At 37.5% G+C, this 288,358-nt stretch overlaps 20 protein-coding genes and 1 long non-coding RNA gene across 50 annotated transcripts in view; 10 read left to right on the top strand and 11 right to left on the bottom strand.

Annotated features, from left to right (window-relative positions):
• LOC106659633 (serine-rich adhesin for platelets-like) overlaps nt 1–3,818 on the top strand; it is a 17,683-nt gene extending 13,865 nt beyond the window's left edge. For all 15 annotated transcript variants that reach the window (XM_023463371.1, XM_023463373.1, XM_023463377.1 and 12 more), the window contains 3 exons: nt 1–4; nt 81–1,839; nt 1,927–3,818. The exon at nt 1–4 is cut by the window's left edge and continues 403 nt beyond it. In XM_023463371.1, the coding sequence (XP_023319139.1) occupies nt 1–4; nt 81–1,839; nt 1,927–2,282 (2,119 nt within the window). In that variant the 3' untranslated portion in view covers nt 2,283–3,818. The remainder of the gene's footprint in view (nt 5–80; nt 1,840–1,926) is intronic.
• A 2,154-nt stretch (nt 3,819–5,972) lies between these two features.
• Nucleotides 5,973–13,280, bottom strand: LOC106659522. The gene is made up of 6 exons (XM_014382100.2): nt 13,204–13,280; nt 11,809–11,938; nt 10,989–11,119; nt 8,987–9,136; nt 7,647–8,569; nt 5,973–7,406 (listed from the first exon to the last, which is right to left on the bottom strand). Exons 1-6 carry the CDS (start codon nt 13,265–13,267, stop codon nt 7,173–7,175), a joined length of 1,632 nt encoding a protein of 543 aa, XP_014237586.1. The 5' UTR covers nt 13,268–13,280; the 3' UTR covers nt 5,973–7,172.
• Nucleotides 13,281–19,754: 6,474 nt separating this feature from the next.
• Nucleotides 19,755–22,094, bottom strand: LOC106659545 (glucose dehydrogenase [FAD, quinone]-like). The gene is made up of 2 exons (XM_014382137.2): nt 21,286–22,094; nt 19,755–21,224 (listed from the first exon to the last, which is right to left on the bottom strand). Exons 1-2 carry the CDS (start codon nt 21,838–21,840, stop codon nt 19,917–19,919), a joined length of 1,863 nt encoding a protein of 620 aa, XP_014237623.1. The 5' UTR covers nt 21,841–22,094; the 3' UTR covers nt 19,755–19,916.
• A 7,135-nt stretch (nt 22,095–29,229) lies between these two features.
• On the bottom strand, nt 29,230–33,465 carry LOC106659530. The gene is made up of 3 exons (XM_014382117.2): nt 33,293–33,465; nt 30,519–31,221; nt 29,230–30,447 (listed from the first exon to the last, which is right to left on the bottom strand). The coding sequence occupies exons 1-3, from the start codon at nt 33,348–33,350 to the stop codon at nt 29,619–29,621; spliced, it is 1,590 nt and encodes a 529-aa protein (XP_014237603.1). The 5' UTR covers nt 33,351–33,465; the 3' UTR covers nt 29,230–29,618.
• Nucleotides 33,466–41,757: 8,292 nt separating this feature from the next.
• On the top strand, nt 41,758–43,629 carry LOC106659484 (ankyrin repeat domain-containing protein 27-like). Its single transcript, XM_014382058.1, has 2 exons — nt 41,758–42,898; nt 43,004–43,629. Exons 1-2 carry the CDS (start codon nt 41,758–41,760, stop codon nt 43,627–43,629), a joined length of 1,767 nt encoding a protein of 588 aa, XP_014237544.1.
• A 22,253-nt stretch (nt 43,630–65,882) lies between these two features.
• On the top strand, nt 65,883–67,744 carry LOC106659483 (zinc finger protein 1 homolog). The gene is made up of 5 exons (XM_023463331.1): nt 65,883–66,029; nt 66,121–66,194; nt 66,270–66,384; nt 66,493–67,314; nt 67,637–67,744. Exons 2-5 carry the CDS (start codon nt 66,169–66,171, stop codon nt 67,742–67,744), a joined length of 1,071 nt encoding a protein of 356 aa, XP_023319099.1. The 5' UTR covers nt 65,883–66,029; nt 66,121–66,168.
• Nucleotides 67,745–75,435: 7,691 nt separating this feature from the next.
• LOC106659603 (midnolin homolog) lies at nt 75,436–96,296 on the top strand. 2 transcript variants are annotated; one of them, XM_014382216.1, is made up of 4 exons: nt 75,436–75,704; nt 88,003–88,329; nt 90,737–91,140; nt 94,372–96,296. In XM_014382216.1, exons 1-4 carry the CDS (start codon nt 75,699–75,701, stop codon nt 94,679–94,681), a joined length of 1,047 nt encoding a protein of 348 aa, XP_014237702.1. In that variant the 5' UTR covers nt 75,436–75,698; the 3' UTR covers nt 94,682–96,296. The 2 variants fall into 2 exon arrangements, with proteins under 2 accessions (XP_014237702.1, XP_014237701.1); XM_014382215.1 differs by having other exon boundaries at nt 90,704–91,140.
• On the bottom strand, nt 86,145–87,751 carry LOC106659604. The gene is made up of 5 exons (XM_014382217.2): nt 87,143–87,751; nt 87,043–87,065; nt 86,823–86,968; nt 86,623–86,740; nt 86,145–86,524 (listed from the first exon to the last, which is right to left on the bottom strand). The coding sequence occupies exons 1-5, from the start codon at nt 87,228–87,230 to the stop codon at nt 86,216–86,218; spliced, it is 684 nt and encodes a 227-aa protein (XP_014237703.1). The 5' UTR covers nt 87,231–87,751; the 3' UTR covers nt 86,145–86,215.
• Nucleotides 96,297–98,655: 2,359 nt separating the features above from the next.
• Nucleotides 98,656–128,175, bottom strand: LOC106659602 (adenylate cyclase type 3). The gene is made up of 8 exons (XM_014382214.1): nt 127,232–128,175; nt 120,619–120,998; nt 115,047–115,331; nt 106,781–107,106; nt 104,701–105,380; nt 101,626–101,931; nt 100,446–100,781; nt 98,656–100,363 (listed from the first exon to the last, which is right to left on the bottom strand). Exons 1-8 carry the CDS (start codon nt 127,793–127,795, stop codon nt 100,181–100,183), a joined length of 3,060 nt encoding a protein of 1,019 aa, XP_014237700.1. The 5' UTR covers nt 127,796–128,175; the 3' UTR covers nt 98,656–100,180.
• On the top strand, nt 103,425–104,694 carry LOC106659605. Its single transcript, XR_001339565.1, has 3 exons — nt 103,425–103,668; nt 103,738–103,827; nt 103,950–104,694. It is a non-coding gene; the product is annotated as an uncharacterized LOC106659605 (long non-coding RNA).
• A 4,661-nt stretch (nt 128,176–132,836) lies between the features above and the next one.
• On the top strand, nt 132,837–137,909 carry LOC106648100. The gene is made up of 9 exons (XM_023463330.1): nt 132,837–132,899; nt 136,187–136,318; nt 136,399–136,513; nt 136,576–136,840; nt 136,935–137,057; nt 137,224–137,314; nt 137,435–137,574; nt 137,651–137,783; nt 137,850–137,909. The coding sequence occupies exons 1-9, from the start codon at nt 132,837–132,839 to the stop codon at nt 137,907–137,909; spliced, it is 1,122 nt and encodes a 373-aa protein (XP_023319098.1).
• A 722-nt stretch (nt 137,910–138,631) lies between these two features.
• LOC106659482 lies at nt 138,632–147,680 on the top strand. The gene is made up of 12 exons (XM_023463328.1): nt 138,632–138,657; nt 138,745–138,865; nt 143,571–143,710; nt 143,790–143,922; nt 146,055–146,186; nt 146,248–146,287; nt 146,350–146,614; nt 146,709–146,831; nt 146,997–147,087; nt 147,203–147,342; nt 147,422–147,554; nt 147,621–147,680. The coding sequence occupies exons 1-12, from the start codon at nt 138,632–138,634 to the stop codon at nt 147,678–147,680; spliced, it is 1,404 nt and encodes a 467-aa protein (XP_023319096.1).
• A 4,727-nt stretch (nt 147,681–152,407) lies between these two features.
• LOC106659618 (alpha-tocopherol transfer protein) lies at nt 152,408–239,763 on the bottom strand. 4 transcript variants are annotated; one of them, XM_014382237.2, is made up of 5 exons: nt 239,103–239,763; nt 160,155–160,563; nt 159,609–159,703; nt 154,206–154,520; nt 152,408–153,591 (listed from the first exon to the last, which is right to left on the bottom strand). In XM_014382237.2, the coding sequence occupies exons 1-5, from the start codon at nt 239,124–239,126 to the stop codon at nt 153,226–153,228; spliced, it is 1,209 nt and encodes a 402-aa protein (XP_014237723.1). In that variant the 5' UTR covers nt 239,127–239,763; the 3' UTR covers nt 152,408–153,225. The 4 variants fall into 4 exon arrangements, with proteins under 4 accessions (XP_014237723.1, XP_014237720.1, XP_014237722.1 ...); XM_014382234.2 differs by lacking the exon at nt 239,103–239,763 and adding an exon at nt 202,412–202,680; XM_014382236.2 differs by lacking the exon at nt 239,103–239,763 and adding an exon at nt 161,792–162,234.
• Nucleotides 224,022–242,013, top strand: LOC106659619 (alpha-tocopherol transfer protein-like). Of its 5 annotated transcripts, XM_014382242.2 has the most exons (5): nt 233,180–233,369; nt 234,027–234,113; nt 239,825–240,552; nt 240,629–240,779; nt 240,867–242,013. In XM_014382242.2, exons 2-5 carry the CDS (start codon nt 234,095–234,097, stop codon nt 240,899–240,901), a joined length of 933 nt encoding a protein of 310 aa, XP_014237728.1. In that variant the 5' UTR covers nt 233,180–233,369; nt 234,027–234,094; the 3' UTR covers nt 240,902–242,013. The 5 variants fall into 5 exon arrangements, with proteins under 5 accessions (XP_014237725.1, XP_014237731.1, XP_014237727.1 ...); XM_014382239.2 differs by lacking the exons at nt 233,180–233,369; nt 234,027–234,113 and adding an exon at nt 224,022–224,321; XM_014382245.1 differs by lacking the exons at nt 233,180–233,369; nt 234,027–234,113 and adding an exon at nt 224,998–225,187.
• Nucleotides 242,014–242,036: 23 nt separating this feature from the next.
• Nucleotides 242,037–247,673, bottom strand: LOC106659621 (alpha-tocopherol transfer protein-like). 5 transcript variants are annotated; one of them, XM_014382249.2, is made up of 5 exons: nt 247,565–247,673; nt 244,142–244,392; nt 243,304–243,395; nt 242,517–243,129; nt 242,037–242,435 (listed from the first exon to the last, which is right to left on the bottom strand). In XM_014382249.2, the coding sequence occupies exons 2-5, from the start codon at nt 244,332–244,334 to the stop codon at nt 242,404–242,406; spliced, it is 930 nt and encodes a 309-aa protein (XP_014237735.1). In that variant the 5' UTR covers nt 244,335–244,392; nt 247,565–247,673; the 3' UTR covers nt 242,037–242,403. The 5 variants fall into 5 exon arrangements, with proteins under 5 accessions (XP_014237735.1, XP_014237734.1, XP_014237732.1 ...); XM_014382248.2 differs by lacking the exon at nt 247,565–247,673 and adding an exon at nt 246,119–246,289; XM_014382246.2 differs by lacking the exon at nt 247,565–247,673 and adding an exon at nt 245,241–245,766.
• Nucleotides 247,674–249,691: 2,018 nt separating this feature from the next.
• LOC106659481 (zinc finger protein 39-like) lies at nt 249,692–251,208 on the bottom strand. The gene is made up of 4 exons (XM_023463327.1): nt 251,028–251,208; nt 250,844–250,958; nt 249,861–250,763; nt 249,692–249,775 (listed from the first exon to the last, which is right to left on the bottom strand). The coding sequence occupies exons 1-4, from the start codon at nt 251,051–251,053 to the stop codon at nt 249,692–249,694; spliced, it is 1,128 nt and encodes a 375-aa protein (XP_023319095.1). The 5' UTR covers nt 251,054–251,208.
• Nucleotides 251,209–261,436: 10,228 nt separating this feature from the next.
• Nucleotides 261,437–263,466, bottom strand: LOC106659548 (venom acid phosphatase Acph-1-like). The gene is made up of 6 exons (XM_014382142.2): nt 263,118–263,466; nt 262,923–263,027; nt 262,586–262,851; nt 262,222–262,505; nt 261,935–262,137; nt 261,437–261,858 (listed from the first exon to the last, which is right to left on the bottom strand). The coding sequence occupies exons 1-6, from the start codon at nt 263,214–263,216 to the stop codon at nt 261,685–261,687; spliced, it is 1,131 nt and encodes a 376-aa protein (XP_014237628.1). The 5' UTR covers nt 263,217–263,466; the 3' UTR covers nt 261,437–261,684.
• A 1,057-nt stretch (nt 263,467–264,523) lies between these two features.
• LOC106659538 (chymotrypsin-1-like) lies at nt 264,524–266,020 on the top strand. Its single transcript, XM_014382126.1, has 7 exons — nt 264,524–264,639; nt 264,707–264,795; nt 264,875–264,963; nt 265,042–265,183; nt 265,258–265,374; nt 265,449–265,604; nt 265,681–266,020. The coding sequence occupies exons 1-7, from the start codon at nt 264,585–264,587 to the stop codon at nt 265,867–265,869; spliced, it is 837 nt and encodes a 278-aa protein (XP_014237612.1). The 5' UTR covers nt 264,524–264,584; the 3' UTR covers nt 265,870–266,020.
• Nucleotides 265,918–270,854, bottom strand: LOC106659536 (alpha-tocopherol transfer protein-like). Of its 3 annotated transcripts, none has more exons than XM_014382123.2 (7): nt 270,754–270,854; nt 269,159–269,494; nt 268,269–268,360; nt 267,481–267,726; nt 266,917–267,111; nt 266,658–266,832; nt 265,918–266,582 (listed from the first exon to the last, which is right to left on the bottom strand). In XM_014382123.2, the coding sequence occupies exons 2-7, from the start codon at nt 269,382–269,384 to the stop codon at nt 266,542–266,544; spliced, it is 975 nt and encodes a 324-aa protein (XP_014237609.1). In that variant the 5' UTR covers nt 269,385–269,494; nt 270,754–270,854; the 3' UTR covers nt 265,918–266,541. The 3 variants fall into 3 exon arrangements, with proteins under 3 accessions (XP_014237609.1, XP_023319130.1, XP_014237610.1); XM_023463362.1 differs by lacking the exon at nt 270,754–270,854 and adding an exon at nt 269,806–269,948; XM_014382124.2 differs by lacking the exon at nt 270,754–270,854 and adding an exon at nt 269,716–269,806.
• A 1,027-nt stretch (nt 270,855–271,881) lies between these two features.
• Nucleotides 271,882–282,801, bottom strand: LOC106659642 (clavesin-1). The gene is made up of 5 exons (XM_014382301.2): nt 282,511–282,801; nt 278,523–278,863; nt 278,317–278,445; nt 273,074–273,308; nt 271,882–272,294 (listed from the first exon to the last, which is right to left on the bottom strand). Exons 1-5 carry the CDS (start codon nt 282,638–282,640, stop codon nt 272,263–272,265), a joined length of 867 nt encoding a protein of 288 aa, XP_014237787.1. The 5' UTR covers nt 282,641–282,801; the 3' UTR covers nt 271,882–272,262.
• Nucleotides 282,802–285,248: 2,447 nt separating this feature from the next.
• On the top strand, nt 285,249–287,564 carry LOC106659643 (transmembrane protein 18). Of its 2 annotated transcripts, none has more exons than XM_014382302.2 (5): nt 285,249–285,653; nt 286,397–286,514; nt 286,593–286,647; nt 286,719–286,812; nt 286,896–287,564. In XM_014382302.2, exons 1-5 carry the CDS (start codon nt 285,591–285,593, stop codon nt 287,049–287,051), a joined length of 486 nt encoding a protein of 161 aa, XP_014237788.1. In that variant the 5' UTR covers nt 285,249–285,590; the 3' UTR covers nt 287,052–287,564. The 2 variants fall into 2 exon arrangements, with proteins under 2 accessions (XP_014237788.1, XP_014237790.1); XM_014382304.2 differs by lacking the exon at nt 285,249–285,653 and adding an exon at nt 285,663–285,883.
• Nucleotides 287,565–288,358: the final 794 nt, after the last annotated feature.

Genomic DNA, 288,358 nt, shown 5'->3' with positions numbered 1-288,358 from the left:
TTGGGTAAGTAGATATTTTTCCGTGATTATTCAAGCTTAAATTTTCGATAACTATAAGAATATTTTATTGAAACTTATAGCTCCACAAAAAGTCCGATAATGCCTATCCTGCTACCGTTGGATTCTGTGATCAGCACTATCAAATTGCAAGCAGATACCTGCATTGCTCTCTCTGTGGAACAACACTCGTGAGAAACTACTCGTTCCTCTTTAGCCAGACACCTAAGAATGTCGAAGCAATGAACAATCGTTTCAAGAAGATGGGGATACTGTCTCAAATGGAAGTCAATGAATACATGTGTAACGAGTGCAATATCTTCTGTAAATGTCACGCAAAAAATAGTACAATCGAAGAAATGCGTGAAAACGATCGTAACTTCTGTTTGATGTACCGTAAAAAACTCATGACCCGCGCTGGCATGTCGGTTTCAACTAGCGAAAGCGAAACCGAAGATGATGCCGACGTCAAAGTTGACAATGAAAACAAACCCCGTACTAGTCGAAACGAGGTATCTGCGGAACAAGCATTACACATAACCAAAATTCAATTGGAAAATGAAGACATTTCTCGAGATACATCAGAAAAATCCACTCCAGAGCCACCGAAAGAGCCACCGTCGAAACCGGAACATAGCGCTGTTAACTCGAGGGTCATGAATATAGAAAATGCTATAGAGAAGTTGAAAAAACGCAAGGCCATCGATATGAATACCACTGAATTCGTTGCTCCGGAAAATCGACCGGGCAGTAGCAGCTATACAGATTTTGTCAGCGTTGATCGAGACGTATCTCTGACTCGTCTACCTAAGCGCCGTAAAACAATCAACAACGGTGGTCAAGCTTTCAGTCCTGACATAGCTCCAGTCGTGGAGAGGCTTGGGTCTAATCCGTCTATAAGCGTCCGTACGCTTTTCCCGGGCGAGGAAGAGATGAATCTGCATGTCAACGTTGACTTCAATAACGTGCTTCATACAACGCCAGAAGGATGGGAAAGAGTCTCGGCTATAATTCAGTGCGACAAAGAGACGAAAACGTTATGGGAATTCCTGCAAAGACCGTATGGCAATCTCAGCAGTTTCTTCAGACACTTGATTCTTTTAGAAAAGTATTACAGAACGGGAGATCTGTTTTTGGCACCAAATGCATCCAGAAATGCCATCAATTACTCGACTTCGGTGCAGAATCGTCTGATTTCCTTCGAGGGACCCGAAAAGATGGAAGCCCCCTCGGATACACCTCCGTTCGAACTCAACAACTCACACAGACTCAGCGGAGGTTGTATAATCGAGCAGAGACCGAGCCATTCCAACAGCGTCACCATAACACCCAGTTCTTACATATCTACGAATTCCACGGTCACGATCACACCGTCGACTTCGGCCGCGGGCAGCAGCTCCGCACCGATGCAACAAAGCCCGTCAGTCAGTATACATCCTTCGAATTCGACCGTCAGTATCACGCCGTCGAGCACACCCATGAGCTCGTCGACGGTCAACATCACACCCCCGACGTCGTCCATCACGATTACTCCGTCGAATTCGATAGCCAACGTGACGGCGCAACTGTCCCGTATGGATTCGTCGCCGCGCGTGGTGAAACTCACGTCGGGCGTGTCGATAATCAAAAAACCCCCGCCTAGTCTGCAGCGTCTCCAAATGAATAACGTTACCGCGACGGCCGTGAATGGCAGTGCCAAGCGAAAGGAGAGTCATCCTGTGCAGAAAAATACTGGCCAATCCGGAAAAATGATGCAGCTTACCGAGGACGATTATATGAGATATCAAACGCTCAAAAAGCAAAAGATTTCTATAACGTCTGCCAGTAAAAGCAGTGCTTCAGGTAAAAATCTTCGATTATTAAATTTAATTAAACTATACATCGTATTTTCTTAGCATTTTTTTACCTAATCAATTTTTCGTCTTACAGGAAGTTCACACTCGATGCTGCCAAAGAAAACCAAGTCCAACGTTAGCGTGTTGGAGTACGGAAAAGCTCCTCCACCAAATCAACTAACGTTCCAGCAACAGATTTTCAGACAACAAGAAATGTTAAATCAGAGACACCCCGGTGATTTTGAGCCGATAATTTGTGATATGCGAGCTTCGGCTAATGAGAATTCACCGACTCAAAATTTCCTCAATCTGAATCTGCCCAAGGCGATTCACGTGACGAAATCCACAGCGCCGATAGCGACTAGTACGCCGAGGGCCCATTTGCCGACGAAGTATCCGAAGAACCTTCTGATAATTCCACAGCCAATGGTGCAGCCACAAGATAAGTGATACCCGCGACGCAAGAGACGGCACGTGGCCGCCTCTAGTAGGGATTACTATTTCTACGGCAAACGGCGCAGTTGACGGTTAGCTGAATTATCGTCTTCGAAGGATAAACCAAAGTTATTCACGATTTCTGCTGGTAAATCGAGCAGAACAACTAAAAAACTTTAAGTGCCTAAAAACAACTGATGAACATGGAATGAGAGTGATAACCGCGCGATTATTGATTTCATGTTCGCTGATGTTTCTCCGATAACAGTCAGGTTTGTGTTTAAATTATTATTTCGTAAAAGAGGCATTGTTGTCTTATGTATCAACGTGCGTTCGCCTTCAAAAGGATACCTGATAAAGATATTAATTTGATCAGTTAGTAGTTATAAAAGAAAAGGTATAATAATTAGAAACCAAGTAGAGCTTTTCTTATAAAATAGCCTCAATACTGCCTTTTCTAAAGATATATAAAGTAAATACACAAATCAAATTTGAAATTGAGCGTAAAATATGGTGCAAGGTTCACATCCAAGCTGAAAAAAATACGTTTTTACAGATGTTAATATAAATAATTTATTCGTTTAACTAATCGTTATAATAAACATAGGTGACTGCGTTATCGCAGCAATATGTTAAGCACATATGCATGTACATATTAACTCCTAATTTAATCTCGTAAACTGTATGAACTACTTATGAAAAAATCATGGTAGAAAGAAAGTAAGGACTTTGTGAGTAGAAGACTATATACTTCTTTGTGATATGTGATTCAAATAAGAGTTGCAAGCCGAGAACTCTTGAAAAATGTCCAAGTGGTGCAAAAAATAATTGTAGCCCCCTTAATTGCTATAACTTTCAAATTTTATCAATTCGATAAGATTGTTCCTGGTGAGTTTGTAATTAAGTGCGTAATTATTTTGAATATATTATAAAGACTAAAATATTATTTTCTATGCAGAAATGCTCACAGACTTGCAAAGTTAAATGAAATATTTAGAATGACAAGTATGTAAAGGTATTGTTTCGACGATGTTTATATTTTTTCATTTGATTAAGAGAACTAATGAACAAAGCATGTGCAAGAAGGAAATAATAACACACATAAAAATAATAAAAAATATACATATAAATACATATACAAGATATTGTATAAACGATCGCGTTATTCGTATGTAACTAGAATCTTATAACTAATTATTATTACGTTAATAACAAATAATGTGCATAGTATAGCATTGTAAATAAATTTCAGTGTAGGTTTTAGTTTATGGCATGACGTGTGTAATTAAATATTAAATTCAGCGTTAGGTGAGTTTTGCGAATGATAGTTAATTGTAATTGTAATTGAATTTCAATCAATTACATGCAAAGACACGAAATTTTGATTGTAATTTTGATTGAATTCAAAAATTAGTAGTAGAAATTATCAAGCGATCGTATTCTAATTTTCTTCTAACTTTTGACTCATTAGAGGCATTATATTTATTTAAGTTACTGTGCGTTTTTATAAATATTTTTCTGATCATTGTAAATACTATGGAGAAAATCAACATCATTGAGGAATGTTATACAATTTATTTCTGGCTATCATCAATGTTTTATTTTTAATTGTCATTTTGCACAAAATTATGTGAGTTCATATTTTGTTTAGTAATTGTATATTTCGCTGTTTTTATATGTTTAAGAGAAGGGAGATAGGCGAATGATTGGTCGTAGAATAGTCATTGTTGATCATGTTTAATTATTATTATGGTATGAAAAAATTGTATTGGCTATATTCTATTATTCTATATAATTTAAAATCTTAAACTCTACTATTTACGTAATACACATGTTAATAATGATTATTACAAGTTTCAATATTAGCACGATTTCGAACATCATTTTCCTGTAAAATATTTTTACCACTACTTTTGAGAGAAAGAAATAATACTAACTGGCTGAATTTTAAATTTTTATCAATACTGCTATATAGTATATTTTTAAAGATCGAATTAACCTTCTATCATGTGTTATGAAGAAAATATTAAGCATTAAAAGTATAGATGTTATGACCGTTATTAACATACAGAATGTACCATTGACGTTGGAAAAAAATCATTCGAAAAGTGAAACGATAGTAAATAAAATTATGTTGAATTATAAATAGACGAAAAAGCATGTAAATTATCTATTTTAATAAGGATATTTTTGATATATCTATTATGAATTAATAAATCTATCTATATATTGATATTTATATAAATCTGGAAAATAAATATGTATACAAAATGAAAAATGTTATGAGAGTATTAAAAATTAAAAATTGAATCTTCTCTGTATACATGACGATTGGACATTTTTGTTTCAAAAGTGAGAGTCAACAGTCAAATTTCGCTTGCGACCATACACATATGGATTCATTCAATACTCGTGCTTCATTTAAATATGGTAGAGCACCTTACTCTTCATCGTTCAAAGACAAATTTATGTAGACTTTGAGAATCCTACTAAAATAGATCTACAATATTTAGAATTTTTGTATAATTATTGATTTATTAAATATTTGAAAACATATATGACTCTTATTTTATTTTGTTTGTTTTATTATTATCATCAGTCTATATGTTTTTCGTAATCTACTTTTAAATTTGTTTTTTGAATTACGTAATTTACAACCTCCACTCAAAAGTTTGCCTGTTGACTCTTGATATCATTGTGAATGTGTTCCATGCGTTTTTCGAATTGAATTTTCTTTGATTGAAAAGCAATTGGAAACTTTATTTACTGATTGATTGAGAAAGCATCTCTGAGAAATAGCTGAAACAAATTTCCGGATATGATAATTTATCCGAAATGTTGACATTCTGAAGCAATAAGCGTTGCGCGTAAAGTTGCTCATGAACATATGTCTACTAGTTTGACTAATGGAACATTTTTTTCGAATGCTCTGCGGAAAAAGTAGTAAGAATGCGTCACACAGTCTAAGATTATATATTGTAATATGCGTCAAAATATTCACTATACTCTGTACATAAAGATTATAAATTAAGTAAGTTAACCGGTTGCATTGGTTCAATTTAGGTTTAGAAACTGTAACGTGAGAAATGTTTAAATATGATAATTGCACCTTCCTAATCGTTGAAAAATGTCATTGGAAAATACTTATAATGTGAGATTAGTGCCTTTTTGATTGTGTCGGCAATTCAATTTGCTCTCTATATAATAGATAAGTACGTAAATATGCTGCTTTTTGTAATTAATAAAGTGATAATCTATGATCGTTTGAATGAACTGAAAATCTCGACACGAATATACAGTTTAATACGAACAAATAATACATAAATATATATGTAACGAAAAAAGTTATATTGGTGTTCAATTGACGTGTGTTCAGGAATTAGGTGAACCCATACCTATTTTTGTAGATGACACTGTTTTAGGTGGCAGGCAAATAAAAACTAGTTTTTGAATAATAAAAGAATTGAAAGTTATTATATTTTATAGACGAACGATATTTAAATTTTAAAATTCATTCCGTTAGTACTTAAATGTTATATAAATATTCGGAATAAATATTTTATCGAAATTGCTCTACTTTAATTTGTAACATAGATCTTAAGGTGTTCCATACGTGTGTCTTGACAAAAAAAAACGTATTAACTCAGAAAAATTATAAAAAAAAATCTCAGTACAAGCGATGGTTCAATGAACAAAAATCACAAAAGAAAAAATGAAAAAGTAATAAAAAAACTTTTGCTCGCCGTGTTTATCATGTGTGTGCATGTGTGTGTATATGAATGAATGAGACGAAATAGATCGAATTTAACTAACGCATTTCTTCAGCTTTTCCGCAGCTAGTTGGAATATATAAATATATAATTTTATGTCGATACTGCTACATTTATTTTGACTAATGTACTGTAAAAAAAAAAAAATGAACGGTATCGATTTGCGTTAAACACAATTTGTAATTTAATGGAAATAATAATATATATTTATCGTCTTGCTCGTTGATTCAGTTATTATGGGATTGTAATGCACCTCTCGCCGTGCAAGAGAAAAATTAGTTATTAATTAATTCTTCGAAATATCTTATTTGTATATATTCACAAAATTCAAGAGAAATAATAACGCTGAAAAAATGATACCAATTGGCACAGTCGATTCTTCATTGCATCCCTCGTCCTACCCTTATGTAGAAATAAATCATAAACTCGGGTAAATGTTTTGATAAAAATATTCATTATTTATTTATTCATTTATCTCAAATCAATTGTGAGTTCGCATCGTGATACAATAAAAAACAAATAAACAAATGCGACATGAAAAAAAAAAGAAGTAATCACAATTCAATTACAAATTATACGTACGTAGAAATTCATTCACAGCATTGCATAATTGATTTTATATTCACACTCTTCGATATCATTTAAATTATAAAAAAAAAAGATTCCTACGCGATAATACGATAATTAAAATCTAAGCACGTCGTTGCGAATAAAGGTAATATTAGAAATGTAAAATACTAACTTTCTATTATCGAGTGCTTACAGAGAGAGGAAAAAAGTAGAAGAAATATAGAGACTTTAATTTGCAGTAAATCTCACATACAGTCATGGTCGTTTTAACATTATACAATGATAATATATTGTGATAATAGGCTCGAAGCGATACGATATAACATAAAGAGAAAAACAGAGAAGAAGAGTAGGTAACGTAATAAAAAAATGATCGTGGCAATGAGTATGTAACAGAATGAATTAAATATATATAATAATCTATATACGCGCAAGTCAAAGGACGGAAAACTTACTGCAAAGTACAAAATAAAATAAAAAAAAACTTAAGTATCGTAGCATTCTATAATATATACAAGTTAGGAGAACACGTGTGTCGCGTCTTCGTCGCGGTGGAAGTAGTTTTCTACTTCCTCACGGAGAAGCCGTCCCCGGTGGGGTCGAGCAGCCAGGGATAATTGTTGGGGCACTCCATGCAGGTGAACAATCTCAGCGTCTCGCCGGGCAGCTCCCGGGTCGTCAATGGGCAGGCGTTGGGCAACGAGCAGAAGGGCTGTCCCTTCTCGTCGCACTTCTCTTTCCAGGCGTCGAAGTCGCGCAGAGATGGGATCTCGGTGGGCTCTTGCATCCATTTCAGGACCTGAGAGAGAAGAGTAAAAAGTATATAAGTAAATTACATGATGCACAGTGGGATTCGGGTGATAATAGTACATGAGATCTTACGAAAGATCTTACATTAGATCTTACACTCGATTATCATAATTCAGGTACATTGACACTAGTCAATGATGGGCATAAGATCCCTAATGTCGATAATTGTAAGTAAGATCTAATGCACTATTTTTCCCTTAGGTTAATGAACTCGGTGATAATTTCATACCTGAACCATGGTGACGAAGTACGTGTCGGTACGTCCCAGCATCTCCTCGATGAACTTGATCAGCTCCTCCTTGAACTCCTTCTTGCTCTTGAGCCAGGAGGCGTGGAAGTGCAGACCCAGCGGCGCCCTGTTGCTGTTCAAGTGGCGATAGAAGTTGTGCCTCAGCAGCCTGGCGAACTGATCGCCGGTCTGGATGTTGGAGCACGAGTCGACCATGTGGCAACCGGGCAGCGACTCGTCGAAGGTCGGGTCGTCCCTGCGATCCAGCTCGTTCATCACGATCTCCCAGACGGGATGCGACCGCGACGGGCAGTTGCCGCTGTTGCCGTTGCACTTGTGCGGCATGCGGAAGTACAGGGTGTACGGCCAGATGGGCACGCGTCCCAGCGAGGCCGTGATCGAGGCGTCGTAATTGAAGAACTGGTCGGCCATCATCTCGAACTGCTTGTTGCCGCCCACGCGCAGGTAGGGCGCGCGCACGCCGATGATCGAGCTGTCGGTGATGTTGGCGAAACGCTCGATGATCAGCCTAGCGCCGGCCATCTCCGCCAGCCAGTCGTCGTACGTGCCCTGGCTCCAGTAGTTCGGGTCGTCCTTGTGGGTGAGCGAGAACACGGAGATCTCGTGGCCGCGACGATGCAGATCCTGCACGGCCGAGTAATTGGTGTACTTGTGCGAGACGAAGAAGGTGCCGCGTATCTGGCAGCCGTTCGGATTGACGCGGTGGCCGTTGAAGATCTCGTCGTACAGGTCGATGTTGTCGATGTTGACGGCGCCGTTGAAGGTGATGGTGATCATCTGGGGCACCTGCTGGGGCTCGAGGCCGCCGGGGATGCGGGTGCCGTCCGCCGAGCAGTGACAGTCGGGCAGGATGCACTGGGTCGGGTCGCAGTCGGGCGCGCGATTCGGATCCGTCTCCACGGCTGTGCGCGAGGGCAATCGATAGTTATTTTTTCGAATTATGTATTTTTACCGGTTCGAAATCGTTACATCGAATTATTGATTGTTTCACGGGGATCCTATACCCAGGTAGAAATGCTCAATATTTGGGGGCCAACAAAAATGATTTTTGGCAATTTTTGAAAACTAGCCGTTCATAACTGTTTGAATTTGTGCCCTAACTTATACACCTATGTTTACTTTTCCACTTACAGATTTCGAAAAAAAGGTACTCGTGACATCTAGTGGCGAAGACTTGAAGCGGTAGAAAACTAGTCTAATTTTTTTTTTTTTTTGCGTTAGATCGCCTCAACCAAAGTCGAGCATTTCTACCAGGGCATACCAACGAGAAAATACATAGCGCGAGGGTGTAAAATTACGAATAAAAAAAAAGTACTCACTGCAGGCATTCTCGTCGGACTCGTCCTTGCAGTCGGGCTTGCCGTTGCAGAAGAGCTCCTTGTCGACGCACTCGCCGTTACCGCAGGACAGCTTGCCCTCCGGGCAGATGGGCTCGTCGGTCTTGAGGATCGGCAGCACCTTGCGCGGTCCTGGGAATTAATTTTTTAAGTTTTTTTTGCCATGCAACGAATACCGGGTAATAAATAGCTGCCTCTTGCGCGTTGTTGTCGTTGTTGTTGTTTTTGTTGTTGTTTTTTTTTTTTTTTTCAAAAATACGAGACCACCGTGTTTGCTCGTGCATCGAGTCAAATGTTACTATGATTATTTTTAAAGGGACAACATCGATGGACGAGCAAAACGCGAGCCGACGATGACGCAAGCAAATATAATTATTACTAATCGAAATTGTTCATTTTTATTATTATTATTTATCTATTTGTTCGAAGCTCTTCCTCCCCAGTGTGCACAATGATCACTTGATTTCGTTGTCTCGATCTCGTTCCTTAAGTAAAAATCTGTCACGTGAATTATACAGGTATACACATCGTAACGTCCGTCCGTCAGAGTCGTGACGCTTTTTATTCATTCATTTTATTTATTTATTTTTTTTTTTCGAAGAAATTTTGATTATTCGTAACATGTAATTTTTTTGCAGAGGACAATTTAAAAGAATCAATCGCGTGTACGAACGTGCAAAGAAAAGTTTCTTGTTGCGTTCCGGACAGAGAAAAGAGACACATATAAATAGGGTTCATAATTATTATTCACTTGTTATGGAGTGTGATGTAGAGAAAATAAAAGTGAATATGTAAGAAAAAATTTGTTACACACATAAATTGAAGTTTTCTTTTGGTAAGAGACGATAAAAAACACAAATATGACAAGAGAAAGAAATGAGCGCTAAACTCAGAGTGTAAAGTAAAAAACATCGAATAAATTACGATCGAGTCTCGAAAGTTAACACATAAATATTATGCATAGACAATAAACAAAAACAATTAGATTCCCCGACATCTTTTTCCCATTTACATCATGCTGATCGAAACTTGAAAATTAACAAAAGAGCAAAAAGGGAAATTTCTCATAATGAATCCACGATCGCGAGCGCGCGAGAGACAGATCGAGAAAACGAAAAAAAGAGCGAAACAAGAGCTCAGGGTTAGTCTACCACAGATGCATGTATAAAAAAATAGTGATTTAGCGATTAGTCACACATCTTACTTATACAAAGAAGTAAAAGGCGATGGTCGTTAGACTATTTACAGATATATACAATTTACACAGCAGATGTGTGGCGTGCATAAAATAGATATACAATACTGAAAGCGCATTCAAAAGTGTGTGCATGGAGAGAGACTATATAATTGTTTTTTTTACATCCAATCATTCACCAACGCCAAAAAAGGTATTAGGCCGGATAGTTCTGTGTTAGTTAGGTTTTTTTTACGATACAATAAAAGCCAAGCTGTACGCATTACGATCTCTGGTGTGATTATTATTATTGTTCTACTCACAACGACTCAACAAGAATATAAACTAAAAAAAACGCGTGTCGTATGTGTGGGCGGCGTGTGCAGTTCTTTTTTTTTTTTGAGTTTTTTTTTGTTGTTTTTTGCTTTTTGGTAATGCGTCACTTACTCTCGAGCTTGTCACAGTTGGTGACCTTGCCCTTCCAGTCGCAGGTCTGTTTGTCCAGATCAAAGGCCAATCCACTGGGACAGGTGATTTGCTTCAAGCCGGACCTTGTGCACCTGAGGGGGGATGATGCGCAGAATGAAATAAGAAAATTCATCTCGTGAGACAAAAAAAAAAAACAACAAAAAAGAAGCTAGACTAGACTAAAATCATTTTTCATCGTTCGTAAATAATATATATAATTTTGGTTCGTATCATGATCATCATCGTCGTCGGTGTTGTCCGCGTCGATTCGAAAAAAGTAAAAACAGTCAACGGCAAGAACGGCAATTTGGGCATCATTTTTTTTGTTTTAATCCAGCTTACTTTCGAGCTGCTCGCAGTTCTTAACGTTGGTCTTCCAGTCGCAGGTCTGTCGCTCGATGTCGAAAGCCAGGCCGGTTGGGCACTTGACCGACGCGAGTCTCACGACTCCGATCTCGGTCGCTTTGTCGCACCTATTATATATTTTTTCATTTATTTTCAGTTATTTGATTTTCATTCACATTCGACCACACGCGTATTGGGCATGCTATGCATGATATATTCGAGGGGGGGCACGTGACTAATTTTTCTGATCGAGGGTTCAACGAACTCGGATTGTTATACGGTTGGAATATATAATAAAGATTTCGATCGTGAGATACATCGACGAGTGCAGAATTGACTTTTACCGCGTGCGCGTTGGGTGTATGTAGAGACGCGCCTTTAAATCGCGAACCTCGAGGTACATACATAATGTACAAGCTCTGTCTATCCTTTCGCTTTATAAAAGCCGCGCGCGCGGAGAAATGACGAAAAGAGAGAGAAAAAAAACCCGTTTACGAGGCTGACCATACGCACTTACGCCGCCGCGCCGAGCGCCGTAAGATACGGCAATTGTGAAACCATATAATACGCGATATATATATATCCAACCGACAATAATGAATATCCGAACGCGCAAATTATATTCTAATATACGTGCGAGCTGCTGCTGCTGCGGCCTGAGAAAGTCTCGAACTTTCCTCCGTCGTAAAAATAAAAAATAAAAAATTAGAAAGGCCGATTTAAAGGGCCTATATATACGATGTGTTACTTCTTGTGTGACTGCTGCGCAAGCCAATAAAAATCTTTGTTTGTTTGTTTGTTTTTGTGTGTTTTTTACCTCACGACGTCGCGGCAGTCGCCGTCCGTGCTCAGCCTGAAGTACTCGTCGCCGGGCCTGTCCTGGCAGAGCTCCTCGGCGTTGGCGTCGAGGCCACCATCTTCTCCGTCGTCCTGAGCTCTCGCGCTCGCTACAATACAGAGAGAATGAAAAATTTTTTACATGTAAATATCGGACGTTTAAAAGCCAATTGCGAAATATGGAGCTGTCATAAAGTATATCGAAGCATACGATCTGGTTTCTCGAATTAGCCTTCGAAAACAGGCGCGTCTGGTTTTTCGTGTCTTCTCTCTCTCTTTACCCGGTTAACCTTGCTGACCCCACTCGCGTGTGTGGGTGTTGGACACATAAAGGATATATCGAGGCAAAAAAAAAGGAGCTCAATTTCTCTCTTTCGGGTGCAGCACCCAACACAATATATTACAAAGTTCTCCGCGCACAGTCGCGAGCTGTCAGCCAAAGGAGGGGGTCAGCGAACTCGCGAACGTAGAGAAAGTCTCGCTCTGGAGCAATAGAGACACAGCATATGTATATATACATAAAGTATATATATATACACTCCGAAAGCCGCGCGCGACAAACGAGCGAAGAAAAGTTGAAAAATAAAGAGGCACATAATAGCCGGCGAAAGCGACGCGCGATCGTGCGCGATTTTTGCGCGATCGCGCGTGTCGTAACGCTGAAAAAAAGGACGACGATGATGATTCCTCGAACATCCAATCGAGATCGCCCCGTATCGCGATCGATACTTGCGGGGTTACTCAATGATACGAAAAACACACAGAGAACTCGTTACGCACGGATTTTGTCGCACGATCGCGTCGCGATCGATACCGGTTTTTTTTTGTCCGTACGTTTAAAAGGACACAATTTCTGTCACCAAGAGAGAGAGAGAGAGAGAGAAAGAAAACTTAGGCATTACGTACGGATATTTTCTCACGTTTATACATGCACATTATGTAAGCTTCGTCGTCGTCGTCGCGATCCGCAGAATTGAAATTTCATCGCGCAACAACAAACTCGAGAGTGTGGTTTTTCGGCTACACCGTATCACAGTATTATATATGGGCAAACTGTTACAGCTGCTGTAGTGGTAGTCAGTCGGTCGTCGTTGTTATGCAAAATATTATTTCACTTGCGAGAGAGATATAGCTATAGACACACAGACACTTATGACACGACGACGCCGCGCGACTATTATGCAAAAATAAAATCGGTAATTTAACGTAAACGCGCGTAATACGTTTGTAATAGACGCATAACGATCGCCTCGCGCGCGGGATATACCGGTTTTTCTCTTACCGAGTCGATTTTTCGTGAATTATCGAAGCTAACGAAACAGGCACACGGCGTTAAAAGTAATAATAATAATAATTTTGAGAAAATGTCTCTTACCGGCAACGAGCAGCAGGCAGGTAAAGCCAAGAAGCAGATACTTGAGTTTCCTCGGCGACAACATGATCGTCGTCGGACAGTTGCTGTCGAGCGTCTGAGACAAGCCGCGCCCTCTCGTACCCTCTATATGCTGGCGGCCTACAACCACCACCACCACCACCACCGCCACCTCTGCTGCTGCGTCCACCTTAAACTAGGCCCCTACTACTATTTTTTTTCGCACAGCAGCATTGGCAGCACAAAAGTATATACATTGGCCTTTTACTTTCACTTCTTTGGCAGAGCTTGGATATACTACATACGTATAATATCGTTGATATTATATATGTGGGCCCCTCTCTCCTGCTGCGCTACGGTCATAAAATCGGCGGCTGTCGCCGTGCCGCCGCCGCCACCACCGTACGCTGCTGCCATCTGCTGCGATGCTGCGATGATTTTTTTGCGCGCCTTCTTCCCTTTTTTTCGCGTATATATCAGCTGATTTTGCGCAGCTCGGCAGAGATCGAGTACACATTATACAGATCGAGAGACTGTGTGTCAGTGGTCGACAGAGAGAGAGAAACGAAGTTTCGCTTGACCTACTGAATATTATTATATTACATTACTTATACGGTCGAAAATAGCAGATATGTAATTGTAAATACTCGAGACTTTCCTAAAAACGTTAATGTACGTAATTATATTTTTGACTTTACGCGTAAAACTGCTCTTAACCTAAATGCGGCTCTTTACTCAATGTAATGTATGAAAAAAATAGCACTTAAGATCTAGACGTTGCGAGAGTAAAAGATCGGCACCCCCCCGATGCCGATGCGCTTAGCTAGGCCAAATATTTCGATGACGATGATCCTTTTGTCAACGGCGCGTATTATATTTAAACGATCGGTTGACTCATTTCCCTCCTTCTCCAACGAAGTTGCAATTTTATGTATTCTTTATTTCTCTCTCCTCCTATGGACAAAGTAATGGCTATGATGTGTGTAAATAAAGGCGATCTGGCAGCAGCCGGCAAAACAAGAAAAATACGACAACCAACCGTCGTCGTCGCCGATTGATTCTTGCGCAAGTATAATATAAAAAGAGTTGTACAAAGTGAGGCCCCGTAAGAGAGCGTAATATCTCTCGCGCGTATACATGCATGTATGTATATATATGCACCTATTGCAGCTGCAGAGCTACATAGCTGTAACTCGTATTATATCTGGCACGTATACGCATTATCTATCTCGGCTCTCTCATTTAACGTCGTCATAACGTTTTGCCAGTTTTGTCTCGAAGTCTGTTTTTACTATAGTTATGACGCGAGGGGCAACTCTTCGCACGGCAGTGAGAGACGACTATCGATATTTTTTCGAAGGAAGTTCAAAAGCTTCGGAAAGTGATCGCTCGAATGACGATCGTTTCCCAAAATTGAGACTATTTTTCCAGCGCTTTGAATTACGATAATACCAGCCTTCGTGTCTTCACCGCTAGATGTCGAGGTGCTGCTTATCCGCGAATCTGCGAGCTGCAAAGTAAAAATCACTGTGTAAGTCACCTCGCTGTCTTGCCTTCGACCATCGTGAAAGTAGGTAAAAACAGGTATAAAAACTCGATCTCAATTGAAGCCAGTATTCACCGCTAGATGGCGAGGTACCTTCGTACGTAAATCTGCAAGTGTCTAAGTCAAAGTAATTGTATAAGTCGTATGCGTTCGAGCTTGTTTATGAAATATGTACTTCTATATTCCGAAAATTTATAGCTACAAAATGTTCAGCATTTCTACCTGCGTTTAAACGGCTGAAGTCTATACTTTACCTCAAAATATAATAAAAGACGAACTGTCACCAATCGAAACTGAAGAGTCCAATTTCCGTGTGTGTACTTGCGCGCAAAATTGTGCGCTTATAAGGGTAAGCCGCTGCCGCTGCTGCTTGGGTGCGTGCGTCGCGCGAGTCCTTGACGAGGTTGCGTTGCGTGTATAGGTTAAAAAAAGTGCAGTTTTCGCTTGGTCATATATAAAAACAGCTCTCGCGTATGCGTACATTTCAAATAATATCGCGGGGCTACATTATATACACTTGAAATCCTCGAACCAGTTTTTTGCGCGCGTGGCAAAATAGTTTATAATAAACGAACCAGTCGAATACCGGAAAGTCGCGCGAAGTTTATGGAATTCATCCTTTTTTTTGTTGTTGGTGTTATTATTCGTTGCGTGCCTGTAAAAAGGAAGGAAAAAAGTGTCGTAATGAAAATATACGCGTCGCCGCATGATTCACACGCGAATCGCGCGTTGGGACTCTATTATAATATTGTAATATAGCCTGTGTGATGATGCTGTCAGCGAGAACGTTGACTTTTCATCTCGAATATCGATTAACTTTAGAATTCCATTAGTCGTGTGTTGTGTGTGTGTGTTATTGCTAAACGATTTGTCGCATTAGGCTTTACGGAGAGATAGAGGAAAGACTCATCATCCGCACGGGTTTTTCGAGGATTTACCAAAACCCCTCGAAAAAAAGATGAAAAAAAAATGAGAGAGGTTGAGTTACGAAAGATGCAAAGAGCTAATTATATTATACGTATACAAGCATACACAGACTGTTTAAAGCTGTATATATGTAAATAAGGTCTATTGATCCTTCTTCGCTCGTTTCGACGATGAATGAATAAAAAAAAGACGGACGCGCGCTTAAGAAGACAATGGGCGTACACGCGTTGTGAATGACACTTTACGAGCGCATGATTTACAAAAAAGTGAAGAAACGTCGCATTTTATTAGGAATACCCCCGCATGACGACGAAATGTTTATGCATACATATGCTAAAAAAATTTCAAAGTTGTAAGCCAGCCAACTGCATTTCTCTGCGTGCGTGTGTGTACGTTATTATATTTTGTAACCGATCTATCCGATACTCGCGCGTAACATAATAATATAAATATAATACATATCGAGCTATTATTCTTACATCGAAAACGTTTTTACCACGTGTTCGCGGGCTGCTGGTATAATGATCTACAACGTACGCAGTACGTTTTTCGACGTTGCGAAACGTTTCGCGGCTCGCGCGTCTCGCGATCGCCGATTCATAGCCACGCACATTCTTCGATCGAATCGATCGATCGGCGGCGGCTCGGATCGAGAGAACATATCGTGTATTCCTCGCACACAGGTGTGAAACGCGTGAAACGAATGCAGAAAACAAAACCCATAAATACGTGTGGGCTTCTTTCTTTTTCTTTCTTTTTTTTTTTTTATTATAACCCGAGGGGGGCGAGTGTATAAACGCGCCTGCCGTGTGTTTCTTTTCACCTTGACCGGGGGGACCGGGTCATTGTCCAGTTCTCTCTCTCTCTCTCTCCGACGTATGCTGCTGCTGCTGCTGCTGCTGCTGCGCGGTCGCCCGCGAGAGAGTATTTTAAAATAAATTATCACGTCCTTTACGCTCGTTATTTTTTTTTTCATTCCGCTGCTGATTACCTTCGGCGCCTCTATATTTGACGGGTTCCTTTTATTTATTTCACGCTCGTGCCCGGTACATGCCACCGCGAAGTTTTTCCTGTTTTTTTTGGTACTTTTTTTTTGTAAAAAAGAGCTGGGCCTTTTAAAAGCCTCCGGGCGTTGAGACGATATGTCATTTGTATTCGAAACCGAAATCTATATCCTCGCGTTCTTTGGACCCCCAAAAGTAAAGTATGCAGGTATATAAACGTCGGGGTTTTTCTCGGCCTGACACACACACGCACAAAAAAAAGAGTAAAGGATATCTCATTATCATAAATTTATACATCGAGCTGTATATATGACACGCACGCACACAAGGATCTCGTCAATTTTTTTTTTTTTTTTTTAAAGTAGCTTACATACGCGTATTTTATAATATATAGTCCCCCGCGGCGAAAGGAAGTTTACCTTCGCGCGATCGTGTGTCGCGCACGTGATATATATTTTATATTTATATTTATAAAGTCGTGCACACGATATTGTGCGTGTGTGTGCGCATTTTGTACCCTGTTACAAAGCTGCAAGAGATCGGCTCGAGACACCGATCAATTTAAATCGTGCATCTTTACTTCCTGAAAATTTTACGTTCGTCCTTTTTTTACACGTGTGTTGTTTCTTTGTGCGACGCGTGACGTACACAGACGCGACAGCATTAAAAACCGTATTAACGATCGACGCGGCGCTGTTTACTCGAATTCTCGCTTCTTGTTGTTTTCGTCTTCTCTCTCTGGGTGCGAGACTTGAGAAATATTATACGATATACATATTATATTCGTATCGAAAAATCCTCGAGGCGCGCAACACGGTAGCCAGCAGCGGCGGCGGCTCGTTTAATAAAGACTTTAATACATAAAACACGGTTCTCTGTATCTCGCTAGACTACTGGCATTACGTCGACGTATACGTAAAAGCCGCTCGCGCGAGAGAACTCGATACGCATAGCCGCAACTTCGCGCTCGGCCGTATGTAACGAATGCAATTTTCAGCCTATATATACATTTACTTGGCTGCAGTGTTACGCGGCTGCCAATGGCCTTTTCGTTATTAATAATAATTTTTGTGAGCCTAATTGTATGGGTGTGACAAATGTATATTAAGGCTCCGATAATAATAAATTTGTATACGCGCGAGCGCGTGGCTACCGGAAATTATTTTCTCCTTCAAATTTATAATCGATTCTCTTTTGCGCGCGGGGCGAAATTCAACGTTCGATTAGCAAACTTTTCCCGCGAGTCTTGTACGAGAGAGAGATCCGCGTCGATAAGAAAAGACGCCTGTGTGTATTATATATAGACGCGCATCGACGCGATTGAACTTTTCACCTATGTACTCATTGTGTGTGTGTATACGTTACATAATAGGCTGGTGAGCAAGAGAAAAATTTTTTTCATTGAAAGACAAAACTTTGCACTTTGCGTTGGCTAATTTCCAAACGAAGTGTATATCGCAGGTGAAAATATTAAAAAAAAAAAAAAAAACAATATTATTCAGTCGTTTCGACATTTGAATTATTTGCTTGAGAGACGACGACGAGCGAGCAAGGCAAATATTCGAGGCTAATCGAGTCGTAATTTTTATTTACTTATAATACATATGTAGCCGATTATTATGTATACACCATGGACCTACTTTTCACGCGCGGCAGCGGCGGCTACTCGATTCAACTCTGTGTTTCTTCGAGCGCAATATATGAAAAATTCGTTAAACGCGTCGCATCGCTGATAAGCAACGGGTTTCACTCGTACACACGTGTGTCTGTATGTAAGAGAGCGAGAGTGAATACACATTTTGAGATTATTTCCATTTAGGAGCCATAAATATTGCGAATGGTACTTCTTTTATTTTCATTTAAATAAATGCGCGACCAAAAGTATTTATGCCGTGCTGCGTATACTGCTCTCTGTGGTTTTTTATTATGTGAACTAAATATACAGTTACGACGCGTACATACATTATACCCGAGAATTCTATTTTTACGCTCTTTTTTTTTCACCATCTTCTTCCTCTTCTTCTTTTTTTTACGGTAGGAATTTCGAAAAAAATTTCATTTAAACAGTTGCGATTGCAAAACTTTATCTCAATAACTTATACACCGTGACCGGTGTTGTCCGTATCGTATACACGTACACCGATGCTTTTGGCCACCGATCTTCCTCTTTTTTTATTTATTAAAAATTTTAAATCAACAATGACACAGGGAATTGAGAAATACCCGTATAAATCCGAATTTTATTACAAAAAACAAAAAAAAATTAAAATCTCCGTTAAAATTCATCGTTTTTATCCCTGTACAAGAAGATTTATACGAGTAAAATATTTTTAGATACATTTTTGAAATATCTCTCGCGACCATCGCGTCGCATTACCATTGCGGGGCATAAAATTCGGCCTTAATCCTTGCTCGATGATATTTTTTTTTTTTTGTAAAACTTTGGGCATATGCTGCTGGTACTGGTGGCGAATCGAAAGTGAATCTTGTGCATGTACATACATGTAAGTACGCGTGACCTTGTGCAGAGGCTTTCACCCTCGTGCCCTCGAAAAGTCTCGCTCTGCACGCGAGATGCAGCTCCTTTTTTTTCCTTCTTCTTCAAAACGTCTGTGTATAATTCACAAGCATGAGCTACGTCATGTAACACACGACGAGGAGACTTTCGAAAATCATGATGTCGTTGCTGATGCTGCTACAGAGTGCAGAACGTATACGTACAATAATATTTCCGAGTCCAGCTGTGCGCGAGTGAGTGACATTTTTCGAATTAATTCGCGGTTTTTTGCATCTCGGCAGACGGCACTGCACACGCATATATAACGTAATCGCGAGCACGAGTGAAAGTCGCGAGATACGAGTCGAGTTTTTTTTTCTTTTTCTTTTTCTTTTTTTTTTCAAAAATATTAATAATATCGCGAGACCGAACGAGAGCGAGAGAGACTTATCGTGCACCATCGTCGTGGCAAGGTCGGCCAAGCACGTGCGTGGCGATGCGCAATCGATGTATAAGTTTCGTAAAAAGAAAAAAAAAGCAAAGTATCGTCGAACAAGTGGAATAAATGAAAACAACGTCGTCGTATATCGTCGTCTAGCTTTATGTTAAAAAAACAATCAGTCAAAATTCTTACTAGTTGTCTATGTACATTTTACATAAAAAATAAAATAATTATAATAATAGTTCAATTTTTACACAATAAAGCGCGTCACAAACATACATAAAAAAAGTCATTACACGATCAAGCCGCCGCTGCGGCCGGCATCATATGCATCACTTGATGATCCTCCTTGATCATGTCCGCGGCCTTCTCGGCGATCATGTAGACCGCCGCGTTTATACTCGCCCTCACTATGGTCGGCATCACCGACGCGTCCACCACCCTCAAGCCCGGGACCCGGTGCACCCTCAGTCTCGAGTCCACCACGCTGTCTCGCGAGTCGCGGCCCATTCGACAAGTGCCCACCGGATGATAGATCGGGAACGTCGAGTTCTTGGCGAGGCAGTCCAGAAATTCGGGCGTGTCGATGCTGTGTTGGGGGCACAAAGCACCCGGCAGGATACGGAAATCCGCGGCGCGGAAGGCCTTGGTGTCGGCGACTTTGCGGGCGATCTTGACGCCCTCGAGCAGCGTCGCCAGATCGTCCGGATGGCTGAGACTGTTGTGCGTGATGACGGGCGGGGCTATCCAGGGATCTCGCGATTCCAGCCGTACGCTACCGCGACTCTTGGGCTTGAGCAGCGCCACGAACTGGCCGATCTCGTTGTAGTACGAGATCGTGCTGGCGGCAAAGGCCTCGGCGCAGGGCACATCGGCGCCCACCTGGCCGGCGAAGCCTATCTGAACGTCCGGCGCCCCGGTCACGTTGGTCAGCGGCGTCTGATGAAACGAGAGGGTCGACTCCAATCCCAGTCCCGCCAGGGGTCCCTCCCTCATCTGCATCCAGTAGACGAGGTCGTTGTGCACGCCTCGCATGCTGCGGGGCCTCTGCCGGCTCGGATCGGCGATCCGGTACTTGTACGGCAGCAGCGCCACGTGATCGTGAAAGTTCTCGCCGACCTGGGGCAGGTGGCGCATCACCGGTATCTTGGCGTCGTGCAGATGCACCCTCGGCCCGATACCCGACAGCATCAGCAGCTTGGGCGACTCGTAGGTGCCCGCCGAGAGGATGACCTCGCGCTTGGCCATCGCGTGGTACACCTTGTGCGCGACCTCGTCCGAGTACTCGACGCCGATGGCTCGACAGTTGGCCTGCTGATCGATGATGACGCGGCGCACCGTGCATCGCGTGCGCACGTGCAGGTTGGGACGCTCGGCGCGGATCGGTCGGATGAAGGCGCCGTTGCTGCTGAGCCGGGTGCCGTGGATCGCGGTGTGCTGGATGCGACCCGCACCGAGCTGCTCGGCGCCGTTGTAGTCGATCTCGCGCAGGCCGAGCTCCTTCCAGGCGTCGAGGAGCACTCGGGTGTTGGGGTCGTCGTGGGGCAGCTTCTCGATCTTGAGGTAGCCGCCGGTGCCGCGATACCGGGGGCCGCTCTCCTTCAGGATCTTGACAATTTTCGCGCGCAATTAGTCAAAGTAAATACCACGAGTAGAAAAATCTAATTACCTCCGCATCCCTGAGATCCTCGGACTTTTTGAAGTACGGCAGCACGTCCTCGTACGACCAGCCCTCGTTGCCCATCTCGGCCCACTCGTCGTAATCCGCCTTGTTGCCGCGCGCGTAGATCATGTCGTTGATGGTGCTGGTGCCGCCCAGCACTTTGCCCCGGGGCAGATTGCACGCCCTGCCGGGCATCGCCTGGCACACCCTCCTCTCGGGCGCCGACTGGTACGCGTAGTCGATGCTGCTTTTGCGCAGTATCGGCCAGAAGCCGGGCACCTTGGCGACGTTGGGCTCCTCCTCGCCGGCCTCGAGCAGTAAAATACGCCAGTCGCTGATCTCCGAGAGTCGATTGGCCAGGACGCAGCCGGCGCTACCGCCGCCGACGATGATGAAGTCGTAGAAGTGTGACTGTGGCTGCTGCTGCTGATCGATCGGCGGCGACTGGGCCGCCGGCGTGAAGAGCGAGTCCGTGCTGAGGCCCATGTTGGCCATGACGAACGTGAGGAACGTCATCGTCTGGGCGGGACAGCTGCCCGCGTACGGTGCCGGGTGCCACATTTTATTTACTTACTTATTATTGTTATACGTACGCACAATTATTTTATTTTTTTTTTTTAAATTTTAACGATGGTCGAGGGCCGAGAAGATACGACGAGGTACGTTAGGTCGGGCGCCGGGCACACACTACTAAGTACGTCTCTAACGGCTGGCAGTTTTAGGCGCGCGAAAATTATTATTGTTACAATTATATCGTTGTGTTTACGTACAATAATACCGCCTTGATGAATTTCAGGCACACAGAACGTACACAGAAAACTTAGAAGAAGAAGAGAGGATAACGTATACGTCGTTGTTGCTCGACTTTGCTGTTCCCGCATTATTTTTCGAGGCAAACAAACACACAGACGGACAGAGAGACACACACACGAGGTAATATATACAATAAACAAATGTGATATATTGGCTCGCGCGCGCGCCTGCGACAGATTCGCGCGAGATTATTAAATCATATTAATAATAATAATAAATTGCTGTGACGTTGGCATTATTATATCGAGCTCGTCGACCTGTCGAGCAAGACGACGATGATAAATTTATTGACATTATTGTAAAATACGTGCTCTAGAAATGCGCGTTGTTTATTTAAAACCATATATATATAATACCGCGAGTTCGTTGACCTCCGGTACACCGCGGCAAACGTTCGCGCGTGTATCATTGTAATAACACCGCACGTAATAAGAGAGATTTTCGTAATTACTTTTTTTTCTTTTGATTCCTTCCTTTTTTTGGAAATTTTTCGAGAATTCGATGTACGAGTTATACGATCTCGTCGCAGCATATCGTAATCGTTCGAAAATGTGTAACGAAGTTATGCAGGTATACGCGCATTTGTAACACCCACTTCGGGGGATCTCTATATGTCGCGCGGAAAATCGACGAATAACAAAGAAAACTGCATTTATGTGATTATAACATAACACAAGGCGCCGCCGCAGTGGTTTTACCAAGAGAGAGAGAAATTAATGAACGATGACTCGAGCTCGGCTATGCAGACGAAGAAGAAAAAACCTGTATACGCCTTGTATCACTGTATAAAATGCACACCGCAGAGCAGCGCATATTTCGCAATTGCATTTTATGTACATATACGACGCTGGTGCATTGCCGCATCAATTGTGTCATCGCGTATACACACATACGTACGCGTCACGTAATAATATAATCTCGACGATCGCTGCGCAGGAGTGATTCCTTTTTCGATTGTCTGAGTGTCTCTCTCGCACTCTTTGACAATGACGAGTGAGAGTCCAGTCTCGGACGATTTTCACCCATTGTCCGCGTGGGCGAGTTAACGATAACGATACGGGTGTGGTGGCTGGCGGTGTACGCCATAATGGAAAACCTCGAAAAATTTCTCAAATCAGCGAGGCAGAATTTTTTTTCATTTTTAATTATATGTGAACAAGTGCCTGGCTGCTATTCGAGTGGTTGATTTACGAGGGTTCCCCCCGCCATTATGTATACGACTCGTTGAATAAACATCGAGGTTACAAAAAGGGACACGGCACGAATTTACGCGCGATTAATTGCCGCTCAATTAACCGACACGTTATAATTCAATATTTACAGAGCGAATCTCCCTCTTAGCGATAAAATTTCGCAAATGTTTGAAATATTACATAAGCTACATGTACGGCCAAAAATTGCTTAATAAACCTCTTTTTCTTTCTTGTTCTCTCTGCCCCTTTTTGCGAATGATTAATTTTCGATGCAAAAAAAGTATCCACGCGTTTTATATACTACTACTCTTCGAAGCTCTCTCGCAATTCGCAAATCGACTGTATATACGTAGTATTTAATGCGTGGTGTGCGTGCGTTATATACCGTGTGCAGGAGTGTCCCAGGCAGCAATGATGCTGCTGCATTCATGTGTGTTTATAAGCAATTTCGCAATGACATTACAGCCACCGCCGCCACGTCTCTTTCTTTTGTCCTCGTCATCTCCGATCGTCGTCGTGTACATGTGATATATCCTAATTTACATTCCACGCCGTTTCATTGTCTCTGTCTGTGTCTCTGCTGTGCGAGCGCAGCCGCATGATCAATCTCGATTCTCTGTGTACATGTGCGTGTGTATGTCCCTTTTTCCGGCATTGCGTAAATCATATTAATGTATTACAAAAGCTGCACAGGGGGGAGAGACAGAGAGACAATTGAGCGGAGAGTCTCAAGCTGCGATTTAGTGGTTTTGAACAGATATCGACCATCGTCATCTGTCTGTCCGATGATAATTTCACTTTTAGGTCGGAAGAGCTCTTGATGTACGTTCGATTCTTTGTCGAAATCGAATGGCTGAGAAAAATGGTTGTTTTTGATTTCATACGTGTCCTCGGCAATCGTCTTTTTTCCCGAGTCCCGAAGCTGGCGTTTTTCTCAAATTCATTCTAGGTTTTTTATACTAAAAATTGGCCAAACTGTTACAGAAAAGAATACAAAAAAAGTCTGAGATCTTTTTGGAGCTTTTTGCTATAAAGAGAAGCATATAAGTCAAAATTGAATCAAACTTGATCTAAACTTTCATCACTAAAAAATGTACAGGTTTTACTTAAAAATTTGATTAATTTTTGGTTGTTTTCCGCTATTATGAATTTTTATCGACGCTTTCAATGCCTTTTGCATTATACATGATTTGATTAGATTTTGACTTTTATGTTTCTCTTTGAAGTGTCAAGTATTTTTTTCATGTTTTAAGAGTTTACAGTATAAACTCTGTGGCTTTATCTAAAATCATTCCAGCTCGAACCATTTGAATATTATCAATATAAAAAAAATTCAAACTTCCAACTCTGAAAAAGAATGATAAGCGACCCCGAACATTCTAATAAAAGTTGGGAACATATCCTATTGTAGAAATGCTCGAAATTAATAAAAAGACTTCATGACCGAATATTGAATAAAAAAACATATATTACAATATAACTTTATTTGTAGCATTTTCTAAAATTTGTATTTTTTGAAAAAAAACTACCATGTTCACGTTCACGTTCCAATCATCAGGTTGTTTCCTACAAAATTATTACATGCACCTGGATTATTTCGATATAGTAATATTTCGGACAATATCTAAGATACGTACCTCCTTCAAAATAGTGAGTCCACATTTCTACTTCCTTGGGCAAGGACTGTATTTTGGTATTTTAGGTTTTGGGTTGCTGTTTTGATAATATGATCCCACACATTGTCCATGGATTTCAGCGACGAAAATCAAAGCGACAAAAGTCAAAAGTAAGAACTTCATCTTCGTTTGGGTTGAAATATTCTCGCGCTGAGAATCGATCTGCTGCACTTGTACATGCTTCGCCGTTGCGCGGTTATGCTCGGTTTTTAATTAAAATTTTTCTCCTCTTTATCAATCGATTTTATTGCGAGATCATAAATATTGATTAGCGCTGACCATGTCGTTAACTTGAAATAAATCATCAAATCAATTATTATCACAAGTATCTTACCTTCTTTCATCGCTTTAAAAAAAACTGTGTTTTATTTAACTATAAAATCAAAATTAAATTTTATATGACGAGAAAACAATGCGTGTGGTAAGACAGGTTTTAATGAAACATAATTTATGGTGAAAAAAATGTTGTATTCATTTTTAAAAACTGTTATACAGGTAACCAAAAAGTCAACCCACAAGTTAAACAAACGACCATTTAAATTTTTATAAAATAATTTATTACAAATTGGCTTGTTTTTATCGATTTTGTTGTTACAATTATTTAAAAAATATTAAGCTCATTTTAATTATTTCAAAAATTAATAATAACACTTCAAGTCTTCACCACTAGATGGCGAGTACCTTTTCTTTTGTAAATCTGCAAGTGGTGAAGTAAACATAGTTGTATAAAACAGGACACGGGTTCAATACTAGTAGATGAAACATTTCTTATTAGGTTATTCCATTTAGTATTCCATATTTAATTAGAAAATTAAAATAGCTATTGGAAAAGCGTTCAAATGGTAAATAACAAAAATTTTACACTTCAAAAGTGCTTATTTAAAAGCAAATAAACTGGGAGCATTATATAGCCATAAAATTCTAATGTCCCTTATTTGTTTCCAAAAAAACTTTTAGGCTGACCATAAATTAGCCACGGGGCATGCACGACATCAAAGGACAACAAATTTTTCGTGCCATCAGAAAAAACAATTTTTGCGTTCGTACGTCGCATATATTATACACACGCGGGCGACAAATCACCGCAGCTCTGATTTTCACCGCGACACACATGGATTTCCCTTTTGCGCGCGTGCACATACGTGTTTTATATATAGAAAATTCGCGACGCGTTGGCAATAATAAATCAAAGCTCTTTTACCTGCACACACACACGGCATATGGCGCAGCTGTAAAGACTCTATATATACACATACAAGCCGACGAGGAATTTCTCATAAAACTCGTATTTATATTAATTAAATATGTATTGGTATATGTGCCATTGGACTCTCGATCTCGGGCAAAGATTTTATAAATAATTGACACTTTCAGCGATTGGCGAAACTAGTGCAGCATATCTCATATATGTAAATCTCCGTATAGTCAGGCCTAAGTAGCTCCAAGAGTAAAAGTTTCGCGCACGGCGGTGTGTGCGTGTGTACTTGTCCAGTCGGACACTGGGTCAATCATCGGCTTTATTTTTGAACTATACATATATACTTTACAAAACGAGCTTGTGGACAGCCGAAGAAGATGTACATTTGCAAATTTTCGTCGTTACGGGGAAAAAAAGAAAGTGGATCTTCGATGCTTCATTTTATTTTTTTTTCAGCTTTTTCTCATTTTTCCTCGTCTTCTTTTTTTATTTATTTTGTGTATATCGAGAGTCATTAGTGCGAAAGCACTTTCTAAACCGAATCAAGATCGAGTTAGTGTATGCCAAATTTAACTCCACTATATGTACAAAGAGAGAGAGAGAGATGCCTCGCAAAACAAATGTAAATAATAATCAAGCTTAAACGATTGTTTTTTTCCTCCTTAGAATAATAAATAAAACCAGTGCGCGCGTACACATATAATAATAAAAATCTCGCGTATACTTTCTTTTCGCGCGGGTGAGCGTGTACATATAAATACAAATGTAACTTTCATTTTTTCCTCTTTTTTTTTCTTCTTTATATTCATATGTGTATATAAGCATTCATAACGAGGCGAATTTCGAATGCGAGAAAATCCGGTTTTTATCGATTGTGCATACACACACATATATATACGATACGACGTAAGAGGAGATGCGTCGCGAATCGAAAACAAAAGTGGTCCATGCAGTCCGCGCGTGTCTGATATATATATTTGTATATGAAATTCACTTTCATTCGCTCTCGGCAGCTGTATACCGCAGAACGAGAAAGATGATGATGTATATGTTGCTCGGATATATATGTATTTGCACGGCAGCGAAAGTATATTAAAAAGAAAGCGATTACACGCGTATATATACTTACGAGCAAAATTTCAATACACGCGATTTTCTGTTTGTGTATATCATAAGTACACCGTGTCCCGCTCGGCGGTGCGTGTAATGCGCGCGCGAAGAGATAATTATACACGCTCATTCTGTTTCGTTGATTGTTATTGTCCTCGAATCCACAGTGCGCAGGGGATGCTCGAATAGTTATATGTACTCGGCTCTCTCAAAACCCGAGTCGTTTTCAATGTTAAATAGCTCGGAGGTAAAAGTTTGTTATACGTGTGTATACATTGTTCCGGTGCAAGCAAATTATATGCACACGTATACATGTGTATTGTCGTATGCGCTTTTAAGGCTCTTTAAACTTTTTTTTTTCTCTTACATTTATAAGTCGTTGTGCGATGGTATTTAGCTACTCCTCTGCGCCTACGTTATGAAACTCTTTTATTGTGTCGTCTAGCTTAGGGGAGGGTGTATAGAAGAAGAGGTGCCCACGTTTTTTTGCTTTTTTTTCATGACTAAATCGAACGATGATGCGCGACCATTACTCGATTCGAAAAGTATGCAATTTCCTTTATTATTCTTTTTCGTATGTCTAAAAATTGTCATTAAACCCGTTATCGAATCTATATACGAGGCGCACGTGAAAAAATGTCAAAAAGACGAAATAGTATCTCGATATTATCGCTGCGTATGCATTCCGAGTGCTTTGCGGTTGAAAGCGATAATAATGATAATAATTTACAATGCTTCGCAGCGCTTGAATTTTTACAATTCTTTTCTTTCATTAGGCTAAAACTTATGGGCTGGGCCCCGCTGCTGCCATGCGTTTCGAGACGCGCCTTTCCTTTCTTTTTCTTTTTTTTTTTTATATCCCACGTTTGAGAGTCTGATGATTGTCTCTCTCTCTCTCTCTCTCTCTCTCGTCTCGATCACTTTCGCTGCATGTGTAATCCTCTCGATTCGTTTTGCAATTTTATGGACTTGCATTTTCATCGGTGCATATACGTTTACACGTACACACACCTTTTTTTGATGGATGAGAATTTTATATATCCATCGATTGAAAATGTATGCCGTGTTGTCGGTTATTTCAAGTGTTTCGCTCAGACACACAGTCATGTGTATTTATATTGAAATCTCGTTAACCTTTCCCTAAAACTCGTCTCGATCGCTTTTATCCGGTTTTTCGAATTTCGATATCGCGCGGCGTAATTTTATCATTTTTAACCTCGGCGGTCGACTATTGGCAAATGCAAGTTTTCTCAATAATTTCGAGTTCGATAATTATTCCAGTTCGTTCCTTTTTTTTTCTTTTTCGTTCGCGATTAGTACATTAGTTTCGGAGAATCGGGTTAAAAACGGGTATGAAGGTTGGAAGGAAAAAACACGTATCGGATAATTTGGTAAAAATTTTTTTATTCTTTATTATTTTTCAAGATTTTTTTGTTTGTTTTCAGTTTTCTCTTGTTTTTTTTTTTTCATTCATTACAAATTCGTTTCGGCATTTCATAGCAAATGTTCAGTTTTGCGTGCGCTCCGAATAATAAAAAAAAAAGAACACACACAGTCAATTATAAATAACACATCTATATCCAAGCACTTGAATCAATTTTAGGATGATACAGTTTCCGTACGAAATTCACACTGTTCTATATAAAAAAAAGATAAAATAAAATAATAAAATAATGATCGGGATGCAGGAGAGAAATATGATATTTAATAATAAAAAAAGGGCCAATAATGCTTTTTCTAAAAAATATATTACATCATAGATACAGAATCTCACTTGTCATCGCCGTATCCTCTATTTTTCGCGTCTTTTCAATTTTCTCTTATTTAATTAATCCGACCTAATTAACGTAAAATAATAATAATAATATTACAAAAAAAACATCAGTACGCGTGGGTATGAGAATTAAAATTAGTTAAAGAAGAGAAAAATAAAAAAATTTGTCGCTTCTCGTTTTTATTTAAAAAAAAATAATAAATAAATCATAACGCCTAAAAACTAGGATCATCTCTAAAAAATAATCTCATTCGTGACTCTTGCGCCTCTCGAGAGAGTTTGCGAGGCGCCACACACTCGTTCTCCATCGCCTCGTCGCCCGATGCGCAACTACTTTCGCAGGATACACTCGTTAAAAAAAAAATAAAATAATAATAATAATAATAAAAAATTAAAATCTTACGCATTCACATGGGGGAGTAATGGGGTATAGCTCTCGGACATCTTCTTCGGGGGACGAGGAACGAGTATATATATAAGAGTTAATTACGTTCGTAATATCAACGATAATTACGCGCTAATATTTTCTTTTTTCTTCGGAATTTTCAGAGAGAAAAAAAGCTCGATCGATCGGCTCAGTAGAAACCGTCGCCGGTCGGGTCGTTGATCCAGGGATAATTGTTGGGACACCTGACGCACGTGTGCAGATTGATGGTCTCGCCGGGCACCTCCTTGCTGGTCAGCTTGCACGAGTGTCCGCCCCAGCAGGCCGGTGTGCCCTCGACCGAGCACTTCTCCCTCCAGGGCTCGAAGTTCTTGGCCTCCGAGACGGTGCGCGGATTCTGTATCCACTGGATCACCTGGGTCATGGTGACGAAGTACACGTCGCTGTGATCCTTGAGGGTCTCGTCGATCCAGTACAGGAAGGCGTCGAGGAACTCGGGATTGTTCTTCAGCCAAGCGGCGTGGAAGTAGAGCCCGAGCGGGGCGCGATTCTGCTCGTAGTGACGATTGAAGTTGTGCGAGAGGAAGTTGTAGAACTGATCGCCGGTGAGGATGTTGGAGCAGGAGTCGACCATGGCGCAGCCGGGCAGGTACTCGTCGTTCTCCGGGTCCTCGCGACGATCCAGCTCGTTCATCACCATCTCCCAGACGGCGTGCGAGCGGGTGGGGCATTTCTGGAGATTACCGTGGCAGCGATGGGGCATGCGGAAGTACATGGTGTACGGCCACAGGGGCGGATTGTTCAAGGCCGCGGTGATGGTCGAGTCGTAGAGGAAGGCCTGCTCCTCCATCATGGTGAACTGGTTGTTGCCGCCGACGCGCAGATAGGGCGCCCTGACGCCCACCACGCTGTTGTCCGTGAGATTGGCGTACTTCTCGGCGATGATCCTCATGCCGGCCATCTCCTTGGCCCAGTCGTCGACGGTGGCGTCCGACCAGAATCTCTCGTCGTCGTTGTGCCTGTCGTCGTCATCGTTATCATTTCGAGTTCTTAACTTATCGTTTATTTATTTCAAGTTCTCTCTACTTACGAGATGGAGTGCACCGCGATTTCGTGACCCTTGCGGTGCGTCTCCTGGACGGCCGTGTAATTCGTGTACTTGTGCGAGACGAAGTAGGTGGCCTTGATGTCGCAGCCGTTGGGGTTCTTGCGCTTGCCGTTGAAGATCTCCTTGTACAGGCCGATGTTGTTGTTGTTGATGGCGTCGTCGAAGGTGATGGTGATCATCTGGGGCACGTCCTTGGCCGGCAGATCGCTGGGGATGGCGGTGCCGTCCTCCGAGCAGTAGCAGTCGGGCAGCACGCAGATCGACGGGTCGCAGGGTGGCGCGCGATTCGGATCGCTGTCCATGTCGCAGACGTTCTCGTCGGAGCCGTCGGCGCAGTCCTTCTCGCCGTTACAGAACAGGCCGCGCTCGATGCAGATTCCATCGCCGCAGGCCAGCGAGCCATCGGGGCAGAGCGGCTCCTCGGTGTAGAGCTGGGGCTTCACCTTGCGCTCCTTGTTCTTGATCTTGCAGTTGTTGACGGCCTCCTTCCAGTCGCAGGTCTGCTTGTCGATGTCGAAGTAGAGACCGGCTGGGCAGCGGATCGCCTGGAGACCCGACGAGGTGCACTGGATGACGTCGCGACAGTTGTCGCCCTCGCCCGCTACGAGACGGAACCACTCGCCGGCGTCCTTGTCCTTGCAGATCTCCTGCTCGAAGCTCTCGGCCTTCTTCTCCTCTTGGGCGACTGTTCGTGATGATAATTTTTTTTTGGTTTTTGTTATAGAGAGAAGAGTAAAAAATAATGAAACGGAAAAATTTAATACAGGAGAAAAGTCGAGTGGCCGTCCGGGAATAAAAACGTATGTACACGCGAATTATATGTATGTGTGTGTGTGCGTGTGTAGTGGCTTTCACGCGCCTAATCTCTTATGCAACTTCGGTCTCTCTCTGCCTCTCTCTCTCCCTCTCGAGAAAAACGAGACTCGCATACATCGAGGCGCGCCGTGTATAATATAAAAGGCCTTTATTGTTCCTCGTATTGTGTGTGTATGTGTATGTCTCAAATTTGCGTCTCTCTCTGTATTTATAAGCGCCGTTACTGGGCGCGGTACATGCGAGCATTTTATATTTAAAAAAAATAGCAACACATTCTCGATTGCGTTAATCCCGAGAAAGGGTTCGGCACTTCTTCTTCGTATTTTTTTTTTTTTTTTAACTTAGATATAGGCCAAAAGTGCAGAGTAGCAACCATTTTTAATGGATCGAATATAGCCTACGATGTGCGTTGGCATGATAGTACATTGCATAAAATAACTTTCTTTTCTCCCGGCCCGATTTATAATTGACTTTTACCCATAATCTCCGCTGCGTGCGCGTATCAAAGAGTTATTTATTTCGGGATGCTACGAATTTATAACGAAGCAAAAAAAAATCGTACGTACTACACTTTCTCTGTGTGCGTGCGTATGTGATACCGAAACGCGCGAGCGAGCTTCGATGGATTTATATGTATATTATAATTTATTATACAACGATCCGCTGCCGCTGTGCTTTTCGCGCGCTGCTCGCGACTTTGCGCGAGATCATTATACAAGCGAACGAGTTTGGTGAAATTTGAAGAATTTGAACCAGTTTGATTGCAAAACTCGCGACTGATTTATACATTTATTTTATATCTCTGTATACATTTATTATACAATAGTCCCCTTACGATGAACCAAGACAAAATCACGTGACGATTTTTTAAAAGGATAGCTGGCAGAAGCACATCATCGGTTATTTAAATACGAGACTATGTAAGTGTGTACGTATACGATTGAGCAATTTTTTCTCTTTTTTTTTCGAAGTAGTTTTGAGCGTGTTTGCCGCGGCATTGAGCAATTTCTCATTTCAGTTACTATACTGTAACCTTCAAAAAGGAATAATGCAAAGTTTAATCTTCCTCGTTAAATCGGAGAGACTCGAGAAGAAATTGCAAGACACGCGCGGTGGCCGAAGAGGCATCGAAGGAAGTTGCACCACACGCGCGCGTGCACACTTTGATTTAAACTGTTACTATAATTCGAAAAAAATTGAAGGAAAAAAGATAAAGAGAAAAAAACACACACGCGTACATTTTACAACAATCGAAAGTTTCGGTATAGGTAAGTGCGCCCGCTGCGCGGGGAGGGACTATATTGAGCAAACGAAGTTTTCTACTTTAATTGAAGAATCGTTACGTAAGTTTATATAAAACGAGAGAAAGAAACGGATTTTTCAAGATAACTTCTCGGCGGCCGAGAGGACTTGGTGAGTTGTTTTTCGGAAACGACAGTTCAAAGTCGATCCTGCAATTAAAAATTATTACGTGGTATATACGCTATGTCGCGCGATGCAAAAGTTTTCGCGCGGAAATCGGCCTATATACGTCTCGCGCGTCTACTTTCGTTCGCGAATATAAATTACGTTATATATGTACAAAAAGCCGATGAGAGATGGGCCGCCGCCGCTGCCGCGATGCATTTCTATGTATTTATATATGTCATCCTAGCCTTAGAAAGTCGAGCACGTATCGAGGTACTCAAAGTCCACCAGGTATAACACTTTGAATGTTTATTCGATTGAGATATATACGCGTGCGTATTTAAACTTTCTACTCCGACTGCACTGATGGATATCTTTCAAAAGGGAAATAATCAATGGATCCGGCACACTTTTCCTTCACAAATTTAGCGGTGTGTATTCGTGCGCGCGCGTGTATAGGTGTTTTTGTTTTTCTGTATCACAAACGACGATTGTTTTCTTTGGTTTTTTGTTCTAAGGCACGAGAAACTCACCGGCAACATGGCAAGCCAGCGCCAGGGCGCAGAGCCACACGAATACGCTGCTCCTCATCTTCCTTCCTTCCACCTCAGCTCCTTCGGGAGCGCGATTATCACTTAAAAATCTCTCTATCGGTCACCCACTTCGGGATGAGCGTCAAAAGTAGCACTATTATTTCTTCCTTCTTTATTCGATGATATTTTCGACTCTGTTCGAGTGCGCGAGGGTGACCGCGCGCGCTAAGCAAAGACACTGGCGCTTCCTCGATACTCACTCGCCACTTATATTTCCACCACCATAACTGTGCGTGCGTGCACGAGACGTGTGTGTTTGTATGTGTGTGGAGGGTCCCCCCAATCCTCGCGCCCCCTCCCTCCCTCCTGAGCGGTCGTCGTCGTCGTCGTCCACCCACTACGCCGCGCCGCGCGGATGACGCGCGGGCCTTATGTGCCAAGGGGGTCCCACCTTTTTGCTCCTTCGTATAAGTCATGCATAGAGTCGGTTTTTTTTTCTTTTTAGAATTTATGCAATTTTGATTGTTCGTACGCGAGAGAAGATGCACCTCCACGACGCGTCGCGACGATCCTACGACGAGAGCTTGACATTTTTTCGAAATCGGTAGATGCCATTCTTATTTATAAAATCATGAATATTGCTCGGGTCTGTGTCTCAGGTATGCTGAAAATGTTTTATTTTTTGTTGAAATTTTTGTAATAATTCGCGGGAAACGCGAAGGAGAAATACACTTTGCTAAAAATATCCAAAGAAATATTTCAAGCAGACTTACCGGTCGTAAATTAAGATACGTCTCGATAATTATTATCAACTTTTGATACTTTTCGATACATGGTACATCGATGTATAGATTTTGAAGGATAATTTTGAAGTTAGCGTTGATTTGTTGTCGATGATTATTATGCTGGTGGTTGACATTCGATATTTTAATAAATACTAGTTTAATATTATGTAATTTTGCGCAAGTAAAGATCATAATTATTCGAGTTTCATAGTTTTTCAATGAATGTAACATATTGAGTCAATGCTCATCGGTTGTTACATCTAAAACGTAATACTTCGCATAACGATTGATCTTTTTAAAGAATGCAAAAAAACGTATCCCATACGAGTCGATCGATTTTCATTGGGTAAAGAACAAAGAGTCGAACTGATCATCGCGAATTGAAAAGTAGGAATTCGTGTATGTACTAAAACTACATGCACACACTTGCGTGTTTTCGTGCGTGTGTATGTGTGTTTTTATACATATCCACAAGCAACGTTCGTTCAGTGAAAGGAAGAGTGTGTTATTATATATACACGTATATATGCGTAGTTGGCCATGGCGAAGCCTTCGAAAGAGCTTTCTCGCGCGCGGCCCCCAAGGCTCGCCAAGTCTGTACACACAGACACACATATACAGAACTGCCGCTGCTGCTGCTGCACCTGCGTGTGTATCGCGAGAACTCGATCTCACGAATACGTTCGAATCGATACACCCACCGGTCTCGCCATCTGTCGGGCAGGTCGCGAACGCGATAAGTTTGTAGCGTCCGGGACTGAGTTTACCGATTTTTCGATACGTGTATAATCGGTTTTAACGGTTGCGAGTAAGTCGCGCGTGACTTGAGCGGTAACTACTCGGCTATACGCCGAAAAGCCGATTTCGAAGCCGATAACGTAGCTTCGGATATCGATGTTTTGGCGCAATGAGTATTCGTTATGAAATTCATTTTGACTTGCTTAAATCTGATTCTAGCGAATTACTAGAATAGAGAATAATGAAGTATTTTTTAAAACTAAAATGAGATTTTTAATGATATTTTCAATCGTTCTTAAATTTCATTTCTCGTCATTCAATAGTGTATGAAAAAAGTAATAGTTGTTAGCACAAGATTCAAGTGAGATACAATCATATCGGCAGAATTTTTATTGAACTCTTAGAAAAACACCTGTATAACTAGTGGCAACCACAGTTGCAAAATGCTGAGCGACTGAATGGTAAATAACGAAATAGCATACTACATCATGATAATAGTTGTTTCAGCCGTATGAAATTAATAATAGTAGCTTCAATGAGTATCATAATAAATCAATGTTACAATGAGTTTTTTGTGTCAGCTAATTTGGTAAAGCCGTTAAAATTATTATTGGTATAATTGGAAGTAGAACACAAAAATAGGGCGTATATTGTAGTTTGATGTTCCCTACATGTACATTAGTATGGGTATATATGAATACAGGTTTTCGTAATTCGCACGGAACGAAATAGATTTCACTTATCGATGTTTTGTGCTCAGTGTGTATTGACAACGTGGCGACCAAAGGAATTTGCACATGGCATGCCAACACATACAGAGCTGTATGTACGCGTTAAGCTGGCCCGGTGTACCCACGTGACAATATACATAGATATATATTTGACTACATGACTAACCATGCATATTTAGATGTAAAATATTCGCTCGTTGTGTAAAAATGGTAAATGATATAGATGCGACTGTAGTCACGTATTTGGCGTTAGTGTAATATAAAAATGTATATAAACCCTTCATTCGCTCACGTTAACTTTCTTTCATATTTTGCGCGTCGAAAAAAATTATGCGAAAAGAAGTATAGGACACATCATAAGCTCGATTCATGAAGTGTTCAATAATTTATAATTTCTTTGTAATAAGATACAATTCAAAGAAAATGGCTAATTGTTTATTACGAGATCAATAGTATAATTTCTCCAATAATAAATGATAAGTTTAGAGTGTCTCTGTTGACATACATTTTCTCAAACTTTCATTTCACGATTTGTAAATATTATTACACTTATGTTACCTAACTCTATACATCATTACAAAACAATTAGTCGTTGATCAAGTTCCGAGTGATAAACATGGACTTCAGTGATGTATATAACTCTGATGTCAGGTAATTTTTGTTTCGTGAGAATGAAATTTAAAAAAAAAGGCATAATACTTTATATTATTGGTAATATTGCAGAGTGAAGAAGGAACCAGATGATGTTTCCCCAATTAAAAATGAAGATTATAAGATAATTGACAATGCATGCGATGCTAAAAACGACGAATTCTCGAGTTTTTGTCGAGAAAATTTAGTAAGTATTGATGTGGGACTGTTTAGTCAATATTTTGATCAAATATTTTTACTAATCTCATTTCCAGATTTATGGGCTTCGTGAAAATGATGAAAATTCTGGACCTAATAACGATTTGGAAATAGAATTCGAATGTAAGGACGAGAAGCTCGGCATTAATTTATTGGTAGTCAAGAAAATCGAGGACGATTATCCAGATCAATGGCAGGATATGAAAAATAGTTGCAATTATCAGACTCCAAAGAAAATTAAAGAAGAAATTGTCGACAAAGTAAAAGAGGAATTGAATTTGGATGGTGAACTCAGTGATGCATTTGATGCAAATGAAAAAACATTTGCTCAAAATTGTCAACGCAAAACCCAAACTGATAAGGCACGCAATCGTACCAAATATCCATGTAATATATGCGGTAAAAAATTTGCACGAAAAGATTATCTCAAGGTCCACATCGATTCAGTACATAATGGTGTTAAACATGCATGTGGTGTATGTGGAAAGTCTTTCCCACAAAAATGTTATCTCAAAATTCACATCGATGCGATGCATAATGGCATGGCACCTACTTGCGAAGTATGCGGGAAGAAATTCTTAACTGAAGCTGCACTCAAGATTCACATCGATGCACACAATGGTGTTAAACATCCATGTAATATATGCGGTCAAAAATTTTCACGAAAAAGTAATCTCAAGGTCCACATCGGTGGAGTTCATAATGGTGTTAAGCATGAGTGTGGTCTATGTGCAAAGACTTTCACACAAAAACGTTATCTCAAAATTCACATCGATGCGATGCATAATGGTATGGCCCCTACTTGCGAAATATGCGGAAAGAAATTTCAAACGAAGGATAAACTCAAGATCCATATCGATGGAGTACATAATGGTGTTAAACATTCGTGTGTTACATGTGGAAAGACATTCACACAAAAATGTTCTCTCAAAATTCACATCGATGCGATGCATAATGGTATGGTATCAACATGCGAAGTGTGCGGAAAGACATTCACACTAAAGGGTAATCTTAAAAGACACATGAATTTGATACATAATAAGACCACTTATTGTAATAAGTGCGGCAAGACATTTTCTCAAAAGAATCGTCTTATAACTCACATTAAAGCGCAGCACGAAGACATTGATCACGTTTGTGTTTAATGTGGAAAAAAATTTAAACATAGAAAATATTTATGCAGACACGTCAAAAGTGTGCATGAAGGCAATACCCAAGCATGAGATCAATACAAAAGATCTTAAAACGTACCTATTAATACCGCGCAAAATGATGAAACATCGATACAAATAAATAAATTAACATATCATAAATTAACATATATTTATTTATTAGCATATAATAAATAAACATATCATAAATTTTTGCTCAGTAGTGATGCTCAAAACACGACATATAATATAATTGTCATCGGTACAATGTTAACTGAAACGCGACATAATTATACCATATCACAATCATGTTACGCTCAGTATAGTGGTACTCAAAACACGACACATAATATACTTGTCATAAGTACAATGTTAAATACCGATACACAAGTAAGACCAATCGCAAACAAAAATTACGTTTTTTCGAAGTGGAGATGTCGCGAGGTGCAAAATTGCATAAAAATGCATTTTTTGTATATTAGGATATACGGATGTCACTAAAAAAGTATACAGCACTCCATCAGCACCGAAACAATGCTATGTAAAATTTTCAGTTCGCCTGGTTAATCCCTGCATGAGTTATCGCAATTAGAATAAAACATCAAAAATTAGCAATATTGAATGTGTATGAAAAAAAAAATTTTTCCCATAAATAACCCACAAAATATATATTACAAAATTTACACACAAATATTGATGCAAAACTCAAAATTGCATAAAAAGGCATTTTTTGCATATTAAGATACACTGATGTTGCTAAAAAAGTATACAGCACTCCGTCAACACCCTAAGAATGCTATGTAAAATTTTCAGTTCGCTTGGTTAATCCCTGCATGAGTTATCGCAGTTAGAGTAAAACATCGAAAATTAGCAATATCGAATGTGTACGACTTTGCTGCGCTCAGCATCAATTACTTTTATAAATATTTACAACTGTCGACAAAAAAATCTTTATTTTACTGACTAAATGCACATTTTCTTTAAGGAACTATTCAAAGCATATAATCTTTAACAAAAAAGGTAATATTAACATAAACATTTTTATCATCCAGTTAAGTCTTTTGAATTTGTAAGAAAAATTAGTTTCAAGATAAATTTTCTGAACATGATAAAAAATATTTCAAGAGTCAATATATTCTAGAATTTACTACCACGACCACTGGATATGGATTTTCAAGATAAAATTTTAATTTTATCTATGATTTTTTTGCAATGAAAAATTTATGTGCAAAATTGCACAATTCATTACTTTCTCATTTTTCTCGTGGTGTAGTCGGATTATTCGATATTTTTCATTTTCGTACGGAAAAATGGACTTAGACGTTTATTTCCTATTTTTCCTCGTGAACATGTAAATTAGACCCGAAGGTGAAAAGGTCTCCTTGTTAGTTTCATAATGATTATGATATTTTGAAAACTGAATTATTGGATTCTTATTTAAAGATTAGGATTATTAAACAACAACATCGGACGCTTCACTTTCTATAAAAAATATCATTTGGCTAAAAGTAATTTTGGATTTTCGACCCCCCTCAGACTCGATGAATTCATAACCTCTGCAACGAAAACATCGTAGGATGTCTATTCAATCACTGAGTAAAACATTGATTATATCTTTTTTACCCTGTGATTAAATGATTATATGCACCAGCATGTAATATAAATAGATTTACTGATAAAAAAAAGTAAAATTCAAGCAAATTAATGAAAATTTTTTTTATTTATTTCAAATGTAACATTCATTGTCAAACAAACGAATTTTTAATCCACAGCGTGTATCCATGTAGTTTTTTTTTGAGCCTCTACGAAGACGAACAAACCAGTTGAGAACTTTTCTCCTCGGCCCTCAAGAAAATGTCACACAGCTCCCTGTTCGACAGTCCATCGACGATCCCTCCCGGGCACTCCGCGGAGACTTGGCCCAGCCTCCCGATCCACCGCCGGAAAAATCCTCTCGCCGCTGTCTCGCACAGACGCTGGGCACAGATGTCGCTCGAAATTGTGCTCTGGCTCGCGTACCTTAAGTAGTCCGCGTACTCGAGCAGATCCGCGGCATCCTCGACTCGGCACTGCACCAGATCGTACAGCGACAGATTCTTGGTCAACATCTCCTTTTTCACCACGTTCACGCCGTACCCTGTTGTGCTGAGCAGAAGTTTTTTACTTTCGTCTTTCTCCATCTCGTATAATTTGTAGGTGGAGAACAGTTTGACGATCTGCAGGGCGTCATTCTTGCTCGGCTGGTATCCTGCCTTCTCGAGATGCTCGATACAGGCCAGAGCTCCAGCGGCCAGTTTCAGCTTGATGAGACCCCAGATCTGAGTATGACGCCAGTTCAAAGTCGCGGCGAAGTAGTCCTCGGTAGGAAAAACGAAGTTCGCCACGTCGGCCTGGCGCTTCAAGAGGAGACCGACTGAATTTGGCAAGAGATTCGCAACGGCATATTGAAGCGGTGTCCGGCCCATCTCGTCTTTCGCGTCGATCTCCACCTTTTGCTCCATTTCATCGGTGACCTCTAGAAACACTTCCCCCAAGTCATCGTCGCTGTCTCTCGTACAGATCAAGTGTAGGGGCGTCATTCTCAACCTGCCGATCGAGCTCGGATCGGCACCTTTGCTCAACAGCACTCGCACGAGCTCTCTGTTACAGTCGTCGGTCGGCAGAATGTATTCCAAAGCTGTCCTGCCAAAATTGTCTCGCACGTCTACCTCCACCTTCTTCTCCATGTGCTCGACGATCTTGAAGAATAACTTGGCCAACACGTGATAGTTCTTGCCTTCTTTCGCGCAGATGACGTGCAGAGGTGTCTGTCCGTGCTTATTGACCGAGTTCGGATCTGCCTTGCCCAGTCTCAGCAGCAGCTCGGCTACCAGGTTGCGATCGTAGGTCAAAGCCAAGTGTAAGCCGGTGTTACCCGTTTTCGGCTCGATACAGTCGACGTCCAAGCCGTGATCGATGAATTTCCGGCAGACGTCGAAGAGGCCCAACTCGCAGGCCAAGTGGAAGTGCGTACGACCCGAGTCATCGACGTAGTTTACGTCGAATCTGTCGATAATCTCGAACAGACTATTCATGGCGAGGGGACCATAGTATCTTATCCAAGCCGCTCGATGCACCCACGTGGTGCGATGCAACAGTGGCTTACCGTTTTCGTCGAGTTTCGACTCGTCCTTGTAGCCACTGCGAGCGACGAATTCAACGAATTTTTTTTTTTGATAATAGTTCGTCAGAATATAGCCAGTTCATTTCATCAGCTCCAACGATGTTCTTGAGAATTGGAAGTTGGCCTATCCAACCTTCGAATAGAGGCTCGACTTGGTAGAAAAAGTAATGTCTCTCTTCTTCGACCTTCCAATTAACTTTGTCCCGTAAGCTCTTCAATTGTTTGAAACAGTTGTGGTTGTCTAGAGCCATTTTTTGTAACACTCACGCAAAAAAGCACAATAGTTTATAATTTTAAAGATTTGTTCTTCTTCACTAAAAACCACTCAATGAGATCAACGCGATCAACTCGTGTAGGCGTTCAACGTGTGGCGTCGTAAGTAATACTGACTCAAAATGCACTAAGATCTATATAGATGCTGTAAAGAGCACATGGTGGTAATTAAACTTTCTCTCTTTTCCAAAATGTAACCTGATGAGATTTGATATTCGTAGATGCGCACGCTGCTGCGTTGTGACGTGAACTCACGACAAGTGAAGAAAAGAAACACGAGGTTGTAGGTGAGAGACATACAAGTATGCATGTGCCATATGCGCGGTGACGATTAAAAACGGTGAAAGTACAGCGTAGAACAGGTGACGCCCCTTTTTTACTGAGTGCGTTCACAGTGGTGGAAAAAGCCAGAGCACCACCAATGCGGCGGCAATATCAAAAAACATATTAAAAAAAAAATAATGTATAACAAATATATCAAATTTAAGACGATTTTATTACTCGGCGTAAACGATTTAAAAGCCAGGGTCAATTCGGAGTTGATTCGGTCGATGCGCACCAGTTAGTGCGCAGTTGTAACAGTTGCCGTCGCGCGGCCTAATCCTAATCAAGTTTTAGGTGAAAGCAACGTATATCTGTAGTTTCGTGTAACTCGTGCGAGTCGGTGACGATTAGAAAGTGAAAGTCCAGTGATCGAATAAATACGTGCTTTTCTCGATTGAAAAAAAAAAAAATAATAATTTATAAAATTGTGTGTCGTGTGCTAGTGCGAAAAATGTCTCGTTCAGGCGATGACCTCGTACAAGTGGATCATCCTAAGGATTCCAGAATCGACGAAACTGGACTGACTCATTTTCACGTGGCCTGCATGTCCGACCGCGAAGAAATCGTGAAAAAATTCTTAGAACTCGGCCAGGATCCTGATCTCCTTGTGCCGGAAACAGGTGACTCGCCGCTACACTTGGCTCTGATGTACGGCCGCAAGACGATCGCTGAGATGCTGTTGAGAAATGGCGCCAATCCGACTTTGGCCATTAGCAAACGACTGACTCCTGTGGACATCGTTTGCCGAGGTAACAGCTTCGATGCCGACTTGGTGAAGACGATGTTCGAGCTCGCCTGCGAAAAGTATCTATCCGTTCCAACCGATGAGTGGACTAATAAATCGAAGACTCTTTCTCAAATCATCGAGAAATGTCACAACGACGTCTTGCCGGGGATAATTGCGGAAACGATCGAAGAGCGAGTCGACCTTCGGTTTAACGAGCGGCTTCGAACCGAGCTATTTCACAAGGCCGTGCTCTACGGCAAGGAAAAAGCGGCCGAACTGCTGCTGAGACGCGGCGTGAATCCACATTTGACCGACGCACGGGGATCGACGGTTCTGCACGACGTCTGTCGAGCCCAGTACAGCCGAACAAGCGAGGAGAACTTCGTGAAGTTATTCTTGGAGATCTGCGACGACTCGGGGCGCGCGGTGGACATCGATGCTCGCGATAAGCGCGGTAATACGCCGCTGTACGTGGCGGCTCAGTACAGACGCGATGACCTGGTCAAGCTGCTGCTGAGAGTCGGAGCCAATCCAAATTTAGCCAACGTGGAGGGACAGACTCCGTTGCACTTCATTTGTGACATGTTCCAGGATCATCTATTGGTGGATATAATCTTTGAGATCGACGACGAGAAACAACGCAACAAAGTACAGATCAACTCCCAGGACAATGAGGGTAATACGCCATTGCTCTTATCGCTTCGGTTAGGGAACAAGAGGGTAACCGAAGTACTGTTGGGACGAGGGGCCGATCCGAATATTGCCAACGCGATGGGATCGACGGCTCTGCACTTGATTTCCAAGGATCACTGCTACGGACCTGGCGAATTGGCGAAGCTATTTTTCGAGATCTGCGACGACAATCGTCAGTTCGTGCAGATCGACGCCCGGGACAAGTCGGGCCGGACACCGCTGCAATTGGCCGTGGCGAATATTTTGCCACACACCGTCAAGATTCTGCTGAATCGAGGCGCCGAGATGTCGCTCTTCGTCTTTCCCACCGAGAGTTATTACGGCGCGAGGTCGTTCGACTGGAAAACTCGTTATCCCTGCAGCGATGAAATGGAAATGGCGTCCGGCGCTTTGCTCACGATCGAAATCCTCGAGAACGTAGGGTACCAGCTGAGCCGAGACGACGCGACGACGATCATGAAATTTTTCGCCAAGCACGAAATGTTCGAGAAGGTTGCTGTCGATATCGAGAAACCTTTGTACGACGATGAAAATTTAGCGGCGAGAGCCAAAACGATAATGGTAACTTCGTGTCTGTCGTTCGACGATCTGATCCAGTTGCGACCCGAAGAGGCGGAAAAACTGCTGACATATGTGGACTACTTCGAATTGGCGCACTCGGAGAAATTCTCACATAGTCTGGCTAAACGTTATAATCGGGCTTTTCATGCTCTCTGTGAGAAACTGTCGAAAGGATTTTTCCGAAGCTGGACACTGGATCCTTTCTGGGAGCTGATACACCAACGGCTGCCACTCGAGTGCTGCGAACTCATCCTTGCGAAGCTGAATAACAAAGATTTATTCAATATTTGCTTGGCCACTATTATGTTAAGGCATGACAAGGAAAGAGAAAATAACTGTTAGAATTAAAAAAGCTCCAAAAAGCTACGAGATTATATATATGTTAAAGATTGTAAAGGGTTATCTTCAATCCTACTATGAAATTAATAAAATTGGTGAAAAAGAAAATGATTTGTTGTATATTTGAGCAATATTTGTAACGTATATCAGGAAGGGGTTTGCGAGTACTCGATGTTTCGAGTTTTATTCAACTTCGAGTCAAGTCAGAAAAATTTTAGTGGTCGAAAAAGCCTAGAGTACTCGTGTTTTTTTGTGTTTCAGATTAATGAATCATGCATTACGAATCTATGAGTATCCCTGTTCATCACTTATCTAATAGTAACAAGAATTTAAAACATGCATCAATCTTAACCCGAGAATTATTGCTTGTTTCATTTACTGTTGTGAAGGCTTTCTATTTTGGGATAAAATGTTTCATTTTTAGTATAACATGGACTTTTTTGCTTTTATTAATTTTAAACAGTTAAAAAATAATAGTAAAAATTTATTATAAATAAAAAAATGGTAGATAATGCATGTGGTATTACTGTTAAATTAAATACTTAATTTTATTGTCTTAAACGCATACTTGTTTTATATTTATACACACTTTTTTGAAACCTCTCAGTTACCGCTGAGGTGACTCTACAGAAGACTCTAACATAAATTATCATTTGACGTGAGATTGGATGCAATTTGTGCATATTTTGTGATTATGAAAAAAAGGGTTTGAACGTTTTCAAAAGACTTAATATCAAAGCAAACCATTATAAAAAAGTATCATCATCATACGCATTATTATCATACAGTCAAGCCTTTTTAATACGTAAGAAATATTAGTTCGGAAAGAAATTTTCTGAACTTAGTCAAAATTATTTTGAGAGTCAATATATTCTAGAATATACTTCAAGTATTCGTAATTTAAAGAACCACGTATTTTTTCAGTAAGTTTTAGACTTGATGATAAGAATGCAAATTTTTAATTATTTTGGTATGAAGTTTTCACATTTTTAAAAAAGTATAGTTAATAGTAGATCAATTTGATTTGAATTTTGTACTCCTTTTGGTATACAACAAAAACTGCCCTCATAGGCAATTCGAATATATAAAGAATTGCGTTGGTAAAACATTTGATCGTATTTATGACGTACATGATCTTATGAAGCTCCGACAATGGTCTGATGATGATCTTTGTGTACAGTCATTTGGTGCCTGAACAAATCCCATTTGCGTCCAAATACCTTATCACACTTGTCGCATGGAAAATCCTTGCAGCTTTCATGAACTATCCTTTGGTGGCCGAGCAAATGATGTTTTTGCCCGAACCTTTTCTCGCATTTATTGCATGCAAAATCTTTCCGACTTTGGTGAACTGCTCTTTGATGGCAGAGCAAATGAACTTTTTGGGCAAATTTCTTTTCGCATTTGTCGCATGCGTAGTCTTTGCGACCTTCGTGCACTGTTTTTTGGTGCCTCATTAAAACGCTCGGATCACCAAATGTCTTCTCGCATTTTTCGCACGCGAAATCTTTGCGACTTTCGTGGGCTGTTTTTTCATGTCTGAGCAGATGCGATTTTCGTCCAAATTTTTTCTCGCATTTCGCGCATGCATAATCTTTGCGATCGTCATGAACTAAATTTTGATGCTTCGACAAATCGGTTTCATGTCCAAATTTCTTCCCGCAATTACATAAGAAATCTTTTCGACCTTCGTGGACTGTCTTTTGGTGGGTGAGCATATGATGTTTTTGTCCAAATTTTTTTTCGCACTTATCGCATGCGTAATCTTTGCGACCTTCGTGGACTGTTTTTCGGTGCTTCAAAAAATTTGATTTCTTTCCAAATTTTCTCTCGCATTTGTCACATGCGAAATCTTTACAATTCTCGTGTACTGTTTTTTGGTGGAAGAGCAAATGCTCTCTACGTCCAAATTTCTTCCCGCAATTATCACATACGTAATCTTTCCGACCCTCGTGGACAACTTTTTGGTGCTTCAATAATTCTGATTTATATGCAAATTTTCTCTCGCATTTATCACATGGGAAATCTTTGCGACCTTCGTGTACTGTCTTTAGGTGTCGAAACAAATTTGGTTTTTCTCCAAATTTCTTCTCGCCTTTTTCACATAAGTAATTCTTGCAACCATTATGGCCTGTATTTTTATGCTTGATTAAATTTGATTTTATTCCAAATTTTTTCTCGCGCTCATTACAGGTGAAATGTTTACGATCTTCATGGACTGCCTTTATGTGCAATTGTAAAGTACGTTTAGTATCAAATCTCTTCGCACACTTTTCACATAAGTAATTTTTGAAAACTTCGTGGAATATTTTATTGTGCTTGAGTAAAGTTGATTTATTTTCAAATTTCTTCTCGCACTTGTTGCATGAGAAAACTTTGCTATCTTTGTGTACTAATTTCTGGTGCGTAGACAAATTCAATTGCTTCACAAATTTCTTCTCGCAGTTGTCCCATGCAAAATCTTTGTGGCCTTTGTGTACCGATATTTGATGTCTACTCAAGTGACTTCGGAACTTGAATTTCTTTTCGCACTTGTCGCATGCAAAATTTTTCTCATCATTGTGAATTTTGTCTTGGTGTGCAAATGGCTCCTGGTAAATATCATAAACGTATTGCTTTTCGTTTAAAACAAAATCATCGTGTTTACTCGGATTATCTTCCTCGGATTTCTTCTCACTTTTATTCATTTTGGTGCCGAAATAAAACGATGAATTCTTCTGTTTGGCGCCACGGAAATTAAATAAGTAAAATCTTTTTTTCGGTAATAACGGTTTGTTTGGTCGGGAAAGACAGCATTCAAACTAATTTGGTTTTACTACAAACAGATTCTATGTATTCGAAGAACGTTATCAAAATCGTTGATAATTATATTGTTTACATTCATATATTTATAAATTTGTCATGAGACATTTAACACTTGTTTGATAAGTAATTTCTTTGTATGTTGTATTGAATACGATGAAGTATGATAATTATTTTAACACTTATTACGATCATTATTTTCAAGATCCTCGTGTGTTTTTTAGTGGATGATAAAATTGAATTGATTGGATAGTAAATCTTTCCGAGCTTTCTGTACAGCTGTCATTTGGTGCCTAAATGAATTCCCTTTTTGACTAAATGCTTTCTCGCCCTTGCCACACGCGTAATTTTAATGCCCTTCATGTACTACCTTTTTATGTTTCGTAAAATGTGATTTACTTCCAAATTTTTTCTCACACTTGTCACATGCGTAATCTTTGCGACCTTCGTGGACTGCTTTTTGATGGTCGAGCAAATTTGATTTTCTTGTAAATTCTTTTCACATTTGTTACATTCAAAATTTTTGCGACATTCATGAACTGTTCTTTGGTGCCTGATCAAATTACTTCGAATTCCAAATTTCTTTTCGCACTTGTTGCATGTGAAATCTTGACGATTTTTGTGAACTGTTTCTTGGTGTCTAAGCAAATGCGGTTTTTGTCCGAATTTCTTCTCACACTTATCGCATGTGAAATCTTTGCGACCTTTGTGGATTGTTTCTTGGTGCCTGAGCAAATGCTCTTTTAGTCCAAATTTTCTTTCGCACGTGTCACATGCGAAATCTTTTCGACCTTCGTGGACTATTTTTTGGTGTTTTATCAAATTGCTCTGATTCCCAAATTTTTTTCCGCACTTGTCGCATGCGAAATCTTTGCGACTTTCATGGGCTATTTTTTGATGTCTGAGCAGATGCCAATTTCGTCCAAATTTCTTTTCACATTTCGCGCATGCATAATCTTTGCGACCTTCGTGGACAGTTCTTTGGTGCTTTAACAAATCTGATTTACTTCCAAATTTTTTCTCGCAATTGTCACATGAGTAATCTTTGCGACATTCATGAACTGTTCTTTGGTGCCTGATCAAATTACTTCGAATCCCAAATTTCTTTTCGCACTTGTTGCATGTGAAATCTTGACGATTTTTGTGAACTGTTTCTTGGTGTCTAAGCAAATGCTGTTTTTGTCCGAATTTCTTCTCACACATATCGCATGTGAAATCTTTGCGACCTTCGTGAACTGTCTTTTGGTGTAAAAACAAAACCCATTTATGTCCAAATTTCTTCTTGCATTTTTCACATGCATAATCTTTTTGACCTTCGTGGACTATTTTTTGGTGTTTTATCAAATTGCTCTGATTCCCAAATTTTTTTCCGCACTTGTCGCATACGTAATCTTTGCGACCTTCGTGGACTGTTTTTCGGTGCTGCAAAAAATCAGATTTCTTTCCAAATTTTCTCTCGCATTTGTCACATGCGAAATCTTTGCGCTTTTCGTGGACTATTTTTCGGTGTTTTAACAAATTGCTTTGATTCCCAAATTTCTTGTCACAATTGTCACATGCAAAATCTTTGCGACCTTCATGGACGGTATTTTGGTGCTTGAACAAATCTGATATATTTCCTGATTTTCTCTCGCATTCATCGCAAGAGTAATCTTTGGGTCCTTCGTGTACTGTTCTTTGGTGTCTGACCAATTGGGATTTTCGTCCAAATTTTCTCTCGCATTTGTCACATGCGAAATCTTTAAGACCTTCATGGACTGTCTTCTGGTGCTGCAACAAAACTGATTTAGTACTAAATTTTTTCTCACAATTGTCACATGAATAATCTTTGCAATCCCTATGAATCGTCTTTTGGTGCAAAAGCATATTGAATTTTCGTGCAAATTTTTTCTCGCATATGTCGCATGTAAAGTCTTTGCGACCTTCGTGTACCGCCCTTTGATGGATCAACAACTTCGATTTTCTCTCAAATTTAAAGTCGCACTTGTCACAAGCGTAATTTTTGCGACCTTTATGTGTGGTATTTTTGACCTTCAACCAATCGGATTTACTTCTAAATTTTATCTCAAAATTATCGCTCACGTAATCTTCGCGACGCTCATGAATTGTCTTTATATGTATGAGCAAATTCTGTTTATTTCCAAATCTCTTCGCGCACAATTCACATAAGTAATTTTTAAAAACTTCGTGGAAAATTGTTTTGTGCTTCAGTAAAGTTGATTTATTTTCAAATTTCCTCTCACACTTGTGGCACGTAAAATATTTACGATCTTTGTGTACCAATTTCTGGTGAGTAAGTAAACTCAATTTTTTCACAAATTTCTTCTCACATTTGTCGCATGTAAAATCTTTGCAGCCTTTGTGTACCGATATTTGGTGTCTACTCAAATGACTTCGGTACTCAAATTTCTTTTCGCACTTGTCGCATTTATAATCCTTTTGTTCATTGTGAGTTATATCTCGGTGTGTCATCATGCTTGATTCTAGAGTAAATGCCTCCTGACAAATATCACAAACGTATTGTTTTATATTCGAAACTACAATGACCTGTTCACTTAAATTATTTTCCGAGACAACTTCCTCGGATATCTTGTCACTTTTATTCATTTTAGTTCCTAAATAAAACGTTGAATCCTTCTATTAGGTGCCACGAAAATTGAAAGACTGAAAATTGATCTTTTGGTATTATGGCTTGTTTGATCGGGAAAGACAACATTCAAACTAACTTGATTTTACTATTAACATGATCAAAGTGTGTCGAGGAATGATGTCAAAAACGTTTATACTTTTATTGTTTACATTGAAGTTCAGATTGATCTATATAGATACATTGTCGTTACAATATTTGAAGCAGTTTGATATTCAAAACTTGGCGACGATTCCTTTAAGAAATTTTTATGCCCTCCAAAATGAAGTACTTTAGAATACTTCTGGTAACATCGAGTTTTTTCGGTAATTAAAAGAAAGAGATTATTCAAGTGTACTTTCGAAATTGGAGTTGCGTTTTTTCCAAAACTCGACATCCGACCAAAAATGGTTGCCAACATCACGGGACCCAATTTATTCATTATAAAAGTAGTATCGTATAATCGATTGATGTCTGCAATCTCAAGACAGAGGTAAAAAATATTTTGGGTGATACCAATTCACATACGATGCCCAAAAGCATGTAATAAGTGTTTAATTAAAAAACGAGGGAAAACTATTTGCCTCAGCAGTAGTACAGCACGAGGTAAGAATTTTTGCTGATAAACTATAAATATTTAAACACATATTTAAACATATATTTAAACAAATTTTCAGAAAGTCAATATTCAAAAGCATTCAATGAGCCTTTGCTGACTTCCTGCCTGTCTGAGCTGATCGAATGAACAAAAATACAAGATTCTTCTTTTTTAAAAAAATTTTATACTTTGTCATTTTTGTATTTGTCTGGGTAGTATCTACGTAATACCTACAATTGACAAAAGTTGCCAAAATAGAGAGTTTCTCGATAGTTGATGATTGACACATATCATGCACGTGTGTTGAACCTGTTCGCCTCATATCATTCGTTTCCTCATTTTTGAGAAGTCACGGCCACCACAAGTTTTATGATTTCATACTCGACGTCGTTATTTGCGATCTCTTCACCATGGGCAGAATTATTTTTTGGCACAAATTTAATTAATGTCGGTGCGTTACATAATCGGTGTTATTGGCCAAACTGCTACACATTGTTTTTACTAGTCATGCGTGTCACCAAAAATCTATTGCGAAAAGCAGATGCCGACTATGCAATATGTATAATGCATATAATGTAATTCTAGATTGAGTCATACGGCGTAACATTACCATAAAAATTTATTGTTATCACTGATCACGTCTCTCTTGAAAGAAATAATCAGTGTCTGTCCTCAAAATTATCAAAATCATTTACCAGCGTGAATTTCATGGTGTATCAGGTGTATTTATAAACAGTCAAAAAAAAAAATACATAACAAATTTATCAAATTTAAAACAATTTTTTTTACTCAGTCTAAATCATTTAAAAGCCAGGGTCAATTCGGAGTTGATTCGGTCGATGCGCACCAGTAAGTGCGCAGTTGTAACAGTTCCCGTCGCGCGGCTTAATCCTAATCAAGTTTTAGGTGAAAGCAACGTATATCTGAAGTTTCGTGTAGCTCGTGCGAGTCGGTAACGATTACACCGCTGCAATTGGCCGTGGCGAATATTTTGCCGCACACCGTCGAGATTCTGTTGAATCGAGGCGCCGAGATGTCTCTCTTCGTTTTTCCCACCGAGAGTTACTACGGCGCGAGGTTCAACTCGGATTCGAATTACTATGGGGGTATGAAGTTGGAGATGGCGTCCAGCGCTTTGCTCACGATCGAAATCCTCGAGACCGTAGGATACCAGCTGAACCAAGACGACGCATTGACGATCATGAAATTTTTCGCCAAGCACGACTTATTCGAGAAGTCGGCCGAGGTGGACGAATGCTGCCACAACGACGAGGGGTTCACGAGCAAAGCAAAGGAGACGCTCTACGACTTGATCCGAATGCAACCCGAAGAGGCGGCGAAATTGCTGACGTATACGGAATACTTCGAGTTTTCGCGATCGGATACAGTGAGCAAGTTCCCTTACTGACGTCGAAAGTTTTGGGTTCATTGTCTGTGCGAGAAACTATCGAAAAGGTTTTTCCGAGGCTGGACAGCGTATTCTTTCCGGGAGTTGATACACAGACGGCTGCCACTCGAGTGCTGCGAAATGATAATCAGGGACCTACCGAACAAAGACTTATTAAATATTTGTTTGGCAGCGACAAGGTAAAGGCATATGTTACCTGGGAAAGACCAAAGACCTGTTAGAACTAAAATAAGCTACGAGATTATACATTTGTTAAAGACTGTAAAGGTTCTTTTTCAATCCTATTATGAAATTAATAAAATTATTTACTGTACATATTTAAGCAGTGTTTGTAACGTACATCAGATAGGCGTTTGCGAGTACTCAATTTTTCGAGCTTTACTCGACTTCAAGTCAAAAAAATTTGAGTACTCGAAAAAACCTGAAGTACTCGTGGTTTTTCGAGTAATCGACATGTTTTCAAGTTTTAGGTCAATAAATTATGCATTACGAAACAATGAGTACTCACGTTGCATGTGCATGCTCCAAAGTGTTCGAGTTTGAGTACTTGCTAGAAAAAAGTATACCGAAAGAAAAATTCGAACGCATGAAAAATAAGCAGAGGAAAGCGTTTTGTCCTCGTTAGTAAAAATGTTTACAAGCTCCTTCAAAATGTGTATAATATTTGTAACATTTGTAATATTAATAGCAGAATAATCGCGTAAAATAAACCAATAAATAGTAGAATGTTTTGAAATATTTCTAATGTATTTATTATCCTTATCCGATTGTCCACTTATCTGATTGTAACAAGAATTAAAAATATGCATCAATCTTAACCCGATTACCCGTTATTGCATGTTTCATTTACTGTTTTGGGATCAAAAGGTTTCATTTCTAGTATAACATGGACTTTTTTGTTCTTATTAATTTTTAACAGTTGAAAAATAATAGTAAAAATTTATTATAAATTACAAAATGGTAAAGGATGCATGTGGTATTATTATTAAATTAAATACTTGTTTTTATTGTTTTAAAATGCATACTTGTGTTACATTTATACAAAATTTTTTGAAACCTCTCAGTTACCGCTGAGGTGACTTTACAAAAGTATTTATACATTTTTAAAATTATCCAAAAAAATCGGTGCTTTTTATGATTCACGACATCTCGGGAAATTCACGATATTTTCTGATAACCTATTCCAATAATATGAGTGCAATGAGTTTGAAAAGTTCATAAAAGCAACAAATTACTCATAAAAACTTAATTATCATTTGACGTGAGATTGGATGTAATTTGTACATACTTTGTGATTATGAAAAAAAAGCACTTGAAAGATTTTAAAAGACTCAATAGCAAAGTAAACCATTACAAAAAAGTATCATCATGATAAGCACTATTATTATACAGTTAAACTTTTCTAGTACGTAAGAAAAATTAGTTCAGAAAAAATTTTTGAGAGTCAAAGTATATTCTAGAATATATCAAGTATTCGCCATTTAAATAACCGCGTATTTTTTCAGTAGGTTTTATACTTGATGATAAGCATGCATATTTGTTATTAGCTTACTTTTGGTGTAAAGTTTTCACACTTTTAAAAAAGTATAGTTAATAGTAGATCAATTTGATTTGAATTTTGTACTCCTTTTGGTATACTACAAAAACGTTGCCCTCATAGGCAATTCGAATATAAAGAATTGCGTTGGTAAAACATTTGATCGTATTTATGACGTACATGATCTTATGAAGCTTCGACAATTGTCTGATGATGATCTTTGTGTACAGTCATTTGGTGCCTGAACAAATCCCATTTGCGTCCAAATACCTTATCACACTTGTCGCATGGAAAATCCTTGCAGCTTTCATGAACTATCCTTTGGTGGCCGAGCAAATGATGTTTTTGCCCGAACCTTTTCTCGCATTTATTGCATGCAAAATCTTTCCGACTTTGGTGAACTGCTCTTTGATGGCAGAGCAAATGAACTTTTTGGGCAAATTTCTTTTCGCATTTGTCGCATGCGTAGTCTTTGCGGCCTTCGTGCACTGTTTTTTGGTGCCTCATTAAAACGCTCGGATCACCAAATGTCTTCTCGCATTTTTCGCACGCGAAATCTTTGCGACTTTCGTGGGCTGTTTTTTCATGTCTGAGCAGATGCGATTTTCGTCCAAATTTTTTCTCGCATTTCGCGCATGCATAATCTTTGCGACCGTCATGAACTAAATTTTGATGCTTCGACAAATCGGTCTTATGTCCAAATTTCTTCCCGCAATTACATAAGAAATCTTTTCGACCTTCGTGGACTGTCTTTTGGTGGGTGAGCATATGATGTTTTTGTCCAAATTTTTTTTCGTACTTGTCGCATGCGTAATCTTTGCGACCTTCGTGGACTGTTTTTCGGTGCTTCAAAAAATTTGATTTCTTTCCAAATTTTCTCTCGCATTTGTCACATGCGAAATCTTTACAATTCTCGTGTACTGTTTTTTGGTGGAAGAGCAAATGCTCTCTACGTCCAAATTTCTTCCCGCAATTATCACATACGTAATCTTTCCGACCCTCGTGGACAACTTTTTGGTGCTTCAATAATTCTGATTTAGCAAATGATGTTTTTGCCCGAACCTTTTCTCGCATTTATTGCATGCGAAATCTTTACGACCTTCATGGATTGTCTTTTGATGGACGAGCAAATGCGATTTGTATCCATATACCTTTTCGCATTTGTCGCATGCATAGTCTTTGCGACCTTCATGTACTGCTTTTTGGTGCCTCATCAAAACGCTCGAATCACCAAATGTCTTCTCGCACTTTTCGCACGCGAAATCTTTGCGACTTTCGTGGGCTGTTTTTTGATGTCTGAGCAGATGCGATTTTCGTCCAAATTTCTTTTCGCATTTCGCGCATGCATAATCTTTGCGACCTTCGTGTACTGTTAAATGGTGCTGTAAAAAGTCAGATTTTCGTACAAATTTTTTTTCGCACTTGTGGCATGGGAAATCTCTTCGACCTTCGTGAACTGTCTTTAGGTGGTTATACAAATGCTCTCTACGTTCAAAATTCTTCCCGCAATTATCACATAAGAAATCTTTTCGACCTTCGTGGACTGTTTTTTGGTGTTTGACCAAATGCTCTTTACGTCCAAATGTCTTTTTACACTTGTCGCATACAAAATCTTTGATACCTTCGTGTACCGTCCTTTGGTGCTTCACTAAATCTGATTTTTTTCCAAAATTCCTCTCGCACTTCTCACATGCGAAATCTTTTCGACCTTCGTGGACTATCTTTTGATGTAAAAGCAAATATGCTTTTCGTCTATATTTCATTTCGCATTTATTGCATGCAAAATCTTTCCGACCTTCATGAACCGTCTTTTGGTGGCAGAGCAAACTTGATTTTTGTCCAAATTTCTTTTCACACATGTTGCATGCGTAGTCTTTGCGACGTTCGTGTACTGTCCTTTGATGCTTCACTAAATCTGATTTTTTTCCAAATTTCCTCTCGCACTTCTCACATGCGAAATCTTTACGACCTTCATGGACTGCATTTTTGTGCTTGATTAAATTTGATTTTATTCCAAATTTTTTTTCACATTTTTCGCACACATAATCTTTGCGACCCTCATGAACCGCTGTTGTGTGCAAGAGTAAATTTTGTTTACTTCCAAATTTTTTTTCGCATTTGTCGCATGCGAAAACTTTACGACCTTTGTTGACTATATTTTGGTGCTTGATCAAGTCTGTTTTTATTCCAAATTTTCTCTCTCGCTCATTACAGGTGAAATGTTTATGATCTTCATGGACTGTTTTTATGTGCAAGAGCAAACTATGTTTAGTCTCGAATCTCTTCGCGCACTTTTCACGTAAGTAATTTTTGTTTACATTTATACATTCATACATTTGTCATACAATGTTTGAAACAGTTTAAAATTTTAATTTAATAATGTTACCGTTCCAATTCATTAATGTGAGCTCTCGCGGCTATGAAGCCGCGCTACAGTGTCGTGATCGACTGCTATCTGTGAGCGCTGGTGTTCGATAGAGATGTATCAATACGACACCCAAGGTAACGTGGACAATTATGCTCGCTTGGCTACAGAGGCGCGAGAGAGCACAAATCGGTTTTGGTTTGACGCGTTGCTAGGGTAATGTTTATTGGTTGTTCAGGTTTTATGCTCTACAGGTCACTCTTGTTTGAACCGGCTTCAAAATCACTTCAAAATCAATGTATATCACCGATAAGTTTATAGGAACTGATTTTAAGACATCGTATTTGAACTTAATTTCATATACAATTTACATAAACATAATACTGAATATGAATATAATTTCAAACACAATGACATTCAACGTTTATCGTTAACGCTTTCAGGAATTTACCGTAAAATTGAAGTACTGATTCGAAGTTCAAACGCACAAAATCGATGAATTATAATTAAAATGCATATTATATAGATAAAACTCAGATTAAAAAAAACTGTGCACTGGTATTCGTAGTTTTAGTAATTAATAGTGCATAGAAAAAGGATTGTTCTGATTGATTAATATAACTAAGTTCTATTTTCGTCTTATTCTTGCGATAACCATAACCTAAATCAACAATTCCAAAAAATTTCAACAATAGAGTAAAATTGCCTCATCTATTTATCGATATCTTCGCAGCTTTATATTTAGTGAAAAATCAATAAATTAAGAGATCTGATGTATTTTAGATATTTACGCGATAATTTATCGTCATCCCGAAATTTTCTAGGAATAACTAAACGAGGTAAATGACACTTTAATAATTTTTTCAAGCCCACTTGCTACCGACTTCCTATGATGTTTTACTGATTCATTATTTTCTAATTGAATCAAAATAAAATTATTGATAAATTGAAATTTTTGTCTTGCTAGTCATCAAGTTACTCCGGAGAGCATTGCAAGTTTTGCATGGCCAAGCCACGTTGTGCGCTATGCATCGATCAACTCTATATACGGAGCCTTGTCCAGCTGAGTCATCACCGCCGAGCTCGTCCAACGGCAAAGCCGTAGTTTCTAATTCCTTAATCTATAAGCGTAGTTTGTAAGTCTCTCTCTTCGTGTGTTTTAAGTGCTCAGCATCGTCGCTTTATGTATAATTCAGCTTCGGTTCTTGTACAGTTTGCAGGGATGCGATTATCGTCCATCATCGGATTAGCCGATCGTACTCATAAATAAATCACATTGTATTTAATTATTTCACAAATGCACTTGGAACAGAAATTATGATTCACACTCATGACGATATGAAACATTTTAATTTAATAATTTGCTAATCATAATTCAATGAATCCAATAAAAATGAAGTTGATAACATAAAAATATTAAAAATATAGAATTAAGAATATTGCACTAGCTGGGCCGATTCGAGCAGTTACATTTGTATATTTTAAAGGTAAGAAACGGATTCCTATCAACTATGCTTTATCTATATTAGAAAAAAGTACAATTTTTCGTCCAGAATGAATTTTCTAATCAAGTAATTTTAAAATAAACATGCGACAAATTTATTTATCGTCTTCTTTCTTGTCATATTTGCTTTTTAAAAATCGTTTTGAAAAAAGTATAACTACTTATATAATGATCCTCTGCGCGCCCAATATGATGGGTTTCTTTTTAAAACCACAGTACTACTAATTATTTGATTATTCATTAATTAAGTTGTTTCATCGTGTTCACGATTTGCCGTATTTTTAATGTACAAAAATAATGATCTAGCATTCGCTAGTCAATCAGTTTAGGCAATAAGGACAACACTTTTTTGTGTGTCATTCGACAAGAAATTTGTCGATCGTCAACACACAAAAAAGTGTTGTCCTTATTGCCTAAACTGATTGACTAGCTAATGCTAGATCATTATTTTTGTACATTATTCATTAATTTATTGATTTGTTACTGAGACCGGGAAGTACAACCCCATACGTCCCTGGTTACCTGTATAAAATGAAAAAATACGAGCTTATTTTAAGTCGATCTTACAGGGAGTTTTTAAGAGTACTACTTTTAAACTATTTCAAATATTACGAGGAGAATATGCCAAGAGATAAATCGGTAACTTATAATTGTAAACAATTAAATTATAAACGATTTTGGCATCGTTCCTCGACATTCTTTTATCATGTTAATAGAAAAATCAAATTAGTTTGAATGTTGTCTTTCCCGATCGAACAAGCCATAATACCAAAAGATCAATTTTCAGTCTTTCAATTTTCGTGGCACCAAATAGAAGGATCCAAGGTCTATTTTTTACCCCGAAATGGATAAAATTGACGAAAACTCAAAGGAAGTTGTCTCGGAAAATAATTCAAGTAAACACGACGATGTTGTTTCAAATGACAAACAACACGTTCGTGATATTTGTCAGGAGGCATTTGTACTAGAATCAAGTATGATAATGCAACGAGACAAAATGCACAATGAAGAGAAGAACTATGGATGCGGCAAATGTGAGAAAAAATTTGAATTCCGAAGTCATTTGAGTAGACATCAAATATCAGAACACAAAAGCCACAAAGATTTTGCATGCGACCAATGTGAGAAGAAATTTGTGAAAAAATCGAGTTTGTTGGCGCACCAAAAATTGTCACACAAAGATCGCGAAAATTTCACGTGCAACAAGTGCGAGAGGAAATTTGAAAATAAATCAACTTTACTCAAGCACAACAAAATATTCCACCAAGTATTCAAAGATTATTTATGTGAAAGATGCGCAAAAAGATTTGGCAATAAACAGAGTCTGTTCATACACATAAAGACAATTCATGAGCGTCGCGAAGATTACGTGAGCGATAATTTTGAGATGAAATCTAGAAGTAAATCCGATTGGTTGAAGGTCAAAAATACCACACATAAAGGTCGCAAAAATTACGCTTGTGACAAGTGCGACTTTAAATTTGAGAGAAAATCGAAGTTGTTGATCCATCAAAGGGCGGTACACGAAGGTCGCAAAGACTTTACATGCGACATATGCGAGAAAAAATTTGCACTAAAATCCAATATGCTTTTGCACCAAAAGACGATTCATTTGGATTGCAAAGATTATTCATGCGACAATTGTGAGAAAATATTTAGTACTAAATCAGTTTTGTTGCAGCACCAGAAAACAGTCCATGAAGGTCTTAAGGATTTCGCATGTGACAAATGCGAGAGAAAATTTGGACGAAAATCACAATTGATTAGACATCAAAGAACAGTACACGAAGGCCGCAAAGATTACTCTTGCGATAAATGTGAGAGAAAATCAGGAAATATATCAGATTTGTTGAAGCACCAAAAGACAGTGCACGAAGGTCGCAAAGATTTTCCATGCGACAAGTGCGAGAAAATATTTGGTGAATCAAGCTCTTTGATCAGGCATCGAAAAACCATCCACGAAGGTTGCAAAGATTTCGCATGTAAGAAATGCGAAAAGAAATTTACACAAAAAGTTCATTTGCTCTCCCACCAAAAGACGGTTCATGAAGGTCGGAAAGATTTCGCATGCAATAAATGCGAGAAAAGGTTCGGGCATAAACATCATTTGCTCGACCACCAAAGGATAGTCCATGAAAGCTGCAAGGATTTTCCATGCGACAAGTGTGATAAGATATTTCGATGCAAATGGGATTTGTCCAGGCACCAAATGACAGTACACAAAGATCATCATCAGACAATTTTGCAATAAATGCGAAAAGAAATATGGACAAAAAGCATATTTGCTTTTACATCAAAAGATAGTCCATGAAGGTCGAAAAGATTTCGCTGGTGATAAATGCGAGAGAAAATTTGGAAAGAAAACAAATTTGCTCGACCATCAAAAAACAGTCCACGAAGGTTGCAAAGATTTTGCATGTAACAAATATGAAAAGAAATTTGCAAAAAAATCAAATTTGCTCGACCATCAAAAAACAGTCCACGAAGGTCGCAAAGATTACGTATGTGATAAGTGTGAGAAGAAATTTTCAAAAAAACCAAGTTTGCTTTACCATAAAATATCAGTCCATGAAGGTCGCAAAGATTTACTCATGTGACAATTGCGAGAAAAAATTTGGAAGTAAATTAGATTTGTTGAAGCACCAAAAGACTGTCTACCAAGGTCGCAAAGATTACGCATGCGAACATTGCAAGAAAAAATTTGGAATTAAGCAAAACTTATTAAAGCACCAAAGGACCGTATATGAAGGTCGTAAAGATTACGCGTGTGACAAGTGCGAGAAAGCATTTAGTCAAAAAGGGAATTTATTTAGGCACTAAATGACAGCTGTACACGAAGCTCGAAAAGATTTACAATTCAATTAATCGAATTTTATCATCCACTGAAAAATAAACGAAGTTCTTACAGAATAATGTTCGTAATAAGTGTTAAAATAATTATTATACTCCATCGAATTCGAGTAGACATCGAAGAACTGACCATAAATTTCAAAGGTGCCACTTATCAAACAAGTTTTAAATGTCTCAAAGTGCATCGTACCACCCATTATCCAAGAACTATTCTTGAAGTTTTACGTATCCTATAAATTCGAAAAAAACTTGCTTCACAAAAAACATAGCATAATAAATATGGAAAAATTTGGCTCCAAACGAAATTTGATTCACCTCATTTGATTTGCTTATAAGGCCAATGTTTTTTCATGAGAATGTTTAAAATGACGTAAAAAATAAGGATTAGTATGTCTTATCGCAAACGAGTGATTCATGAAAAATGTAAATACTTTGAGTTACATTGATGTTCGCCTAATAAATAAAATCTCAAACGTACTAAAAGACATAAAATTTCTCAAATGGTGAGCACTAGAAGTATATTTCAGAATATATTGACTGTCCAACCATTTTTTAGCATGTCCTGTAAAATTTCATTGGAGCTAATTTTAATTTACATAATTTGACGACTTATATGTAAAATAAACCTCGTTTATAAAGGTTTGCTTTGCTATTAACATTTTGAAAATCTTTCAATTACTTTTTTCTTATAATCGCAAATATGCGTAACGACATCTAATCGCATGTCAGGTGTGATAGTTCAGTTACTATAGGTAAATTTTTGTTCACATGAATGGCATATGCTCTGAATATTTCTTCAAAGAATATTGCTTTAGCCATCAGTGAAGTAATGAAAATCGCTATTTTTTACCAATTTCATGTATAGATATTTATGCTAATTTTTTTCTATAATTTCAATAAAAATTGGGCCAGTATGATTTTGTTTTACTTGTGGTAGTTTTATTATTTTTGAACTATACATGAACCTATGGTTTTTCTTGGTAATTTTTCTTGTACGTAATCCCCTGATCTTCATAATGTATTATTTACACGTTTTTTTTACACAATACTTTTGTTGCACGCTTCTACTGCGTAAACCGATGGTTTTTGGTATTCCGTTTTAAAAGGTAAAAACGATTTCTTGAAGAAGTCGTCGTCAAGGATGAATATTTAACTGTTTCAAAAAATTCTAGAAAAATAAACAAACAGATAAATAAGTATTTCAATTGTAAATAATATGATCATAAACTATCTTATAAAAGTCCCTCGAACACTGACCAAGTTTATAGTAAAAACAAATTGGTTTGAATGTTGTTCCCGTTGATACAAGCCATAATACCAAAAGATCAATTTTACTTGTTCAATTTCCGTAGCACTATAACAGAAGAATCCATCGTTTATTTTAAGCACCAAAATGGTTGAAAGTGAGAAAAATCCTCAAGAAATTTTTTCGGAAAATAATATAACTGGACTTGATATGGTTGTTTCAAGCGAAAAAAAATACGTTTGTGATATTTGCCAGGAGGCATTTACACTAGAATCAAGTATGATGACACACCGATATACAACTCACAATAAAGAAAAAAATTATGCATGCGACAAGTGCGAGAAGAAATTCGAGTTTCGAAGTCATTTGAGTCGTCACCAAATATCGGTACACAAAGGCCACAAAGATTTTGCATGTGACAACTGCGAGAAGAAATTTGTGAAACAGTCGAGTTTGTCTACGCACCAAAAATTAGTACACAAAGATAGCAAAGATTTCTCATGCAACAAATGCGAGAAGAAATTCGAGTTTCGAAGTCATTTGAGTCGTCACCAAATATCGGTACACAAAGGCCACAAAGATTTTGCATGTGACAACTGCGAGAAGAAATTTGTGAAACAATCGAGTTTGTCTTCGCACCAAAAATTAGTACACAAAGATAGCAAAGATTTCTCATGCAACAAATGCGAGAAGAAATTCGAGTTTCGAAGTCATTTGAGCCGTCACCAAATATCGGTACACAAAAGCCACAATGATTTTTCATGCGAACAATGCGAGAAAAAATTTGTGAAAAAATCAAGTTTGATTACGCACCAAAAATTAATACACAAAGATCGAAAAGATTTCTCATGCAATAAGTGTGGGAGGAAATTTGAAAACAAATTAACTTTTCTCAAGCACAATAAAATATTCCACGAAGTTTTCAAAGATTATTTGTGTGAAAAGTGTGCGAAAAGATTCGGAAATAAACAGAGGTTGTTTCTACACGTAAAGACAGTCCACGAAGGTCGCAAAGATTACTTATGTGACAAGTGCGGAGGGAAATTCGGTCAAAACTCGCAATTGCTCTATCACCAGAAGACAGTACACAAAATATTCAAAGATTACTCATGCGACATGTGCGAGGCGAAATTTGAAATTAAATCAGATTTGTTGAAGCACCAACGGTCAGTTCATGAAGGACGCAAAGCTTACACATATGATAATTGCAAGAAAAAATTTGAAAATAAATTGAATTCACTCTGTCATCTAAAAATAGTAAATGAAGGTCGTGAGGGATTTATATGTGACAAATGCAAGAAAGTATTTGGAGACAAAGGGAATTTATTAAGGCATCAAAAGACAGTACACGAATTTCAAAAAGATTTCACATGCGACTTGTGCGAGAAAAAGTTCACACAAAAAACGAGTTTGCTCTACCATCTAAGGACAGTCCATGAAGGTCGTAAAGATTTTGCATGTGACGAGTGCGAAAAAATTTTTGAACAAAAACCACATTTGCTCTTGCATATAACGACATACCACGAAGATCGGAAAAATTTTGCATGCGACTTTTGCAAGAAGAAATTTCGACATAAGTGGTATTTGCTCGTTCATCAAAAGACAGTACACGAAAATTGTAAAAATTTCGCGTGCGACAAGTGTGAAAAGAAATTCGGAAATAAATCATATTTGTTATACCACCAAAGAACAGTACACGAAGGTTTTAAAGATTTTGCATGCGATAAGTGCGAGAAGAAATTTGGACAAAAAACAGATTTATTGAGGCATCAAAGAATAGTTCATGAAGGTCGCAAAGATTACACTTGTGACAAGTGCGAGAAGAAATTTGGAATAAAATCGAATTTGTTGAAGCACCTAAGAATAATACATGAAGGTCACAAAGATTTTGCATGTGACAGTTGCGAGAAGAAATTTGGACAGAAATCAAGTTTGCTCTTCCACAAAAGAACAATCCACGAGGGCCAAAAATACTATGCATGCGATAAATGCGAGAAGAAATTTGGAATTAAATCATATTTGTTATACCACCAAAGAACAGTACACGAAGGTCTTAAAAATTACGCATGCGATAAGTGCGAGAAGAAATTTGGACAAAAATCAGATTTGTCGAGGCATCGAAGTTTAGTTCATGACGGTCGCAAAAATTACTCATGCGATAAATGCGAGAAAAAATTTGGACAAAAAGTGAATCTGCTCAGGCATCAAAACACAGTACACGAAGGTTACTGATATTATTCACGAGAAGAAATTTGGTCAGTACAACTAAAAACTATCCATAAACTCTAATAAAACTACTTATGGGACAAGTTCAATAGGTCATTTATTAAATTTTTTCATTAATTTCAAAAAATGATACTTGAAGTTTTTTAAGATTACTTATGTGTTAAATTCAAAAATAAAAATGAGTCAAAAGATTTACAAAATAAGAATCAATTTGACCAACTCTAAACGAGTTGTTTCTTTCTGTTTCGACAATTTTGTCCATTGTAGTCATTACGTAGATATTACCCAGACAATCAGAAAGTATGAAACCTCTCAAAATAGGAGAAGCAGTTGTTTTTTCTCTCATTCGATCATCTAATGCAAAGTGCAGAAAGTCATAATAAGCTCAGTACGCTTTATATACTCTCAGATTTTAACTCGTATGTTACACGGAGCTTTCTTCAAATACTTAACATAAGAAGCCAAGAAAACTTCCTCGAAAAAATCGTCACCTATTTTGAATTTTAAACTCATGGTTCAAAATTGTAACAAAAATGTATCAATAAATCAATAGTTAACTTAATTGTAAACAATATGATCATAAATGATTTCGAAATAGTCCGTCGAACACTGATCGTGTTTATAGTAAAAGCAAATTAGTTTGAATTTCGTCTTTCCCGATCAAACAAGCCATAATACCAAAAGACCAATTTTACTCGTTCAATTTTCGTGGCACCAAATAAAAGGATCCATCGTTTAACCAAAAAATGGATGAAAGTGAGAGGATATCCGAAAAAGGTTTCTCAAGAGATAATTTTAGTGAACATGACATTGTTGTTACAAACGACAAACAACACATTTGGGATATTTCTCAGGATGCGTTTAAACTGGAATCGAGTATGATAAGACACCGAGACACAATTCACAATGAACGAAAAGATTATGCATGTGACAAGTGCAAAAAGACATTTGCGTTTCGCAGTCATTTGAGTAGACATCAAGTATCAGAACACAAAAGCCGTAATGATTTTACATGCGACCAGTGCGAGAAAAAATTTGTAAAGAAATCGAGTTTGTTGACGCACCAAAAATTAGTACACAAAGATCGTAAAAATTACTCATGCAACAAGTGCAAGAAGAAGTTTGAAAACAAATCAACTTTACTTAAGCACAACAAAATATTCCACGAAGTATTCAAAGATTACTTATGTGAAAGATGTGCGAAGAGATTCGGAAATAAACATAATTTGCTCTTGCATATAAAGGCAGTTCACGAGGGTTGCAGAGATTACTTATGCGATAAGTGCGGAGAGAAATTTGGTCAAAAATCGCTATTGCTCTTCCACCAAAAGATGGTACATCACGTTTTTAAAGATTACTCTGTTGACTATTTCGAGAACAAATTTAAAAGTAAATCAGATTTGTTGAAGCCCCAAAAAAACACACGTGAGGTTCGCAAAAATTACACATGCGACACGTGCGAAAAGAAATTTAGACTCAAGTGGTATTTGCTTGTCCACCAAAGGACAGTTCATGAAGGTCAAAGGAACTATGCATGCGACAAATGTGAAAGGAGATGTAGAACTAAATCAGATTTATTAAAGCACCAAAGGATAGTACACGAAGCTCGCAAAGATTACCCATGCGAAAAATGCGAGAGAAAATTTGGAAATAAATCAGATTTGTTGCAGCATCAGAACACAGTTCATGAAGGTCGTAAAGATTACGTTTGCGATAAGTGTGAAAAGAAATTTGGACAAAAATGTAGCTTACTTTTGCATCAAAGGACAATCCATGAAGGTCGCAAAGATTTCGCATGTGACAAGTGCGAGAAGAAATTTGGAAAAAAAAGTAATTTGCTCTTGCACCAAAGAACAGTTCATGAAGGTCGTCAAGATTTTGCATGTGACAAGTGCGAGAAGAAATTTGGACAAAAAAGTAATTTGCTCTTCCACCAAAGAACAGTTCATGATGGCCGCAAAGATTACTTGTGTGACAAATGCGAAAAACAATACGGAAGTAAATCAGATTTGTTGAAGCATATAAAAGCAGTACACGAAGGTCGTAAAGATTATGCATGTGACAAGTGCGAAAGGGCATTTTCACAAAAACCGCATTTGCTCAGACACCAAAAAACAGTCCATGAGACTCGCAAAGATTTGTAAATCAAACAATCCAGTTTGATCATACAGTAAAAAAAACACCATGATCTCGAAGATCTTTCAATCCATTTTCAAAAAACCATTCCCGAAATTTTACGTATGTAGTAAATTTAAAAAAAAACTTGCTTACCAACGCAATTTTATTCACTAAGTTTGTTTTGCTGATGAGGGCAAAGTTTTTTCATGAGAATGTGCGAAATGATGATCAAGATAAGAATTAATTTGACCTATCATAAACGATAGTCTTGTTAGTACCACTTCATGAGGTCTTTCTTCTTTCGAAAATATCAATCTTTCCGAAAAATGTGAGGTTCTACAACTGGTGAATATTGGAAGTGAATTGTAGAATATGTTGACTCATAACATATTTTGTAAAAAATGAAGTATTGTGGAGCTAATTTTTTTTACATAATTAGATAACTGAAGTGAAATGTATATGCATACTTTTTATAGATGTTTTTCTAAAATTTCAATAAAAATTGTGACAGTCTTATCTGATATTGTCTATCAAAACACCTCTATTCATTTTAGAGGTAGCACTTTTTTACTGACAATTGTTATTCTTCATAAATTTTGGCTACTTAGTTCTGCAAACAAATCAGCTGAGAACTTTTTTCACGTATTGTTTATAGATATTTTGAGCAGTAGAGTTCTATTAATTTTGAGTAATGTGAATGGGCATTATGAAATAAAAACCGATGATATCGACGCAAATGCCACAAATATTTCACCATTACCCGTCGTTCCAGTGACAAAGTCAACTTCATTCGGAATACCATTTGTGTAATATTATTTTGCAGTGCATTGCTGTCGATTTAGAGAAGCATAAGTCAATCGTGCGCCTGGATGAATGACATTTTCATTACAATTTTGTATCGACATGTTAATATGCGTACTTATATCGTAGTACAAAAATTTGTATGGCTAGTCGACAACGGAGGGGGGAAAGAATCGCCAAGGAGCTACCATAAACGCGCGGTCACCTCGCTATGATACACCCGTTGTGCCTGAAATCGCTAGCAAAGAGCTAAATTCCTGCAGTAAGCGAGTGTTTACAAATACTATGTGTAAAAGAGTATAGGTCTCTACCTAAAATTAAGGTACAGTGTTGTCTCCACGAGGCGATTAACCTCAAATATTTTCTCATTGTTTACTGTAAAATTTGATTGTGATAACAAATTACTTTCATAGTACGTGTGGTGAATATATATTGTGAGTAAATAATCAATAAAGAAAGTGATGGAAAGTAGCGGAGATATAGTCAGGTATTGCTTTTTGTTTATTTATACCACGATATTTTTCGAAGCAATAGCTTTATCGAACAAGATTGTTTTTTGAAGGGTAAAGGAAGAGCCAAACGATGATTGGCCAGACGCAGGTGGTGATGATAATCTCGATTCTGTGGACTTTTGCGAAGTCAAAAATGTTGGAACATTGTCCTTTCATGAATTACCGGTAAGTTTGATGATTACAATTGTGATCTGTTTTTTTTTTTTTTTTTTTATNCTTTTTTTTTTTTTTTTTTTTCTATAGCCGATACCAATAAGACAACTTTAATTTCAGTCAAACCACACGCATCAGACTATGGCTTTACAGAAAAAGATAGAGGAAAAAATATTCGTAGATATTGAGTGTAAAGATTTTAAACCTGAACTGCAGTTTCCATTGGCAAGCATCTACAAAACTGAGCATCAGATTTATCCACCTAGCGTGAAAGTAGAAAACCAAATACAAAATAATAATTCAAATGATAAAAATCTGATAATTTTAATAAAAAAAGAGTTTAATTACGATGATAAATGTCAGTTTCAAGAAAAGTTCCGATTGAAGTTCGATGAATTCGAGGATGTGAACATATCGAAAAAAAAGGATCAAGCAAAATTATCGATTAAAAAAAATTTTAATCGAAAAACTTATAAAGAAGAAGCAATTCTGGAAACCAATATCGGTGCGACAGATGAGGGCATTAAACGTTATAAGTGTGAAATTTGTCACAAGTTATTTGACTGCCATTGGTTCCTGGAAAGGCACGTAATGACAGTACATAGTCGGAGCAAACTTTTCGAGTGCAATATTTGCCATAAGTCATATAGCCGCAAGGATGCACTTAACACTCACATAATTGTAGTACATGGTCATAAAAAAGCCTTTGATTGTTACATTTGTCACAAATCATTTGGGTACAATAGTCACCTAAAAACTCACATAATAACGGTGCATAATCGGAGCAAACCCTTTGAATGCGGTATTTGTCGCCATTCATTTGGATTAAAGAGTAACCTCAAAGTTCATATAAATACAATACATAGTGGAAGAAAACTTGAATGTGATATTTGTCACAAATCATTTGGACGAAAACAACAAGTCAAAACTCACATAAATACAGTACATAATCGGATCAAACCCTTCGAATGTAAAATTTGTCACAAATTATTTTCACAGAAAGGTGGCCAAAATAGACATATTAGTACAGTACATGATCGTAGCAAACCTTTTGAATGTGAGATTTGTCATACATCATTTGGACAAAAAGGTACCCTCAAAAAGCACATAAATTCAGTACATACTGGGAGCAAACCCTTCGACTGTGATACTTGTCACAAATCATTTGGACTAAAAGGTAACCTCAAAACTCACATAAATGTAGTACATCATCATAGTAAACCTTTTGAATGTGAGATTTGTCATACATCATTTGGACAAAAAGGTACCCTCGAAGCTCACATCAATGCAGTGCATGATCGTAAGAAACAATTTGATTGTGAGATTTGCCATAAGTTATTCACCCGTAAATATCGCCTCAAAACTCACATAAATTCAGTACACAATTGTATCAAATCCTACGAGTGCGATATTTGTCACAAATAATTTGGACTAAAACATCACCTTGAATTTCACGTGAGCTCAGTACATCTCGAGTCATGTGGATGATATAAAAACTTCGGTTATTGCACAAGTACGCTACGTAATTTTATAAAAATTTTCAAGTAAATATACTTAACATATTTCAAACTGTTATTAATTTTGTCAAGATTATGTAAAACTTTTTTCTCACCTTTTGTGCATAAACTAAAATACAAAAAATTTATTGTCTTTTATTTGATCTTCTGATTATGGCTTTCAAACCAATTTCCCAACATCCCATTCATCAGTTGAATCTTAACCAAAGTACCTACTTCTTTCCAGAAAAAATAACGAGTATCTTGCAATAACATTAACGAAATCATACTTCCCGTACCGTACATATAATACAATAAGTCATCCCTCGTACTACATCGCCCCAAGAGATCCTCAATGATTGAATTTTCACCCTCGCGCACTTCCTCGTGTCGTTTTTAAAATAAATTAAAAAAAAAAAAAACAATACATCCCACGCGTTCGTGGCAATATAACCAATTGTTTCTCCCCGTCCCACGCACTTTTACTCTCTATTCTAATATAAGGTTCCGATTGGCGATCGACGCACTGCAGCAAGTTCATTTAATACGGGGCTGCGGTGGATTAAAATACCTCGAAGGTGGGCGAATGATATTGAATTCAAGGCGACGACGGCGTGGAAAAACCGTTATTATACATCTCTTTTATTAACGTGCGTGTATACCACCACCGCCACCTCTTGTGGCGCGTACGTCGAAGATCAGTTGCTATTTTTAAATCTCATATACAAAGGGGGGTGGGTGGAGGGGCGTGAAAAAAAGGAGATAAACATCGAAAGCGACACATAACCGCAATGACAAAACCGTTGCATGTATTGGCTTGTTATAATTTCCAAAGCCTCCCGGAGATTCGCATAAAATAATAATAATAATAATCATAATTAAACCCCTGAAACTGGGAATTGGGCATCGTGCGCACACAATTGCGGCAACTGGCCAACTCTCGTTTTGATCGCATAACTAGCCAGAGTAAGAGAGAGAGATAGCCACTCCTGATTGACGTAAACGCACGTTCGACGACGTATACCAGCAGCAGCAGCAGCAGCAGCCGCAAAGCAGTAAATTGACTCTACGTTAATCATGCACGACGTTAATGGACGTTCGAAGCGTTCGAGGCTGCCCTTCCACATACATACATACATACATACATACAACGTGGGCAAAATTGAGTTTTAATTTTTTTCTTTTCTTTTCTTTTCTTTTCTTTTTTACAGCAGCAGACGCTCTTTCATTGATAAACATTGCATTGTACTCACACACACTGAAGGGCGCGGAAAAACTCACGAGCTCATTCGAATGCGTTACTGTAAATTATCAATGATCCAATCTTCCTCGCTCGCGCACCTTTTATGTGCATACACATGAAAAAAACACGACGCGACGAATCCTATATACTTATAACTGAGGAGAGAGAGAGAGAGATAGAGAGAAAATAGCCTTTGCTGCTATGCATGGAAAACGATAAATTGCCAAAAGCTAATATTGCGTATATAGCCTAGTAATAAAACGAAAAAAAAAGAGAGGAAAGGAAAGAAGGAGAAAAACACGAAACGTAAAATTAAAAACCTTCACCTTCGTGCGTTGCTTTTTGTGCGCTCGAGACCTCATTAGCGAGCTGTCAAGTCAAGGTGAATGTCAAGATTTTTCCTTAACGTTCGTACAACGCTCGCGTATAAACACTATTTAAATAATTGTGCACAGATCTTGTCTCGACAAAAGGAGAGAGAGAGAGAGAAAGAGAGACAACAAAAAACCGGGGTGGAGGGGGCGGAATATTAATGCCGTTTTCATTCCGGTTTTCCCGTGCGAGCTCGAAAAAACAATGAAATTAAATTACAATGTAACTCGCGCAGCGGCAGCAGCACCACTACCGTTACGCGATTCACCTTGGAAAATTCAAGTCTAATTCCTCGCCAATGAAATGCCATTAAGCTCGACTCGAGCGTAGTTATACAAACACACATACAGCTGAATGTGTGTATGTGTGTGCGTGTGCAAAATTGAATTTCTCGTAATGGCGTATACATAGTATATAGTGTACCGGAGAAGGAGGCGGGAGGAGGAGGGCAGGCGCAAGCACAAAAACTTTTGAGAACGCGCGCGCGCTTGGTGGTACCGTATACCGTACACTGCATATACTGCTGAGAGTGAACTTTTGGCGACGACTACGGAGTCTTTCTTCCTCATTATTATACTTTTACTGGAAACTATGCAAATCAATGCTCGCGCGCCTCGGCGAAACCTCGAGTGCCAAGTGAAATATTCCAATTAACTGCGCGAGCGTTACCAGTGCACACACACGCACACACACGCACACAGCAGAAAAAAATCACGATCGCTTTTATCGTACTCTCGAAGTTTTTTTTTTCTTCTCGTTATACTTCGGTTACGATCATGCCCACGTGTGTGCTGCATACGAGAGACTAATTAAAGCGTAATTATTATATTTGTATGCGCGCGCGCGCTTATGTATTATACATATAATTTATTCAAGTCGCCCTGAGGAATCGATAATCCTCGCGTCGTTAAATAAGCGCGTAATACAGAGTATATGTACGCACACGAGAATACGTATAGTTATTATACGTGCTTGGCTTATGACTAGCCTCGATGCACACAGCTGCAGCGCACACACATGGGCATATATATAATTATTGCCACACGTGTCGCACGCCGGAGGAAGAGAAGGATTGAGGAGCGCGCCTCGCGCTCCCTTTGGCAAGTATGACAAAGAGAGCTGCGGTGTTACGGTGCTCATATATACGCAGCATCGGCTTCACGGCTCGAGTTCACGGTATTTCTATACGTTTCTAGGCGTATTTTGATGCGCTGAATCGATTTTTCGAGGTTGATTTTCTCTAAAAAGTTATAAACAAATTAATTGTTTAAATGGCCATATCGTGTAAACTATTGAAGATAGATTTAAACAAGTTGTTATAATTTCATTAGTCTATGAAAAACAAAGAGATTGACGTATATTAATTGAAAATCCGTTGATTAAAAAAAAAAGTTATGCAATAATTAATGCAAAATTCATAGAAATACCTCCTTTTTTATTAACAGAAATTAACAGAAATACTCGCGAGAAGTAGAGAACGCCAGCCTCTCACCTAGTTCTCATCCTTGATGTTGCTGACCGGCACGAGTGTATCACGCACAGTGACCTGATAGGTGAGCGGTTTACCCACCAGAAGTGACCCATGATCCCTAAATCTTTAGCGACCGTGCAAAAGTGGTACCAAAATGTTTGTCACAACATTCTACACAAGATGTAATAAACATTTTTGGATTCGAGCGGGGTAACATAAATAAACGATGATAACGACGAAATTTTGAAATTCAAACTTAATAAAACTTTGACTTCAACTCGCAATATCTCAGCTTGGTTTTAATATTTATATAATAATACCAAAGTAGTCCGACCAATTTGTAGTTTGCATCGTGTTTTCCCTTTCATCTTCCTCATCTTCGTCTGCCTTATGCTTGACTCACGGATCGAGATTGCGTCACACGCGCATATCGATGCTGTATACGTCCATATGTCCCACGGGGGTCGAAATGTGCTTCCCATGCAGCTATTAACTTGCTTATACTGCTGCTACTGTCGTTGGCATTGACTGCTGCGCGCACACGTCATTTAGAAGCTTCTCATCTAATGTTATTATTTTTCCATGCTGGCGCGCGCGCGTGCCTTGAAAATTACACACGGTTTACATCACTGCCGAGCCGAATATCGATTTCGAATTTTCAAGTTTATCAAGGTAAATATATATACGCGCGTTATAGAAGCGAGTACGTTAACTCGAGTCAACTCTCCGAGGCTTCCGATACCATCTATGAGCTTGTACACCCCCTCGTGTGTTCGTGTGTGTGCATTAACTTTTAATTTTAATTAAGTACATATCGTACGTCATTTTATACATTATGCAAGTTTCTTCCGAGTACTATAGCACTACAGTTCTGCAGCGCGATAGACATCAATTCATTACTTTGGCGTTTACCTTATACAAGCGAACAAAAGGCGAAGTTTATATAAATATACGCGCAGTTTGCAAAGTATATACGCTGCGCGAAGGATCACACGCGCGTCGCGCTCGATTAGAGAGACAAGAGAGAGTGAGAGAGAGATGAGAGGAATAAAAAGGGCTGCGATGACCCTCGAGTGCATTATATAATTATACGTGTAATTTTCACCCGAGGACTTTTTACAGCAAAAGAGTGAGAGAGAGAGAGAAAGGCTGAAAAGGGAGGCATTTGCTCTTCCTTTTTTTCTGTCTCTCTCTTTATCCTAGAAAAAGCTGCGGAGCTCTTTTGCGTGTTATATTTGTACGCGATATATTATTCCCTTTTTTTTCTCCGCAGCAGCACCACTGAAGACTGTGCCGCGAGAGCAATTATATCCGATGCATTATCGTGATTAATGTTTCGTTCGAGATAAGCAAAAGTAAAGCGAAAAAGGCAACGATATAACGTTAATAATAATGACGATGATAAGAGGGATCGTGTGCGTTTATACGTAAGGGCCCCAAACAACGTCGAGATCGAGTCAAGTTCGCACTGATTAAGGCGCGTGCGAATAAAGTTCGGAGCATTAATCAAGCCGAATGGCACACGCGCGAAAGCCAAAAGGAAAAGTCAATTAAGGAATCGAGCGTGTGTAAGAGCGAGGGACGAATAAACTAACTGATATCGTACGTTTTTGGCAAGCTCCATAATTTCGAAGATTCGCAAGCTCTCTCAAGGAGAAAGCCTAGTATGTGCCCGTGTGTGGTCGAGATAGATAAGTTCTCTTTTCCTCGTTCTCAATGTCGTTAAAATTTGCCCGCTCGTTGTGCATTTTTGCATACGACTTTTCTCTCTTTCTCTCTCTCTTTCCCTTTTTTTTTAACGACTTTAGGAAGCAAACGAGTCGGTATGCAGAAAGATCGAAACGATATTAAACATGAAAAAAAGGAATAAGGATCGTGTTGTAATATAGGCCGTGCTCGAGGCCGAAAAGATATCTTCTATACAGCCTGAACACCGAATGCCCATAAACTGTATCACGTATATAGTCGAGAGCGAGTGAGCTGGGTTGTTGCCGGGCGGAACGAGTGAGGCTTTTTGCTCTAACGAGTGCTGCATGCACCATTGCCATTTCTGCTGCTGCTACTGCTACTACTACTACTCTGTATAACGAGAAATATGTAACGTTATACGCTCGCAGCTCTCTTCGCGGTTCCTCGGGGGGTTGCTCTGCGCCTCGTGCAATGTCTGACTTAACTGGATGTATTTCTACTTGCGGACTCCCCGAAGTGGTGGTGGTTATGTATGTGTATAGAGCCGAACGCGCGTACAACTGGCCGCGCTTACAACTTGCACACATTTTGCATGCCACGAGAGAAAAGAGAAATCATGCCGATGTATTTATCGGGGCTCTATCCCCCTCGGCGTTGGCATGAATTTTCCATCTCTCTCTCGCTTGCGCTCTTCTTTCTTTAATTCAAACGAGCTCCGGCTCTGATCTCGCGCCGATCGCTTTTTACGAGCTTCGAGCGAATGTAAAATCGAATTCGTTCAATATTTCAAGCTCGCGGTGGTGGCTCGAGGATCAAGCCGGTTTTATAAAAGAACGAGACGCGATCCAAAAAAAATGTGTGCGAGAGAGAAAGAGAGAGAGTAGAAAAATCGATTGTCCAGGTAGCTACCGTCGAGGATCATTTCACACGCACACAAATACACGGCGACTTACACTTCTCGAGTATTGTCCGTGAGGAAATGCGGGTGTGTATACAGAAGCCAACGTGTCGAGTCCAGGGCCACGTCCTTGACCCACGCCGAGAGAGGGTTGTGTGTTCGTTTTTCTCGCTCGCTGCACCGCAGCAACGCGAGTTTATATGTATGTACATTATACAGCCGCTGCACAGGCTTTTCTGCACCCTTACGGACATGTGTGTGCATTTTCTCGCGCCCATCGAGAAGGAGCTTATTCCTTATCCCACTCGCAGATCTCTAGGCTCGCTCTCTAAGCTCGATCCGCTTCAATTTTTAAATGCGCGCAATCGAATGATTTGCGTCGTTCGTCTTCGTGCATGCCCCGGACGGAAATTCCGGTTAAAGTACGTGACTCGCACACACATTATTATTATTATTGCGTTTCTGCTATAGAAGATGCGATGCTCGCGGCGCACATCGGTAGATTTAATTTTGTTTCTTCGCTTGGCTTTTTATTCCCATTTTCGAAATTGACGTCGTTTTGACGTTTTTGCATGCGCACGCGTATATATACAATACATGATATACAGCGTCGCGTACCTTTTCTCGAGACGACGAGAGGTATATACAGAAAAATGTTTCGAGTTACATAGACATTTTTTGCCATGTCGATTTATCCTTGTCAAATTGTTGCCGCCCGCATCGTTCGAGGGCATTTTTGCCCGCGCGACATCCGAGAGAGCTGAGAAAATATTTCTCTCTGTATCCTATATCTCACTCTTGTCGTCGCAGGTAAAGACTTGGTTCATTTTTTACCTCGGGACATTTCTTATGTATACGCCACTCGCCCAACTTCTAAACGGTTTTGTTGTTGTTGTTGTTATTGCATATATACATACGGGTCCCCGGATAATCCTAGAATGGATGATACAGCGTGCGCGCCTGTAACGAGACAACCCGCGCGCGACAGACATTCGTCGAAACAAACACGATCTTCGCGAAATATATTACACAACAACGTGTGTCGGCGAGCTTAATGAGAAAATATTTTTTGGATTAAAGGGCATTTAACGAACAAGAAGAGAAAGGTAAAGAAACACGTTCCGCAATATAAACTCGCCCCCTGTACGTGTGTACAGAGAAGCGATACTTTTTCATTCGCCCAGCAGCAGTAGTACTCGGGGGGATCAGAATTTATCGCCGGCCGCGTCCTCTCAATATCTCGGCTTCTTCGCTTTCTTATATTGCTTCCTATATATTTCTTCGGTAGCCGCAGCAGCGGCTTTATAAAAGCTCGCGCGTAACCCCCCTCGGCTGTTGTGGGGATATATAATTGGAGGCTGGTGCGGCTGCTGCTACTTCTGGACGCGCGAAGAACGAGAAAGAAATAAAAGGAAAGAAAGAAAAGGAGAGAGCGACAAAGAAAGTTCCGGGTATATAAAGAAGTGACGATAATAACAGGATTATATGGTACGGAACTGCTTCCGCGAAAGGGTAACAGTCTTATATGCATACGTGCGCACATAATGAATACGTATGCATATATAAGAAAAAAAACACAGACTTCGCAGAAACGAGAGAGAGAGAGAGAGAGAGAGAGGGGGGATAGTCGTCGTCGTCGGCGTGTGCGCTGCTCGAGTATGTATACCTCCCCCCTCCCCTTCCACTGCTTCTACTGCTGTGCTGCAAGCTTCAGACCGGGGGGGGGGGGGGCGGGCAGCGAGCTTTTAGCTTTCTACACGCACGCAACTCTACGATTACTACTACTGCTACTACTGCTACTAGTACTCGTGGGCAGCAGCCCCGCAACGAGCCCCGCAGAAAGTGTATCATCGTCGTCGTCGTCGTCACTTGTAGCCGCTCGCTCGCCACCGCAACAACACGACGCACGCGGTCGCAGCAGGCCACGCCACGCGCGAGTTTTCAGTCGTCGTACAGTTTTCGGGTTACAATATACAGTGAAAAGAAGCTGAAGGAGACGAATAGTTCTGTTCTTTGTTGTTGTTGTCGTTGAGAACCGCATGCGAACGGCACTGATATTGGATATCGTCGTAAACAGTGCTGTGCATAGGAATAGAGAAAGAAATAGTTTTTTAATTAAATACAGTTAACGAAGATGCGGCTCTGGCGTCCCGAAGCATGCAGGTTTGTAGCCGAGCATTTTTTTTTCTGGTTTCAAGTAGAAAAAAAAAGTAGAATCGTTCGAGTTTCGTCCGGCGGCAATTTGAGTTGTCATTGTTGTCGCTGTTGTTGGGGTTATTATCGTTGTACGACGAAAGATATGAACCGAAAGCTGCTGTCTATAGATCGTGTCCGAGTAAACGAGCCTATATTACTCTAGCATATTTACCCGCTGTCAAAGAAAGAGCGAGACAGGGTAAACCTTCCGTTTATTTATGCATGTGAGCGTAGAAAGTATTTAAAAGAAGATAAAAAAAAGGAAAGTTGCGGACGACCACGTGTGCATCGATCGGTACTTATAACACTTTTCTTACAGTCGGGTAGGCACGCGTAACCGATTTATTTTTTAATGCCTTTTTCACCGTTTACGTGCGACTTTGTATATAATTCGTGGTTGTGCGTTCGAAGTTGGTGTAAAATTGTAATTTACCATCCAACTGTGTATTCTCATCGTTAATATAATGGCTCGATGACCAAAAATTGACAATTCAACTGTTTCAAAAAGTTTCGCTTTCGATTCCTTTAAATACGATGGTATTAATCTAAGCCTTCACCGCTAGATGGCGATGTGCCTTATTTCTGTAAATCTGCAAGTAGTAAAGTCAAAATGTTTGTATAAGTATAACATGGATTTCAAATGGTTAATTGTCGGTATCTCCTCTATTCATTATTATTTTTCGATTTATTTCTATGCGCAAGTTTTAAATTGCATTTTATTATAAAGTTATCAAATTCAGATTGACAAATTTAATTTGATTGACGTTTTTTACATTTCAGATGTAGAAAATAAATAATAATTATCGAAAGTGTGTTTAAATGATACTTTGCAAGAATTTTATAAACTCAAAATTTGGTATACATCCATAAAACGTTACACTTCTAATTACGTGCATGTCCAATTCTAATTACCCTTTTACGTCCGACAAACTTTTTCGCTCGGCTAAAAAGCCAGCCATAAAATGTCGAGCATTTCCATCGGGACGATGTACCGGTTAAATTAAGAAAATGAAACAAAAAAGAAAGAAAGAAAGAAAGAATAAATTCTTAGTTTCATTGCCCGAACGAGCCAACTAATTTAACGCTGCTCAATTAGCATTCACGAGCGAAGATCTCCTGCACTTCATCCCTCCACCCGTAGCTGAAATAAAAATTCAAAAAAAAAAAAGAGGAGGTAGAGGAGGGCAGAGTCAGAGGCAGGCAAATGAAACGTCAAAACGGCGTTCGTGACCTCGCGCGCGAGGCTCTCTTTCAGCCTTTGAATTTCTCGAATGCGAGATATGGCACATGAGTGCGTGTATACGGCTGGAACAGCGTCCAAACTTTGACCATAGAGGAATATACATATCGCGGGCTCGCATCAGTTTGGAAAAAAAAATTAAAAAATTGAAAAAAAAAAAAAAAAACCTGTCGAGCGATACTCGATTCTTCGTTTATTTTTTTCCCCCAGCGGTAAATATTTCAAGAGCTATACAAAGCTCGCGAAATGCGAAATGCCGTCCGCACGCGCACGTGCACACACTCAACTTTCATATTATATATAATCTATATAAATTATATGCAGGAAATGAAATTCTCGAGGAGTGCTCCTTTGAAACTACATATTTTTTTTTCTTTCGCAGAGAGAGAGGCAAATTTAATTGAGTCCGACGTGCCTCACGGGTTTTCTTTCTATACATTTAATTTTCTCCTTTGAACGCGAAAGATGCGCACTACACACACACACACACAGTGAAAATATCCTTCCGATCTATTTTGATTACAACACACAAATACACACACACACACACACATAACGAAGTAATTAATCGTTTTCATTGTACACGTATCGAGGGGTAAAAAGTAAAGCCGTTAATAATTCGAAGAGAGCTCCCCGCTCGCTGACGGTTTTAAATGTACACTAGATACACTGCTGCTGCCTTTGTTAATAGTACTTTAATTGAGAATCAAAGAGCTTCGAGAGAGAGAAAATAAAGGACTGGAGAATCGATCGCCGAGACTGAACTTGGAAGCGTCGGGTAAAATAAATTTGTCCTTATAGCTTTTCTCCAAGGTTTTGCAATTATAATACTCGAGTTATTTCAGAATTTTTCGTGTACATATTTACCGCGACAATTTTTTTCTTCGTAATAATACGAGCTTTTCATAATGAAAATTCGGTACATATAAGTTACGTTCGAGAGTTGGTCAATTATCTGTAAATGGCACACGTGTCTGGCAGTACGGTACACGTTTAATTGATCGAAAAGCTCTACCTCTCTCGCGTCGATGCACAGCTCGTACGTATATAACGAGGGCAGAAAAGTTCGCATCGATTTCCTGTTCATATAGAGTAGTAGTAGCTCTTCCCCTCAAATAATAACGACAAAAACAACATCGTAATCGATTCGCATCCGGACCGATATGTACACCTGTACACGTGCACGCAGAGTTGCCAGCTATCATTAAGTCTCGTTCGTTAACGCGCGACAATTTCTTTTGCTTTCCTTCGTTCTCTTTCTTCGACTCCCTCGCCCCCCGCCACGGCCCTTTGTAATCTCGAGGCCTCTATCAAAGTGGCGTAAAGCCTAGAAGAAAGCGCGAGGAGAGAAGGAGAGAAAGAGCTTTAAGTCGTCGCGTGACTAACTTTCCACCGCGCGCGCGGCACAATACCATCCTTGAAGGCTTTGTGTGTGGGTGTGTGTGTTGTAGATCGCCCCGGCCCAAGAATCAATGTCGGATCGTTTTTGCCGCGCTTATTGTATATAAAAGGCGGAAGAAACCGAAGCTACAAAGAAAAAAATTATGCACGTGCGCGGATTTGGAAGGCCTCTGCGTGTCGCGCGACTACTTGTTGTTGGGGGCTTTTAAGTTTTCACGCAGGCTGAAAATTATTCAATGAAAAATCTTAGAAAAAAGAGAGAAAAATATAAAGTCTCTCTCTGTAATAAATCACGCGACGCAGACTCGCGCTCGTACACACCGCTAAAAGCTTTTCCTTCGATTTTCATTCTTCTCCACATCTGCACATATTGAATCAACCCTCCTCCTCCTCCTCTCGTCCTACATATATATATATACGTATAACAACGTCGTACAATATAAATCGTAATATAAAAATCTTTTTCCTCTTTTCTTTTCCTCGTCTCGAGCGTCCATGGCCAGGCCAGCAGTAGCAGCAGTAGTAGCAGTAGTACATACACAATGGGGTCCGCCGCGCCGCACAGACGCTTTGGCATGAATAATGCAACGTTTGCTGCTGCTACTGCTACTCGACTCTGCCGAGCGACTCGGCACGCGCGCGCGAGAAAACCTCAGCTCGCCGCTACTGAGATATAATCATTACTACTACTCGTAGCTGTACTGCATTTTGTAATTCGATGCTCGAGTGTCGTTATAATGTACCGTCCGATTCGATGGACTGTGGATTTGCATGTTATAGCATAAATCGCTGCTAACGATTTCGTGTAATATCTTCGCAGCATCTCCTTTTTAAAATATAAATAATTATAGTAGAGTAGCGTAAAAGCTCTGTGCAAGCACAAGCAGGCCGAGCAGTATACCGGGAAAGGAAGTGACCACACACACTCGCTCATTGAATATTCTAGCAATTTATAAGGACCGTTAAGAGCAACAGCAGCAGCTAAGCCGCAGGGGGTGAAGGAGGTATATAATACACATACTGTGTGCCCGTTTAATCTGAGAATTTGAGGTTGCTAAATTCAGCCTCGAGAATGAATTATAAAGATGTTTGTGTGTGTGTATAAACACACTGTGGCTCGCAGAGTTTATGATGATGATGATGATGATGAGGAGAGCCCTTTTATAATACCGGAAACACGGAGGGTAAATTAGTGTAAATCATTACTGCGCCGTATCCAAAAGGGACATATATGCAGAGAGGAGCGTTTGGACCGTTGCCCACGTGTGCGTGTGTGTAAACAACGCAGAGAATTATATAGAGCAAGAAAAAGAAACACATCACTGCGCGCACGCGGGGGTGGGTAGCAGTATTCGTGATTTTTCCTTTCGAGCTGTATCAACGCGATTGAAATTCTCTCGAGCGCTCTTGGCTTGCGGTCATATATATATATATAGGATACGTATAAACACGAATGCGAAGCTTTTCTTTGATTTTTTTTTCCTACTCCTCCTTTTATTTACATTAACCAGCGAGAGCCGAGCTCGCTCGCTATGCAGCAGTTCTCGGGGCTCGAGCTCAAAAAGAATCTCGCGTTCGCCTCGTGGAGAGGAGGCGCCCTCGCGAGCAATCGATATATAGTGTATGTGTGCGGTAGAGGTATACGATGCAGCGATCCGACGGTGGTGGCTTTTACGATCTTTTTGTGCGCGGGGTATATACGCGGTATAGTGGTACACGAGAGAGAGCAAAAAAAGGGCCGCGAAGTGCACAGCGTGCTTGTACGTATGATACGAGACGTGCCATTTCTGCGACGTCGAGTGCATCGTGGTCGCGCGCGCCGCGGCTCTTAATTCGTTTTCCGCGAGAAACAGAGCGTTATTACGGGGGGGGGGGGNGGGGGGGGGGGGGGGGGGGGCTAGTAGAATATGTTGTGCATTGCACAATGATGTCTTTGCAGATATATATAGATGAAAGCAGTACGTAAATAAGTTTTGAACTCGCTGAGTCATACATTTAATGTTGAATTCAATATTAAACCACTTCGAATTTTTCGAAAACTGCGTTTTACTTAAACCATTATTTTTACTTCACAATTTTGGGGATTTGCAGATTTAAGGTACTCGCCATCTAGCGATAGAGACTGGCACTGGCTTTAATGAGGACTATATTTTATGCACACTTACGGAGAAATGCGTTACGCACCGTAACGCATTTCTCTATCTATAAAAAAAAAAAAATAATATAGGTAATCAGATCTAAAACATAAAAATGTCAAACAACATTCATCGATCCAAGTGTGGAATTAAATATTTTAAATTTATTTTTGCATTAAAAATAACGCACCTGACTTTCCTTGTAATTTTTCTGTGCATGTTGCATCAATTTTCAATGAAGTCTCCACGTCAAAGTACCGTCGATCAAAGAAACCAAATCGATTACTTTAATTTTGAAATTTTTTAATAGTGTATGGATTTATTTTCTTGAAAGATTTTAGCTTTGATATTTCAGTTACATTTCAATCCCAAAAACGTCATCTCGAAAAGTTTAAAATTTTTTTCAACCAAAACTAAAAAGTTTAACAATCGAGCATTCGAAATGATAAATGTGTGCCCTCAGATACTGCACCAAATCGACTCGTCCTAGTAAATTCCCTTTTTTCTCAACAATTATAAGAAAAAGTACACCTGGTCTTGAACGTACAACTTTGCAACGCAGAGCAACAACTGCATCCTACCCCGAGAAAGTATTTATACTTTTTCTTCGCGTCAGCGGGTATCCTTGAGCGCGATATCGTACACGCATCAGCGAGCAAACTTTTGTTTCTGTTTTGTTGTTGTTATTTTTTTTTTTCGTTTCACGCCGCTCGGTACATATATGAAATATGCAAATTTGTCATATCGCGCGCGTCTGTTATACGATATTGTGCCTTTTATATATGAATGATTCGTGCAAAGTCACCCGACGACGACGACGACGACACATTGCGATGCGTCGCTGCTATTATTATTTGCGCGAGACACGAGTACGTATAATTAAGACGTCAAGTGTCATTCAACAATGACTCGGTGTTATATTGTATCAGACGTCTTCGGTAAATAACAATATAAATATAGAATTTATGTAACTCTTTTCATCCCACATAATATCGGTAAATTAGTTTCGCGGTATATGTAGATGCACATTTCATCGGGACAGTATAACGAGATAAATTGCCTTCAATTAACCGTTTTTAAGCTTCGAGCTCCGACGTCGTCGTCGTCGTCGGCAGCGGGACTTGACAGAATTATACTCGAGCGGTATACAGTACTTACATATTTTATTCATTATAATTCGCAGCCATCGCTATGCATAAAGTTTTATAATATGGAAAATGATTTTTCGCCTCGTCCCGCCGCGCGTTCGCATGAATACATTTGCTCTTTATAATAGCCTCTCGCTGTTCTCCGTGAAAAAGTATAAAAGCTCGATGTAAAATTCTCCCGCGTTCATGATATAACCTTATAAAGCGCGTAAATTCATGGAACGAGAAATACAATTTTATACATATCGTATATAAAATAATCCTGGTTATTATATCAAAAATTCAACGAGTTAATTCGTTAACGGTATTTTCTCGAATAAAACGAAAATAAAGGAAAAACAAATCCAGTTCTATCGGTGTCCGTGAGAGCTTTCATCGATTTTCTCATACTTGCGTATACGCTGTAAAAAAAAGGGGGGCTGCACGAGAGATAGAGGAATTAGCAGCGCTCACCGGGCGCGAAAGGTCGAAGATTCGCGGCGAGACATTAAGTTATACTAATGGGGGGGCTTGGTCGGTACAAGTATAGATCAAAAATTAAGCTTTCGCGCGAGGCTTTTCATAATGTAGTTATTAAGCGCGACGACGACGACGACGACGACGAGGTGATTTATCCGTGCAGCTGCGATACGACGAAAGATTATGACCCCTTCCTGCTGCTGTCTGACGGGGAAAGGTTTAATACAGACGAATCGACGCGCAGCAGCAGCAGCAGCGAAATAAATATTCGGACACGCGATATATCGTGTATAGCGTATGTGCTTTCACGTTAATGAAAAGCTCGGATCCGCGCGCGACATAGTTTTATATACAGCATACACAGCGTTTATACTCGCGGACTATATTTTTCCGATATTATGTAAATATATAAAAAAAAAGCGATCGCTTCTTCGCTAAAATATAACAGGGAATTTTGAAAGCCGTGAGCCGAGCCACGAGCTCGTTAACGTAATATGTAAAATTCATTTGAAATATCGCACGAACGCCGTTCAATGGTTTCGAATATAAAGCATAAAAAAATTGTATTAAATAAAATACAAATACGAAAATTCGGTTTATGAAGCTTGCAACAAAAAAAACCACTCGAGCTTTTTGGAGAGCTGCTGCTCTGCGGATCGTCCCAAAATCAAACACACGCGAAATTCACACGCGCCTGCAGTTTCGTTGAAAAAAAAGCGAAAAAAAAAAATAGCTGTTTTCCTCGAGCTGCACGTAGACGCGCGTGACAAATTGGAGTGATCCCTTTGAATATACACGCATATTCAGAGTCGAGAGCCGAGCCGAGCTGCAGCGACGTTGCGCGATATACTATACGCGAGCTTGCAAGCTCGCACACGCGCTAATGACCCCGTAACCCGCGTTATACACCTTAGTCTACACACAACACACACACTATATTTATACGTATATCGATCGTGTGGAGCGAGAAGTTTTACTGCTATTTTTTTTTTGCTCTCTCGATCATCGCACACGTAGGTTATACGCGTGTGCATTACGAAGCATATAAAAAGCTCGCGCTCGAGAGGTACTCGAACGCGTAGGAAAAAGAAAGTCGATTATCGTCAATTAGCGATACATTAATAAACTCCCGCGCGACCGTCTTGTATTCCATCTATATGAATATTATCCTCGGTATACAAATACGTTTGTATCTCTCAATGTTATATCGTACGTTTTTAGCTCTCTCTCTCTCTCTCTCTCTCTCGATGCGGCTCTCTATATGTAAAATCGATATGGCGATATTCATGGCCAGCGTGTGTGGCGCAGCAGCAGCAGAAGCAAGTAATACACGACAAATACGATGAAAGAGTAAAAAAGCTCAGCCGGGGCGCGAGTAGCAAAGTACAAAATAGCATCAATTGCGAATACTCGCGCGGCATTGAATTTCCGGTCACGCCCGCGGGGCTCTCTCTCTCTCTCTATACAGAGTCGTCGTATAATAATTTTTTTTTTTTTTGCAGTAGAGCTGATATAGGAGAAAAAAGAGAACGTCAACTTTTCGCGGTGGTGGAAGTTCTTTTTTGGTCAAGTTTTCGGTTGCGCGACTGCAGAAACGCAATTGCGCGTCGATTCATTCGTATATATGTGTGCGTGTGCTCTTTCGGGAGAAAAAAATATGCTTCATGTGTGTGTGTAGCGATGAAAAAAAATAATCAGGATTTTATTTGTTACTCGAATAGTAATGATAATAATAATACAACCGTGAATTCCCTAACTAATCGGCTTAGCATCGAAAAAAAAAAATATCCTAGCTAAAAAACAGTCTTGTCGTCGAAGTTGTTCGATCATTCATTTTTTCTTTCCCAAATTTTTCTATCGTCATCGTCATCATCATCATCGTGGTTAGTGGTCTTTATAGGCCCGCCACCGCCGCGCTGAAGGCGTCGCAGCTTGCGCTCTTGTCGGCGTTGAGGATGTCCTTCACCGCGTCCTCGATCGCCTTGTCGGCGTAGACGAGAACCTGCTGCTTGACGATGTCGGGCAGGGGCTCGCGCGTCTTGATATTGATACCCTTGGCCTTGGACTTGATGTTGGTGAAGGTGACGCGGCAGGGCGACTGGCTGTAGTGCAGATTGATGGTGCCGGCCAGGCGGACCTCGGTCACGGTGGCGCTCGACTCTTTGAACGCCACGTTGATGAAGCCGATCTTGGCCTTTACGAAAGCGATTAGAATTATGGTGGCGATCGTGTCTCGAGCTTTTATTTTTTTTATTCTTTGGTTGAACTACTCACCTGAGAGCTGGAGAAACGAACGTGAACGTTGGGAACGACGACTTGGAATCTGATGGCGGCGTTTTTACCGGTGCGACGCACCTTGATGTCGGCGATCTGTCTCAAGTTTCTCATGTCTCTGCGGAGGAGGAGATGACATTTTTTTTTGGTTATAGATCCAATCATCGATCATCGTGAGGATATTTGTTTTTTATTCTCGTATACTCACTTGATTTGGCCGTCTCTCAGCGTGTAGGTTATCGGTATGAAGCTGAGAAAGCTCTGCTGACCCTTCACCAGGTCGACGTCGACCACACCGGGATTCTTTTTCGCCACGATGTTCAGCAATTCCTTCTTCAGCAGATTGAAGCTGCATTTCTGTTTGATAAAAAACATTCGTCGTACGATTATAATTACGCGTTTTGTCGAAATCGCGGATGATCGATCGATTTCGTACCTGTCCGCAGTTCTGCTGACTAGATAATTCAATATTGGCAAAGAAGTATACGCAGAATGTCAAAAAAATTACGCTTCTCGTTCTCGTCTTCATTGTTGCTTACTGTCTGATATGTGGCAGATAATACTGAGATAAAAGTCTGAAAAGAAAGTGCGAGTTATGTATCGTTCGTTGCATTTTGTTTAATTATAAAAATGGCGAGTCATAATTGTGAGATGACGTTTCTTTTTTGATGCTAAACATCGTGCAGTAGATTTTGTGTAGAAATTTTATAAACAAATATTGTTTTGTCTTCGTTTTGGTAATAATTATCGAGTCATTATCGTACACAAACACTCCGGAAATAAACAAATACAATTTATCAATTGCTTGGCCCCTCGAGCGCGTAAATAATGAAGCAAATGTTTCGAAAAATTGTTCTCGAAAGTGATTGAAGAATCGATGAATGAATTCATCAAGCTAAAATAAAAAATGAAAACTTTTCGAACTCTTTTTCTTTCACAATTTTTCCGATTATATTTACAAGAGAATCTTGTAGTTGCTTAAAAGAATATAAATGTAAAATTTTCATAAAACACGCTTTGAAAATTTTCTATCACGTGTTTTTACACGATGAAAAAATACATCACAAAATTTTATCACTCCAAGAAATGTACAAAAAAAAATGATTGTTTCCATACGAATTCACTCACATATTTTTTAATACAAACAAGAACTACTCGTCAATTTCACTAAAAATGCGTCTACTAGTAAACTCACATAATCTCGCAATTTTCTGTAAAAATCTTGAAAACACTTACTTTTTTACACTGAGACTAACATTGAAAAAAATTACAATTGGAAAAGTGCGATTACTCACCTGATGTACTCGACGCCGTCGAAGTTTACAATAAAATGTCTGAAGCAAAAAGTCGGATGCCGACATTTATATATCAATCGACGATCTGTTGTAATTGTTTACCGTAAATTCTCATCTTTTGATTGTGTTAGAGAGAGAGAGAGAGAGACAGAGCAGCAGCTGAAGCAAAGTAAAAAAAAATTTTTTGGCGCACACATACACACACAACAGTGTTTGATCAGCGTTTATTTGTACAACAAACAACGATTATAAAAGTGATTTATGCTTTATAGCTCACCTGCTTCCTCAAATACAATATGATTTTTTTGAAGTATTTTCGAAAAAAATTTGATTGATCGCATCGTTTTCGTAAAGCTTCACAGACATACGAAAGCGACTTATTTTGGTACATTCGATTCGAATTCATTTAGTACGTATATGCATCAAGGGTACAAACGCATTTTTTTGCTATTTAAAACTTTTTTTTATTGAGGTCGAAAATAAAATTAAAACAAAAAAACATATGTCAACAATATAAAACGATCCATCAGTGCGGAAGACGATCGGCGACTATCGCCAAAAACGGCTCGCACTCGACTCCCGACTCGGAATTGAAGATCGTCGTGGCGGCATCGGCTAGGGCCGGATCGAGGTAGCGCATCGCCTGATCCTTCACCCAGTCGGGCAGATACTCCTCCGTGGTGATCTTGACGCCCGTGGCGTGGGTCGCTACGTCGCCGAACGTCACTTTGCACGGGCTCTGGCCACGATCGAGGATGATCGCGAAACTCATCTCCACGGCGAAGATCTCGGCTCTGGGATTTTTAAAGGAAAAGCTGAACCAGCCCAAGCTGCCCTGTCGATGCCAGAAAAAATGAAAAAAGAAAGGAAAAATTATAATCGATCGGCTATCGCGATTGAGTTGTTTTTTTTTTGTCTGTGTGTACACGTAACTATCGCCGTAGCCATTTTTCCCAGCATATTGGAAGCTTTGACGCGGAGCTTTATGGTAATGCGCTCGCCTTCCTTGTTTATCTCGACGTCGCCGTCTCTCGCGATTTTTCTCACGTCGCTGCGTACGAAAATGCATATATATATTTTTATCATCAATCGCATTGTATCAATATTTATATCGATGCGCGCGCTGCACTCACGAGATCACGGAATCTCTCAATTCGTAATTGATTTTAAATCCCCAAACTCCTTGGCTGCCCTCGATCAAGGGAACTCGGAGGTTGCCGCTGTTGTCTTTTACAAAGATCCTGAGCAGCTGCTTTTTCAACAAATCGAAAACGCAGTCCTGAAAATAATTATTAAATAAATGATCTATTTTTGGTGCACCATTGAGCAATCCTGTGTACGATGTATAAATACCTCGTCGCAATTGGCATTTCGATCTGAAAATATATACAGAGACGCGCATAAATTATGCAGATATACGATGAAATATATTAATAATAATTCAATTATTTACTCGGAGGCGGTAGCTTGGACGAGACCAATGGAGCGCGATGGGCCACGACGACGCACAAAACAAAAACGAGGATCAGATTGTTGTTCATTATTTCTTTCTTTCCGCGCTCGTATAACAAAAAGTCTTCCGTGACGCTTATATTTATAAGCTTCTTTTTTTCTTTTACATCGTCACACGCGTAGAGTCAATGAAAAAAAAAAAAATTAGTCAGAGACACGTCGCACGTGGCAGTCGTGATGTGTGTTTAAAACTACAACTTACAATGATAATATAACCGAATAGTTGTAAATCTCGATACTACCGTACTATAAGATACGTAACGATTCGTCATTGTTCAATATTATTTACCAATACTCGTGTCGAGTTATACACATCTTATAAATTTTCTCAACTTGGACCACCCCGTCGGATTTTATTATATCCTCGACTAATTTTCTGTGTGTGTATGTGTGTTTCTGTGCGCTTCACTGCTGCATCGGGTATATAGATGATTTTATTGCCTCGAATACTGCAGGGATAGCATCGATATTATTATATCCCCCGCACGATTGCCCCCTGTTATACTGGTATATACTCGTATACCGAAGCCATTCGACCGTATACGATACGCGCGTACTGTTATTGTTACTATGGGCTCGACGTTGAGACGAAAAAAAATCATTTCGATGTTCGCAATGACGAAGAAAAGAACAACGATTCTTATTTTGTAATATTTTCATGTGCTCAGCGACGCGATTCGATTGCATATCCTGTTAATGCAAACAGAGATAAATTACACGTATTATTATTTGTACTTCAGATTCAAATATGTTGCACAATGATTCGCACCGAAGTAATATTGTCATTTTTCTGCTCGACAGAGACCACTGAGAGAACTCGGCCGACTGTTGGGTAGCTCCAGCGGCAGCGCCTCTGCCGCGTCCAATAATAATAACAACAACAATACAACCGATAATACCGAAGTCGTCGCGACAGAAGCTCAACGGCGATCGTCGTCATGCGAAGACTCGACGACCGCACCGGTCGTGACTCCGGCCGGCCTGCCGCTGCTCCAGGTCTGGCCGAGCGACTCGCCCCGAGCCGTGGCCGACGACGACAACGACGAGACCTCGGCCTTCGTCTATCCAGAGGCTGCGCAGCAAATACAACAGCAGCAGCAGGACGACAGCGGCATCGATTCCATACAGGTGAGAGCTAGACTCCTCAGGGAGTCGCGCGCGTGCACTCATTTCTATGCACGACGTAGAGTATATTATTATACATATTGTCAAAAGTTTCGAAAACTTGTGCATGTGTGTTATATCGTATGCATGTCTCGCGTCGTAAGGGGCGTGGGTGGATATTATAGTAGAGAGCGTACATTGTCGTGTCAAAATCATCTTTGAATGCGCTGCGGAATGTAACTTTACACACACTCGCGACTCGGCGACGTTTCAAGGTTGACCCGCCAGTAGCTCTTGGACTTGCACACAAATATTCGACGAATATTCCGTAGAGTAGAAGTTTAATTAAAGTCCGCGTGAACTGTCCGATTCCGTTCAGTTAGCGTCACGTAATCCGAGCGTAACTGGAAAAGAAAATAATAAAAACTAATGTCGCAGAATAAACGTCGTGTATCAAAGATGTGTTATAAACTTTTACGAGACAGATACGCGCGGTGATTTACATATTAGTGTATCGCATATAACTCGCGAAACTTTGTTTCCATAATTTATATGATACGTACGTATAACGCGACGGTTGAAGAGTTATATCATCCGATTTGTAAAACAATCTCGTTAATCATAAATTTCCCTTTTTTTTCTTGAATAGTTGAAAAAAAAAAAAAAAATAAATAAATAAATAAAAGCTTGTCGATAAAGCTCGATCATACAAAATCATCGAGGCATTAATACGTCCGATACAGATTATATTAATACACGCGATCGCGTCCTACGCGTTTGTAATATTTATAGTTGCGCGCGGATAATATTAGCGGCAGCAGCGCGCGACATCGTTTTGCGTTGGACACGATCCGATACGGAATTATTACACGCGTTCCTCTCGTGCATAATTAATCCCTATTCGTAAATAATGTATCCGAGCTTATTAAAACAATGGGCTCTCGATTCGTGTCGTTGCGATATTAATGGATTCGGCATAAATACCTATGATTATCATGCATACGACAAAAAAAAAAGAAGAAGAAGAAGAAACGACGTGTACGAGTTGTAATTTTGCGCTCGCGAAACGTGCAACGGTATATAAGGATGGGTCAGGGTGATCTGCGCGAGAGAGACCTTGACACATACCATTCGGAAATGTATATTATATATACTCTGCTTTGTGCAGCACGAAATTTCGATCTTGTACCGACTCTTTTTTTGGTTCGTTCGTTTTTTTTTATCTATGTATGCACATTTTTCTCTCTCTTTCTCACTCCTTCCGATTCCGAATGTGTGTATACACACAACAACGTCGACGCGGTGTAATAATGGACTATCTACACGATAACCGTAATAAACAGATCGCGACACGTGTATGCATGACTCTCGTAATTTTTTTTATTTTTGTTTTTCACGTGCTGCTGCAGCTGAACAACACAAAACTGTCGCAGGCTCGCGAGCTCTATATATACAGCGCACGAATCACCACCGCCGCCGCGAATGACGCAGGCAGCAGGCAGGCGGCCACGCGGGCGAAACTATTATTAATTGAATTTACAACTACCACGAGTATATATATCGTCGTTCCCTTTTACGAGCTCGAGTTTTGGCGTATATGTATCAATGAATAATCAAATATATCGCGTTACAAACTGACGTACACAAATGCGCCGCCGGTGCGCATATATGAACGTATACACATAATTATTAATAATAATGCACACGAGCAGCAGCAGCAGCACTCGAGCGTCGACAGGTACGTACATACGTACACAAGTGTTAATTGAACCGAGAGCGAATTTGTTGTATACATATAAACACAGAGAGAGCGTAATCAATGAGATGTAAATTCCTCGCCGCACGATCGCCGCGTCGAAACGCCGCTCGCGGTTTTATTCCATTATTTAAACATCGACGAACGAGAAATATAATTCTCGTAAATAATGTTTGATCGCGATTTATGATATATGATGTAATTTGTACAATCGAGAGACAGGCAGCGGAAAAAAATTCCAAACAAGCAGTTTACGATATGTTTTAAAATGTATATTATGATCGCCCATGTAACTTCCTCGGCGATCGGCGCGCAAATCAGTTTCCGTAACGTTCCAGAAAATCGCGAATCGTGACGCAGAAAATTTTCCATCCACAACCATCGTCGTTCCCCCCTCGATGATCGATGTATAATTATATGTGATGCAATTAATGTTTACGCACTCGTTGCACCGATCAAACACGAGTATATCAAAAAATTAATGAATCATTACGTATTATTATTAATTTCTCGAGTCGCTCGATTCTTGCCGCCAGTCTAACGCATGTGTTTTTTTTCTCTTTTTCTCGACACTTATCTCTCCTCCCCCGCCACCCCCTCTTCTTCTGTCTGTCTGTCTATCTTCCGTTAACGAAAAAAAAGCGCTTGGCTGTCGCCACGGTGACGAAACTCAAGGCCTCGCCCACGCCGACGGGCGTCGTCTCCACGACGACCTGCGTCGTCGTCAACAACTGCAGCAGTCCCTCGACGACGCCCGGACAGTCGCGCAGGCCGTCGCTGCTGCATCCGGACCACGCGAGGATCCACGGCCTGCATCATCATCATCATCATCATCACGGTGCTGGTGGTCATCATCACCATCATCATCATCATCATCAACCCCATCATCATCATCACCATCATCATCACGATAAGAACGGCCGAATGTCACCGGATCGGGGCTCGATCTTGGACGGCGGCGAGGCGGATCCGGCGGATCGGCCCCCGAGCCCGTCCAGCTCGACCACGAGCAGCCTCAAGTCCATGCCCAGCTCGGCCGTTACCTCGACCCATTCGAACGAGCGTCGGCGCAGCAGCAGGTTAGTGGCTATAAGCCAAACAAAGGCTTATATGCTTTTATATATATAGAGAACATGTGTATGTGTGTGTGTGTGCACGAGAGTGCGAGGAAACGTATGTATAGATCGTATGAAAGAGGATTGTCGCGGGATTAGTGGGTGGGAAACTCTGTGGGCTCGAACTCTCTCGGGGGGGTTGGTTGGTGGGTGGGTGGTAGTGGTGGTGAGAGAAGCCTGTTGCCCTAGTCCGGACGAAAAGCAACAGGCGCTCGCTCGTGTGCCTCGTGTGCCTCATTTTATTGTTCTATTTTTAGAGCGAGAAAATAGCACTATAACCCCCGGCTGGTGCGCGGCACGTGCTTGAATAGGGTCTTTAAAGTTTCTTTCTTTCTTTTTTTTTTTTGTTAATTAAAGGATTTTATTGGCAACTCCGAGTAACGAGATCTTATCTTGGGGTATATAACATATTATCGCCGCGTCAAAGTGGCATATAACGCCGTGTGGTGGATGTCCTTTTTGTGACGAGAGAGAAATAAAGTTTATTTTTTGTTTTTTTTTTCATCCGGAAAAACCTTCGATCCATTACTCGTTTCTCGAGCTGCAGTGCATATGTCGGGCGCGCGGGACCAACTTTTATTGAATCAGGCCTTGAATGACGCGACTCTGTAACGAAAACATTGAAGTATTTTTGAAAAAAAAAAAATATAAAATCGAATTTTTCTGCTTACTTTTCCATTTCCTTTCATCGTATTTTATAAAAAGTGTGTCTCTTATTGAACGCGCGCCGAGCGAAATAAAAAGAAGAGACCGTGATTGCGCTCGCAGTTATAATGACAAATATTTAGTTTCGATGAATAAAAATTGTAATAATAGTAAAATATATGATTTCAATTGATATTTATTTGCGATCGATGGTCCAAAAACTATAGAAAATTTCACTCGTATTTACTCTGGTTTTTTCAAAATAAACGCTGCATCGACTATTACTTTAAATATTAAAAGTGACGAATGGGAATAACTTGAAATATTGAATAAATTTTTATGTCCATTGAATAATTTATATAATGTAATAATCAGTTATTCGTAGAGAGCATTTTAAATTAAACTGTCAACATTCGCAAAACGAATGAAAATTGAATGCGCGTCAAGTCGATTTTTACCGAACCGAAAGAAAAAAAAAATTATAAAAAAAGTGAAATTATGCAAGTTATCTTTTGATAAGAACCATCTTGTGTCATAATAAGCTCTTACACGAACGTAAGTTTTCATCAGCCAACAATGCGATTTCCGCTCGGATTGCGTTTGCACCAATATTAATTTAAAGCTCTCTCTCACACACATCCGGATTTTTTTCAATATTATTGCTGCGGCTATATATAAATCGCACACACCAACGGACATATTTTATTCATCGGTGTGAGTTTTTTTTGCGCATCGCGAACAGATATTTTTCACGCTGAGCTGAGTTGAAAACAAAAAAAATAATGCCTTCGTACCACTTTCGTCTAAATTACAATATACTGCATAGAAAAAAAGGCACTCGAGGACACGCGTTGAAAACCTGCGCGCGGCACATAGTAGTAACAGTATATCCTTGGAATATTTAAACAAATTTTTTTGATCAATCAACTTTGGAAAAAAGTTTCTATACACCAGGGAGATATTTTTAAAATATTTCCGAATGAAAAATCGATTTATTGATGAAACCAAGTATTCAAGTGATGATATTGTCAGGCATGTGCCCTTTGTACTTACAAATAACTTGATTTTATGCATGTAATATTTGCAAGTGACCTTACAAAGTAGTCGCGCGCTCGTACGCTTGACACAACGTTAATTAATTAACACGACGTCAAAGAGCTGCCGGCGTAATTGTAAGCGCAAAAATATCACGAGATTTAATTATAGAATATATACCAAATTAAAGAAACTGATCGGTACGTGTCAAGATAAGATCGCTTTGATTTAATTTTTTTTTCAAATCAACAAATGATAAATTACATTTCAAGCGACCACGTGAAAATTATTATTGTAATTATTGTCATTATACACAATATAATAATATATAAGACACAAGTGAGATTTTTTCTGAGAGGGTGTGAACAAATAACTAAATTTTGTTTCTGTAATAAGAGTGAAGGTTTATTAAAAATTCTTAAAACTATATTTACAATTATAAACCTCTCTTACCTGTAATAAGAGAAACGACAATTAAAGCTAATTGATCAACTCTCTTTAAACACATGTACGCAACTGACGATTCAGCTCACACATTCATATTCGAATAATATTTACAAACTTATATGAGGCGCGCACAACTGATACAGCGCATCCATTATAATTTAAAGAAACTAAGTTTTCTTTAAAAATATTAATTTTGGTTAAGAAATAAGGTAACTTTCGTTTGCTTATTGTTTTATTTAATCGTTTATGAACTGGACTGAAATAATAACTGAAGTAAAATTTATTTTACACTGAAAAAAATCTGATGGGTGGATTCAGTAAAGCAAAACAAAAGTTTTTCTGAAGGGGGCACACCTGTGTTAAATTCTGTATTATCCTATGAATTAAAAAACATTAAAATAAAATGTTAATATAGAATTTTTTGTTTTCGATCTAAAAATTATGTTTTCATAACTCTTTGTACATCAGAAAACATGTGTCTAGTAGCTTATACAATTTAAATTATCCCAGGATTTATCTATAATGACGTATGATTCCGAAAACCTGTGCTGCATGAAATTGAATGCATTTTTGAATCTGAAAATTTTTGTTTAAATTTTCTCTTTAGTTCAAATGAAACAGAATTTCAAGAAAAGGCTAGGAAATTTTGTTGCATACTAAAAAAATACAACAAAAATTCAAAAATACCTTTTTTTTAATGCTCATTGCCACTTTTTGAGACTGATAGATTGAATAAATAATTTAATCAAAAATGTCATTCCGATCGATGCAATACAGGATTTTGGAATATTAAGACATTATGGACGAATCCTACACTAATTTAAATTATTAAAGGTACTAGAGCCATATTTTCTGATATAAAAAGAATTAAAAAAAAATTTTACTTCAAAAACTAAAAATTTCAATATTAACATTTCATTTTCATACTTTTTTATTTACAAGATTCAAAGGGTTCTCAAATTTGTATGAATTATAGCGAGTTTTACGAATAAAAGAGTTTTTAATTAGAGCGGAGTGTTTGCCTATGTAAACAAGAAATGCTTAAATGTGTCTGTCTTCCACACGCAGGTACAGCATGTTCGACGCCCTGGACCTGGAGTACGCGCTGCTGCGCGCGGCCGCCCGCGGCTCCGTCGGGCCCTACTCGCTCTCGGAGTCGCTGCACAAGCTGACCTTCACCCAGAGCCTGGCGTTTCCCGCACTGGCGCGTGGCCTCGCCACCAAGCAGACCGTCGCCGCCAAGAACGCCAAGCGCTCGCTCCAGCAGCAGCACGGCGAGACGGGCATGAACGCCTTCGCCAAGGTCGTCACGGCCCTGGTCCTGGTGCTTGTGAGCGTGCTCGTTTTCGGCGTCGTCTACAAGTTCGTGAGGACGTGAGGCTGGCTGCTGGTCTCGCAACAGGCCGAGACCAGCAGCAGCAGCAGCAGCAGCTCCGCCTCGGCTCGGGTGCCACCGAGCCCCAGCGATTTTCAGCAGCAGAACAGTTATTACTCGTCCTTCGAGCAAGGACCAAGTTGAAAGAATATTGTGAGATTGCGATGTGAAATTTTTATTTCGAGCATCTTTTGAATTATTCCGGATTCAATTTCTTTCCTACGCACCCTGGTGTATTCGTTCCTGAATATCCTCACCCTATGCGATATTGTCTAACGCTTGAACAAATCGATTTTTAAATGCCCAATAAGACATTATTGTGCCTTTAAACTTTTATCAAAAAAAATATAAATACTTTATCCAAAAGCGCCTCCGAGAGCGAAGCTATGATAAATTTTTTCAAATGACTGAATTTACCCTGTTTATGCACTGCGAAATAAAAAGTTCAACGATCAATTTGCAATCGGGTTCTTTAAAAAAAAAGTGGCAATGTCAAAGAAATTCGGAACAAAGCATTATACGATGTGTATGTATGTATGTACATCGTCGATTTATTATCTTGCAATCTTATCAAATTAAAGAATCGTGTATATTCGTTCGATCAAAAACTCGTTGTATATATAATTAGTGTCAGTTGAGAAAACTAAAAATAAAGTAAAGATTGTGACAGAGCCGAGCGAAACCAAATAAAACTGAATATAATAATCGTTATGTATACCAATTGCGAGAACAAAATATTTTATAAAATTTGTATTTTCAGTCGTTCAAAAAAAAACTACTAGATTTTATAATTAACGCACCTACGTATGCATGTAGCGTTCAGCCGATAACAAAAGCGCATCGTTTTCTGAATTATATCTGTGCACTCAGCAAATGAAATTTAGCGAATTGAAACGTCAATCATATCTTCCTCGGTAAGATATTCTCTGTAATTATGATATAAACATTGAGCATCGTTCTATAGCCGTGTAACGTGTGTTCTGAGTGTCTCGTTTTGAACTTAAGTATTAAGAAGCTGTAATTATGTTGCTCGAGTATATGGTTTAATTGTTAGATGGAACTATGTGGATTCAAAAAATGTAAATAATCATATTTTTGGAGACTTCTCTTGCAAAAATCTGAAACTATATTATATTTTCCTAACTACTCGAAGATACCTACCGTAAACCTTTGTATTAATCGGTGCCAAATATTTTTTAAAAACTGAATAAGATTTTCATGAAATGCATTTAAAACGTTTGCATAGAGTATATTTTTGAAAAAGTGTTTTCCCTCGTGAATGTTCATGCAAGCTGGGCTGTCGAATGAATTGTTCCAGAATTATGTTTAGCCGATAAATTAAAAAATTTGTAAACTAGAAAAAATTAACTTATGATATTGTAATATGTAAAAAGTTTAAGAAAAAGCATTGTCATTGCGATAAACTGAGTAACTATTTAACAATTTTTTTTATTTATTGTATAACTTACAAATAGTTAAGAATAAAAAACTAACAATGATGTAAATTTAATATACTTGAAGAAAACTAACATATTTTGGCTTTTAAATGTAATTTTTTTGCATAAATGTGAAAAATAGTTATAAGTATGAAACGAAAAAAATAAAAGGTACAAATATACTCTGCAAGATTTATTTCTTATCCTGAAAAAATAAGGTATCAACAATGAGACAAAGATTCCGATTGAAAATTTATTTATTAATGATATAGTAAAATGAACAATCAATAAAAAATTATTTCGCACAATTCATAATTATACCGTTCGAATTTTGCCAGAAATCAGAAACTTCGAATTTCGGGTTAACACTCACTGTAATTTTTTCCAAAATTTTCAAACAAACTCAGTTGCACGGAATGATCCCCTTTCAAATTGAGTACTTATTTCCATAGTTTAAATTTGTATAGTATTATAGAGAAGTGCTAATTTATCTACAGTGACTTTTTAATACGTAGCCATGAATGAGTTTTTCCCTTCAATTTGGCGCGTCTTTTTATTTTTCAGTTTATTTTTAGACATTATTGTATCTATCGTACATACGTATACCAATATTTTCATAAGTACAATACGAACAATACGTTGTTTTTTTTTTGCTAATACGTGAAATATCTTGAATTTGAATTTTTACGAAGCTTAAGTTAGATGAAAAGTATGTTTGTCAGGACGAGGAATTCGATGAGCGAACAATATATTATAAGTTTCTTTTTTTTTAACTCTTATCTTTCCATTCGTCTATTTTCTTTTTTTTTAATAGTCGTTTATAGTTTATTTACACGTACGACGCCATTTTATTGCTAATTTAAATAAAAAAATCATTAATATCGTGACCAGCTTCATCGACCATAACACTTTTCAATCTTATTTAACATTAACTAATTCTTGTTTCGTCAACAAAAATAACAACAGTACATAATTTATGTGCATCGATGGAACATTTTACAAATAAAATTAATGAAACAACGTTTTTGAATCAATTGATCAATTGCAACGAGAAATATTTATTTTACATCGTGTATATAATTTTCTGTTGCGATAAGCTTTTCTTCGTATCAATAAACATTCAAAGAAATTAGACACTCATGCAGACAAATTCATCGTTTGTAGGTAATAAAAAACTATCACAGTTCATTTGTGCTTCATAAAAAACTGAAACCAACTCAATAAAATTAAATTATCAATGCATCAAAGTAATTGTAGAAAAAAAGTATAATAGCATCTTCATTTTGCCTGTAATTGATTGCGTTTAATAAAAACCAGTCGCAGTACAATAAAATACGCGAGATATGCTGAAAGTTCTATTTTCGATGAACAGTGTCTCAACTCATTCTCGAAGTTGCTTTAATTTCTAAAATTCGTTTCGCATTTTGATATTAGGCCGTACTTTTTCGATTTTTCATGCTACCTTTCGAACTTGGCTATTTACGGAACCTAAGCACATTATTAACGATCATGGAATGTTGAACTTTATTAATGTATAAAAAAATACGCGAAATAATTGCTTCCACATACTGCTTTCGATTAAATTTTTATACTTTCTTTGATTTCATCTATTTCGACGTCTATATTATTTAAGAGTTAGATCATTTTCCAGTAATATACGACGATCATGATAGAAACGCTTATACATTCTTAGCGCGTATCGGAGACGCGTTGAGCCGCTCGAAAATTAAATGATAATAATAATTTTAATCATCATTGCAGACCCTATCAGCGATGCCTTGTTAATACTACGATGTTGCGAGTTGGCTTTTTTTCTTTACGGTTACTACTAAATTACGTTTAAATGACATTTTTTTTACAAGTTTTGTACTATGACATCGCGCAGACCGTTTCCTCAATTTCGTAGTATTTTGTTCCCTATTATATCTTCCATCGATTTCAAATTTTTTTTTCTTCAAATTTTTTGTCTATATCTATTTGTTGTTGATGTTTCTATCTAAATCTTGGATGTAAAGTTTGTCTAGCCTAAATGTATTTTTAATCAGTTAAGGCTACAACATGTTTTAGTGACAATCTGCCTATACTGTATACCACTTTGGTCTCTTTTGTTCACATTAGTAGTCTTTATTTTCTTGTGTACTATAATTGTTTTCTTTCTTAATCATTTTAAATTAATCGAATCTGAGATATTTAAGAAGATGAATGGAAAATTAACATTATAGAACTTTTAACACGATTAATTAATAAAAAAAATTAATGAATGAAAAAATTATGCTAGACGGTAACAAAATCATTTCAGAATATTACGATTATTTAATAATAATGTAAAAACTAAGAGAGTAATAATATTCTTATTGAAAAATTACTTTTACATTGAGTAATCTATGAATCTAAAAAACTAAATTTACTTATTCATGATTATAAAAATATCGATCGACCCTACTTTTTCATAGAAAAATTGAGAGCTTCCGTTAAACACCGTTTACCATATTTTACTCGTTTCTAACATCGATTTAAAAATTGGAATGCAACTATTCAGTGTTTTTTTTTTTTTTTTTTTTTGACTAGAATTCAAATCAACAAAACCATAAAGCTCTTTTGATTGAATAGAAAAATATTCTCTATTATTTTTCATTACTATTAGATTGTCTTTTAGCGACACGTTTCTACAGTTATTTTATCATTTTTGAAGCTAGATATAAATGAACTCATATAATTTAATTTAACCCAAAATTTAAAAATAGTACCAAGTGGACCAATGTTAGGCCTCGATCAATTAAAGGAAAACGAGCATCATCAATTTCTTAGACTCTAATAGGAAAAATTGTCGAATTAGCGAATCTCAGTTTCTCGTCGAGAATCGTTATTAGCACAATCAGTAGCTTTATGATACACAACGGTTGGATTTCATGATTATTTTATAACGAATTTTCGTAGAATTAAACCTTAATTTACAATTTGATGTTGATCCTGCAAGGAATCCTTCAATTCAACTAACGCAACTTGTCGCACAAAATAATAGTGCTTCAATAACTTACGTATTACTTTTCAATCGCCTGATTTCATGACAATTTGAACCTCCATATCAATAACAATCGATAAATTTTCATAGAAATGAAATTTCTTTAACATTGTAAAGCAATTTAGCTACAAAAACAACTGATTTTTTTTCTCTATTCACATGGATTCAAGTTGCCATTCACACACGCGTGCGTCTGCCGCAAGAAATAACGCTTACAATGAAGTTATAACACGAGATGTTCAAACATGATCATGCGTTATGCATTTATACATTATAATTAATTTTTTGGTTTTACGTAACGGTTCCCTGGACGGAGGAGAAATCATATATATTGTTACGATGAATGACAAAATTCCGGCATCGATCATGGAAATTCTTTCGAGTTTAATTATTATTATTTATGCAGTAAAACAGCACAGGCCTATAATATTGTATTTGCGCATGACGACATCATTATTTTTTTTTGTTTAATCCATAATATTTATAATATTGTCATATGCGCGCTCTTAGTAGTTCAACACACTCAATCTAAATGAATAACAATCAAGTGGTAAATTTTTGTTTTTTCATGCTTGTAGCTATTACACGTGTACGTACATTGAAAAAATTGCTCCTATAACCCTATATTTGAACCATTCAACTCTTTACACGTTATGCAATTATGCTATACTTATTACAGAAGTTTCACACTCAAAAAGGACAACAAAACAAAGGTAAAGAAAGAGAAAAAACATTAATACCTGACTCACGATCTCTCTCTCTCTTTTTTCTTTTTTTTTTTAAATAAGCTCATTCACCCTCTACACCGGGATTAAACTATCCAGTCTGGAGGAAAATTGATTAAACCCTCGTTTTTCCATCGTGGCTCGCGCGTATACATAGACGCTTTTTATTTTTAGCTCGCGATCGAAGCTCTTAATTTATATCCTTTTTAACACCTCCCCGTTTACACTTTGTGCGCACTGTGTGCGTGCGAAAACGTCGATCTCTCGATGTCGTTCGTTTATTCTTTTTTATTCTTGTTTTTTTTTTTTTTGTTCGTTTTTACTGATAGATGATTGGGTGCGTCGGTATGATCGGCAGATCGCTGTCGAGCTTGAGCTGCACGCCGTCTTTGGTCATGAGGTAGTGGGTGAGCAGCTGACCCTTGCCCTTGACGAAGACCATGCCGCGCTGCTCGAAGCCAAAGCCGAAGTTCTCGAGGATCATGCGCGTTTCGTCCGTCACCTGTGTTCGGTTGAAGCAAAAATTTTTTGGTTCTAGAGCAAAAAAAAAAAAAGAAAAAAATATCTCGTCCACCCCCACTCACCTGGAGAAAGCCGACCTTGCCCGTGCTCTCCATCCTCGAGGCGACGTTGACGGTGTTGCCCCAGATGTCGTAGTGGGGCTTGCGCGCCCCGATCACCCCGGCCGTGACGGGCCCGTGATTGATGCCCATCTTGAGGACGAAGTGATTGAAGCTCTGCTCGTTGATGTGCGACAGGACGTTCTTCATCTCGACGGCGAAGTCGACGAGGGTGGCCAGGTGCTGCCACTGGGGCTCCTTGCTGCTGCTCGCCGACTCGGTGATGCCCGAGGCAGCCATGTACGTCGAGCCGATCGTCTTGATCTTGATGATGTCCTTGTACTTGTCCTGGTCGAGTATCTGCGTACGTAAATCGGATTCGCGTAATGTAATGTGTGAGCCAAACCTCGTCAATATTACCGCGTGAAAAAATGTGGCAAAAGTTTGGCTTATGAGCTTGAGCGAGATTTTTTTTTATTTTTTTTTAATTTTATATTTTTTACATTCGAGTATAATAGAAAGTGCACCAGGTCAAAAACTAAGGCAATCCGACCGACTTATTAAGATCATTTGAGGTTTTAAGGTAATTTAAAAATAGTTGGGAAAAATCTCGCTCAGGCTGACTTTACTTTTGGCACATTCTTTTTTTACGCGGGTTGGTATGTACGAAAAATTAAATTGCAAACTTTATAAGTACTCGTCAAAAGATAAAAATTTTGCCAATTTCTACAGATGCTACAGAAGCTCAAAGTTGAATTATCATCTTGTAAATGTTACTTTTCTTTTGGGGGTCTAGATTCACTTGAATAATGCGTACAAATTTTCGTAGAATTTTTGGAAAACTTTTTTTAATTATAAAAGAACTACTTTTAGCTTTCTAGTTTCTTCTTCTATATAGTTTTTCAGTTATTTTTTGAGGGATCGGAGCGAGGATCCAAGGCAGTTTAGTAATATGGGTAGATTTGAAAATTCACCTACAGATGTCGCATTCAAAACTCGTAGTAAAAATAGCAAACCAATAGTAACATCTATGACAAACTTTGACATTTTTATAAGTAACAATTTTTCGCTGATTTCATTGCTTTTGGTAATATGAATCATTCTTAAAATAGGCCCTTTGGTTCGAAGTATTTTTGCGAGTAACACCCGTGACTAACAAATGAATTTCGCCACTCTAAAACATGTATATCATACGAAAACTCACCGCGTCGAAGTCCGATATGACCTCGTTGAGAAACCTGAGACACTCCAGGCCCTGATTGTTGATGCTCTCCTCGCTGTAGAAGTCGGCGAAGTTGGGCATACTGGCGAAGAGCACGCCGACCTCGGCGTAGCTCTGGCTGTACAGGTCGTCGTGGTGGCGCGACGTCGTCAGGAAGTACGAGGCCACGTGGGGCGGCAGGATGTTGTAGATGAGGGCGCCGTTGCGCCTCTTCATGTCGGCCGCGCGCTCGCGCTGCGCCTCGACCTCGCGCGCACGCAGAAACAGCACTCGCCGCGACTTTTCCGCCTGAGAGAGAGAGAAGAAAAAATGTCATTAGGCGAGGTACGCGCGTTCGAACGTATAATAAATCGGGTCGATATTGGTTAGTCGTGTTGACCTGCATTCGCGTATACGACCGGATGCACTTTTTTCTTCTTCTTTCTTTCTCCTCGGCACACAATGAAACGTGGCTCTATATGTGCTCTTTGGGGAGGGAAATATTTTACTGTAACTATCGGTACTTAAGCGCCGAGTTCGGAGTGTGCATTATCTCAGCGAGGAAACTTTTTCATCCGCGCATTGTGTGTAACTGTTTTATCCCAGAAACTCTACATCTCTCTCGGTAATCGGCGTCGCACATCTTTCGAGGAAGTTTTCGTCCGTTTTTAACCATTCATCCAGCATTTTAATGTAAATATGTGTATGCAACGGAAGAAGGATATTCGGGCTCGAGAAGCTTTTAAAGACCGAAAGCTCGCGGTAAATAGGAAAATCTTGCCCCCTTGGAAACTGGCCCCCCTTCCGCCTTTTATCCGGTTTAAATTAAAATCTCTATATCTACCCTCCATCCCTCGAGCCGCGCCGAGCGACGTCGCGCCTCTCTCACGCCCGGAGATGCAAACTTGATGAGTTCGGAGAAGCTATATAGGCTTTATAGCCCGAGCGGGCGCGAAATTAGGTCGTGTGCGATGCGAGAGCAGCGACGGTAGTGGCGACGGCGCGGCGCATCTTGAAAATTTTCGCGATTTGATAACGAGAACCAATTAGCTTTATCTTTCGCGAATAAAGTTTGAAATTATTAAGAGGCAGGAAAGAAAAATATAAATACGAGATAGCGTTGAAATTGAAAACGTTTGATATCGAATTTTCTCTCTGCGATTGCCGAGGAGTTTATGTGACAGCTGTCGAAGAAAAATCTTTGGGCTCTCGGTTTGGACGACTTAACGATTTCTCGAAAATTAAATTAAAATAATAGGGGGAAACGCTCATAATTTTACGATAAGGACAGTGAAAAAGTTTCTTAGATATTAAAGAGCTATTGAAACTTGTCATATATACTTTCAAAAATGAAACATTTGATCATGCTCGTATATAATTATGCCTGACTTATATAATTATTTACATTTTTTACCACTTGCAGATTTACAAATACAGATACTCGCCATCTAGAGGCGAATGATTAAAGTAGTTTTAAACAGGTTTACAGTTTATGCAACAATTAAATTAAAATTTTTGGGACATTTAAAATGCTCGTCAAATTTTTATTCTTACCACACACGTTTTTTTATTTTAATTTTGAATTTCTTTTTACATAAACCGCATCTTTTTTAAAGCTTCCTACGATGGCAAAATACTTGTGACTATAATTCATTTGATGATTCATTTTAAGTTAACGCCCAAGTCGCGACTAATCAACATTTATGATTCATTCTTGCAATTAAATCTATTGATAAGGAGGAGAAAATTTTTAATTAAAAATCGAACACAACCGTATAATGGCGAAACATGTACAACTGAAACAGATCGATTCTAAACGCAAAAAAGTTCAAAGTAATCGAAGATGAAGTTCTTACTTTTAATTTTTGTCGCTTTGATTTTCGTCGCTAAAACCTGTGCACAATACGGAACATATTTTAAAGATAAACCAAGCTATAAAAAATGTGTCCGCGGTTCTTGTTAAATCGAAAAATTTGTTACAAGTAAATAGACAAATTATAGGCTTTTTATGTTGAGAAAAAGTTCGACGAAAAAAATTTCAACGAGGTACGTATGTGGACGTCGCTATAAATAAAACTTTTTGCGGTAATCCTGTTAAATATAATAATTTTATAGGAAACTGCCTGATGACTAGAAAGAGGGCAAATACATGATACTTTTTTCCAGGTAATCATAAATTGTAACTGATGTTGATAAAATTAGAAAGTGAGTAAGAAAATACGTTAAGCGTTACTTTAGAATACTTGCTTTAACTTATACTTGCTTTAAAACTTGCTTTAACTTGCTTTAACTTATTTATGTTTACTTTGCCACTTGCGGATTTACAGATATAGGTACTGGCCATCTAGTGTTGAAGTCCAAAAGCATATTATCATATTCAAAGTGCGAGTATTCACTCGTCTGAATATTTTTTGAAACAGCTGTTAGATTGTCATTTTCGGATAATTGCATTCAAATAGAGAAATATAAATCATGCTCACAATAAGTTAAATCGCAATGTTTTGTTCTAATATTTTTAGAAATATATACATCAATACTGTACCACGATTATTATGCGAAAAAATTTCCGAAGAAGATTCCATTGGTTCGAATATAAAAACGATCGTCAATTATAACTAATTTATTGTTAAACATAACTTATACCGGATTATCTCAATTTTTGATACGAAAATAAAAAAAACCGTGTCTACCAATTACATTGTTTTTACCGGCGACCGTAAGGTTTGTATGCGGGCGTAATGTATCGCACGAAGCAACAGTATTATGGATAATAGAAGCACCGGGTAAACGTCCTACATTGTGGGGAGGGGTCAGCACTTGACGTCAGTCTTGCACGTCTACATAATACGAAGCGTCGTTCTGTGTAAAAGTACTTATAAATAACCGGTCTTTATTTATATAAAACATCATATCGCGGCTTCGACATCGAGTCCATTATTATCTATCGGTTATCCGTAAAACATACTTGATTATCTTTTTTTATAACACACATCGCACCACGAGCTTCATTCAAAGTGTCGTTGGTCTTTGAAAAAAAAAAAAAAATACATAAATGAATAAAGTGTACGTATAACTCACGTATCGAGCCACCATGACTAGGGCCAGGGCGATCAGCAGCAGCATCAGCGACAGCGAGTACTTGAGCTGGAAGTAATCGTGGCCGGACTGCACGACGGCGAGACCCTCGCGATCGAGACTCGGCGCGAGCCACAGTACGTTGACGGCGCACTGGGCCCCAGCCAGGCAGAACATGAGGAAGGCCTTGCCCAGATAGCCGACGTAGGTCGGCATCGACATCACTATGAGGGCCAGCACGCCGATGTACGAGTAGTAGGACGAGTAGGGGCAGCGCGGCTGCCAGCCGGCCGCGGCGCCGGTGTTGTTCGCGGGCCTCGGCAGCTCCGCCGAGTGCAGCGAGCAATTGGCCATGTCGAGCAGCAGAAAGATGCTCATGGAGAAGATCATGAGGAGGGCGAGGACGCGACGCAGCCAGCGCGCGCGCACCGAGCCACCGAGACAGGTGGCCACGGCGAGCACGAGACTGAAGAGCACGACGACGCCGATGCCGCCCCAGGTGAACGGGCCCCAGGGCTGGAGACGCCAGAGCGGCGCCGCCGTGGCCATGACGAGGGGGCCACCGATCAGGGAGAGCGGCGAGAAGGCCTCCTCCGAGGTGTTGAAGCCGCGCTCCTGGTCCGGGTCCTGGAAGGCCAGAGTGAGCCAGGACGCGTGGCCCTTGAGCTCGGCTCCACCGCCCACTGAAACGAGAGGAAGCAGAGGGAAAAAAAGAGATTTTAAGGATACGAGCTTGAAAAATAATAAGTCGGGAGGTATATTTCATTGCATCCCTCGTGGTTGAAAAAACGCAATTGTTGAGGACATCCTTGGAATTATCCAGTAAATTTATCAAGGTGTAACACCACTCAAGGATTTTCTAGATTAGAATAATTTTCAGATATTTTATTTTTGATATTTATAGGCAAGAAAAACTTTAAGCTTTTTTGACAAAAATCGAATTTTTTGTTGGAAAGATGCCATTACCACAATATTCACTTTTGCGCTAAAATTCTACTTGGCTCAATAGAGGAAGTCTTTAACTTTAGAAGGATATTCAGTTTTTTGTTCTAAGTACCATGGGAATTGAGGAACGGTAGTACAAAAACAGTATTTTTGTACGATATCTCTGCCACTTTATGAAGAAAATCAATAAAAAAAATTTTTGTTATTTTAAATAAAACATGTATTATTTTTCCTCAAAGTCCCAAGCTGAATGGCCTCCGCCAAAAATTCCTGAATTTAGACATTTTTACAAAATCCTAGAGTGGTGTTACACCTTAAAAAATAATGAATTTGTTGCAGTAAAATAGAAAGAATCACTTAAGAGTCATTATTTGTTTTTGAGAGGGTAGAAATGTATCTGCACTGTTTTTCATTTCACGAATGAATTGATTATTGTTTTAAATAAATAGACTGGATAAATTTAACGATTGTATTCAATTGTTGTATATTTATTAATTTAAAAATAAAAAATTTTGAAATACTTGGAAAAAGCTATCTAAATAACTGCAAATTTGAAAAATCAATGTAAGATATCAATATCATTGAAAAACAAGCATTCAAATCAGAGAGAAGTTGAAGATGATTTCACAAAAGAAATTTCAACCAGAGAAAAGTTTCCCTCATAGTGTGTTAGATTATATAAAATTCTCTGTACATAAAATCACCAGAAGTTTTCTTTTTTGGAAATCATCTTCAACTTATTTCGATCACAAATTTTTGTATTTCTATCTTATCGATAATTTGCTCAGACTTTGATGTATCGAGTAAATTAAATTTAAAGATGTTTCGCATCCGATGGCCATCCATAGACGGCTATATAATTTTTTGCTGTCTGACTGTCTGGCACAAAGCGAGTAGCCACTCGTAGTTATTAGGATGCAGCTGTGTAGTGCACAAAGAGAGAGGTCAAAGTGTGCCTCTCGACTCAGTGCACTAAGAGGCTCGTAAATGAGTGTGTAGTATACGTATATGACTCGAGGGGGCTAAACACAAGTAGTGCGTGTACAGTACAACAATGCGTACAACTCAATTTATAACGGATATAATATATACTCGACCTACTACTACTACGTTACTCGAGATTTTATTCAATTATTACCTCTGCTGTCGAGCTCCTTCTTCAGCCGCTGCCTGAAGTCCTCCGAGTCGTCCAGAGTCGCGCCGTCCGAGCTGCTGATGCCCCGCTGCTGCGAGTAGCTCGCCTGCTCCCTGCGCACGGCGTCGTCCAGCGACGCCAGACTGCCCAGGGACTTGCGCTGGCCCGTCGACGTGGCGATCTCCACCAGTGGCTTGAGCGCCTTGACGATGAAGTACGTCGTGATGCCGGCCTTCTGCAGTATCTCCTCGCGGGTCTCGCCGTAGGCCGGCTCGACCTCGAACTCGCCTTTCAGGAAGCCCAGAGTGACGTTCGAGATGTGCACTCGTCTGCAATGTGCACAGATAATAATATAAGCACGTATAAGTAGGCGAGCGTGGCGATGATGATATTATGCGCGCGAGTCTCTTGGTACATTGTCGAGTGTATTCGATTGCTTCGTCGAGCGGTACGTAGCGAGAGATAGAAAAAAATCGTTTATACTTTTCGTTGGACTCGTGTGAAACTTGTATGGCAGAAATTGAAAAAAATTGTTGTGTCTGTCAACATTATGTTAAAAATTTTACACTTTTTAAATTACATCAGTTTTCAACCGCTTTCATTACGATAATATCAATTAAAGTCTTCGCCGCTAGAGGGCGAGTCTACTTCATCTGTAAATCTACAAGTGACAAAGTTAATATAAATGTACATAAGATAGTCAATTAGTATTTAAGTTGAGCAACAATATGCATCCATTTGATTGTTGAAAAAATTAACCATTCAATTATTAGTTATCAACTAGTAATTAATAAACAATATAATATTGATAAAGTACATTAAATTAATTGTTAATAAAAGTAATAAATTAAATCGGAACAAGCTTTGAAAATATGAAGATAAATTGAATTCTAGAACCAGAAGTTAAATTCGAAAAAACACTTGCGCAGTCTGAATGTCGCTCAACTCAAATACAATTAGAAAGTCCAGAGCTCACAGCGAAAAAGGGGCGTTGCCTGTGCCTAGCTGTGTACTATTGTCGGTATCACTGCGCGTGCAACATACGCGAGTGGCCTGTTCTAAGCTGTACTTTCACCGCGTCTCATCGTCACGGCGCATATGGCACACGCATACTTGTATGTCTCTCACCTATACAACCTCGTGTTTTTTTTTTCTAAATTGTCGTGAGTTCACGTCACAACGCAGCAGCGTGCATATGTACGAATATCAAATCTCATCAGGTTACATTTCGGAAAAAAGAGAAAGTTTAGTTACCACCATGTGCTCTTTACAGCATCTATATAGATTTTAGTGCATTTTGAGTCAGTATTACTTACGACGCCACACGTTGAACGCCTACACGAGTTGATCGCGTTGATCTCATCGAGTGGTTTTTAGTGAAGAAGAACAAATCTTTAAAATTATAAACTATTGTGCTTTTGTGTGTAAGTGTTACGAAAAATGGCCGTAGACAACCACAACTGTTTCAAACAATTAAAGAGCTTACGAGACAAAGTTAACTGGAAGGTCGAAGAAGAGAGACATTATTTTTTCAACCAAATCGAGCCTCTCTTCAACGATTGGATAGGCCAACTTCCAATTCTCAAGAACATCGTCGGAGCCGAAGAAATGAACTGGCTTCTGACGAACTATTATCAAAAAGCAAAGTTCGTTGAGTTCGTCGCTCGCAGTGGCTACAAGGACGAGTCGAAACTCGACGAAAACAGCGACAAACCATCGTCTCGTCGTACCACGTGGGTGCATCGAGCGGCTCGGATAAGATACTATGGTCCCCTCGCCATGAATAGTCTGTTCGAGATTATCGACAGATTCGACGTGAACTACGTCGACGACTCGGGCCGTACCCACTTCCACTTGGCCTGCGAGATGGGCCTGTTCGACGTCTGCCAGAAATTCATCGATCACGGCTTGGACGTCGACTGCATCGAGCCAAAAACGGGTAACACCGGGTTACACTTGGCTTTGACCTACGATCGCAACCTGGTAGCCGAGCTACTGCTGAGGGTGGGCAAGGCAGATCCGAACTCGGTCAATAAGCACGGGCAGACGCCTCTGCACGTCATCTGCGCGAAAGAAGGCAAGAACTATCACGTGTTGGCCAAGTTATTCTTCAAGATCGTCGAGCACATGGAGAAGAAGGTGGAGGTGGACGCCCGAGACAATTTTGGCAGGACAGCTTTGGAATACATTCTGCCGACCGACGTCTGTAACAGAGAGCTCGTGCGAGTACTGCTGAGCAACGGCGCCGATCCGAACTCGGCCAACCAGCATGGACAGACGCCTCTACACTTGATCTGCACGAGAGACAGCGACGATGACTTGGCGGGAGTGTTTCTAAAGGTCACCGATGAAATGGAGCAAAAGGTGGAGATCGACGCGAAAGACGAGAAGGGCCGGACACCGCTTCAATATGCCGTGGCGAATCTCTTGCCAAATGCAGTCTGTCTTCTCTTGAAGCGCCAGGCCGACGTCGCGAGCTTCGTTTTTCCTACCGAGGACTATTTCGCCGCAACTTTAAACTGGCGTGAGCCTTATATCTGGGGTCTCATCAAGCTGAGACTGGCCGCTGGAGCTCTGGCCTGTATCGAGCATCTCGAGAAGGCAGGATACCAGCCGAGCAAGAGTGACGTCCTGCAAATCGTCAAACTGTTCTCCACCCACGAATTATACGAGATGGAGAAAGACGAAAGTAAAAATCGTCTGCTCAGCACAGACGGGTTCGTCTTGACCATGGCGAAACAGGAGATGTTGACCAAGAATCTGTCGCTGTACGATCTGGTGCAGTGCCCAGTCGAGGATGCCGCGGAACTGCTCGAGTACGCGGACTACTTAAGGTACGCGAGCCAAGGCACGCTGGTTTGGAGCGACATCTGTGCCCAGCGTCTGTGCGAGACGGCGGCGAGAGGATTTTTCCGGCGATGGATCGGGAGGCTGGGCCTCCAAGAAGTCTCCGCGGAGTGCCCGGGAGGGATCGTCGATGGACTGTCGAACAGGGAGCTGTGTGACATTTTCTTGAGGGCCGAGGAGAAAAGTTCTCAATTGGTTTGTTCATCTTCGTAGAGTCTCGAAAAAAAAATACATGGATACACGCTTTGGGTTAAAAATTTGTTTGTTTAACAATAAATGTTACATTTGAAATAAATAAAAAAAATTTTCATTAATTTGCTTGCATTTTATTTTGGTATTTTTTTCAGTATCCTTTACAACTAACGCTGAATATAACAGCTAAAATATTATCAGTGTAAATTGGAAAATTCAATTGAAAAATCATCATGCCTTCATGTGCAATCGATATATAATAGATAATTAATCGCTCTTTTATATTGAAATTTTTTTTTTTGGACTTTCATTTAATTTTCATAGATTTTTAGTATTTTGATTTCAATAGAATTCTTAAGGTGGCTAGTCAGTAAAATGGGTCGACAACAGATGTTTATGAAACTTTGCAGAAATGTCATTCAAAGTGCCCTTGATATGCTGTAGAAATTTCAGCATGGGTTAACGAATTAATTTTTGAGAACGACGGGGTTGAAAATAGCAATTTTAACATGGGCTGTTATGGGAGGCCACCATGATTTCATACATTTTACGCCATAACTTTTTTATTAAACAACAGTCACTACCTTTCGATTGGAATGTTAAACCCCTTGTACCCCTTATCGAACTAACTAATTAGTAATAGAACAAAATGTGCGAAGATTATCGGTCGTTAATTTTCAAGCAGTTGGCAACTCTATAATCGCCGCTTGGCGTCCCTCACGCGGGTATTCAAAAGTAACTGTATATGTTTATAAAAACTTGTCAAAATGTCAAATTGTAAAATTCAAAATGTAAACTTGTCAAAGTCTAAAATTATAATAGCGCGAGTTGATTTGAAGATTATCGATCACGTTTTAAATGATTTAAAAATAACCATTGTCTCAACCACTTTAAATACGATAACATTACTTACACTCTTCGCCATTAGATGGCGAGTACCGTCATCTGTAAATTCGCAAGTGGCAAAAAAAATAATTATTATATAAGACAAACCCAGTTTTGAGAAAATAAACTCAATGTACGTAGGCCAGTCAATTTAGTTTTTTTGATGACATGAAAAATAACAGCAAACGGGTTGTGCCATTCGTTTCTAGGGTTAATAAGGATGAAAAAAAACAAAAATGCCCCCTCGAGAAATTGTCCCATTTTGTTTAAACAATGATTATATGCAACAATTTAGCGCATGTTTTCGTTTTTCATAAATAACTTTGAAACGAAGACAGCTACAGACATGCCCCGGGAGATAAAATGTAGAGAATTTAATTACCTTTAATTTGAATTTTTATACGACCCGATCGGATAAATATTTTCCGAGAAAAATGCGAAAAACCCATGAAAAACGTGGTTTTTGCCTCAAACTTCAAAAATTCATAACTCCCTTAGTTTTAACATTTAAGAGCTGAAATTTTGCAAGAATGTAGTGTTTATTATATACAATAACTGTGCATAGTAAATTTATCGTAATCAAAGAAATGAGATATACGTTTTGAAGATAATTATTTAAACTTTCTAAATCCGTTGAAAACGAGTCGATAACTTCATCGGTTCGTCTTCTATACTCGATACACTAAAATTCGCAAAATCGCTTGTGAAAATGTTAATTGCCATAATTGGTAAAGTATAAGTCACACAGAATCCGGGTTTCGCACAGTTATTGTATATAATAAACACTACATTCTTGCAAAATTTCAGCTCTTAAATGTTAAAACTAAGGGAGTTATAAATTTTTGAAGTTTGAGGCAAAAACCACGTTTTTCATGGGTTTTCCGCATTTTTCTCGGAAAATATTTATCCGCTCGGGTCGTATAAAAATTCAAATGAAAGGTAATTAAATTCTCTACATTTTATCTCCCGGGGGCATGTCTGTACCTGTCTTCGTTTCAAAGTTATTCATGAAAAACGAAAACATGCGCTAATTTTTTGCATATAATCATTGTTTAAACAAAATGGGACAATTTCTCGAGGGGGCATTTTTGTTTTTTTTCATCCTGATTAACCCTAGAAACGAATGGCACAACCCGTTTGCTGTTATTTTTCGTGACAAAAATCACCTATTTTTTCGCTAATTTGACTGGCCTAACGCCTTTGTTTCGATTGGCGATATTTAACAATAAACTTACAAATTCAATTCATTTTATGTTTTCATATGCGTATATTATTAAAAATAAGGTGTTGCATCATATGGCTGTAAAACATTGAACATTTCTACCAGGAGCTTGAACATAAAATTTTTAATTGGAATATTCATTTGTTTGAATCTAAATTTTTTGGTGGGATTTTGATGAAATTTTATTTTATTAGTCAGCTATCACGATGTTTTAGTAATGAGGAGCCAATGAGTATCGAAAAAGTCTAGACGTACTAATGTTCTCCAATTCGTGACAACATGTGAAAGAAAATTCGCTTCAATGTACGTTTACACATATATTTCCAGACTGTATATCATTTGAAAATGCCACACGCAGCTGCATCGAGAGAATCGCGAAACGTAATCGTTCACGTAGCTTTTGTAAAAAATTAATGTGACGCACGATAAAAAAAGAAACTCGTGCACACACGGCAAGGACATTTTTTTAATGGCACGAATTTATTTTTCCCAGCCTCTGTATACGCTCGTAACTTTTAATCCCCCGGCAAAGCTCTCTCAAAGTCAATCTCGTTTCTATTATTTCTATCGAATCACGCGGCCGTTTGCAGAATATAAACGCCTAGATATATACATACATTCGAACGCGATAAAACGACAATCGGTATTATACGGGGAACGAAATAGCTCGATACGAACGCGCACACATACGTCAAACTAGTTGCTTCCGCGTTCGAGCGGAAAGTAAATCAAGACAGCTTGTGTGTGTGTTTGTGTGTGTGCCATATCCGCATGCAATACACAACCAACCTGGCAAACCCTATAAGGACGTCGTCGAGCTCGACTGTATCAAACGAGAGAGCTATGTAGTTCGTAGCCTGTTAAGATGTGTTTTGGCAAACGTTTGCGGCTTTTATTTACGCTGTGTGTCGTGGGTGTGTTTATTTGCATGTGGCAGTCTTCCGGCGTCGCTATATATTGCGGTTTATATTATGCATGTACGCAGGAATTACTGCGTGTGCGAATATTTTTTTCAGTTACTTTAATGTTGAATTAAAATTTGCCCACTCTAACACCACTCGAATTGTCATTAAGGATATAGTCAATCTTCGCTCAGCCGAGAGTGACAATTTCGTTCGACCGGACTTGACTACTGCCCGTTTTAGCATCGAACAATCGTTAATTTCCATTGGGTCGAAAATGTTAATTTCGCTCCGTGGCAATCGACCAAAATTACGAAAAAAAAGTCCAATCGTAAAAAAAGCGTCTTCTGCATTCCTTTGATTTTAATTTTCGCGCTTTGGTGCGCACTTATATATAGGTATGTAGCTTACGAACGAAACTGTAATTAAAGTAGTTCTGGTTTTCAATTTACTGCGTTTTAATTGCTTTGGAAATTTGCTTACATCTTTGAGCTTTCAGAGCTTGGACGTAAATTATTATAGAGTCGAGTTGAGCGAAAAGTAATATGGGTGAAAATATTTTCGAAATTTGGTCAGCCGTCATCGTCGATGATTCGAAGGATGAAACTTTACTCTTTCATCGATAGTTTTTGTTTCACTCGTCTCAGTTATAATAGACGTACGGTCCATTAGAGGACGGGTGCGATAAAATCGCCATTAGGGTAAAAGCAAAGTATAACCAAGTGTTGTTTTTCTCAAACTCGAGTACATTACATCAATTAAGGATGTGTACCCGCACAATTATTATCTCCACGAAATATTTTCCTAAAATGCTACACTGAAACATATCCGTAAAGTTATTTACAAGTTTTTATACGAAGAAAATGAGCAATTTGAAAGATTACACACGGCTACATACAATTTTCTCTCGATTCTATTGCGAGTACTTGTTGTATGCTTCCTGACCCGGAAATAGCTGTATACACAGTAGCTGCACGGAGTGCCCTAAACTACATCCTACTTTGAAGAATCGTTTGTTAGACCGATGCACTATAAAATACAATCATAAATTTCGGAGCAACTGTTGCGTGAAAAAGGGGGACGAGTTCTTATTTTTACCTGCAAATTGAAGGTAAAGCTGTGCCGCCAACGAGTCTCTTTGTCGAAATTCGAATTAAGGAATGAACTTAAGAGCAGTAATGAATTACGATGCGAATTTGATAAGTGAAATTTCGCGACATGGTGAATATTATAACCTTGGCACAAATGATCAATATTCTAAGGCTAGTTATAAAACCTTTTAAGTTCAATGATGGTAAAGAGCCATTGAAATTAAGCTCTAACTTATACAAGCATTTTCACACTGTCAGTTGCAGATTTACAAATAATGATGCTCGCCATCTAGCGGTGAATGTTTAAATTGTTCATCGAACTCAGTTTCACTTTTGTTAAAAGCGTAAAATGTGTTATACACACATCTTCGCTTTGTCGCTTGCAGATTTACAGATAAAATGACACTCGCCATCTAGTGTCGGAGACTTGAAGTACTATAATCTTATTCGTAGCGCAAAGTGATCAAGTGATTTAAAACACTTATATTATCATTTTTGGGTCACTAAAATTCGCTTAATGTTTGCAACATATTCATGTAAGAATAATCACAAAAACAAGTCAATTAACTGTCGCGTATTTGAAAAAATTTGAAATTATACTTTTTTTGACATTAGACTGTAACGTTGAGAATTTCTACCAGGGTATCTCCCACTCAAGTTGCACGACGCACTTTTAACACAATAACACAGCTTTCTTTTTAATCGAACAATTTTTAACGTATCTCGATTGTAAATCATAAAAATTTTCAATTACAATTTAACCTTTATATAGAGTATATAAAAAGAACGAGAAGCGAGAAATAAAATGAAAAAGGTGCGAGCTTTCGCCCCGAATCCCGAGGCAATTTGGTCGCTCGCCACCCTTACTTTGTATACATATATCTACTACTCTCCCAAGTGTCTTTGATCTACATTGTGTTCATGTGTGTGTGTGTTTGTGGTCGAGACTCGAGCTTTCTCTCTCTCTCGAGGCCTTCATTATTACCCAACACTTCGGAGAGCGTCACGTTTTTCTTAGCTAAGCATTTTATTCTTCGCCACCGTGCATCACCACCACCTCGAAAAAAGTCATCGGCGGACTCGAACTCGATTTTTCTCGCGCGAGCGATTCACAGTCATCGCACACTCACCCGGCTCTGCCGCTGCTCTCCATCTTGTTGGCCAGCTCCACGTCCTTGCTGTAGACGTCGAACTGCCACTGGCGCTGGCCCAGCACCCCGGCCAGCACAGCCCCCGTGTGTATGCCCACGCGCATGTCCACCGGGCTCTTGGTCGTCTGCTGCACGTACTTGATGGCCTCGACCATCGACAGACCCATGTGGATGCACAGTACCGCGTGATCGGCCCTCTCCTTGGGCGCGCCGCTGATGCAGTAGTAGCAGTCGCCCAGGATCTTGATGCGCAGCTGCTCGTATCTGCGGGCGCAAAAAAAAAAAAAAAAATTGATAAATACAATTACGCGCGAGGTATATAATCACCTCGTGAATTCTTAAAATATCACGTGCCTAGTTATATATATGTGGGGGGAAAAAAAATTTCATAAGCCTATGAGCTCGAGCTCGCGAGAAAGGGATCGATATCTATAAATTGCCACCCCGTATATATAAACGACTATCGACGCGATCGGATCGTGTGCGCGGCGGACGCGCTCGCCAGGGGGAACACACTTTAAACGCCGCATAATTTCACCCCCGTCGTCGTCGTAGTCGTCGTGAAGTCGTTTCATGCTATATACGTATTATAATGTGCTTTTTTTCACTCGAGAGTTCGCGAAGAGATCCATTTGCAGCGCGAGAAAGAGAGGAAATTCGCGTTATAGTCGCGGCCGATGATGAACGACCCTATTTTTTTTTGTTTTTTGGTCATCCTCGAGAAACGAGTAGTAATCTTCTTAATGAAAAAAAGCTCGCTCGCAAAAAAAGCTCACACGTAATTTTGATCAACGAGCTGGGAACCTAGCACAGCACCTGCTTACGCACGCATCTCGTTTAAAGAAAGAAGAAAAAAAAACAACAACGACTCGCGCGTAATCCCTCGTGTTCTCTTTGCTGCTCCATCACGATAATAACGAGCGACACAATGGGGATCGAGAGTAAGTGGGATACAACTCGCTCGCTCGCGCGCGAGCCCATATCGTTCAACGTCTTATCTCTCTCTCTCTCTCTCTCTCTCTCTCTCTCTCTCTCTCTCTCTCTTTCTCTCTATTGAGAGAGAAATAAGAAAAAAAACGAGGGTGAGAAGAAAAATACGGAGAAGAGTGTCAAGATCTATTTTTGTCTGCCTCTCGCGCCTCTGCTGCTGCTGCTGCTGCTGGATCGATCCGTTTGTGTTAGATATACAATACGTTACACAAGCTCGTATTATTATACGTACCGAAGCAGCAGCAGCAGCAGCAGCAGCTATTATAATGTACAAAGCTCCGTTTCACGCGTCGTGTATAATGGATTCGATTAAGGAGCTCTATTTTTCTTTTCGTATCCCCCACCCTTACTACGCGAGACGATAATTCGTTCGAATGCGTGAAAATCTCTCGGCATATTGTGTATACGATACTTTTGATCGAGCTTGCGCGCGAAACGAGCTTCGCGTCAGGAATTTCTCATCCTAAACTTTTCCCCATGCGCGCGTAAATATTACAAGCCTTGTTACACTAGTGGCAACATTTGTTGCTAAAGCTGAGCGAAATATGGTTATATGTTTATTTATTCATAGATTTCGTACTATAAAATCAGAAAGATTTAAATGCGATTCTGAAGACTTAGGAATAAAGAAGAACCGCAATATTAATCAATGACATATCAAATTGTCTAATTTATAACAGTTTGAAATACTTTATTTAACAAAAATTTAATAATATTTTCGAATTATCCAAATACATATGGGTAAGGCTCAGAATTTTTTAAATAAACCTGCGCTCGTATGTCACCGATCTTGACGCGCTTTTGGTATGTTATAGTACATGGTAAAAAAGACCCAAAACCAAAATTTTAGACCCCCTCCCCCCTCCTACCCCCCACTTCCGGTATAAACGTCCATTTTCTATCTATATTTTTTCTGAAGGCCTGAAGCAATTAAAAAATCTGAAAAAATTCACAAAAATACTTTTCAACAATCCAAACAACCTTGAATTTTTTCAGATTTTTTGAGTGCTTCAGGCCTTCAGAAAAAATTATTGAAAATTTTGAAAATTCATATACGGCGCTACGATGCAATACAAAGCCCGATCTTTTTTTCCACTTATTTTTGACATCAAAATACATAACCTCAAATTTTTTCAGATTTTTTCAGACAGAGCGCTGGCGGTTTTTAGCCGAAAAACGCCCTTTTTTTACGAAAATAATTTTTTTAGGGCGATATGAAGCTTTAAAAAATCTGGAAAAATTTTTTTCTTGTTTTTCAGGTCAAAATACATAACCTTGAATTTTTTCAAATTTTTTAATTGAAGGCGATAGCATCTATGGCTAAAAAACGCTATTTTTATGAAAAACGGTTCCTGGAACCCAGAGGTTCCGGTAAAAAAATTTGAAAAAATTTTTTTCGAATTCCTTGTCAAATTTTAATAAATTTTGACCGTCGCAAAATTTCGATTGGAGCTTCCTAGCTCATTCTAGAGCATAACAAAGATTCGAGCGAAATTCTGAAGAAATTTGAAAAATAATGTAATTGTGATGAACGTCTTCAGAATTTCGCTCGAATCTTTGTTATGCTCTAGAATGAGCTAGGAAGCTCCAATCGAAATTTTGCGACGGTCAAAATTTATTAAAATTTGACAAGGAATTCGAAAAAAATTTTTTCAAATTTTTTTACCGGAACCTCTGGGTTCCAGGAACCGTTTTTCATAAAAATAGCGTTTTTTAGCCATAGATGCTATCGCCTTCAATTAAAAAATTTGAAAAAATTCAAGGTTATGTATTTTGACCTGAAAAACAAGAAAAAAATTTTTCCAGATTTTTTAAAGCTTCATATCGCCCTAAAAAAATTATTTTCGTAAAAAAAGGGCGTTTTTCGGCTAAAAACCGCCAGCGCTCTGTCTGAAAAAATCTGAAAAAATTTGAGGTTATGTATTTTGATGTCAAAAATAAGTGGAAAAAAAGATCGGGCTTTGTATTGCATCGTAGCGCCGTATATGAATTTTCAAAATTTTCAATAATTTTTTCTGAAGGCCTGAAGCACTCAAAAAATCTGAAAAAATTCAAGGTTGTTTGGATTGTTGAAAAGTATTTTTGTGAATTTTTTCAGATTTTTTAATTGCTTCAGGCCTTCAGAAAAAATATAGATAGAAAATGGACGTTTATACCGGAAGTGGGGGGTAGGAGGGGGGAGGGGGTCTCAAATTTTGTTTTTGGGACCTTTTTACTATGTACTATAACATACCAAAAGCGCGTCAAGATCGGTGACATACGAGCGCAGGTTTATTTAAAAAATTCTGAGCCTTACCCATATATGATATTACAGTATCAAATAAATTAAATTCACGTTTGAAAAAAAAAAAAAAAAAAATAAATACATATATGAGGAGGGATATAACATTTATAACATAATTCAAATTACCCTATAAATATCATTGGGGTATAAGCATGATGTAATACTGCACAAAAATTCTGAAAACATTTCTGAAGACGTACTTGGGGACGTTAAGGGATGATAAAAATATTTAACATATTATAAATCTTTTTTGTTCTTTGCATTATATCATTTAAGTGCTTCCAACTCGATCTAGAGCATTATTTATTTATTAAATTTCTTTTTTATTTTTTTTTTTTTTTTTTATTTTTTTTTATTTTTTTTTATTTTTTTTATTTTTTATTTATATTTTTATTTATTTATTTATTTATTTAATCCTCCAGATACATATTGATACAAAAATTCTGATGAATATAACGCGAGAATCACGTAAATAGTTTAAGGGTTGATAGAGGGGTGAAAAATGATCGTATCGATTCCAAAATTTATACAGCACATCTTGGGGTCGCTAGAAAGGTACCATAAAAATTTGGACCCAATCGGTTGAACGGTTATTGAGGTATCGTGTTTACAAGACCGTCCTGAGTTAACAATAGTAGGACTTCGCTTCGCTCAGCTAAACAAAGTTTTGCATTCGCGAATCTTTCCAAATTGTACGATCGATCGAACGAGCGAGTTGCAGCACGGCGTATAAGCAGCGAAAGCTCTCCAAAACTTTTCGCGTGTATACTTAAATATTTGCGTCCGTCAAAAGCTCGCAAAAGTAGAATGTATATACTACGTATCGTGTATAAGTATATATACAAAGGTGCAGCGGCATGGAGGGAGGCCAAAAGTTTCGCGCGCGCGATTTTTCATCGCGCGAGTAAAAGATAAAGCACTGTGTTATACTCTCTCTCTCTCCCTCTCTCGCGAGCACGAAGCGTTTCGAATGAAAACGACGACACACACGGAGCATTATACACTTTAAATATACACATCAAAGCGTATACGTACTCGCACGGTATGGTGCTTGCAATCGAGCGAGAGTACTATTTTCATTTTTCTATAAATATTTTCGTCCGAAACGTGTGCGTTATTTGGCCAAAAACACAGCGAAGAGAGCATCGCACAGCGAGCTTCTCTCTCGCTCCGCGTGGGTGGCAATTAAAAGAAAAAAGAGGAAGAAGACGAAGAAAATATCGCGGTTGCATAAGTTGGAGGGAATTATTTGCTTTGACGCCAAGTATGTGCGCGCGCGTCTATATACAACGAGTTTTCGCGCGAGTATCTCCCGCGCGCGCGAATGAGTTTATTATTATTTCCCGCCGCCGCCGCACGAAAGTGAGAGAGGCCTCGGAGCTCCTTGCCAAAGAGCTTAATTCAGCTTTGTATAATAAGCTCTTCGAGTTGATGATTTCGCGCTAAGACGAGGCAACGCGCGCGTGTATTATTATGCCCAAAGTGACATATCTCGGCGGGCGAGCTGTTTATACGAAATTATTGCGCGCGCTACTCGGCAGAATAATCGAGACTTTATATACACGGTCGAGCTTGCGGCGCTGCAGCAGCAGCCGCGGGAGGTAAACGGCGCGGTGAAAGTATAGTTGTGGAAATTCGAGAGATAATTAATCGTATAATCGCTCGCGTCTGTCTGAAAAGTTTGGGAAAACTGCGACGGGTCGGATATGAAACAACAACGTTGGAATTACGCGCGGGCGAAATAATACAAACAAAAATAACATCGGAAAATTGGAATATATAATGTTTTAATCTCGGTGCGCTCCCGACGTCGAACTGATTTTTAATATATATGCGACGTTGTAGTTGTCGTCGTCGCGTCTATACCCATCCACCCCCGCACAAATGCCCGAGCGGTCGAGAGAACGAAATACGTTTCCAATGATTTTAATCGCATCGGCATTCGAAATTAATATCTACGATTTCAATTTTAAACGTTCAATCATCCTTTTTTTTTTGTTTTCACAGACAGAGCTAATCTATACGTCACGTATATTTATTCTCGGAGTAATCGAGAATTTTTACGGATGTCGTATCGGCCGAGAGGAAAAATAGTAATTGTATCGGACGCTAGACTGCGCCGCTTAGATAATCTCGAAACTCGTACACGAAATAGCGAAGATCGGTAGTTAAAATTACCTATTCAAATAACTGAAAATACATTAAAAAGTCTCCCTCCCAGCTAGAATGTATAATATCCTTACATCTCGATATATTGTATATTATATTATATCGTACCTCTCGCTCAGCTGATCGAACCTCGCGAACAGCTCGTTCAGTATCTTGACGAGCTCGCTGGCCGAGTAGGTGGACGATATCGCGGTGAAGCCCACGATGTCGGCGTACAGTATCGAGACGTTCTCGTGCCGCGACATGTAGATCTTCTTGAACTGGGTGTCCATGGAGGCGCCGAGATCCTGGCGCATCATCACCGCCACGTGCTCGGGCAGCACGCTGAGCAGCAGACGCTCCTGCTCCATCGACTGCTCCTCGATCATCATCTGGACCTCGAGGCTGGACTTGGTCTCGAGGAAGGCGCGACGCTGCTGGAACTCCGACAGCAGGTAGCTCGCGTCGCCGAGGATGCCGGCGCAGAAGCACAGCGTGCCCGTGAGTAGCTGCGCAGCGACAAAAACAAAAATGTCACGTGTCAAAGAAAGAGATATAAAACTGAGGGTACAATTATTTTATGTATTGTATATATTTTATTGTCAATTTAAACCTTTATTTTTGTTAACTATTTTTCTATCTGTCTTCCATATTAATTTTAAGTATTAGTTTTCAAGTATCAAATATACTAAATAATTATTGAAACTAGTTTTTCTTGTAAATTTTTTAGGTACAAAAAAAACTATTAATAAATAAACTTAATTATAAGTAGTAATAAACCATCATAAGTAAGATAACAATAACCGCCCAGTGTCTATAAGATCATTCTGTGTAGGATCTCAATAATAAATACTTTTTTTGTCTGTAAAATAAGCATATCTCATAGAAAAAAAACGATATGAATGTTTGTATTTATAATTTTTGATTTCACGTTTCTTAATTATTGAGGGTAGTTTTCATAATTTGAGACACCATAAAAAATTATTCAAATTAACCTTTTCTCGCTCCCGCAAGAGAGTAAACTCATTAATCTTGAATCAATGACTAAGGATTTAGGCAATAATCTAACAAATTTTATGAATTTCCTAAAAATTCTATGTAATATCTCATTTACAACCATTCGCAAACGTTTTTATGTTCCACTAACTGACTTGTTTACAAATGTTATGCGTGCTCATAACTTTATTTCTTAGGAATGAAGTGCCTAAATGAGTCGTTCACAGAGTCCGTAAAATAGTACAGACGCTCGTATTATTTACTTTCAAAAGAGAAAATAATTGAAACTGGAAACAAAAGTTTCTTTCTCAAGTCAAAGTGGGCCAACTTCAAATAATTTTATTGTAAGATGAATTGAATAAAATTATGGTCTTTATATAGTAATCGAAATTTTGCCACTTACTGATTTACAATACACCATCTATTGACGAAATCGAAAAGCTTTTAATCAAAATATCACACCTCAAGATTAACCACGAATCCTGTTAGTAAATAATACAACACGAATTCCGTGAAATTAGTCCTAAACATTTTCCAACCATACCAACTTGCAAATAGATGACTACGAGTGCTCGTGTATCGTATATTACATACGTCATTACTTAATGACGAACGGCTATATGATCCCTTCGAGATTTTCCGGGCGATATTTACAAGTATATACATTACGAAGTAGCGTGTGTCACTGCCTCTCGATNCCCCCAAAAAAAATGTTTACGCTGCCTCGATGTTACAGCCAAGTGGTATATGTCTCGGATAACAAAATTCGTTTCCGAACGATTAACCACCGCCTATATAACCACCGCGGCACGAGTCACGTGGCGGACTCTTTTGCCGAATGATCGAGTTTTATTATTTGACGCGCGTTGCCGGAAATCATCGCGCTGTTGTTGTTATCGACGCGCTCGCGCAGCCCAACGCGCGAATCAATATCAATAACGCTGTAAAAATATTTTTTCAATGTATACGACCCGTTGCGTCGTGTGTTTCGAGTGAAAGCTTTTCGAGCTGCGAGCGAGCGAGCGAGAAAAATAAAACAACGCCGAAAGCTCGTACGATGCGCGCGATGCGTATGTTACGTATATATTGGCAAATTAAGCACCTGCAGCAGCCGCGAATGATTCATGTCCTCGTGTGCTCGCTGTAATTAATTAATTTCTGGTGCCCACCAACACGCACTGCAGTTGCAACAAAACAAAAAAAGAGAAGAAGAGTATCAGCGAGACACCTCGATAAATATTTACTCTCCTGCTGCTGCTGCTGCTGCTTTTCGCGCGCCGCGCATGGTTAACCATATAATTCATTGTGTGCACAGTACTGCCACTCGTTCTATATAGCTTTGCTTGCTGTATTGAATTTAATCACCCGATATATATGTGCAGCAGCAGCCACCGCCACCGCCGCATCCATTATTCAGCGATGCGTTATAAAAGAACACACACACACATACTCCCTACTCCGCTGCGCGCGACGTTATCTATTTATTCTTTTTCTCTTTTGTTAATCATGTCAGGCTTGAAATTGGATTTATACACAGACACGGTATAGTCGTGCTTTTTAATCGCGCACGAAGGGACGTATTCGATAAAAGAAGAGATAAAGCAAAAAAAAAAAAAAAACTGTAACCCTTTGCCGCGAGGGGGTGGAGCAAAATTGTCTTTTCGCAAAGTGTATATACTTTGAAAGTCAACCGAAGAGTCAACAGAGCGCACACACACACCGAACTTTGATTCGGTCTTACATAAAACATTCGCCGACATGGAATAAAAAAAAAAGATGAACGGGGTATAGGAGGAATCACGGATCAAGGAAAGCGTAGCGTACACACAAAAGTCCGTTAATTGGTTTTTCCATCGGGGATTTTTCTCTGTGTCGAGCCGAGGAAGACTCGGCTCGGCTGCGCGCGAACATTATTCGGTTGCGCGACGACAACGACTCTTTGTTGTCTCTCTGCTATGACTGATATTCGCGTGCACATCTACACGCACACACACACAAAGATATACACTTTGAAAATCAAGGTAGAAAAAAGAGAGAGAAGAGAAAAATCGATACGCAGACGTTTCGAGCGATTATCGTGCAGCGCGTATAAATGTGTGTAAGCAGATGTTGCCGCTGTGACACACAAACGGACACCTGTGTCCCGACTGGTATAGAAAAAATGCTCGATCACGCGCGTGACGAGCTTTTCATTATTATTTTCCGTTTTTTTTTTTTTTTTGCTCTTTCGTACGATTTGTCTGTTCTCTCTCTTTCTCTCGAACAAATCCCTGTGTCGTCGAAACCCGACTATTAGCGATCGCCCCTCGCGCTTATTCGCATGGATTTTATTTTTCGTTTGCAGCTGGCTCTGGAGCTTGCGATCGGAACGTTATGCTCTTTATGAAAAAAAACCTTGAATTTGATGCAGATTTAAAACGATGTATGATCGGTTCTGATTCATAATTTAACTTTCGCCACACAAAAAATGTATGAAAGTAGAATCGCGTGCATTATTTTTAATGCAAAAATGAACGAGATTTAATTTTGCTCTCAAATTTGAACATTGGAATTGGCTCAAAAAAATCCATGAAAATTCAATTGTAATTAAAGCCAGTGTCCACCGCCAGATGGCGAAGTGCCTTTATCTGTGATTCCGCAAGTGACCAAGTAAACATAATTGTATGTATTAATCAAAAAATGAACGAGATTTAATTTTACTTTCAAATTTGAACATTGGAATTGCCTCAAAAAAATCCATGATAATTCGATTGAAATTAAAGCCCGTGTCCATCGCCAGATGGCGAAGTGCCTTTATCTGTGATTCCGCAAGTGACCAAGTAAACATAATTGCATATAAATCCGAGAGTATGAAGCATACTTATAACAGCAGTGTTATGCCATTATAACGTGAAAAACATCGTTGTACTTATTCGTAGTTAATTTTCTCAGTTATTTAGCGGCTCTCTATCGAGCTTCTCGCCGAGCGATGATGTATAAAATAAACGCACGTAAACGCTCTCGAGTAATTCGTTTGTAACCCAAGTATACGGGGAGGACAGGACTGTTTTAGTTAGTAGTGCAGCTGCTACTCAAGGGGGCTATTACCTGTATATACTTTTACAGCCAACTATAAACGTTACTCCCTGAAAAATTACGCGACGATTGCGCTTTTAAAAATCTAATGATCGCAAGTTTTTAGACCTTCGACTTTTAAACCTCATTTTCGAAAATTGATGTCACACATTTTTGGGATTTTCCTATCGAACTAGAATTCGCAGATTGTTATTATTCAACGTCCAAACGCTGACACATTATAGTAGTGGTACCGGTCGCCAGATTGCGCAGGTTAGACCATCTCGAAACTCGTACACAAAATAGTAAGGATGGATAGTTATTTGATGTAGGGAAATAATATTGTGCATGGAAGTGGATCCAAGGAGCAAAAGAAACCAAAAAAAAGCTCCAAAAGCTCTCGCTGCGACTGTGTCTAATCGAGGCCGCGCGTCGAGCACGCAAAACACACGTACACACCGTGTGAAATTCCATCCTCGCGCCGAGCTCCTTATATATTATATACGCGAGCGATTTTACATACTCTCGACCGCGATATATGTATAGATATATATCATAACGCGCGATATGTATAATCAATGCACCGCAGAGCCAGAGCCTGCATAATAATAAATATATGCGAAGGCGCGCACAGGGTGAGAGGGTGGGTAGGTAGGTAGAGAGAGTCTTATCGTCGAGCAACTGTGCAAATTGCACCCAGTCTCAAGGACTTATAAATGCAGCAGAAAATATAGCATATCGCGCGCGTTTTAATATATAAAACATGCATACGTGTATTATATATAGAGAGGGGTCTGGCTGAAATACCGATGTAATATGTAAATAGGCGCTTTCGGCTTTATATATACGCAGCGACCAACGCCGCGCGCGAGAGAGAGCTTGACCACTTGTGCATCGATGTTTTTTTCTGCTCTACTACTCACTCCTCGCGTTTCAGCTGTAGCCTTTAATACCCCCCGCGGCTTAACAGCGAACTGCATCAGCTGCTGCTGCTGCTGCTGAGCATCGGAAACATATCGCGCGCGTCCTGACCGTGAAACTTTCATACAACGTCGCTTCGCTAATTTCTTTCTTCTTTCTTTCCTATGTATATATGTATTGGATTCTCAAGGTCTCTCGCCGCGATGATCTTTTTTTTTCTCTCTTGTACACATTGACATCGCGAACTGGAAAAAATTCAATTGAACTTCGACGAAATGTCAACTGTGAGCCGTCGTGTATTTGCTGTACGCGAGTAAAAATAACGAGCGTACGTGCAGCAGCAGCGGCAGCGGCACGCGCGCGTCAAAAACAAATAGAATTGAAAAGTATAGCAAATTGTAGAATCGAAATAGCAGCAGCAAAAAATTCCATTTCTTTATTTCGCGTTCGTTATAATAAAAAAAACGTCATGATGTACACAGGCGTGTGCACGAGAAAAGAAAGAAAAAAAAAGAAGAGGAGGAGGAGGAAGAGCTGTCATCGAGTGGTACACATTGTATACCAGGCGGGAGGCACTGCTGTATATATATATTGTATATAAAATAACGTACACGAGCCTCGTTGACGACCTTAACTTTCCTTGACTCCGCGAAGCCGACCCAGAGAGCTTTTATATTATGCCTCGCATTGTCTTATCGATCAAAAAAAAAAGGAGAAGAAAATGTGTATTATCGTTTGATACTAGCCGATTACGTATATAGCCTCTGATTACAACTGTACAATATTAGCCACGGAGAAACAGGTGGTTACAAACACAATACGACTCTAGCTATTACGGAAACAAATCGATCATGTATCCATAATGTACGAACGCAAAACACACGGGGGGATTCTCGCGCTATTTTTTCCCTTTAAAAATAATACAGCTTCAATGCGATGACGCCCGAGCTCGACGCGAGCGCGTCATTATCACAATAGCGGAATAGGCTAAACGGCATCTCTCGTTTATATATATAACACGCTTGGCGCGTGTATTTCCCGCAAAAAAGCTCCATATAATACAAGGGACGACGACAGCAAAAAAAAAAAAAACAATTCATAACTAATTTTCGGTCACGCGCGCGCGAGTATATTATATACACTCCGAGGGCGAGAGCGAGAGAGAGATGATGATTCTCTGTTCTCTCCGCAATTCGCGAGTAAATATTTTTCTTTCATTTCGACACGCGCGCGAAGAGCGCTTCGGGTGATAAAAAAAAGGGAGAGAGATAAAGAGAGAGAGAGAGAAAAGACTTCACGCTGGTCGTGAAATTAAAAGAGAGAGAGAGAGAGAGAGAAAAAAGGCAAAACGGCGTGCCCACGCGTCACATTAATCAACGACCGAGTGCGATTATATATACAGAGAGAGAGATGCAGGATATAAAACGTTCGAAAAGCCATTAGGTCGTGCGAATTGTGTATTTGTATTAGCGAATGGGGTCTAATTTTTTTTTTGTCGTCATTGGCGAGTTATCATGGTGCACGCATCTTTGGACGTGTCGTTTCGAAGGATCAGGCCACCGATCGATCAACCGCAAGCTCCTTTCATTCATTCGCATCCTTTCCATACACCTTATATATATATATTGACCCGCATTCGATAAAAAAAAATACGTGCATTTTTTTATTTATCATCGGTAAAAAATTAAAATCAGCGTAATGTTTTAAGGGGAAACAGTCGATAACATTGTCTTTTCATGAATCATCTGTATTTAAAAAAAAATTGACTCACTATGACGTTGACGGACACGTCGAGATTCGACAATCCGTAGACCGAACCCAGATAAGCCGCAGTCGTCGCCACGGCCAAACCCAGACACAGCGACAGCCTCAGCGGCAGCGTGGCGAAGTGCAGATACACCAGCATCAGTAACCAGCCGAAATTGTCTCGCGGCGTCACGTCGTGGCCGTCCTTCAGGAACAGCGGCCCGATCAGCTGGGCCGAGCTCACCAGCCAGGCGAGATACGGCACCGAACGCTGCCAGCAGCCGTCGCTCCTGGGCTTGGTGGCCCACTCGGACCAGGCGAGCAGGGCCAGATTCACGGCGAGGCCCACGCCGACCGGGATCCTGACCATCGTGTGCGAGTCCGGCAGGCCGATCGTGTAGAAGTCGTAGAGCACCGCCGAGACGAGGAAGTATTGGAGACCGCCTCGGCGCTCCTTGAGGGCGGAAAGGCGGTAGAGCTCCTCGAGCTTGGGATCGCTGAAGCCGAGCTTGAAGACGTTGAGCGGTCGGCCGTTCTTGAGGTACGACTCCTCGTTGGTGAGCTGCTGCTCTTCTTGGTGCAGCGACATTATTGCAGGAGGAGGAGGAGGAGGAGTAGGAAAAGGGTGTACAAATGGGCAAGGATGCGACTTTTTTTGCTGCTGTTGTTGTCGATAACTCTACGTTAAACCACTAAAGCTCCCTTTACTTTTTTTTCATTCTCTCGGGACGTAGCCGAGCATCCGAAGCCATGCTGCCTCGGGATTATCCTCTCTCTCTCTCTATCGCACAACGATGCGCGTATCTCGTTGATCCAGTTCGATGATCGACGATCGAACTACTCGACGATTCATTCCTTCCTCTCCCTGTATCCGATCTATATTACCACCGTCATCTCGCTCTCTCTCCTAGGCCTGACGACGACGACTGCCCGCTACGAGCTCGAGCTTGCGATCAGCTGCTGCTGCTCCTACTATAACTCTCATTGCACTGCACTGCACTGCACACACACATACACACAACACCTCGTGCAACAGCAGCAGAGCCTCGAGGTTAGAAAACGGACGAGCACAAATAATAATGCATCGTCGTCGTTCACAGTGTCAGCACGTACAAGCAGATCAGCGTGCAGATCAGCAGCGTCAGCGTGAACCCAAGCATGTGTCGTCGCTGGATAATTATAAATAATAAAAAAAACAACGTATTGCGAGCACGCTTCCCCGATATTATTCCGCACTTGCGCACTATATATTATATTATTGTAAACGCACTGCACAGAACTGCAACTGCACACTGCACGAGAGCACAACAATAACAACAACGACGACGAACGAGCAGCACGCAGCTGCGGTAGTAGTAGGCGCTTAAACAGGAGGAGAGAGACTGACTCGACTTGACTGAGAGAAAAAAAGCTCGTGTGCTCGCGCGGCTGCAAGCTCTGCAGTGAGCGCGCGCACATACACCAACACGACACACTGGTCTCTCTCTCTCTCTCTCTCGCGTGTTCGCGAGCGCTAGGCAGGGAGGACTGGCCGGGTAACTGCTCCTGAAACGACTGCTTTCTGCTATCGTGTGCCAGCGGGGAGAGAATCCTCTCTCTCTCTCTCTCTCTTTCGCTCTGTGCGAGGCTCGTGTGTATGTGGACTTGCGCGTAGCCGTAGTAGCACAGAGAGAAAGAGAAGTGAGAGAGAGAGAGAGAGAGGAAGGGAGAGAGAACTCTGCCTGCTAACCAACCGGTCGATATATCCCCCTGCGACTTCGCTATATATACCGCGGAGCAGAACAGCAGTTGTGCTGACTGAGGCGAGAGCTTTTATATACCAACATATATGCGCGCGCAACGATCGCACAAGCCGCCGCCGTCGTCGCCGCCGTGCCAAAGCTACTGCCTCTGCTGCTACTACTGGCACTGCTCTTGCCAGCGCGCGAGTGCTCTATCTCTCAGCGGGGTTGCATACATATATAGTGTACAAGAGAGAGCGAGAGATTCGAGCCTACATAGCTAGTACCTGTATATATATAGCAGCGGCGTGCTGTAGCCCGATCAATTTGTTACCCCTCAGCTTGACGAGCTTTTTTTTTCCCTTCACGCGTCCAATTTTCGATGTATAGATTTATATTATGTTCTCTCGCCAGCGCGCACAAGGTGAACGTTCTCGTGCCAGCAGCAGCAGCAGCATCAGCCGCCACGCGCTATATCTACTAGCAAGCTGCAAGCTCTCCCAAGGAGACGCGCGAAAAGATACATACGAGTCTATATGCTAGCGAGCTGCTACACACAGAGGGCTTTTTATTGCGCCCGAACTGTCTCTCAAACTCGCTCGGGGCGCTCTCTCTCTCTCTCTCTCTCTCTCTCTCTCTCTCTCTCTCTCATTTATTTTTCCGCGGGCACAAGAGAGAGAGAGAGAGAAAGAGATTTATTGCCTACCACACGCGGGGCAATCTCGAGCCGAGAGAGAACAAGAGCCTCGGAAAGCTCGCTGTGTGCGCGCGATATTATACGGCACGCGTGTGCGCGCGTGTTTCCTTGGGATTCAGCGCCGAGTTTAGCATGCCTTATTATAAACGCGATCCGCTCTTACGTCGCGCGTTTACGTAAGCAAATTTTCGTACTCTTTTTGAGCGGATTAAATCGTGTACTTGCAAGCCCACCCCCCACACACACTCGATGATACGATGAAAAATGTCGCGTCGTCTTGGTGTATGCGATCTTAACGCAGCATGACGTACACAGCTCTGACAACGCGGCGCCGCGCGTACTATGTGTATACTCGAGAGAGCGTTGCAAATCCGTCTATTCATTCGAAGGATTAATCCCGGGAATCCGAGTAGACCATGCGGGAGCGAACGAGCTCCGCGTGTAATTTTCGAATTCTCGTATACGCGCGCTCTCGCTAGCCGCACGTATGTACGCGTGTATCAAGATACGAGGCTATAAAGCTCCGACACGCGTACGCTCGCGCAAAGCTCGGGGATGCGACGCGTTGTATAGCAGCGATTAAAACGATAGTGGAAAGTTTTAGAAAATGTTCGATGATCTACTGGAGAGAAAGAACGATAATTTTTTGAATGAAATGGGACGATGCTATCTTTGATGGATATAGAATGAATCGGGGAAAAAAGTCGTAGTTTCTCGCTCAATTTTCGAGTGATTAATCTTATATCATATTGGAGAGTGATGTGGTTTTTAGTGTGAACAGTTTTGAAGCCCTTTGAATTAGTAGCTCAGCTTCGGTATAAAAATATTTTGAATAATTTATTTTGACCTATCAGTAAAAAAAACTTTAAAATTTTTTATTCGACACGATCTTATATTCTTTTTGATTCATAAATTTTTATTCCATAATAACTCGTTCGTAGTTCTCAAAGTCAAACGATTTCTCAAAAGACGCATAATATAAATTTTAAATGCGATCACGAATAAATAGGTTTTTTGATAAATGAACTTACATAAGTGATCTTTATTATTTTGTGTATGATTTTCGAGAAAATAAACTTGCGCTGCCTGACGGTCAATACAACTACCAATGCAGCACCCGGACGATATGACGAAAACGACTCTTTTATCTAAATAGATTATTCTGCTATCATGCTAAGATGATTAATTTTTTTTTTCTAATAGTAATTATCCTCATTAGTAAAAGAAGTTCAAAAAATGTTTGAAGTACTCATGTAAAATTCATTATTATCGATACGAAAATATGTATCGACTTTTGAGTATATTATTCCGAGTAATCTGATGTATAGTACTAACTGACATAAGCTATATAGATGTAAATCTTCAATTTTTTATTTTCCGATGAATTTTTATTAGATCTTCAAATAGATTAAACTCAACTCAACTCAAAGGAAAAAAAACAAACAAATCATTTATTCACATTTGTTCATCAAACTTTCGGTTGACCATGATGTATGTACCGGGACTCTAGTTTATTTGTGAAACTAACTCGTTTAGTAATGTCATTGGGTTGATTTTTCAAACATGTCGTCAAACCTAAATTCGGAAATTAACGAGGAATGGGTTGAGAAATTTTGCTCTCCAGAGTCTCAATTGTTGCTATTAATAATGCGTACTTGCTGTATATGGCCTTTTCAAGATAAAAATCAACAATTCTTGGGAAGAATATTTATCATAATTATGTATATAATTTTTGTCATCGGTCAGGTACGTATTTTTGACATGACATAATACCACTTTTCCAATAATTTATCACGTGTTCAGGTTATAAAGATGACTGAAAATACAAAGGAACACGGTATTAATATTGGTCTTTTTATTGAAGATTTATTCCAAATAATAACTACATCAATGTTACTATATGTTTACCCGTTTATGATTTGGAATTACGATAAAGTAACAAAAAAAATTCAATCAAAAATCAAAATTGACCATTTGTTTCCAATACAATTAAATTATGAAATGCTTGATAATTTTAAGATTATTATGGCTGTCGTTTATATGAAAAGAGTCCTGGAAAACAATGATAAAATTGGACAAGGCATGGTTAAAAAGTTTTACGAGAAATCGAATCGTTTCAGTTTTGTTGTTACCAGTCAGTAGTAGTTTTACGCATTCGTAATTATAATAATACAATAAAATATACTTTTTTGTAGTGATTTTCATTCCAATAACAGCAAATATTGCATTTGCTCCGGTAGTTATTCCGATATTATTAACACGATTTTTACCAGGAAATCAAACTTTCCCGAAAGCTCTACCACTTCATGCGCAATTTTTCATCGATGAAGAGAAATACTTTTATTATTTGTTTGCTTTTCAGTCCTTGACTATAATAATTTATTTTACGGTAATAGGAGGATTGGGTTCTCTTCTATATTTAGGCGAAGGATTCATCGTTGGTGAATTTCAACATTTGCAGTAAGTGAAGACTGCTATGAAAATGCGTCGATTGACGTTGAACTTCTTTCACATAAAATAAATATAATTTGTATGTATTTTAAAAATTCACTTCTACTTTTTAGATATTATATGAATCAAACTGACTCTTGCTATAACTGCATGGTTTCTAGAAATAAAAAAAATGCTCACGACTACCTTACCAAAAGGCTTATTTATTTTATTCAACAACATCAAAGATGTATAAAGTAAGCTATTCTTGAATTTTAAAATGAAAGATCTCAGTCTTAATAACTTAAATAGACTGTATGAAATTTTATTTTTCCTGTCCGAATCGATCATGTTTGTGACAATGGTCGGTACATCGAGTATCCTCATCACATCCTGCACTTCGGTGAATATTTTCAAATAAATCAATTGTTAAATAATTTTCATCCTTAAAAATGTAGAATAATAAATAAAACTAAATCAATAATAAATTTAGATGGTGGTCTTAATGGATTCAGACGCACTAATGGCTATAAGAATGTTGTTTATAAGCTTTGCTTCATTGACTGTAATTTTATTTATATGTGTTCCTGGCCAATTTTTGAGTGATGCTAGCAATAAATTATTTACTGAGTGGTAGTATTACTTCATAAATGAATACTCACAAAAATGTTGAATTGATCAAACTTTTGACATCCTCACAAAATCCTCGCAGTTATTGTGTCGATTGGCACGGGTATCATCCAAAAGCTCGAGTTTTGTTAGTGCTAATATTATTAAGGACGATGAAACCTTTCATATTGAGAGCAGGATTTTTAGCTGATATGAACTTTGAAACCTTTAGCTCGGTAAGATTATCTATTTGAATATCAAAAATTCGTACGACTTTCGTTAATCATGAAATTTCATTTTAGGTCCTAAAAAAATGCATGTCATTTATAACAGCTTTTAGATCAGTTTATGCCTCGCTTTGATTTTAAATTATTCAAATCATTTTTCCTTTAAAATATTATTGTAATAATTACTATGAAAATGGTCGAAAAATATCCAAATACATGCTCGCTCCTCTTTGTGCACGAAAGATCAGATTACTATTTGAGTATATGGTCAAATCTCAAAATAAAATTCCGTTTCGTTAACAAAAAAAGGTGACATTTTTTTTGCATGCCCAGCGGCCCTGACCCCCGCAAATTGTTCATAGGACCTCCAGAAGTGAAAAAAAACGCGTGAACATGAAATTTGAAAATAGTTAATTATTTTTGGGGCACTTTTGTGTTTTAGACGCCGAAAAGTCATCTTTTCAAGCAAATACGACTTATTACTCGATTTCCAAGTCGTTGTAAAAGTATCAAAACTCATCTGAAAAATTTAACTGACTGCTGTATTCGATAGGAAATTTCCTCCGCTTTCCGATTATAATATCACATTTTCCGAAATATCCAATTTTGACCGTGAAAATCGCCATCAAACATTGAGGGCTAAATACATCGAAAAATTCAGTACGGAAAAAGTGAAATTTTTGGATTATTTTCGATTTTTCCTTGTGAAAATGAGATTTTTCGGAAAATCTAACTGCGCCATGAGAAAGCTGAGGAAATTTCCTATCGAAAGCATATCTTCATTTATTTTTTGAGCCGAATTACAATCCTATACGAACGTATTTTGACTCCCCTGTTCTCCGTTTTCAGTTTTCAGAGCGGTCTTGAGGTTTTTAGCGTTGCACGGCTCACTACAATCGAAATTCGATATGCTTTCGATAGGAAATTTTCTCAGCTTTCTCATGGTGCAGTTAGATTTTCCGAAAAATTTCATTTTCACCAGAAAAAATCAACAAAATTTCACTTTTTCCGTACTGAATTTTTCGACATATTTAGCTCTCAATGTTTGATGGTGATTTTCACGGTAATAATTGGATATTTCGGAAATTCGAATAGTACCATCGGAAAGCTGACAAAATTTCCTATCGAATACAGTAGTCAGTTAAATTTTTCAGATGAGTTTTGATACTTTTACAACGACTTGGAAATCGAGTAATAAGTCGTATTTGCGTGAAAAGATGACTTATCGGCGTCTAAAACACAAAAGTGCCCCAAAAAAAATTAACTATTTTCAAATTTCATGTTCACGCGTTTTTTTTCACTTCTGGAGGTCCTATGAACAATTTGCGGGGGTCAGGGCCGCTAGTCACGCAAAAAAAAATGTCACCTTTTTTTGTTAACGAAACGGAATTTTATTTTGAGATTTGACCATATATAGTTGTATTAATTTTCTGAAATCAAATAAAAATCAATGTGACAAGTACATACCTTATTATAAAGTATTTAAAAGAAGAATATAATAATTATCAAGATACTTACATCAATTAATTGTGAATGAAATCATGTGATTAGTATCATTTAATCACTTAATTTATCAGCCTTAATTTTTAGTTATTTGGGACTAAGAACAAAAGCCTATTAATTTTCTAATTATTTGTTTGAATAGCATCAGAAAAATCTGAGTTTGTTCCTATATTTTCATGAAATTAAATCTTAAAAAGTACGTAAAGTTCCCTTATTAGATAAAATAATTAAAGTTTTGACATAACTCGTCCAATACCATGAGACCCAAATTTTGACTAATTTTTCCACGTTTTATTTTTTTATGAAACCATTGTCAAATTAATGTAAAAATATCATGTATTATGGGATTCTTATCTCTCTTTTCAAATCTGGCCTCAAATTTATGATTTTGCGACCGTTTCAAAAATACATTTGTTTAAACACAAAAACGTGGTTTTTGAACATTTGTCTTTAAAATAATCATATTTTTCACCACGATTACGCATTCGAATCGGGTTAAAATTCTGGATCTGGTGGCATGTAGTACTATATTAAAAGTTAGCGGCGTTGGTTGGTTTGTTTAGATTCAAGATGGCAGCAGCAAAACAGCTGATTCGACTATTATTGGCTAAAAGATGATACAGCATATGTTATAATGCTATTGAGATTTTTTGACTCGCAAACAATGCACTCTACGAAACAATGTTATGGAACGAAAATTTCTTAAAATTGATCAAGAAACACGCGTAAATTTTTCAGAACTTTTTGGGTGATTTTGGAAATTGTTATAAAATGGCCATTTCCGAAATATCCAAAATCGTCTAAAAAATTCTGAAGAAATTCACGCGTGTTTTTTTATCAATTCTTAGCAATTTTCGTTTCATAACATTTTTACGTAGAGTCCATTCTTTCCGAGTAAAAAAATACCAAAGCTCTTTTTTACATTTTCGGCTACAATCAGCTGTTTAGGTGGCTGCCATCTTGAATCTAGATGAACCAACGCCGCTAACTTTTAATATAGGACTGTATGCCACCAGATCCAGAGTTTTAACCCGATCCGAATGCGTAATCGTGGTGATAATTACGATCATTTTGAAGACAAATGTTCAAAAACCACGATTTTTTTTATTTTTAAACAAATATATTTTTGAAACGGTCGCATAAATCGTAAATCAAACGCTAAATTCGAAAAGAGCTATAAAAACCACATAATATATGGTATCTTTACATAAATTTGACAATGGTTTCACGAAATATTGGACAGGATAATCATGTAAAATTCAATATTATTGATACGAAATTATACGTACAACTTTATTATTTCAGGTGGTCTAGATATTTAATACTAACCGATATAGATAGATTTATGTCTTTAATTTTTTATTTTTCGATCAATTTTTAATAAAATTTGAAATAAATAAAAGTTGGTTTTCTTTGAAAACCCAACAAATATTATTTATTCACATTTTTCCATAAAACTTTTTCTTTGCTATGATGTGTGTGTTAGAGCTAATATTTATTCACGCAGTAAACTCGTACAGAAACATCATTATTGGGTTTATATTTCAAACATGTCGTTGAATCAAAGTACGGAAATTTACGTGGAATGGGTTGAAAAATTTTGCTCACCAGACTCTCAAATATTGCTGCTAATAATGCGTACATGCTGTTTATGGCCTTTTCAAAATAAAAAGCTACGATCATTGGGAAGAATATTTATACTATTCATTTTTATTATTTTTCTGATTGGCGGGGTAAGTATCATTTTTAACATAATTTGGAACCACTTTTTCAATAATTTCTTTTATGTTTAGATCATCAAAATAACTGAAAATACTAAAGAATCTGGTTTCAGAAGTACGCTTTTCATCGAGGATATATTTCAAGTAATAGTTTCATTAATGATGATGTATGTTTACCCCTTCATGATCTGGAAATACGATAGAGTACCAAAAAATTTTCCGATTAAAAAAAAGCATATAACCATTTAGTTTCAATTGATTATTAAATGCCTAATAACTTTTAGATTGTTATGACTGTCGTTCATATGAAAAGAGTCCTTGAGAACAATGATAAACTTGGACAAGCCATGGTTAAAAAGTCTTACGAGAAATCGAATCGTTTCAGTTTGTTTATAACTAGTCAGTAGATTTACTTATCAGTGAAAATTAATTATTATTCAAGACAACTTAATTATTTACAGTGTTATTCATCCCAATTACTGTAACCTTTGCAATTGCACCATTGGTTATTCCAATTTTATCGACACAATTTTTACCAGGAAATCAAACGTTTCAAAAAGCTCTACCGCTTCATGAGGAATTTTTTGTTGACGAGGAAAAATACTTTTATTATTTGTTTGCATTGCAGTTCCTAACTATTATGATATATTGTACCATAATAGAAGGGCTAAACACTCTTTTGTATTCAGGCGTAGGATTTATCGTCGGTGAACTTCAATACTTACAGTAAGTGCATAAATGACGCGAAATTTTTGCATAACATTGATTTCTTTTTTCAGGACATTGATAAAACGTGTAATACCTTAATTTTACATTTCAGATATTATTTGGAAAAAACCGACTCTTGCTACAACGACATGGTATCTGAATGTAAGGATATCGCTTACAACTTCCTTACCAAGAGTCTTGTGTATTTTATCGAGCAACATCAAAAATGTATCAAGTAAGTTTTTTTTATGTTGAAAAGCGACGGGAAAATTACTATTTTGCATTGAGTATTTCGATGAAAAATGAAAACACGAGATATCGTTTTCGATTCAATAAAAATTATAAAAATATTATTAAGATTTTTTCGATACGAAATTATCATTTTTAAATGACCTGTATAGGCTATACGAAATTTTATACCTCTTAACCGAATCAATCATGTTCGTGTCAATGCTGGGTTGCTCTACTAGCCTCATCATAGCCTGTTCTGGGGTGAATATCATCAAAATTAATAAATTCATTGGAAAAAATTGAAAAAATACTTTTTAATCAAATTCAATATTCGATACTATACTTGAATTTTTTATAATTGTATCCATATCAATAACTCAGATGGTAATTTTTATGGACTCAGACGTGTCAATGGCTCTAAAAATGTTGGTTTTGTGCATCGCCACTTTGTCGGTAATCCTATTCATATGTATCCCTGGTCAATTTTTGAGTGATGCTGGCGATGAGCTCTTTACTAAATGGTAATATTACTTCATAAATAAAAATTCACAAAAATGTGGAACTTATCAAACTGTCATCCTTATAAAATTCTCGCAGTTATTGTGTCGATTGGCACGGATACCCGCCAAAAGCTCGAATATTGTTGGTCTTAATACTATTAAGAACTATGAAACCTTTGCAATTGAAAGCAGGATTTTTAGCCGTTTTGAGCTTCGAAACCTTCAGCTCCGTAAGACTATTTATTTGAGTATTAAAAATTCTACGAACATTCATTGATGCTAAACTTCCCTTTTAGGTATTAAAAAAGTCAATGTCATTCGTAACAGCTTTTCGATCGATATATGCTACGCTTTGATTTAAAAATTTTACTGCAATGATCCTGCGTTTCTCCTACTACTTAGTTTTATATTTACCTAATTAATTCAATAATTACGATGAAAAATGTTGAAAACCATGTGAATCTCTCATCCTAATACACAAAAATTCACACTATTATTTATGAAAGTTGAGATAATAATTCACCCTGTTACACAAAAATTCATACTATTATTTGTGAAAGTTCAGTTAATAATTCAACTTAAAATTAATTTTTTCTTCAATTTAATAAAAATTTGAGCAATTATATTTATCAACATTTTCTTTTCTTAACCTCAAGTAAACCCATTTCCATACATTTTTAAATCTAAACGTGCAAGTGTTCCTAAACAGCGTCGTTATATAAGTTTGGATAAGAAAAATGAATTGATTATCAATACATTTACAAATGGACACTCTATTGGGCATCGGCAAGCATCTTTTCAAATCTTTTACGAACGACGATTATATAAACGCGAAAAGATAATTATGGTTTGCAGCACAAAAATTTGAAGTATCAACATTTTTGTTGGAGGGAAAAGGCATAGCCGCGTAGCTATCACTGTTGCATGCGGGTACACCTCGCTAAGTTCCTTAGATGAGCAAGTGTTTACAAATCGATCAATTTGGCCTGTAGTGTTGGCTATTCGTGGCGTTTAACCTCAAATGTTTTCTCAGCGTAGAAAGTGAAAATTAGCAGTGTTACATATAATAAAGCGAGCGATGGAAAGCGTCGGGGACGTGGTTAGGTATAACATTTTTGTGTAATTAATGATATTTTACAAAGCAATCGCACTTTAAGCAATCGCACTTTATCGCACTTTATTATTCTGCAGAGTGAAGGAAGAGTCGAAAGATACTTGGCCAGATGCAGGAGACGATCAGAATTTTGATTCTTTGGACTTTGACAACTTTGAAGCGAGAAACGTTGAAACATTCTTGGGTTATAAATCATCGGTGAGTTCTATAATTTGATGAATGTTTTGTTTTTCCATTACCAGAAACTATTACACAATTTCAGTTTCAGGCAAATCACATTAATGAGGTTATGGCGTTATGCGAAAGGTTAGATGAAAAAATATTCATTGATTTCGAGTGCAAAGATGTTAAACTTGAATTGAAATCTCTACCGTCAAGCATCTGTAAAACTGAAAATGAAAATGTTCCATCCATTGTGAAAATAGAAAATCAAAGTTACACTTACTGCTTGAGTGATGAAAATCAAGTAATTTTGATTAAAAACGAATTAGATGATAGCGTCAGTCAAGTTCAAGTGAATTCTCAAATGAAAGTTAAGAGACATAGGGAGATTAAAAAGTTAAGACAAACTTCTTAAACCAAACAATCACACGAGTGTAAAATATGTCGGAAAACTCATAAAAATGGATCGACTTTAAGAAGACATATCTGTACGACCTATGAAAGCATTAACCCCTTCGAATGTGAAATTTGTCACGAATCATTCGGACAACAGTGTACTCTAAATAGACACAAAAATTAAGTACATCGTCAGATTAAATCCTTTGAGTGTGATAATTGTAATAAATCATTTGGATTAAAATCGAACCTCAAAAATCATACAATTGGAGTTCATGTTCACAGCAAATCATTTGAATGTAAAATTTGTTATACATTATTTGGAAAAAATGGTGAACTCAAAAGTCATGTAAATACAGTTCATGAACGGAGCAAACCCTTCGATTGTGAAATTTGTCACAAATTATTTCGTGATAAGAGTACAATAGACACATGAGTGCAGTAGGCATGTTCGTATCAAACCATTTGAGTGTGATATTTGTCACAAATCATATAGCCGCAAGTATAATCTCAAGAATCACATAATAGTGGTGCATAATTGGAGAAAACTTTTCGAGTGTGGCATTTGTAAAAGATCATTTTCATTAAAGGGTAACCTCAATAAACACATAAATGCTGTACATGTTCGCATCAAACCCTTCGAGTGTGAAATTTGTCACAAACCATTTGCCATGCCTTATATTATAAACGTATCCGCTCTTACGTCGTGCGTTTACATAAGCAAATTTTCGTACTCTTTTTGAGCGGATTAAATCGTGTACTTGCAACCCCAACCCACACACGATGATATGATGAAAAATGTCGCGTCGTCTTGGTGTATGCGATCTTAACGCAGCATGACTTACAGCTCTGACAACGCAGCGTATTATATACCCGAGAGAGCGTTGCAAATCCGTATATTCATTTGAAGGATTAATCCCCGGAATCGAGTAGACTATGGGAGTGAACGAGCTCCGCGTATCATTTTCGAATTTTCGTATACACGCGCTTGCATGCCGCATACTACGTACGTATATCGAGATCCGAGACTATAGCTCCGCGACACGCGTACGCTCGCACAAAGCTCGGGGATGCGACGCGTTGTAGCAGCGATTAAAACGATAGTGGAAAGTTTTAGAAACTTTTGATCATCGACTGGAGAGAAAGAATGATCATTTCTTGAATGAAATGGGACGATTCTATCTTTGATGGATATGAAATATGAATGAATCGGGAGGAAAAAGTCGTAGTTTTTCGCTCAATTTTCGAGTGATTAATCCTGTATCATATAGGTGAGTGATGTGGTTTTCAGTCTGAACAGTTTTGAAGCGCTTTGAATCAGTAGCTAAGCTTCGGTATAAGAATATTTTGAATAATTTATTTTGCCCTTTCAGTACGAAAAACTTTAAAACTTTTATTCGACGCGATCTTATATTCTTTTTAATTCATTTATGACATAATAACTCGTTCGTAGTTCTCAAAGTCAAACGATTTCTCAAAACACGCATAATAGAAATTATAAAGTCAAGAACATAGTGACAATAATTGTTAAATAGATATTTTGTTGAATGAACTTATATTACTTATCTTTACTATTTTGTGTATGAGTTTCGAGAAAATAAACCTGCGCTGCCTAGCGGTCAATACAACTACTAATGCAGCACTCGGACGATATGACTCTTTTACCTAAATAGATTATTTTACTATCATGCTAAGATCATTAATTTTTTTTTCTATAGTAGAAATGATCCTCATTAGTAAAAGAAGTTAAAAAAATGTTTGAAGTACTCATGTAAAATTCATTATTATCGATACGAAAATATGTGTAGACTTTTGAGTATATTATTCCGAGTAATCTGATGTATAGTACTAACTGACATAAGCTATATAGATGTAAATCTTCAATTTTTTATTTTCCGATGAATTTTTATTAGATCTTCAAATAGATTAAACTCAACTCTACTCGAAGGAAAAAAAACAAACAAATCATTTATTCACATTTGTTCATCAAACTTTCGGTTGACCATGATGTATGTACCGGGACTCTAGTTTATTTGTGAAAGAAACTCGTTTAGTAATGTCATTGGGTTGATTTTTCAAACATGTCGTCAAACCTAAATTCGGAAATTAACGAGGAATGGGTTGAGAAATTTTGCTCTCCAGAGTCTCAATTGTTGCTATTAATAATGCGTACTTGCTGTATATGGCCTTTTCAAGATAAAAATCAACAATTCTTGGGAAGAATATTTATCATAATTATGTATATAATTTTTTTCATCGGTCAGGTACGTATTTTTGACATGACATAATACCACTTTTCCAATAATTTATCACGTGTTCAGGTTATAAAGATGACTGAAAATACAAAGGAACACGGTATTAATATTGGTCTTTTTATTGAAGATTTATTCCAAATAATAACTACATCAATGTTACTATATGTTTACCCGTTTATGATTTGGAATTACGATAAAGTAACAAAAAAAATTCAATCAAAAATCAAAATTGACCATTTGTTTCCAATACAATTAAATTATGAAATGCTTGATAATTTTAAGATTATTATGATTGTCGTTTATATGAAAAGAGTCCTGGAAAACAATGATAAAATTGGACAAGGCATGGTTAAAAAGTTTTACGAGAAATCGAATCGTTTCAGTTTTGTTGTTACCAGTCAGTAGTAGTTTTACGCATTCGTAATTATAATAATACAATAAAATATAATATTTTCTAGTGATTTTCATTCCAATAACAGCAAATATTGCATTTGCTCCGGTAGTTATTCCAATATTATTAACACGATTTTTACCAGGAAATCAAACTTTCCTGAAAGCTCTACCAGTTCATGCGCAATTTTTCATCGATGAAGAGAAATACTTTTATTATTTGCTTGCTTTTCAGTCCTTGGCTGTAATAATTTATTTTACGATAGTAGGAGGATTGTGTACTCTTCTATATTCAGGCGTAGGATTTATCATTGGTGAATTTCAACATTTGCAGTAAGTGAAGACTGCCAAGAAAATGCGTCGGTTGACGTTGAACTTCTTTCGCATTAAATAAATATAATTTTTATGTATTTTAAAAATTCACTTCTACTTTTTAGATATTATATGAAACAAACTGACTCTTGCTATGACTGCATGGTTTCTAAAAATAAAAAAAATGCTCACGACTTCCTTACCAATAGTCTTATGTATTTTATCCAACAACATCAAAGATGTATAAAGTAAGCTATTTTTGAATTTTAAAATGAAAGTACTCAATCTTAATAACTTGAATAGGCTATACGAAATTTTATTTTTCCTGACCGAATCGATCATGTTTGTGGCAATGGTTGGTACATCGAGTTGCCTCATCACAGCCTGCACTTCGGTGAATATCTTCAAATGAATCAATTGTTAAATAATTTTTCATCATTAAAAATGAAGAATAGAAAAATAATGTTTAACCCTTTAACGCCTGAAGTGACCATTTTTGGACAATATTTATAGCGATGAATTACACCGACTAAAAATTGTTTAAAAAACTTTTCAGACATCATTTCTCACGTAAAATTCAATGTACTTTTCGAATCCGGGGTCAGAATAAAAAAAAAATTATTCAATAAAAAGTTATAAACAATTTTGTAAAAAAAAAAAACCTGAAATTTCGAGAAAAAAATCTCGTTCAACTCAAATTTCAACACGGAAAGAACTTTCGGTTTCATTTTTGATTTTTGATTTTAACTGAGAACGTTCAAGAATTTTTAACTAGATAACCATCAACTTTACGAGAAAAAGTTATAGAACAAAAAGGGTTTAGAATTAATCAAAGAACACGCCTGATATTTTTCAGAATTTTTTAGAACGATTTTTGGATTTTTGAAAAAATGGTCTTATTCAGAAATCCAAAAATCGCTCCAAAAATTCTGAAAACATTCAGGCATGTTCTTTGATCAATTCTAAACACCTTTTATTCTACAACTTTTTCTTGTAAAGTTGATGGTTATCGAGTTAAAAATTGTCGAAATCATTTTATGACATACAGGTCTTCGAGAGCCGAATTTATGATCGCCATTTTGAATTTCGTCATTATAACTATTTTACAATAAAGTATAGCGAACCTTCTTTCCGTGTTGAAATTTGAGTTGAACGAGATTTTTTTTCCAAATTTCATGTTTTTTTTTTACAAAATTGTTTATAACTTTTTATTGAACAAAATTTTTTCAATTCTGACCCCGGATTCGAAAAGTACATTAAATTTTACGTGAGAAATAATGTCTGAAAAGTTTTTTAAACAATTTTTAGTCGGTGTAATTCATCGCTATAAATGTTGTCCAAAAATGGTCACTTCAGGCGTTAAAGGATTAAATCAATAATAAATTTAGATGGTGGTCTTGATGGATTCAGACGCAGTAATGGCCATAAGAATGTTGGTTATTAGCTGTGCTACATTGACTGTAATGTTATTTATGTGCGTCCCTGGTCAATTTTTGAGTGATGCTAGCAATGAATTGTTTACTGAGTGGTAATATTACTTCATGAATGAATACTCACAAAAATTTGGAATTAATCAAACTTTTGACATCCTCACAAAATCCTCGCAGTTATTGCGTCGATTGGCACGGGTATCATCCAAAAGCTCGAATGTTGTTAGCACTAATATTAGTAAGGACGATGAAACCTTTCATATTGAGAGCAGGATTTTTAGCTGATATGAGCTTTGAAACCTTTAGCTCGGTAAAGTTATCTATTTGCATATCAAAAATTCGTACGACTTTCTTCAATCATGAAATTTCATTTTAGGTTCTAAAAAAATGCATGTCATTTGTAACAGCTTTTAGATCAGTTTATGCCTCGCTTTGATTTTAAATTATTCAAATCATTGTTCCTTTAAAATATTATTGTAATAATTACTATGAAAATGGTCGAAAAATATCCAAATACATGCTCGCTCCTCTTTATGGACAAAAGATCAGATTACTATTTGCGTATATATAGTTGTATTAATTTTCTGAAATCAAATAAAAATCCATGTGACAAGTACATACCTTATTATAAAAGTATTTAAAAGAAGAATATAATAATTATCAAGATACTTACATCAATTAATTGTGAATGAAATCATGTGATTGGTATCATTTAATCACTTAATTTATCAGCCTTAATTTTTAGTTGTTTGGGACTAGGAACAAAAGCCTATTATTTTTCTAATTATTTGTTTGAATAGCATCAGAAAGATCTGAGTTTGTTCCTATATTTTCATGAAATTAAATCTTAAAAAGTACGTAATGTTCCCTTATTAGATAAAATAATAAAGTTATGACATAACTCGTCCAATACCATGAGACCCAAATTTTGACTAATTTTTCCACGTTTTATTTTTTTATGAAACCATTGTCAAATTAATGTAAAAATATCATGTATTATGGGATTCAAATCTTTTCAAATCTGGCCTCAGATTTATGATTTATGCGACCGTTTCAAAAATACATTTGTTTAAACACAAAAACGTGGTTTTTGAACATTTGTCTTTAAAATAATCATATTTTTCACCACGATTACGCATTCGAATCGGGTTAAAACTCTGGATCTGGTGGCATGTAGTACTATATTAAAAGTTAGCGGCGTTGGTTGGTTTATTCAGATTCAAGATGGCAGCATCAAAACAGCTGATTCGACGATTATCGGCTAAAAGATGATACAGCATATGTTATAATGCTATTCAGATTTTATGACTCGCTAACAATGGACTCTACGAAACAATGTTATGGAACGAAAATTTCTTAAAATTGATCAAGAAACACGCTTAAATTTTTCAGAACTTTTTGGGTGATTTTGGAAATTGTTATAAAATGGCCATTTCCGAAATATCCAAAATCGTCTAAAAAATTCTGAAAAAATTCACGCGTGTTTTTTTATCAATTCTTAGCAATTTTCGTTTCATAACATTTTTACGTAGAGTCCATTCTTTCCGAGTAAAAAAATACCAAAGCTCTTTTTTACATTTTCGGCTACAATCAGCTGTTTAGGTGGCTGCCATCTTGAATCTAGATGAACCAACGCCGCTAACTTTTAATATAGGACTGTATGCCACCAGATCCAGAGTTTTAACCCGATCCGAATGCGTAATCGTGGTGATAAATACGATCATTTTGAAGACAAATGTTCAAAAACCACGATTTTTTTTTGTTTAAACAAATGTATTTTTGAAACGGTTGCATAAATCGTAAATCTAACGCTAGATTCGAAAAGAGCTATAATAACCCCATAATGGTATCTTTACAATAATTTGACAATGTTTTCATGAAATATTGGACAGGATAATCATGTAAAATTCAATATTATTGATACGAAATTATACGTACAACTTTATTATTTCAAGTGGTCTAGATATTTAATACTAACCGCTATAGATAGATTTATGTCTTTAATTTTTTATTTTTCGATCAATTTTTAATAAAATTTGAAATAAATAAAAGTTGGTTTTCTTTGAAAATCCAACAAATATTATTTATTCACATTTTTCCATAAAACTTTTTCTTTGCTATGATGTGTGTGTTAGAGCTAATATTTATTCACGCAGTAAACTCGTACAGAAACATCATTATTGGGTTTATATTTCAAACATGTCGTTGAATCGAAGTACGGAAATTTACGTGGAATAGGTTGAAAAATTTTGCTCACCAGACTCTCAAATTTTGCTGATAATAATGCGTACATGCTGTATATGGCCTTTTCAAAATAAAAAGCTACGATCATTGGGAAGAATATTTATACTGTTCATTTTTATTATTTTTCTGATTGGTGGGGTAAGTATTATTTTTGGCATAATTTGGAACCCCTTTTTCAATATTTTCTTTTATGTTTAGATCATCAAAGTAACTGAAAATACTAAAGAATATGGTTTCAGCAGTAGTCTTTTCATCGAGGATCTATTTCAAGTGATAGCTTCATTGATGATGATATATGTTTACCCCTTCATGATATGGAAATACGATAGAGTACGAAAAAATTTTCCCATAAATATAAAGCATATAACCATTTAGTTTCAATTGATCTAAGTCTTACGAGAAATCGAATCGTTTCAGTTTAGTTATAACTAGTCAGTAGATTTACTTATCAGTGAAAATTAATAATTGTATAAGACAACTTAATTGTTTACAGTGTTATTCATCCCAATCACTGTAACCTTTGCATTTGCACCGTTGGTTATTCCAATTTTATCGACACAATTTTTACCAGGAAATCAAACGTTTCAAAAAGCTCTACCGCTTCATGTGGAATTTTTCGTGGACGAGGAAAAATACTTTTATCATTTGTTTGCATTGCAGTTCATAACTATAATGATATATTTTACCATAATAGGAGGGTTGAACACTTTTTTGTATTCAGGCGTAGGATTCATCGTCGGTGAACTTCAATACTTGCAGTAAGTGCATAAATGACGTGAAATTTTTGCATAACATTGATTTCTTTTTTCAAGACATTGATAAAACGAGTAAAACCTTAATTTTACATTTTAGATATTATTTGGAAAAAACCGACTCTTGCTATAGCGACATGGTATCTGAATGTAGAGATATCGCTTACAACTTCCTTACCAAGAGTCTTGTGTATTTTATCCAGCAACATCAAAGATGTATCAAGTAAGTTTTTTTTATGTTGAAAATTGACTGGAAAATTACTATTTTGCATTGAGTCTTTTATGAAAAATGAAAACACGAGAAATCGTTTTCGATTCAATAAAAATTATAAAAATATTATTAAAATTTTTTCGATACGAAATTATCATTTTTAAATGACTTGTAAAGGCTGTACGAAATTTTATACTTCGTAACCGAATCAATGATGTTTGTGACAATGCTGGGTACCTCTACCAGCCTCATCATAGCCTGTTCTGCGGTGAATATCATCAAAATTAATAAATTCATTGGAAAAAATTGAAAAAATACTTTTCAATCAAGTTCAATAGTCGATACTATAATTTTTTATAATTGTATCCATATCAATAACTCAGATGGTAGTTTTGATGGACTCAGACGAATCAATGGCTTCAAAAATGTTGGTTTTATGCATCGCCTCTTTGTCGGTAATCCTATTCATATGCGTTCCTGGTCAATTTTTGAGTGATGCTGGTAATGAGCTGTTTACCAAATGGTAATGTTACTTCATAAATAAAAATTCATAAAAAAGTGGAATTTATCAAACTTTTGACATCCTCATAACATTCTCGCAGTTATTGCGTCGATTGGCACGGGTACCCTCCAAAAGCTCGAATTTTGTTGGTCTTAATACTAGTAAGAACGATGAAACCTATGGAATTAAAAGCAGGATTTTTAGCTGTTTTGAGCTTTGAAACCTTCAGCTCCGTAAGACTATTTATTTGAGTATTAAAAATTCGTCTAACATTCATTGATGCTAAACTTCCATTTTAGGTATTAAAAAAGTCCATGTCATTTGTAACCGCTTTTAGATCAATATATGCTACGCTTTGATTTAAACATTTTACTGCAATGATCCTGCGTTTCTACTATTACTTAGTTTTATATTTACCAAATTAATTCAATAATAACGAAGAAAAAAGTTGAAAACCATGTGAATCTCTCACCCTGATGCACAAAAATTCACACTATTATTTGTGAATGTTCAGATAACAATTCGCCCAAGCTGATACACGAAAATTCACACTATTATTTGTGAATGTTTAATTAATAATTCAATTTACAATTAATTTTTTCTTCAATTTAATAAAAATTTCAGCAATTATATTTATCAATATTTTCTTTTCTTAACCTCAAGTAAACCCATTTCTATACATTTTTAAATGTAAACGTGCTAGCGTCGTTATATAAGTTTGGATAAGAAAAATGCAATGATTATCAATACATCGACAATGGACACTTTATAGAGCATTGGCAAGCATCTTTTCAAATCTTGTACGAACGACGATTATATGGACGCGAAAAGATAATTTTGGTTTGCAGCACAAAAATTTGAAGTGTCAACATTTTTGTTGGAGGGGGAAGGCGTAGCCACGTAGCTATCACTGTTGCATGCGGGTACACCTCGCTAATTTGTACGAGTAGTGCTTACAGTCGATAATGAACAGCTAAATTCCTTAGATGAGCAAGTGTTTACAAATCGATCAATTCGGCCTATAGTATTGGCTATTCGCTGCGTTTAACCTCAAATATTTTCTCTGTGTAGAAAGTGAAAATTCACAGTGTTACATATAATATGGAAAACGTCGGAGACATAGTTAGGTATAACATTTTTGTGTAATGAATGATATTTTACAAAGCAATCGCTTTATCGCACTTTATTATTCTGCAGAGTGAAGAAAGAGCCGAAAGATACTTGGCCAGATGCAGGAGACGATCATAATTTTGATTCTTTGGACTTTGACAACTTTGAAGTGAAAAACGTTGAAACATTCTTGGGTTATAAATCATCGGTGAGTTCAATAATTTGATCAATGTTTTGTTTTTCCACTACCAGAAACTATTACACAATTGCAATTTCAGGCAAATCACATTAATGAGGTTATGGCGTTACGCGAAAGGTTAGATGAAAAAATATTCATTGATTTCGAGTGCAAAGATGTTAAACTTGAATTGAAATCTCTACCGTCAAGCATCTGTAAGTAAAACTGAGAACGAAAATGTTCCGTCCATTGTGAAAATAGAAAATCAAAGTCACACTTACTGCTTGAGTGATGAAAATCAAGTAATTTTGATCAAAAACGAATTAGATGATCAAGTTCAAGTGAATTCTCACATGAAAGTTAAGAAACACAGGGAGATTAAAAAGTTAAGACAAACTTTTAGAACCAAACAATCACACGAGTGTAAAATGTGTCAGAAAACTTATAAAAATGGATCGACTTTAAGAAGACATATCTGTACGACCCATGAAAGCATTAACCCCTTCGAATGTGAAATTTGTCACAAATCATTTGAATACAAAAGAAACCTCAAAACTCACATAAATACAGTACATTATCGAAATAAACCCTTTGAATGTGAAATTTGTCACAAATCATTTGGTGATAAGAGTACCCTTAATAGACACATGAGTGCAATACATGTTCGTATCAAACCCTTCGAGTGTGAAATTTGTCACAAATCATTCGGACAAAAGTGTACTCTCAATAGACACACAAATTTAGTACATCATCAGATTAAATCCTTTGAGTGTGAAATTTGTCACAAATCATTCGGACAAAAGTGTACTCTCAATAGACACACAAATTTAGTACATCATCAGATTAAATCCTTTGAGCGTGAAATTTGTCACAAATCATTTGGAGAAAAATATAAGCTCAAAATTCACATAATTGGAGTACATGTTGGCAGTAAACCTTTCGAGAGTGAAATTTGACACAAATCATTTGGATACAAATCTAACCTCAAATCTCACTTGAATGCAGCACATAATCGTAGCAAGCCCTAGGAGTCTGTGATTGATATGGATGTAATAAAGACTTCTGTAATTACATGAGTACATTATGTAATTTTACAAAATATTTCGTATGAATATTTTTTAATTTTGTAAAGAGTTATTAAGTATTTGAAACATGAATCGTAAAGAATACTTAATTGAAATAAAGAATAATAAAATACTGGAAGTATGTGAACAATTTCCGTCTTCAATTTTTTATTATTTCTGTAATACCACTTCCTATCGGTATACCAGAAGAAAATCTCAGCGTCACAATTAAAACGATCACTCCCAGAGGCTATCTCATACTAAAAATGTTTAAACCCAATTTCGGTCTTTAAATGTCCGAATAAATCTTTTTTATTTCATCATGTTGTAAATCTTACATATTATATGTATCTTATTATTGTCCTTGTAGGATGTATTTTAATTGTCGAGCCTAAGTGACAGAAAGATAGCACGATCACGATGACATAACGAGCGCCTCTGATCTTCCTCTCCGTCGCACTGTATTGAATGAATGAATCGATACGCGCGTGCCAATCTTCGTATAAATTGTATCATGTAAACTATTACGACGTTACACGTCGTGAACTTTAGTTCATTACCATAAGGCTTACGCGCGCTCAGTTTCTGTTACAAAAGAAACGAGCCAATTCAAATTAATGAGAATTACACCGCTCGCTTTGGTGGAAAATTGCCCCACGAGGCCTACTAGAGCCACATTAATACACGGCGATATATTATACATGAAAAAAGAAGGTAAGTGATTGATCGACCCACGAGAACGCCTCGAAAAAAAGGGGGAGGTGGGGTAGCAGTAATAGTATTTCCAAGTCCATAATTATTTCCACCGATAAACTTCTCTAATTATCGAGGCTCTATACACCTGAGCCAAAGGCGCGCGCAACAGTAGCAAAAAAAAACAGTATATTACGTATAAAGCTGCGTATAACGAGGAGGGGGAATCTCTTCCTCGTCGCTCGCTCGCGGAGCTTTTAATCGAATCTCGAGCGAGCGCGCTAGCTTTGCGTCTTATTAAAATAAACTTTTGCCTGCGCTTACTGCGAAACTACTGTATACAAAATACATATATATAGCCTCCTCCCGCCAAACAACAAACAAGTCGCTAATGAAAGCTCATGAGCTTTAAGAAAAAGAGAGAGAAAGAAAGAAAGAAAGCTAGAGATAGCGCCGAGCTTCCGCGAATCCTACGTGCTGCCGCCGGAGCTTTCGTCTCGCCCGCGTCGACTAGGCTCTGTATATTATACAAGAAACTGACACAATGCACACAGACACACGCAGCTGCAGTGTGCGGGCAATGAAAGACGTAAATATCTCTTTCTCGGTGGGTGTATTGTGTATATGCATCATCGTATACAGTCTGTGCTGCAGCAGACTCGGCTTTCTTCGTGTGTCTCGAAGGTTGAACTTTTGAGCCGAGCTTGCAGCAGCAGCAGCACGCTTCGCTACGATTTTTAATTTTCCCTATTGCGCCCAGACAACGTGTACGTAGATAGATATGCATAAAAGAAAAACTATACGTACACACGGAGCATTATTTCCTTTTCTCGCTCCGAGTTATTACTCACAGAGAGCGAGCTCGAGAGCTTTTTTTCAACCGATACAAAGAGCGATTGTTGCGTTGCTATGTAGATGCCTTTTTTTTGTACAATTTTTTTTTTATTTCAACTCTTCCAAGTCGCTCCTTCGAAAGTATACACGTAAGAAAATTTTGCACACGCTGCCTATAAAGTATACCTCGCAGTTTACATAAGGTATATACAACCATGATAATTTCGTGCCACTTACCTTCTCGCGTTTACCTTTCGTTTACCCCATCATCGTACACGATTGTTATAAGCTCGCAGATCCGAGCGCGCGCGGCATAACATATAACGATGAAAGTTTTCCCAGCTTGTTTGTTGTATTTGATGATTGTAAGTCCGTAGTTGCAGGAGGAGCTTATAATCGAGGATCTGCACACCTAACTCGCGAAACTTGGCAATTGTTGCTTGCGTAATGTGTATAGCATCGAGCTTTTCGCCACTTTGTATCGATCCGGCAGTTGATAATACGCGTATGGCTTAACGAACTATTTGAATCGCTCGTAAGAGGACGAAAGAAGACAACTTTTCTTTTCTCAATTACTTCAGTTTTAGTATTAGGTAGGCAATTGTAATCGCATTAAATGGCCATAGGTAATTGTAATATCGTATTATCGAAGATACGACGATTTAGATGCGAAATTTGTATCGAGCACTTCGCACAGCTCGAAAATGATCGATATTACACGCTGCAGGAAATCGCTGGAGCAAATATAAATTTCTAAAATATATTAGCCGCCCCATACGTACACACGACATATTGGTCAATTATCGGGCGGGGCGAGCGCGAGCGACGATTATAATAATAACGATGATAATGATGATAATCATTTTTGTCAACAAATGTGTGCAGTGCCTTGCTATGCCGTTACACGAGCGCGTCTACAATAAGGGAGGCAAAGTACAAAGGGGTTGGCCCTCCTCAATTTGAGCAAAAACGATCGTAAAGCTCGTACGTGTACGTGTATGTGTGTGTGTTGTGTAAAAGGCGTCGACCTCTTACGTGCTTTGATATATACGTTAATGAAAGGAGATGGCCCTGTATACACAGTACCTATAAACACAAACACACGACCATACGACGAGGTACAGCAGCGCACGTGATGTAAGAAGTCGTTTACTCCGGATGAATAATTGGTTTTTCACCAAAAAAATTTATAATGACGAAATAAGCGTTTGATCGTTATAATTCTATTTTTTTTATTTAATGCGACGATACATAATGTTTATTTTTATTATTTGAAAACTACTTTTACAATGAGAACTTTATGCGTTGATAAAAACTATAATAGATCTCTCTGTCTTTGTACACTTTTGTTGTTTTATTCACTTTTTTTTTGTTTTTGTCCATCGATGATTATACATTCGTTATAGTATTTTCGACTAGGATTCGAAAGTCAAAAATATGAAGATTTTTGAATTACAAGAATATAAAGAATTTTAGAATAGACAACAAGCTACAGCTTTTTTTTGTATTTATTATTTTTTGTTTCACAACAAGTTTTTTCGATCGATTGCATAATTTAAAATCACATCACATGTCCATCGTAAAGACATACTATTATTAAAATCCTATGAATTAACGTTCCCAGATATAGCTCTTAATACGTAGTGAAAAATATCGTTACACAAGTAATAATCATAAAAATAAATGCTACACTAATCAATTCGACAAGCCGGGGTATTGAATATGCATTACAATTCGCTTTTTTTTGTATCGAGTCGATATAAAAAGTAACAAATATCATGAAAAAGAAGAGCATTACGTAACTTTTACGAATCAATTGATAATTAACGCGATCTGCCTCACGGTTCAGCACGGATATTCCCAACATCTGACACCTATCACAAAATGAAAAAAAAAAAAAAAACAAAGAAAAAAATATATCCTTATCTACACACACACAACTGCTGCTGCTACGCGTACATAGAAAAAAAGCTCCTGCGCCAAAATAATGAACCTTCCTCACTTTCTCTCTTTCTCTCTCTCTCTCTAAGCCGGCGTCTTCTCCTCGGCTTTGTCTACGGCCTCGACCACGTCGTCGGGCACTACGTAGCCCAGGCTCTTCATCTCCTTGACGACTCGGGGATTCTTGCTGAGCGCCTCGATCCACCTGTAGTAGGGCTGCTCGTCGCGCCTGCCGCCGTACTTCTTGGGCAGGTACTCGGGCGGTATGTGTCTGTGCAGGCTCGACATGTCGTCGCCGTGGAAGAATATCTTGGCGTTCATGCGCGCGTCGATCAGCGGCTTGAACACGGCGAACATCGTGTCGAAGATCCAGGACTGGTGGAGTATGTGTATGGCGTGGGTGGTGAGCGGGAAGGCCGTGACCATCAGCGATATCACCATGCTGGCCACCTGTTTTGAAAAATAATTTTTTTTTTTAAAGTTGAAGATTATGTAATTTTTCGATTTCAATGACTAAAAATAAATTCATTGAAAACGTTTAAAATGACTTGAAAATGGCGATTTAATTGTTTCGCGAAATTTAGAGGACTTTTGAATAATTTTCAGTCTTAGCCACTAGATGGCGAGTACCTTTATATGTAGATATGCAAGTGGCGATGTAAAAATAATTGTATAAGACAAAGCATGATCGTTAGAACTTATAGTTTTGTAGTACGATATTTTCTTTGGAAATTGACACGAATTTTATAAAGACAAAAAATAGCCATCAAAATTTTATATGATCTTTAATGTTTAAAAATACGTTAAACTATTGGTCCGTTTATGTCTAGTTGTGAAGACTTTTCAGTTTCAAATTCATGATCCCTCATGTATTTGATTTTCATATTGCATTCGGCTACGAAGGTCACTATCCCCATTGATTATATGTTAAAAAAATTTAAATGCCATCAATCAATGAACTTCACAGCCGAATACAATTATTTATGAAACTTTTTCTTTGTCCAAAGGTCAGCAATAAAATATCCTGCATTTATACCAGAAAATTAATCAAAGACAAAACCAACCTGGGGCGTTATCGTCCAGGCGTGGGTCATGGTGATGCCCTCGAGATCGAAGACGACGATGCCGCCGAGTATCTGGGCGCGCGGCTCCAGCAGGCCCAGCTCCAGTATGATCATCGTCGCCTTGAATATCTCGTCGACGGAGAACTTGCGCGGGTCCCAGTTGCCCATGCGATAGATCATCATGCGCCGGCCGCACGGGGTGCGATAGGCCGGCACCGACATGATGTCGTCGTCGCCGATGTGCCTCATCTCGATCGGATTCACGTCCACGTGGATCTCCGGGTGCTCCTCCTTGAATGTGTAGTAGCGCACGACCTGTAAAAAAAAAGATTTAATCGAATGAAGCGATGCATGAATATGTAATATATATATATATATCACGAGTGTGCGCCGCACACACACACATGCACGCATACATATGCATAAGGTGGCTGTGGCTTGCAAGTGCGAAACTAGGTCGTCCTTTAGACGCGCGTCTTTTCGCGCGCGAACGACATATAACCACGCCAAAGCGACGCATAATGAATTATATCATCGGACCTGTGCCACTGCTGCTGCTGCTGTGTATCACTTGAAATTTTGAAAGCTAACAGCTATATATAAGGAATTCGTGCCCTCCGAGTGCAGCGAACGACGAGGTGATTTACGTAATTATTTATGGTTTATCGATCGTCGCACTATACTGGCTCAAAAGTGGGAAATGACGATATTCGAGAGGGCCACTAGTTACTAAGGGACTCGGAGAAAATGGTGTTATTATATACGTATAGTTATTTTCGTTGAACTTTCGAGCTTTATATCGATATCGTAGTTGTGTGTGTGTGTGTGCGAAGCTAGCCAATGAGATGCAGGCACACGAACTGATAGGGCGAATTCGTGTACATTATTATATTATACGGAGCAGAGCCAGCAGAACTGGCAAAGGGCCAAAACTACGGCTCGTCGTTTTATTTTAAAATAATTTTTCGCTCTATCGAATTTTCTTTACTCGTATATAATAAAGTAGGCGGATAACACGTCTCTCCTTCTCTCTGGAGTGTGTTTGTGAGTCCGGACTCGCAGATTCGCGCGATAAGGATGTTATACGGACTGCCGCTGTGCGCCAAGTTGCCTCTCTCTCTGCCTTCCCAATTATTAATAAACTCGAGAGGATTCGACTCGATTGACATCGTATCGAGTATACGACAATAACAGCGACCGATGCGACAGATGCGGAGCTTTGATTGTATTACGCGCGATTGTGTGTACGAATACGTCCGCGTGGTCTACGTGATTTTTTATTTATCATTTCGTTTTGTTTACTTTTTTACCTTTATCGTTATACTTTGTCTGTTTTCCCCCCAGAAAAGTGTGAGGTACTACTCATTGGAATCGTATATTTATGTAGATAAGCCATTTGCGAGAGCCATCAATCAAGCCAACACACAAATTACTGCAAATGAGTGTCTATGTAGCTGCCTGCTTTTTACTTATATAATTTTAATCTGACTTTGCTGCTTGCGGATTTACAGATTGAGTACTAGCCATCTAGTGGTCTAAAGTGGCATTATCGTATTTAAAGTGGTTGAACATTTTTGTAAAACAACTCACGTGTAATTTTTAGGTCATTTTGAATGCGTTTAATATATGTAGCATATTTGTAACATAAAAATCGCCAAAAACTATTTTAAAACATTTTAAAAAGTCATTTGAATAAAAATTTCTACCAGGCGTGCTATGATTAGAAATATACAAATACGTATGGCAATAACTTTGAACAATAGTAAACAATTTTTTTTTTCATCAATTATTTATCGTCGCAATTTAATAAAACTATGATATAGTCCAAAGTTATACGTTTCGATGATCGGGCGTATTTTAATTAGAACCAGCTTGAATCACGTCATATTCGCGTGAGCGACTTATATACTTATTATATAATTGACGCGAGAGCTCCAGGTATATAACAATCTGCTCTTCGTAATGATTCGCGAGGCTCCCATTCTTTCGGTTGAAATTTTCAGCGAGTCACTACTACATTCCGATCAAGTATGATACATACCCTGTCTTAGCGAGATCATTTTGAAACTGAATTAAAAAATAATAATAATAATGATAATAATCGTTTCGCTGTTCGAAGCACTCACACACACACACACACACACACAATCGGATCCTGAAACTAAGTCCCGTACAAAGAATATTAAGAATGAAAAAAAAATCGAACGCCCGGAAACAAGCGGCCGCCAGCCATTGTGTACGCGCGCCCGACGTATAAGCCATGCGACCGCGCATCAATTTCTACATAATTCATTTTCCAGCTGGGCTGCTTTCGACAGATTATTATTATGCGTTATCGTCGTCATTATCAAAGAATATATTCTGTATATAGGTTATACCTATTATTATATCAAAAGTTTACTAACGATCGTGGCACAATTTTCCTGGACGCGCGGCAAAAGCGTACGAATGAACGTCGCATTGATTTTATATTCACAAAACAGTGGGATAACAAGTCATCATAGATATTATGTTGAATGTAAATTTTAATATCCACTTGTCTCTAATAATTATTCATAGAAAAAAAGTGAAATCGAGCTTGTACTTTACTTGCAGAGTTTTTTTTCCAAATTTGATTATCAAAATTAAGCTTGAGCACAACAACAGCGACGAGCGAAATCATGCCCGAGCCGAAGGAGAGCGGCGAGTTCATCGCCTCGGACGAGGAGTTGGCGCTCGACCTCGACTTTGTCCCGGTACGGACGAAGTTTAGGATTACGCGAGGCGCGAGCTAGGCGAGACCGACGAGGTCAAGTGCCAGACCATAAAAGAGCTCAGAGTGATGATTTTCGGTATAAATGAAGCATCGACAATTTTTTACAAATTAATAGTTAAAAATTGCTTTGTCTTATATCATTTTTGTTACTATGCCACTTGCAGATTTACAAATTTAAAGGTACTCGCCATCTAGAGGCAGATGCTTAAACTATCTGTTTAATTCAAAGCGGTTTAAAACAAGTCTAACTTTTTAAACAGTTAAAGTGTCAAATGCTCTCAAGATTTGTAATCACAAAAATTGCCAATTATTAGTCCATTAATCGTAATGTTTTTTAAAACATTTCTGCTAGGGTTATATTGAAGAATTTAAGAATCCCTTACATCCAGCCGACCGTATTATAAATACTGATCGCTAGTATGGCTATACCGAAATAATTAACCAATGCATTTCAGAGCTTAAGAAATTTTTTATAAAAAAAATAAAAACCTGACTGTAATTGTACCATGCTTGCATTGTAATGAATTTATTTCAAAATGAGTTGAATTGTTATTCATAATTATTTTAGACATATCTTTTTTAAAGATATGATCACGTGAATTACTTATTCAAAGCTACCGGATACCGTTTAATTTACACCGTGGTAAATGTTTTGTGGTAAAATATTTGAACATGAAGAAGATTGGTTGTTATGTATTTGTTTTATATTGTCTTTCCATCTGTATGACAAAATTTTTTCTTTGCCTTCGTCCATGGTACTAATGGTCAATACACCGTTTCAAAATATTTATATCAATTTTCCATTACTTCTAATTATTATCGTACTTATAAGGAGCCCACACTACGTGCGGGTGAACAATTCTCACTAAAAATTGTATGTGGTTTCCCGGTAATATTTATAGAGCTCTACTTAGATTGATTCCATGGGTCTTGAGGCCCATTTTTAAAAGCGTTTTCTATTCATTCAAAAATCTTTGCTATTATCTGTGTCGAGATAGAAGCATTTAAACGAATAAAGTGAAGAATAAAAATTTTTTTTAATTTTTCGAACAATCCTGCCTAAATTTTTTAAAATTTTTGGGACCTCTATTTAATTTGACGTTTTTTACAGATTTTAGGACTTCTTAAAAAGGGTGGTAGAAGATCCCAAAGATTCTGAAAGAATTTCGATCGATTCTTGGAAAAATTTTAAAACTTTTTTGTTCTTTGCATTTTTTCGTATAAGTGCTTCCATCTCGACATATAAAATAGCAAAGATTTTGAAATAATTAGAAAACGCTTTTAAAAATGTGTCTCAAGGCCCATGGGATCCAACTAAGCATACTGGGCTTCATTAATAGTTACCAGGAAGCCGCATTAAAATAGTGGTAAGAATTAGTCACCCGCACCCCGGGTAGGCTCCTCTTAAGTGCGATAATAATACTTCGAGCCTCCACCGCTAGATGGAAAGTACCTTAATCTGCAAATCTGCAAGTAAAAAAGTCAGGATAATTGTATAAGACAAAGCACGATTTGTGTAAAAACGTTACTGTAGATAAGAAATTATATCTCTCTATACTCTGATATAAAATACGTAAACTTGCCACTAACTTCAGGCTTTCGGGTAAATAAAAAGTATGATCAACTGGGGCAGATATGATTGAAAATTATTTTACACGTTTGCATTCATCCTTCTAATTTTCAAAGTTTTCGGAAACGATATTGTTGTTGGTAACAAATTTTAAATTCCAATGACTGAATTTGATTTGATTGATTTTTACATTTCAAATGTAGAGAATGAAAAATACTTATCGTCAAATAACGATGAATAAATAGAAAAAAGCAATACATGCGCATAAAATGTTACTGGCAACAACATGACAACTTCGAATGACGCTTTCTATGCCACGAAAACCTTATCACCCACCAAAAATTGACCATAAAACGTCAAGCTCTCCTACCACGGGATAACATAAAAAAATCATCTCGATTGTATACGTGCGAAGGATTACGAGGCACGAAGCAGCTAACAAGTCTCCTTAATACCTGTTGAGTGTCCCGCACACACACACACATACAATATCGGTAAGGAATTGGCTCGAGCTCGGTGCGTAAGTATATATTTTTATTATGTGCGTCAAGTAAGGCTCACCTTGACACAATCATGTCTCTCTCGCAGCAGCAGCAGCAGCAGCAGCTACGCACGCAGAGTGAGGTTTTTCTTTCTCGCGACACACAGACACACGGAATTTTCCCAAGTTCGATATAATAAATCGCGCGGCCCGACGACGTGTGGCCCATACGAAGAAGGACGCGTGGTGTACCATCGTATACGAGATCGAGACGAAGGAAGAAAACGTCGTTCACGACGATACCGATAGTAACAATTAATAATATTACGAGAGAAAATAAACGTTAGAATTTTTTTGCTCTCCTCTATTTATCCTATACATAACGCGTCACGTTATAAACATCTTATATATTATCACACATTATCGCGTGCGCATTAAACGTAATAAGAATGAGCGACTCGAGCTTCACCGGGCGCCGCAAGATCCTCTCGCAAGGTCGCGCGAATCTCGCACGTTATTACATATTAAATTTTCCATGTGCGTGTGCGCGTGTATAAAAACCCGCACCTTCGTTGCAATATCGTCGTACCAACTTACCAATCGATGCGCTCTATTGACATTGAAACTGCGCGCTCTGAGAAAACGCAGCAAGAAGTCGTCGTCCATGCGGTGGGGCATGCACTCGCCGCGCTCTGCAAACGAAACGAAAAGGAAAAAAAAATGTGTTATAGAAAAATTACAAACTTGTCAACGAGAAAGAAGAATAATAATAAATCATGCTTATGTCTTACGATAATTATAGTAAAACGCGCGGTAGCGCGAGCCGTAAATGTTTCTGCTTTTTTTTTCTAGGCATCGTAACATTTGTGTCAATAAGTGCGCGGCTAAAAATAAACGAAGCTTTTTTTTTCTCCATCTATAGCTCGCGATGTTTTTTTTTTGTCATCCTTTTTTTTCGTTCGGAAAATAGAACGAGTGCTTTGACACGTACCGCGTGATGATCGTGCGCAGCCTTCTTAAACGATTTAATTATCGCTCTAGCTATAGCGTCCTTTACTTTACAATACGCGTGGTCCGAATTCTATTCGACATCTATTTTTAACCGTTAATTAGTAAAAAAATCATTTGTGTCGTAATACATACCGTAAATCATCTCTCTGAGCTCGTGTATGGTCTGGCACTTGACCTCGTCGGTCTCGCCGAGCTCGCGCCTCGCGTAATCCTGAACTTCGTCCGGGACAAAGTCGAGGTCGAGCGCCAGCTCCTCGTCCGTGGCGATGAACTCGCCGCTCTCCTTCGGCTCGGGCATGATGATTTCGCTCGTCGCTGTTGTCGCGGTGCTCAAGCTGTCCTGATATACCTCCTCGTCGTCGTCGTCTTCGTCGTCGGATTTGCTATCCTCGCAGCAACCGCTGTCGGCTCGATTCCGGTTGGATGGATCGTTGTTACTCGTGGTCGGCGGTTCGTTCGATGACGCTGTCGTCTTTTGTAGCTCGTCGGTGATCAGCCGGTGGCCGCTGCCCGATGCATCCTTGGCGTCGAGCGACTTTTCCTGCGCAAAAACAGAAGAAAATCAAAATTTTAATACGGGTAAGTTTACTTCAAATTTGATAATTTTTATCATTTACATAACTGTCAATCTTCTACTGTCTATTTTCCCTCAAGTTTTGTTAAACATGTTTGGCTCATACAACCAATTTTTTCAATTAAAAACATTACATCGTTACTAGTAATTATCGAGCAAAAATAGGAACAGTGACCTTATAAGTTTCATTTCTATTTATTTTTAATAAGCAGCAGCTGCTACATAAGACACAAGCGCAACTTCTGCACACAAACGAAGGAAAGAGCAAGAAGAAGGATCGAACTCTCCAGATCGAGTTCAGGATCGCGGCGAGCACGAGCATAATAATTTTATAATCGAATCGAAAGCGAAAGTGCCGACTACCACCACTGCACAGACACACACGCTGTAAATGTGTGGGTTTTGAAACATCAGCTGCTCGACTCGTACGGCGGCGAGTGGCGAGTGCATCGCGTGAGCAGCTCTAGCTCACATAATATACTATATTGTCAATTATATCTTTGCAACACGCGCGTGCGCTAGCATGCAACTCGTGTCTGTATGCGCGCGTGCCCTCGATAGAAGAAATTCCATTCAGCCACATAGATATATACCCAGGAAATTCGTTGAAAGATCGAATAATAACCATAATACGTGGTATATCAAAGTATATATCAGCGACGAGTCATCTTTCATGTATACGAAACAAGGTTAACAATATGTAAAATGAATTTTCCACCGAACGCGAACGATCCGATCGATCGGCGCGCGAGGGGGGCGCGTCTTCTGTATTTAATCACGAGGGCATGATAATATTATAAATACCCCATTCGCGCGCGTTGGCACGTCGATTCCGTCCTGAAAGGCAACCTGTTGCGCGTACATATACATAGCAATCTTTTATACATACACGCGTAGTATAGATGCGCAATTTTTCAATTCCCGAAGAGATCGCGAGGCGTGTGGAGTTCGACGAAGCTGACTTCGACATAATGTAGGCTTTTTATAAAACATGAATGGAAAACGGGGGCGGATGTGAACGCGTGTGTATGTATGCGCACGGAGGACAATAAGTTGCAAAAGCGGGTCGTCGTCGACGTCTTGGAGGCGCTCGACAGTCACCATTTGACGATCGAGATAACAAAGAGAGATGTATGTACGCGCGTGTACGAATGTCATCACGAAATGTGTTTTTATTATATACGTTATCGCGTACCCAATAAGCGATGTCGTCGGCAGCGGCTCCGTGATAGACTCCGTTCTCGATTTTAGACATTGTCAAACCGATTTTTATGGATAAATCGGTAAATAGTAACGTCGAAGCGTGTTTTATGCACGGAGCTCCTTTATTTGCATCAGAGGGACAGCTGGAAAAACTTTACGCATAATGCGCGCGCACCACGTGCATACGACACACAAACACACGAGCACTCGGAGAACACAATTTCACCGATATCGTATCGGAAAAACTTTTGATTCTTTACGCGGACACACAGACACACGCGATTTTGCACTTATAGTTACAGGGACGCGTCGATGCGCCACTACGACGCAAAACAAAAAGCAACAACAACAACAAGAACAACACCGAGCAACGAGCGAAATAATACTGCGGTTCGTAAAGCAGCTCCAGCGAAATAATATAGCGGCACAGCGGATGGAGCTCGACTGACGCCTGCAACGAGGCGTGATGCAACTAAAGCCGAGCAACAACTCCGACTCGCCGCTGCTATACGTGCTGCATTATATACTACTATATATATATACTATGCTATGCCTCGCAAGAGCGTATACGTCTGTCTGTGTGCGGTGCTTATGGCAAAAGAGTATGTTCCCTATGCGAGGCAGCGAGCTCTCCTATAGCATAGCACACATACAAACGAGGCAATTGTGCGGATCGAGTCTTGCTTTACACGTGTGTATGCGTGTGTGTGAGTGTGTGTATTATATATGCATTTAAACTCCGAGAGCGAAAAAGAGAAAGATATATATATAGGAGGAGGACTGGTGTGCATGTGTGCGAGCCTGAGTGTGTTTTATACCTGCGCTCATGCACACACGAGCTCGAGACAGGCGAGGCCATGTGTGCCGCTGCTGCTATACATACCGTATGGCATATAATATAACAACAACGATCGCGCCGAGCCGAGCTATATCACGAGTTCCGAAGCTTGTAGTTATTATGCTCATTATTTCGCGCGCATAGAATCGGCTCTGACTCTAAGATTATTCTTCTGTACTCTGCCACGATTTGTCATGCCGGTATACTGTCTTTGAGCTAAGACTATTGTATCGTTTTGTTCTCCTTTATTTATTAATCTTTCTGTCTTTCAATGAATCATTCAAGTTTTACAATTATCGGCGTCGAAAAGCGTCCGACGCATACACAGGTACGATGCACTATATAATACAATTCGAAGCACGTGCTGGTGCTGCGCGGGTCTATAATATGGTCTCGCGCGGTAGTAAAAGAAGGAAAAAATTCCAATCGCGCGAATTATTGCGAGCGCGCAAGGACGGGACGAGGGGGGAGGCAATTTTCAACGCAATCGATTCGCAGTCGTATACGTAGTAACTAGTAATAGTTGGTAGTCGTCGTCCTTATTATCCCGCGTTCTATCGAAATTGCAAACGCTACGTTGCTCCTAGATCATCGGAAAAATATATATATATATATAACAATGCTATTATATATTGTGTCTGCTGTGAGCCATCGAGTGAGAGTTTCATTGCGTATATAGTCCATTACAATAATCGTACGTGCAATTAGAAATACGCGCACTGCTACGACGACGAGGATGGTAACGAGGATGCGCGCGTAGTTTTGCGGTAACTAGCCAACTTCGACCCAAATAAGCTTGAACCATTGGACTCGCGCGCGTTTCGTCATTATATTGACCATTTTTCAACGTGCCATCTTGGGTACCTATGCGAGTGCGAGAGAAGAGGAGGATCGTCATTGTTACTCGATGCAGACAGAACGAAATTTTTTTGTTGAATATAAACACCGTCGGGTGCAGGTTCTGAGATTTGGAAAGGCTCGAAAAGGGACTCGAATATGAGAATCATATTGAAACAATCCAAAAACTTGGTTGTCTTATAGAATCATTTTTACTTTTCCGCTGGTAAATTTGCAGATATAAAGATACTCGCCATCTAGTGGTGAACTCTGCATTAGATTATGCCGGAATTTTCCCAAAATTCATTGGGTAATTTTAAGCAAAATATTCTAATTGGTGAATAAAATTAAATTTTTCCTTTCGTTGAGCATTATAATTAACTTTATTTTTGGGATATTTTTAGGCAATTTATGTAAAAAAAATCCGTGTGAAAGTCTCTTCGATAAAGTTCAATATTGATTTATTCCAATTTTGATGTTTATTCTTATATATATCAAGTATCTGCCTCGAATTTAAGAGTTCTTTTGATTGTGCATTTAAATGATGGTCAAACTACTGTTTTTAATAAGGTCATAAAATCATTTAAATATGGGATATATTAGTTTATTTATTTGTCCATTTTTTGAGTTAAAACTGAAGTCAAGACAAATTAAAACACAAAAGCATTCACACGATTCATGTCAATTTTATTAAAACTCAATCTGTCACTTCTTCTAATGTACAAAAACTAGTCTCACAATCAACGTTTCGTGAGACAGACGCTAACCTCTTCAGGATAAAAAATAGTTTACCAATTAAAATTAATACATGTGGCCTGATCAAGTAGTCACAAGTCCATCAATCCATTGTGATTTATTAAATTGTTATCTTTTGAGCTTTTTGCGGGTACCAACGATACGGAATAAGACTACTTTTAAAGTATAAAAAAGAGTCCACGTATTAAATAAAATTATGTATTTATAAAAAAATTGTCACCGTTAAAGAAAAATGACCTCGTGGTCTCTCAAATAATGTACGACTAATTGCACATCGAGTTACATTTTTTATCGTTGTAAAATATTAATGCTTTTAATCGATTGATGAACATTTTACAAACGCTTACATCGGGTAAGTTAAATCATGTTTTTTTTCTAATGTCACACGTATACATGCCCTTTTAAATCAAGATGGATCATAAAACTGATCCTGATTTTAAGAAAACTCTTCAAATTTGTACAAAAATATGGGAAGAGAATTTTCCTTGGAACCTAAGGATTTTGAAGATCACTTTTTTATACCCTCTCCAAAATAAAATTGTGCAAATACTAGGTAACCTAACCGTATGTTCCATTCAGTTTATTTCGATAGTAGTCACGGTAAGTGTTTATGAAACTCTTCTAATAACATTATCAGTATAATAAACACTGTCTACTTTATAGATTCTAGAACTCATCAAAGAAAAAAATAATGGAATCAAAGGCAGCACCTTGGTTGAAATAATATTCCAACTAACAGCTTATATAACTGTGACAATTCTTTATATATCCCTGATAGGCTCTAAAAAAGATGTAAGGCATTTTTTAAAAATATTTTTCGAATCGAATAGTAATGCATATTTTTAATTTCTGATCAAAATAAGATATACTTCAGCGTAATACTGATGTCTCGAATGTGGTTGACAAACTTCGAGGATACACAAGAAATGAAGATGAAATTTTTAAAAAAAGGATATGTTTTATGTACCTTTCAAGCAGGTCAGTAATTACGGTTCATTTGTAGTTTAATCATATGTATTCATGAGGATATTTTTCAGGATCAATAATTTTATTACATATTATTTTTGGAATAGCTCCAATAGCTATTCCATCTTTTCTAACTTGTGCACTTCCAGGCAATCGGACATTTGAGAAAATTCTTCCTCTTCACACTGAATTTTTCGTCGACGAAGATGAATATTTTTATTATATTTTATTAGCTCAATTTGGGTTTACATTCGTTTATGGTTTAATTATATGCGCTATGAATTGTTTCCTATGTTGGGCTGTAATTTTAATTCTTTGTGAAAATCGGTGTTTAAGGTACGCACTAATCGGTGGAAAAATGTTTAAAATTTAGTGCAATGTACGGAACAATTTTTATGAATAAAAATAATTTATACTTCAGATACCAATTTGAAAGAATGAATGAAACTTACAACCGCAAAATGGCTATTAATGAAGAAAATGCCAACATATTGATTTACGAACAGCTCAAAGAATTAGTCCGTACGCATCAAATTTGCATCGAGTAAGTTGCACTACATAGTAGCATTATTATTCAACTATGGTCGATTCCGTTCGATGTTTTGAAATTTTATAAATTTTAGTTTTTATAACATTCTGCGAAGAATGAGTGAACCGTTGATGTTCCTTGTATTAACGGCTACAAGTTTTATGGTTGTTTTGACGGCTACCGCGGTAAGTATTGAGTGGTTTGAAAAATTTAAAACATTTAATTAAACGAATATTTTCTTAAATACAGATGGTAGTCCTAGTGGAAACGGATTTGGCAGGAACAACAAAAATGTCAGTTGCATTTTTTATAGGCTTGTGTGTTTTTATTTTTATTTCTACTCCGAGTCAACTTTTGAAAATCGCTAGTGACGATTTTTATATTACATGGTACATTTTTAACGCAAGTCAATTAATTCATTTACAAAAATTTTATGTAATGCTATTATTTCCTTCAAGTTGTGAATCGAGTGGTCAAATCCATTCACCAAAAATACGGAAGATGTTATTATTTATAATGATGAGATCTATGAAGCCTTTCGCACTTATTGCCGGACCGACCATAGAATTAAATTTAGAAACCTGCAGCACTGTAAGATTTTTTCTTTTTATACAAATGGCCAGGTCTCGTAATCATGTTACGTTTTCAATTCAAACTATTGCTTTCAGATAATAAAAAGTTCTATGTCGTATGTAGCAGCTTTTAGATCTGTTTATAAAACGTTGTAAAATTTATTTTGTGTAATTTATACTTTACACGTGGAAATAGTACATTATGCAACGAGTGGACTCTTATGTGACAATTTTTCTATAGTTTTTCATGAATAATCTTGATAATTATTTACAAGCCATTGCACGCGTGTAATGTGTATGATGTTGTCCGAGTAACACCGTGATACATAACGCAGCGTACACTGATAGAAAATTAGATCATAAGAAACATATAATTTTTGCCGCTACCTTGCTGCGCCTTTACTTTAAAATGCGCTATATTGAATCAGTTTAGAGCTTGGGAGCATCAGCGTCGGTTCTAAAATTCGATGTACTTCAGAACGACACTGAATTCTTCAAATGTTAAATAATTTATATACACTATAATAAATTTATACTAAAAAGTATTGAAAAGATTTTTCCATTAATTAGCACTGGTTTCTTTCTTTGCGCTTAGACTGAAGATTTTTTGGTGTATTAAGATCATGGATTGCAGGCTAAAACCCATGATGTTAATAAACATATTTTCAGTATTTTCAATGTAGTCTATTGAATACGCCACATCATGGAGATAAAAATTATCTATGTTATTAACACAAAGGCACTGAAATAGTATATTTTGCACCTAGGGGGTGAAAAACTGGAAAGTCTCAGAGCACGTGTAATTTATCATCCGAGGCCTGAGACTTTCTTTTTTCACTACATAGGTGCAAATACAATCTTTTGTGAATCCCCCAGCCTAAAGTAACATTTTGGTTTTGCGCAGCGGGAGTAAAATGTTACTTTAGTTTGGGGTCGCACAAAAAAGCCTATTCGTGAAATATAGAATAGAGCCGTTAATGTGCTAAAAAATGGATATTTATAAAAAAAAAAAACGCATACCGCGAAAAAAACACTAAAGCTGAGCTTGAAACACTATATTAAATATGGTGCCTACGAAGAAAATCCCCTTTTTAAAACAGTAGCATTTTAGTTTTTTAATAGAAGAATTACCCCGCTTTTTAGATCTAGTTATTACAAGTTTTTGAAAAAGTTGGAATTAGTGATTTTTTTAGCCGCATTTTGGAAAAAAGAGAATTTCTTTGCTACAGGAATTTGTCTGTATTTAAAAAAGAGATAGTCTTCGTAAGCACCGTAGATTTAAAGAGAGCAATATAATAATGTAATACTTATTAGAATTATCGCATTAATGTAGATTAAGAGCACTTGACTAATAAATCGTATATGTAAACTAAAAAAAACCGTGTATTTCTTTTATTTTACCCCCCCCCCCCCCTCCTCCCACCTTCTGTGAAAAAATACTAGGGTAAATTATTAAATAAACATTCACACAGAAAAAAGACAACAACAATTTTGACGTAAATTGACCGAGTTTGCGTAGGGATTATAATGCTTTATATCGATCGAAGATTTTTCCATAAGCTCAAGTTAGGTAAGTAAAATTTTTACTTAGTATTTTATTGTAACTGCGTTGACGTATCGTTTCAAATCAAGATGAATCCTGCAACAGGTCCTGATTTTGAGAAAACTTTTCAATATTGTAAAAAAATATGGGAAGAGAATTTTTTTTGGAACAAAAGGATTTTAATGGTTTCTTTTCTATACCCTTTCCAAAATAAAATCGTGCAAGTACTTGGTAACATAACCCTATATTCATGTTTGTTTCTCTTAATAATCACCGCAGTATGTGTTTATGAAACTTTGCTAAACAACATCATCAGTCATCTCTATCTATATATATTTAATAGTCACTTTCTAATTAGATACTGAAACTCGTCAACGTAAAAGAAAATGAAATGAAAATCAGCACTATGGTAGAAATAATATTTGAACTTATCGCTTATATAACTATGGTCGTCACTTATATGTGCATAATAGGCTCAAAAAAGAATGTGAGGCCTTTTTTTAATTCTGCTTTTAATTTAAGTAATAATGCATACTTTGATTTCAAATAAAAATAAGATACATACGAGTGCAATGACGATGGGTCAAATGTGGTCGGCTAATGCCGAGGCTACTCAAGAAGTGAAGATGAAATATGCCAAAAAAGGATATTTTTTATGTACTATTCAAGCAGGTCAGCAAATGTAGTGATCAGTAATCAGTAGTACGAATCAATTTTACATATTGAGACATTTTTAGGTTCAATACTTCTATTAATTATGAGTTTTGGAATAGCTCCTGTAGCAATTCCATCTTTCCTAACTTGGGCACTTCCAGGTAATCGGACTTTTGAGAAAACCCTTCCTCTTCATACTGAATTTTTCGTCGATGAAAATGAATACTTTTATTACATTTTTGGAGCTCAACTCGTTTTTATATTCGTTTATGGTTTATTAATTAGTTCCATGAACTACTGCCAATGTTCGGCTGTAGTGTTTATTATGAGTGAACTTCGTTATTTACAGTACGCATTAGATGAAAAACGATTTGAATTTAATTTAGCTAACGAACAAATTTTATGAATGAAGACAATTTATATTTCAGATACCAATTTGAAAGAATGAATGAAACTTACAACCGCAAAATAGCGATTAATGAAAAAAACGCCAACACATGGATTTGCCAACAACTCAAAGATTTTATTCGTTGGCATCATATTTGTATTGAGTAACTTATACATATACTTATTAATATAGCTATGCTTTGTAACGTTTTGAAATGTTGTAAATTTTAGTGTCTATGATACTGTGCGAAAAATGAGTAAGCCTATGATGCTCATTGTATTAATTGGATCAAGCTCTATGCTTGTCTTGACGACTACTGCGGTATGTTCTGAGTCGCTTAATCTATTTGAATTATTCAACTATACGAAAATTTTATGATAGTAGATGGTGATGCTGATGGACACAGATTTGTCAGGAGCTGCAAAAATGTTTTTTGCATTTTTTGTAACTTTGTGTAGTGTTATTTTTATTTGTATTCCTAGTCAACTTTTAAAAATAGCCAGCGAGGATTTTTTCATTTTCAGGTAGTTTCGAACGAGCGTAAATTAATTTTTTTTTTTCAACACAATTTAACAAACTATTTATTATTTTATTTAAGTTGTGAAATGAATACAGAAATTTATTCACCAAAAATTCGGAAGATGTTATTATTTGTAATGATGAGATCTATGAAGCCTTTCGTCCTTACTGCTGGACCGAAAATAGAATTAAATTTAGAAACCTGCAGCACTGTAAGACTATTTATATTATTTTCTCTTTTCAAGCATAAAATCGACTTAAAATCATGTAATGATTATAATCTAAACTATGATTTTCAGATAATGAAAACCGCTATGTCATATGTAACAACCTTCAGATCTATTTATAATTCTGTATAACATTTTTCTCTCCTTTTGATACATCACCAATGTGTAGAAGTCGTTATTTGCACCCGAGCTCTTATGCAAAGATTTTACTTTAGTTTCTTTTAAAGGCAAAGAAAATTATTTAAAAACATATGCACATGTGTAATTTATACCCTGTTCTTTGGAAATCGCGTGATATTTAACGTTTCATCGGATCTGTTTCATTTTCATTTTTTAGAAAGGTCACCTCACAGGAGACATTAGCTCGTCTCGCAAATAATGTAATATTAATTTGATTAATCGTATTTCTGTAAATTGAGACCGATTGAGTAAAAAATCACGTGTCTAAAACAATAGGAAATTGCGCATTTCATTTATTTCACCTATCACTTTCAGAATAAGGCGTTATAAATATTAGCACAAAAAAGGGACCATGACAATCTCAACGCCAGTTGTTCAAATTTGCATATGCAAGTAATGTTTTATATCGATCGAAGAATTTTTATAAAACTTGAAATAAGTAAAAAAGATTTTAGTTTGGATTCTGAAATCACTACGCTAGCATAGTTGTAATAGTCACCACGGGACGTATTCTTGAAACTTTGCAAAACTACATCAGCAGTAACCACTATCTATGCATATTTATTAATCACTATTTAATTCGACACTGAAACTATTCAATACCAAGGCAGGCCTATGGTAGAAATAAGATTTTTTTGCGGTTCTGAAATCCATTCATGTTGAATAATTCTCATTGGCAGAGCTTTTTTATGGACCATGGTAAACGCCAACCCAAATTCAGCCCGTCAAAACTTTATCGCACTTCGTTTGAATCAGCTAACTTTTTGCTTCTACGCTCGAGTTAGATGCCTTTTTGCCTCTGCACGCGTGTAAGTATCCTTCCTGCGCTAGGGCGACAATTTGTTTATGACATATAGCCGGAAAACATTGGTGAAGGAAGTAGAAGAATCCAGAAGACTCTTATGACGTCAGTCGGTAAAAAGTCTGATACAAGGCTCGGAATGAAAGGTGTGAAAAGCAATAAAACGTCTCGAAATAGATGTAATGGTGTTCGGGCATGTAATTAATACGCTCGAAATACAAGATACAAATTATGTACAAGTAAGACAGCGAAATATATTTTTTTGATTTTGAAATGTATTTAATTCAAATTTTTCAACGATCCGCCGTGTTGGCCGGATCGGTGTATGCAGGCGCGTTAGGTCGGCGCACGGTATTGGCGGGTTGCCTTCGTGTAGGCTATGCGCCGTAGGACGTTACAATATCATTCTGACGTGGCATATCTATAGTTATTTGAAAATTTTATACAAACTAGAGACAAAAGTATACAATAAATATAAAAACTTTTCAATTTTTTAAAAGAACGGATGACACTGAAAGAGCTAGAGTCTATAAGGTGTGAAAAAATAAGTATTTTTAAGAAACCGCATACTGTAAAAAAACACGGATTTTGAGCTTGAAACGCCATAGTTAAAAAGAGATAGTACAAAATAGAAGGTAATTTAAGTCTCGCAGATAATGTGATACTAATTGAAATTGCGCAGATTAAAATCACTTGAATAAAAAGTCATATGTATGAACTAAAAGAAAATCGCTTGTTTCATGTCTTATCCCCGACACCCTTCAGTAAAATAATACTAGCGTAGAGTATTAAATAATCATTTAACAACCCGCAACAGTTTCAACGTCAGTTGACCAAGTTTGTACATAATAATATTCTATATCGATCGATGAATTTGCACATACGCTTAAATTGGGCAAGTAAAATGATGCTTTGTTCTCTACAGTTACGACGTTGACACATCGTTTCAAATAAAGATGGACCCTACGACTGATCCGGCATTTGAGAAAACTCTTCAAATGTGTACAAAAACATGGGAAGATAATTTTCCATGGAATCAAAGGATTTTGAAGATTTCTTTTCTATACCCTTTCCAAAATAAAATTGTGCAAGTAATTGGTAACCTGACCTTATGTTTGTCTTTGTTTCTTTTAATAATCGCCACAGTATGTATTTATGAGACTTTGCTGACTACATCATAATCAATTAAAATCTATCTTTAATAATCCTTATCTACTTAGATACTGAAACTCTTCAATGAAAAAGGAAGTGGATTTAAAAACATGGCTTTGGTCGAAGAAATATTTCAACTAGAAGCTTACACAATTATGATAATCTGTTATATGTTTCTGATAAGCTCTAAAAAAGATGTAAAACCTTTGTTTACGTTGTATTATTAATTTGATGATTAATTTAGGTTTTTTATTTTTATAATTTAAACTAAGACTTTCAGATCATAAAATCTTCATTGTCATATGTAGCAACCTTTAGATCTGTTTATAATTCTCTATAACGTTATTCTTGCTTCTGTTACATAATCTATGTAACTGATTCATAGGCACACGCAATCGGGGCATGTACAGCCGAATCGGTATGAATCGCGCGCACGGGCAATCAAAATTAGCACAAGACACCCGAAAAACAAGTGTCGCGCTATCGCGACAAAACATCTACACGGGTGATGTCTTTGGCGGTTCGTCGCTTCTTTACGATAATGATCACCGCGACTCTTGAGCCGTCGTCGCACGGCCGCGTATGTTATCAAAATTCGAGGTAACCCGGGGTTACGAATAAGCCGCGCTTTGATGCACGATGACCGCGCGTAACCCGCTGAAGAGGGCCATAAATTCCGTAGGGCATCGGGAAAAATAAATGACGTAACGGCACCCGCGGTGTTGCTCGAGAACAACAAAGTCCTCGAGTGACACAGATACGGCGGGGTATATAAGCGCGGAGCAATTCAGCCTCCGGAGCATTCGAGCATTCGGGCATTCTGGCATTCGAGCATTCTTTGAGTCTTCGTCTTTCGTCTACAGTCATCGTGTTCGAGATAGCCTCCGTCGATAGCCAGTGATAACGCGGATAGCCCTCGGCCAGTTCAACCAGTGACCACCAAGTGTCAGCCCAGCGGAATAGCCGGAGTGTGCATTGCGTGAGAGAGAGAGAGAGTGCGAAATTAAATAGTGCGGTGTGTGCATCTCGTCAAGCAGTGTATCAACATAATCAAAAGTAAGAAATAAACATTATATTTAATTGTAAGTCCAATATCAACTCATTACCCTCCACCAGCAGTATCGGCAAATAAATTATTAAACTTATAAGGGCGTATGTATAACGCTCAGTAGTAGAGCCGTAACACTTCTTTATACTTTACGCACGGGAATATTCTAAGCATTAAGTGCACAAAGCTACTAAATCCATCATAGAAGGTGATTGTACAAAATGACGGCAGACTAAATTTCGACGTACACTTAAAAAGACCTATGAGCAGCCGTATTGACGCTACCATGAGTCTCAACGAATGTTATGTATAGTCAAGGCCGTGTTGTTGAAGTGAAATTTCTTTCAGATGTCGCGTAAACATGCAAGTGAATCCATGAAAAAATAACTAGGACGATAGAATCAGCTTTTATGCCCCAAGAGTATGCCCAAATTGTTTTTTTATTTATTTATGTTTTGTTGATGGTATCTATAAATTATTACTTATGTTGAGCTGTAATGTATATCATTTATCAATATCGATGTTTAGAGTAAACATTAAATGTAAAAATGATTAGATTTTTGTTTAATGAGCAAAACAATTTTGATAAATATAGAAAAAACTTATGCCTCTTTCCAAATGAGTTTATTTCATCGTTTTCTATCTCTCAGAGAAATGGCATAAGTTTACAAATGGTTATCCTAAAAACGACTTTTGAGAAATGCTCACCTTTTCAGCGCATTAAATTAGGTAACTACTACCTGCACTTATGCCAATATTTTTTATCAACTATTCTAGTCAATAAATTTTATACTCCTCCAAGGCATAAGTTAAAAAATTAATATCCTCGAAATATTTGTTTTACATTTCGAGCCTATACATGTTCATTAAAGGCTACTATGTGCACTTATATGCCTTGTTTAAGATAAGCTGGGTTAATACTTTACAATCATTCTATGAAAAAGTCACGAAAAAAATATATTGATTAATTGCGAACGCAATCACGATTGCACATTTATATCTACATAGGATCACGCTAAAATTGTAGGTTTAGTCTTGTCTTCAGTACTCCAAGAGGCATGAATGAGAAAATCATTATGCGAAATCTGTCTTCATCTGCTGGTCTATCTCGAAACTTGCTCGTATACCATATCAATTGGACTAAAAAAATGAATGAAGATATGGTTTTGATAGGAAATTTCCTCAGCTTTTATCGTGGTGATATCAGATTTCCGATAAGTCTCATTTTCACAAGAAAAAATGAAAAATAAACCATAAAGTTCACTTTTGCTGTACCAATTTTTTCGAAATATTTAGCTTGTCACGTTTGATGTCTGTAAACATGCATTCGACATGAGGCGTGACGAGAAATTTTCATTCTCGTCTCGACTGCCGAGAATCTCGACGTATGGAGGAACGGTACGAGGAGTTGAGAAATGATACGAGAAGTCGGGAAATTTGATTTTTTTTAGTTACTATAACTAAATTTGATAAAATATGTTAAAATAATTAATTATAATTAATGATACATCAAATTAATGGTAAAGCAAATGAATAATTAATTGTATTTCGCGCCTCTTCCTTTATGATCACTGTGTAGTACCCCCGCCCCGGTCGATGTTGCCACAATATTTCAAAGACTAAAGAAGAAGTAGGGCCTCCTCCTACCGTACGTGGCGCTGCTGCGCCTGTGTCCGTGCTCATGACCCGGCTTCCTCTCGTCATANGACAAGAAGAGGGACCAACCGAGTTACCGATCGCACAAGCGTCATTAATCGACGATGTAAGTTATACTGCAGGACGATTAAAATTTTATGTAAAAAATTGGGAAAAAGTAACGACTGATCCAACTATAATGTCTTGGTTAAAAGGAATTAAAATTCCGTTTACGCAAAGACCAGTTCAAAAATTCATACCGAAAGAAAGACATTGGACTAAAAGTGAACGTACGAGCATTGAAGAGATCTTAAGTGATCTTCTAAATAAGAAAGCTATCGAGTCATGTGAAAATGTTGAAGACCAATTCATTTCGGACATCTTTTTGGTCCCAAAACCGAATGGTTCCAACCGATTAATATTAAATCTGAAAAAATTGAATAATTTTATAGAAAATGAACACTTCAAATTAGAAGATGGCCGAACTGTCATAAAACTTTTGAACAAATCTTGTTTTATGAGCACGTTAGATCTGAAGGATGCATACTATTTATTACCAATACATAAAAACTCTAGAAAGTACTTGCGCTTTATATACAGAGGAAAAACCTTTCAGTTCACATGTCTTCCTTTTGGTATAAGCATTGCACCAAAAATATTTACGAAGGTCTTAAAGCCAGTAGTGCGATTTCTACGAAACAAGGGTTTTTTGTCAGTTATTTACCTGGACGATCTGTTACTATTCGGAGACGATCGGGAAAAATGTTTCAAAAACACAACAACAACAATTGAGTTGTTAGAAAGTCTAGGATTTATAATTAATTACAATAAAAGTAGATTGGTGCCAAACCAAAGACAATCGTACTTGGGCATGATATATGACTCTGTCGGTATGCAGGTTGAATTACCTAAAGAAAAAATTTCAAAAATAAGAAATATCGTCGATCTAAAATTAAACCAGTCAATAAAGATAAGGCAATTTGCAAAGATATTAGGATATCTGGTATCTTGTTGTCCCGGAACTAATTATGGATGGGTGTATACAAAAATTTCCGAAAGAGAAAAATTCTTAGCTCTTCTTACGCAGAACAACGACTATAACTCAAAAATGATCATTAATCAAAAAATTATGACGGAATTGAACTGGTGGAAAAATATAAACGAAAATGCCAAAAACCCGATACGATCTTCTACTTATGACTTAGAAATATTTTCCGATGCTTCTAAAACTGGTTGGGGTGTTTTCTGCAACGAAAAATCTGCATATGGACACTGGAAAGACAAAGAACAGAAAGATTCTATAAATTTATTGGAACTGACAGCCGCGTTTTTCGGGCTTAAAATATTTGCTAAGGACATGGAAAATTGTCAGATTCTTTTACATATCGATAACACCACGGCAATTTCCTATATTAATCGGATGGGTGGGATCCAATATGAGAACCTAAATAAGATTGCGCAACAGATATGGCAGTGGTGTGAAGCAAGGAAAATTTGGATTTTTGCATCATACATAGCCTCGTCGGACAATGTCGATGCGGATAGAGAATCGCGACGGTTAGAATCGAACACGGAAATTGAACTGAAAGGGTCAGCATTTGAAACGATATGCAAAACATTTGGTGAACCAATTATCGACTTATTTGCAAGTAGAAAAAACACCAAATGTAAAAGATATGTTTCTTGGAAAAGAGATCCGAACTGTGTAGCAATAGACGCATTCACAATTCCTTGGACAAACATATACTTTTATGCTTTCCCACCTTGCTCACTGATATTAAGAGCACTGCAAAAAATTAAAAGCGAACGCGCTACGGGGATCATGGTTGTGCCGGACTGGCCAGCACAACCATGGTACCCATTATTTAAAAATCTACTAAAATCAAGTCTGTTAAAGTTTAAAGCAAAAAATTATATTATTCATTCCAGCAATCGAAGGGAACAGATATGGGACCAAACTACCCTGGTGGCTGGAATCTTGTCAGCCGAGCCCTAGAACTGCGAGGAGTACCAAAGGAGTGCATCGAAATATCCATATCATCATTGTGCAAATCATCACTAAAACAATATGACACGTGTTTTAAGAAATGGTGGTCATTTTGTTTAAAAGAAAAAGAAGATCCATTCAAAAAATCAATTAGTCAAGTTCTAATGCATTTAAAGGACTTATATAGTACAGGGGCTTCATACAGTTCATTAAACTGTAATAGATCAGCAATCTCTCTTTTAATTGGGCCAGAAATAGGAGAAGACGAGAGAATTAAGCGTTTTTTAAAAGGTATATCTAAACTAAGACCACCTAAGCCAAGATATGAAAGCACTTGGAACCCTAAAGTGGTTCTAGACTATTTCTCTTCATTACCTAAGAATGAAGAGCTGTCATTTAAGCAGTTATCGTTAAAATTAATAACTCTATTGGCCCTGATAACAGGACATAGAATACAAACTTTTACAATAATCAAAAGAGAGAATATTGAATTACATAAAAAAGAAATTGAAATCAAGATTCCAGATCAAATTAAAACCTCGGCTCCAGGAAGAGCACAACCGGTCTTAATTTTACCGTATTTTAAGAAGAATCAAAAAATCTGTGCAGCTACAGTGCTAACTTGTTATCTCGAGAAAACTAAAGATATTGAGTTGGAAACTGATACCTTGTTTATATCTATTAAACGACCCTACAAAGCGGTGACAACGCCAACGTTATGCCGCTGGGTAAAGGAGTCACTAAAAAATAGTGGCGTAGATACAAATGTCTTTAGTGCGCACTCTACGCGCCATGCATCAACCTCTGCAGCCAAAAGAAATGGCGTTAATATTGATACTATAAGAAGCACAGCTGGGTGGACGAAAGCTTCAAATACATTCGCCAAGTTTTATAACTTAAATGTAAGAGAGAAAAATGATGCATTCTCCAAAGCGATTTTAAAATAAACCATAAGTATGTTCTACAATTTGTTCTGAATTTCTTCAAAATAAAAATGTTTATTTCAAAAAATTCTTACCGTAACTTACTAACTTTGAACATCTACACAGTGATCATAAAGGAAGAGGCGCGAAATACAATTGAACGATTAAACGAACTTACCTGTAAGTGAAGTTCTATCGTAATTGTATAAAGCGCCTCTTCCGAAATGATCAGTCCCTCCCATTATACCCATCAGTCAAGCTTACATACTTGATGAACCCTTTTATTATTACGTTACGGTAATACTTCAAATATATGACGAGAGGAAGCCGGGTCATGAGCACGGACACAGGCGCAGCAGCGCCACGTACGGTAGGAGGAGGCCCTACTTCTTCTTTAGTCTTTGAAATATTGTGGCAACATCGACCGGGGCGGGGGTACTACACAGTGATCATTTCGGAAGAGGCGCTTTATACAATTACGATAGAACTTCACTTACAGGTAAGTTCGTTTAATCGTTCAATTATACGAATAATGAAATAAGTTTAAAATTTTCTTTATAATAAGCTTGTTGCTCAATATGTTTTGATGACAATTTTAGTCATTCTGGACTACACATTTTTTTAACCCTCTTAAACATTCTTTCACTAATTGCTTGCGAAACAGGACCTCCTAAATAATAAATGGCTACTCGAGATACATGAGGACATTTCCACCACATCAAAGAATAAGATCTTTTACATGAATTATGGATTGGTTGTTATAATTTTCTACTTCCATCGTAATTTCGTTTTGCGTTAAATTTCGGGCTCACCCGTAATAGTACTTTATAGTTCTGCGTGGCATAAGTTCATATTTATGGCACGCTTTTCTGGGGCGTAAGTCGCACATTCTGGTACCGCGGAGGGAGGTTAGCGCACGAGCGCAGCGAGTGTGATAGGCGCGAACATAACTTTTGAATTACGCATTGGATTTCAAATCTGAGCCCGGATTTGGAAAGGGCATTAAATTTTACGCCAAATTATGTAATTGTAAAGTTTTTCTAAAGTTCAAAAAATGGAAAAAATCTCACTTTAAATTCCTACATTCTGAGAGTTAATGGGTTAAATGCAAATTTCGACTTTAACTAATTATAGGCGCAGTTTTAACCTGTGCCTATGGGTTAGAAACCGTACAAATCATGTTTTTATATCAGAAAGAAGTGATCTAAACTTCTGGATCAAGGATTTTTAACGTTTGCGAAATAACGGACACCCTAATGAGCATATATTTATTGATTGGTTCCTGTGGATGGTTGGATTGGTTCTCGAAAGTTTAAAAATGTTTTTAATGAAAAATTTTTTTTTCAGATTTTTTTGCATTATTTGGACACACCGTGCGATGTCTTACCTAGAAGTCGTTTGCACCCTGGTGAATGCATGAATATTTTTCTTTATTTTTTCATAAATAATCTAGGTATTTTCAATTCTATTATAATATATGACTGCAATGAATCTCAGGCTCACATTATCATCTGAATTTACAATGAAAGGTCTATATAATTTTCATTTTTTATAGGTAGTGATATTATTTTTTGTTTAATTATTTTGTATTATATTATTTATTAATATTATTTCACCACCTTCACTGAAACTTTTGCGTAGTGAAGTATTAAACACATATTAGCGTAGAAAAGTAACCCGCAACAGTTTTAACGTCAGTAGATCAAATTTGCATGAGTATTATAATGTTTTCTATCGATCAAAGAATTTTTACATAAGCTCAAGTTAAGAAAATAAAATTTTTGCTATTTTATTTTAATGTCGCTACGTTAACATATCGTTTCAAAATAAGATGGATCCTCAAATTGATCCTGCATTTACAAAAATTCTTCAAATCTATCTAAAAATCTGGGAGGAGAATTTTTCTTGGTATCAAAGGATTTTGAAGATTTCTTTTCTATACCCTTTCCAAAATAAAATCGTGCAAATAATTGGTAATCTAACATTATGTTCATGTTTGATTCTTGTAATAATCACTACGGTATGTATTTATTGAACTATCCAAACAATATTATTGGTTGTAATCACTATTTATTTAGATACCAAAAATTTTCAACGAAAAAGAAAATGGGATGAAAATCGGCACTTTGGTAGAAATAATATTTCAACTTTTAGCTTATATAACTATGTTGGTCTGTTATTTATTACTGATAAGATCCAAAAAAAACGTAAATCCTGTCTTTTTTTTGTTTCTGCTTTTAATTTGAGTAATAATGCATAATTTCATGCTTAATGAAAATTAGTTGTATATGTGTACAATATTGATGGCTCAAATGTGGTCCAAGCATGAAGATCTTCAAGAAATGAAGATAGAATACAAGAAAAGAGGGTATTATTTATGTAATCTTCAAGCAGGTAAGCAAATGCAGTTACCATTATATTGAATCATATTTATTTATCAAAAAAAAAATTTTAGGGTCAATAATTCTATTGCTTATTAGTTATGGATTAGCTCCAGTAGCTATTCCATCCCTTTTAACTTGGACACTTCAAGGCAATCGGACATTTGAGAAATCCCTCTGTCTTCACACAGAATTTTTCGCCAATAGAGAAGAATACTTTTATTACATTTTTGCAGCTCAACTTATTCTATTATTTGTTTATGGTTTATTAATCTGTTCTATGAACTATTATCAATGTTCCGCTGTATTGTTTATTATGAATGAAATTCGGTGTTTTCAGTAATATGCGAAAAAAGTTTCGAATTCAATGGTCGAAACTATTTTGATAAATGTAGACAATTTATGTTTCAGATACAAATGCCAAATAATGATTGATACTTACAACCACAAAATGGAGATTAATGAAGGAATGGCTAACACGTGGATTAGCGAACAAATGAAAGATTTTATTTCTTGGCATCAAATTTGTATTGAGTAACTTATACGTATACTAATTAATACAGCTATGCTTTGTGACGTTTTAAAATGTTGTAAATTTTAGTTTCTATAACATTATGCGTAAATTGAGTAAGCCTATGATGCTCATTGTATTAATTGGATCAAGCTGTATGCTCGTCTTGACGGCTACTGCGGTATGTTTTGAGTCGCTCAATCTATTTGAATTGTTCAACAATAGGAAAATTTTATGATAATAGATGGTAATGCTAATGGACACAGATTTGTCAGGAGCTGCAAAAATGTTTTTTGCATTTTTTGTAACTTTGTGTAGTGTTATTTTTATATGTATCCCTAGTCAACTTTCAAAAATGGCCAGTGAGGATCTTTACATTACATGGTATTTTTTAATCAAGTCATTTGATACTTTTTACCATACCGTATGAAGATAGTTATTATTTAATTTAAATGTAACAAATCTTACTCAATCTTGCTAAGTTTTTTTACGCGTTTTAATACAATCCAATTTGAATGATTAAACGGTAATGCATTTTTTGGATTTTTTTTCTCTATCAGGTGTAAATAGTTATTTGTGTAACAAGTGCCCAAAAAGCGGTTTTGGGCACGAGTGTGCTGAAAAAGACACGAGTGCCGGCTACGCCGGCACGAGTGGGTGTTTTTTTTGCACACTGTGTGCAAAAAGCTGGGCACGTGTTGCATACAAAATTTTATGCAATAGTAGGCGAAAAATACGTTTATTTAAATGCGGCGTTTTACCGCACACCCGTGTACAAAATGGGGCATGCAACTTTCGCGATTATAAATACGAATGGTCTCACAATAGGCTTCGCCTGCGAGAACCTGAGCTTAAATTACTTGTATTAACAGTAAAAACTTGTTGAGAGTTTGATGCAAGAAAAAAAATAGAACCGCGTTGTATTACTGTATAAACATTTAAAATTGGTTATTATTCAATTTAAGTTGTGAAATGAGTGGTCAAATTCATTCACCAAAAATACAGAAGATGTTATTGTTTATAATCATGAGATCTATGAAGCCGTTCGTGCTTACTGCTGGACCGAACATAGAATTAAATTTTGAAACCTGCAGCACTGTAAGATATTTTTCTTTTTTTACCAATGACCCCGTCTCGTAACACTGTAACGTTTTTAATTTAAACTATGGTTTTCAGATAATAAAAACTTCTTTATCATATGCAGCAACCTTTAGATCTGTTTATAATTCTCTATAACGTTCTCCTCTTCAAATTAAATTTTTTGGATGGAATAAGTATATAGTCTAGCGGCCAGTGGGTCCACCGTGGCCACGAGTTCTTTGATGGGTGCACCAAAGTTATTCTTACGTATTTTGGGCTGCTGAAACCGAATTTCTATGGTGCATATCGCTAAAATTGGTCATAAAAAAGTTATAAACAAATAATTTTGCAATAACTATAAAATTGAATTTTTTGCTCCTAGAACATTTTTTTTAGCATTTTTGGATCATTTCAAACAAAAAAGTACTCTTGTCATTTTTTTGTAAACTCAATGGTTTACGAGAAAAAAGCGATTCAAATGTGAGAAAAATCCCGGTATTATCTATGTGGCCTTCCAGTGTCGCACCGAGCGGCAGTATTTAGTCGAACCGCTTAATTTTTAACTCGCTCCAAAAGTAGCTAAATGCACCTAGAAAAAAAAATTAATGCATGGTTTCGATGGGAAATTACCTCAGCTTTCCGATGGTGAGGTCAGATTTCCAAAAAATTTCCATTTTCCTCGAAAAAATTGCTGGAAAACCTTCAAAGTCGAATATCTCAAAAACGGAATTTTTAAGATTTTTCTAAACAGTCTAGATCGAAAGATCAGGAAGTTTTCCATCGATATAGGTACTTTCTATTGAGAATTTTTATGATTTTAGCGAGATATAGCGAGAGAAATAAGAAAAAACGTGGTTTTTCATGGGTATTGCATAGTTATTTGTTTATAACTTTTTTAGCGGGTTTAGCGGCCCAAAATACATAAGAAAAACTTTGGTACACCCATCAAAGAAGACGTGGCCACAGTGGACCCACTGGCCCCTAGGCTAATACTAAGGGAAAAGCGCATGAAGACAAAGTAGATGGTTGCAATTTTACCACGTTTCCTTGCGTTAGCTACCTATATGATTATACAAAAAGACGCTAGACAGAATTTCGAAGAAAACCTCAGAATAAAAATGGAATCGTGTCATTTACCGCTCATCTCATCTGAAGGCATCGTCAGATTCATGCTTGAAGTTGAGATAAACTGACCTTCATTTACTTTCTTCGCGCACTTACTAGGAGATCACATAAAATGCAGATCACCTAATGTTTTGAAATTTTTTTTGGGTTCTACTGGCACATAGTGATGAAGCGCACTATTATTAGTTTAGTCCAATGAGCCTGTTGAGTTAATCATTTTATATTTATTTTAAATGCAAACTACGGTCGATAATGTAGGAGCTTTTATTCTATTTCCTTTTACGCGCCTATATGCGCACTCCTGTATCAGAGCATATAAGCTCTCTGTTCTTACTTCCTTTTGACAGCTCCAAGAGAGAACATCTCTTTACATTGTAAGGATGTAATTAATGAAAGTACTTATAACGAGAAGTTCTATTGTAGTCTCAGCGAGACATTAACATACTTATATATTTAATAAAAATATTAGTTCAATATAAAGTGTGTGTATCTCCAGTCATTTGCATGCGCCTCATATACTTAAGTCAGATCAGAGCGATTAAACTCATTTTGAAGAATAATAATGAGTTTCATAAAAGTTAAATAGAAAAAAACATGATTATCTGACCTTTATTGATTTCTAGACCTACAATTCCATCTGCTACTATCGTGGTGTATTTAAATTTACCACTTACACGCATGAAAAAGTTCAATTTATAAAAAAAGTTGAAATGCGAATTCCAAATCTACCTAATTACTATTGATTATATTAAAGACTTTTATTTATTTCCTCCGCATTTTTTTTACACGTGGTCAATCGACATACATCGTATTTGATGTGCTATTACGCTATTCGCATTTTACAAGCATGTGGATTCAACTTAGACATTTCTTGCAACGCGCTTGACGTGGCCTGTCTAAGAGCTTTTAAACAGTCGAATTTGTTAATATACATCCTAATAGACGAAGCTAAAAATATTGGGTACTATAGTATCATTTTGCAAATACGTCTTCACATTTTTTATATAAATTGAACGTGGGCGCAGCCTCGACGGGGTCGCTAGTAAATAATAAATGATTCGTGCATTTGTTTTCTTTTGCCCTATCACCTTTAGCTAAAAAATATCAGGATAAGGTATTAAATAAACATAAGCACAGAAAAGCGTATATAACTATTTCAACGTCACTTGAACAAATTGCAAAGGCATTATAATGCTTTGTATCGATCAAAGAATTTGTACATAAGACTAAGTTAGGTATGTAAATTTTCTTTTTGTTTTCTCAAGTCATCGCGTTGACATACTGTTTGAAATTAAAATGGATCCTAAAACTGATCCTGATTTTAACAAGAATTTTTAAATTTGTATAAAAATATGGGAAGATAATTTTCCTTGGAATCTTAAGTTTTTGAAGATTTCTTTTCTATACCCTTTCCAAAATAAAAGCTTGCAAGTACTTGGTAACTTAACCCTATGTTCATGTTTGCTGATTATATTAGTCACCACGGTACGTATTTATGAAGCTTTGCAAAACTACATCATCGATTATAATCACTATTTATTTAGATACTGAAACTTGTCATTGAAAAAGAAAATGGAATTAAAATCAGCACTCTGGTAGAAATAATATTTCAACTCATTGCTTATGTAACTATGTTACTCGGTTATATGTCATTGATAAGCGCTAAAAAAAATGTAAAGCCTTTTTTCAATCCTGCTTTTGATTTAAGTAATAATGCTTACTTTTATTTCAAATAAAAATCAGATATACATATGTGTAACACTGATGGCTCAAATGTGGTTAGGTTTTGAGGATATTCGAGAAATGAGTATGAAATTTGCCAGAAAAGGGTATTTTTTATCTAATCTCCAAGCAGGTCAGCATATAGAGATACCAGTATGTTAAATAAAAAATTTTTATTAAGATATTTTCAGGGTCAATTCTTCTATTACATATCAGTTATGGAATAGCACCTGTAGCTATTCCGTCCTTCTTAACTTGGATACTTCCAGGAAATCGGACATTTGAAAAAACCTTTCCTCTGCAAACGGAATTTTTCGTCGATGTAGATGAATACTTTTATCATATTTTTGCAGCTCAACTTGTTTTTTTATTTGTTTATGGTTTATTAATGGTTTCCATGAATTGTTACTTATGTTGGGCTGTTATGTTTATTATTTTTGAAATTCGGACTTTAGAGTAAGCATTACCAGATAAAAATGTTTCAAATTGAGTTCAAATTTATACACATAAATGTGCACAACTGATATTGCAGATACCATATCGGGCGTATGAGTAATGCGTACAAATGCAAAATGGCTATTAATGAAGAAAATGCCAACACGTGGATTTACGAACAACTTAAAAATTTAGTTCGATCGCATCAAACTTGTATCTAGTGAGTTATATTCAATAATATATAATTATCATCCTTTAAACTATGTAAATTTTAGTTTCTACGATACAATTCAGAAAATATGTAAGCCTTTAATGTTCATTATATTGACTGGAACAAGTTCTATGATTGTCTTGACTGCTACTGCGGTATGTTCTGTAAAAATTTGGATCAATTTGAATTGTTCAATTATAAGAATATTTTTATCAAATACAGATGGTAATCCTAGTAGAAACAGACTTGACAGGAGCAGCAAAAATGTTATTCGCACTTTCTACAGCTTTTTGTGTTATTATTTTTATTACTATTCCTAGTCAGCTCATAAAAATTGCTAGTGAAGATTATCAGATTACATGGTACTTATTGATATAAATTCATAATTTCTTTTTAGTATAGTCATCATTTTTTTTACCATAATTTAATAAATTGGTTATTATTTTATTCAAGCTGTGGAATGAATGGAGAAATTTATTCACCAAAAATACGGAAGATATTATTATTCATCATGATGAAATCTATAAAGCCTTTCCTATTAACTGCTGGACCAAACATAGAATTAAATTTAGAAACCTGCAGTACTGTAAGATTTTTTTGATCTTTATACTGATGAAACCGTCTTGAAATGATTTAACGAGTTACATTCAAACTATCGTTTTTAGATAATGAAAACTTCTTTGTCATATGTAGCAGCTTTTAGATCTGTTTACAATTCGCAATGAATTTTTTTCGGAATTCTTCAATTTATACTTTATATATGTAGCAAGAAGTGCACAAAATCGATATGAAAAATGTGGAATGTGCTGAAAAAACCTTTGTTCATTTGTGTAAACTATTGTTTTAAGTGACCTCGAAAAGGTCATGAAGTCATTTAAACGTGGAATATTCAAAATTAATGCGTTGACAAAAAATACATTCTGTGAAAAAAGGTTGAATTTTGAGTTTAGGAAAATCGTTATTGTAGAGGGCTGGTCTCGTTTTGTAAATGTAGTAAGTCTGGTCAAAATTGATTAAATAAAAAGTAGCGTAAACAAACAGCGAATCGTATGTTTTTTTATTTTTTCACCTCGATCCCTCAGTGAAACAATAGGGGCATTAAAAATAAAGATTGGAGCATAAAAGTGTTTACAACAATCTCGAAGTTATAATTAATGCTTCTGGTCGATTAGAGAACTTGAACATAAGCTTCATTTGAGTAAAAAAGACTTAATTTTGTATTTTAGTTACCACGTGCGGTTAGTGTTACAAACAAAAATGGATGATAGAATGGATCTTGAATTCGACAAAACTCGTAAAATGGCCTTAAAAGTATGGTCGGATAATTTTCCTTGGAACCAAAGGATTTTGAAGATTACTTTTGTATACCCTTTCCAAAACAAAACTGTACAAATACTTGGTAACTTAACCCTATGTTCGTGTTTGCTTCTTGCATTAGTCACCACGGTACGTTTGTACAAGACTTTAATAATTGCATATTCAGTAATAATTTTTATCTACATATGTAGATACTGAAACTCATCAAAGGTATGGAAACTGGGATTGAATTTAACATTCTGGTTGAAATGCTATTTCAGATAGTAGCCTTTACAATAATGAACTTTTCATATTTGTTCATGGTACTCTCTAAAGAAAATGTAAAGCCTTTTAATAAGTCTCAGTTGATTTAAAGAATATGATAATGTAATTTTTTATATTTTAAATCAAAATTAGATTCATAAAGCCACAATATTGATGATCCGAATGTGGTCAGAGGATAAAGATATTCAAAAAATGAAGTTAGAATATGGCAGATTAGGGTATTATTTATCTAATCTTCAAGCAGGTTAGCAAATGCAGTTATCAGTAAGGTTAATCATATTAATTTATTAAGACATATTTTAGGATTGATACTTCTATTGCTGATGAGTTTTGGAACATCTACAGTAGCCATTCCATCTTTCCTAACTTGGGCACTTCCAGGCAATCGGACTTTTAAGAAAACCCTTCCCCTTCATACTGAATTTCTCGTCAATGAAAATGAATACTTTTATCACATTTTTGCAGCTCAACTTGTTTTAATATTTGTTTATGGTGTATTAATGGGTTCTTTGAACTATGCCCAATGTTCGGCTGTATTGTTTATTATGAGTGAGATTCGGTGTTGTCAGTAAGTGATCGTATGTAGAAATAATGCAATATACGAAATGATTTTGATAAACATAGATAATTAATACTTCAGATACAAAATAGAAAAAATTAATGAAGAATACAATCAAAAAATGGAGTTTATTGAAGAAATTGCCAACTCATGGATGTGGGAAAAACTCAAAGACTTAATTAAATGGCATCAATTATGTATCGAGTAAGTTATAATAAATAAAAAAATTATTATTCGTTCGTTGCTTCAAAACTGATCAAAACCATTGGTTCAAAACTAAATTTTAGGTACTATGATCTTATACAAAAAGAAGCGTACCTTAAAATGCTCATTCTATTAAGTGGTAGTAGTCTTGTAATAATCTTGGCGGGTTCCGCGGTATGTTTCGAGTGTGTTACCAATATGAATTGTTTAACTATTCTAATATTTTTATGAATATAGATGGTAATCCTAATTGAAACCGATTGGACAGGAGCAGCAAAAATGTCATTCGCATTTTTCATAACTTTGTGTGCCATTGTTTTTATTTGTATTCCTAGTCAATTTTTAAAAATCGCCAGTGAGGATTTCTACATTACATGGTACTTTTTAAAGCAAGTTAATTAATTTCTTTCAATATATTTTAAAATATGTTATTTTTACAGCTGTGAGATAAGTGGTGAAATTTATTCACCAAAAATAAGGAGGTTGTTATTACTTATAATGATGAAGACGTTGAAGCCTTTCGTACTTAATGCTGGACCAACCGTCGAATTAAACTTAGAAACTTGTACCACTGTAAGACTTTTGCCTCTTTGAATTATATAATGATTTTAATTTAGACGATTTCTTCTAGATAATAAAATCTTCTATGTCATATGTAGCAACCTTTAGATCTGTTTATAATTCTCTCTAACGCATTTTTCTCTGAATAATACTTTGAGCAATGGAAATAGCATACCATGCAACAAGCGCTAAGCGTAGATGATTTACCCAGGAACATTAAATAGAAAAAAATTAGATAACAAAATTAATTTGAATATGATCAATATAATTTTGATTCTGTCTAATATGTGATTACAAAGTTATAAAAAATTGAAACATTACTTAAAAATAAACTTTTTTGCACTTTTCCGTTCAAGTCGCTCTATACTGAGCTAGAAATTATTTTTTCTGTATCCTATGGCCGAAAGTATAGACTTTCATGCGTGTTTTTGCGCACGAAAGTTCGACTTTTATGGCCTCTTTCAAATGTTTACATGTTTTGCTCTGCGCTCGCAGCGCACTCTTGCATTCATCTTATGTATTTATAGATGCATATATGATATGAAAAATGAAAAAAATCAATGAATTTGTTTATTTTTTCAAAAACAATCAATCATTGTTTATTATTTATAGAAATAATATACACGAATAAACTACAATAATTATTGATATTAAACTATAATAAGGCTAAAAATTGTATAAATTCGTCGCGAGTACAGCTATTTATTGCGACACACACCTTTGGTTTACTTGGCAATCTAACCTAATGTTCTTGTTTGATTCTTGTAATACTCCCTACGGTACGTGTGTACACAAGACTTTACTAATAAACTTTATTAAGATTTACTTAACTAAGATTGATTGCATAAAAAGTTCTGTTAGTAAATGATATACATTATACTACAGCGCAGGTTTCTATCACATTAAAACCATTATTTACCTTATTTTTGAGTTCAGAATTTTTTTCGTTTTTCACCCCTTCACATGCTCGTCGCCCTTGACAGGTCAATTGTTATAAAAAAGACCGATAGCAGTTGTTTTTTATACACGTCGTCAATCGGCATACACTGTATTTGATGTGTTATTACGCTATTCGCATTTTACAAGCATGTGGACTCAACTTAGACATTTCCTCCAACGCTTTTGACGTGTCCTGTTTAAGAGCTTTTAAACAGTCGAATTTGTTAATATATATCCTAATAGACAAAGCTAAAAATATTGATACTATAGTATCATTTTGCAAATACGTCTTCACATTTTTCATATAAATTGAACGTGGGCGCAGCCTCGACGGGGTCGCTAGTAAATAATAAATGAATCGTGCATTTGATTTCTTTTGCCCTATCACCTTTAGAGAAAAAACATCAGGATAAGGTATTAAATAAACATAAGTACAGAAAAGCGTATATAACAATTTCAACATCACTTAAACAAATTGCAAAGGCATTATAATGCTTTGTATCGATCAAAGAATGTGTACATAAGACTAACAAGGAGACCTCCCCAGCTCCGGGTCATGGATTTGCTCCAAAATTTTTTTGGAATCTCCTGGTACCCAATACTGAAGCTCCCTGTGCTTAGTTTGATCTCATGGGCTTTAGCGCCCACTTTTTAGAGGATTTTCCACCTTATAAAAAAATCTTTGTTATTTTCTATATCGATATAGAAGTACCGAAACGAAAAAATGTGACGATTAAAAGTTTTAAAATTTTTCAAAGAATCTGCTTGAATTTTTTCAGAATTTTTGGGACCATCTATCACTCTCTTTGTTATTTTCTAAAGTCCTAAAATCTACACTCGGCAACAAAATTATCGCAACAAAAAAATTCATCGAAATTTTGTCGATTTTCAAATGCTTCTATCTTGGGCTAGATTTATCGTATCGACACGCTTTTTTTTTAATTTCTTGGAAATTTTGTCCTCTTTAAATCCATATAAATTAAGATAAGATTTGAGTTAATGTTGAGTTACCAGTAGTATTTGAGCGTGACCCTAAAAATTACTGAAAAAAAAATGACTGTTTAAACGTGTACCAGTACCACAGTGATTTTTTTATCGAAATCTATTATACACCATCGCAAAGTGCTCTTTTTAACGAGTAATTTAAAAAAAAAAGACCTCTCTACGATTTTTTGAACGCCCTGTAGGTCGATTTGAAGGTACGGGTTATGTATGCAAAATGACCAGAAAATCGTCTTGATTTCAGCTAAACGGGGGATTTTACGTACTTTAAATGGTATCTTCAAAACGACCTACAGAGCGTTCAAAAAATCGTAGAGAGGTCTTTTTTTTTTAAATTACTCGTTAAAAAGAGCACTTTGCGATGGTGTATAATAGATTTCGATAAAAAAATCACTGTGGTACTGGTACATGTTCAAACAGTCATTTTTTTTTCAGTAATTTTTAGGGTCACGCTCAAATACTACTGGTAACTCAACATTAACTCAAATCTTATCTTAATTTATATGGATTTAAAGAGGACAAAATTTCCAAGAAATTAAAAAAAAAGCGTGTCGATACGATAAATCTAGCCCAAGATAGAAGCATTTGAAAGTCGACAAAATTTCGATGAATTTTTTTGTTGCGATAATTTTGTTGCCGAGTGTAGATTTTAGGACTTTAGAAAATAACAAAGAGAGTGATAGATGGTCCCAAAAATTCTGAAAAAATTCAAGCAGATTCTTTGAAAAATTTTAAAACTTTTCATCGTCACATTTTTTCGTTTCGGTACTTCTATATCGATATAGAAAATAACAAAGATTTTTTTATAAGGTGGAAAATCCTCTAAAAAGTGGGCGCTAAAGCCCATGAGATCAAACTAAGCACAGGGAGCTTCAGTAAACTGACCACACATTTTTGAAAGAATTGAATATAGGTTAGTATTAACCGTGAAATAACTTGAACAAATGATTGATTGCAATTAAATATTATTTATCGCTTTAAATCACATTTCTATTACAACATAAGAACATTTAACAAAATATTTTAAACTTGAATAATTTACTTATTAATTATTTTGGGTTTCAATATTATTATACTCTTTACGTAACTAATTTTTATTTTTTTTATTTGAATCTAATTTTCCTTCCTTCGTCTTTCTAGTATTGCTACCAAGTTTTTCTATTGATTGTAACTGTTTTATTTATGCATCTAATTAAATTAAATGAATAGTATATTTCACTCCCTAGGTGCAAAATATACTATTTCTCGCGTAGTCATAACAGCGGTCGTGCAGAAACAAGATGTATCATGAAGTGACCGTCGCTTAAGCGAGCAGGTTAGTTTTAGGGACGTAAAAAAAACATGCGATCAAACGTGTTTCTTACAATGACCATTCAAAATTTTAATGTGTAAACAGTATTTTTTTAAACGAATAATGTTCAGACACACTAATTATGTATTTAAGATCATAAAATAACTTTAACATACCAATAATGTTAAAAATTATGTTTTTTAAAGCCTTAACAAAAATAGCTCATTTCTTAGTCTCCGTCTTAAGAATAGCATAGGTACGCAAGGCGCAGCTTTAGTCACGTTTTTAACTTAACTTTTTTTAATGAAAAACATTGCTATTTTTTAAAAATTTCATTCCTACGTAAAGATTATTGTCTAAAATAAATAAATATTCTGAATTTAGGAGAGAATTATAACACCCCTCTTATAATTATCAATCATTCAAAAAGTGGTCAGGTATTGGAATGTAGTCAGCATTTGGTACATTTACCTTACATGCTCATTTTTCATATCGATTTTGTGCACGTCTTGCTTAGTACACTATTTCCATGCATATATAAAGTATAAAAAGAAGAAGTTTGAAAAAAAGTCATTGCGATTTGTAAACAGATCTAAAAGCTGCTACATATGACAAAGAAGTTTTCATTATCTAAAAACAATAGTTTGAATGTAACTCGTTAAATCATCTCAAGACAGTTTCATCAGTATAAGGTAAATGTACCAAATGCTGATCACTGTCCAATACCTGACCACTTTTTGAATGATTGATAATTATAAGAGGGGTGTTATAATTCTCCCCTAAATTCAGAATATTTATTTATTTTAGACAATAATCTTTACGTAGGAATGAAATTTTTAAAAAATAGCAATGTTTTTCATTAAAAAAAGTTAAGTTAAAAACGTGACTAAAGCTGCGCCTTGCGTTGATACTATCGTATAAAAAAATCTGAGATCATACTTTGCATTTTTTCATCCCACAGTTGTATTCATGTCCAGCTAAGCGGCTTAACTGGCCAGTAATTGGTACATTTACCTTACTGAAAAAACCTTTGTTCATTTGTGTAAACTGTTGTTTTTGGTGACCTCGAAATTGCCATGAAGTCATTTAAACGTGGAATATTCGAAGTAATGTAAAAATGTTACCAAAACTAAAGACATATTTATAATTAAAAGGAAAACTTTTGAATATTGTTAAAATAATGACGATACGAAAACGGCCCATTTTAAAAGAATAAAATAAAATTAATGCGTTGACAAAAAATACATTCTGTAAAAAAAGGTCGAATTTTGAGTTTAGGAAAATCGTTACTGTAGAGGGCTGAGCTCGTTTTGTAAACAAAGTAAGTCTGGCCAGGATTGTTAAATAAAATGTAGCGTAAACAAACAGCGAATCGTATGTTTTTTTATTTTTTCACCTCGATCCCTCAGTGAAACAATAGGGGCATTAAAAATAAAGATTGGAGCATAAAAGTGTTTACAACAATCTCGAAGTTATAATTAATGCTTCTGGTCGATTAGAGAACTTGAACATAAGCTTCATTTGAGTAAAAAGACATTATTTTGTTTTTTAGTTACCACATTAGTTCAGTATTACAAACAAAAATGGATGATAGAATGGATCTTGAATTCGACAAAACTCGTAAAATGGCCTTAAAAGTATGGTCAGATAATTTTCCTTGGAACCAAAGGATTTTGGAGATGACTTTTGTATATCCTTTCCAAAACAAAACCGTACAAATACTTGGTAACCTAACCCTATGTTCGTGTTTGCTTCTTGCATTAGCCACCACGGTACGTTTGTACAAGACTTTACTAATTACATAATCTGTAATAATTTTTATCTACATATATAGATACTGAAACTCATCAAAGGTATGGAGACTGGCATTGAATTTGGAACTCTGGTTGAAATTATATTTCAGCTAGTAGCCTTCACAATAATGATCCTCTCATACTTGTTCATGGTACTCTCTAAAGAAAATGTAAAACCCTTTAATAATCCTCAGTTATTTTCAAGAATATGATAATGTAATTTTTTATATTTTAATTCAAAATAAGATTTATAAAGGCATAATATTGATGATTCGAATGTGGTCAGAGTATAAAGATATTCAAGAAATGAAGTTAAAATTTGGCACATTTGGGTATCATTTATCTAATCTTCAAGCAGGTTAGCAAATGCATTTTCCAGTAAGGTATATCATATTTATTTATTAAGACATTTCTTAGTATCGATACTTCTATTGCTGATGAGTTTTGGAACAGCTACAGTAGCTATTCCACCTTTTTTAACTTGGGCACTTCCAGGCAATCGAACTTTTGAGAAAACCCTTCCTCTTCACACTGAATTTTTCGTGGATGAAAATGTATACTTTTATCACATTTTTGCAGCTCAACTTTTTTTAATATTCGTTTATGGTTTGTTAATTGCTTCTTTAAATTATGCTCAATGTTCAGCTGTTTTGTTTATTATGAGTGAGATTCGGTGTCATCAGTAAGCGATTATATGTAGAAATAATTTAATTTATGAAAGAATTTTGATAAACATAGATAATTTATATTTCAGATACAGAATCGAAAAAATGAACGAAGAATACAATCACAAAATGGAGTTTAATGAAGAAATTGCCAACACATGGATGTTAGAAAAACTCAAAGACTTGATTAAATGGCATCAATTATGTATCGAGTAAGTTATAATAAATGATACAACTAGTGGCAACTTTTATTGCAAATGCTCAGCAGCTGAATGTTATGTAACGAAATTACATATGACATCAGCAAAATATTTGTTTCAGCCTTATTATATTAATAAAAGTAGTTTCAATGAGTATCACAATAAATCTATATTTTAATGAATTTTTTATGCATGAGTCATCGCAGTTGGAGTAAAACATTGAAATTTAGCACTATCGAATGTGTACAAAAAACAATAACTCAAAAGTAACCCAAAAAAAAAATATATTTATACAAAATATAACACGAATATTGGTGCAAAACTCAAAATTGCATAAAAATGGATTTTATGTTGATGCTGAGCGCAGCGAAGTCGTACACATTCGATATTGCTAATTTTCGATGTTTTACTCTAACGGCGATAACTCATGCAGGGATTAACCAATCGATCTGAAAATTTTACATAGCATTGTTTCGGTGCTGATGGAGTGCTGTATACATTTTTAGCAACGTCCGTGTGTATGTTGCCATGTATGTATCCTTATGTACAAAAAATGCATTTTTATGCAATTTTGAGTTTTGCACTAATATTCGTGTTACATTTTGTATAAATATATTTTCAGATCGATTGGTTAATCCCTGCTTGAGTTATCGCAGTTAGAGTGAGACATCAAAAATTACCAATATCGAATGTGTACGACTTCGCTGCGCTCGGCATCAATTATTATTCGTTCATTATTTCAAAACTTTGTAAATTTTAGGTACTATAGTCTTCTACAAAAAAAATCATCTCCTGTGATGCTTGTTCTATTAAGTGGTTGTAGTCTTGTGGTAATCTTGACGGGTTCCACGGTATGTTTCGAGTCGTGTAACCAATATGAATTGTTCAACTATTCTAATATTTTTATGAATTTAGATGGTAATCCTAATGGAAACTGATTTGGCAGGGGCAGCAAAAATGTCATTCGCATTTTTCGTAACTTTGTGTGCTATTATTTTTATTTGTATTCCTAGTCAATTTTTAAAAATCGCCAGTGAGGATTTCTACATTACATGGTATTTTTAAAGCCAGTTAATTAATTTATCTCAATATATTTTAAACTATGTTATTGTTACAGCTGTGAAATTAGTGGTGAAATTTATTCACCGAAAATAAGGAGGTTGTTATTGTTTATAATGATGAGAACGTTGCAGCCTTTTGTACTTACTGCTGGACCAACCTTCGAATTAAATTTAGAAACTTGTAGCACTGTAAGACTTTTACCTCTTTAAATTATATAATGATTTTAATTTAAATGATTTCTTCCAGATAATAAAATCTTCGATGTCATATGTAGCAACCTTTAGATCTGTTTATAATTCTCTATAAAATATTTTTCTCGGAATCATACTTTGAGCAATGAAAATAGCATACCATGCAACAAGCGCTAAGAGCGGACGATGTACTAAGGAACCGTTTACACCTGAACTGTTGTATGACAATTTTCTTGTCTCTTTTTGCGTATTGTTAATAAATTATGTATCGTTAAATAAAAAAATGAGATGGCCTAATTAATTTGAATATAATCAATACATATATCAACATAATGAAGAATTAGTTTAAACAAAAAAAAATTTTTTCACGTTTTTTTTTATTTTAAACCACATTTAAAATGTGTTTCGAGTATGCCACGACCTTGGAAACACATCAATACGTGGCATAAATGTTTGACGTTTAAATTGACATAGATTTTGTACCAAAAATTTGCCGGGAAGTTAACAAAATGGCGTTTTGAATGCAAAATTTTTTTGTATACTTTTACGAATTTTGATCTCGAGAAATATCAACTTTAGGAAAAATAACCAAGAATGTAAAAGTCTTAGAATTGTTAAAAAATTCCAGAGTAATCTTTGAGTAATTCTAAGACTTTTTTATTTGTGGTAATTTTTTCATAAAGTTGATATTTCTCGAGAAAAAAAGTCATGAATATTTTACTTCCGAATCGCATGTAGTATAATTCTGCAAAAAAAAAAAAATTGCATTCCAAACGCCATTTTGTTAACTTCCCGGCAAATTTTTAGCACAAAATCTATTTCATTTTAAACTACATATACTGATAAAATTTTGTAATGGGTCTTAAAGTTTAACGTAATGTAGTCAACAATGTGTGACAACAAACGTGCATAAAAGGTCAAAAATAGGCCCAAAATGCCTAATATCATTAAAAACAGCCATTTTCAGTCCTTCTTTGCATGTTTTTCGCCACACATTGTTGTCTACATTGCGTTAAACTTTAAGACCCGTTACAAAACTTTTCTAGACAGTAGTTGACATCTTTTGGAAGCTTTTTACATAGTTTAAAAAATGAAAGTACGGTTCGAACTCGATTATATTTCTTGTTTTATGTTTTTTTCTTATGTTTTCCCATCTGTACACCTTTAGGTGGCTCCAATCACTTGGGCATACTTTTTTTCTGAAAATTTGGACGATTTTCAACTCAAAAATTCCTGGGCACTTTTTTTTGAATCATTCTACACTGATTCAAGAATTATTTGAATGTTTGTGATTTTTCATGAATTTCCAACTCTAAAATGGCCAACTTTGGGCCTCTGAAAAAGTGTCATAGAAGGCCCCAATTTTTCTAAAAAATTTTTCAGGAGCAGCAAAAATGTTATTTGCATTTTCTATTACTTTTTGTGTTATTATTATTATTATTTCGATTCCTAGTCAGCTTATAAAAATTGCTAGTGAAGATTAATGGATTACAACGTATTAACGTAAATTCATAATTTCTTTTTAACTTAGTCATCATTTTTTTTACCATAATTTAATAAATTGGTCATTATTTTATTCAAGCTGTGGAATGAATGGAGAAATTCATTCACCAAAAATACGGAAGATATTCATGATAAGATTGTTGCGCTTTTTTGGCACCGCCTTTATCGCCGTTTTATTTATATTGACATACGGAAGATATTATTATTCATTATGATGAAATCTATGAAGCCTTTCGTATTTACTGCTGGACCAAACATAGAATTAAATTTAGAAACCTGCAGTACTGTAAGATTTTTTTGATCTTTACTTATACTGATGAAACCGTCTTGAGATGATTTAACGAGTTACATTCAAACTATTGTTTTTAGATAATGAAAACTTCTTTGTCATAAGTAGCAGCATTGAGATCTGTTTACAAATCGCAATGACTTTTTTTCAAACTTCTTCATTTTATACTTTATATATGCATGGAAATAGTGAACTAAGCAAGAAGTGCACAAAATCGATATGAAAAATGTGGAATGTACTGAAAAAACCTTTGTTCATTTATGTAAACTATTCTTTTAAGTGACCTCGAAATTGTCATAAAGTCATTTAAACGTGGAATATTCAAAGTAATTTAAAAATGTTACCAAAACTAAAGACATATTTATAATTAAAACGAAAACTTTTGAATATTGTTAAAACAATGACGATACGGAAACGGCCCATTTTAAAAGAATAGAATAAAATTAATGCGTTGACAAAAAATACATTCTGTAAAAAAAGGTCGAATGTTGAGTTTAGGAAAATCGTTACTCTAGAGGGCTGAGCTCGTTTTGTAAACAAAGTAAGGCTGGCCAGGATTGATTAAATAAAATGTAGCGTAAACAAACCACCGGTCCTTGTGAAAAAAGCACACCTCGTTGCAATGCCGTGAAAAAACACACCTCTTTGTAACGCCGTGAAGAAAAACACACCTCATTGAAACGTTGCTAATCAAGAAGTGCGGTACCACCTAGCCGGCTAAGTATAAAAAAAAAGATAGGCTGATAAAGTTGCTCGATGAGGTGTGTTTTCTTCACGGCGTTGCAAAGAGGTGTGTTTTTTTCACGACGTTCCATGAGGTGTGTTTTTCTTCACGGTGTTCGATGAGGTGTGTTTTTTTTCACGTCGCTCGATGAGGTGTGTTTTTCTTCACGGCGTTGCAAAGAGGTGTTTTTTTTTCACGGTATTCTACAAATAGGTTTTTTTTCATAGCGTTTTTCATTGTGTTTTTTTCACAAGGACCGGCGAAACAGCGAATCGTATGTTTTTATATTTTTTTAACTCGATCCCTCAGTGAAACAATAGTGGCTTTAAAAATAAAGATTGGAGCATAAAAGTTTTTACAACAATCTCGAAGTTATAATTAATATCATCGATCAGAGAACTTGAACATAAGCTTCATTTGAGTAAAAAGACCTTATTTTGTTTTTTAGTTACCACGTTAGTTCAGTATTACAAACAAAAATGGATGATAGAACACATCTTGATTTTGACAAAACTCTTGAAATGGCCTTAAAAGTATGGTCAGATAATTTTCCTTGGAACCAAAGGATTTTGGAGATGACTTTTGTATATCCTTTCCAAAAGAAAACCGTACAAATACTTGGTAACCTAACCCTATGTTCGTGTTTGCTTCTTGCATTAGCCACTACGGTACGTTTGTACAAGACTTTACTAATTACATAATCTGTAATAATTTTTATTTACATATATAGATACTGAAACTCATCAAAAGTATGGAAACTGGCATTGAATTTGGAACTCTGGTTGAAATTATATTTCAGCTAGTAGCTTTTACAATAATTTTCCTCTCATATTTGTACATGGTACTCTCGAAAGAAAATGTAAAGCTTTTTAATAAGTCTCACTTATTTGAATGAATATGATAATGTAAATTTTTATATTTTAAATCAAAATAAGATTTACAAAAACACATTATTGATGATTCGAATGTGGTCAGAGTATGAAGATATTCAAGAAAAAAAGATAGAATATGCTAGATTAGGGTATCATTTATCTAATCTTCAAGCAGGTTAGCAAATGCATTTTCCAGTAAGGTATATCATATTTATTTATTAAGACATTTCTTAGTATCGATACTTCTATTGCTGATGAGTTTTGGAACAGCTACAGTAGCTATTCCACCTTTTTTAACTTGGGCACTTCCAGGCAATCGAACTTTTGAGAAAACCCTTCCTCTTCACACTGAATTTTTCGTGGATGAAAATGTATACTTTTATCACATTTTTGTAGTTCAACTTTTTTTAATATTCCTTGTTGGTTTATTAATGGGTTCTTTGAACTATGCTCAATGTTCAGCTGTTTTGTTTATTATGAGTGAGATTCGGTGTAATCAGTAAGCGATTATATGTAGAAATAATTTAATTTATGAAAGAATTTTGATAAACATAGATAATTTATACTTCAGATACGAAATCGAAAAAATGAACGAAGAATACAATCACAAAATGAAGTTTAATGAAGAAATTGCCAACGCATGGATGTGGGAAAAACTCAAAGACTTGATTAAATGGCATCAATTATGTATCGAGTAAGTTATAATAAATGATGAAATTATTATTCGTTCGTTGTTTCAAAACTTTGTAAATTTCAGGTACTATAGTCTTTTACAGAAAAAAGCATCCCCTGTGATGCTCATTCTATTAAGTGGTAGCAGTCTTGTGTTAATCTTGGGGGGTTCCACGGTATGTATCGAGTTCGTAGCCAATATGAATTGTTTAAGGGCTTATATACACCTTAAATTCAAAATTTTTTTTATTTAATTTTTGAATAGGATTTTTTCTCCCCTTTCCATTGCTTTTTTTGAAATTCCAAAATTTTGATTTTGCCCTGAGATACAGCTGTTTCCGTGAGCCTTTTTCCTATACTTTACGTGTTAAATTTTTTCTTCTTTTTTGCATTTCCTGGCAAGTAGTGTTTTTGGTCACCTGCCGTAATATTCAGAGGGTACCGATTGAGCTTTCTGCACTAGGGTCTCTGACACTTCTTCAGAACTTATACTACCACGGGTGAGACGACCGAACACTCAGGTTGCTCTGCATCAACAGTTAAACACACATTTTTTTTCATTTTTCGTTTTTGCCGAAATTTAAGTCATAAAAGTACGTTTTGAGAATGATCTATGAGCTCAATCGTCTCACCCGTGGTAGTGGCCATAACCATTCATGTTCTGAAGAAGTGTACGCGACCCTAGTGCAAAAAGCTCAATCGGTACCCTCTGAATATTACGACAGGTGACCAAAAACACTACTTGCCAGAAAATGCAAAAAAGAAGAAAAAATTTAACACGTAAAGTATAGGAAAAAGGCTCACGGAAACTATTCTAATATTTTTTTGAATATAGATGGTAATCCTAGTGGAAACCGATTTGACAGGAGCAGCAAAAATGTCATGCGCATTTTTCATAACTTTGTGTGCTACTGTTTTTACTTGTATTCCTAGTCAATTTTTAAAAATCGCCAGTGAAGATTTTCACATTACATGGTACTTTTTAAAGCCAGTCAATTAATTTCTTCAAACATATTTTATGCTATGCTATTGTTACAGCTGTGGAATTAGTGGTGAAATTTATTCACCAAAAATAAGGAGATTGTTATTATTTATAATGATGAAAACGTTGCAGCCTTTCACACTTACTGCTGGACCAACCGTCGAATTAAATTTAGAAACTTGTAGCACTGTAAGACTTTTACCTCTTTGAATTATATAATGATTTTAATTTAAATGATTTCTTCCAGATAATAAAATCTTCGGTGTCATATGTAGCAACCTTTAGATCTGTTTATAATTCTCTATAAAATATTTTTCTCTGATTCATACTTTGAGCAATGGAAATATCATATCATGCAACAAACGCTAAGATCTGATGATTTATCCAGGAACCGGTTGCACCCGAACTGTCGCATGACAATTTTCTTGACTCTATTTGTGTATTGTTAATACATTTTGTATCATTAAATAAAAAAAATGAGATGGCATAATTAATTTGAATGTAATCAATATTATTTTGATTTCGTTTAATATGTGAGTACAACGTTATAAAAAATTGAAACATTGCTAACCGAATAACTTTTTTGCACTTTTTCGTTCATATCACTCTATACTGAGCTAGAAATTATTTTGATATGTGCGATAACTATTATTTAAGGAAAAATTTCAAAAATGCCAGATTTGGAATTCTTCAAGAAGGTGTTGGATCGTCTCAAAAATTTAATAAATTCGGTGACATTTCTTATAACAAAAAATTTTTTTTTAATATCGACAGAAATTATTTGTAGCGATTCGACTTTCCTTCGAATCGACCGTATACACGGGTAAAAGTCATTCGAGTTCTTGAATTTTCCTTCGAGTTGAGTGAAACTCGGGTAAAAATCGGGTACTCGAGCATCCCTACATAGTAAGACGTCAATCGCAATTTCGACTATGGTCTATCGTCATCGTATCACCAAGGAGGGTCGCAGCCGCGTCGCGACCACGTCGGTCTTTTACAATTTCTGCGGCTCTCCGCGTAAAGTACGAAACATAGAGCGCGTACACACACATATGTGAAGTTCCTTTGGTAGCTCTGGATCCTTCAGCTTCTTGCCAGTCTCTTCTCGGGTGTGCGGGTGAGAACGATGAAAGAAGACGGACGGTTAAGTTAACAACGGTTTATTTAACTAAATTGACCAAGTATCCGGCGTGGCATTCGCCACACGTGAGGCTGTGTGTGCGAACAAAAATACAGAGAGAGAGAGAGAATTATAATTTTACAACGGGTTTTATAGCGCTTTTCTTTTCGGCTTTCTCTTCTCCTCAGAGCGGGGGTAACCTCTCTCGTCGCCTCGAGCGCCGAGTGATGCGAGGGCTTGCCGAAGGCCCTACACATATATATCAGACTTGTGCAACGAGCATACCTAGCGAGTGCTACAGGCTCATTGAAGTTTGGCTAATAATTATTCGTACGCGTACTTTATTCGACTTCGAACGATAATATACATGAAAAAATTCCGTGTGTAAATTCTTCGCGAGTACCCGAGCTCGCGCGATTATATCGTTAAACGTCAAAAATCTCGTTACTCAAGCCCCCACCGCCACCGTCGAGTGTCTTGTGCGAGTTAAGATGTCGTTATACGCGCACCTCGAGAGAGAGAGAGAGAGAGAGAGAGAGACTGAGACATGATTAAGTCGGGCTCGCGAGGTACGCGTATAATTACGTTATATATACTTACATAGAAGCTGAGTAGCTCTGCGGAGCGTCAAGTTATATATTGCGACACACACAGCCGCTGCTGTTGCTGCTGCTGCTGTGCTAGTACACCTCTATATAACTCGCGAGGAAACGGATATTAGGCTGCATTATGTATAACGTAAGGTTAAGTAGAGAGAGAGAGAGAAACTTCAAATGTGCCGTACGAGACACGTTTTGTATCGATAATATATATCATAATGATATTTAGCCTGTACTTATGTATATCGTACAAGTACATGATGTGATGTCATTACACCTTAGAGAGACACAATTTTCATCGATACACACACGTTGTATCAAGTCGATGATATAAAAACTATCACCGGTACGTGTAAGTGCAGGCTTCGACTCTTTTTTGTATTGTAGCGTATTTTTCCACGCGATATGCGCGTAGATTTTATTTTCGCACCAGCGCAACATACTCGACGTGAATATATCATATAGCTCCTGCGGTTTCTGCGGCCTACTGCTACTACGGCGCTTCTTCTTCGAATGCAATATATTTGGAAATGTATGCACGTGTCCGCCACGATTGCATATACCTCTTTTTTATACAGTCGAGAGAACCGCAACGTTACAATGTCGTTGTTGCTATTTCGAAGCGCGGGTTTAATTCGCGCGCACAAAAATATGTATGCCACTACTCGTCGCTGCCTATGCATGTATAGCCGAGTCACACGCGGTCATGATAATAATAATAATAATAATAACAAATAATTCTATATAATTATGATAATAGTAATAATAATAACGATTCTGACTGTTGTGCCGTTGTTGTGTAATAATTTCCAGGGCTCAACGAAGCAGCAGACGACTGCGAGGTGGACGAGCTTCAGCAGCAACGACTCGACGCGTCTAGCGCAATAACCGAGCAGCCTCAAAAATTTGCAGCGACCCCGCCGCCGCCGACGACGACGATTATACGATGACAGCTGCAGCTGCAGGCAGCAACAACAACGACAACGATTGTTATTAGGCATGCCCGCGCCACCCCCGCACACACACACACACACACACACGTGCGATATCAAAATTTCGCGGTATTGTAATTTCAAAGTTCGAGTCGCGACTGATACTCGAATCGCGTGTGCATCGCTCCGTAGGAGTAGTTGCGCGCGTATCGCGACTTCTGTCATTTTTTTTTTCTAATTTCGTACGCTCGCGACGACGTGTGGTGCACGCTCGGATGCACACGAGGCCGAGCCGCACGTGCGCACGTGCGCGCCGGGCGATTGCGCATCAATAATAGCCGCCTACTACTTTTTCTAATGCCGCAATTGTTTTGCTTAATCATACGAGAGAATCGGGATGAACAAACGAATGTCTCCGGGAAATACTTGCGAATTTATTTTACGTGGTAATGTTATACATGGGCAATTATAAAAAAGGGAGAAAAACCGGTCGAGTCGCTCTCGTTGTTTATATTGTATCCTTGAGCAAAGGTAGAGTTTATAGTTTTTGCGTACTCGAGCATAGGCACGTACGCACGAAGACATTTTTTTTTAACGTAGATTTAAGTACCTCGTACTATGTATCATGCTCGAGCGAAGAAAGAGAGAGAAAAAAAAGTTGTACGCAGACGTAACGGCTGACCGTGAATGCGCCGTACGCAAATATTTTATATTATATACGCACGGCTGCGTTCGTCCACCTACGCGCGCACGAATGAATTGCATTTATATATATTCGCGGTATTTGCGCGTGTCACGCACTCTCGGACGCGTGCGTTTACAACGTTGTATAAGAAGTATTATTATAATGCTCTTGTATTTACGAATTGTATCGAGGTAGGTAAATTCGTCGGATTCGACTGCAAAAAATAATAATATTTGAATTTCCGCGTTGTCGCGCAGTTTTTGCGCGCTTGTGATTCGGAACGAAACGTATATCGCTACGACATTTCTTTTTGTTTCTTCGCACTACACTTGGATAAGCCACGATTTATTTCGTCCTTTTTTCAACATCCGCGTCCTCCGGATATAGAAATATTTGATTTCACTCTCGCATAAGCTGTGGACTGTAAAATTTTTTCGAAATTTCTTAGACTTATGCAATCATTTTAACTTAGCCTCTTGCAGATTTACAGATAAAAGGTACTCGCTATCTAGTGGTAGAGTTTTAAAGCATCTATCTACTTATAAAAAAGAGAACGGCCGAAAAGTGAAGCCGCGTAAAACGACCTCTGATTGGCTGACACTGACGACGACGCCCGACGCGAGCCTACTCGATACGAGTGTCTGCGCTGCTAACTGTCAACAAACAATTAGTTTTTAAGTAACCTCAACTCAAAACACGAATGAAAAAATTGATGCGCGCGAAACGCGTTTGAAACTTACTACTTCTGAACTATTTCTGAATCTTAAACTAACCTCAAAACACGAAAGAAAAAATTGACGCGCGCGAAGCGCATTTGAAATTTACTATTTGTGAATCTTAAACTAACCTCAAAACACAAATATAAAAATTGACACGCGCGAAGCGCGGCTTAAACGTCTAGTAATATCATATTCAAAGTGCTGTTGACTGGTCGAAATTTTTTGAAGCAGTTAATAGTCATTTTCAGATCATTCGAAATGAGCTCAATGTTTGTAACATGACTTTCACAGAAAAATCACCGAAAATAAGTCAATCGATGTAAATCGATGTATTTTGAAGCTAAACATTTTAAAGGACCATTTTTTAGTCATCATTGATGTATGACACTTGTGCCAGGGTCACAGCTGTGGTGTAAGAGAATAAGCAAAATCGAATTTTTTTGTTATATCTTTCGATCACGTGCATATCATTATACAGGCTCGTGGCAGGACATTCAAGAAAGCACCACTTATCAGGTTTTATTTCTTGTACACCACACGATCCGTAATGCTTTATATACATTATAAACCTCCGATCGAATTTTCCCTGACGCATTTCTCCCCCTTTTTATATGCTTCCATTCGAGATGATTCGACGCGCGCGAGTACTCATAAGGCAGCAAGAACAACAACAACCGATATGAATTCAGGTTTCGGTTCCAACCGGATATCAGACGTTTCAAGTTCGCATCGGGTATAGAAGCTATTGAGATTTGAAATGGAGGGACAAGGCTTAGGTCTTGATAATATGACGCATCGTATTCAATCGATTTCGATCGAGTTAAAGGTATACCATGTACATGGGAGCTGTAAAAATTTTCAGCTTGAAAATTCAAGTGAAATACTAGAAGCAAATTGCGTGATTGGCCGCACAGACATATCTACTCATTCTTATTTCTTGTTTATAAGTATTAATACACATCTTTTTAATATGTTAGTATTCTAGTATATAAGTATTCAAAGTATCATTGTACTTTCTTAATTGTTCAACTTAATGGAAATAATTAAATATACTTTTTGTTGCTAATGCTATATTGAAAGAATATCGTAAACTTAATGAAGAATTTGTTAGAAGAGATATTGAAACAAGATACTAGAGCTTAACACTACCTAGACATCAGCTTACAATTGGACAGAGAAGTTATCAGTATTACGCAAGTAAATACTTTAATCAAATGCCAAATAATTTTAAACAACTGGTCAGTGATAAATGTATCAAAGAGAAAGTGAAAGTTTTCGTGAGGTGTTTAAAAATTTAATATAATTGGAGAAGAGTGCATATAATCATAGACTACAACAAACTAAAAAAAAAAAAACATGTTTTGATAGATTAATATTTTAAAGTTATAAATTTTTGCATTGCAGTTCACTGTCACGTATTTCATGTATTTCTTATGTTTATTGGGCTTTTGGAATGGCCTGGAGTTATTATTCTTTTCTTTTTTTTGTATTTTCATTTTTTTATTTATATTCTTTATTATATATTTTTATATTTTTATTTTGAAATACACTATTTATAGGACCAAACCTATGTACGGGCATGCATGCTCTCTATAGGTCCTTTTTTGTAATAATTATATACGAAAAGGAATTTTTTGGTAATAAATAATAATAATAATAACTTGAATGCAACACGTTCTTATTATTATTTATTATTCAGTTCTTAATATATAGTCATTTTTAAGTATTTACATTAAAAAAAAGTACTGAACGATCATTTTGAATTTAAATATCGCGTTTCAAAATTAATGCACTTTTATGGTTTTTCATGGAACTATATTAAATTTAAAGTACCGTACAGTATTTCAAATTTCGATTTTACACTTTGAAATCAATGTAATGTATAGTTATTTTCAAGTACTCACTTTAAACATGCATTATTGAAAAAGTACTGCAAATTTAATAGAATTGCATGAAATTTTAATTGCATTGCATTACTTTTGATATGCGATATTTGAATTTAAAATAATTCAACTGTACTTGATAATTCATGTAAGTACTTGAAAGTTACCATTGCTTACATTAATTTCAATCAACATACCTATGAATCTTAATAAATTGATTTTACGTTAACTTTAATGTAAGTGTATTAAAATTATTTTAAAAATCATTAAAATTATTTTAATAAAAATTATTTTAAAGTGAACTCTCATTTAATGCTAACACTTTACTTTTTCTTGTTTGGTTTCTAAAAAATTCGGCCATACGCCATCTAGCGCTTATTTATGAACTACCGCCTGCCTGTGAAGTTTTCAACACTTTTGTACTTCAACGTAGTTCTCGATGCATTCAAATTTTGTAATTTCAAGAATAATGCCTTACTTTAAATGTGATTATCAAGAGGTGCGGTCGCCGTATAAAAAAAAAATTATTAAAAAATTTTTTTCAAAAAAAATTTCGTATTAACATTTCATAGAACACTTTTTTACTAATGAATTTACATTGAATGTACTTTCATTTCAATATAAGTAACATTCCATTAATTTTAACATTGATTATTTTATTTTTCACAAACGAATCATTGATTTTTAAGAACAACTATTGTAATTTTAAAGTAAAATGTTCATTAAAAAGACTAGAAATTCACGCATAAATTTTACATCGCGAACTTAGGAAGACATTGAACCCTAAACATTATCATTATCTACCAACAGATGGCGTCGGAAAATTCTTTAATTCCCACAAGTGTAAATTGTTTATGTATGCATAAAAACGAACTTGCAACAAGTTTAACTATCAATGTTTTGAAACATTTCTACCTTTGATACCAAGTTTTAGGAGCTTACGTCGCACGTGACCCATTGTTCATCAAAGTCATTCATCAAGATTAGAGTATAAGAAAGATTTTCGCCCCCTCGCGTAAGCCAAAAGATTTACGACGAATCTCAGCTACTGCTGCTGCGAGTAAAATCTTTCAGACAAGTTATACGTGTGCGTCTAGCATATTGTAATCCAACGGCTCCCGAGGCATAATGGCCTCTTAACACTCAAACCTACAATTCGCAATATGCAACTGCACATATATCAGGCTCGCCGAGGCTTTTCCAATTTGTGTAAGCGCGAGCAAATTTCTGCGAAATTTCGTATACTTATCGTATATCGCGCCTTTCTATTTTTCTCCTTTCCGCGCGCGCGCCAGTTGCTAAATATTCATCGTCGTTGTCGTTGAACTAACACGTTGACATAATTTACGTATAGCCAGAAAAAATGATATAGAAACGATCGACCATGTGGCTAAGAACAGGTGCGAGATGATAAAAATCGAAATAGTCATTGCGAATCGAAACTTTTAAAGCTCGAAAGCTGTGCACACACGTGCGTGCACGAGCTTTATTTATCATCGATCATCATCTGGCACTCAACGATGCGAAAAGAAAAATAGGTTGTCTCGCAATCTAGAGCCGTATCATTATTATAGCAAGCGATCCGTGACGACGAAGATCGTGTCCTGCTGTGGCTCGTGTCGGCTTGCGCGGGTCATTGCCCCCACAGTCATCGCTCTGGAGCACGAGGCGCAGCAGCAGCATTAAGGGATCTCGCTCGCCTTTTAACGGTACTGTACTACTGCTATTTCTTCATTTACTCCCGAGCACTTCAGTGGCAATTTGAGAAGCCGTGTATCATCGTGTACGGATAGATAAGTGTATCGGGGAATTTCGGAAATTTTTCCACTCGGGACGCGGCAGGAAATTGGAATCGCTATTGGATAAGTGTAAAAACTCTTTTTTTTTATATTATCATCGGTATTGCAGAATCGGTATGTGTATGTGTACGTTATAAACTTTCTAATTATATAAAAACGATATGTATACTGCAGATTTTGGATTTTTTTATTGGGGTCGTATCGCAGTGCCGTAACTAATTCACGATATTATTCAACATATACGCTATAGAAGCAGTACTTACGATGAAGGATTAGATTTTTATATTTTCTATAATAACTCTATTATAAAAATCACGAGCTGTGTCAGTTTAAAATTAATCGTACCTAACATCCGCGATTTTCACGTGATCTAAATACCTCGTTGAGGCTGTTAAATTAATATATTTGACATGGAAAATTTATTATATCGCAGTTAGTTACAATCGTTAAAATTAGAAATTTGCATTGTTGCTGGCTGGCCGGTATAGTTTATGGCCATCTAGCCGCATGCAGAATGTTTGCTTTTCATCAAGAGGCCAACAACAAAAACTAAACAATCAATCCTATCCTCGGCATAATCAGTGCGAGGTACATTAAAGACTCGAGAAAATCACCAAGCGCACAATTTAAATACGCGCGTACGTGTACACCGGCACTTAATTGGAGTATGAATTAATCATTCGCGAGGATATAAGAGAGAGAATGAAAAAATTCCCATGATATATTATAATGTTACACGTATCCGGATTTCGAAAATTGCATCTACATATAATAAACAAGCGGATCGCGCGAGCTCGATGATTCATTTATTAATCTGTCTCTCTCTCGAAAAAAAAATGTCTGTTTTTATGACCGAATATAACCAGTTAGGCAGCGGAGAGGGAGAGATGACATTTGATGGCTATTTAATTTCCAACGCGATCACGTGACTTTGCATTTATAAAGATAGATCGGTGTGCTGTACGATACGCGATCACAATCATCATCATCGGTTAGAAAAAAAAATTTTCCTTTTAAAAAACGTCCTTGTTCGCTGCTGTTGTTGAGAATTTTTTTCAACGATGATCTATACACACACACGCATACGACGATCAAATCTTTAAAGATCGTTATGGAAAAAAATTGCAGGAAAAAAAGAGCGACACGAGTTTTACATTCGTGTCTGTTTGTTATTCGCTGTCGCGCGCGGTGATGGACAAAAAAAAAGTAATATCAATTAAAAGTTTGAGGTAAACGCGCGTTTAATGTGAGTAATCATTCGTTTCTTTTTTTCTTTGATTAATCGATCGAGTTCGAGTTACAGAATTATCGAGCATCGTTTTTCAATCCTTCACCAGTTGGAAACAAGATATATACGCGTAAGGGTCAGCGAACCCTCCCATCAATGGAGCAAAATAACAACAACAAAAAAGAGTTTAGCGTGGCACACTCACCTCGATAGAAAGCCCAACTATAATAATCGGGGTTTATGATTGCCGCTGCTCCGCTCGGTGTGTAATAAAACGCTCGAAACAAACAACGGAAAATAATAACAACTGTATGCTTAGCAGTAAGAAACCCAAAGCCAAAAGACTCCGATATCAACGGTCGGACGTTCTAGCCAAGACTGCACAGCACGATTCGTTCGAAAGACAAGTCGCTGCCTCTTGCGCTGCAGCAGCAGCAGCAGCAGGAGCAGGAGCCTATATCCACCGCGAGCCGTTTTGCCGCTTGCTGCCGTTGCCGCCGCGAGCCCAGGCAAAATGTGCAACGCTTCCGTGTTGAAAGTTGCAGCTCGCGCGAGCTGCGATGCTCCGTGTGTGTGTATAATGTATATATATAAAACCTGGCGCAGTCATGAGCACAATCACCTTTCCATGACGAAGCGCTGCAGATCGTGTAGCATATATCACACACACGTGCGCGGGCTCGATTCTAATGCATTATATATACAGAGAGGTCCACTTCTCGAAAAATCCTTTCTCGCGCGTATGACAGATATGATAAGTCGTAGTCGGCGATACTTACGATGACCGATTGGATGTAATGAGAAAAGGCAGAGCTAATGCAACTCGTCGTGCGCTGCGCACGTCGTCGACCTCTTTCTCGGCTATAGAGCTGAAATATTGGCCAACTCCGCGCGCGAGCCTAATTGTTCTTGTATAGCATATAATGTACGAGTATAACGCATCCTGCAGCTTACCATAGCGGTTTCTTAATCGGCCCCCCTAGCCGCTCTTTTTTAATTATTATCGTCCACCCACTGACAATTTTTTTTTTTTTGCAAATTGCACGAGTTTGCGATATCGAGTTTTCAGAAAATTTTCTCAACTTTTTTAAGCTTTAAAACGTACTTTCTCTATGTCTCCTCTGTGTGTCATCATACTGACGCGAGAGTAGTGTCCACGTGTAAACTGCCATTGTTAAAAGCAGCCAGGATTTAATGGACTATACGCGCAGTTCGTAAAATAAAAAAAAAACGAAATTGACTCTCGCTGGAGCTGCTTTTGTCATTTAAAAAGATGCACGCTACAACTACGATGGGTAAGAGAGCAATAATAGAAAGCACGAGTTAAGCCAGTGAAAGTAACTGTTGCATTTTGTATTTGCTACGATGTTTATAAGGCAAATTGAATGGCGTTCGGGCTATTATTTTGAACTTTTGACTTGTATAATATGTTTCGTTGCTGTTTGCTGCTGCTGCACTTTCAAGGCTTTGGCTATGCGCGCGAAAAACGCGTAATGCTCGAGCGCTCATCGTTCGTGTGTATTTGTATACAAAGATGCAGCGGTGTGTGTATAGTGGAAAACTATATAACAGTTCGCATAATCTATAACGTCGCTATTGGTCTCGACTCGTTGACTTTCTCCCGTGGTGACGAGGCAAAAATCATTTCCATTATACAACACCGCAGCAGTGACCGAGTAGGAAAAAAAAAGAGGATCAAACGGCCATTCATCATTAACGATTTCCTTTATATCTCCACTGCTACGCGTTCACCCCCTTCTCGAAATCTCGTTCGAGCCAAAAACTTCCGCGTGTCTGTGTCGAGCTTTTCTCTCTCTCTCCCTCTACCTATATATTAAATCAGCGTCCGCACACACTGCCTGCGGATAAAAGGGAAAGACGTCGTCGTCGTCGTCGTCGTGCGAATCTCGACTAGAGAGCTAGTTACGTTCGCAGCGCAGCACGTGTGTATTATATAGAAAATCAGGTTTTTTTTCGCTGTGTATGTAGCCTATAACACGAAAGTTTTAACACCATTACCCAATGCATTAATAGTCTTTATGTAATCTCGTCTCTCTATCTCTCGTTCGCGACACATACGCACACGATTATTTAATATTATAGACGATATTTTTTTTTCCATTTATTCACTCTTCGATCCGTCGATATACTTATATTAATATAATAATAAGCGCGAGGTCATTTTTCTCTCCGTGACGATGACGATGATCATGATCGTGATGATGCAGTGTGGCCAACGGAGAGAGAAATTGAAGTTCCCGGGATTTTCGCCCGGGCTTATTACACGCGCGAGCGATACCACTTCAGGAATTTTATAATCTATTTCGCTTTACCATGTGGATCGCCTTTTATTTTAGTTTATTTTAGATTTAGTTGCAAGACGGACGCGATAATTTCGTAGACGGGCGAGTTTCGAAACAAGGAAGTGTGCAATTTTTATAATATGGATTCTTGATTAGTGAAAAAGTGCATTTAGTTATTGAACCCGAGCGTGTAAGTTGCGAGAATAGAAAAAAAAGTTCATTTGAAAGGTGGAAAACGCTATACTTACACTTCGTAGTTGATATTTTGTTTAATATTTCGTTTTTTTTTTATATTAAACTCACTTTTAAGCCAAAAAAAGAAACGCCTGATCCTTTACGTTGATTCAGAGCATATTATTGCCGTAACATATTACCGACATATTACCGTGGCTACAATTTTGAATTTCGATTACGGACACGAACCTTCACGAGAAATATGAGGGCTCTTTGGCGACCTTCATTTTAATGTTCTTAAGGTCTCCATAGAGCCTTTTGGCAAAATATTCAGTAGAAGTTTCGGAAAACTGGATTGAAATTTTGAAATTTTGGCTAGCTTCTATATCCCCTTAAGGTTTGGAATGAATGGCGAAATTTATTCACCAAAAGTACAGAAGATGTTATTATTCATAATGATGAGATGTGTGAAACCTTTTGTATTTACTGACGGACGAATAATAGAATTAAATTTCGAAACCTGCAGCAAGGTAGCAATTTTTTCATTTTTGTTTATAAGAAACTGTCCTAAAATTTCTCGACGATTTGAATTTAAACTAAAGCTTTTAGTCTAATCTAACTTATAAAAAAGAGATGGACCTAAAAGTGAAGCCACTCTATTCGGCCTCTGATTGGTCGACTGACTTTTGACTCGAGTCGAAACGTAATAAAGTGACATCTACGGTCAAAATAGCAACTTTTTCGAAACTGACTGAAAGATGTACGCGCGCCTGAAAGTCACTATAACCTCAAAAAACGAGTGAAAAAATTAACACGCGCGGAGCGCGTTTGAAACATACTAGTTAATAAAAACTTCCATGTCATATGTAGCAGCCTTTAGATCTGTTTTATTTTCACTTCGTAATTATTTATTGTCTCTCTAACTTTTACCTTACAAATTTCACACGTGCTTGATATGCTGTTGTCCAGGTAACGCAATGACACATAACAAAACATAGCGAGCATTAAAAAAATAACTTTGGTTTTACGCGTTGTTACACGCGTGAATGATATTTCACGAAATCAACCATCCATTTCGCTTATGGTAAAGTATAGAGCGAGAAAATTGCCGCAACTGAAGAAACAAATACATGATCTATGCAATGCATTTTTTAAAACACGCTTTCTTTAAGTAAGAGCAATATTTTTTTTATAGTCATAACAAGTTAATAAAGAAACACAAGCGTGGCATCTACGCCACGCGTACAGAGTAATATCTTATTAACGAAAATCACAACTTTCAGTTGTTTTTTATTTATTTTTTATTTTTTTTTTGAAAAAGTCATTATTTTTTAAGACATGTAAGTAGTCATGGAATCATTCTAGCAAGCAACATCTAAAGTTATTTGAAAATTTACAAAAACTGAAGACACATATATAATAATAAATATGAACATTTTTAAATCTTTTAAAAGTACCGTTGTACTTTAGTCTATAGTGTGATATCACCTCTAAAAACGCGATATATTTAACATAATCAAAAACCAAGAGCCCCGGAAAATAGGCAGCCCTATCTCTGCCGAAGTTGGCCGGGAAATATATTTTTGAATCCCGGACCTCTCTCTTTTCTTAGTGTCCTCTGTGTCTCTGCCTCTGTGCCACGACGCCTCCAGCCGTCTACACCTCAACAATGTAAGTCATAAATTCTAATATATCCTTATCTATTTAAAAATGCTTGTTCTAACTTTATTTGTATTTTTTCCCCTTTTCTAAATAATTTAATTTCATAAAACAATATAACTCCTAATGACATCACTGCCCCGAGGCGATCAATGGGTAACCATTTCGCCTTGAGGAAAGTGACCCTTTCTCCCTTCGAACAATCACGATATTTTAAAACCACATAAACACACGGAAATATACCCTGTGCTATAAGACGTCTCGTCTTGGCACTAAAAAATTTTTATACAAGACCACAGTAACCGTGAGGTTACAAAAGTCCCGTCTCCCGACGTGACAATAGTCACGCGCTGTTGTTTAAAAAATGTGAAGGAAGCAATTAATCGATCGCAAATTTTCGAGGTCCGAGTATCTAAGTCCGGTGGTGTACGTGTTATAAAAAATATATGGATACTTATAAAAAACGCATGGTGAGAAAAAAGTACTGATCCTGTTTTTAAAATTAAGACTCAAACGGCCGAAAAGTGAGGCCGCGTAAAACGGCCTTTGATTGGCTGAAACTGACGACGACGACTGACGTGAGCCGACTCGATACGAGAACCTGCGTTGGTAACTGTCAACAGACAGTTAGTACTTAAGTAACCTCAAAACATGAATGAAAAAACGCGCGAAGCGCGTTTGAAACTTACAGTATTATATTAAAGAAACATATTTAACATATAAGCATCAATCAGTTCCACACACTGATCAAAAAATTTTCATGTGAGCTAATAAAAGGTAAATAAAATTTTGCTTTATATTTTTAAGTGCCCACTTAAAATATCGTTTCAAACTAAGATGGATCCTACAAAAGATCCTGATTTGAGCAAAAATATTCAAAATTGTATAAAAATATGGGAAGAGAATTTTTCTTGGAGCATAAAGATTTTGAAAAATTCTTATATATACCCTTTTCAAAACAAAATTGTGCAAATACTAGGTAACTTAACCCTATGTTCATGTTTGCTGCTTATACTCGTCACCTCGGTACGTATTTATGAAAGAAAAGAGAGTCGAGAATGTCAGAAAAGGATATTTTTCATCTCACTTTCAAGCGGGTCAGCAAATTAAGTTACTATTGTGGTGAATCAATTTTATTTATTATGATAAATTTTAGGGGCAATACTTCTATTCGTTATTAGTTATGGAATAGCCCCTGTAGCTATTCCGCCCTTTTTGACTTGGGTACTTCCAGGCAATCGGACTTATGAGAAAACCCTTCCTCTTCACACAGAATTTTTCGTCGATCAAGATAAATACTTTTATCGTATCTTAACAGCTCAATTTGGGTTTTTATTCGTTTTTGGTTTATCAATGGCTTCGATGAATTGTATGTATTGTTGTGCTGCAATTTTTTTTATTGGTGAAATTCGGTGTTTACAGTACGCAGTAGATGAAAACGACTCGACTTATAAGAAGACCTCATGAGATGCAGGTCAACAAATGAAAAATTTTTTGGGGTCCACTGGCACATATAGGATGAAGTTCCCTAAGATTAATTCAGTTCAAAATACCTTTTAAAATGAAAGTTAATTTTGAAAAACATGGTTTTTGGCCTGTTTTGCTTTTTAAACCTGTAAATATTATTGCCTACTATTTTGGTGCATTATGTGTGACTACTAGCACATAAAACAAGTTCAATTCATAAAAAAAGTTGAGCTGAAAGTTCAAAATCAACCTGATTATCATTAATTATTAAATATTTTTGCATTTATTTCTAACATTTCAAATGACATCGCCAGGTCAAAAAATCATATTTTTTCAATTTAACTTAAATTAAAATCAATATTATTTTTAAAACGAGTTTCAGCTATTGCAATAAATTTATCATAAGGAACTTCATCATTATGTGCCATCAGGCTCCAAAAAATATTTCAAAACATTTGGTGACCAGCATCTCATGTGGCCTCCTGCTTAGTGCAATGTACGAAACAATTTTGATAAATGTGGACAATTTATACTTTAGATACAAAATCGAAAAAATTAATGAAGTATACAAACATAAAAAGCTATTTAATGAAGAAAATGCCAATACGTGGATCTACGAACCGCTCAAAGATTTAGTTCGTATGCATCAAATTCGTATCGAGTAAGTTATACTAAATAAGACAATGATTATCCTTTCTATGTTTTAAAATTTCATAAATTCTAGTTACAATGGTAATATACAAAAAATAACCGATCCGATGATATGTGTTCTTTTAATTAGTCTGTCTTGTCTTGTCATCTTAACGGCTACCGGGGTGTGTTTTGAGTTGTGTAATTAATATGAGTTGTTCAACTATACGAATATTTTTATAAATTTAGATGGTAATCTTAATTGAAATAGATTGGACAGGAGCCGTCAAAATGTTGATTGTATTTTGTGTAGCTTTGAGTTTTATTATTTTCATTTGTATTCCTAGTCAGTTTATAAAAATCGCCAGTGAGGATTTTTACATTACATGGTACTTTCAAAAAATAATCAATCAATTGGTATGAACAAATTTTATTTTACGTTATTTTATTTAAGTTGTGGAATAAATGGAGAAATTTATTCACCAAAAGTACGGAAGATTTTATTATTCATAATGATGAGATCCATGAAGCCTTTCGTATTTACTGCTGGACCAATCATAGAATTAAATTTTGAAACCTGCAGTAATGTAAGAATTTTTTAATTTTTGTACATTGACTTTAAATAATATAAAAATTTGAATTGGAACTATTGCCTTCAGATAATAAAAACTTCTATGTCATATGTAGCAGCCTTTAGATCTGTTTACAATTCGGAATAACTTTTTTTTTCTTATTTTAACAAATAATTGACAGCCGAAATAAAAAAAAGTAGACCGATTCGTACACGCACGCAGAATAATAGAGATTGCCGAAAGCATGCGTGTATAATTGAAATCAGTGCTCACCAAAAGTGTTTGCATTAGTACATAGTTGGATGGCATAGCAATCAATATAATGAACTGTTTTTTCAGGGCACAGGGCCTGGAATTTTTCTGTTGTTCACAGCCTTGGGAAATAGTATTTTATTTATGAAAATACGGCGAGGACAATTTTTAATACTTCTTTACACTCCTTGTTTTTTAAAAGTCAATATATATCTCTATTGTTCTGAAAATTAAACTTTAATGGTATCTTCGCAGTTTTTTTTAATTTCACTATCTCTGTTTAAAATGTGTTTAGTACTATACGTATTTTAATAAGAGAACAATACATTAAATAAACTTATTTCAAAAATTAGATCATAATAAGAAAAAACAGTCACAGGAATCCCTAAGATAAATCATGATTTACCACAACAAAACCTTTAAAAAACCCCAGATCGTACTTGAATTCGAAAAACTTTTTCCTCCGTCTCAATTTCCTTTGTTTTTAAAATCAATGAAGTTCGCTTTCATTTGGCCATTGCAAAAAAAATATATGCAATTAGTAGGAAGATCTCTCATTATTCTCTGTCTATTTGTTACAAGCATCTCATCGGTATGTAATATTTATTATTTTATAATTTTTTAATAACAAATACATATTCGAAGGGTATAAAAATGGGGATGGTACTCAAAGAGACTGATTTAATTAGCCTTATTGTCGTTGATAACATGTACCAATGGCTTGGTGGCACAACGTTGATGGGTAGCTATATTTTTTTAACTTTAAACGAAGATAAGGTACGTAAAATTATTAACTTAACAAAAGTCAAATTTCTAACCACAGTATATAACTTTGTACTTAAAATAACAATATTGAACTAGTTTTGGAGGTGGGGGGACATTTTTTATAAAATTTTTTTTATAATTCTTTTTTTTATGAATTCAAATTTTTATAATCCATTTTTTATAATACCTATTTTTATAATAACATTTATTTATAATAAATTATAAATTTATAAATATAAATTTACACGTATACAACGTATGTATACACCGAGCTCATCGACTTATTTGTCAACATATGTATATACAGCAGAGCTGATCTGATCAGATTTGTGAACAGAATTTAATAACTATACATCATAGCTTCTTCGACTGGCAACAAAGTAAAGGTTTTAATAAATAATATGGCCCGCAGTTAGTAAAATCCCGAGGTTCCAGTTATCATCTATCCTTAGAAGGTTTTCTGTATTATAAAAACGGCGGCACTATAGGAAAACGAGCGTACTGGCTTTGTAAAAAGACTTCTCAGCGTTGTGCCCGAGCTGTGACTATCGGTGGTCCAGATGATTTACAATTGGTGAAAGGTGCTGCGAGTGACCACATATGTATTCCTGATGTTGACGCAGTTGAAGCAATCAAGGTTGTGTCCGGCATTAAAAGAAAAGCGGAAGCTCATCCCGAAGCACCGCCAGCACAAGTATTACGTACTGAGCTTAAAGATATACCTTCCGGTAACGAGATCAAACTTATTCAATTACATTCATTTAGGTGTCCTACAACATATCCCTGAAAGAATCAATTTGCGCAAAGGTATATCACGACTTAGACTGAAGACCATGCCAAGTAATCCTCAATCGATTGATGAATTACAAGAAATTGCTGAAAAATTTAGACAGACTCTATCTTCTAAGACAATTGCAATTAGGACAGAAAGTACGGAAAGTACAAGACCCACACCGCAAAAAGAAAGAAGAAAAATTATTTTCATTAGTTTCACAATATTATGAGTACGTTGAAAATGACGATGTTATGTCATACTTGAAAAATATTAGTACCATTATAAGATTAAAAAATTTCGGTTTATAAAAAATGGATTATAAAAAAAAAATTATAAAAAACGTACGTTATAAAAAATGTCATTATAAAAAAAAAATTTATAAAAAATATTTTATGAAAAATGTACCCCAACCAGTTTTGGACGATACATAATTTCAGATTTTTATGTGCATGATGTTAATAACAAGAATTTTCGAACGAAACGATGATGCAGGCCAAAAAATAATAATGAAGATACTTAAAATAGCAGTAGTTATACAGTTCATGGAAATGGGTAATAATTTTCTTTACGTAAAAGATAAAGATGAATCAAGTTAATTATTTTTCAGCGTTTATTAGTCCACTTTTTGCCGCTATGTCTATAGGACCGGCAGCTAAAGAGCTTCTCATGTTATGGGCATTATCAGATGATGAAAAATTTTCGAAAAATCTTCCCTTGAAAATGGCATACTTCTTTGATGAAGATAAATACTACATTTATATTTATGCATTTCAGATTTTCGTTGTACTTATTGTTTTCTCGATATTTGCACTTTTGAGTTATTTTCAATGCATAGTTGTGGGATTCATTATTGGTGAGATTCAGTGTTTGCAGTACGTGAAGTCTTATTAGTAAATTAATCAAAAAATATGCAACTACTAAGGTATTTTCAGTAATTTATGAATGTATTAATTTTAACTCTAGATACTACTTGAAAGAAATGGACATTGAATATAAGCTTAAAAAATTCGTACATAATTGCACTGTGAGCGAATTCTTTGATAGAAAAATTAGAGAAATAACTCTTCAACATCAAAATAATATCGAGTTAGTTATTTATTGAATCAAAAGTTGTTTAAGCCCCGTATTTTTTATTATCTGATTCAATATTTTTTAATCGTATGCTTTCTAGACTTTTCGAAAATTACGCTTCCATGGCAAATTTTCTAAACTTGATAAGCATTGGCGTTGTTGCTTTTACCATAATTTTAAGTGGTTCGTGGGTAAATGTTACAATATTATTAATTTAAAAATTATTTGTTACGCAGTACTATTTCATTTTATCATTCAAAAGATTCGAATAATAATGTTGCAATTTTTTCAATGAATCTAGTTCGTAATTTTATGGGATGAAAATAGAAGAGAAGCTGTAACAATTTTAGTGACAATTTACGCTTATTTAGTCATAATTATTGGCTTATGTATTCCAAGTCAATTATTAAGCAATGCTACTAATGATTTGTTCATTGAATGGTAATTAAACCATGGAATTTTTGGTTACTAAACTGAAAAAAATCTTCATCAACTTGATCAAAAAAATATATCTTGCTACCACAGTAAACTAATTTGGCAAAATTAGAAGAAAAATAGAGCCCAATAAGTTTGCTGCATCAGCAAAAAATATCTTTTGATCCAATTATCCACTTATGCTGGATCTACTCTAAGATTTTGTCAGTTTATATTATCCAAGTTAAACTTTTAAATTTTTTAAAATTTGATTTAGTTATTTTATTAAATGGTACACTTATCCACCGAAAGCTAGACTCTTATTATTATTAATAATGAGAAGATCCATGAAGCCTTTCGTCCTTACTGCTGGGCCTCTTATCGATTTAAATATTGAAAACTGCAGCTTGGTAAGCTATTTATGCATCTCCAAAATTTCTTGGCTAAATATATAATAATCACATTTCATATAAAAGATGATCAAACGAGCAGTATCGTTTATAGCAGCTTTCAGATCAGCATTTCTATCGATGAAGTGAAGGATACTCTTATAGTTTTTAAATCCTTTTTTTTAACTAGGTTTTTTCATTTGTAATACAAGCAGATATTTGTAAAACATTTAAATAATTTTTTTAGCTCAATCAGATAAACCATATACCTTTAATTGATGTAAATTAAAACTAGCACCTTCCATTACAAACTCTACCCATTCTCAATCGCAAACTTTATCATCAATTCAAAAACTTGCAAGGTAGCGCAAATTGTACGCCGTCTACGTAAATCCAACGACCGATTACAATGCGTTTATTTAAAAACATCAAAAGTCATCACTTTTTAAAATATATAAATATTATGATAATACACTACTAATTACTTTAATAAAATAAAAAATATATGATTTGTATGATGAAGTTGCTATCTTCTGATTAATATATAAAAAAGAATTTGAAAATATGTATAATATAGAATTTAAAAAGAAAATATTCAATCGAAAAAAAATCTTATTGTCGATATTTATGCTACTAACTGACTTTGTATCTTTTAATAAAATATTTCTGTATAAAATAGAAGAAATGACATCGATCAGACAAATAAAATTGTAAAATGTCATTTTAAAATGACATTAGGAGCTATGCATACGTTTGATCTTAACCTTGACTTTGATTTTGACTGATTTCATTCAAATTTCAGTTTAAAATTTTAGGGGATGATTTTTGCAAGTTAAGCAATTCAAAAGTGCAAAAAAATCTACTTTCCATGTAATTTTACTTACATTTTATTTATTTTGAAAAAAATATACCTCTGCATTGCTTTGCTCAATAAGCTCATACGATCGCTGCATTCTTTTTTGATAATTTTTTAATGATAGCTTTATACTTTCGTTACTATAAAGTTCATTTTCTTCAAAATATGTAATCGTGCGGTACTAATCTTACTTTAGTAAGAGTAGTAATAACATGATGGGGACGTGAATCTTAATTTACTGTTTGATTTTATCACCCACGAGGTATCTATAATAAGGTTTGTGTAATTAAAAAAAATCTAGATCACAATGTTATGGGATGAAGATCAAACAGAAGCTTTAAAAAGTTTATTTACAATTATGTCTTATCCAGACATTATCATTTGCATACGTATGCCAAATCAGTTGTTAAGCAACGCCACTAATGATTTGTTGAACGAATGATAAGTGAACCATGAAATTTATAGTTACTATATTAATGAGAATAATATGTATAAGTGTTTAAAATTTGACGGAGTTATTTCATCAAGTGGTACACTTATCCACCGAAAGCTAAACTCATGTCATTAATAATAATGAGAAGATCAATGAAAGATTTCGATACAGCGGCTGGGCCGATAATAACTCTGAACATTGAAAACTGCAGTTTGGTAAGCTAATTTATTGCATGTCCGGAATTTTCAAGGTTGAATATATAATCATCATATTTTAATTTAAAGATAATCAAACAATCGGTATCGTTTATAGCAGCTTTCAGGTCAGTGTTTCAATCGGTTAAGTAAAGGAAATCTTTTCAATGCATACATTTTAAATATTAACATCCTTTTCTTATTGATTAGAACTTTACGTCTCTACTATATAGTTTTCTACGTCTTTACATATTAGGCTCGCCATTGTACTGAATATTAAAGTAGCCCATTAAATATTTTCGTATTTACTACACAACTTTTTTTAAAACAATAATCCAGTACTTACAGTAATTCTTAATATGAATGAAGCTGCTTTGCTTGACCTTGCACTTTAAACGCAATGTTTTATTGAACAAATTTGAGCGAGCCTCTAAAATCTTACGAAAATCCTTGTGGATTTTCAGTTTGATTTTTAGACCTAAAATGTTCAATTTCTTAGCCAATTCACAGGTCAGATTTCAAGGTGAATAGAGTGTCGGTCCATTGATGGTAAGTGAGGATGGCTTTTAGATTAATTAGCGATGAAGCTGATGATTTCGGATTGGAGACAGCCGAGCAAGCAGGTCGATGCAGTATATCAGAGAATACTACGGCGCATTTATAACTTTTTAATCTATTTAATCTTCTACCGGAAATTCAGCTTCAAAAATATAGTAGATCATTTTAATTCTACAACGTTAAATTACTTCTGAAATCGCTTCAAATAACATCACGTATTCACCCCTCGAAGTTGCTGACCTGCTATACATATGTGCGTGAGTGGTATCTAAGACTCAGGCGCTGTTTTGTAAAGTAAATATGGAAAACCACTAGATTTGTTAGAACGATGACAGAGTTGTTTTCGTAATCGCTGAATAATAATCCTCAGAAACGTTTTTAAAATAGATAGATCTGGATGAATTGAAAAATTTACATTATCATCCCACTGTCATCAAATGTTTTAATGACCCATTTGTTTGTAAATGCATTCAATGCGAGCGTAATGTAAAGAACAAATGAAAACATAAATTGTCGACCATATATTAAAATAAACCTAAATAGCCCGTACAAATCTTCAACAAAGGATTATTTTTTTTAAAAAATGTTCAATTTTTCGATTATCGAATCCTAATTTGAAAATTAGTTTTGAGATTTCTCCAGAAAATAACAAACAACGTCGGTGAGTGCTAAAAGCTGAATTTTTTCATTTCGTAGACACAAAATTTTGTCAACAAATGACACTGACTCAACTAAAAATGAGAAAAATACAAAATTTTATTTCTTTTTGTCAAATTCCTACCTCCACTCGAAGGTGTCGTTTTGCACTAGACTCGTAAGATTAATCAATTTACTTTTTGCATTTTTTTCTATCAGACGCGATGAAGCTCAAAGCTACGAATAACTATCAAAACTGTGAAGCTAGATCCGACGCGCTCACGAAGATCGAAAAATGAAGCAATTTTTTTCGCGAGAAATTGAAGGCATGAAATTTGTACTTTTTTAATTGGACACCTCTATACCCGTGAAATATTTAATTTTACACGAGTAACACAATCCAAATCGTTAAAAAATTCAACGTGACATCTGATATATATTCAAAAATTACACGCATACATACAAAGCCCGGCAGTCGCACGTGAATCATTAACCGACCTTTTTTTCGCAAGCTTCGTTCAAAGAGGCTTCGGTGATTAAAAAAAATCATGAATGAGCCTGGAACTTATTGTATTAATTAAATTTAACATGCTTAATTAAGCAATAATAAAGAGCGAAGATGCAATTTTTAGTCGACCTATCCCATTGATACGATCAAAAGGAAATTACAACGTCATTTTTATTTCAATAATTTTTTTCTGCATCGAGCCCCGCGTCTGTCTTTTTATAATTAATGCACGAGTAATACTTGTAAAAAATTTAACGAAATTAGGTTTTGCGATACAATACGTGCCCCCTCGCGAGCTGAAACCTCTCTCAGTCCCGGCTTGATGATACTAAAGCCTCCTTAATCTACTTTTTTCTGCTGCTGCTGCTGTCGACCCGCAAGAGGTAATGCATCCCCCTCGCAACCCCTCGCCCTGCGACAGCAGCAGCCTAATATATATAGAAAGAAGCAGCGCACGAGATGAGCTCGCGCGCGCGCGCGAGAGAGGAGAATTTTCAGGGCGCGGGGTTAACTTTGGCTCAGAAAGAGAGAGTAGAGCGCAAAAAAAAAGCTTACGTTTTTTTTCGCTGCCGCGCGTATTACACGTGTGTGAGTCGGATTCTACACGTTGGTTTTAATGCAATTAAAAGCATCTTGATGCGTCGTCGCCCACGCGAGCACACACATACACACATTGTTAATTCCTAATTACACGCACTCATTAGGATGAAAGAAAAAAAAATCTCTACGTCGTTACTTACATTCGTATACGCGAGTTTTTTGCGGGTCGGTTCCGCAAAAGCTATGATAATATAAAAACATTATATGTACCTAGATACGTGTCGAAATGAAAATATAAATCTCGATTATGCAATGGTGTGTACGCAGGTGTACGTCGATCCTTACATCATAGTTAACCGTATACGAGAATCGGTTATTAGCGCGAAATTCACGCGCCGAGTACAATTAAATATATTTATCGAAAGCTCGTTACAATTTCGTACATACCTCCATCGATGAGTCATCGTCGCGTACCTTTTAAAATCGATCGCGAACTGAGTTTATTCGTGTACCGACATGTATCGATGTTTATTACATTTTTCATCGATCATCTCGAAAAGAATAAAAGAGAACCTTTTACGTACGGTATGTTTTCGCGTTAACGGGTGTTCGGTAAAATTTCCCTCTCGCTCTTTCTCTTTCTCTTTCCCTCTCAAAGAAAAAAGTAGTAATATTACGCCTGCCACACACACTCCCACTCGCGTTGTGTGTTTGCACCGACGCGGGGGATTTGTTTTTGTAAAGCCGCTCGCGCGCGGAGATTCGTGAATCGTCGCGTGCCATTGTTTGCGAATGTATGTGTGTTTGTGTGTTAAACACACACACACGCACGCATCGCGTCGTGAAACGCGGAATAAAAGCCACGATCTCAACGCAACACGAAGAAAAAAAAACAGAGTCTTGGCTCACTTCTGCTGGACGTGCAGGCCGATATACACACACAGACATCAACAGTCGATTTTCGCGCCTCCGATATAAATCCCCCGATTTTTTCGGTGTCGTCAGTTGTGCGAAGTCGCTGCACTGCCAAGTGTCCGTCCGTCCGTTCCGTACGTCAGTAGTTCTTCGCGGTCTCTGTCTCGTCGCTGCATCTCGTGACTGCATTTTATAAAAATCACAGAAACTGCGCGGGTGTAAACTTGTGTGCCGATCTGTCTTTTTTTCCCCTTTGTGCGTAACTTCCATATATAATCCCACATACATGTCATCGGCTCAGGTAATGATGCTGGAGATGCCGAACTACGTCAAAGGTAAGGTCAATGCTACGCATATATTCTTATTTTGTGTGTACTATATACTTATATGTATATAGGAAGCGATTGAACTTGGTCGAAGTGATGACGAAACGTCGCACACGCGTGGAAAAATTAAATCGTACGCGGCACTTTTTTTCTCTCTTCATTTCGGTGTCAACGTACACACATACACATATAAATGTGTGCTTCTATTAAAGCACACACGCGCGAAACGTGAGTACGAGTACGAAACAGAGACCCACGTCACCGATCGATGCATATCATTTATTTTTCACGTTTTGATTCGATCAAACGCTACACAAACACACACCCGCACGAACGAGAGATATTGTCCCGAGATTTATTGCGAATGTATGAATGTGTGTGTGTGTAGTATGTAATGTACCGAGGTCTGGAGGCTGCTGCTGCTGCCTTTTTTTCCGTACCTATAAAAAGTTTTTTATTCGGACGCATTTGTCGCGTCTCTAATGGCGCGTATGTTAATCAAAGTCCGCGATTTTTTTTCTGTCATATGCTACTATATACTCGTTTTTCATCCGTATTTCGTCTTCTATTTCTCCCGTCTTGTGAACGTAAAACGATCTTATGATGATGATGACCATGATCATAAGCTCACGCATACTTTCATACACACACTCGTCGGTGAGTGCTTTATAATGAAAATCGAAGAGCCGAGATCGGCCAGTATTGAATCTTAACGCCGCGCGCAGAGATCGAGAAGAGTGCGAGAAATAAATACATCCGCAGCGAGGATCGGTATTTTCATCGGGTGCTGTGTTTCGAGTGTGCTGTGAACTTCGGAGAAAAGGCTGAGAAAAAGGAAGATACATAAATCCCAGACGTCATGGAACACGTTGGCTGTTAGTACACTCGATTATTATTACGAACCATTTGAATCTTCTTCCTCTATGCGCACATTTTTCTTTTCTTTATTATATACGCACGAGCCGCGCGGTAAAAGCCCCGATATATATACAGTGCGTATCGGATGCTCGGCAAAAGTCAATATCAATGCAATGCAAACGACATTGAAACGAGCGCGCGCGGACACGACGGATCTCCTCGCAGCAATTTTGCGCTCAATCAATTCGTTGAAAAGACAGCCTCGCGCGCACAGCCATACGACGACGATGGCTTCTATTCAGAAAGTCAATTCCTCCATTATATTACGCCAGTGTGTGTGTGTGTGTGTGTGTGTGTGTGTGTGTGTGTGTGATATACAAGACACTCTCTCGCGCGCGCGCGCGCGCGTAAATTACCCGCGTCGATGGAATTTCGCACGTTTTCCTTTTCTTCTTCGTCGTCGTCTTCTTCGCGATCGGCCGACGCCACAGCCGCGCGAGCATTTGTATCGATGCATATGCATGCGAATATGTTTATAATTTATTTGTCGCGATGCGGCAGCCGATGAGCTCACCTTCCAAAAATTGACCATTAACGCGCGCGCGCGCGCGTTGCACATTGGAAACTTTTCTTTTTTCTTTTTTGTTTTACGAACGAAGACACGACGACGCCACGCACGCGAATGGCGCGATATAACTCGTGAGCTGCACTTTCCATTCGTAACTCGAGTACGTACGAACGATTATTTCGACGTTTTATATATAGCGATCGCGTAAATCGCTTCGTGCTATATAATATAGGCTATTTCATTACGTGGTCTTATACGCGCTCGCGTGCGGTGCTCGTATATGAGAAGATATATATTCATGGTACGCCGAAAAATTACGAAGCACAACCGGCTGCTTCTGCTATACTCGTGTTAAAATTAAGTTTTTGCCTCGTAATAATGCGAGCCGCCCGAAAATGTGGGAAATTCGTTCGTTATGTTCGATGAACGAGGACACGTTTGGAGATGAACACCAAGCCAAAGTACCTATAAGTTGAAGTAGCCTTTAGTACTTCTTTGATACTGGAACATCGAATTTAGTAGCGCAACGAAATGCCGTTATAAACTTTAATCGTGACGCGTTTGCGCCTTGAAACATTGACAGCACTGATATATCGAAGTGCGCGTAAGTGCAATTCCGATGAAATTATACCCATAAGAAGCACAATGCACGAAAATTAGCTCGAAAGTTTTTTGCATCGCCTCGTTACGAAGTACTATAAGTTATTGTCTATACTCTATAATGAAAATTCAGACTGTAAAATAAAAGTAACCAACACTGAATTCCATTCAAGATATTTTTGCTCGATATCTTCGTTGAAAATTAATTTATCACTGCTTCGATTTATTTCTTTTACATAAACTGCACGAAAAGTGCACGAAAATATAATCGTATGCACTATTTTTAATGCAAAAATGCTCAAATTTAAACGTTTTAAACTACACATGTGATATGTAAAAAACCTTTATGAAAATTCATTCATAATTAAACCCTGCCTCCACCGCTAAATGGCGAACTGGTTCGATATATGAAGGACTATGCATGAAGAAACCATCCGTTGTAGTGTTTTTGGATTACGCCAAGGCTTTCGATACGGTAGACCACAGAATATTGCTGCTAAAATTGTACAACATGGGGATTCGTGGAGTGGCCCTTAGGATCATGGAAAATTATTTGGCTGACAGAACTCAGGTGGTAAAGGTGAATGGAGTGAGAAGTACACCAGCCAACACAAATGTTGGTGTACCTCAAGGATCTATAATTGGACCATTATTGTTTTTATTGTTCATCAATGATCTATTGCACCACCATACTAACGTAATCGCATATGTGGATGACACGGCGATTTTTATGAGTGCAGATACTTGGACTCAATTGGGCGATAAATTATCAAGGAAGTTGGACCAGGTTTATGCTTGGCTGTATGAGAATCGGCTTATTATAAATATGGGTAAATCAGTATATATTGCTTTTGGAAGGACTCGTCAAGCGTTGCCACCAAATTTAGATGTATACACGAATGGGACAAAGTTGAATAAAGTGAGCACAACTTAATATCTTGGAGTTACTTTTGAAAATGAACTAATGAAGTTGGACGCGCATATAGATGCCATAACGAGAAGAACCAAGTACCTGATCTACGTTTTCTATAGACTAAAGCTTGTCCCAAGTAAAAAAATTTTATAAAGTTTTTATAAAATCGATCCTATAAAATTATCGCGGTATAAACTTTATAAAAACTGTATAAAAAATTTATAAAAACATCGAAAATTTTGTTTTTGTTATAAAGTTTTTATAAAGTTTTTATAAAGCGATAATTTTATAGGATCGATTTTATAAAAACTTTATAAAATTTTTTTACTTGTTACGAAGAAGTCAGTTAATACAGATTATGCATGGACTGTTTTATGGTCTGGCCACGTATGCGATCATTGGCTGGGGTGGAGTTTACACCACTAAACTGAGACCCTTACTTGCAGTGGAAAAAAGGCTACTGAAAATAATTGGCGTACAGTCGGAAGATACTGATAAGCCGCTCTGCATTAGGCATGCATTCATGTGGAAGTCTCTGTTGAGACAATATAACGTATCAAGGACAAGTAATAGAAGTGTGCAACTCCCATTGCACACTGTAGACATCGGACATAGAACATTTATATGCTGTGCTGTCAAGTGCTATAATGAACTACCACAAAATAGCAAGACCTTGAGCAAGAATCTCAACATCAAATTAAAGAAAGAGATTCGAAAGCAAGTAATATGGTTGTAGTATGTGATATAGTAATTTAATCCTATAAATAATCTGTTATATGATAATTATTTTAAGTTTGTTACAATGTTTTATACTTTTTTATTGATAATATTAGTTGTAAGTGCCTCCTAGCAGGGGCTTTTGAGCCTCCTGTAGGCATTCGTACCATACAGTACGAAGGGTGGTAATTTAATAAATAAATAAATAAATAAATAAATAAATACCTGTATTTATAAACCTGCAAGTGGTAAAATGAAAATAACTGTATAAATCAATAGCATAGGTGGATAAATTTTATCAAACGTGGCGTCGAATAGAATATTTTATTCATTAATGATCATTTTTGAAAAAATTTAGTAAAATATTTTATTAAATTGTATGTGGAAGTAGTCAAAGTTGATCTTATGCTTAGCATGAGGTTCCATTGATAGATAAAAATCCATCAAAGAAAATGAATTGACCTTCAACTTAGTCGTGTCATGCAAACACTGGGAATCTTACGGCAAACGGCTTAGATATCCCGAATGCTTATCGCTGAAGGTTCATAGACTTATACCAGTTAATTTATGTGTTTGTAAGTATTTAACAGGACAAAGTACTTTCATTGACCAAATTTATATGCATGAGACGCACGAGCGAACCTTTTCTTCATGTTGAAATTTGAGTTAAACGAGATTTTTTCTCGAAATTTCATGTTTTTTTTTACAAAATTGTTTATAACTTTTTTAATTCTGACCCCGGATTCAAAAAGTACATTAAATTTTACGTGAGAAATGATGTCTGAAAAGTTTTTTAAACAATTTTTAGTCGGTGTAATTAATCGCTATAAATGTTGTCCAAAAATGGTCATTTCAGGCGTTAAAGAGTTGAACCCAGCCTCCACCACTAGATGGCGAGTACCTTCCTCTGTAAATCTGCAAGTGGCAGAGTAAAAAAAATTGTGTAAGTCAAAGCAAGATTTTAAAAAATGCATCGACTTTTTTTGAAGTGGGTTTAGTAATTCAATATCCTTTGAGAGCAACGAAGAGAAGATTAAAAAAAATATTTTTTTTACATTTTCTGGGGCTAAGAATATTTAGCGCTCCTTATACCCAAGTCTATGGTTTGAATTAATAATCGAGTATTATCATCAATCGACGATTGATTAAAATGAAAAAAATGATTAAAAAGAAAGAAAAGAAAAATATTGTTTGAAAAACTCAAAAGAATTGTTTGTGGTGCCTACGTTGCACGGGGTTCTTAGATGATTACCCATCCAAGAGCGCTCTAAAACGGTTTATTATCGGTGATCTGACGAGAACCGAATCGCGCAGCTGGATATAGACGTAGACACTAGCAGGTTAACACAATTGAATACAGTTTTACAATGCAATTTCGAAGCAAGTCATAATTTGGAGAAACTTTTTTTTCCAATTTCAAAGTATTTTATAATTAAAAGCTAATTTTTTACGATTTAGGAGAAATTATGCACAGGGGCTGATTTTATAACATGATTTCAGCCATAATAGATCGTTATTTGCAGTAAGTTTCATCATACGATTGTGAAACAGTGATTAAGAATCCTCAGTGTGTATAAACTTTCAGTAAAAAAAAAAAGTTATAAATCAAAAGATTGAAATTGGCGAAAAACGTCAAAAAAAGTGGTTACGTAGTTGAGCACACGCGCCGTTCGTTATTGAATCCAAGATTTAAATAAAACATTAAACATTGTCATCGACCCAAGGGCCTAATTACAATATTAAGAACAGTTGATTTACAAAAAAAAAATTGAATATTATTGCAAAAGTTAATTTTGCCGCGCTAAATTATTTACAACGGCTTTTCGATAAGCATTCGATTTTATAATTTTTATTTTGTAATTCAATTATGCTATGCATACAAAACTATCAGCTGTGTACGCACCATAGCCCGAAGCTTTTTTTGCGCGAAAGCTTACTCGGGCGCACGCGCCGCAAGCCGCAGACGCTTTTCGCTCTCTGCATCGTATATACCGTGCACTTTCTGCTCGAGGAGCGTATACATATTGCACACTTGAGGTTATGCGATGTTCGCGTCCTCGCGATTGGATACATAAGGGCCGGTCGACGCTTGCGACAATGTCCTATGATACAATAGAAATTTGCGCGAAAAAGTGAATCGTTGCTAAACGGAGCTTCACGAACGAGCGCCTGTGTATTAATTATCGGAGCAGCTCTCGTTGGGTGCGTCGAGGAGAGCGTCAAGGCTTTGTTATTGTCTCTCGACGGTGCGGTGTCTGCTGCTGCTGCTGCTACTCGTGTCTCGAGGCACACGCGATGCGTGCGAGATTCGACGACCGTACATAAGCTCTCGATCGATTCTCGATACATATTATTATTATTATCATTATTAGAAACCGATGTGCGGCGATCATCGGCGTACACACGCATAATAATAAACACTACACACGCGAGAGATGAACGATTAATCGCGAGCGAGCGAGCTCCGTTGTGTAGTACTTATAACGAGTCCCGGTCGAGTTTGGTGTCGCGATATATATTTAATCTCGAGTGCCGCATCTATCGTCCGCACCCCCGCTCGCAGCTGAGGTGTAGAGATTACATTTGTAACGGGGAAAATTGAAACTCGTATCTCTGCGAGATCTGCGTATACAGAGGAAACATGGGCATCGATCATTGGACGGATACCTTCGGTTAGTAGATAATAACATTATATTGTGTATGGTAATACCTGCATGAGGTCTGCCCTGATCCGCAGCTTCTTTTATATATATCTAGCACGTGTAGCAACGTTTTTTTTTTTTTTTTTTAAGCTCACAAGCTTAGCTATACGCAGTGTGTGGCATGTGACTGTTGCAAACTATCGTATACATATGTATATGGTGCGCATCGATCGAAGCTTTCGATGCGTTTTACCGACGTGTGAACCTACTATATATACATGGCCGGCCGTGTCTGCTTTACCCATCTCGCGCACGCGATGCCTATATGATCTTGCAACTTGGCGACCTAGACGATTTATTATAGCGGTGCAATCGTCGCATCCGTGCCGTAATTGCGTAATTGTGATTTTCTATTTTTGTGGTTAATAATGCGAGAACTATACACTAATGACCGATTCGATTATCGTTCGTTGTTTTTTTTTTTTTTTTTCAATTTTTTTTTCACTGTCACCGTCCTTCCGATCGCGTCGATCGTCTCGCTGATGAATTTTTCAGCAGGGAATCGGAAATGTGGCTCGGCGATGATAGAAGAAAAATTAAAATAACAATATCGATTACAATGACACCGGATAATCGTAATTATGAATATTTTATGAAAAACTTCACCGTTGATGTCTTCGTGATATGCAACGGACACTAAATGCTAATTTCTTGATTGGACTTTTGTTTCTGGAATTTTATTAAACTATTTTAGATTTTATTTTCTTAAGATCGTATACTTAATTTGCTACGACTTCATTTTTTTGTAGTTTCTTTTCTAACTGCCTTTCTTAAACGGCTGTTTATTGCTTTTGCAAATGAACGAACGTTGAGTAGAAAAAAAAATTGCAATCTTAATATTTTTATTTGACGAGTATATTTGTGGCTAAAGTAGCTGTCGCGGAACAAAGTAACATATTAAAACGCGCCCATTGACGTCAAGCAGTTTCCGAGATTTGACCGCAAGATGTCATGATCGATTCCAAATGTGAAATAGTAATGTTTTGTAGTCATATTCCAGTAAATTATCGGAAGGTCCGCGATTCATTCCAACTGTAACTCAGTTAGTGACTTTAATTTGGAAATTCGATTGCGATTTCACGATTCATAATTCAATGGATCGTTATATCGGACGCTTCTTATATTATATATGCGTATATTGTTCGCCATAACAATGCGTCGCGAAGATTCCGCTGCACATGAATAGAAATATTGATACAAGTTACAAAGTTGCCTGTATGTCTCGGCGCACGGATAATATCACACAGAAGTCGCGTAATTAATCTCAAGCCGAGCTGAAAAAAGAGACGCCATACCCGCGACGCCGCGGTGACTTGCCGAAAGACTGTTTTCCTGGTCAAGTAATTGCCTCTTTGCTTGTCATTTGTGCCAGCCATTATAAAAGCGCGTCTCGCTCGTTTGAGCAGATCCTTGAAGGTGGATCGAGATTTACGAAAATCGGCTATTTTTTTTTTCAAAAATTCGGTAATGGATTTCCAGTAGCGAGCAATATTTTGTAATTAAACTTATACTCGTTCGAATCAAGGTGTACGTGTGCACTCGACTGACTCGTAATCATTCACCTTATAAAAAAAAGCACGATTTGCATGAATAAGAGTTTCGTGCAATTTTCCTTTTGGACTCTCATAAATTTGAAAATCCTTGACAAAATTATTAAAATAAATAGCACGATAATTATTATTCATATCCCTCGCTTTTTACACAAAATTTTTGCCCAACAAATTCAAACCGACTGCGAGCGCGTACGTATCGCACACTATAGTACGCACAATTAATTCTGAATAACGTGACACGGAGCCGAGCATAAATTACTCAGCTCGAGTGCGAAACTTTTGCTAAAAAAATAAAAATAAAAAAAAAAAAAAAAAAAAATAAACAAATTGATACTCATTACGTGTGTGTACTACGTCTCGTTGCTGCGTCGCGTAGTAGACAGCGCGTCATAATATACACGAGTGTAGTTTATAATATATAATGGTATACGTGTACGAAGGCGCTAGCGCAACATTTTCTACATTTCAAGAACATGTACGTGAAGTAATTAAGTGCGCATCAGCTACTATACTACCATACAAAAAAAAGTAAAAATAATGCAACAATTTTTCTTATCAAAATTGCACAGTGCACGGAGTCGACGCGACGCAATATACGTATTGCAATTCGAGCGAGAGTCTTGAAATAAATTTTCTAAATTAAAAAAAAATAATAATCAACATATCCCCTTATAATAAATCTCCAGCTATTATGGAAAGATTTTTATTACGCCCTTGATGCGATCCAAAATCTTCCTCTTGGATCCTCGTCGACGTTTTTTTTTTTTATTTCGTTGACTGACGCGCGAGCTGAAATCAGCTGACCGAACCGCAGCAGCAGCAGCAGCACAATAATAATAACACCTGCTGTATCCTGGTGCGGCTCGACTACCGCTGACCATGTACTTTAAAATATACGCGGCCAGGTATATATACAGACGTGAAAAAAACCCCCTTCTTTCCGTCGTATATCGCGAGCGCGGATACATGGCTTATGCTTGCACTCGCCTCGCTGTCCGACATTGTATGTTTATATATATATATCGCTCTCGTCGTGGGTTATATATATTCGCGTGCAGGCCTGCTACATTTTCAGTGTACGAGACAGTTCCGCCGGTTGGGCCGCGTGTGATATCCCATATATATATAATCGTAAGAAAAGAGTTTGTAAGTGCAGCTTGGTGGAGTTTATTGCGTGCTATCGAGGCTTCGTTTCGGACGATGATGATCTTAAAGTCCTTTGGACAACAACATTTAGGCATGCGTGTATGTGTGGCGTGTGTGCGTGGATATACGACTATACCGATCGTCTATAAGAAAAGTAGCATACATTAATTTTTATAATATTTTTGTTCGGTAATCGCGTTGACTACTCGCTTGATATCGTTTGAAAAAAAAAACGAGTTTTTCGTTAGTTAAAAAGGCCTCGCGACCTCGAGAGTATACACTGCCTTACATCGCGCATACACGATCCACCACTGTGCAGCTTTCACTTCAACCATGAAATATAAACGCCTTTTAAAAAACTTCCCGTACTCACTTGCGATACAGCGCGCCTCGCGATTCGCGCGCTAAAGCCGGTAATACATACAACATATGATATAAAAATCCCCCTTTCCCCATAATAAACGCATGTGTGTGTGAGTGTGCCAATCTCTTGATCATAATCGGGCATCATCATCGTCATCCGAAACGAGCCTCGATCGCCGCCTTCCTCTTCGTCTTCTTCTCAGTGCGTGCCTCGCTTCATGTGTTGTACATGTATTACATGTGCCGCTGCTCTCGCGTACATATAGCATAATTATATTTCTGCGTTTTGTTCAGTTGGATCGTCGTTGTACAATACTAAGTTCAGGATTATCGATAAAATATAAAAAAAAACACAGAGCACGATGGATCCCAAAAGCATAAGTGAGTATTATTCATTACGATTAAATAATAGTCTCGGAGAATTTTGCTGAGTTTTGTTTTGACTCTTCTTTTTTTCTTCCTCTACTCCTTCTTCTCCCGTTACGTCGTCGTTGATAAATGTACGCGTCATGTGCGGCCCAGCACGCGCGCGGCCAAAGTGTCAGTTTTATAGAAGAGTTACGTGAAAATGATCGAATGTGTTTTTTTTTTTTTCATTCATTCATCCGAAGGATATTATACGGCTCCTAGTTTGTCACTTTCTTTATATTATCGTTGCATAACTGTATCGGTGCATAATAATACGGTGACTAGTCAATTCATCCACGAGTGCTTACCTCTCGATTCGCAATATTTATATAGATTTCACTTTTCTTTCCTTTTTATTTTCAAGTTCTAGGTCACACGCACACGAAGAGTGTGTGTGAAAGAGCATTGCCTTCGAGCGGTGGTATAATAATGTGTAGCAAGGCCTCGATCGCTCGCGCGCGTGCGAAAATCCAATATAAATACGTTTCGTCACTTTGTCGACAATTATCTAATCGAGAGGAAATCGACGAGAAGAGGACGAGGAAAAAATTCATTCGATTATAGCGAGTTTATTATGCCAAAAGCAGGTTGACGCGAAAAACAACAACAAAGATAAAAATGTTTCATACAAAATGTCCTTCGCAGAATTTCGCGTGTACGTACACTCGCGCACGTATACATATACCCGCGAATGGGTGAATATAGTGAACCGGTTTTTCGCGCATTTGTATTTTTGTGGCTGCGAAGATGTATATTCGCGATGGATGAGAGAGAGACGCGTTTCGAAAAATGTCGTGGAAATATACTAAAATCGTCTGCTGCTTCTGCTTCTTCTACGTATGTGTTCGCGAGCTTCCTTTTACGTCATTTGATCGAGAATGATGTGTGTAAAAAACAGAGCCTCAAAAAAAAAAAAAGAACCTCGTAATATTGTGCCGCCGAGCGTCGTCGAATCGAATAATTTTTCCACTATCAAGTTTTTTTTTCTTCATAACTCCTCGATCTGCATAGTTTTTTCTTCTTTCTTTAGATTCGATTTGTTCCCGCGGCCACGTGCGAAAGCTTTTGATTAGCGCAAAATTCCAGGGGAACAAATATTGGAAGTACACACGGTGTATCGGCCGATTCTTTTTCTTCTTCTTATTCTTCTCTCGAGAAATATTGCGCGCGCTGTTTTTTCCAATTGCCTTCTATATACGATTTTCATCGATATATATTCTTTCAATCTCGAGAGCCGAAGAGAGATGAATGAATAAAAAAAGGAAAAACGAAGCCCGAGTTTGCACAAACGTTTCATTTTCGATTCCGGGGGGGCACTTTGTGTATTCTGCCATTCTCTCTCTCTCTCTCCATAGGTATAGGCAATGAAAATGAATAAAAAAAAAGGCGCACATCGAGTATTTCATTACGATGAAATAAGAGGAAAATGAATGGAATGATCGATATAGGCCCTGTCCCACCGGAGATGAGTTCCGACGAGTTTTTACTCTTAATTAAATATCGAGTGGTCAATTTTACAAAAGTTTTGATCGACTCTTTTTGAGCACTGGCAGCAGCATCGACGTCTAATATCGACGTTGGCGACACGATACACACAAAAAAAGAGAGAAATAGGAGAAGCCAATTTTTTTTTTCTTCTAGCTCACCTTGAACGTGTTTCGCGATCGTACATTAATCACTTTTTCTCGCGCGCGCGCCCGCGGTCGATCAAAAGCCATTAGCATTTTTCTATCATTCACTCGCTTATATAGCTGTCTGCGTCTGCTTGCTGCGCGCGGTGCATCATAAACACGTCGTCCGTCGTCGTCGTCTTTGGAACTTTTACGATCGTTATTATATTCCGGAGACGTTTATTTACTCGTCCTTATTATAAGCACCTTTGAAATAATAATTTCGATAATTAGTCGAGAGGGTTAATTATGCGATGAGCAATAATGAAATCCATAAATTTTTGAAAGAGATCCTTCTCACGGTTTCAACGAGAGATTGGCCTGAATTTTTTAAAATAGCCATTTTCCACTTGGAACAAAAACAACAATAACGACAGCACAAAACTCGACGCATATCAATGAAAATATAAATAAAAAAAGGGAAAAACATATAAAGCTTCGTCAAATTTATCGACGAACCAATTATTTATCCGCAAGCAAATATACGATTGAAAAATATAGGTCGCGCGTTGATTTTTCGTCGATGCTCGGTGAAAAACAGATCGTGCGCGTACATAAATATAATTGCCGCATATTAATATGATTTTTTCGACTCGACCTACATTCGCGTGTACAAACAAAAAAAAAAAATTATATCTATTATACGGAGTGCGTGCGATGAATAAATGCGGAAAATTCAGATCAAGTACGAGGCGCGCTGGAGCGAAGTAAAAAGACATGCTCAAATGACACCTTCTCACTCGCTGCAGCGAGTCTAATCGCAACGATCCTCGGTTTGCCGATCTTATATGAGCAATTCTCCAAATGAAACGCATTTTTTGAGGTAGAATCGCGACAAATTTTTTTTTCAACCTACGCGGATACGGACCCCCGGGAAATGTTTTTGGGGGTCCTAGGAACATGTAACCACGTAGGAACCATTGAAATTTTAATAGTGCTTATTTTTATAGCTACTTTTGTGATTTAGAGGACGAAAAATCATGTTTTCTCGTAAATGCGGCTAATTACTCAATTTCTAAGTCGCTGAAAAAGTATCAAAACTCATCTAAAAAAAATAACTGGCTACTGTGTTCGATAGGAAATTTTCTCAGCTTTCCACTGGTGGTATCAGATATTCCGATAAGTCGCACATTCGCCGAGAAAATCGCCATCAAAAGTGCCAAGCTAAATATCTCGAAAAACTCGGTAAGGAAAAAGTGATCTTTGAGGTTTAATTTCGATTTTTCCTCGTGAAAATGAAATTTATCGAAAAATCTGACTACACCATAAGAAAGCTGAGGAAATTTCCTATCGAAAGCATATCTTTATTTATTTTTTCGGTGGAATTACGAGCTAGTTTTGATTGTAGCGAGCCGAAAACCTCGCGACCGCGCTGAATCAGCTCGGAAACAGAAAACAGCGAACAACGTGAAAGAAATTCCCATGTATAACATTGTAATTCCACCGAAAAAATAAATAAAGATATGCTTTCGATAGGAAATTTCTTTGGCTTTCTCATGGTGTAGTCAGATTTTTCGATAAATTTCATTTTCACAAGGAAAAATCAACAATTATCCAAAAAGTTCACTTTTTCCGTACTGAATTTTTCGACATATTTAGCCCTCAATGTGTGATGGTGATTTTCTCGGTGAATGTGCAATTTATCGGAAAATCTGATACCACCATTGGAAAGCTGAGAAAATTTCCTATCGAACACAGTAGTCAGTTATTTTTTTTAGATGAGTTTTGATACTTTTTCAGCGACTTAGAAATTGAGTAATTAGCCGTATTTACGAGAAAACATGATTTTTCGTCCTCTAAATCACAAAAGTAGCTATAAAAATAAGCACTATCGAAATTTCAATGGTTCCTACGTGGTTACAGGTTCCTAGGACCCCCAAAAACATTTCCCGGGGGTCCGTATCCGCGTAGGTTGAAAAAAAAATTTGTCGCGATTCTACCTCAAAAAATGCGTTTCATTTGGAGAATTGCTCATATATATGCGTATACACCGACTTGAATACCAATGCAGCGCAGCGAGAGGAAAAACTGCCTGACACATCGTCGTTGTAACCATATTATATTAATGTCGTATTCTCTTTTGAATATAAACGAAAAGAGTTACGAGCATCTGCAGCGGCGGATAATCGAACGAGCTTTGAAAAGTCTTCTTTTTTTTTAACAATTCGAGTTCTCGCGTACGTGATAAATTTTTCCGTCTACGTCAAGTTGGAAAGATAGATTTGAAATTCGCGTATCATAACTTGCTGCTGATGCTGCTGCTTGAGCTTTCCCTCTTATCGCCCCGGCGCGCACGTATATTATACTTTTCTTTTTGTAAAAATTATCGTCTCGTTCTCGCAGCGACTGACGGTTATGCATCATCATACATACAGAGCAGAGCATAGTCTTTCTCTCTCTCTGCCTCGTTGAAAAAGGATGGAAAGTTTAAAATAATAACACGATAAATACATCCTCGGACGCCCAGTTTGGGCTTAGTCTCGTGTTTGGCGCTCGGCTCGCGCGTTCCAATGCGAGGAAGAAATTGAATTATTTATTTATATACAATATCGAGTTTTTTTTTTCTCATCATGGAGGAAACGGAAGCTGTCAACGAACTCGCGAGTCTCATAGCTGGTAACGTGAATACATTACGTGCATTTATTCATCAAAATTTTGATATAATAAATATATAAAAATAATCGTCCTTTTCATACACATTTGCATCTCCATGTAGCTTCTCTATTTGCAACATTGAATTACACAAAAAAAAGCCATTCGCTTACATCACGTACGTAGCTCGGGCGCGCGCGAGGCCACACACGTCTAGGTTACAAAATATACGTATGAGCAGTAAAAAAAAGTTTAGCCAATACATTGACATTTTTCGAAATGTATCATACAGCGTTGAGAAAATATTTACCCTGCGTACAGAGCTTTATTCATCGATTTACTTTTCCCTCGAATAAACAGAAGTTTTGACATTTGCATTCAATTATTTATGTTTGTAAACGAGCATAGAGGATAATGGTGGTTTTTTCAGCTCCTACACGTAAAACTTTTTTATTTTCTTATAAGAGTATACTATCGATCAAGATCAGGAGCTAGATAGATCCCTCATCAAAATACATATACAACGCGGCGTTTCGCGCTCAAACATTCATGGCACGGGAAAAAAGTTTTCGCTTTTCCGAGTCGGCGGCAATCCACTTATTTCTTGGCAACGATACTATACGCTCTAAGTAGAAGTAAAAAAAAAAGGCAAGAAAAAAAGTAGGAGGAGGAGGAGAAATAACTTTTGAAATCAACTTACATCACAGGAGTCGTAGTTGCTCATCGCGATGTTTTTATATTTATTTTTTTTCTCTCTCTCACGGTCGAAACAAAGGAACAGAAAGTCCGCGCGAAAGCACCGCACCGATAAAAAGCTAACGCGTTGGCACTTTGGCGAATGGCCCCTTGCAACGCAGCTATGCAGTGCTGCACATCAGCAGCAGAGAGAGATATATCGACGATGATGCACGCCTCGGTTAACGACGATGATTATATCAAAACAAATCCTCTCTCCCCCCGACTCGGACATTTTATTTTTAAACGCGCAGCAATATGGGAAATGCAGCAAGTGCGGCACATACATACGTATACGAGAGTAGATTATATTAATAATAATATATGTGATATCACGAAACGATGACGCAGCCAGCGAGAGACGAGCTGTTGCTGCTGTGGCTAGGCGTCAACGTGCTTTATCGCCATCGTATTATGTACGTTTGGTGCACGATACTTTTCACGCGAGTTCGTTGTAATTATGCATTGTTATATTTTATTTCGATCAATTTTAATCGATTCAAGGTATAACTACGAAATTCCTGCGATCGTCGATTCAATTGTAAAATAACAATCGTGCGACGAAATACCGCGATTTTATCAAATGTATAAATCCCCAGAAGATGGATCATTCATAAATACCCGATAAACAATTAACAATAGCTGATTGACCTGTACTAATCCTCGATCCGATAAATCTGATTACAGCTACCATGCTGACCGACATGGAGCAGCTGCCCAAGATCCAGCTCGGCAATTTCACCCTGGAATTCGAGCTCGGGCCGCCGTCCGCGGAAATCGCCGAGGTCGCGCGCAAGGAGCTGCGCGAGACCCCCGAGCTGCAAGCCGAGTCCGTGGCCAAACTCCGCGCCCTCCTCCAGCAGGAGAAGGACCTCAAGTGTCCGCTCGACAACGACGCCTGGCTCATACGCTTTCTGCGGCCCTGCAAGTACTATCCCGAGTCCGCTCTCAAGCTCATCCAGAACTACTACAGCTTCAAGATCAAGCACTCGAACGTGTACGAGGGCCTCAAGCCCAGCAACGAGGGCAACATATTCGCCCAGAACATACTAACGGTGCTGCCGAATCGCGACCAGCTGGGCCGTCGCATCCTAATCATCGAGCTGGGAAAGAAGTGGAAGCATCACGAGGTCACCCTGGACGAGGTGTACAAGGGCTGCGTGCTGTATCTCGAGGCCGCAATGCTCGAGCCCACCTCGCAGATTGCGGGCGCCGTGGTGATCTTCGACATGGACGGGCTGTCGCTGCAGCAGACCATGCAGTTCACGCCGCCATTCGCCAAGAGGATCGTCGACTGGCTGCAGGACGCCGTGCCACTGAGGATCAAGAACATACACGTCGTCAATCAGCCCTACATATTCAACATGGTGTTCGCCCTGTTCAAGCCGTTTTTGAGGGAAAAGTTGAAGAGCAGAGTGAGTTTTTTTGGTTTTTTTTTTCTTTTTTTTATCAATTAACACGATGACTAATTTACATTTTATTTTTATACAGATCATCTTCCACGCCAAGGATCGCAAATCCCTACACAAGTACGTGTCGCCCAAGTGCCTGCCCGAGTGCTACGGCGGAAATCTGCAGATACCCGTGGTGAGCGGCAATCAGTGGCTCGAGCTGCTCATGATGTGCGACAAAGAGTTCGAAGGTACGACGACGACGACCAACGCTTCTTTCTTTCTTTCTTTTACGTAAATCGATTTTATTAATTTTCTTAATTTTTTTTCCTTCGCAGCTATCAACTCTTACGGCTATCAGAAAAAGAAATGATGAGAGACGCGACGAGAAAATGCACAAGTATTCCAGTCTCTGTCTTCCTCCCTCTGTCTCTATTATACCGACCGTTGAGCGGTCTCTAAAATCAGCAAAATATCATTCCATTGTAGAAAAATGTGTTCCACTTTTTCGATTGAAAAATTTTTGATACGTAACAAAGCGCAATTTTTTGAAAAAGAGCAATATATAACAATTAGGGCCTACATTAGTAAATCGTATGGATGATTTATATACACTGATGAAAATTTACTAACTCCGTCATGATATCCACTGTGGCTGGCTCAAGAATTATAGGATTTCATGAACCAAGATGAAATTTTACCTGGGGCAAGATATTTTTTGTCATGCAGCAAGAAAATGAAGAGTTCTTGTCCAAGTAAAATTTGGTCTTGGTTCATGAAATCTTATAATTCTTGAACCAACCACAGCGAATTTCATGACGGAGTTCGTAAATTTCTATCAGTGTAGAACTTTTTTCTCTTGTATAGTCAAATGCCAAGTATCTTCGATTGTGTAAGCTTGCTAGAGTTACAATTTAAAACGTCGTTGTAAATATAATGTTGTTTCTTTTTTTATAATTATTATTGGGGCTTAAATTTATACTAGAAAATAGTTTATAATTTATTTTTGTGGGGTCTTATCGAGTATAAGTATTTCGAATTCGTAGGTGTACTGTATAACTATTTATAACAAAAAATGTCTGTGTCTTGCTTGCTCTGTATCTTTGTAACCGAGCATAATTTAAAACAGATCATATCGATGGATATTGCAAACTATTAGTATTATTTCCAATATTCTTTCTCTCTATTATCGTCGGAATAATGTTTAGTTTATTAAGTCTTCAAATATAATATACACATATATTTTGTATACGATACAAATCAACGGGGAAAAATAATTTGAATCCGTCTTCATTTATTAAAAAAAAAAAAAAAAATTACCATGTAAAACAAATGGTCGATTTCCTCTTATTGTGATAAAAATTACTCTTACTCGATGTTAAGTACGAATTCTCGACGTTAAAAACGTCGAGATCTTCAGTTGAGAACAACGAAAAAAAATATAAAAAAAAGAAGAAAAAGAAATTGTACGATCGTGAAAAAAAATCGAAATAAAGAACAAAATTCTATTCGTAAATAATTCAGCAAATTGTGTTTATTTAATATACATATCTTATTAACCAACCTAAGTTTTGTACAAATTATTACGTTTTTAAAAAAAAGTAACAGTATATAATAAAATTAAAAGTCGTCGTACACCGAAACATTTAAATATCGTATACACACGCGCGTGTATAGTTGCATAACGATGACTTTGACTTCCGAGGATGTGTTCTCTCTCTCTCTGTCTACCTAGAATCCAAACGAAATCCCAATGGATTTTTCGCTTCATAATTATTCTCCGAAGAACTATCAACTATTTACAGGCATATAACTTGGGTCACAACAACAACAAAAAAATCACGAGCGTAGAGCTTTGTCGTCTGTGTATCGCGCTTACTCCTCCAAGTAACCGTATTTGTTGGTTTCTGCAAGAAAAAAAAGAACGAATGTATATTTTCAATTCATTATCGTATTTGCTTTCGAGTAGCGCGTTAAAATTTAAATACCTGTGAAGTAGTTGTCGAAATTATGCGAGAACCGTATGTAATCGTCGCCGAGGGAATTGGTCGGGAACTCCAGTTCACCTCCGTACTTCTTCGGCAGCGCCTTGGCGTCGATGTAATCCGTGATCTTCGACCTTTCGCCGTTGTGAAAGAATATCCGGTCCTTGAGCTTTCCGTGCAGGAACGGCTTGAAGAAGGCGAACACCATGTCGAACACCCAGGACTGATTGACGATGTGGACGCCCTTGAGTCTGCAAGGCAGAGCTCGCGAGACGAACTCGATGATGGCCGAGGCGAAGCTGGGCGTGAAGTAGGTGACATGGCCCAGCGACAGCCCGTCCATGTCGATGATCACCCTGACCCCCGACACCTGGGTCTTGGGCTCGCACACCGCCACCTCGAGATTGCAGATGGTGCCGCGAAATATCTGATTGAGCGAGACCTCCTTGGGATGCCATTTGCGGCCCGCCTCGATCACGAGCATACGCACGCCGTCCTGACTGCGACGGGGCACCGGGGTAAGACAGCCCGACAAAAGGAGCTCGCGCTCGTTGCTGGGCAAGAGGTTGGCGTAGAATTCCGGGTGGTTCTGACGATAGCGATAGAAGCGCTTGATCTGTCGAGATGAAAATTTATGCATGAATTCTTGTTGTTTTTTTGGTCTTAAAAACGAAGTTTACTACAACGCGAGAAAAAAAGTGTTACGCGAGCGAAAGGTCACCGCGCGTTTTATGCATTATGAATATATTTAGCCATTTAAATGGCCGACGATAATAATGTGGATACTTACGAGCTTGAAGGCGCTCTTCGGGTACCACTTGCACGGGCGTAAAAATCGCTTCAGGAACTCGTCGTCCACCGGCAGATAGAAGTCTTCCTCCTCTGTGGGGAAAATTATACCCAATATAACATTATTAGCGGCTGAGCTCGATACGAGATTTTTGCTCCACATTCTAATTTTACTTGTATATAGATCGTCGACAAAAATTGACATTATCTATTTCAGATTACGCGTTTCGAAATAACGTGCGTGGACTTTTTGTTGTTGTATCGTTAATATGAAGTTTATCGCTAGATGGAGAAACTTTTACAGAAAAAATTCTAAATTTTTAGGATAAATTATTATATTTTACAGTAAAAGTAAGACTTATGTATGATATCGTAATATTTATTATATTTCCAATAAATTTTTTAGTAAATTTTGTCATAAGATGTCACACTTTTTCTATAATATATAGTAATTATTTTTATATAGGTTTTTCCACGTAGTAAACGTGGTATTTATTTTGTGCATAAAATATGTATTATTTAATAAAAATTATAATTACTGGATATAACAAAAACAATGCTTATGTCGAGTTATAGTATTTCGATTGTTTAGATGATTATGCATCTCATTTAGAATTTTCGCGAAAATTCATTTTTCACACCTATAGCAGAGTGGGAACATCGACAGATGATTGCCACAATTCACAATTTTTCAAATAACAATACACAAAGTGAAAAATTCAACTTGCAATAAGTATTATTTTTATAAAATCCAATAATTATAATTTAGAATCGTAATTTTAAAAAATAAATCCCGAACGAATAGTAAAAATTTGAAACATATATTTTTATCTACTCACCATCGAGCATGGCACGAAGCTCCGAGATCGATTCGTCGACCACCTCGGGTGTCTCTCGCAGCTCTTTCTCCGCCTTGTCCCGATGATAATCGTCGAGATCGTCGAAATCGAACGTCAGCTCGGTCTCGCCGATCACCAGCTTCGGCCCGTTCTCCAGATCTTCCTTCAGCATTTCCACGGGTCTCTCGCTCATTTTTTACGATTTTTTTTTCGTTCAATACCAACGTGCTGTTGTCGACGACGATCCGATCCTGTACAGAAGCAACAAAAGTCACGTAAATATTATGGCATGGATTTAAAGTCGCCTATTGCGGGAATTATGAATCACGCCGTCATTTTTTCGCGTAAAAAACTCTATTACGTTCGAGTTCGTAAGCGGACGCGAAATTTTTTTTTTTTAATGATCGATGTTAACACAAACACACGAGCCAATAAACGCGTGGCATCGTGTGTGGATTTTTCACTCGCGATCTATCGTCGAGTGTCTTAGAGGATCGCGCGATACGCGTTAAAACCTCATTTATTATCGAAGGACAAAAAAAAAAAGTATATTAGCGTATACGCGAGATTATGTAAATGACACAAAAGGAAACTGATTAATTCAATATAGAGTCCAAAAAAACGACGATCAGTCTTTCCTTTTTTTCGGACAATATTGATTTGGAATTTTTGTCCGATGCAACACAAATACAATACCCCAGCAGCGAGTTATTTTGTTCTAGATTCCGGTGGATACTTTTTTCAATTTTTTTGCCCCGATGATTGGATAAATTTCCATAACTAGTCCTACGGGAATACACAAAATAAAATACAATATATAATTGGCGACTAATCGACGAAAAAATACACATTCACACGCGGAAAATCTTCAAAAACAACCAATACGCAGTTCATTTCATCGTTCACGATTAACTTCGATAAATGTATCAAAACGTATCACGAACAGACAGACGGACAGAGGCAAAAAAAAGAAACAATCGGTATCTCGAGCTCGTGACGATAAGCGTTCCGCGCACGATCGTTTTTTGCGTCCGCGCGAGGTGAATTACTTACGAAATCTTCAACGAGGAAAATGAAATATATAATCTATGCAACGAACCGCGCGTGTGCCGCTGCTGCTGCTCCTCTTTTTGCAGCCGAGTCGATCTCCAAAAAACGATTTTCTTCGTTCTCGCGCGCGATCGCTCGATGCACTACTACTGATCGGCGTTCGAGTCGAGACTCGCGATCGCCCGCGCGCGCGCGCGAAACTCTTCCCACTTTTGAGCTGTGCTGTGAGTCGCTGCCGCAGTTGCAGCTGTTCTGCTCTTTTTTTTTTTATCTTGGTCACTTACTGCCGTGTATTATATTTCTATGGATCATCGCGTCGTCGTCGTCGTCGTCGTTGCTGCTGCGCTCGCGGGGTCAATATATGCAAACATAATGCTCATAATATACGAGTAGAGAGATAAAGAGAGAATCGCTTATAACATGAAATTATAAATAAACTCCGGCGGATTATCCGATACGAATAATATCAGCCCAGTTCTGTACGACTTTATCAATCGACAAACCGCAGAAAGTAACATAATAAGCTAAACGATATTCCGCTTATTAAAAGCAAAATACATAGATCGTTGATCGAAGATACACACACGATAATGATATCTTTTCAGCGCCGAAAGGAATCTATTCGAGCTCGGAGGCAAAAGAGGGTCCAAGTTCCTATTTTATGAGTTACTTTTTTGCCTCCAAGTTCAAAGAGAGATATACCTTTCTGCAGCTGTGCAATTGCCGAGCGTGTACGAGTCTCGATGCGTCGAACCCCGAATGGAAAATGATACTTTCACGCGCGCGCGCGCCCGTACTTTTACGACGAACCTTTAACGGAGCACGACTGCTGCAGTTTACAGCTGGGATTTTAGAGCGCGTAAACAATGGCAAATGGATATGTGTATATATATCTATGTGCGCGACAGTCACCAAATGTTCACGTACCGTGTCTATTTATGCCAACTGCACTCGCACACACACACAAACGGTACACATTAACAATTTCTCGAAATTTGTGAAAACGTAGCAGCGATTGTCACTTTTCTGTTCTGTCGTTGTTGGCTTCTTCTCTGCGGTGCAGCCACGCCGGACCCCCCGACGACGCGATCCTCACCGATGCAGCGCGGTGCAGCGTTTGCGTCCGTGCGCGTCTTCTGCAACGACGATCATCGGCGTACCCACGCGCTTACTATATGTATACACGCTCGAAAGTATAGTATCGACGCGATCCTTTTATATATATTATGAAGCACGATCGAGAGTATAATATAATGTGGCTGCTCCGAATGCTGCCAGAGAAGAAGAGGGGCATTTATTCGCGATACACCGGTGAAAGAGAATTCGGCGCATACACACGAGCACGCGTACTTCTCTTTTTTCTTTATTTTTTGCTACACTGCAGCGGCACGAGAGCAGCGGCCTGCAGCCCGAGTAACTTTCCATCGTCCGATCGTGACGCGCACCTTCCATTCACGAGTTCGCTGCTACTGCTGCTGCTGCTGCTGCTGCTGCACGAGTTTATGATACATATTGTAAAACGAACACGTTTTTTCATACGGCAGATGAAAAAAGATATATGCGAATGAAAATTATCAGCGGTATAACAATTTATGTATATGCGTGCGTCGTGCGCATGAGATGCTGCCGATGACACCCAACCGCGCGTGTAGTGTTTGTTTACTCTCGCCCGCGCGGAGCAAACATTTTTCGTAGTCGACTTTTTTTTTGTTATACTACGCGTGTGGCGCAGCGAGAGTAGAATTTCCAGAGAGCGAGGGAGCAAACAACTCTCGGGCCCATATATATGCATTTTTGAATATACGACAACAACACAGAACCAACGAATGCACGGGCACGTGCGAAAACGAAAAACATCTTTTATTCTCTTTGTCTCGCTTCGCTCATACACGACGCGAAGAAAAAAATTTGATTGATTGAAGGTATCCTTTTTTTTGTTATTTCCTGTCGCTAGTCGACAGACGGATTACATCAGTCGTCGTAATTAAATTATAAAATGATCGAACATATCGACAACACCCTATTTGATAAGTTTTATAGTTTTGTTTAAAATTTGAAAATCAAAAAAATATTTATGGCCATCAAACACTTGAAATTTTGTTGCGTATGGGAAGGTAAAATTGTTGATGTTATATTATCGAAAGAACAATAAAAATTCAAAAATAACACCCACTACAGAAAATCAATTAAACTCACGCTTTCCACGCGTGTGCGCGCGTGTGCGCGCGTGTGCGCGCCTTTTTCGATGCACTTATATCACTCGCACTCGCGATACAATAATAGAAAATCCATCGAAACGCACAGTACCTCGCACAGCAATAAAAGACGCGTAAAAAAGAAATGTATATAGAAAAAAAATATATGACAGCACACCTCTGGGCAAATAACTGCATCAATTCGAGCAGATACGCAACATCTATCAACACTCCCAGCAGCTCGTAGTATATTGTAGTTTAATAAAACAGCAGCTCTCGAGCCGCCGCCGCCGCCGCCGCCGCTGCTACTGCTCCAGCGACCGGAAAGGCAATAATATCCCAAATTGCACGCGGGGGATATATAACGCACCGAGTTCGTAGTGTGTGCAACGCGTCCACTTGCGGCAATTTTCGCTCGTGCACATATATACATGCACGCGTCGTAGTCGTATAGTCGTCGACGTCGTCGTCTCTGCACTCTCACTCTCTTTGCCGATCGGCGCGACTAATAGAAAATATCCATACGCTCATCCGTGAAGCCGTAATTTTTTTTTTCCTCTTTTTTTTTTTATATTGCGTTCGACATTCAGCAGAACTGTATCTAGTGGGGAGGCGACGAATACGTATATGGATGTAATGGCACTGTATAGATATTGATATACATAGTGTGACTGTGGGATCGATTTTTACACGCAACTCGTCGTTTGAAATTGCACAATTGTATACGGCTTTGGTTGGCAATTGGCTGTCTCTAATACACACACATGATGAATATTTCCCGAAAGAATGAGAGAAAAAAACGATGGATTACTCAGTCGAGCGGAACTTTCACAATTTTTAAATACCTCGTGTACGTATTATAGGAATCGAGGAGATTCGAACGAGTTGTAGTGTACGTGTATGTATATTTCGCAGATGATGTCTTGTTTGTATGTGTGTGTATACAAAAGCAAAGTATATGTACGTCGAGGCGTTTTTGTGCCCACAACGAGTTTTCGTGATTTCTCTTAAAAAATTCAAGCGATGCTCCTCCGCGCACGCGGTCAGGTTCACGGGCAGCGGGCGGGTCATTGCACCGTATAATAACATAAACTCGGGGCAAATTTAAATGGCCAATGTACGCGCGGAGGCAGAGTGGAAATACAATCTTTTTTTCTTCATTTTTGATATTTATTGCGTCGAGCGATCTGGAAGTGTTTTTCTCTGTATCTTCCTAAAATTTATATTCCTAAATAAATATCCTTGATTAGCATTAAACTGAAATCGTTTAGATATTTTATTTCCATTAAATGAATTTTAGTGCCAAAAATTTGTTAAGCATTTTCATTCTTTAAAAAAAAAGTGTACTAGCTCAATAGACACTCTATCGCCCTAAAATGAGACCAGAAAAATAAAAAAATTTGGCTATCGCATATGTTTGCATAATAATTGATTGATGAACGATGATTATTCAAATTTTTGAATCATTTATCTAAGAGAAACCGAAAATCCTAGTACTGCTTATCCTATTTTTTTCTCTTCTTGTGTGCGTGTGTAACTTATATAATTCTACGCGATTTAAATTTACCAAAATTCGTTTAGAAATAATTAATTTATCTGTTTCGTGATTCTGCACCGCCTTCGAATTGTAGATATAGATCATTCCGCATATAGTTTATTTAAAAGGATCTTGGCATACAGTATTTGTCCTAGTATGGTGTATTTAATAGGTACTTAAGAATATGTTCAATTGCTAAATGGGATGTTGAAAGATTGATTTAAAAATTAAAATTAGAAGATTAAATTGAAAACAATAACGCGTTCATAGTTTAGTTTACTTACACAGAAAATTAAGTGAATTTTGTACAGTTACGAAAAAATAAATAAAAGTTAGACAATTTACAATTATTTATGTTTATTGCCATTTACAAAATTGATGTTCATTTATTTTAAATTGTGTAAAAAATTACGTAGAGTACTTGTATGATACCAAAAATCTCCATTGCATTCAAATAATTTAGACAAATCTTACGTCCCTAGAATTTGCAACGATTATGTACTGCATTTATGTGATTCTTGAGGGTACTTTGGTATCCAAATAATTTGTGACAAATTTCACACTCGAAGGGTTTGCTACGATCATGTACTCCATTTATGTGAATTTTGAGGCTATTTTTTAGTCCAAATGATTTGCGACAAATCTCACATTCAAAAGGTTTGCTTCGATCATGTACTGTATTTATGTGAATTTTGAGGTTACTTTTTGTTCCAAATAATTTGTTACAAATGGCACACTCAAATGCTTTGCTGGGATTATGCGCGAAAATTATGTGAGAATCGAGGGTAATTTTTTGTCCGAATGATTGGTGACAAATTTCACATTCAAAGGGTTTGCTCCGATTATGCACCGCTATTATGTGAGTTTTGAGATTGCTCTTGATTCCAAATGATTTGTGACAAATTTTACATTTGAAGGGTTTGCTACGATCATGTACTGTACTAATATGACTTTTAAGATGTTCTTTTTGTCCAAATGATTTGTGACAAGTATCACACTCGTGTGGTTTTTTACGATTATGTATTGCATCAATGTGAATCGTAACGTAAGCCTTGGATGAAAATGACTTGTAACAAATCTCACATTCGAAGGGTTTACTACGATCATGTACTGTACTAATATGACTTTTAAGATGTTCTTTTTGTCCAAATGATTTGTGACAAATTTCACATTCGAAGGGCTTGTTCCGACCATGTACTGAATTTATGTGAGTATTGAGATGTCCTTTCTCTCCAAATGATTTGTGACAAATTGTACATTCATATGGTTTGCTACGATCATGAACTATATTTATGTGAGTTTTGAGAAGTGTCGTATAAGTATTTGTTTCTAGACTCACTTCTCCTTGACACCTTTTTTGACGCATATCATATTTATTAGATGACTTTGATTCATTAGTTTGTTTGAAATTTTTACCCTTATCATATTCATCATATTTCAAACAAGAATTGACTTGTAATTCATGTTTTTCATAATCTAATTTGTTTTTTATCAAAATTTCCTGCTCTTCGTGATTCAAATAATCGGTCAGAATTTGGTTTTCTATTTTCACGTCAGAGGGAAAACCACCATACTCAGTTTTGCATATGGTTGTCGCTTGAGACTTCACTTCTAGTTTCACATCTTTGCACTCAAAATCGCTGATTATAGTTTCATCAATGTCATTTATCTGATATTCATCTTTTATTTTTACAATAGGCTGACAATGTTCATCCTCAGTTTTGCAGATGTTTGTCAATAAAGATTTCACTTCATGTTTAAAATCTACGCACTCAAAATCTACTTTTATATTTTTGTCCTTTTTTTCGTTCAACGCAGAAGCCTCATGTCTATGTTTTGCCTGCAAATCAAATTTTTTAAGAGTGTTTAATAGTAAAACATCAAAAATAGATCATAAATCAAATGGTTAATTGAACTCACCGATGATTTAACAATCGGAAATGTTTCAAAGTTGTTCACTCTACACGGATTCACTGTATCAAAAATATAATCGTCGCTTGCATCCACATGGATATCTTTCGGCTCTTCTTTCACTCTGCAGAAAAATAAATTTCTATAAACCGATTGCTTAAAAAAATAATGTCTTGCGCAAAATTATTCATACCTAACTATGTCTCCTGTACCTTCCATTACTCTTTTACTTTTTAATATTCGCCAAAAATGTTTAATTATTCGAGGTTAGGTGACTCCAGGTAGCCAACGCAGAGATCCATATACGCATTCACGAATATTTTTTGTAAACACTTGTTCACCGATGGATCGAGCTACTTACTTGCGAGTGAACGCACTATTGTATTAGCGAGGTGATAACTTCTTGGCGATCCTTCCCCCTCCGCCGATTGGGCATTCGCATGTCGCCAAGACTACTTCGGAATTGTAATGAAATAGTCATTCATCCAGGCGCACAATCGTTCATACGCATTCAGTGTATGACGGTACGTCACATGTAATATCATGTAATGGGATCGCTGCTGCAGTCGCGTCAATAATTTCACAATATATTGAATATAATTTGGATGTCGAAGAACCCTTTGTCGAGTCGTGTAATAAGATTTATATCACATAAAAAAAGAATTAACGATTTACAAGAGCAGCTATAATTTTTTTATGAAAATATAATATTTAAAGAAGAGAAAAAAAACGTTCGTTGATTCATCTTTTTCTTTTGGTCGCTTACTACAGGGTGGTTTGATTGAAAAAAAAACCATTACAAAAAAATTATTATTATTGTAAACACGTACTTATGATACAGTTAAGTCGTCTAATTTATGTACACAAAATTATATCTAATAAGGCATTCCTAAAATCGATCCAAAATATTTCAAGAGTTAATATATTCCTAGAATTTACTTCTAGCATTCACAATTTAAGAAACTTCACATATTTTGATACTTTTGAAACTTGATGAAGTGATTTAAGTGTGAGATTTACAAATGTTACGAAGTTATATTGGGTAGTTTTGTTAGAATCGTACGATTAATAAGTTTTCGTAAACAACTCGTTCGGTCAGATTAATTATTTTTTCAACATATCTTTTGGCTATTTTTTTTTTAATGGAACACATACGTAATCTTCAAAATCTATAAGTAGTTTCTAAGCAGTTTACGACCAGTTTTTAAATGTCTACTCGAATTTGACAGAGTCTCATATTTATTTTAAACGCTTATTACGTTCGTCATCTTCACAAGCTTTGTGTATTGTTTTTCGGTGCATGATAAAAGTCACTTGATTGGACTACAAATCTTTGCTAACTTCGTGTACAGCTGTCAATTGGTGCCTAAGTAAATTCGATTTTTGACCAAATGCTTTCTCGCACTTGTCACACGCGTAATCTTTACGACCTTCATGTACTACCTTTATATGCTTCGTAAAATGTGATTTACTTCCAAATTTTTTCTCACACTTGTCACATGCATAATCTTTACGACCCTCGTGGACTGTTTTGTGGTGCACAAATAAATACGATTTGAGCCCAAATTTTTTTTCGCATTTATCGCATGCGAAATCTTTTCTACCGTCGTGGATCATTTTTTGGTGTCTGAGCAAATGCGGTTTTTGTCCATATTTTTTATCACACTTGTCACACGCGTAATCTTTACGACCTTCATGTACTATCCGTTGATGTTTCAACAAATCAAAATTACTCCCAAATTTTCTCTCACACTTGTCGCATTCGCAATTTTTGCGACCTTCATGGACTGCCTTTTTATGCTTCGTAAAATGTGATTTACTTTCAAATTTTTGCTCACACTTTTCACATGCATAATCTTTTCGACCCTCGTGGACTGTTTTGCGGTGCACAAATAAATACGATTTGAGTCCAAATTTTTTTTCGCATTTATCGCATGCGAAATCTTTGCTACCGTCGTGGATCATTTTTCGGTGTTTGAGCAAATGCGGTTTTTGTCCAAATTTTTTATCACACTTGTCACACGCGTAATCTTTACGACCTTCATGTACTATCCGTTGATGTTTCAACAAATCAGAATTACTCCCGAATTTTCTTTCACACTTGTCGCATTCGAAATTTTTACGACCTTCATGGACTATCTTACGGTGGTTCAGCAAATACCATTTATTTGCAAACTTCTTCTGGCAAATGTCACATTCGAAATCTTTTCGGCCTTCATGTACTGTCTTTTGATGTTCGAGTAAATGTGTTTTTTGTCCAAATTTCTGCTCGCATTTCTCGCATGCGTAGTCTTTGCGACCTTCATGAAATACTTTTCGGTGCCTGATCAAAGAGCTTGGATCTCTAAACATCTTGTCGCACTTGTCGCATTGGTAATCTTTGCAACCCTCGTGAACTATACTTCGGTGTCTGAGCAATTGCTGTTTATTTCCAAATTTCTTCTCACACTTATCACATTCGAAGTCTCTCCGACCTTCGTGGACTGTCTTTTGGTGGACAAGGAAATACCACCTTTTTCTAAAAACCTTTTCACACTTGTCGCAAGCGTAATTTTTGCGATGTTCATGAACTTTCTTTATGTGCAAGAGCAAATTCGATTTATTTATAAATTTCTTCCCGCACTTGTCACATGAGTAATCTTTGTTGACTTTCGAGGGGAGATCTTTTCCACCTTCGTGTACTGTCTTTAAGTGCAAGAGCAAACTGGGTCTAGTATCAAATCTCTTGGCGCACACTTCACATAAATAATTTTTGAAAACTTCGTGGAATATTTTTTTATGCTTGAGTAAAGTTGATTCATTTTCAAATTTCCTCTCACACTTATTGCATGAGAAATCTTTACGATCTTTGTGTGTTAATTTTTGATGCGTATACAAACTCGATTTTTTCACAAATTTTTTCTCACATTGGTCACATGCAAAATCATTACGGCTTTTGTGTACCGATATTAGATGTCTACTCAAGTGACTTCGAAACTCGAATTTCTTCTCGCATTTGTTGCATGAGAAATCTTTGCTATCTTTGTGAACTAATTTCTGGTGCGTAGACAAACTCGATTGTTTCACAAATTTCTTCTCGCAGTTGTCACATTCAAAATCTTTGTGGCCTTTGTGTACCGATGTTTGGTGACGACTCAAATGACTTCGAAACTCGAATTTCTTCTCGCATTTGTTGCAAGCATAATTTGTATCTGTATTGTGAATGGTGTCTCGGTGTGTTATCATGCTTAATTCTAGAGTAAATGCCTCCTGACAAATATCACAAACGTATTGTTTTACGTTTGATACGACAAACGTGTCACTGAAATTATTTTCCGAGACATCTTCCTCGGGTTCTTTATCACTTTTTTCCATTTTAGTCGGTGAATTAAATGAAAAAATCGACTCTTCTAATCAGTGCCTCAAAAATTAAATGAGTGAAATTTTTTCGGTTTTCATCACTTGATTCGTTGGCAAATACAACATTCAAACTAATTTATTTTTACTATGATCATGATCAGTGATTCGAATAACAATGTCAAAATCGTTAAATATCATATTGTTTACCAATTTATCTGTTTATACATTGTACTTGATATATGATAACCAGTTTACAATTCTAGCTTGATGACGATTCTCTCGAGGAATTACGAAAGCTTATTATAATTTCTACAAAAATCATCAAATGCAAATATGACTGACAATAAATCAATTTTCTATAAATGGGCCAGATTTCGAATTTTTAAAAAAAACTATGGACAAAGTCTACAGATTTTCCTGAAATTTGGTATGCTATAGTACTAAATTGAAGCCGGAATTCTAGACTTCGATATTACTCATAGCCTTCAGAATCTGTATGGACAAATTTTTCTATTTTTATCAATTTTTATTGACTTTATCATAAAAAGTGCTGGCGTCTAGAGCGTGCTAAAATGAAAATCATTCGATCAATAAATTATTTATAAAAACTTGATCATCATTTAACATGAGATAGGTTTCGACTGGACAGTTTTTCAAATATGAGAAGAAAAGCACTTGAATTTTTGTATCATAATGTATTGCTTGTGTCGATCAAGTTTATTTTAAAAAATTAAGATATTCAGCATTTTAATTAAAAATAATCGTTCTTAATGGCATAAGAAACCATAATTAAAAAAGATATTAGTATGATAAAAATGATTATAATATAGTTAGTTATTCTAATCATGTATGAAAATTAACTTCGATAAAACTTTATTGAGATTTATACAAATTTTTTTATCAAGAGGCAATATATTCCAAAATTTATTTCTAGTATTTAACATTTATGAAGCCTCGCTCTTTTTGGTAAGTTTGAAACATAATGAAGTAAGTAATTATGAGAGTCACAAATGTTCCTTAGTGCACTTTTTTATTAGGTGTGCTTTGTTCAAATCTTTCTTGAAAAATTTTTTTTTGAATTTATACATACGTAATCTTAAAAAATTTCAAGAATCTTTTTCGGCGTAAATATTGACTTGTAAGTAATATTTGCAAACTTCATGAACTGCTCTTTGGTGGCAGATGACCTTTGTGCGTAAATTTTTTTTCGTACTTGTCATATAAAAAATCTTTGCGAGCTCCATGGACTGTCTTTTGGTGGGAGAGCAAACTCGGTTTTTGTTTATATTTCTTCTCACACTTGTCGCATGCGAAACCTTTACAATTTTCGTGAACTGTTTTTTGATGTCGAAGCAAATTTAATTTTCGTCCAAATTTTTTGTCGCACATACTACATGAGTAATCTTTGCGACCTTCATGGACTATTTTTTGGTGCAACAGCAATTTATATACAAGTCCAAATTTCTTCTCGCACCATTCACATGCCAAATTTTTACGATCTTCGTGAACTGTCTTAAGATGTATTGTTAAATTGCTTCGAGTCCCAAAATTTTTTTCGCACTGATCACATGGATAATCTTTCCGACCTTCGTGGACTGTCCTTAAGTGATTAAGCAATTGCTGTTTATTTCCAAATTTCTTCGTACACTTGTCACATACGAAATTTCTTCGACCTTCGTGGACCGTCCTTTGATGGACAAGTAAGTTCCCTTTTTTTCCAAAAACCTTCTCACACTTGTCGCAAGCATAATTTTTGCGACCCTCATGTGTCATTTTTTGGTGCGAATACATATCGAATTTTCGTGCAAATTTTTTCTCGCATATGTCGCATGTAAAGTCTTTGCGACCTTCGTGTACCGCCCTTTGATGGACAAGCAAATGCGATTTTCTCTCAAATTTTGTCTCGCACTTGTCGCAAGTGTAGGTTTTACGACCTTTATGTGTTATTTTTTGGTGGTTCAATAAATGTGATTCACTTCTGTGTTTGTTCTCGAAATTGTCACGTGAGTAATCTTTGAAGTCGTGATGGTCTGTCTTCAGATGAAAAAGCAGTTGCGCTTTTTTTCTAAATTTGTTCCCGCACGTATCACATGCAAAATCTGTAAGACCCTCATGAACTGTCTTTATATGTATGAGCAAACTATGTTTATTTCCAAATTTTTTTGCGCACTTTTCACATAAGTAATTTTTTAAAACGTCGTGGAATATTTTTTTGTGCTTTCGTAAAGTTGATTTATTTTCAAATTTTTTCTCGCACTTGTTGCACGTGAAATCTTTACGATCTTTGTGCACTAATTTTTGATGCGTAAACAAACTCGATTGTTTCACAAATTTCTTAGTACACTGGTCGCACGCAAAATCTTTGCGACTTTTGTGTTGTGATATTTGGTGTCTACTCAAATGACTTCGAAACTCAAATGTCTTTTCACACTTGTCGCATGCGTAATTTTTCTCCTTATTGTGAATTGTGTTTAGATGAGTTATCGTGATTGATTCTAGTGTAAATTCCCCCTGATAAGTATCACCAACATGTTTTTTGCTGTCTAAAACAGCAATATCCTGTTCACTTGAATTATTTTCTGAGACTTCTTCCTCGGGGTTTTTATCACGACTTTCCATTTTAGTGTCTGAATTAAATGAAACAATCAATCATTCTATTTAGTGCCACAGAGATTAAAAGAGTAAATTTTTTCCGTTATTATGACTTGATTCGTCGGGAAATACAACATTCAAACTAATTTGTTTTTACTACTAACACGATTAATGTATCCGAAGGACAACGTCAAAATCGTTTATAATCATATTATTTACAAATAAGTTAATGATTCATCATCGTTTATACATTCTCTTTTAGAGCATTTAAAGCAATTTAAAATTCATGCTATTGACAATTTCTTTGAGGAATTTTTTAGTCTATTTTATTTTTCAAAAGAACTATCAAAAGTAAATATAACAGACCATGAATACATTTTCTGCATACATTTATTTGGAAGTAACTTTCAAGTCTCATGCTCATTTTTTGTTTGTTCGATACGTTTGTTATAATGAATGAATTCTGCGATCAACGCAAAAAAAGGTCGATGAATGAATATCATAGGAGTACAGCTGATTTTCACGATTATGTTTATCGTGGGACATATTGATTAAAAATAGTATATTTCTCAACGGGTACAGTTATGGTTTTTTAGGAAAACGAGGGATTGCATAACTAATTCATCAAATAGACATCATTCCATGTCGTCAATCTAAACCTCACTAACTTTTAGTTAAGGTATCAAGGACGCGATATTTGTACGAAACCCCTGAGATTTCAAATGGTTTCCATTTGGAAATTCGAAAAATAAAAAAAAAACTTTTTTCAAAATCACTTTAACTTTCGACCTGATCATTTTTTCGGAAATCTGAGATCAGATTCTGAAAGGGCATTAAATTTTACATTAGAATTAGTTACGCTCACATTCTTTTACCCCATTTTCACCAAAAAAAACAGTAGCCGAATAAAGTGTTGAATAAACGTCCTCTTAGAACTTAATGGGTTAAGGCAACGTCTTTATAGCTTCGTGTATCTCGTTTTTTCTCGTGCACGTGCGTTCCCGAACGAGTTTCCTATCTAACCACACGTTCACAAGTTATAGACGCTTAAAAATTCGATAGCAATTGGAAAGTGTAAGACGAGATGGATGCGTCACTTATGCCTACCTGTGTACTATTGTTATTATTGCTGCATATGTTATTTACGCGAGAGTCCCCTACCTCGAGATTTCCCTCTCCCTTATTGTACGTATTTTTTGTAGCTCCCACAGCACATATGTATGAGATCATAGCGCGTGTATAGTCAGTGCAAGTCAGTACACCATAGCGAGAACATCTTCAAATATCAGATTTATCTCATCAAGTAAAAAGAGAAAGTACAGCATCCACCGTATGTTCTATACAGATCGAAGTGCATTTTGAGTCAGTAGAAGTTACGACTCCATAGTGAGAACATCTAAGAATTGATCAGATTAATCGGGTAATTTTTCGAAAAAAAAGTGAAAGTTTATATCTTCTACCACGTGCTCAATATAGATCTCTATACAAGATCATTTTGTAGTGCAGTCAGTACACATTAGAACGCCTCATCGTATACGAATCGATCGCGTTGATCTCATCAAGTGATTTTCTTGAAAAAAAAAAGTATCTTAAATTATAAGTGATTGTGTGTTTTGTTGTGTAAAAAAGGCAAAAAAATGTCCATCTCTGACAGGTCGGAATCATTCGAGGATTTACAAGAAGAGGTCAATTTGTCTTCCTTCGACTCCCTGGAAAGATTGAAGAACTTACGAAATATGTGCAATTGGACAATCGAAAAAGAGCGATTTCGATTTTTCCACGAATTTTATGTCTTGATCGATCATTGGGAGGGCCAACTTCCTAACCTCCGAGACATTTTCCAGCCCGAAGAGATCGATTGTCTTCTGTCGGAGATTGTGAAGTGCGATTTGCACGAGCTACAAACGATCATCAAATTTGTGATCGAAACCGGCTACAGGAACCAGCCCAAAGTTGATGAAAACGGCAAACCATCATCGCGTCGCACCACACCTCTACATCGTGCGATGAAGGAATATAAAGGAGAAATCGTCCCTGATCTTTTTATTATATTCCACAGATTCGATGTAAATTACACAGATGAGTCCGGCTACACGCATTTCCACGTGGCCTGCGAGTTGGGCCTCCGTGAGATCGTCGAGAAATTTCTTGAGCTCGGACAGGATCCCAATTGCCTCGTGACAGAAACAGACGATTCGCCCCTGATTTTGGCTCTGAAGAATAATAAGGTGGGCGTTGCCGCAGTGCTATTGAAACATCGGGCCAATCCAAATTTGGCTAACAAGAAAGGATCGACTCCTCTGCATGTAGTTTGCAAGGACAAATGCTACGATGACTTGTCGGCGTTGTTCTTCAAGGTCATCGACGACAACCAGCAGACGGTTCAAATCAACGCCCAGGACAATTTGGGTAACACACCATTACACTTGGCCCTAGAATACCGTAACAATAAGGCAGTCGAATTACTGCTGAGAAGAGGCGCGGATACGAATTTGGCTAACAATGATGGATTAATTCCTCTGCAAATTCTTTACAAAAATTGCGACTACAAGAGCTTGGTTAAGATATTTTTCGATACTAGCAAAGAAGTCGGTAAACCAGTACAGGTTGATGCACGAGACAAGAAGGACCGGACAATGCTGCAATGGGCCGTGGCGAACCTTTTGCCATATGCCGTCTATGACATTTTGAATGATGGTGCCGATTTGTCTAGCTTCGTTTTCCCCACTGAAAAAGAATTCGACGAGTATTTCGAATCATATAAATTGCACAAATTAAATCACCAAGTTAATGTATATGCAGTCTTAAAAAGAGAATTTAAATTGGAATTAATTTCTGATGTTTTTGGCATCATTCAGCACCTGGAAAACCGAAAGTACCAAATGGCCCGAAGCGACGCATTGACGATCATGAAAATCTTCGCTAAACACGGATTGTTTGAGATTTCGGTGAATTTTGACAAAACTTGGATCAATGACAAGTTATACGAGAAAAAGTCAAAAAAAATACGGATACTTCAAAATCTGTCGATCTACGACTTTATGCGGTTACGACCCGATGAAGCGGCGAGACGACTCACATATGTTCCTTACATGATCGTGGAAAGATTATTAGGGTTTTTCCCCACGGGAATTCATGAAGCGATGGCCTCGATACTGTTGAGAGGATTTTTCCGAGCTTGGGGACTGGAATGCTTCATGGAGCTGATACACCAACGATTGCCATTTGAGTGCTGTGAAAAAATCATCGAGAATCTAACTAACCAAGATTTATTGAATATTTGCAGTATTTCCAATGTCTGATGTAACTTAAATATTTGTACATTGACCATATTAATTTCAAATAAATAAAATATAAACATGAATTTCGATTTTTTTTCATTGACAATCACACAATCATTTGAAGTAGAAGATCATCTTTGATATTTATCTTAGGTTCAAGTTTTCTAGCCGCACCTCAGACTGATACTAGCTATCAGAGCGAAAACCGTCGCATTGATAGGTAGTACCGGCTTGAGGTGTCTACGAACATCAAACACATCTATGGAAAAAAAAAGGCGAGGAACGTCGTGATAGAACTCGATCACAATGAATAAACAAAAAAAATGAGCGCGAGACCGGCGAGACTCTAAGATTTCGATGTTCGCGCTTTCATCGCAACATATAATTCTTACAAGATAGAGATAAAATATCTCAGAATTATACACTTGTCACGATCTGTAAATGTTCAAAAACTATGATGATACCTATTTGTGTAATATCTCATCTCGATTTTCGGACGCACAGGCCAAAAAATATGTTTTTAAACTAAAATTTATATAGTAATACTTTACGAACATCGATCATCTAATTTTAACAAAAAAAAAAAAAACTGATTGAGGAATTTCATTAGAAATTTACTAACAAGGAGAGCTTTTCAGGTCCGGGTCATGGATTTGCTCCAAAATTTTTTTGCGGTCTGTGCTTAGTTTGATCCAATGGGCCTTGGGGCACATTTTTTAGAGGATTTTCCACATTTTCTATATCGATTTAGAAGTACTTAAACGAAAAAATGTTACGATCAAAAGTTTTAAAATTTTTCAAAGAATCTGCTTGAATTTTTTCAGAATTTATGGGATCATCTATCACTCAATTCGAAAGGCCCAAATTTGATGGTATTTTAATAGATTTTAGGACTCCCTAAAGAGAGTGGTAGATGGTCCCAAAAAGTCAGAAAAAATTCAAGCAGATTCTTTGAAAAATTTTAAAACTTTTGACTTTTGCATTTTTTGTTTAAGTACTTCTGTATCGATGTAGAAAATAACAAAGATCTTTTTATAATGTGGAAAATCCTTTAAAAAATGGGCCCTAAGGCCCATTGGATCAAACTTAAGCACAGGGATCTTCAGTATTGGGTACCAGGAGACCACAAAAAAATTTTGGAGCAAATCCATGACCATGACCTGAAAAGCTCCCCTTGTAAGTCAACACAAATATGCCTGCTGTTTTCTTATAATATTACAAATTCCAAACTTGAGCACGTAAAGAGATTGAGCACTCAGTTATACTTCTTATTTACGAAAAGAAAACAACAGCTCTCATAGGAATAATTACGATGTACGATGTGACACTTGTCACGCGAATCTTCTGGACAAAAAGGTCATCTTTATAAATAAAAAAATAAACAAACAAGTAAATGATCTATAATTGTAATTAAACATATTCATAACTGGACACATTTAAGATCGGCTCTTACTTTAACGTACGACGATACGAAACAAACATTATCACAAAAATCGTCGTGCCCATCGTCGTCCCGACATTTTTATCGTCTACTCGTATTATTTCTACATTTTATCATTATTATCCTTTCTCCATTTCTTGCACATTCTATACCAAAAGTTCGTCCTCGACGCGCGCGCGCGCACAATAATACTCGAATCAGAATATGTAACCGTGACCCTTGGCCACGCTCTTGTCGCAGGCCATCTCGTCCTTGCTCGGCGTCACCTCGGCCAGCAGCTCGCGGAACTTGTCGGCCGGGCACATGGCCGCCTCGCAGCCCGGTACCACCTGCTCCACCCACTTCTCGGGGATCCCCAGATAGTACAGCACCTGCGAACGCGCATACATACGTACGGTCATCGAACGAAACAATTTTATGATTATTTTTTTTTTTATGAGAGCATACCTTGACGTAGTACTGCGAGTCCTTCTCGTGGAGCTCGAGCACGACGCTGCTGCTGTACTCGGGCACGTGGGGATACCACAAACCGAGGGTCTGCAGGATCGCCGCGACGTTGGTCTCGTGGCCGCTGTACAGACCGAGCTTCGGGGCCCGCTGGCCGCGCTCCAGATCGCTCATGTGACTCAGCACGTTGTGCAATAATTTTCCTGCACGCGTATCATCGTATACGATAAATCATAACGATTACGAGTGATGCGGGTAACTCGCTCTCATTTTTGTTATTTTTTTACCTCCATTGGTGCGTCTCATGTGCGTCGTCTTGCTGAATATCTCGTACCACAGCTGAATGCCGTCGTACAGCTGACCACGGGGGAAGACCTCCTTGGCCCATCGTGGCAGCTCCAGGCCCATCGCCTGCTCCGCCACGAGGATGTGATAGAGATTGTACATGTCGTTGACGTAGGATATCTCGCGGCCCGTCCACTCGGTCAGATTGCTCATGAACTCGCTCAGCTCGTCGATCCTCTCCTTGACCTCCGGCAGACTCTTCACGTCCTTGTGCTCCTTCAGATATCTGTATACCGTATATCGAGAAAACAACAAGACGGAGTCATTTTCGACGGGTTTCCCAATCGATATTTCGTTCTTTCTTACTCGGGACACTCCTCGGGTATCATCAACCAGTCCTTGATGGAGGGAGCGTACTCGGCGGGTATCGGCTGCCAGGCCAGCTCGTCCCGCCAGATCTGCGGACCCTTGGGCGGATACAGAGCAGCCAGCACGAGCTGCAGACACATCTTGGCTCGTCTATAATCGGTGCTGCGCGCGTAGATCGCGTCCGGCTGGTAGACCTCGCCGAGCAGATCGTCGTATCGCTCGCGCAGGATCTCGCCGAGGCGATACTCGCGACGTTTGCCCTCCTGCCGGGGGCAAATTAGTTTTTTGTTGATGTTTTGCATGAAAATTTTTGTCGTTCAAAAGAGAGACTCACGTTCGTCAATCCGCCCAAACCATAGGGATAGAACGTGTTCTGATAGTTGGGATCGTTGGGGAACATCTCCACGGGATCGGGGGCACGGTCTCCGTGTCGGAAGATCTTAAAAACAATAGAAAAACGCATGAAATATTTCGCGGTCGATACTCCTGCGATCTACTTTTTTTTTCTTTTTCTTTTTTTTTGACTTACCACACTGACGTGCTTCAAACGGTATCCCTCCTCTCCGTCCGCCCGGGCGAACATAATGGAGCACGAGGCCAATAAAAATTTAATCACGAGTATCTTCATTTTTTCTCTTATTATCAAATTAAAAACTGCGAAATAAAAAGAATTGAACTACGTCGAATGGAGAGGCAACTATTACCGCAGCGAGTCCATTATCGGTATTATCTATCCCAGCCAATTTTGATTTTTTTCCACGAACGCGCCTCTGTTGCGTGCAGAGACTAAAAAGGCCGAATCCTCGCGACGAACTGCGACGACGCTTCTATTATCACCCGCGTTTCGAGGCACCCACACTCTCTCCTACTACACTGCAATTGAGACGAGACTAAATCACGCGTACCGCCGCTATTCAAAGCTACTCTAAACGCCAGTACACGTACGTGTCTTTTTTGCGCTCGTATGTGTGTGTGTGCGTGTGGATTAGAGCACACACGCGTTGCGAGCGATTGCGCTTCCGGATCGTGAATTATATCAGCTCTCCCTTTTTTTTGCGCGAGCGCCCTGTAACCTCGATCAATCATACACGTAGCAGTATATCATATTGTAATTGTCCTTCTTTTGCGATTCGCGATGGTATTTTCTGTATCTTTTTTTTCAACTCAATTTTTGAAAGTATAGTTACCGATCACCCTTACCGATCTCGAGTACGCGCGACGACTAAGAAGAAGAAAAATCGGCGCGATGTAATTGAATCAGCCGCTGCAATTGGCCGTGTGTGTGTATGTATCAAACGACAGGTTAAAATAGATCGTCGTGCTGCTCGAGCTGCTCATGCTCCGCGTGCATGTACGCGCATATACGCTTGAATTGAGCTTGAGTGGCGTATGAACTTGACACATACATCATACGCGCGATGACAAATATATTTATTCGATTATGTATTTTACATGGAGACTAGCGACTCCGGTAGTGTGCGAGTAAAAAGAAAAAATAAAAAAAAAAAAAAATGAGCCGACAAAGATACAAGCCATTTTATACCCTTTTTTTTTACGCTATCGTTGTTCGGTTAATTGTTTTTTATTGATTTACTGGGAGAAAGTTAAGTTGTACAGCACGTGACAATTAATGGTGCCCACGAAAATCGTAAATTACCGCATTAATCGGTTCATTTTTTCCTCAATTTTCAACGCGATATGTATCGGCGCGGCAACGCAACAGTTTAAAACACCTGTAAAGTTTTTCCCGGACAATTATTTTTCATTAAAACGATAACGTTCGTATAGCTAATCGAGATAGGCTTATTTTGTTTTTACTGTCAGAAACAACAATTTCCGAACTATGAAAAATGGTCTTTCGACTGAGGTATTATACACAGTAAAGCCAATCGTGAATTTCCTTCTAAGTCAAAACTTCGAGTAATATATAAAAAGGTAGATTTCGCCGCTGTTTATTTCACGCTCGCTTTCACTCGCAAAAAGTAAACATTCGATCATGAATCGCCGTGGGATCTCGCTGCTGTTTCTCGTTTACCTGTTCGTAAACGAACGTAAGGATATACTTACACGCATACAGACGATATTATTATACCGATACTTGTAATGACTTTTGTGCAGTGATTGCAGGTGGTTCGGCCGAAGGTGGAGCGTCCTCGGACATCATCAATGGAAGAAACGTATCCAGTCCGCTCGTCAGACCGTTCCAAGTAATGGATAAATTAAAAAATTTTTTTTAAATTACACGCGTACGTATCTAATCGAGTTTTTATGATCCCACCCCGGCAGGTATCGCTGCAAATATTCGAGAAACACTTCTGCGGCGGCGCCATCCTCAATCCGTCCTGGATCGTCACAGCGGCTCATTGCACTTATCGGTATGTATAATAATAGCTAACTCCGCAGCGGTCTATTTTTAACCGTCGTTATTGTTTTTTGTGTACCTCCGCGCACAGCTTCTCCGATCCCAGCATCGTCAAAGTCATCGCGGGCACCATCTACTACAAGAAGCCCGGCGAGAAGCGAACCGCCAGCCGGATCGTCGTCCACGAGGATTACGATCACGCCAAGCATCGCAATGACATATCTCTCATCAAGGTATGAAATATATTTCTTTTTTTTGTGCTCATTCGTTCTATATACAACAATTCGCACCTCTGATGCACCTGTAGGTCGAATCGCCGTTCAAGATCAACGCCAAGCAATCGCCGATACCGCTGCCGGCGCCACACGAGAGGGTCGCCGCCAATCGACGCGCCGAGCTCTCGGGCTGGGGCAATCTCTACGTGGTGAGTATCGTACAATAATGTGATAAGTGTAAAAAAAAAAAAAACAAATTAGATCAACGAATTTTTCTCCTCAGCACGGACCGACGCCCGACAGATTGCAAATCGTCGATCTGTACACTGTGAACCAGCGGGCATGCGTCGCGAGCTACGAGAAGCATCAGATAAGCGTCTACGAGACCAATCTGTGCGCCATCAATAACAGAACTTCGGAGAGACGCGGACAGTGCAACGTAAAATTACTTCATCATATTACAATAGTTAAAATATCGTCATTGATGAATAACAATTATATGATGTTTCGCGCAGGGCGACTCGGGCGGTCCTCTCACCCTCGACGGCAAGCTCATCGGCGTCGTGTCCTGGTCGATCAAGGACCCGGACTGCGGCAGCATGAAGTACCCCGCGGTGTACACCCGCGTCTCCGAGTACATCGACTGGATTCGCAAGGGCACCACTGGTGGTAGTGGTGGGCTAAGGACCGGTGAACAACAATAGATATTCATTCGGATAATAAAAAGATACATTTAAATGATCGATGTGACATATAGTTGTAATTTTTAATTTATTTTGTAAATCGGTTAATCATTCATTTGTATTTCCTATGTAACGTTTGTGTATCGAAACACGATGAAATCTCTCAGCAGTATATATCTCTTTTTTCTTCGCTATATAAAAACAATAATATTTATATGAACAATCTATACCGCTACATCTGATCGATCGAGCTTCGGAGGACCAAGGGGGGGGTATAAACTATTTGAAGTGTGAAATTTATCAGATTTAAAGATCGTGATATTTTCGTAAATTGAAAAAAATCCTCCCCCACGTTCTCCAGAGGTCAATGCGCTTGCGCAATAATATGCCTATATATGTAACGGCCATCGTCACGCACTGTCTTTTTTTTTGCTACTACATAAGGAATGTATTTAAATATACACGGTATAAAATATGTACTGTAATCCACGCGCTGGTCATCGTCACTGATTGCACTTTTCTCTCCGTCTGTGTGTGTCTGTGTGTTTCTTAATTTTTTTTTCCTTTACTTTTCTTTCTGCATTACCAAGCTGCGCAGCGTGTAATTTGCGTTGGTATTACGAACGACAAAAAAAAAAAAAGAAAAGAAAAAAACTCGTCCATCTTCATGGTGTGTGCGGTGAATTATGTGCTTCAACTTTTTTGCGGCTTGACGTATCCATTTTTACTCGACGCTGCAATCGAAAAATAAGGGTATGAAATTATTAGATATATCAAAAAGTTGGATCAACAGAGAAATTAATACCGACCTAAAAATTCGTCCTCGAAATTCATGACGTAGGAGAAGAATTTCTCGCTCAGGAGCGGGTCCTCGGGGAAGTCCAGATCGCCGCCGTACTTTTTGGGCAGGGTCGCGGCGTCGAAGAAGGGTCTCAGCGAGCCCCAGTTCGTGCCGTGGAACACGATTCTCTTGCGCATCTTTTCCTATACGATGAACAAAAAAAAAAAGCGATCGATAACAATTATACTCTTGACTTTTACGGATAGCTTCTCAATGATATAACTCACGTGTAAAAAGGGCTTGAAGAAGGCAAAGACCATATTGAAGATGATGGGCTGATTGACGATGTGTATGCCCTTGAGCCGGCAGGGCAGGCAGCGCTGGACGAACTCGGCCACGGCGCCGGCGAAGCTGGGCGTGAAGTGCGTCACCTGCGACAGCGACAGGCCGTCCATGTCGACGATCACTCGGACGCCGCAGACCTTTGCGAGAACCGCGAGGCAAAAATAAAATATTAATTACGAAACGATAGGCGTCGATTTTGAAAAAAAAAAAAAAAAAAAAAAAAAAAAAAAAAAAAAAAAAAAAAAAAAAAAAAAAAAAAAAAAAAAAAAAAAAAAAAAAAAAAAAAAAAAAAAAAAAAAAAAAAAAAAAAAAAAAAAAAAAAAAAAAAAAAAAAAAAAAAAAAAAAAAAAAAAAAAAAAAAAAAAAAAAAAAAAAAAAAAAAAAAAAAAAAAAAAAAAAAAAAAAAAAAAAAAAAAAAAAAAAAAAAAAAAAAAAAAAAAAAAAAAAAAAAAAAAAAAAAAAAAAAAAAAAAAAAAAAAAAAAAAAAAAAAAAAAAAAAGTTATACCTGGGCTCTGGGCTCGGATATGGCCGCCTCGAGATAGAAGATGACACCGCGGAACATCTGATCGAGCGTGACCTCCTTGGGCTTCCATTTTTTGCCGGCCTCGATGAGGAAGACGCGCACGCCGTCGTCGTTGATCCTGGGCAGGGGCGACAGCACCCCCGACACGATCACGGTGCGCTCGTTCGTCGGGGTGAGGTCCTGGCAGTACTTGGGATGGCTAGCGCGATACTTGTAAAAGCGTTTCATCTGTGTATGCGTGTGTGTGTGTTACGACGTCAGAAAAAAGAAAGGAAAAAAGTGAATTTTAAGTTTGAGCTTGCGACATACGTATTGGCAATTTTGTATAAAAAGCTTGAGCAGCGGAGGTAAAATAAATGTAACGAGTAAATAACAAAGGTGGTACATTCAAAAATTTGATAGGTATTTGATTTATAAATACTTGAGGCTCTTAATGATTAAAATCCTGGTGGTAAATGCTGTAAAATTTAGAGGATGTTCCTTGATCGATTCTAAGACATTTTTTTTCTCAAAAACTATCAAGTTTGTCAGAAAAGTTTATGAAACAAAAATGTCTTAGATTCGATCAAGGAGTACATTCTTAAATTTTTTCAGAATTTGTATGCAGCAAATACCTATCAAGTTTTTGAAGTATTACCATTTTTCTCACTCCTAACACTCCTAAAAGCAACTTCTAATTATCAGTACCCGCGTGCGAGTGAATTTTTTTCATTTTTTTTTTTTTTTTTTTTTGCTATGTACAGCAGCAAATCTGTTACAGCTCGACTCACCAATTCAAAGGCGCTGTCGGGATACCACTTGCAGGGTCGCAGAAATTTCTCCAAATGTTCCTGGCTCGTTGGTACCACCAGATCCGGTTCGCCTGTTTTGCGTGCAAAAAAAAATCATCGACATTCGTTATTCGTCATCCTTTACACGAGCCTAACTCTATTATCTAAAAAGGAAACTTTCGAGTATTTATCAAAAAAAAAGTCTCCAATACGGATCTAATCCCCACTGCTATTGAATTTCTCAGCCGTTCGCTATACATACCGATATTTACCACGTACGCTTAAATGTGTATTACATTATGCGCTCTCGCTCCTCGGATTTTGCGCGCGCCCCGAGGCCAAAGTGTTAACAGCACATTTGAATTTCCGAATCGATCGCGTCGTCCGATTCTCGGCGCTTCTCGATCGATCAGCGACGACGATCGAGCTCTATATATACCTACACGGTAAAATTTCCCCGTCATTTTAATATCCGAAATAAAATATCCTCAAGGTCGAAAGATTTTCCGATTTTCCTCTTGCGCTCGAAAGTGTATCTATGAAATCATAATTATCCTCTCTCTATCTCTCTCTCTCTCTCTCTCGAGCTCTCTATGATTACTTTTAATTATTAACCAAGGCGGAAAGTGCTTGTGTATATATACTCGGTATTTGCGCGCGAACTAGTTTTGTATATATACTGCAACAAAATGTGTGCGTGCGTATAGCGAGTTGAACGAACGAGAGTGAAATCTTCCGTGCACGCAGCTGTGCTCTCGTACTATACCGTATACTGCTCAGCTCGACGGAGGTGTCGAAATATCTATAAGTTTTTTTTCTTTAAACGCACTCCTTTCGTTGGGGGAATTTTTTTTAAAAAAACAAAAACAGCAACAAGGAAAATGATCGACCTGCGAGCTTTTCGCGCAGTATCTTCAGGCCCTCCTCGACGTTCTCCGGCGTCTCGCGCAGCTCCTCGGCCGCGTAGGCCTTCCACTCGTCGCTGAGCTCGTTGAAGTCGAGGCTGAAGGGCAGACCGCCGATCATCGGATGGCTGACCGAGTTCAGCTTTTCGCGCAGCCTGGCCCGCCTGCTGCCGCCGCCGCCGTTCTGGGCTGCTTCCGCCTGACTCGTCATTATATTTCTTCTTCTTCGTCTTCTTCTTGTCTTGTATTAATTTTTTTTTCTCTCGCGCGTTTGCCTTTTTTTTCTGAGAATTTATAATATTCTCCAAACTAGTTTATGGCCTGCAAAAAGAAGAAAAAAATTTAAGCGTTTCGAGTCACTCGAGTCTCTCTCCGAATATTTTGTCAAAGGTCGCGTCTCGTCGGCTATCGAGCTATTATTTAATGCGAATAGAAGTAAAGGAAAAAAAACTAAAAAGATTTTTTGGTAAATAATTTAGTAGAAAATGTATCCACACGATGTAAGCACACAAATCGTCGCTCTGTCGATTATACACACTCACACACAGGAAGCGAACTTTTGACCTCTCTTCAGGTATATTAACGTCGTGCACACACACATACACAAAACGACACTAACACAGAAAAATTACCCGTTTATATACTTTCTCTAAAATGTCATCGAATTAAACCGCAAGTCACACAGACGGAGAGAAAGAGAAAAATGAATAAAATATTAGCAACAACAAAAAAATTAGAAGAAAATAAATATGTACGTTTACTTCCTCGATCTTTATTAAAAAAAAAAAAAAAAAAAGCCGCAACAAAAAACTTTCTCGGCCCGCAGCATCAAGCGCACTACGACGTTATTCCTGCTGCCCGGAGAAAGGCCTCGAATTTTATATATGTGTGTGTGTGTGCATACGCACCGAGTGCATGTGGATATTATACCCACACACAGGAGGAGGAGGCTCTGAAATGAGTCGGAAAACGAGTGCGAACGCCGTGCAACGTGCACGTACACACACATCTATATACGATACTTATCATAACGGCACACACACGCACACATAGACACGCGGCGAAATTAACCGTTGCGAATTAAAAGGTATAATATATCTGAAAAAAATGAATAAAGCGAAATTCTAGCGAAACGAAAATATTCATTGGAAAAAAATTTAAATATCACACACACACGTTAACGAAGACGACACTGTAATAATCGCGATTACACACACACGCACGCACACACACTTACGCGCACTGAACAATTGTCGCATGATGAGGCATTGACTTTGCCCCCGGTAGCCGATTTTCTCACGCGCGATTTTACGCACACTATATGCCGATTGTATTATATACATACAACATTCTTATTTTTCGAGTGACGACGAAAACTTTGTTGAATATTCTAGGCCTCTTTCGGCGGACAATGTAGTTATTCAATTAATCGGTATCGGTACGCGAGATGACACAAAAAATATCAATAAATATAAATAAATAAATAAATAAATAAATAAATAAACGGCGTGGATACGTCTCGGTCGATGTCACGCCGTGTGTATATTAAGGCTTAAGAAGGGCTACAAGTGTTTACTGACCAGCCACTGTATATCACGAGTTCGATCGCACTGTTATACACGACCACGACGACGACGAGTTGTGCTGCCGTCGAGTTCGCGCATACAACTGCACATCGGCTCGCGACGTTGAGAGCCCCCGAGTCTTTTTCTCCATAAAGACTACACAGCGACTGACTTTAACTCACATAGATATATATATGTGTATACACACATTGCAAAAAAGCTGCGATGTGTATGTGTGCGTGTAGTATTTGCCGGTCTCTGCTTCTCGTTAGAGCGACCGCGCCGATCCCCCCCACCCACCCACCTCGACACCGGCCTTTCTCTCTCTCTCTTTCTCTGCGATCCGTATAACCGATCGGTCGGTCTGTTGCAAATTCTTGAGGCGCTGCGCACCACAGCAACGATCTTTCTTCTACTTCTTCTTCTTATTCCTTTTTTCTTTGAGCTTTTTTAGTTCGAATCAATTATATACTTATGCGCGCTGCGCGAACGAGCTTTCCACCGTTTAATTCCCTTCCGCAGTCTCGAAGCGGCGAGGAAAAGTGATCCTGTGCCTCTTTCTGCAGCGCGCGCGCATCAGCTGATTATACCGGAAACGCACCGGTAAATCGCAAAAGAAAGAAAGAAAGAGAGAGAGAGAAACACGCGGGCGCGTTCCAGTTTTATCCTCGTTGACGCTTCGTCCATATTTTTCAAGACCATAAAATCGCGCCCGTCTCGAGCTTCGCCTTAGGTATTTATACATGTAGTCGAGATTACGTCATGTACGCGCCGCGGCTCGAAGAAAACAATGTATATATTCGCGCAATTTTCGACTTTGTTTCTTCGCGTGTATTCTCATTCGGATCGATTGAAAAATTCATAAGTTCGCTGCTGCCGCTGCTGGCACGCGCGTGCGTGAGCTTCGTAAACTTCAACTTGATGCATTCGGCGAGCTTCAACCTTCGCGCGTCTATAATATATGAGATTAGGGGCGGGGGGAATTTTTGAATTACAATTTTTCTTTTTCGATGTTAAAAAGCGTGTTCACGAGTAGGCGGGGGAAAATAACAGACGCACTCGTGATTTTTTATGTCATACCAATTCTACATTTTTATTATTATCTATATCATCAACAAGGCACATGATAATAAAAAATTAATGTGTATGTTTATTATATTTATTTGCATACGTGTCCAACGTGTAACGATGTGCTGCATTCGAATCCAACAACTATACTGCAATTGCATACCTTTGACAATTACAATTACGAAAACATAAATAATAATAAAAGTAACGGACTCGGTTAAAAAATATAAATATTATTCATATACGTATTTACTTTAATACGCTCAGCGTCGCGACGTTTTACAAAATTGTTTATATTCATTTATTTATTTATTTATTTATAATATCGGGAAGACAAAAAATTGCGCTTGTTATAAATTCTCATCCTTGCGTTAACAAAAAAAAAAAAAAAAAAATTATCATTACGAAAGCACCTCGAAGTCAGAGCGATCACAGTCATCTTCGTTCTCGTCGCGTTCAATCTTTCCTCGTGCCGTAGGAGTTCATACCTGCAAAACAGACAGACAGAAACGGTAATGAATAAATCGAGTTTTCTGAAATTCTTACATTTTATGCGCGCGTAATTTTCGATCTGATTTTCCACGCGATCGTGCTCGCGGTTCATCCGCGCGACGCGCGTGGCGAAACATGTGTATGTATGCATGTATCGACGCGAACACACGCGCATGCCTCGCGTATTTATCTTTCTAATTATATATCCATGCGATTTTCTAGCTTTTCCATTGCGCGCGCGCGGCTCTCGCGGCTAAGTTTCTCGTTGCCCAATTCGGTGCACGTTTGCAACGATGTAAAGAATCATTCAAGGTCCAATCGGCTCTTTGAAAAAAAAAATATTTCCTTCTGGAACGGCTACACGTATACAGAAGAGTTCCTAACTGCGAGGTTGCATAATGCTGACGTTTAAACAAACAACAAAAATTGTGCAGGCGCGCAGAAAATAGCTAGAGACTTTCACCGGTCAGTGGGCGCGCGATAAAATCTTTAGGTACTGCGCGCTGCGTTGAATAAATGACTTTTGCATGTGGACACTTTTAATTTGTTCGACTCTCTAGCCCATTCATTTTCCAAAGAAAAGAGGAAAGGAAGTCATTTTTCGTGCTTTACGTTTATCCAGTTACGCGTTCGAACTCGCGCATGTGTCTCGGGTACATTACGAGTCGGATAATATAAAACAGATCTCTTTCTCTCTACGTGTCTCGGGTTAACGATCGCAGCGTGAAAAATCAGTCCCGAAGTACACGGATATTATATGTATATCGCTGCTTACTCTTGATCCAATCCTCGTGGTTGAGTATGGTGGGATACCAGTCGGCGCCCGTGTAATCGATGGCGGGCAGCTCGCCGCCGTAGTTCTGCGGCAGGTGCGTAGGCGCCATGTGCTTGTGCAGCGACGACATCTTCGTGCCGTGGAAGAACATGCGCTTCTTCAGCTTCTCGCGCACGAACGGCTTGAACATCTGCCAGACCATGTTGAAGAGGAACGGCTCCTTCACGAAGTGCACCTGTGGAAAAACGAATTTTTGTCACTCGAGTCGATGATTCGTATGATTGAAAGTTTGTGTCACGGTTTAAATGTAAACACAGCACAACATATTATTGTTTTCATTTTGCTTCTCTTAAATATTGGTCTCTGTGAGATGTCGGTTTGTACGTACGAAAACTTTCAAAATTTGAGCTTGGATCAAATATTAGTCTAATTTAAATCTGTAATAATTTTCTCCAAAGTAAATTCATTTTTCTAGCATATTCAAATGTTCAGTACAAGAAAAAAAAGGATTGCAATCAATTTCATTTAAAGTGAGACGATTTTGCAAAAAATTTTCGGCGAAGCTCAACAATTTTTTGATACAACTCATAGTTGAATAATCACGTTGAATTGTTCCATTAGAAAATGGAAAATGAAGAAATGAAGGAACACAAATGCTTCGAATGTGGCAAGACTTTTAAAAAAAGGAAAGGACTACTGAGACACCTAGACGGAGTTCATTTGAAAATCAAAGATCATCAATGCAAAGAGTGCGATATGTTATTTGGACAAAGGAATGATCTGATGAGGCACATTGATGTAATTCATTTAAAACTCAAACAACATACTTGCGAAGAGTGCGGAAAATCTTTCGGACAAAAAAGTAATATGTTGAAACACATAGATATAGTTCATTTGAAACTAAAAGAACACATATGTAAGGAATGTGGAATGTCCTTTGGTACGAAAAGTACCTTGAATAAACACATTGCCACGGTTCATAAAAAAATCAAAGATTACAAGTGCGAAGAGTGTGGCAAGTATTTTGGGCGAAAAAGTAATCTTATGGAGCACATTGATATAGTTCATTTGCAACTCAAAGAGCACATGTGTAAGAAATGTGGAAAATCTTTCAGTTATAAAAAAGACTTGAATAGTCACATTGCCGCAGTCCATGAAAAAATTGAAGAACTCCAATGCAACGAATGTGGAAATTCTTACGGACGTAAGAGTGATCTGATGAAGCACATTGATATAGTTCATTTGCAACTCAAAGAGCACATGTGTGAAGAATGTGGATTATCCTTTGGTACGAAAAGTGTCTTGAATAGACACATTGCTACAGTCCATGAAAAAATCAAAGATTACAAATGCGAAGAGTGCGGCAAATCGTTTGGAGTGAAGTTTACTTTGACGCAGCACATAGATCATGTTCATTCGAAACTCAGAGAGCATATGTGCAAAAAATGTGGAAAATCTTTTGTTCATAAAAAAGACTTAAATAGACACATCTCCACAGTGCATGAAAAAATCAAAGATCACAAGTGCGTAGAGTGTGGCAAGTCTTTTGGAGAGAGGTATAATCTTATGAGGCACGTAGATCTAATTCATTTGCAACTCAAAGAGCACATGTGTAAAGAATGTGGAATGTCCTTTGGTACGAAAACTATCTTGAATAGACACATAGCATCAATTCATGAAAAAAGAAAAGACTACAAGTGCGAAGAGTGTGGAAAGTCTTTCGCACAGAAAGGTAGTCTGTTGAGGCACATCGATCTAGTTCACTCAAAAATCAAAAAATGCACACGCGAAGATTGCGGAAAAATTTTCAGTAGTGGTAAAAGTTTAATTAATCACAGGAAGAAAGTCTATTGAAATAATATCAACAAAGCCTATGATGTATAAAATATTATTTTAGCAATGAGTTTTATAAATCTCACACTTACCCTAAATTTTCGTATCAAGCAAAAAATGAATTCATAATGGTTCGCTACGATTTATCGAAAAATTGGAAATCTCAATTGGGGCATTATTTTAAGACATAGTAATCATTTGACATAGCACCAAAATTTTGCTATCACAAAAAATTGAAATGACACAGATCGCCAATCATCGAAAATTTAAAGACTACTGCTCGAAAGAAAATTTTTAAACAAAAGAAGAGCACTCATTTAAAAACCAATTGATTATGCTACGAGCTAAATATGCAATGAAAAATAAATGTAATTTCGACAAAGAATAAATACTCTTTCAAACCTCGGAAAAGTTATTGAAAAGTACGTAGATGTCATCGTTATAATAATTGTATACAATATCCTCAATCATACAGTAATCACTGTGCTAGTGATTATCATAATGGGCAAATCAGTAATTCGAATTAAACTCGCACTTTCAAATTAAGATAGTATGATATTACAGTTCAAACGTAAACAAAATTTTGACAACATTTTGTACAAATTAACAGTAATCGATACTTCGTTTCTCTTTTCTCCAATACAAGTCACGTTTAGTTACGACGTTACAAAAAAGTTCCAAATTCGGGCACAGATTAAATATAAGTTTAATTTAAATCAGTAACCGTTGTTACAATAATAAATAAATTTATCGATTCAATTGACGTGATCGGTGATCTATACGTACATCGAGGAAAAATAGTTGTCATCTGTATTTCAAAATACATCCAAATTAACTGTTTCTTAGCCAAGAGATCTTTAATCGAGTTTTTGCAACAAAACACATTCGGTGCAGCTCAACAAATTGCGATACTACTTACAGTTATAATTAACTTGAATAACTCAGTTGACTTTTTCCATCGAAAAATGGATAATAAAACAATCAAAGAGCACATGAGCCCAAAATGTGGCCCCACAGTTCATGAAACAATCAAAGATTACAAATACTTCGAGTGTGGTAAGTCTTTTGGCCAAAAAATTAATATGTTGAAACATATAGATGTAGTTCATTTGCAACTCAAGGAACACATGTGTAAAGAATGTGGAAAATCGTTCAGTTATAAAAAAGACTTGAATAGTCACATAGCATCAATTCATGAAAAAAGCAAAGATCACAAGTGCGAAGAGTGTGGCAAGTCTTTTGGAAAGAAGGGTAATCTTATGAGGCACATAGATCTAATTCATTTGCAACTCAAAGAGCACATGTGTAAAGAATGTGGAATGTCCTTTGGTATGAAAATTACCTTGACTAGACACATAGCATCAATTCATGAAAAAAGCAAAAATCACAAATGCGAAGAGTGCGGCAAGTATTTTGGGCGAAAAAGTTATCTTATGGAGCACATAGATTTTGTTCATTTGAAACTCAAAGAGCACATGTGTAAAGAATGTGGAATGTCCTTTGGTAAGAAAAGTATCTTGAATATACACATTGCCACAGTTCATGAAAAAATTAAAGATCACAAATGCGAAGAGTGCGGCAAGTCTTACGGACGTAAGGGTGATCTGACGGATCACATTGATATAGTTCATTTGAAACTCAAAGAGCACATATGTAAAGAATGTGGATTATCCTTTGGCTACAGAAGGAGCTTGCATAGACACGTAACAGCAGTTCATGAAAAAATCAAAGATTACAAGTGCTTCGAGTGTGGTAAGTCTTTTGGACAAAGAAATAATATGTTGAGACATATTGATGTAGTTCATTTGCAACTCAAGGAACACATGTGTAAAGAATGTGGAATGTCCTTTGGTTATAAAAAAGACTTGAATAGTCACATAGCATCAATTCATGAAAAAAGCAAAGATCACAAGTGCGGAGAATGTGGCAAGTCTTTTGGAGAGAAGAGTAATCTTATGAGGCACATAGATCTAATTCATTTGAAACTCAGAGAGCACATGTGTAAAGAATGTGGAATGTCTTTTGGTGAGAAAAATACCTTGAATAGACACATAGCATCAATTCATGAAAAAAGCAAAGATCACAAATGCGAAGAGTGCGGCAAGTCTTACCGACGTAAGGGTGATCTGATGGATCACATTGGTATAGTTCATTTGAAGCTCAAAGAACACATGTGTAAAGAATGTGAAAAATTTTTCGGTAATAAAAAAGGCTTGATTAGGCACATTGCCACTGTACACAAAAAAATCCAAGATCACAAGTGTTTCGAGTGTGGTAAATCTTTTGGACATAGACATAATATGTTGAAACATATAGATGTAATTCATTTACAACTCAAAGAGCACATGTGTGACGAATGTGGAATGTCCTTTGGTTATAAAAAAAATTTGAATAGACACATAACATCAGTTCATGAAAAAAGCAAAGATCACAAATTCGAAGAGTGTGGCAAGTTTGTTGGATAAAGGAGTGATTTACTGAGACACGTTGATAAAGTTCATTGGGATCTCAATGAGCACATGTTCACAGAATGTTGAAAAGCTTATGAAAAAAAACTTAATTTAATGAAGCACGTAGATGCAGCTCATTCAAAACTCAAAGAACACTTGTGCCAACAGTGTGGAAAGTCTTTTGGTGTAAAAAATTAATTAGATCAACATATTGGCACAGTCCATGAAAAAATTGAACACGCGAATGTAGCAGGTCGTTCGGGCAGAAGAGGAATCTGTTGAGGCACTTAGATCTGGTTCACTTAATAATCGAAGTATGCAAACGCGAAGAATAAGGAAAAATTTTAAATAGTGGTAAAAAAAGTTTGATTGAACACACAAAGACTGCCGCCATCGAAATATTTCCGAAATGCACAGAATATAAAAAAAATTATATTATCATTGAATAGTTTCATGCATAACTGAGGGGCGAAAATTTAATTCACGAAGACTTATTGTAGTAAATAGAAAGATCGGAATTTTCAAGTGCAGCAAGATATTGGAAAAAAATGATCATTCGACAATGCACAAGAATTTCGCGAAAACCAACTTTTGAGAAGTTACAGAAAAGTTATCAATCAGAACATTAAAGATCGAAACTTTCAAGAAGAAAATTTATGCACATCTAATTGATTATGTATATCATTATTATCTACGAGCTCATCACGTTATTACAATAAAAAAATCATAATTTGAACGAAAAATAAAATAATTTGAGATTTCTTGATAATAATGATTGTCTAGAACTTTTTCATTCAATTCAAAGTGATTACTGGGCCAATAAATAATGATTTTCTTCCATTCGAAATTGAAATCACCTACAAGTTTTACGCAATTCTTTTCCAGTTCTTTTTTTGTTTTTCAAATAAATAAATATAAAAATAATTGATAATTTCGAACGAATCAAATAGACACGCTTACCTCTTTGAGACGGAGCGGCATGGCATCCTGAATGAAGCTGAGCAGGCGCATACTGAAGGCCGGTGTCAGGCCCATCACTTGCTTCATCGACAGTCCCTCAAAGTCCATGATCACGACGACTCCGTGAATCTACGAATAAATTCAAAAATATAATGATAATAATGATAACGATAAATATCATATCGAAAAGTCGGTGCCACACTTACCTGAGTCTCGGGCTCGAGTATCGCCGCCTCGTGAATCAGATAGAATATGCGAAACATCTGATCGGCGCTGACCTTGGACGGGTCCCAGGTCTTGCCCGCGTTCACGATCATCACGCGGCGCCGCTTGTGGTCGCGTCCCTTGAGCACGTTGACGACGTTGTTCTCGAGGAAGGCCGCGCGCTCGTCCTCGGGCATGAGATTGTTGAGCAGCGAGGCGTGCTTGTCCTTGAACTCGGCGATGCGCCTCATGAGGGCGTGCGCCGACTCCGGGTAAAATTTGCACGGCCGCAGAAACACCATGAGAAACTCGTCGTCGGTGGCGAAGTAGATCGTCTTGTCCTCTGATGGAAAAGATCTTCGTTTTATTATAATGGAATGCGTGTCACGCGCGACCCTCGTGCGAAAGACGACGCGAGAATTTTCAGCGTGCGTATGTAATAATATACAATGTCGAGGATCGTTATACACCTGCGGTTTGATGACGCGAGGATGCAGAGAGAGAGAGAATAAAAGAAGAGCGTGTATATATAATTTTCGGTTGCGGTCGGTTCTTATCGAGCTTGCATTCGAGTTCGGCATTAGCATAGCGGATCAAAATGATGCAAGGATTAAGCCATCAAGGATCGGCGAGCATTGACATGCTTTCTGTTGAATTCTCGACTTTTATAAGAAAATCTGATCTCCAAAAAATGACCATTCAAAAAGTTGGATAATACATAACCATGAATTAGTTTGCTATTATCGTGAATGTTTTATTACAATTATGTTACAAATTTTAAATGATCCGAAAATGACAATTTAATCGGTTTAAAAAGTGTAGACTAGTTTTCTACCACTATAAATACGAAATTACTAATTTGAGACTCCACCGTTAGATGGCGAGTGTAGCTTTAGCTGTAAATCTGCAAGTGGCAAAGTAAACATAACTGTACATAAGTCTGGGCACGGATCTGTAAAAGTCGATTTCAAATACTTTTCCGATCTAAAACATTGGGCAAAAAATCAAAAATAACCATTGAAATAGTGTTCGAATGGTAATTTGTACATTCAAAGTCAGAGAAAAGATCATTAGATAACAAAATAAAGCGTCAAGCATTATTATCAAATGATGAAAATATCCTTACTCTTTTGGTCTGAATCTTATGATCAATAGTTTTTAGTTGGTCAAAAATCAGCCGTGTAATATCGAGCATTTTTACTAAACATTTGAATTTTTTGTAATCTAACTGAAAAATTGGTCGCATAATATTACTTTTAAAATAATTTAATTATACACAATAAATGTCACCGCATCTCTCGCATGGTCACGATCTCGCGACACAACCAAAGACACACACCTTATTATCCTTAAATCTATCTATTCGTCAAAAAAATTGCGCATCGGGATTCTTGCCTTTTTTTATTTGCAATTTCTCGGAATTATACATTTTTTTCTATCTCTCTTCCTTTACGATCGGTATTATACGAACTTGGCGTGCGACTCGTAAGGATGATTCGTCGATCCCGAGTAGCTCGTCGATTTTTGCATTTTTTTTTTGTATTCTCTCGCGACGTATAGCATCGATCCGCGCGTCCTCGAATTAGCTCGATGTCGTATGCCGCTGGAGCTCCGCGCGTCTTCGTTAAAATTCGCGAGAGAGAACCGATCGCGCTCGGACCTCGCCATAACGAACTTCGCATGCAGCACGTAGTAGCATCGACGACGACGACGACTATTATCATCATTCGGATATACACGATTGATAATTCACGAAATATGTGATGTATAAAATTTATTTTTTTTTCTTTTTGTCGACTAATGAAATTGATTTGTGTTGCGTTATGTCAAAAGCAGCACACATACACGCTTGTATGCCTAGGCATAGAACACACCATTACATAAACTTATGGCTTTTGAACGTGTACACGGCGCGTTTAGTATGTGCACGTCGTCCTGCGGAGCGGCGAAAATTTTTTTTCTGCAAAAAGGTCGATATAACGAATTAACATAACGCTCGCTGCGGCTTATGTAATCCGACCCAAAGCTAAAATGGTCTCCCATGTGGGCAAATGAAATATAAGCGATAAGTAACAAGATTAATCACTGGTGCGCGTTTGTGTCATAATGGGCGTTAATACATAATGAAAGCGCACAGCGCATCTTTACGCATTCAGCACTTGCATGCATACATATGCGCTCGAGGATCAACCGTAAACAAGCTGACGTAATGTATACTAGAAAGCATTTACAAACACGTGTCAACAAAAAAAAAAAGACAGTACGGATGATCCTCGAGCGCGTCTAAGTACCGGTATTGGAAATTAATTTTTTGAAACAATGAGCGCGTGTACGAGGGTAAAAAAATGATATAATTGGCGGTTATTCAGGCAAAGTCAGCCTTGCGGGATAACAATGCGAGAAGGACAAAAAAATTCGAAGATTCGAAAGAACGAAAAAAAAGTTACATTAGCCGCGGTTTATCGGCGACGCGTTTATAATAATATTAATTATTATTTCCCGACAATTATAAACTCGTGCCGCGCGCACTGCATTATCTCGCGGCTTCGATCTCACATATATACGTACGCAGGCGATAAAGAATTAATGTTAACCGCGATCGATGCATGCATTTTTTGTCGATCTCGAAGAAAAGGGGAAATTTTTCGGCACGACGAGCGTCGTCGATCGTGATGCCGCATTATTTTATAAAATATGTGAGTCACTCGGTCAATAAATGAGCCGGCATCGCATCATGCTAATTGTGAGTAAGACGAGGTGCGTTGTTTGTCCATCCGCGAATGAGAGTGCATTTCGCGCCTCCGACAAAAGAGGATCGATCAAAGTCGCGTCGCGTCGTGCCGATTTTTGCGCGGAAAGAAATTCGCGTCATTTTTCGATAGAATTATAATTACGATATTATATTATGTATATTAATATGTGTATCGCTAAACAAATGAGACATCGCGAATGCGTGTGCGCGAAAGGCGATTATCTTGCATGACCCCGGCCTCCCTCTCCCTCATTTCTTTGCGTGTTTATGACACGGAGCGAGCGACTGTGCTCGAAATCGGTTACAAATCGACGCAACGCGTACATATACACACTATGTTGCTCGATTTTATAATATTATACCATAAGCACAAAAAAAGAGAGAGAGAGAATTGCCAATAAGAACGAGAGACATATGATTAGCGAGTATACGTGTATAATAAACAAATTCATCCGCGGCAGTTAATAATAATAATAACGTTCGCAATGATCGTTATTATTGTATGTGTATGTATATGCATCGACGCTCTGCGATCGTTATAATTCGTATTTTTGTACGGCCGAGCTCGGCAAGTGTGTATTTGAGGAACCTCAACCGCAGAGATAAGAGAGAGAGAGAGAGAGGCACAAGCTCTTATCGATCGGAGACATTCTTGTCGATGCGATATACACACATGTATGCTGTAACTTTAATAAGAAATACAAAAAAAATTGTTATTTCTCTCTGTCTTGAATTCGCGCAAATTCAAATAATCGCTTCCGAGCTCGTAACGGGAGGGAGAGGGTAAGGAAACGCGATCTATATCGGCGATTTTTCATCGTTAGCCAATTTGTTTCTTCATTCAGATTTTTTTTTTTCATTTTGAACACGATCGTTTTTTATTTATATTCACGAGCTGGTGTAATGTAAGACACGCTGATAAAGTTGGTGAAGTAATATGCGATTCGCCGATCGACCCTTATCAATTGGTCTCTCACACTTTCTCTGTCTTTCTCAAATATTCCACGCGGACAGTACGGCACACATTTACGCACTCGCATGAGATGACCACACGGAGCTGATTATTAAACTTTTGCAATTTCCTACCCCCGTAATTTCCTTTTTACAGGAGATATATATAAATTTTGAGTCACCGATTACCGATTACCGATCGCGCGACAGTTATCAAAAATGAAGAAAAAAAAAGACTCGAACGAGGGATGATCCGGGAGCGTCATGTTGTGTATGTGTTTGTGTACCTTCGAGCAGCTTTCGGAGCTTTTCGATGCCGTTCTTGACGTTCTCCTCGGTCTCCCTCAGCTCCTTGACGGCCAGCGCCTTGGACTCGGCGTCGAGCTCGCCGGTGGTGTTCAGCACGAAGTCGGCCATCCTGAGCGAAAATCAACCAACGAGAGCGAAAACGTGAACTTGCGCGAACGGGTGCAGAGAACTGCTGCTTGGCTAGCTAGGCTACGTCTGTGCGGCTGCGTCGTCGATCGTCGGTGCGCTTCTGCAGCGCCGAGCAACGAGAGATACAGCCTTTAACCGTCTTTCAACAGCGGACGGTATAAGACAGAGCAAGAGAGAGAGACTCTTAGACGTCGGTCACTTTTTACCACCACCTCCTCACTCCTCCTCCTTATGCTTCTCGAATATAACAGAGAGTCAAGTGTCGCGGGGCTCTAACACAGCCACACACTTGTATACATACGAGCGCGTCTCGGCTCTCTCTCTCTCTCGCTCGAGTAGCTGAAATCAGTGAAAATTGCCTTATAACACATTATCCGCGCGCGAAAGAGAAAGAGACGCGTATTGATAAAAAGCTGCGCTGTGCCCGTATGTAATAATAATTATAATAGCAGCAGGCAATCGCTCGCTCGTCTATAAAGCGATAATAACGTCGTAACGATCTTCTTTTTTTTTGTGCGAGTTACCCGCCCGAAAGGAATTGAAAACAAGTACAAAAGAGACTGCCTGAGTAAGTGTGTGGGTCACGATGAGCTGCCAATTACTATTATATCGTATCTTATTGTAATGGTGTGCTCTTGGTGTTCCGATTTTTGCTCTACATTTAGAATTTGGAGGTGTGTGTCAATTATGTACGCGGCTTGGATCGATTGACATCATTTATCGCTCGTTTATTCTTTTCGCAAAACACACTTTACTAATGCGTAATTATGAGTACTTTTGTATTGTCGATAAGACCATAGTCTCGTGTTGTTTTTTTTCGCGATTTGACATTTCTCTGAACACGCACGTGGTGTTCGAAGGCGTATAAATTCGAGGATCGGCGCGGAGAGACTTGATTTTAAGGATTTGTCATTGCGAGTGAAGAGAGATCGAGCGATATATATTTGAAAAAATTTATGCGCTCTTACAATAGTGCTAGGTGTGGATGACACGCGTGAATTTTATTTAAGCGTAAACACGATGAGATCGGTAAAAGATCGGTACGTGTACAGTGTTGTCTGCACGATGCGCATCGTCTGAAAACGGAAAATCTCGGCTTTGATAATGTGGACGAAAATAATTAAATAAAATTTCCTAATAAGAGAGAGAAAAAATCGGTCGCGGTCGCGATAACGCGCCTTTCGTTCACTATCAAGATGTATATTTTTCGCCGATTTCGTACAATAATCGATCGCGATCGACACACAAAACGTGAATACATGTATATAAAATAATGCGTTTTTCGACTCGCTACCGGTATTATCGTCGCTCGCGCGCGCGCACAGATACAGATCGGGTATATAAAAATATAATGACATATCGATCACAGCCGAGAGTCGATCTTTTGGCGTGATAAAGATATATATCGCCGAGCGGCTATAGTCAATATTAAAAACGAAAGTAAAACGGAGAAAGTCATTTTTGTAAAGTACATAACACGAATGTAATACACAGATACATTATTTCACGTGTTTATCGAGGGGTAAGCGATGAATCGTCGATTCGGCAGTTTTTATTTATCGAATCGTCGCGCGCATTAATCATCGTCTGCGTGCAGTGTCATTTGTAAAGGATTTATTTAAATTATGCAGCAAAATATTAACGTGTTAGTATTAATATGGGAGAATTCATCGTTCATCGTACGCTGGAGCAGCACTTGTCATTGCGAAAAAGACGGCTCACGCTCTCTCATGGGTGCCAATTTTTTGTTTCTTCATTTATTTATAATGCGGCATGGAGGCGATTTTGTTATATTTACTCGCGGTGCAGCCGCGGAGGCACTCCGATTCTCGAACTTCGCGCGTCTGTGTTTGTTTTGCTTTGATCCCTGAGCAGAAAGAGAGATCGTGCCGCATAATACACGCACACACACCCACGCGTGTGCGCCGAAAAACATCGATGCGCGTTTCAATTTTTCGACGCTCGCGCTCGAATAAGTAAGCGACGAGAGAAATAAAGAAGTATATAATGGAAAGAGCAAACTCGTCGGCCGAAAAACACTCCGCGCGGTAAAATCTCCCGCGTACAAAAAAAAACAGCGCGAAATCGACGTAATCGACGATGCGAATGAATCGGACATCAGTAACCTTTTATATAAAATGTGATAACTGCCGGTATAATATATCGCCGCGGCGATCGTGTCGCATATACAAGTGCGTTCTCTGACTTATCGACAATTGTCAATTATCCATTAATAAAAGTCAGCAAAGTCGCTTAATTAGTATTTACCTTATCGCGACGATTGTAAAAGCTATATCATAATTGAGACTCCCACACGACGATCCAATCGATACTCTGTTTTTATATTATATCTATGATAATAATAATGTGCGCAACGATCGGAACGACATTCGCGGCAGGTGGGTACCGATCGAATCGTTTCGGACCATAATTAATTATCCAACATTTAATTTAAAAAATCGCGTCGACGCCGCGTTGCAGTGCATCCTACATACGATAAACACACAATCTCTCTCTTCTGCTGCGCGCGTGGATGCGCGCGCCACCCCACACGACACAGACACCTAGGCTATATACAGCCTCGTCAAAAAATTGTCCAGTTAAGAGTGCCGCAGAAGCATAATAATATAATACAAACGAGGCTCGAGCGTAAAACTACTGCTGCTGCTGCCTGCTGCCTCCGCAGTTATCGGCTGAATTCTTACCCATCGGTTGTTGTTTTTGTTTTCAAGTGTGTGCGTGTGACCTGTGTTTTGCGCAGTGATTGTAAATGTCATTATAAGTATTCCCATTAATACCACTGGCACACATTGACACGGACGTTAACATTACATGTATACACATATATGATACACAAATCGTGTCGGTCGAAACAGCAGCAGCAGCAGCAGCACAGACGGAGCGCGACATAACAATAATATCACGCACGATGACGGATCCACAAGTCATAGCCGCCGGCAGCATAGACGGCCTCTGGCCCTTTCTTCAGAGCGTAAGTTTATCTCCTCTGTGTCTCTTTCCCTCTGTACCCTCATTTTCTATACACCCTCGCAATTTTAACTACTGCTATGTACTATCCATCTACTGCGTCTGACAGCGTTGAGGTTAGAAAGGTATTTATAATGATACCGCTTCTCTCTGGCATGGGTGTTTGGAGCGGTGGCTGCAAACAAGTGCATTTATATACACACACGAAAAGTGAAAGTTTATGCGCGTTTGCCGGTACGTATGATCGTTTTTCTTTGTGCGAAACGATATAGACATTTTCGGACGTCGATCGGATTTCTAGATAAAAAAAATGTGTGGTGTACATGAGTGCGTGAGTTTTGGAGCGCGCGTATACATATGCGTGAACGAAAACGATAGTTGATTTTTCGAAGGATGACGGCTTTTTTTTCGCATCGAATAATCACGCTGACGATGTTATCGAAGGCTTTTTTCGATGCTTTTTTCTCCGCGTGTTTGTGTGCGTGCGTGCGCGTTCGTGCGCCGATGTGTAGGTGCGAGCGTGAGTGTGCTGCTATGTTCTTCGTAAATGCATTTGCTGCATAATTTATTTAGTCGAGCGAAGCCCCTCAAGTATTCCTCTTTTTTTTTCTATGCGAATGCTAGCTTGCATGCAGATTATACCTGAATGCTGATCGAGCATTGATTTGTAAAAAACTTTCTTTCGAATGATTTTCGATCAATGTTTATGCTGTAGAATATCCGAATAAATGACTATCTTTCTTACAGATCGAATGGAGGGACCCATGGCTCATGTTATTAGTTGTATTTCACATAGGTATCACTATGACTGCATTGTTAACTAGAAATTACGCAAACTTCCAGATCTTATTATTCCTAGTTCTATGTAAGTAATCTATGCAAATGAATAAATTGTCATTTTTGTGTGAATCCAAATTCTCATAAACTTATTTGTTGCTTTTAGTATTGTTAGTGTACTTTTCTGAAAGCCTAAATGAGATAGCTGCCTCCAATTGGATGTAAGTTTAAAAAAAAGTCGAACCAAATTAATTATCTTTTCAAATAATAATTTTCAACTTTTTCATTGCAGGGTATTTTCTAGGCAGCAATACTTTGATTCTAAAGGGTTATTCATATCAATAGTTTTTTCCGTGCCTCTGTTGATGATCTGTATGATCATGGTGGTAAGATTGCTATTAAAAGCTCATTATTTACATACTTTGATAGAATGAATTTGTACTTAATGTGTGTCGTTGTTTCCATTTAGGCAAGCTGGCTGTACCAATCGAGTCAATTAATGACCAGTCTCAAAAGAGCTCAATTGCGCCAACAGCAAGCAAAAAATAAAGTCACAGGAGCAAACAAAGAAAAATTGAGTGGAACAACTGAAGCTTCTAGTACAAAAGACAAGAAAAATGATTGAAGAAAAACTAGTCGACTCTGATTTAATACCACTTTGTTGACTTTTGCAACAATGAAACATTGCAAACAGACTAATAACAACGTTGTTTTGCTTAAATCAATAGAAATTAATCTTAATATAGCTTTTTATGAAGAGGAAAATATTCATATTAATTCATGAAAAAGCTCTTTGTGATGAGTAGTGCTTTGTAAATTTTAAAAGCTACATACATATTCAAGATTGAAAAGTGATAACAGGAACTTTTATTACTGTAGTTTTTTTAAAATAATTTCACGAAAAACGAATTGTATTATCCTTAAGTCTATTTAAAAACTCTAAAATCTTGAGGTAGAGAGAGATCTGTGGCTTGTTAAATTTTCTAGATATTCTTTTAGAATTTTTAATGGAGGATTTTATATATTTCTTTTAATTAACACAGTGTTAGTTAACCATATTCATTTATCAAGATATTTTTATATTCTTGAGTTTATGCAATAAAATTTATTTCATCATTTTCATGAAATGCAACTACAAGCAAACTACACGATAATCCTAGTCAAAAAATAACTTGAAATAAAATTTCAACGGAGTATTTTTGTAATGCATTTAAATTTTTTATAGTACTTAAATTTAACGATACATGAATTATGAATTTTTCTTTTTATGTTACTAAATTCAAATAATTGAGAAAAATTGAATTAAACAAAAGTGCACTGCATATATCAAATTAAAGTATAGAGCTAAGAGAGATGACAAATCTGAAAAAAACAGTGAGCGCAGTTCAGACTCAGCCGATAAATTAATTACATAAATTAGTAATGTGAATATAATGTACTTACAAATATATTTCATAGAAATGTATTTATCTCGAAACAGCTACATCATACTTTCTGTATTTATATGCTAATGAACTAACGATTTTGAAGTTAAAAATATATTTATAATATTAAATATTTTATTTAAATCTATAACGGAAAAATTAAATTTCAATTAAACTGAGTGACATAAGAAAACAATTTCTAAACTTGCAAAAAAGTTATCTTGTTTTTTTTTAATATATCATAAGTATTTTCTCTTTGCATTATTTTTTTTTGGGGAAAGTATATTCAGGTGAGTCAATAATACAATTTCCATTTGTTGAGTAAATTTATTAACTCATTTGTATTTATTTATGTATTTATTTTCAATGGTTTTAATTGAAAACTTTGTTCATTGAATTATTAAATAACAAATTAATCTGTTAAACTATTTATTCCTTTTAAAAAAGAATGTATTCGGTAAATTGGCACATCTCTAATTTCTTAAGAATTTTACTTCAAGTAAGTCAA

This window comes from Trichogramma pretiosum, unplaced genomic scaffold, assembly GCF_000599845.2.
Source record: "Trichogramma pretiosum strain Unisexual culture from Peru unplaced genomic scaffold, Tpre_2.0 scaffold39, whole genome shotgun sequence".
Taxonomy (NCBI): domain Eukaryota; kingdom Metazoa; phylum Arthropoda; class Insecta; order Hymenoptera; family Trichogrammatidae; genus Trichogramma; species Trichogramma pretiosum.
The sequence above is the reverse complement of the archived record's forward strand: the minus strand, read 5'-3'. Positions and strand labels throughout refer to the sequence as shown.

Excerpts from the sequence above, each read along its gene's own strand:
- LOC106659619 (XM_014382239.2), top strand. The coding sequence starts at position 224,273 with ATGTCATCGGCTCAGGTAATGATGCTGGAGATGCCGAACTACGTCAAA. Across the intron at positions 224,322-239,824 it reads GATGCCGAACTACGTCAAAG|CTACCATGCTGACCGACATG; the intron begins GTAAGGTCAATG and ends ATCTGATTACAG. Across the intron at positions 240,780-240,866 it reads GTGCGACAAAGAGTTCGAAG|CTATCAACTCTTACGGCTAT; the intron begins GTACGACGACGA and ends TTTCCTTCGCAG.
- LOC106659618 (XM_014382234.2), bottom strand. The coding sequence starts at position 202,630 with ATGCCTAATAACAATCGTTGTCGTTGTTGTTGCTGCCTGCAGCTGCAG. Across the intron at positions 160,564-202,411 it reads TACACAACAACGGCACAACA|GAAAAGTCGCTCGACGCCAA; the intron begins GTCAGAATCGTT and ends GTTTTTGCGCAG. Across the intron at positions 153,592-154,205 it reads CCTGGACGATAACGCCCCAG|GTGGCCAGCATGGTGATATC; the intron begins GTTGGTTTTGTC and ends TTTTCAAAACAG.
- LOC106659643 (XM_014382302.2), top strand. The coding sequence starts at position 285,591 with ATGACGGATCCACAAGTCATAGCCGCCGGCAGCATAGACGGCCTCTGG. Across the intron at positions 285,654-286,396 it reads TCTGGCCCTTTCTTCAGAGC|ATCGAATGGAGGGACCCATG; the intron begins GTAAGTTTATCT and ends TCTTTCTTACAG. Across the intron at positions 286,515-286,592 it reads CTTATTATTCCTAGTTCTAT|TATTGTTAGTGTACTTTTCT; the intron begins GTAAGTAATCTA and ends TGTTGCTTTTAG.
- LOC106659482 (XM_023463328.1), top strand. The coding sequence starts at position 138,632 with ATGGAAAGCGTCGGGGACGTGGTTAG. Across the intron at positions 138,866-143,570 it reads TCTTGGGTTATAAATCATCG|ATGGTGGTCTTGATGGATTC; the intron begins GTGAGTTCTATA and ends TAATAAATTTAG. Across the intron at positions 146,288-146,349 it reads TTTCAGTTTAGTTATAACTA|TGTTATTCATCCCAATCACT; the intron begins GTCAGTAGATTT and ends AATTGTTTACAG.
- LOC106659621 (XM_014382249.2), bottom strand. The coding sequence starts at position 244,334 with ATGAGCGAGAGACCCGTGGAAATGCTGAAGGAAGATCTGGAGAACGGG. Across the intron at positions 243,130-243,303 it reads CGAAGAGCGCCTTCAAGCTC|ATCAAGCGCTTCTATCGCTA; the intron begins GTAAGTATCCAC and ends TCATCTCGACAG. Across the intron at positions 242,436-242,516 it reads TTTCGACAACTACTTCACAG|AAACCAACAAATACGGTTAC; the intron begins GTATTTAAATTT and ends TTTTTCTTGCAG.
- LOC106659548 (XM_014382142.2), bottom strand. The coding sequence starts at position 263,216 with ATGAAGATACTCGTGATTAAATTTTTATTGGCCTCGTGCTCCATTATG. Across the intron at positions 262,506-262,585 it reads ATACCCGAGGAGTGTCCCGA|ATATCTGAAGGAGCACAAGG; the intron begins GTAAGAAAGAAC and ends TACGGTATACAG. Across the intron at positions 262,138-262,221 it reads CATGAGACGCACCAATGGAG|GAAAATTATTGCACAACGTG; the intron begins GTAAAAAAATAA and ends ATACGCGTGCAG.
- LOC106659545 (XM_014382137.2), bottom strand. The coding sequence starts at position 21,840 with ATGTGGCACCCGGCACCGTACGCGGGCAGCTGTCCCGCCCAGACGATG. Across the intron at positions 21,225-21,285 it reads AGGATCTCAGGGATGCGGAG|ATCCTGAAGGAGAGCGGCCC; the intron begins GTAATTAGATTT and ends AAAATTGTCAAG.
- LOC106659530 (XM_014382117.2), bottom strand. The coding sequence starts at position 33,350 with ATGAGGAGCAGCGTATTCGTGTGGCTCTGCGCCCTGGCGCTGGCTTGC. Across the intron at positions 31,222-33,292 it reads GCTGGCTTGCCATGTTGCCG|TCGCCCAAGAGGAGAAGAAG; the intron begins GTGAGTTTCTCG and ends CATCACGAACAG. Across the intron at positions 30,448-30,518 it reads ATCGCGGTGCACTCCATCTC|GCACAACGACGACGAGAGAT; the intron begins GTAAGTAGAGAG and ends TGACGACGACAG.
- LOC106659602 (XM_014382214.1), bottom strand. The coding sequence starts at position 127,795 with ATGTCGCTGCACCAAGAAGAGCAGCAGCTCACCAACGAGGAGTCGTAC. Across the intron at positions 120,999-127,231 it reads ACGTGTCCGTCAACGTCATA|CTACTCACGGGCACGCTGTG; the intron begins GTGAGTCAATTT and ends GTCGCTGCGCAG. Across the intron at positions 107,107-115,046 it reads GAGAGCAGCGGCAGAGCCGG|ACGAGTGCACATCTCGAACG; the intron begins GTGAGTGTGCGA and ends TGCACATTGCAG.
- LOC106648100 (XM_023463330.1), top strand. The coding sequence starts at position 132,837 with ATGAAACCTTTCATATTGAGAGCAGGATTTTTAGCTGATATGAACTTT. Across the intron at positions 132,900-136,186 it reads ACTTTGAAACCTTTAGCTCG|ATCATCAAAATAACTGAAAA; the intron begins GTAAGATTATCT and ends TTTTATGTTTAG. Across the intron at positions 136,841-136,934 it reads GGTGAACTTCAATACTTACA|ATATTATTTGGAAAAAACCG; the intron begins GTAAGTGCATAA and ends TTTACATTTCAG.
- LOC106659483 (XM_023463331.1), top strand. The coding sequence starts at position 66,169 with ATGGAAAGTAGCGGAGATATAGTCAG. Across the intron at positions 66,385-66,492 it reads TGTCCTTTCATGAATTACCG|TCAAACCACACGCATCAGAC; the intron begins GTAAGTTTGATG and ends CTTTAATTTCAG. Across the intron at positions 67,315-67,636 it reads TCAAAACTCACATAAATACA|GTACCCTCGAAGCTCACATC; the intron begins GTACATAATCGG and ends TTGGACAAAAAG.
- LOC106659538 (XM_014382126.1), top strand. The coding sequence starts at position 264,585 with ATGAATCGCCGTGGGATCTCGCTGCTGTTTCTCGTTTACCTGTTCGTA. Across the intron at positions 264,640-264,706 it reads TTACCTGTTCGTAAACGAAC|TGATTGCAGGTGGTTCGGCC; the intron begins GTAAGGATATAC and ends ACTTTTGTGCAG. Across the intron at positions 265,605-265,680 it reads AGAGACGCGGACAGTGCAAC|GGCGACTCGGGCGGTCCTCT; the intron begins GTAAAATTACTT and ends TGTTTCGCGCAG.
- LOC106659522 (XM_014382100.2), bottom strand. The coding sequence starts at position 13,267 with ATGTTGTCGCCGAGGAAACTCAAGTATCTGCTTCTTGGCTTTACCTGC. Across the intron at positions 8,570-8,986 it reads GTCCGACGAGAATGCCTGCA|CCGTGGAGACGGATCCGAAT; the intron begins GTGAGTACTTTT and ends CCTCGCGCACAG. Across the intron at positions 7,407-7,646 it reads ACTTCGTCACCATGGTTCAG|GTCCTGAAATGGATGCAAGA; the intron begins GTATGAAATTAT and ends CTTCTCTCTCAG.
- LOC106659481 (XM_023463327.1), bottom strand. The coding sequence starts at position 251,053 with ATGGAAGGTACAGGAGACATAGTTAG. Across the intron at positions 250,959-251,027 it reads GGTACAGGAGACATAGTTAG|AGTGAAAGAAGAGCCGAAAG; the intron begins GTATGAATAATT and ends ATTTTTCTGCAG. Across the intron at positions 249,776-249,860 it reads TTAAAAGTCATATTAGTACA|CGGTGCATAATCGGAGCAAA; the intron begins GTACATGATCGT and ends CTCACATAATAG.
- LOC106659604 (XM_014382217.2), bottom strand. The coding sequence starts at position 87,230 with ATGAACAACAATCTGATCCTCGTTTTTGTTTTGTGCGTCGTCGTGGCC. Across the intron at positions 87,066-87,142 it reads GTCCAAGCTACCGCCTCCGA|ATCGAAATGCCAATTGCGAC; the intron begins GTAAATAATTGA and ends ATATATTTTCAG. Across the intron at positions 86,741-86,822 it reads TTGAGAGATTCCGTGATCTC|CGACGTGAGAAAAATCGCGA; the intron begins GTGAGTGCAGCG and ends TTTCGTACGCAG.
- LOC106659484 (XM_014382058.1), top strand. The coding sequence starts at position 41,758 with ATGTCTCGTTCAGGCGATGACCTCGTACAAGTGGATCATCCTAAGGAT. Across the intron at positions 42,899-43,003 it reads CGAGATCTGCGACGACAATC|GCGCCGAGATGTCGCTCTTC; the intron begins GTCAGTTCGTGC and ends TGCTGAATCGAG.
- LOC106659642 (XM_014382301.2), bottom strand. The coding sequence starts at position 282,640 with ATGGCCGACTTCGTGCTGAACACCACCGGCGAGCTCGACGCCGAGTCC. Across the intron at positions 278,446-278,522 it reads TACTCGAGCCCGAGACTCAG|ATTCACGGAGTCGTCGTGAT; the intron begins GTAAGTGTGGCA and ends ATTTATTCGTAG. Across the intron at positions 273,309-278,316 it reads TGCCGCTCCGTCTCAAAGAG|GTGCACTTCGTGAAGGAGCC; the intron begins GTAAGCGTGTCT and ends GTTTTTCCACAG.
- LOC106659603 (XM_014382215.1), top strand. Across the intron at positions 88,330-90,703 it reads GCGGCATCGATTCCATACAG|CGCTTGGCTGTCGCCACGGT; the intron begins GTGAGAGCTAGA and ends ACGAAAAAAAAG. Across the intron at positions 91,141-94,371 it reads GAGCGTCGGCGCAGCAGCAG|GTACAGCATGTTCGACGCCC; the intron begins GTTAGTGGCTAT and ends TTCCACACGCAG.
- LOC106659536 (XM_014382123.2), bottom strand. The coding sequence starts at position 269,384 with ATGACGAGTCAGGCGGAAGCAGCCCAGAACGGCGGCGGCGGCAGCAGG. Across the intron at positions 267,727-268,268 it reads CCGACAGCGCCTTTGAATTG|ATGAAACGCTTTTACAAGTA; the intron begins GTGAGTCGAGCT and ends ACGCATACACAG. Across the intron at positions 266,583-266,657 it reads TTTCGAGGACGAATTTTTAG|CGTCGAGTAAAAATGGATAC; the intron begins GTCGGTATTAAT and ends TTTCGATTGCAG.